The 233,855-nt window shown below is 43.2% G+C and overlaps 4 protein-coding genes and 1 long non-coding RNA gene across 11 annotated transcripts in view; 2 read left to right on the top strand and 3 right to left on the bottom strand.

The window, feature by feature from the left end:
* Positions 1–6,204, bottom strand: part of Fbln7 (fibulin 7) — a 45,265-nt gene extending 39,061 nt beyond the window's left edge. Inside the window, exon 1 of the mRNA XM_005068603.4 lies at positions 5,955–6,204. Within this exon, the coding sequence (XP_005068660.1) occupies positions 5,955–6,029 (75 nt within the window). The 5' untranslated portion in view covers positions 6,030–6,204. The remainder of the gene's footprint in view (positions 1–5,954) is intronic.
* Positions 6,205–20,890: 14,686 nt separating this feature from the next.
* On the bottom strand, positions 20,891–62,187 carry Tmem87b (transmembrane protein 87B). Of its 2 annotated transcripts, none has more exons than XM_005068602.4 (19): positions 61,989–62,187; positions 57,716–57,776; positions 55,823–55,917; positions 53,660–53,791; positions 51,874–51,924; positions 50,181–50,271; positions 49,722–49,783; positions 49,349–49,532; positions 45,968–46,067; positions 43,221–43,314; positions 41,280–41,351; positions 37,731–37,839; positions 37,591–37,649; positions 35,419–35,522; positions 31,543–31,616; positions 28,937–29,007; positions 26,228–26,280; positions 24,949–24,979; positions 20,891–24,224 (listed from the first exon to the last, which is right to left on the bottom strand). In XM_005068602.4, exons 1-19 carry the CDS (start codon positions 62,151–62,153, stop codon positions 24,165–24,167), a joined length of 1,668 nt encoding a protein of 555 aa, XP_005068659.1. In that variant the 5' UTR covers positions 62,154–62,187; the 3' UTR covers positions 20,891–24,164. The 2 variants fall into 2 exon arrangements, with proteins under 2 accessions (XP_005068659.1, XP_012967801.1); XM_013112347.3 differs by lacking the exon at positions 41,280–41,351 and adding an exon at positions 39,721–39,792.
* Positions 62,188–62,225: 38 nt separating this feature from the next.
* Positions 62,226–63,487, top strand: LOC121140512. Its single transcript, XR_005877392.1, has 2 exons — positions 62,226–62,311; positions 62,706–63,487. It is a non-coding gene; the product is annotated as an uncharacterized LOC121140512 (long non-coding RNA).
* A 19,079-nt stretch (positions 63,488–82,566) lies between these two features.
* Mertk (MER proto-oncogene, tyrosine kinase) lies at positions 82,567–182,992 on the bottom strand. Of its 5 annotated transcripts, none has more exons than XM_040746270.1 (20): positions 182,741–182,992; positions 160,600–160,990; positions 154,984–155,084; positions 152,885–153,058; positions 147,539–147,625; positions 139,001–139,087; positions 137,238–137,353; positions 127,484–127,667; positions 120,915–121,066; positions 112,366–112,522; positions 110,650–110,803; positions 108,253–108,338; positions 106,421–106,516; positions 105,286–105,366; positions 102,889–102,981; positions 101,549–101,667; positions 93,925–94,034; positions 91,352–91,511; positions 89,893–90,029; positions 82,567–84,436 (listed from the first exon to the last, which is right to left on the bottom strand). In XM_040746270.1, exons 1-20 carry the CDS (start codon positions 182,886–182,888, stop codon positions 83,923–83,925), a joined length of 3,147 nt encoding a protein of 1,048 aa, XP_040602204.1. In that variant the 5' UTR covers positions 182,889–182,992; the 3' UTR covers positions 82,567–83,922. The 5 variants fall into 5 exon arrangements, with proteins under 5 accessions (XP_040602204.1, XP_040602205.1, XP_040602207.1 ...); XM_040746271.1 differs by having other exon boundaries at positions 112,366–112,519; XM_040746273.1 differs by lacking the exon at positions 182,741–182,992 and adding an exon at positions 177,568–177,879.
* A 14,393-nt stretch (positions 182,993–197,385) lies between these two features.
* Anapc1 (anaphase promoting complex subunit 1) overlaps positions 197,386–233,855 on the top strand; it is a 75,993-nt gene continuing 39,523 nt past the window's right edge. Inside the window, exons 1-25 of one of the 2 annotated variants that reach the window (XM_040746268.1) lie at positions 197,386–197,639; positions 198,751–198,987; positions 200,336–200,497; positions 203,408–203,459; positions 203,682–203,782; positions 204,757–204,839; positions 206,068–206,141; positions 208,491–208,636; positions 208,749–208,969; positions 209,860–210,069; positions 212,450–212,545; positions 214,845–214,935; positions 215,015–215,080; positions 216,183–216,317; positions 217,608–217,748; positions 218,729–218,789; positions 219,855–220,042; positions 222,085–222,159; positions 223,205–223,473; positions 224,319–224,410; positions 225,337–225,485; positions 229,091–229,169; positions 229,508–229,544; positions 229,638–229,708; positions 231,619–231,797. In XM_040746268.1, the coding sequence (XP_040602202.1) occupies positions 198,775–198,987; positions 200,336–200,497; positions 203,408–203,459; positions 203,682–203,782; positions 204,757–204,839; positions 206,068–206,141; positions 208,491–208,636; positions 208,749–208,969; positions 209,860–210,069; positions 212,450–212,545; positions 214,845–214,935; positions 215,015–215,080; positions 216,183–216,317; positions 217,608–217,748; positions 218,729–218,789; positions 219,855–220,042; positions 222,085–222,159; positions 223,205–223,473; positions 224,319–224,410; positions 225,337–225,485; positions 229,091–229,169; positions 229,508–229,544; positions 229,638–229,708; positions 231,619–231,797 (2,991 nt within the window). In that variant the 5' untranslated portion in view covers positions 197,386–197,639; positions 198,751–198,774. Of the gene's footprint in view, positions 197,640–197,763; positions 197,919–198,750; positions 198,988–200,335; positions 200,498–203,407; positions 203,460–203,681; positions 203,783–204,756; positions 204,840–206,067; positions 206,142–208,490; positions 208,637–208,748; positions 208,970–209,859; positions 210,070–212,449; positions 212,546–214,844; positions 214,936–215,014; positions 215,081–216,182; positions 216,318–217,607; positions 217,749–218,728; positions 218,790–219,854; positions 220,043–222,084; positions 222,160–223,204; positions 223,474–224,318; positions 224,411–225,336; positions 225,486–229,090; positions 229,170–229,507; positions 229,545–229,637; positions 229,709–231,618; positions 231,798–233,855 lie in introns of those variants that run through there. The other variant, XM_040746269.1, reaches the window with a different exon arrangement.

Below are 233,855 nucleotides of genomic sequence, written 5' to 3'. Positions count from 1 at the left end.
GCGGGACATGAAGTAAAAGAGAAGGTTGCCATCAGAAAGTGCATGTGCCCTTATTTACCTTCAGAGAGACAAGTCTAGCCTTCAGGTACAGAAGAAAGTTTTCTTCTAAGGCCCGCTGCTCTGAAGGCATTCTTTCTGCAACCCTGCCTGTAGACCTGGGAGCTGGCCTCTGGGTGTCGAAGCTCTCCATGCTACATATTGAGACAGAGTTTCTCGATGAACCTGGACTTGCCATTTTGGCTCATCTGGCCATCAGCTTGTCCTGAAGATTCCTGTCTCTACCTCCCATGTGTGGAGGACACAGGAAGCCACCACAGCTACCCAGTGTTTATATGGGCTCAGGGACCTGAATTTCTGTCATTACACTGTACCCACAGACCCATCTCTCAAACCAATTAAAAGCATTTTAAATGACTCCAAATTAAAATAACTAGATACAATCCCAGCACTTGGGAGGCAGAGGCTGGCAGATCTCTGTGAATTTGAAGCCACCCTGGTCAACAAGAGCTAGTTCCTGGACAGCCAGGACTACACAGAGAAACCCTGTCTCGACAAACCAAATAAATAAATAAACAAACAAAATAACTACATACAAACCTAACAAAAACACATTTCTGTTAAACTAAAAATACTGATGGCTTTTTTAAAAAAGTCAAATAGTATCTAAGCAAATGGGAAGACATACTGCATCCACAGACTGGTGAGCTCATTGTCCTATAGTTGATCTGTAAATGTAATACCAATCAAAATTGTGTAGGATTTTTATATATAAAGAAAAGCTCATCCTAATTTTTTTAAATTTTGCTATATTTACTTATATACCGTGGTGTGTGTGTGTGTTTGCACATGCATGCCATGTATATATAGCTGAGACCAGAAGCCAATTTTTAGGAGTCTGTTCTCTCTTTCCCCCATATGGGTATCAGGAATCAACTCACATCATCAGGCTTAGCACCCAGTGTCTCTGCCTGGCGAGCCATCTTATCAGCCCTCCCTCACAACAAATCTTTACATGAAAAGCACAAAGAAACTAGAAGAGCCAAAACAATGTTGAAAAGAAATAATAAAGATGAAGGACTCACTTTCCACACTAATAAATTTCTAGTAGCGCATGGCTGAGCATGTATGTTTGTGCATACGCACAAGAAGTGAATAAATAAATTTTTGAAAAAAGATAGCAAGCTGTGTGTGTGTGTGTGTGTGTGTGTGTGTGTGTGTGTGTGTGTGGCGGCGCACGCCTTTAGTCTCAGCATTCTGGAGGCAGTGGGAGGCAGATCTCTGTGAATTTGAGACTAGCTCGGTCTACAGAGTCAGGTCCAGGACAGCCAAGGCTACACAGAGAAAAACAAAAGAGAAGGAAAAAAGTAGTATACTATTGATGTAGAAATAACCCCGTATTCATCACAGGTGTGGCTTTTGACTGCTGCTAAGGCAACTTAATGATAATTTAGAAGTATGTCCATAAATTCCATTAGAATAATTGAATATCTGTATGTAAAATATGGTTTCCACGTAAATTCCACACTATTAAAAGAAACTCAAAATGGATCATATTAAAAAAGTGCAAAGATATGAACATTTCAGAGGAAAACAGAAGATAACTGTTTTGGCTTTGGAATTAGGCCAAAGGTTCTTAAATTTGATTATTAAAACTCTGGCCAATAAACCGGGCTTTATTAAATTTTCTTTATATAATAAATATTATGCATATAAAATAGTAAACGTTATCCTGTTCTACAGAAGACATTTGACCTGGGTGTGGCTGTGCACACCTGTGATCTCAGCACCTGGGAGGTGAAGACAGATTAGGAGTTCAAGTCCAGCCTTAGCTGCATAGATTATCTCAAAGCCAGCTTGGGCTACATAAGACCTCATCTTTGAAAGAAAAAGAAAAAGGCAATTTAAAGGAGCTACAAATGGCAAAAATATTTTCAGTTCACTTGTATTTAGAACCTATAAAATAAAGCTCCAAACTGAACAAGAACACAAACAATCCATCTCAAAACTGGGCAAGGTGGCATGGCAACTCAAGACTATAGGCCAGGCTCCTGGGAAGTCTGAGGTGAGAGGGTCGCTTGTGCCCACAAAGTGGACCTGTGCTGACTTCCATCTCACAAACAGAACCAAGAGGAAGGTAGCTTGAACGGCACTTGCCTCAGCCATTCACAAGGCAACTAGCATCCAAGAAAACATCCTACACCATTTGTCAGTCATTAGGAAAACAGAAACATAAGCCATGCAGGGGTCCTACTAGACACCTATTGGAATGATTTGGGATGAAAACCCTAGTAAAGTTAGTACTGGCAAGGGAGCAGAGTAGCTGGGTCTTTCATAGGCAGCTGGTGGAACACATCAGCTATGAAATAGAGTTTAAAATTTCTTAAAATGTTAAGCATTCATTTTCCATTTGATTCAGCAGTCCCACTCCTACATATTCATACTGGAGGAAATAAAATTTATATTATACAAAATTCTGTGTGAAGCTTTTTAAAATGTTTTTTATTTATTTGTGTGTGTGGAGATCACCCAGCCTTTTGGGCTGTTTAATTGGTTGAGTTTTACTTTTTGTTTGTTTGTTTTTGAGACAGGGTTTCTCTGTAACAGCTCTGGCTGCCCTGGAATGTGCTTTGTAGATCAGGCTGGCCTTGAACTCAGAGATCCTTCTGAGTGCTGGATTAAAGGAGTGTGCCACCATACAGGACTGATCATTCAGCCTTAAATGGCAGAGGTTTTACCTGCTTAGCCAGCTCCCCTCCCTGACCCGTGATCCTCTGCTCATGATAGCTAAAATCTAGAAAAGACACCATGGATGTTGTTCTATAGCTGAACTGATAATCTGTGTTCATCCATAGACTGGAGAGTATTTACCAATACAATGACACCAAGCTGGCTTTGGTCAGTGTTTTATCACAGCAATGGATGGCAAACTAGAAAAGCAGCATTTCGTACAGCCATGCTTTCTCCACATGCACACACGATAACACATACAGTTCTGTACTTTGACATATGAACACACATTCATACACACACTGCAACACTCAAATACCTCAACACATGCACACACCCATACCCACCACCATACGCACAGCCATGCATTTGTATACACACAGAATGACACACACATGCTAACACACACACTCCCTCACATACTCTAACATGCAAACTCCCATTCACCTTCACACATAGAAGGCAATTGTGAAATCACAGACACATGCTTGCACTTATACACTTACACAGATATACACCTATAATGTCAATCTTAGATGTCACAAAAGTCAGCAAAGTGAGAACATTTACAGACAAAGAGGAACCCCAGACAGAACTCCCCCACAGGAGCTCACATGGCTCCATTTGATGGCCCTCTGGCTTCTGCTGAAGTCCCTTGCCTATCCTAGCCAAGCTCCCCCATGAAAAGAGGTGACCGGTGGGTGGGTTCCATTCTTTCCACTTGCCTACAGGTCTCATCGCTGGATCTGAGAGCTTTGGGGTTTATACTGTCATGTAGACTCCAAGCACATCATGTCACTTGATTCCTCATGAGTTCCATATTGAGTCCACTGTAAATTCTCCTGACCTCAATCCCCTCCTGAGTTGTAACTGACTCCACGTTGTGACTCCAAGAGCTTGCGATTGCTCTGGTTCTCAGGCATCTTCTCCATAAGAAGCACTCGGGAGGCAGAGGCAGGTGTATCTTTGTGAGTTCGAAGCCAGCCTGGTCTACAGAGTGAGCTCCAGGACAGGCTCCAAAGAAATACAGAGGAACCCTGTCTTGAAAAAAAATAACTCTAGGGATGTCTTTAAAAACAGCCCTACTTGAGATGTAACCTAGATCAACTAAACTTTGGAGCCACCTTCAGAGGTAAGGCTGGCACCAGGACTTCTAGAAGTCCCTTGGGTCATGTTATGCACAGCCAAGATCTGCCCAGAGACTGCCTGGCACTGGTCAATGTTGATCTACCCTTCAGGAAACCACAGCAGGAAAAAAAACAGATGCAGGGAGAAATCTATGGAGAGCAGGGAACCAGGAAGGCTCTGTGAAGATACGCTTATCAGAGCAGAGAAGAGAAGGAACCAGGTAACATGGAGATTCCTGTGGTTCATTCCTCAGGCTTACCCAGCCTGAACCTGGGAGGATAGGGGAGCTCCAACCACTCCCTCTGGGTGAAGTCAATTTGGCTAGAAATTTCCCTTCCCCGCAACAGCATTTCTCTGTTTAACAGCTCTGGCTGTCTTGGAACTTACTCTGTAGATCAAGCTGCCCTTGAACTCACAGAGATCCGCCTGCTTCTGCCTCCAGAGTGCTGGGATTAAAGGTGTGCGCCACCATCACCCATCTTAATCTCACTAGAACTTTGAAACAACCCTCTATGGCTTATCCTTTTCACTTCTTTGGGCTTCACCTGCAACAGGTGTTCTTGCAGCTAAAGAAGGCAATACTGGGCAGGAAGGGGATGAGAAAAGCTGGCCAGGGCAGGGATTAGATCTCAGTAACTCAGGAACGTGCTCAAGCTGAGGCAAGCTCAGTGCTGCCTCTGCACTAGATTCACCCATAGCCATGATCTCACTATTTCCCATACAACCCCATGTGACAGATGATGCCCACCCAATTACAAATCCTGCCAAGACCAGGAGATGGGGGAGCTCTGGAACACCCCACGACCTTTGCAGCCTGGGATGGAGGAGCCCATTGGAGATGTATCTTCTGCACTTCTGGCATTGGGCATGGGATGAAGGGTTAGTTTGGTTTTGTAATCTGCCAGACTGGGGCCATCCCACTGCTCTTGTGGGTGGGTTCACTTACCCCCAGGCTGGGCCTCTGCCATTTGGCTGTTCAGCTACTTCCTGTGACGCCCACTCAGTACCTTCTGCATGAACATGAGCAGGTCTGATCTAAACCAAACTCTCCAGGCCTGGAAACTCCTGCTGCACCCCAAGGGGCTGCTCAGTGACCCAGGAGCAAGATTGCCTGTGCCCAGCGATTAGCTCCAGGACATGCAGCATGGAGAAGGATCAGGAGGTCAGAGTCCCCCCACAGATGGAATTTATACCGCTCCTTCCAGACTGGCTGGCCTTATAAAAGGCTTAGGAGACCAGCAAGGCTCTTGACATTCAGCAGGCACCCAGTGTCCCCCCACATCCTGCTGCTGTTTACGAGGCTGTTGGCATGGTTGGGGAGGCTGGCGGGCTGCTCCTCTGCCAGGACTCTCACAGGGGTAAAGGAACTTTCTCTGGCTGCTGGAACCTGGCAATACCAAGTCCCTAAAATGAATTTTTATTTACATTTTTTATTTTAAAAATCAGCTTTCAATGGTTAAGGTGAAAAGAAAAGAATCTGGTTAAATAAATAAATCCAGTGGGATTTAGACACATGAATGACCAAAAAAAGAAAAAAAAAAAGAAAAGAAAAGGAAAGGAAAAAAAGAAAAGAAAAGGAAAAAAAGAAAAGAAAAGAAAAACCGTCGCTGCCCATACGGGTAAGAAAATGTAATTGCAACTCGGGTGCTCAGAATAGGGCCACCTGAGGGTCCTCCAGGCCGATGCTAAGTAGTTCTAGGAATGGTTAAGGTGTGGTGGCGGCAAGAGTATTTCAGTTAGAAAAGTAAATGCCGGGTTTGGAAGGCGAGAACGTTCTCTGACAGAATTGTACAGCCAGGTGTTCCCACAAAACACCAAAGTCTCAGAAGTCCCAGGCAACTTCTCTACTGGCAATTCCCACACGGAGCCGCCTTCCCCTGCTGGGCTGCAGCAGCCCAGGTCCTCCCAGGTCGCTTGGCCCGTGGCGCATCGGCGATGACAGATGGGGGACCCCACTCCTCTCTCCAACAACTGAACCCCAGCGGGAGATTCTTCTCCAAGGTCTCAACTCCAGCATATGAGTGGAACACGGCATGTCCCAGCCTCGGTGTTACCTCCTCTGGAAGCGGGACCCTGGGAAGGGCTGCGGGGACACTGACCTGGGAAGCCCGCGCTCCAGGGCGGGCGAGGAGCAGCAGGAGAAGGACGAGCGCGCGCGGAGAGCAGGGCCCCATCTTGCCCAGCACAGCCTGGCTACTGGGGAAGGCAGGACGCTGTTCCCTGGCCGATACTGAGTCACTGCAATGAGTGAGTCCCTTGCAGCTCCCGCGGCCACCAGCGTCCGTGGCCGCCTGCACGAGACTGTCCTGGCGACGCGGGGAGGCGCCAGCCCCGTGGCGGAGGCCGAGAGAGGAGGGGCTGCAGAGCCTGGAATGCGACTGGGAGCACGCCCAAGCCACGACTCCGGGGAGGAGGCTGGCGCGACCAAGGGTGGCCGATGCCCACCCTGGGCTGCCCTACTGCCCACTGTCCCCACTTCCCGCCGGGAGCGACCCAGGCTTCCGCCAGCCACACATGACTGATGGATGAGGCAAACTTAAGTCTGTCCTACCTCAAAGCCCACACAAGGACACCTTCCTCCAGGACAGCAGAGAACAAGGCTAGTGTGGGGGAACAGGGGCTTCATAAACTTGGCCTAGGTTAGACCACGTCTTCTTAAAAACTGTGGACCGAAATATGGGAGTTGAGTTGCTGAATTTAGCAAACGGTAAAAGCACAAGACCAACAATTAGTTCAGAATCAAATATAATGAGTCCAACGTGTCCTTGGTCTCTGTGACCGGTGCTGGTCAGGTGTCCCTGGGCACCACGTGAATGAGACACCTAAGACACTTGACTCATATCCTAGAATATTTATGTTATGAAATGAGGTGTTTTTACTGTACATACAAAATTTCCTGCCGCTTTGCACTACATATTTATGTGACATGGTGTGCTTGGTGTGACAATTATCAAACTATCAATCAATTTGGGAAAAAAAAGGTCAAAAATGCTTCTCGTTCTTCAATATCAAATATTCAGACAAGATTTAGTTCTTCATGTGAAAAAAACACCAAATTTCCTTTTATCTTTAATAAATGATAAAATTATATTTATAGCAAAGAATTACTTTAAAATAAACTTAAAATTTTAATAATAGTGCTCCCCAGGATTTTAGGAGCACGCATACCCAGTGACTAAGAATCTACAACCCCCTTCTGGTTTACAGTCTATTTCCCAAGAGCTTCAACTAGGGGCGAGTTACAGAACCTCACTAAGGTATGGTTAGGTAACAGCCCTGGGATGGACAGGCAAGAAGTTAAATCCCTACACCTAGGCTGTGCGTGAACCAGACGCCTCTGACCTCTGCTCCTGGAAAACACAACTTAGTTATCACTGGAAGAAGATCTTACATAGCTCACTCTAATTGTACAGAATGGTTCTGAAGCCCACAGCCCTTGACCTGGGGCTGTTTTCAGCGGAGATCAGAAAGGCAAGCTGGGTGTCCTCCTTTGGCCTGTGAGGGCTACTATAACAAAGTACCGCAGACTAAGCAGTGTATAACAATACAAACGTGTGCCTCGAGACTCTGGGTGCTAGAAAGTCTAGAAAGTCAAGATCAAGGTATTTATTGGCAGATTTGGTGTTAATGAGGGCTTAAATCATCCTCACTCGTGGGGATAGGCAGGGGAGTTCTTTGAGGCCTCTTTTGGGGGGGGGCAGGCTGGTGGGTGGGTTTTCAAAACAGTGTTTCTCTGTGTAACCATGGCTGTCCTGGATCTTGTTCTGTAGACCAGGCTGGCCTGGAATTCAGAGATCCACCTGCCTCTACCTCCTGAGTGCTGGGATTAAAGGTGTGTGTCGCCCCTACACTGCATAAGGCCTTTTTTGTAACAACGCTATAGTGATCTAATTCAGAAATATCCTAAGGCCGCATCTCCTAATACTACCATGCTGAGGAGGGAGTTCAAACTACAACTATAGCCAGTTCCCTGGAAAGCATGGAACATGGGGCATTGGGCATGGGCCTCAGGCCTGAGGACCACCGAAGCTTCGGCTACCCAACAAATCCCACTGAGCTGTTTCCTCTGGCTCCCTGAAGCGGAGCAAGGTCCATGTCCTTGTGCTTTGAGAGTTTTGCAGGGAGACCTAGTCAGAACACTGCTCGTCACTGTCCAGGTGGGGAGGAAAGGGCAGCCGCCAAACCAGGGTAGCTTGTAGAGATGATGGCTTCTGCGCCAGTCTCCAATGTGTCTGCTGTCTATGAGAGAGCCACCCGTTTCCTGGCTGCGCTTACCTCCTGTGAATGAAAGGGTTCATTCTGCCTGGAGGGCCGGTTTATTTTGAGTTTCATCCTACCCCGTATTTACATGGCAACCTCCAAGCGCTCTTGGTCGGTTCTGGTTGCATATTGGACACTAGAGGCTGAGCGGATGTGAGCCAACCCTCTTTTCTCGCCTTTTACATTCTCCTCAGAGTCATAAAGCAGACCAGATCTCACGGAGGAGGTGGTTAGTCTTCATTGCCTGCTTGAGACACACCTCCAGGCACGTCAGAGTGTACTCCCAAAGAGGTTAGATTAGGAGAGAAGACACTGGATGGGGTGGCACCGCCCTTGGGCTGGGGGCCTGGACTGAGGAGAGTGGGGAAAGCGGAAGCCGGACGAATGGCATCCTTCTCCACCGTGCTGTGCTCAGCCAGGGAGCCCAGGGAAACCTTCCTCTTTCAGTCGCCTCCTGTCTGGTATTTAGTGACCGTAACCGGGTAAATAACTAACACAGCATGGTTGGTGACCAACCTGGGGTATGCAGGCTCAATTCTAATGTCCCCTCTCAGGACATTCCATTTTGACCTAATCCTCTCTTAACTTTTAGGATTCTCAGGACTTCGGCAATTTTACTTAAAGTGACATAGATGCCTCTCGGGTGTGTGGCTGTTTTGTTTTTCTACTGTTTCTTAAAGCCACCAGAAAATTTTGCTTTTGTGTCGTCCCTATTTGCTAGCTTCCATTTGTGACCTTTGTCCTATGACTGACTCTCCTTCGTGCTCACTCAGGGTTCATCTGAATTAACTTTCTGAGGTCTGGCTGCCCTTCTCTCTCTGTCCTCAGCTGCCCTGATCTTAGAGACCAAAGCAGATACCCCACGAGCAAAACCTGCCAAGGCTATCTCAAAAGTGGCCAGTAGCTGACATGACACTCAGTGGTTTAGAGCACTGGCTACTCTTGCAGAAGACCCAGGTTCAGTTCCCACTGCCTATGTGGTAGCTCACAACCATCCCTCCTCCAGGCCCAGGGGACTCAACTTCCCCTTCCGGCCTTTGTGGGCACCTGGCACGCATGTGGTGCACATCCATACATCCAGGCAAAACACTCATACACATGAAATAAATGCAACAAGGAGATGGCTCTGAAGACAGCCTCTACAGCTAGGGAATCCCTCTGGCCTAACAATATGGGCCTATCAGCTGGTTTGCTCCCTCTGTTTCCCCTCTGTTGTTTTCAGGAGAATGTCTGGGGACACTGGTGAGCTGTTTTGGAGCCAGTGAGATGGCTTGGCTTATAAAGTGTTCTTGTCCCCTGAAGCTGATGACTTGAGTTTGATCCTTTGGATCTACATAGTAGGACAGAACCAAATTCCACAGGTCGTTTCCCACCCTCCACATGAATGATATCATGTGCATATAAATAAATGAAATGAATATGATTTTTAATGGAAAATGCTGTAGGAGCTGAGGGTTGTTTTCCACCCTCCACATGAATGATAGCATGTGCATATAAATAAATGAAATGAATATGATTTTTTAATGGAAAATGCTGTAGGAGCTGAGGGTATAGCACAGTTGGTTGGACACTTGACTGACATTGGTGAAGACTTGGGTTGAATCCCCAGCACTGTACAAGCCAGGCATGGAAGCACACACTTCTAAAACCAGCACTTAGGAGGTGAATGCAAGAACATCCAAAGTTCAAGGTCATCTTCAGCTACATAATGAGTATGGGGCCAGAGTGGGCTACATGCGAACTGCTGTAATGTCCCCAGTTCCCTGTATGATATGGGAATGCAAAGAGAAGTTGGATTTTAGTTTTAATTAATATTTTCTCTTTCTAGATCAAAGACAACCTCCTGTGTCATTCTTCAGACACTGTGTACCCTTTTCTTTGGACAGAATCTCTCATTGGCCTGGAATTTGCCAATCTAGGCTAGGCTGGCTGGCCCCAGGATCTCCCTGTCTCTGCCTCCTCAACACTGGGATTAGAAGTGTGACCCACCATACCCTGGCTTTATACATGTGGGTTCTGGGGCTCAAACTCAGGTCCTCATGCTTATAAGGTAGGCATTTTACCTCATGAACCATCTCACCATTTAAAACTCTATTTATTTATTTATTCATTCATTTATATTTTGTATGTTCTTATTAGGTAGCCACACTAGTCTTGCCTGAAAGAGAAAGATTTGTTGTAGATATCTATGTTGAAGAACTGGTCACTGGCAGCATACAATGGAAGACAGCGATTCCAGGGCTGCCCTGTGAGGCCCTCACAGTCTCTTAGGGTGCCATGCTGCTTCCCTCCTGATCCATCCATCTCCCAGTTTTGTTGTCAGCACAGTCACAGCTCCACATCTGTCTGTGGATCTAAGTGTCATCAAGCCTCTAAGAAGTTTCTCCAAATGGTCGAAGAAACCAAGGCTGGTATGTAAGTCTGACCAGGGATAACAGGGCCAGAGGAGGGAGGGGAATCATTCAGCAGGAGAGCCATGACTTCATCCAATTCCTTCATTATACAAATATTTATCAAGTGCCAACTCCAGGCCTGGCCCTCAGCCAGGTGCTACATTATGCTCACACATTATATCCAGAGATTTGGCCAGCAAGTCATGCAGTCACATGTGGGACATTGAAGACATTGTCTGCCTGTGTACAACATCAGGACAGACGTAGAAGCTGCTGGCCATGCCCTGAAGACCATTTCCAATCTTACAAGATGAATGCCTGTTTTTTTAAAGCCAGACTTCATTGTGTCATAATTATAGACCAAGCATCATTCAATGTCTGCCAAGGTGAGAGAGGCTTTGAAAATCCACAAATGCCATTCCATAGTGAAGTCCAAATGTCTGTGGAAGGGGCAGAGTAGTGGTCTCACTTGGTGGATGATGTAGTACACGGAGTTGGACATGCCTGAGCCAAACCTTATCAGCTACAGGTACCAAGGGGGACTTGGAACTCTCCATTTCCTTGCCAGAATCTTTTTCTTCATTTATATGAGAATAAAAACATTTATCAGAGTCAGTAAGCCATCCTAAATAGTAAAGAGTCAGACATGATGGAGTTGGGATAAATAACACTATGGATGGTTGAAGAGGCCTTAAGAAATTATTAATGTTATTATTAGTTTTTTTGAGACAGGGTTTCTCTGTGTAACAGCCCTAGCTGTCCTGGAACTAGCTCTGTAGACTAAGCTGGCTTCAAACGCATCGAGATCGGCCTGCCTCTGTTTCTCAAGTGCTGGGATTAAAGGTGTGCACCACCACTGCCCTGCCAGGAAATTATTTTATGTTTAGTTAAAGTTATGTAACACCTCTCTCTTCTCTTCTCTCTCTGTCTCTCTCTCTCTCTCTCTGTCTCTCTCTCTGTCTCTCTCTCTCTCTCTCATTTAATTGAAGTTATACCACTTGGGGCAATAGTGCTCCCTCCCCTAAAAGTCAGAAAACATCTAACAAAACCACCAGTGCCAGCATGGAACACTCCCTTTGGAACCGTTGGTCATGAGAGTCTGAGAGACTCTCCAAACAGTAGAGGCTGTTGCTGCTGTCCTTGGTGCCTTCCAGAAAAAGACCCTACTGCTGATGATACCACACACTGTGGGCACAGAGCTTTAAGAAATAGAGCTGAAACTGGCCTGGAAGCCTCTTCCCTGGGGACTAGCTCTCATAGCATTGGATGGAGCCATCACACTGCCAAGGGAGAAAAATAGCCAGTAGTCCTTTCTAGCTGTAAGCACCTACAAACCACAACAATGATCATCAGCATGGTGAGACATTCTGGAAGGTGCAATAGTGGCACTCATGTCCTGGGGGCAATCCAAGAGCTGTCTAGTTGGACTTGAGGCTGGTTCAATAGGGAGGAATCCATGCCTGACACTGTAAACTAGATGTGTCTACAGAGGCCATGGGACCTGAGGACAACCTATTACTGCCAGCTTCCTAAACCAGTAAAATTCCTAACTGCATTCTAAATACTAATCCCTATATTCACAGATAAGTGTAGCTCTAACCCCTCATCAAAAAGATTCTTTTTGCAGCAAGTGGAGACCATTACAGAAAGCTACACATTGTCATAATGCAAAGATCACCTGACTGTGGGGTGATTGTCCCCAGTCAAGACTTTATAACACAGATCCTAAGGCTCAGGAAACCTCATAGAAGAGGAGGTGAAAAGACTGTAAGAATCACAGGATCAGGACATCTGCTTTGAGATAGTCTCTTAGAAAAAGAAAAGAGACAAGAAGGATAGAGGGGTAGGGAGGAGGTGGTGGGAATAGGGAGAAGTGATGAATGTGGGAGGAGTTGGGGAAGAGTGGGGATGAATGTGACCAAGATACATATGAAATTTTCATCCAATTAATGAAAATACTATATGCATCTACACACACACACACACACACACACACACACACACACACACACACACATATATATATATATATATATATATATATATATATATATATATCTTTGGAGTTGGAGAGATTGGTCAGAAGGTAAAGGTGTTTGTTGGATGCCCAGTCTGACAACATGAGTTTGATCTCTGGGAACTACATGGTAGAAAGAGAGAACTGACTCCTGCAAATTGTCCTCTGATCTACACACACACACACACACACACACACACACACACACCCTGAACACACAACAAACAAAAAGTGAACAAAATGCAAAACAATTTAAAAATTGTCTTTGCCAACAGGCGTTGGTGGTGCATACCTTTAATCCCAGAACTCTGTGAGTTCGAGGCCAGCTTGGTCTACAGAGCGAGTGCCAGCAGAGGCTTCTAAGCTACACAGAGAAGCCCTGTCTCAAAGAAAAAAAAATTGTCTTTGCCATTTGATGATGCTGTTTTTTTGTATGAATTTCCCAGTTTATTTTACAGAAAGTTATCAATCATCTGAGCTGGGGAGATTGTTATTGTTTTTTAAGCCATTGTTCCTTCAAATAGTTTTCTTCCGTGGCCCTGTTCCATCTTCTGGTGTGCTCATGGTGTGTATGTTTGTAAGTGCACTGTGGCCTCACAGGTCTCCAAGACCTCATGGTTTTCTTCATTCTATTATTTTCTCTTTGTTTCTCAGAGTAACCAAAATCACTGATTTTTCCTCTATCCAGGCAAATCTGCTTGAGCGTTAATGAATTCACTTCAGTTGTTGCTCTCTCCAGAACTAGCATTTCCATTTGGTTTGTTTTTGTAATCGCCATCTTTTTACTAATGCTTTCTGTTTAGACGTCATCCTCACACTTTAGTTTTAGCACAGGTTTCTTCCAGTTTGTTCACTATATTTTAAATTGCTTCAGGTATTGGTCTCAGGGGGACTGGATTCCGGGTAGGGTGGGGGTGAGAGAGATGGAAGAGCCCTATGTATCTGCAAACACCTTGCCTGTTGTGGAATATTTTTTTTTGTACACTGTGAAGTTGTGTCTTTGCCAAGGTGTCTTCTGATTGGCTTAATAAGGAGCTAAATGGCCAATAGCTAGGCAGGAAGAGATTAGGCGGGACTTCCGGGCAGAGAGCAAAGAAGAGGAAATGGATCTCAGTACAGGAGAGATGCCAGAGGAGATGGAGAGGAAGCAAGACTTGCAGGAAGAGAGGAAAAAGCCACATGGCAGCACGTAGACTAATAGAAACAGATTAAAGTTATAAGAACTAGTTAGAAACAAGTCTAAGGAATGATGTGACAGACTTTGATGACTCCCCATGGGAGACCTCACCCTCTCTGGGGAATGGATGGGGGTGGGGTGGGGAGATGGTGGAGAGAGTGAGAGGACAGGAGGGAGAGACGGGAGGGAGAGGGAACTGGGATTAGTATGCAAAGTAAGATTGTTTTAAAAAAAGAAAAATGTGTAAACAAAGGCTGAGCTTTCATAATTAGTAAGTTTCGTGTCCTGATTTGGGGGCTGGTGGTACAGAGAAAGGCTGACTACACAAGCCTTGTATGTTTGGGTCTGCTTTTGCCTTTCTGATTCTGTCAGATGTCAACTTCAGTCCCTCAAGGCCAACTTGGGCCGATAGGTGAAGGAGGAAGATGTGGAAGAAGCCGCCAGACCAGGTGACACCTTCTCCTGGGGCCTCCCACTGCGTAGAGCAGGTGCACCTGGGCTGACACCAGGACGGCTGTGGTGGGGGTCGTAGGTGCAGACCTGCAGGGCTTGCAGGAGTGGACATCGGGCAAATGAGCAGCAGGGACAATCCAGAGCCCACTGCTGAGACCTCCAACACCTGTGCCCAATGACGTCCCCACAGACACCAGAATCTAGGAAGACCATGGAAGGAGTGGTGCAGGTTCTCACGGGAACCGATCCATGAATTTGAACAGGACTATCAGGGCTGATACTTTAATAGTCAGATCGTGAGATGGTGGGTCTTAACCGTCAATTTGCTTGGACTGAGAGACACCTAGGTGATTATAAAACTTCTGAGTATGCCTTTGAGGGTGAATTCAGAGGCCATTAGACCATGGAGTCTCTGACCAAATTCAGGTTTAATTCACAGGTGGATTTCAGTCCATGAGAGGACTGTCAGGAAGGGGTGGATCTAAGGAACAGGGTTGACACTAGTGGGCCATCTGGGGGAAATGCCCTGTCTAACATGTATCTTCTCTCAGCCTCCTTCATCCACCTCTCCCTGCTTCCTGGCCACCATGAGGTGAGTCTGCACACAATCCCACTGCCATGACATTGTGTCTGACCTCAGGCCGACAGCATTGGATCTGCCTGACCTTGTACTAAAACCTGGAAACCTTGACCCAAAACAAACCTTTCTCCTTTTACACTGTTTCTGACAGGCATTTGTCACAGTGGTAAGAAACCTGATCACCACAGGCCTAAAAAACAAACAACAAATCCTAACTCTTCTCATTAGACACACTGTCCAGATGAAATGAGTGGGCTTATGGGTGCTCCCCAACCAGTGTCTTTGGTCAGTGCCCCCAATATAATTAAAGAAACGTTTTAATTTTAGAATTAAACTTACAACCCAACAGCTTTCATATTTACAGTCCCCATCCCCAAACCAAGACCCCTAGAGCATGACCTGTGAAACAAGCATCAGCTAGAAAGAGGTTTAGCAGGCAGAAAGCCCTGGTGAGCAGGATGAGACAAGTCTTTCTAGTCATCTGCAACATCTCCAGATACGTCTAATGCTGATTGAGAATTTGGACCCAAAGAATGTTCACAGCGTTTCCAAACCCAAAACTTTTCAAGTGCCAAGATGACACTACCAGCAGGGGTTCCTGCACATGACCTCTGTGATAGGTTATAGTCAAAATGAAGGTGCACTGTAACTATTGCCCTCAGGCCACCTGTGTAAAGTGAATATGAAATATGAATGAACTCTGTTGGGATTTGAGCTTCAGTACCAAGATCCTTCATTCTGCATATGCAAAAAAATATTCCAATACCTGAAAACAAAACAAAACCCCAAGTTTGGAATTCTGTTGGTTCTACACAACTTGACTAGGGATACTCTGCATGTAATGACAACCTTGCGAGTGTAGCTCTATGGATCTCCATCCCGTTCTACTCAGTAGCACTGGGAGCAGTGTCTGGTGTTTCCAAGGCTTCTGCTGAGCTGGGGGCAGAGCGAAGGGCCTGAGTAAGCCCAAGTGCCACTTGCTTTCTCTTCTTACTGACACAGCATCTTCTGGAGTAAATATTCTTTGGGTTGTTAGAATGCTGATTAATTTTCAAAACTTTTTTTTAAAGTTGAGGTTTTGTTTGTTGAGGTTTACCTTTTTTGGGGAGTATTACTTTTTTCCATTTTTATTGCTATTGAGCTATACACTTTCCCTACTTCCCTTCTCTCCTCCCCTCTACCCTTCCACCTTCCACTTTGGCCCTCATGCATCCAATTTACTCAGGAGATCTTGTCTTGTTCCCATTCCTAGGCAGGTCCATGTATGTCTCTGTTAGGGTCCTCTTTGTTACCTAGGTTCTTTGGTGTTGTGGCCTATAGGCTGACAGTCCTTTGCTTTATGTCTAATTATGAGTGACTACATATTATATTTGTCTTTCTAGGTCTGGGTTACCTCACTCAGGATGGTCTTTCCTAGTTCTGTCCATTTGCCTGCAAATTTCCAGATGTCATTGTTTTTTGTTTTTTACCACTCCAATGTGTAAATGCATCACATTTTCTTTATCCATTCTTCAATTGAGGGGCATCTACATTGAGTCCAGATTCTGGATATTACAAATAATGCTGCTATGGACATAGTTGAGCAAGTATCCTTGTGGTTTGAGTGTGCATTCTTTGGTTATATGCCCCAAAGTGGTATTGCTGGGTCTTGAGGTAGATTGATTCCCAATTTTCTGAGAAACGGCCATACTGATTTCCAAAGTAGCTGTACAAGTTTGCATTCCCACCAGCAATGGAGAAGTGTTCCCCTTACTCCATATATTCTCCAGCATAAGCTGTCATCAGAGTTCTTGATCTTGGCCATTCTGACAGTTTAATTACTTTTCTATTGCTATAATAAAACACTATGATCAAGGCAACCTATCAACCACAAGGCAGACAGAGAGTGGTCTAAGTCTTTTGAACCCCTCCTCCCCACCCTTAGAATGGCACTTCCTCCAACAAGGCCACGTCTAATCCTTCCCAAACAGTGTCACCAACTTTTCAAATATAAGAGCCAATAGGGGTCATTCTCATCCAAACACCACAGTAAACCTTCAGACAATTTTGTCTTTCCTTTTTTCCTCAGGTCACCCCACAGTTATCTTTGTCGAGCAGACCATTTAATATTATTATTTTTTGACAATTGCACAGGTGATGCCGTATTTATATCATTTCTATCCCGCCCTCTCCCCTTCCAACGCTTCCTGTGCTCCAACTTCTTTTCAAGTTTATAACCTCTTCTTTAATTTAATTATTACTGGCTGCATGGTCCATTTAGTGTTACTTGCATGTACATGTGTTTAAGGCTGACCATCTGGGACCTATCAGAAGGCTCAACTTTGGAGAAGACTGATTATCCTTCTCTCATCGGCCATTGACTCTAGTTCTTTACCTAACAGTGGAGTCTTGTGAGATTTCCCCCATCCACATCAGCAAATCAACTGACATTGTTACAGTGCAGGTCTTGTTGAGATGATCATATTGTTGAGATTTCAAGGATATAGTTTCCTTGTCACATATAGGAGATACTATAACAAGAGCCCTGGAACTCTGTCTCTTACAATATTCCTACACCCTCTTTGACAATATTCCCCAAGTTTTAGATGTAGGTGTTGTGTTGTAACTGTACCAGTTAGGTAGGGTTGTACACTGTGTGGTCAGCTGTGGACTTCTGGAATAGTCTCTATCTACTGCAAAAAGAACTACATTACCTGTTGTTCAAGGATATGTACTTAGAATGTAGCTAGAAATTATACCAGGGCCTAGAGAGATGGCTCAGTGGTTAGAAGCACTGATTATTCTCCCAAAAGACACTGGTTCAATTCTTAGCACCCAATTGTCAGCTAACAACCATTTGTAACTCTAGTTCCAGGGGGTCTGGTGCCCTCTTCTGCCTCTGTGGGCACCAGGTGTGCCTGTGTACACAGATATATGCAAGTAAAACACCCATTCACATAAAATAAAAGTACTTTTTTAAAAGGAAATTATACTGGTTTAAGGAAGTGGTAATAGTAGGTTCTCTTCATCTAGGGTCAATGACTTCACAATAATGTTGTCTGGGTTTACAGTATCAGGTGTGAATTCCCCTCTATTGAGTGGCCCTAATGTCTAAGTGTGTGGTTTATATATTGTGGGGATATATTTTTTGTTTGTTTTGTTTTTGTTTTTTCGAGACAGGGTTTCTCTATGTAGCTTGGGAGGCTGTCCTGGAACTAGCTCTGTAGACTAGGCTGGCCTCAAACTCAGAGATCTGCCTGCCTCTGCCTCCCGAGTGTTGAGTTTAAAGGTGTGTGCCACTACTGCCTGGCTTTGTGGGGATATCTTGTCATGATGGTCATTGTTGTGTTTTGTAAGTATCACAGCTGAGTAGGACTATTGATTGCTTTTCTCCCTTGTATAGCATAGGGAGAAAAGCTTGCATAGCAACTTTGCATACTCTTGAGAGCTAGTACTCAGGGAAGGGGCTTCTGAGTCAGTTTCAGTTGGAGATATATCCAAGTACTGTTTCCAAAATGTGTGGTGTCTTCAGCAATGGGGTCTCACCTTCAAGTTCTGGAAGATAACAAAAGGCATGGCAATAGCCTATATTGTTTTGGGATTGTTTTAGATCTCCCTTAACCAACAATTTGAAGGGAGAAGTTGCACTAAAGTTTGTGTTAGATAGTCTATGGTTCTTGGGGAAAGAATTGTTACCCTAAGTGGGAGTTCTCTCTTCTCTCTCTCTCTCTCTCTCTCTCTCTCTCTCTCTCTCTCTCTCTCTCTCTCTCTCTCTCTCTCTCTCTCATAAAACAATGCTTCCCTAAGGTTTTTTTTAAACACCCTTAATTTTATTTATCCCTCCTCCCTCTTTCCCTTTGTACTGGCCTCCCTCACCAGTTTCCAGCTAATTTCTTCTTGCCCCCTTAGTGTTTCTATTGCTGTGAAGAGACAGTATGACCATGGCAATTCTTATAAAGGAAAACACTTAATTGAAGTGGTGGATTACAGTTTCAGAGGTTCAGTCCATTATCATCATCATGGTGGGACAGGTGGCATGCAGGCAGACATAGTGCTGTAGAGGTAGCTAAGAGTTCTTTATCTTGCGGACAACAGGAAGTAGACTGAGACACTGGGCAGTATAGGAGACCTCAGAGCCCGCCTCCACAGTGATATCCTTCTTCCACCAAGACATCTACTCCAACAAAGCCACACCTCCTAAATAATGCCACTCTCCATGAGCTTATGGGAGCCAACTGCATTCAAACTACCATACCCCTTTGCCATTTCTCCCATCTAGTACCTGTGTCCAGCTACCCTGCTCTTTAGAACCTAGGGACTGATGCCTATTTTAAACAGATTTTAAAAGTCTAACATTTAAATATGTAGCATGAGCTGGCCATGGTGGCACACACCTTTAATCCCAGCACCCAGTGGGGAGAGATAGAGGCTGGTGGATTTCTGAGTTTGAGGTCAGCCTGGTCTACAGAATAAGTTCCATTGTAGCCAGAGCTATGTAGAGAACCAGTCTATAAAAGTAGATCAATAAGTAAAAAATTTAAAATGTAGCATGCTTAATGTCTAAGGTTTTTTCTTTCATCTTCAAGTTCACAGACTGACAGTAAGTAAAAATTATTTTATTGGTTGGTTAAAGGAAAGGAAAACAATTTTTTAGGGATGGTGTTTGGCATCACCTGCTGAATAGTTTGGGTGTGTTTGCCTGTGTATAAACTGAGTTTGAGGAACTACTGTCAAGGATATTTTCATCTGAATTCAGCTTCGTGATCACTTAAGGTGGGGCTTGTCCTGGGCAACTTCTTTTCAATATTTGGATGTTTCAGGTGGGGATTCTAAGCCGCCCCACAGCCCAGTCTCAACTGCAGCATCCCTAAGTACCTCAGCTGCTGTAGGCAGACTGCACCAGGCAGGCCCTTTTTGTATTACTTTCACATCTGACTAGCAAGTAAACACCCCCCACCCCAGGACTGTGAGGACAGTCTTTCAACACTTGCCTATTTATTCACTTGCCAGGAGGGTGACCCTTGGCAAGTGGTTTATCTCTGTGACTCTTCATTCTCTCATCTTTAAATGAACGGGGGGAGGGGGGGAGGTGTATAGAAATGTACCTCCTTGAAACTTGGGTAGGACAGCAGTGAACAGTCTGGGGTCCTGCAAATACTCCTGACCCTCCCAAATTATTGTTATCAAACAGCTCAGGTGTTTCCTCTGAGACTGTTGTGTTGTCCCCTCCACCACAGCTCAAGGCTGGGAGGATATCTGTGAAGTGTCCCCTCCACACCTGCTTACAGAGGGATGCACTTTATTCCTGTGCCCTAAGGCCACATGGGCTTCTCCTTATTTTGTTATCATGTGCTTTTTCTTTTCTTCTTTGGAGACTGTGTCTCACTATGTCACTCTGGCTGGCTGAGTTCTTCATATAGAACAAGTTATCCTTGAACTCACTGAGATTCACCTGCCTCTGCCTCTGGTATACTGAGATTAAAGACATGCACCATCACGCCAGTTTACAACTCTCCCTCCCGTGTATGAGTTTCTTGCTTGCATGTACATGTTGTGTAATGTTCTAAGACCAGAGAAGGCATCTGATCCTTTGGGAATAGAGTTATGGACAGTTGTGAGATGTCATGTGGGTGCTGGGAAAACCCAGGTTCTCTGCAAAAACAAGTGTTCTTAACCACTCGTCTCTTCAGCCCACAGATAACTTTAATTTCCTGAAGGGCTGGAATCCAGTTGTGGTCATGGTGCCTGAACTCAATGGCAGCACAAGCTGTGAGGCCATTTAAACCCTTGTCACTAATTCCTCTGCAAATGTGCTCTAGTTCATGCTTCATATATGTACTGTTCTGTTATCACAAACTCTTCATTTTTATGCAAAAGCTGACACCATTCTGTAAGAGGTGGACAGGCATTCACTCACTATTCTTGTCTGGTGCTGACATTTAGCTTGTCTCTAGTTTTTGTGTATGTGCAGAAACCTTACTCTATATTTTGAAACATCTTTGACAACATCAAAAGAATAGGCATTATTTAAAAGTCTTTAACTTTGCTGGATTTTTCACAAAGACTGAGTCAATGATGTCATCATGAACGAATATTCTTATTTCATTAGACTGACAGATGACTGATCTTTCTCACACAAACACACATACGAATGCACATAAATGCACACACGGGTGTACAAACTTAGGTTAACTTTATTTAAGTATTTCCTTGTTTTGTTCTGCTCTATCACAACCGAGGCTGAACATTTTTTTCTGATTTTTAGCTGTACCTCCCTTTTAAAGAATTCCATGCCTTGCCTTCTCCTGGAATCTGCATTTCCTACAGATTTTCATGAGGTAGCACTAACAGATAATCTCAGAAAACAATCTCCAAATGTCAGAAAGCAATTTATTAAAAAAAATATTAAGGCACAAAAATACAATTTTTTCAAACAAAAGTCCTTTAAATTGCTGTGTCCTATACTCAAAGAAATTTCTCCCAAATAATAATTTAATCTTTTTAAATAGAGAATATATTTTAACCTCTAAACATTGCCCCCCAAAGAATGAATGTTTTCCTAGTTCTAAAGAAGCTTAATACAGTGGCAAGTTCCTGTCCTATAATATACACTTCCTTAGAAATCTAGTTTTGTCACTTATAGACATCTATATGTTCACAATTTTGAATATTAAACTTCCTCTGATAGATGTAAGGCTTGGTGTTTTGTATTGCTTACTGCATGCTGTCAATCACAGACACGAGTATCAGAACAGGAGACAAAACCTAGTATGGTCTCTCTCAGCTTCAGTCATAGACAGCTAGGTCAATAGCCCCAAACCTCCTTCAAAAGGGTATACAAATCAACTCTGTGTATACACTTTAAGCCTAATCTTGACATTATAGTAGCCTAAACATGATGTACCATAATCCAGACAGAAAGGTGACACTTTCCACAGGATAGGAAAAAAGTTAAAAACAAGTAAACAAACAAAAAACCAAAATACAAAAAACAAACAAAAAAAATCCAGGAAAAGCATGGGGGCATCCTATCAACTCCCAAGCTGACAGTTTCCATCTCTTGTTTCTTACTGAAATATAATAACTACCCCTGAAGGCACATATTTAAATATTAGCCTAATTCAAATTATGAAAAATGTCTCAAGCAAACTTCATAAATCATCAAAATCTAGCATGAACTATAACAAGAAGTCTGAGTACTAAACTGGAGCCTTATCCTCAGACCTCTCGACTAACTGGGAGGTCCGACCAATAGCATCCTGAACAACCGGAGCTGGGCACCTGGAACATCCCAGTGCTGTCTGGAGATTCAGGGCAGATGGGGAGGGAGATCGAGGGGCTACATGGCAGCCCTGAATGACCTCCCAGTCTTTTTGAACTACACTGACTGTTCAGGGACATATGCTGGGGCTCAGAAGGTTCCCCCAAGAAATACTCAACTCAGGTCACTGCACATTAGCACATGGCACAATTATCACTAAAAGCAACAGACACCACACACAGCCTTCCAAAACATTTCTAGGGATGTTAAAATGAAAGTGTTCATTTCAGCCTGGAGCTATGCCAGAGCAGCATCCTTTACCTTTCCTGGTTTTTTTCTTTTTTTCCTTTTCTTTCTTTCTTTTTTAAAGAAACACTACTGAAGCGGTATAAAAAGCATTTCCCTGGCCATCAACTCCCCACACACACTATGCACAATGTGTGGCTCCTCCTGGCAGTAAGCAGAAATATTCAACTGCAGGCAATGTGGGTGTGGGTGAGCTGCCTCATCCGGTGAGGACAGGGTATTAAATACAGATTTGAAAAATCTTAGCAAAAGTCTCAAGTCTAACATCAGTCAGCCTGGGCTACAGCGACACCCTGCAACCCCACCCCTCCAGGGGCATCTCCTATTCTCAAACTACTGGTTAGAAAGTGGACTGTGCCAAAGCCAAAATGGCTAAGTTCACAGGGAAGCATAGAAGTCATCACCGTGGTGGAAACTGGCAGGAGTGGAACCACCGCGGTTGAATTGGCCACTCCTACCCTGGGAAGCTCCAGGAAGCAGTGGGTCTGTGAGAGTCAGCCTTTCTCCACCAGGTCTGCCAACACTGCACAGTTTCCCAGTGTTCACTATGAAAACACATTTCAAGACATACAACTACAGAAATATATCTCTACCAACCCTTTTGAAATGAGTACACAGGAAATAAAACTCAGAAAGTAGGCTTTTGAAAGAAAGGTTTGTTTTGTGAAAAATCATTGCAGGTTATGGTTAAGTGTTCCTGGTCAGATTTTCACATTTTCTCAATTATTCCAAGTTATTCTAATTCACAAAGCCAGGAGTTCTCCAAAGGAAAGCCCTAAGACACTGCCTTTCATTACTAAATGGTGTTAGCCTGGTATCTTTGGTCATGAAAGTAGTAAATCATTTACATTTTCATCACACTACATTCAAGTGCCTTTAAAGTCTACAACATTCTGTATTTAAAAATATTAGAATACGAACTGTCAATCATAGGTTATAAACATAATTTAACAAAGCAAGGTGTAAAGTATGGCTGAGGGTTGGTAAATTACATGTCGATGCATGGTATAGTTAGATGTTTTTATCATGGAATGGCAAACACCGCGAATGTGTAACCAACCTGACACTGCAAGCACCCACAAGGTTCACAAGGAATGGTGCACGAGGGGCTGGGAAGAAAGTGCTTTAGGGGAGCCCCATGGCCAGGGTCACAGCAGAATTAGCAGCAGCACATGTACCTGTGGCCTGCAAGTCTTTGGACATACGTGTCTCGTTGTGCACTTGTGTTCCCCTGAGCTCAGACTCCATGATGCATGGTGGTATTTACAAATAACAGCTTTGTGTACACCAACAGAGGGGACAGGATTAAACACATGAACATGCTCATGTTCCAATATTAAGTCACTTCAATATAAAAACTCGAATAAAATTACCACTACAAAAGATGAACACTGCTGTGGAGCATTCAGGAGAATCATGTTATCTAGAAGGGGAGAAGGAAGGAGTGTTCATAGATTCTTTCCCATTTCCTTTTTTACTTTTGTTGTTTGTGTGGGTTTTTTTGAGACAGGGTCTCACTACGTAGCTCTGTCTGGTTGTCCTGAACTATGTAGACCAGGCTAGCCTTGAATTCAGAGATTTTAACTGCCAGGCATGTACAACCACACCCAGCTACAGATTCTCTGTTCTGGAGAAAACTGAGACCACAAATCTGAATGCTGGTAGCTGTCACCTAACTCATATCTGTGTACACACTGCTAAGACTATCAGATTACTTCCAAATACAGGCAACTTAATGGCAATTAAACTGACTTTACAGGTCAGTTTTAAAAATGGCTTTATGAGGGTGGCAGACCCTCCTACTCCTGAATTCTTCATTTGCGTACACAGATCTCCAAGACAACACAATGAAACAGAGCGAAGCCGTCGACTGCAGGTCCCAGTCACATTATCTTTTCTGAAGAGAACATCTTTTCAGCTATTTCAGATCTGGTCATAATTTCCTAGGGGAAAAGAAAGATAGGTGTGAAATTTGGAGATTACACCCAGAACCTACTAAAACATTCTAATCTTACAAGTCACTATATTTAATCTTTTTAATAGCCCTAACTTTGGGGAAACATCAGCTAAGGTAAGAACCACAGTGCCCACACTCTCTAGCTTAGCAGTCTGTCATGTGGCAAGGCCTCCTCCACTCGTCACCCTGCTACAAAGGTTCACAGTACTACTCCAGAGCCATCTCCCTTCCAGCTCTGCTCATGCTCTACTGCCAACGCAGTGTGCACCAACTGCTAACAGCCACCCATCCTCCGTATGAGCCGAGACTTCATCATTTATCCTTTAATCCATATACTGAAGATGTGCCCTGCCTTGAGCGACCCTGCAATGTGTAGCTGACCAATAACCAACCCCCCAAAAGTCTTTATTTAAATTTCATGCTTAGTAAGCGAAGCTGGAAAAGAAACTATTCCAATTAATTATCTGCATGTGTCAGAAGCTAAACAAGAGACACAAAAGGCCTCTTCCCTTCATTTACACCAAGCATGTTTTATCCTGCTTCTCCCTGCATTGAGACAGCCCACAATCCCTCACACTTCAAGCCAGCTCTGTGTACTTCTGCCTGCTCAGGTAGTAATTGCTTCAAAAGGTTATTTTCAGAATTAACTTCTGAAATACACTATGAACATGGAGGAACAGCTCTAAGGAAATAAGCAAAAGCAGCTTTACCTCATCTGAGTCCACTAAGACGGGGAGAGCTCTGAAACAAAAGAGACAAGAACAGTGAACCCTAGAAAAGCTGCAGGGGCAGCAGGGAACCCAGGAGGAAGCAGGGCTCAGGGTACTGGCAATGCTCTGCCTTCAGATTACAGAAAGGAACTCATTCAAAAACTGCATTGGCATCTGCCTAGGATGTGGGCAATTTCCAGAATGTGTGCTCCTTTGAAAATGTTCAGTCTAAAGTTAACAGAAATATTTTAAAAATTTGGACTTCAAATAGAAACAAGCTAGTACAAGGGAATCCTACTACATATGGGGCAGCTGGTTGAAAACTCACATGAGAATTCAAACACAGTCTACACCCCACCCCCTATTTACTTTTTAATCCTTGACTTTTTTTTTTAACAATTGTCTTGGTATCTGCCACTTAACTAGAAAACTCGTGCTTTTGTGAAAATGAGGAAAGATAAGCACATTACCAGAGGTAATGTTTCTTTTTTACAGAAAACGTTTGTTTGGAGATTATTTAATTATTGCATGTGTTAGCAGGTGTGTGTGCTTGGAGCACAAGTGTGGAAGTCAGGGGCTATTCAGGGGCTTGTTCTTGCCTTCTACTGCCAAGGCCCGGGGACTGAACTTTGCCTGCTGTGCCAGACACAGACAGACCTAAAATCCCCAGTATTTAAGGATGAAATACAAAGAAACTTGGAACTGGGGGTGGGGGGAGGAGAAGCAAAAGCATAAAAAATAAAACCACCACACAAAATGAAGTCCACATGACACACAGGGATAAAAACTAAAGCAGACTCCTTCTGAAGTCTTGAAAACTCAGGCTCGTGAGACGGCTCAGTGGATAAGTACGCCACCAACACAGTGACTTGAATTAGATCCCTGGGCCATATGGAAGGAGGGAACCGACTTCTACAAGTTGTTACCTGACCTTTGTCATTACCTCTGTGAGCATGTGTGTGCACATACATAGGTGGATATAAAAAATTGTTTTACATATGTCTGAACTTTTCTGTAAAACAAAATGAAATGATTCTGAAAACCGTAACCAGGAAGAGAGGGAGTTAATTGCAGGCCACTAGTATTGAAATAGTTGTACAGTAGAAGGGCAGGGGAAGGGGTTGGGGCTGTGTTTAGCTCTGTAAGAAGTAATGACGACACACACACACACACACACACACACACACACACACACACACACACACACACACTGAGAAACATCCAATGTAATCTCCTTAAACTACAGCCTCAAGTTCAAACTTGAATAGAGGATATTTACACATCTGTGAACGAAGAGGGAATATTTTCTTCCACCCACTTCAAATCTTCATCCTGTAGAAATAAATACTTATATTTAGTATTTGCTAAATATCACTGAAAACATACATTTTAGGGGGGAGCATGTTTGTAAATTTACAAACCTAAATCAGATAGATGCATGGAGTCTGTTAGTTGCCACAAGTGCTGTAAGAATCTGGCTCAGGATGTCACACACCAAGTGACAGTGAAAACAGCTGGTTTTTCTGTTTTTTGTTTTGTTTTAGCTAAGAATATTACTGTTCTTTTTGTCTCAAGAAGTCAAAATGAAAATGCAGAATTGGGACCCATGTTGAAACGTGAAATTCATTTGTGACTCATACACTTTACATGCAGAGGCTGAAGGCAATTTTAAATAGTATTTGTAAGAATTTTAGTATATGAAACAAAGTTCCACAGTAGTTTTTCCACTCGTGGTATTATGCTGATGCTCAGAAACTTGGGGGCTTTGAATTTTCAGATTAAAGTGCTCTAGCTGCAGCTCTAAGACAGCTAAGTAAAACTAGAGGTTTTTAAAAGCAAAAATTCCCATGAAACTACTCAAAGGATACATTTTTACAGACTGCCCAAAGTAAAAGTAAGAGAATTCATCAAATCCAACAGAGAACAGTGTTGTCATACAGCACCTGTCCTGTGAAATGCCCACATATACAATTTTTAGATAGTATCATCCCAGGGCAGCAGAGTGTAAGCATGTTTAAGGCTTCATTCTGCTCCACTGCCACCAACATCACTTTCATGCACGGAACATGTGAGGTATTTTAAGACTTATCTTTGAGCCAAATGTGGTAGTGCAGGCCTTTTATCCCAGCACGTGGAAGGCAGAGATAGGCAGATCTGTGAGTTTGAAGCCAGCCTGGTCTACACAGTGATCTCTGGGTTTGGCTCACAACCAGCCACAACTGCAGTTCCAGAGGTTCTGACTCTCTGCTCTGAACCGAGGGTTCCAGGCACACACATGCACATACATACATGTGAGCAACAATCATATACATAAATTTAAATAAAACAGTTTATAAACTCATCCCTGCCTTATATTCTTGCTGAGAGCTGCTGATTGCCAAGGGCTCTGGGAATGTACAGCAGTGACAACTACTATTTAACAAGTTGAACCACCAGACATACAACTGCCTGCTGGAGAACCCCACTTGACAAATCCGTGGGGTTAGTTACTGACTGTAAATGACTGGTTGTTTCTGTCCATAACTTCCTTGGGTGCCACTGCTATGCCTCCCTAATATGAACAGCTGTGGGTTCTTTCCGCAGCCTTAGGTGGTGTGCTTTACACTTACTGAGCACACATATAACTGTGGATGGCCAGGAAGATGATTTCTGCTTAAGCTATATAATTTTGGTGAATAGAAATAATACTTGGATATTTTATATACTCAGACTGACATAGGATTCTCAATCACAAAGACAGCTTTTTACACAGACAGCTAATTTAGACTCCAGAACAAATTCAAAGCAGGTTGATTGCCCCTGAAGACAAATATCTGGTTGCCCCTAGAGACAAATACTTGGTCATTTTCCCAGGTGTTTTGCTGATTCAAGGTCAGAGCTTGAAGCAATTTTAGTAGACATAACTCCTTACAGCAATGAACTTTCTGCACATACTCCCTACCACTCAAGGTTCAGCTAATTAATTGTTAAGTCTTGAATTACAATGTCATTTTTCTGTCTGGGAACACTCACTAACCATTTAGGCTACATGCATGGCCAAGTGTTACTCACTGGAGGGTCAATGTGACATCCCTAGCCTAAGAGAAGCTATGTATGTTATGAGACTGGGTCAGGTTATGGAAATGTAATATATAATTATCCAGAGTATGGCTTTGGGAGCAGAGGCAGTGAAGAAAGCAGAGGAACGAAAGACGGTGGGGGAGGTTGAGGCTGTGGCGAAAATTAGAGAGAAGCTGCTGATTAGAGGAATGAGAAGAGATGCAGAGCTAATTAGGAAGCTGTGAAGATATTTTTCAGAGAGGATTTTTTTTCAAGATGAAGTAAAGAGAAAGTTACTATTAGAAAGAATCTGTGTATTCTTATTTTTCTCCTCAAAGTCTGACCCTCAAATAGATAAGAATTTTTTCCTAAGCCTTCAGCCGCATTTGAGGATTTTTTTTTTTTTTTTGCATACCCTGGGTGCTGACTGGAGGCTGGCCCCCACACCCCAGATAGACTAATATTCTACATTTTATTCATGCTTTCACAGTTTTAAAAGTCTGTTATTTTGGAAAGTGAATGGAACACAAAAAGCCCTTTTCACAACAGGTGACAACCTGTACCTAACACGGCTTCAAAAGAAATTACTTGGATGTGCTGAGAAGCCACCATTGACTTTTACCAAGACAAAGCCTGTCCATCTGGGGTGAGCCGGTAGAGCCCTAGCCACACATGGACTCAGACATAACAGGGGTAGGGAAGCCTGAGGTGCTGCACCTCCAGCAAGTGCCTGACCTCAGGGTGCTGGCCCAAGTACAGCACCTGACAAATGAGAATAGACAGCAGCAACATCGAAGCTATGGGCCTGAACTTGCACCGGTGCCTGGAAACAGCTAATTTAATAACAACAAACCTTAGCAAAAAGCCCCTTTGATGATGAGCGACTCTGACATGGACAGACTCTAAAGTATTAAGACAGAAACTCCACTAAATACAGATAGATACTCACAAAATTATCACAAGTAGGTTTAGCTGTTCCGTTTGAAACTGTTTTTGAGGCTCTTAGTTTTATTCCTTCAGCTACAATGAGAAACATCACAGAGACATATAGATTATTATAAAATTATACTTTCCTTTATAACTTCACACTTAATACCCCCCCAAAAGAAAAAAAGATTACTTTTTTGAAGAGTTAGGAATGGCCACTTTGGGATTAGAAATGAGGCACAGGGAACACTAACAGGCTTCTGACTTGATACGCAGCAACAACTGAACACTTTACAGTACAGTGGTATATCTCCCCCCCCACACAACACACATCAAGGCATATGCAGCAACAACTGAACACTTTACAGTACAGTGGTATATCTCCCCCCACACACACACATCAAGGCATACGCAGCAACAACTGAACACTTTACAGTACAGTGGTATATCTCCCCCCCCCACAACACACATCAAGGCATACGCAGCAACAACTGAACACTTTACAGTACAGTGGTATATCTCCCCCCCCCACAACACACATCAAGGCATACGCAGCAACAACTGAACACTTTACAGTACAGTGGTATATCTCCCCCCCCACACAACACACATCAAGGCATACGCAGCAACAACTGAACACTTTACAGTACAGTGGTATATCTCCCCCCACACACACATCAAGGCATACGCAGCAACAACTGAACACTTTACAGTACAGTGGTATATCTCCCCCCACACACACATCAAGGCATACGCAGCAACAACTGAACACTTTACAGTACAGTGGTATATCTCCCCCCCCACACACACATCAAGGCATACGCAGCAACAACTGAACACTTTACAGTACAGTGGTATATCTCTCCACACACACACACACAACACACATCAAGGCAATTGGCCAAATGTCACTTCCAAATGATCTTTTCTCTGCACTGAGAATGGAGTCCTCTCTAGCTATTTTAAATTACTAACTGTAACCACCCTATTGTATTATCCACTAGGACTTGTCCTTCAGTCTAACTCTGTCTTTTTTTTTTTTTTTTTTTTTTTTGGTTTTTCGAGACAGGGTTTCTCTGTATTGCTTTGGAGGTTGTCCCTGAACTCGCTCTGTAGACCAGGCTGGCCTCGAACTCACAGAGATCCGCCTGACTCTGCCTCCCTAGTGCTGGGATTAAAGGTGTGCACCACCACCACCACCACCTAGTGAATTCTGTCCCTTTTAAGCAACTGTTGTCTATTACTGTTCCTGCTTTTTCTCCTCACCTCAACCTCTGTCACCCCCAGATCCTGAGATCAAAGGTTCGGCTTCTACATCAGTAAGAACATGCCGTGTCTGCCTTTCTGTCCCTGACCTACTTCACTGAGCAGTATCCTCCAGGCTCAGGTTCTGGCAACTGTATTTCACAGCAAGCAGGCTTTCAACTTGCTGGTCTGCAATGCACCCGTGGAGAAGCTCAAGCATATATACTTCCCCAATTCAATTTAAAGTTTAAGGATAAATGTGTAAGATTTACAATATTTCAAAATAAGACATCGTTGGGAGCTTGGGACATATCTCAGTAGTAGAGCAGACTGTGTAAAGCCCTAGGTTTTATCACTAGCACCCCAACACACACATCTTAGAAATTTTTACTTGCTTGCCATATAAACAGCAGAATATGCTTATAGTATGAAATATGATATGAAAATGATTTTCTTCATATTTGATTAAAGCTCTTTTTATTTTTTAAAAAAATTATGCATGTTTGTGTGTATGGGTAAGACCCACTCATCTTAAAGAGACTTTACACTGTCCGTGACTCGTAGTAAGTCGTGTGTGAGGCGTCCTCTTTAGCTGGCTATCCTCACGGTGACTGTAACCCACTGTGGGGCCTCCAGTAGCTCACTGCTGTTTTATGTCTCCCTGATTATTGAGAACACTGACACTTTCAATGTGTCAGTCCAAGTCTTCTATTCACTGTTACCATGTGGATAGCCTTTCAATGGATGTCTTCCTATCATTCTCTACCTTCTTTCTTTACGGAAGGTGGTGTCTCGTTTAGTCTAGAGTTCACTGTTTCAGGAAGACTGGCTGGCCAGCAAACCCTGCAGTAGATTTGCCTGTTACACTGCCTCTCCTCTCCCTCCTGCCTCCAGCACTGGTGTTACATCTGACTATTATGTAGGTGCTAGGATCCAAACTCAAGCTCTCGTTATATACTCAGCAAACACTCCTGAGCCACCTCCTCCGTGTGTGTAGGTGCGTGCGTGCGTGCGTGCGTGCGTGGGTGTGTGTGGTAGAGACCAGAGGACAACCTCTGGTGTTGTTCCTTGGGTCTACACTAGCCTAGAATCAGCCAAGAAGGCCAGGATGGCTGGCCAGTGAGCAAGGACCTACCTCTCCAGCACTGGGGGTTATACATGCATCCTAACTAGCTACTAAGCTTTCTTTCTTTCTTTTTTTTAACATTGGTTCTGGGGACTGAACTCATGTCCTCATGCAAGGCAAACACTTTAGGCTAAGACATCTCCCCAATTCTCATAAGAAAAACTTTAAACAATACATGTGACCTTGCATCTCAAGTAAAGATTCCATTCTCTTAAATTATGTACAATAGTCATATGAAAAGAAAACATATGACGCACTTAAATTTTCAGATGTTACCATGAATTCCTCAACTTCATCATCAGAATCATCTATCAAAGGCATGAAGGCATACCTAGATAAAAACAAAAGAGACTTTAACCCTGATCATTGTCAGTCATTGCATATAAAAAGTTGCATATTCTTATGCATTAAGATAATAACTAACCCCCCACATACCCTATTTTAGCATTTTTCTAATGAAAGGAAGGTGCTAATCTGATTAGTGACATTAAAGATAAGATCAAATACCTTCTCAAAAATACTGTTTATAACAAATTTGCTTCTACAAATTGTCCAGTATAGCAAGGAGAGTGCATGCCTCATGTCTATAGAGGCCAGAAAAGGGCATCCAAAGCCCTGAAGCTGGAACTATAGGTGGTTGTGAGTTGCTATGTGGGTAGTGAAAGCTAAACCTGGGTCCTCTGCAGGAACAACCAATGCTCTTAATCATTGACTTATCTCTCTAGCCCTGAAGAAGAAAATGCTTATAGACAAAAAAGCATTATGTTTCGAGGGCTGATGATGATTTTCATATCACCAAATGAGTCTACATTTAAACAATATTTACATTTTATAATTCTCTAAGCTTTTTTAATTATTAAATGCATCACATGTGAAGTACTGTTGATGGAAATAATCTTTCCTAAGGTCTTTTGGGTCATATCTGTAACGGTTCCTTTGCCTTATAGCACACGGGAAAAGTGCCTCCAAAAACATTCAGGAAACATTGTTGATAACCGCAAAGTCAAATGTCCAGTACTTTTGTAATGAACACACACACACACACACACACACACACACACACACACACACACAGTATCACTCACATTACAAAATACTGCACAGCCTTTGGTTACTGTGATGTATCCATTCATGGTGATACAGAAGTATATTTTTAAGAAAAATGTAGAGCTATTTATTTTTAATTCTTTTTGGGGGAAGGAGGCTCAAGACAGGCTTTCTCTGTGTAGCAGCTCTGTCTGTCCTAGGACTCACTTTGTAGACTAGGTTGGCTTTGAACAGAGATCAGCCTGCCTCTGCCTCCCTAGTGCCACGCACCAGCACTTTTATGCATCCCAGGCTGGCCTTGAACTCACAGAGATACATCTGCTTCTGCCTCCTGAGTGCTGACCCAACAAGCCCAGTTATTTACATTTTTATTATATTTACTTATTTGTGTGTGTGCATGTGCATGCATGTGCTCATACAACTGGAGGTCACAGGACAACTTTCAACATGTGGGTCTCAGGCAATGAACTCAGGTGTGCAGGCTTGATGGAAAGACCTTTTACCTGTTGAGTCACCTCACTGGTCCAATATGATTATTAATTGTTGAAGGAAACAGACTTCCTAATAAGAAATGCAATAGTTCTCTCCTTGGAGAAGAAGGCAGGCAGGAGGAGGTGGGGCTGGCCACCACAGTTCAAAGTACAGATTTCTTTGCCATTTGGTCCCTCTCTCCCTGTCCTGAATCCCAAACTGTATATACCTGCCTGAGCATCAGGTCAGTTGCTCTAGAAGCTTCTGGCTCTCAGCATCCTGGATTTCAGATTAGGACACTTATAGTCTATGCAAATATTCTAAACCAAAAGCACTTCTAAGCATGTGGTGTAAGAAGGTTGCACCTGAACACAGCAGAGGTGGCCCTGATAGTATAGGCGGGGTAGAGCTGACCCTGAGAATGTAAAAGCAGAACTGGTCCCACCCTTCACTCATTGCTGCAAGGGTGAATTAGCCTAGGCAATGCTGGAGAGCTCACCCTGGTTGGTGATGAGGACAGGGGAGAAGTGGTGGACTGACCAACTCTACAGCTGCCCAGTCCTAGACCAGGGTTATGACTTGGCCCATCCCAACATTCACCCTATGACCTGCTGGAGCACGTGAAGAGGGCTTGCCAACATACCCAAACTGTAGGATCTCCACTGTAATACAAATTAATAAGAGGCCCAGAGACGGATATTGGGGTTCAAACATCAAACTGAACATCAGAAAAGCAAAGTAGCTGGCCACTAGCTTTTTACCTCTACCTCAGGATGAATGGGCTGATCCTGTCTCCATGAGCAATCACCAAACCTCAGACTGTACCCTGTCCTCAGAGTGGCTGGAGAATAAATCCTCCTACTGAGGTTTTGCTCCTGACTTATATACCTCTCAAGAGTCCTGCGATTAAATGTGTGAGCTATAATTCTCTTTTAGACTGATTCAATCTTGTATGGATCTGGAGGGCCTTGAACTCTAGCTCTTAATCCTGAGTTCTGGGATTAAACCGTGTACCACCACCTCCTAGCTTCTGGCTGCTGGGATTCAAGATGTGTGCCTGGCTTGTGGCTGACTTTGCTTTCTGACTCTTCACACAGCTTTAATAAATCATATATATCACCACACCCCACAACACAGGGCAACAGGATATCCAAGGAGAGTCCTAATGAAGGCCCAGCAGAAACCAGAGGCCTTGAAGCCGACCAACGACTCTTTACAGTGAACACTTGCAAGTGAAGACAAGGACCAAGGGTTTACTGCATGACTCACTGTGTCACATGGCAGCTTCCAAGATTAGATTTTAATTTTTTTCCTTTTTTCTCTTAAATTGTTTTATTTTGGGGGAGCTGCAGGGACAGATGGTGGATGGGAAGGGACGGGAAAATGAATGGGACAAAGATGCATGATGTGAAATAATGTGAATAAATAAAAAGAAGGGAAAAAATGCTGTACTTGCCGTACTAACTATACTGCACACCTCACTGACTTCTATGTACCATGACTTCCACAATTCTCCCCAAATGTATATTCTTTCCCAGCCCAATCTTTCCCTGTACTATTGCTATCTTGAAGCTATACCATAATTCCAGCTCTTCATGGAGTCGTTATCTTCTTCCTGGACTGCTTAATGTATCTGTCTTACTGTCTTCCATTTGTTATGCCTGTCTTCTCACTTGAGTATACAACTGCTTAACAACAAAGTACTTCCCATCAGTCTCTGTGTTTCCTGTCATGGTCCCTGCAAGCATCAAGGCTAGTATGGAAATGATCTGTGTGACGTGAAGGATAAAATCTGGGTCAGCGCCACTTGAGTAGGTACCAAGTCAAGACTTCTAGAGTCTGACCTCGAGGGGGTTTGTTTTGTTTTGTTTTTCCTTACACATTTAAGCACAATAAAATTTTTTGGAAAAGTCTTCATGTGACAATTATCACAACAAAGCTTCAGGGATGGCTACATCAAAATTCTCTTGCAAAACTTACCTCTATAACAAAGCACCTGTGACCTTTAAGATAAGAATGAGTTCTGCTGCCTGTATTTGTAATAAGCATAAGGAGGGATTCTATTGACAGAGTTTATAAACTCTGGGACCTTTCTTTCTTTTTTTTAAATTTTTTTATTATATATTTAAATTAGAAACAAGCTTGCTTCACACGTCAGTCCCAGCTTCCTCTCACTCCCCTCCACACCTGCTCCCCTCCACTAGCCCCCCCTAGCCCCCCACTCCTTTCCCCAGGGAGGGTGAGGCCCTCCATGGGGGATCTCTAGAGTCTGTCATTTCGTTCCAGGGAGGGCCAAGGCCCTCCCCCAACATGGGACCTCTTTCATAAGGAAGGATTCTATTCACTGAGAGACAAAGCTCAGGATTAGGGCCTAAACAATGCTCAGGATTTGGGGGACTCAAGTAAAGGCTGGCTCCACAGAATAACAAAAGATCACCAGGTTGTTAGATGACATCCACCCCAGCTTTCCAGGTGAACAGGCATCATTTCCTTCCCTTGAAGAACAAAAGACTCTGAATTGTCCAATGCTTTCTGTGAGCTGTGCCTCTGAAGTTCTCAACGCCACAGAAGGCAGCCAACAAATGCCTGCAAGTCATAATTTCCCATGTTGTTACCTCTGATTATTTGCTGATGGCCTCCATAAGAACATTATCACAATCAGGATGAGTGAAAAGAGAAAGCTCCAAAACGCATCATCAACCCAGAGCTCCATCCAGTCCTAGAACAAAGATGATCCAAATGTAAACTGTCAATTTTCTGATAAATGTGCAAATGTTCCACTCAAATAGTACACAGCCGTTACCAAGAACTCTCCAGCTGGCAAGCCCTCCTAATAAATAAACAAGCAACAGTTTTCTTCTAAGGAAACCTATTTTGTTAAGTGTTGTTTCTAAAGAGCATATATATTTCCCTTCATGAACAGAAAGAGTTAGGGAAAAAAATCAAAACATAGACAGAACTTCAAGCAGAAAATATCACAGAGGGGGAAATGGCAAAAGGTTGGGCTTCTTTCCTTGAACTGTGTCTTCCACTGCAGCAGATTAGGGCTTCTGGGCCCTTTGCAGGTGTACCTGTGATCTCAGAAACAGGCGCAGAGTGAGAACTGAGATGAAGCATGGGGCATGTCCCCAAGCAATGCTGAGTGTGACAGCAGAGCAGCACTGCCAGCACCTTAGGTGTTTAGTTCCCTTTAGGCACCACGCCAGGCTGGGGTGGAGCTCAGAGAAGCAGAGCATGTGCAATGCCCTGGGTGCCATCTCTAGCACGAAAGGTAAAAAGTTCAGAAAAAGGGATAATAAATTTGAGAGGAACTTGCTCAAATATTTATTTACTTTTGGTGTTATGATACAGGGTCAAATATAGCTCAGGCTAATCTTGAACTTCTGATCCTCCACCCTCCTCTGGCTCCTGAACACTAGGTTACAGGATTGTGCAACTACTGACAGTTTATACGGCACCGGGATTAAACCCAGGGTTGTGCACATGAGGCAAGCATTCTACCAAGTGAGATCCACCCCCAGCTTCAGAGTTATTTAGAAGAGAAAAAAGTTTTGATGCCTCTACAAAAAACAGGTAAAATAAAAGGTAAATACTCAATGAATTATATCTTTACAAACTAAACTCTTTGAAATTCCACAAAATGAAACACTATAATTAAAAAAACAACTGTTTAAATAATTAATTTAAACTTTAATTCTTTAATTAACCAGTAAATTGTTGTTGTTGTTGTTGCTGTTGGCTTAGTGGCTGCACATGAATCTACTGATAGTTTCATTATCCTCTACAGCCCTCAGTCAGCTCCCCACTGACCACTTAGGCTGTGGCCTGGTGGGGCTTCCTGTTCTGCAGCCACATCTCTCTAGCATTCTACTTATCAGTAAGACTCAGGAGTCAAAGGCTGGCGTAGAAACCTTGGTAGCTCAAAGACTGAGTAGCAACTAGTTGACCTAGTTGGGCTGGAGACACCATAACAGACTCTCTTTCCTCATCACAAAATAAGAGGAAGCTCAAATTCCAATCCCCGCCTTTTCCTTCCTGTGTCTTTTCTTTCCAAATTGCTGGCTTCTCAATGGCCAATTTCAGTAAGTCAGTTGCTGGTTCTGCCCCGATTCAAGGTATAACTTTATTGGGCAGTCTCAGGAGTGTCAGTGTCATAGTTCCCCTCTTGTGGTGTCTCTGGACAAAAAACAAGGTCAGCTAGTTGCTACTCAGCCTCTCTAAGTTAGCACATTTTCCATTTTCCTTTTCTTTTGTCTTTTTTTGTTTGTTTGTTTTTTTGAGACAGGATTTCCCTTTAGCTTTGTAGGCCAGGCTGAGGCTGGCCTCAAACTCACAGAGATCCACCCGCCTCTGCCTCCCAAGTATTGGGATTAAAGGTATGTGCCACCACCACCTAGCTTAAATTAGCACATTTTACCCCAGCCTTTGACTCCTGAGTCTTACTGCTAGTCAGAGAGTTAATTTAAAACTAACCAGCCCTTATCAATTAAACTAACCCATTTATATTAATCTACATCCTATCACATGGTGTTACCACTCTTCCATCTGCTTCCTCCTGCTTCTTCTCCAAGTCTCCTGGCATCTCCTGCACACCTAGATTCCTTCTCCTCTTCCTTTCTCTCCCCAGAAATCCCGCCTATACTTCCTGCCTAGCGTGTGGCCATTCAGCTTCTTATTATACCAATCACAGGAATACTTCTTCACAGTGTACAAATACCACAACAAACCATTTTAATTATCTAGCCAATAATTTAATTAAATTTTAAAATACTGAAGATTTTACTTACTGATTGGCATTTTGCAATCCTGAAGGTCTTTGTTGTCCACACCATAAATACTATAGAAGCTGAAAGACAGAGAAAGTCACCTTTGAAAGAACATACAACACTGAAATGGGTAGTTTTTTAAAGAGGCATAGATGGCTTACCCAGCACAGCAAAGATGAGTGTATTTGTAAAATGCCTATACAGTGAAAATTTCACAGTGTTCTTTCTTAGCCTTAGAGTCTTCATAGTCTGTGCCAAACTTATAAAAATGTGAAAAACTAGTTAAGGAAAAACATGGAAAATGGCAATGTATACTTAAAAGAAAACACAGTAAGAATCTTGTACTATAGTCCTAAACACAGCAGTGCTAAATACAGTTCTTAAAACAAAACACAGAAAATGTATCTTAATCTATACCATTCTAAATTTACACTTAATTACACAGTTTTTTATATAAAATTTCTATTGTCTGAAACAAATGAACAACAGACTTTAAGGGAAAAAAAGAAAGAAGACTTGTAATGTGTTCCTGTGACATAGGACAGTACCGTGTACACAGTCAAAACAGAAACCCTCAGCTAAGATACCTCTTGCTACCTATGACACATTTCTATTGCTTTCTTTTTTTTGTTTGTTTTTGTTTTTCTAGCTGATTCTCATGTTATTCTCTAAATAGCCATAGTTGAGTAGTTAGGACATCTATCAGTTCATTTTTATGAATTAAAAAAAGGACAAAGAAAACAAGCCTGAGTTTAAGTATCTTTTGAAAGGACAGGGGCATACTAGGAATGCAAGCTCTGCAAGCAACTTAAAGGCCAGGGAGAAAAGGCCTGTGGACAGAAGGACACAAGCACAGGGAGTTGGCTGGGCACAGTGACAACATACAGGTCTTTCCTGGAGGCCTGTTCTCATGAGGACCTTTAAAGAAGATCAGGCTAACAGTGGGTCCAAGGACATCAGAGGGAAAAGTCTTGCAGTTTGATCTTGATTGGACAGCAGATACAGAAGGTTCAGCTAATCATTCATGAGGCAAAGAATGGGAATTTGGAGGGTCTGGTCTGCTTAGTCAGGTAAAGCAAGGGCATCCTGGACTCTGAAGCAGGTGTTATGGGAAGGCCTTTCCCAGAACACAAATGGTGGAGGGGAAGTTATAACACTGGCTGCTTTCCAGGAGCACCAGGCTCAAGGAAGGCTAATACTGTTCTGAGTAAGAAATAGAAAGACTTCTTTGCTGACCCCTCAGGTCAGCAGAGACCTGCAGGTCTCTGCTCATTCAGGTGGTTCCCTCCTTAGAGGAAGATCAGCAGTCTTTATTTATGAACCAGACACCAACAGCAACAGAGAGCAGGGCAAGCTTTCGATTTATACCTAAATACTTCAAAAAAAAAAAAAAAAAAAAAAAAAAGGCAGTGGTGGCACACACCTTTAATCCCAGCACTGGGGAGGCAGAAGCAGGTGGAATCTGTGAGTTCGAAGCCAGCCTGGACTACAAAGTGAATTCCGGGACAGCCAGGGCTGTTACACAGAGAAACCCTGTCTCAAACAAAAAACAAAAAACAAAAGACTAAATACTGAATTAAAAAACTACTTTGTAAAAACTGATTTTTCAATCATTCTAAATGTTCAATATTTTACAGTGAAGGTCTCTCTCTCTTCCTTTTAAAAAAAATTTAGTTAATTTAAAAAAAAGTTCTTTGAGAAAGGGTCTCACTGTATAGCCATGGCTGGTCTGGAGCTCAGAGATCCTCCTGCCTGCCTCCAAGTGCTGAGATTAAGATGTGCACCACCATGCCTGCCTGGCAAGATCAGCTTCTGGGGTAACACACTCCAACAAATTAGGTCCTACTGTGAGAATCTACAAAAATGCAAACATACCACACTTCTTAAACATATCAAACAAACATATGAAACAAACAAATCCGTTCTTGTTTGATCATCCAAAGTGTTCTTTAAAAACCAAGGAGTTAAAAATATCAAAAGCAAATTTGAAACTGCATGAGCATTTACTTACCAAGACACTGTTTAATTAGGGTCAAGTTTAACTCACCCCACCACCACCCTCTGCAGAAGAGAAAGCAATAATGAAAGCGCACAGGCCCCGTAAGGTGGAGAGAGCCAGGCGAGCATGCTGCTGCAATAGGAAAAGGATATCCACCAGCATAAGCCCGAGTCAAGAAGAGAGAGAGGCAGGCTGGCCAGAAGAACAAGATCAGAGTCATTCGCCTGCAGCAAAACAGCAAAACAAATAACCAAGCAGCAAAGTGGGGCACGGGGAGACATAAGAAAGGCTATCAACTCTGAATTTCTGTCAGTGAAGATTCTTAACAGAATTAATTTGTGTTAGAGTCACTGAAATCAAAGAGAGCAAGGTCATCACCCAAAACCATGAATTTTATATGCAGCCCTGCTTATATCTCCTTGTCATCTCTCACCACCCAGGAAACCTACTTCTCACCTCATAGTAGTAAAAAGGACCAAATAGCAAGAGACAGCAAATTTGGCAAATTCAGGTTCAAAGAAAAGTGGCATTATACTAACTTACTTCTAGTCACCACCCAATACTGTCCAGGATAATCTTAATTTCTGGATTTCTTTATGACCACCAAGTAAATTAAACCTCTCATTTTGCAGAAAATACAGAGCTCTTTCTTTGGAATTTTCTGCCAAGGTTACTACCTGAGAGTTTTCCCAATAAATATAGATTTGTAAATGCCAAGAGAAAACAGCACATTTTGTTTGCTTTGAGACATAGTCTCTTTTGTAGCCCTGGCTGTCTTTGAACTCTTTTTGAAGGTCAGGCTGGCCTCTAACTCAGAGATCACCTCTGCCTCTCAAGTACTAGGATTAAAGGTGTACACCACCACACCCAACTACAACATGCTTCTGGATGGAAAGTCTGAAGTTCAATTGCTGGCATATTCCCTGACTTGTCCAAAGCTCCAAGCACAAACTACTTTAGAAAAGAGGCAATTTCAAAGGGGCAGCTCAGGTTCCTTTCTGAATACACAATGTCAAGGACAAGCCATCAGGACAGAGTTGTACTGCTGAAGACGGTTGCTTCCATCTCTACTGCAGCTCTGCTGTCCCAACGCCAGAGGTGTCGATCTCCTGTCCATTCTCCACAGACAGGCAAGCATCTCTAAGAAGTCACTGCAGAGGTTGCACAGGACCCACTCACGTCATTACATTTTCCCATGCCATGATTCCCCACCACATTTCCATGCATAACAGCTAAGCTGGGGCATTCTGCCACTGTTCCCTTTAACTTCACACTCGCAACTATTCTTTCCCCTCAATTTTCTTCCTACTTACTCAACCATTTCTGTGAAGTCTTTATTTTCTCTGCCAGAGTTTCCTTTTGCCTCTATTCTCACACCAGCACTCTAAAATGGCATTTCTCCCGCTATGCTGTTTCAGTGAAGTTATATTATTTGTCTCTTTATCGGGGGTGAATTCTGTAAACACAGAGACAATATTCTCTATTTATTTCCCACTGTGTGAAGTGTACATTGAGTACTTACATGTTTAGTGAGCTATCAGAAAAATAAAGACATTCCTATCTGGGGAGTTATTACTTTCTTGCCTTTAGCTAAACTCTTATATTGAGAAAACAATAATCCACAATTATATTTTATTCTACCATTATTATGAGTTAAAAACAATCTGATTCTATACCACAAACTATTTCGGAAGGACATGATAAAGGATATGAACCACACAAAAATGGAGTCAATAACTGCTAAAGTAATGTCACTCAAAACAACAGCTAAATGTTTAGAACCCTGAAAAATAAAAGTAGGGGAAAGTCTAAATTTATAGAAGTTTTTATTGTAGTGTATAAGTAACATCTGAAGAAAAACAATTTCTCTTTTTTCTTTCTTTTTTTTTTTTTTTTTTTTTTTTTTTGGTTTTTCGAGACAGGGTTTCTCTGTGGCTTTGGAGGCTTTTGGAGACTGTCCTGGAACTAGGTCTTATAGACCAGGCTGGTCTCGAACTCACAGAGATCTGCCTGCCTCTGCCTCCCAAGTGCTGGGATTAAAGGCCTGTGCCACCACCACCTGGCCAATTTCTCTTTTTATCACCTACAACATCATGTAAGATTTTATATCTTGATGGAATTGTGTTAGCACATAGAAACCATCTGTTTTGGGAACAACAAATGTAATTTACCAATTTATTTCATGCTAGAAATAAATAGACTAGCAAATAAACAAAATGCTTGTCATGCCCCAATCTCACACAGACCTTCCATTTCAATCTCCTTTCTTATCACACAAACCCAGACCTGATTCTATTCAAGGAACAGACTCCTGCCCTCCCCTGATGGTAAAGGGACACACTCATGCAAAAAGGGCAAAGTAAAGGTAGGATACTATGTGGAAAGGGAGAAACAAACTATAAATTAGATGCCTGCTTCAAGAGTCACATTTAAAACAGCCACTACCTGAACTGCTGAGTATGTAAATTTTAAAATGTGTAATATTGTATTTATATGTGTGGTATTATTTTTCTATAGTCTTTTTAGGAAAGACTAATTCGCAATGAATTATATGTATGCATATATATTTCAATATATGTGAGGCTAGTTGGGTGTGGTGGCACATGCCTTTAATCCCAGCACTCAGGAGGCAGAGGCAGTCAGATCTTGGTGAGTTCAAAGCCAGGCTGGTCTACAAAGAGAGCTCCAGGACAGCCAGGGCAGTCACACAGAGAAACCATGTCCCAAAAACCATCTATATCTATATCTCTGTGTGTGTGATATTCTTCCTGATTATGCAAAGGAACAAATACCCTCAAAGAATAAATGAATAGGTTTGTAACACGGAATGTAGGTGCATCAACATAATGGAATGAGGCTTTATAATGCTACTGAAAAATGCCCTCCTTTAAGAGCCAAACAAATATATGTGAGGTAAATGTGGCAACATAACAGATTAACTGCTCTGTGCACAGTGATCTGATCTACACACTGAATTCAAATATGTTTTGAGTAAAATGTAAGTCTTTGAAGCAGGTAAACTACAGTAAACTTCTCAATCACTAGGCTTCCTAAGAACCCAAGCTCCTTTCATAGAAGTTGTTTGGTTGGTTTTACTTTATTGTTACGAGTTTTCACCAATTAAAATCTAACACTTCCTCAGAGGACAATGTGCTGCTGCCCATGTGACCAGAGCCTTCCCTGAAGATGACCTCCTCCTGGCTCTTGTGGAACTTGCTGAATCCCCAGAGAAGCCCAGTTAGAGCAAAGTTAGAGCCAAACGAGGGAATGGTGCTTACATAAGTGAAGGCAATAACTCCCTTTCTGCTCATTTGATCCATTTCTAAGCCCAGGATTAAGAAAGATATGTCTGTGTTTAAATTATGTACCGGCAAAAATAGACACCCTTAATAATGACCATAGGCATTTCTGGATGGAGTTACTTCCAAGGGTGATGAACTCAGTGGTGCTTTCACCATCTGCCACTTTAGGAAGCACTTTGCTGAGTTCTTCCTTCACCAAGTATTAAAAAAGCAGACTATTCCATCTGGAAAAGGCTCAAATTGGGACTTTCTCATATATTTTTATCTTAAAAACAAAGAAAAATGAAGAGACTAAATACAATTGCATTCCATGGCAACAAAAAGAGGTGATGAGCTAATGTGACTTTTACCCTGATGACTCTCATGACGCCTTCAATGGCTGCAAAGATCAAGTAAAGCAGTCCCAGTCCAATCACCCGATGCATAACTGTTCCTAACCGAGGCCTGGGGTAAGCAAGAGGGATGGGGGGGAGAGAGAAAGCATTGGTAAGTAGAGTAAATCTGAACACAGAATTCACAGAATCAATACATAGGGGGCACTATTTAGTTATGTGGATGTGCTTAGAACTCTACATTCTCTTTCAAGGACACAGTTGCGAGTCCAGGAACACCAAGTCTTCCTTTTAGGACCTGAAGCTGTGCAGCTGCCAGAGGGTTTCAAGTTCAAGCAACAGGATGAACACAACCAAGTACTACTAAGAATGGAGGCGCAGGCTGGTGAGTCTAGGTAGGGATGCTATGCCAATTTCTAGGGGCTGCTGACAGCGATTGTAACTTCTATTAACATTAACCACAAACCACGTGGAGCACTATCTTGGAGGAGCCCGCTGATCTTGTGACTGGATACAGAGCAGAGTATGAGCATAAGGAACCCCAGTGCCCTCCCTGTCTTTCCTGCCTCTCACCCCAGAGCAGGAGTGATAACATAATTTGGTTTTTAATCTTTCAACTTAAAAGTTAAAATATTTTGATTATTTTTTGTTTGTTTGTTTGTTTGTTTTGTTTTTCGAGACAGGGTTTCTCTGTATTGTTTTGGAGGCTGTCCTGGAACTCACTCTGTAGACCAGGCTGGCCTCAAACTCACAGAGATCCACCTGCCTCTGCCTCCCGAGTGCTGGGATTAAAGGCATGCGCCACCAACGCCCGGCAATATTTTGATTCTTAAAGCATAAATGAGTAGGGTAAAATGTATTTTCTTTTCCAATTAATAATATGAATATACTTGATGGGATCTACAAATCAGAATTGATTGTACATGCATTTTGCAATGCTTTAAAACCCTATTCTCAGAGTAATTAGAAGGAAAAAAATGACCTTGAAAACATATCTAAGGCAGTCATGTTAAAACAAAACTTAAGGCGAAGAGCTAAGTGTCAGGTGTAGAGAAGGGGACCCAGGTGGTGGCCTCCTTCAGGTAATAGGCAAGAAAGGGCTTGGAATGCAGCCCAACCTCACGTTGTGCTGGAGATCATTTGGACTCCATCTCTTGAGAGCTGGGACTACAGGTGTTGACAGACCTAGATGTGACCTAACAAATCTACTCTAAGATACTTACTCAAGAAAAAATAAGAAAGCCTAAAAGCTCATGTCAGTGATCATGACAGATTTACCATTATTGCCAAGAGTTAGGGAGGAAAAGTTTTACCAGCTAGTAATAGCCCAACACCTTTAGGGAGCATCCTCATTACCCTGAGTAAGTTATATATAACAGAACCCTTCAGGAAACACACTTGATGGAAAAAAAAAAAAACCCTGTGTATCCCTTTAAGATAAAAACATAAGCTGCTTACCTTCCTGCCTTTCAGGAGGGAAAGAACTGGGCAGAACTATGTGTGGATAATGATCCCCTACTAGAAAGCCAACAAAAGCAGGCCGGCTCTTGGTACGATCGAGAGCTGAGCAACTTGACTAATCCCTACTCTAGTGTTGTCTATCTATACCAGCCACATTGGAAATAAAATAGGGTTAAAAAAATTACTAAAGTGATCAGAACTCCAAGACATCTGTGAGCTAAATTAGCCAATGGTACATGAGAAATTGGGGCTTAAATGGAAGTAAACTATCTTAGTCCTTATGGTGGTCAGAACCCCTTACACCAGAGGGAATGGCAGATCAGAAGTACAACAGTTAAGAAGGAAGGTCTGTAATTCAGAGACATAGCTGGGTTTCCGTGTTTGCATCTGGGCTTAGATGGCAGTTTCTTTTTCTTTTTTTTTTTAAATAATTTACTTATTTATTTCATGTGCATTTGTGTCTTACCTGCATGTATATCTGTGTAAAGGTGTTGCAACCCCTGAAACTGGAGTTACAGGCAATTATGAGCTGCCATGTTGGTGCTGGGAACTGAACCTGGGTCCTCTGGAAGAGCAGCCAGTGCTCTTAACTACTGAGCCACCTCTGTAGCCCCTAGACAGCAGTTTCTAACAGAGTCTCTATTGCCCTTGTGAATGAAACACCAGACACAGCAACGTTACCTCTGTCTGGATCCCAGAGTCAACTGAACCCAACTCCATCGTTTGTTTTTATTTCACTCTTGTCAACTCTTGAGGAAGGGCCTGGGAGCCTGATATCGTGGCACTAACTGTGCTCCCAAATACAATGAGAATAAACAAGAAAGCATAAGGAATGCAGAACCTTGAAGCCATACCCTTAGTATCGGTTTTCTACTTCTGCCTTTGCTATGGACACTTCAGAGCTCCTAGATTCCTCCTAGTGTTTTTTATTTGCTGATGTCAGACTGCTTAAGCGATAAGGTATAGTGGCACATGCTTATAACCTCAACACTCTGGGAGGCTCAGGCCACCTTGGACTACTGGGATTCAATTCAGGATCTTCATTTGGAGATAATATAAAATGGCTAGTCCGTGCAAGTGTTTTTGTTTTATTTTGTTTTTATTGAGAGAGGGTTTCTCTGTATAGCTTTGTAGACCAGGCTGGCCTCAAACTCAGAGAGTTTTTTAAACCCACGCTCTTATAGGGTTTTCCCTTGGGGATTCAAGTTGGGACACGAGCATGTCCTGAGTTCCACAGAGGCCATGTGTGCATGGACTAAAACACTAGACTGGAGAGTCAAGTTGTTCAATGCAGCAATACTTACTTCACAATGCCATAACCCAAGCTCACAATGATCACAAGCAGGCGAGCCAATGTCCTCTTAACTGCAGATATCAGTTCCGCAAATATCAATAAACCTTGGGCTGAGGAGCAAGGAAAGAAAACAATTCATTATGTATACTCTTGGAGACCTTATAAGACTCTAAAAAATTACCATGTGCAATGCAATGACACTGTCCCCAGAGTAATTAGCCACATGTGACTTACAAGCCATTTAATCCAACTGATATTTCAGGCCTCAGTGAAGGCAGTACTACCTCCTGAAGACTCACCTTAAGTCTGATCAGCTCTATTAGGCAGTTTTCTTCTTCTTCTTCTTCTTCTTCTTTTTTTTTTTTTTTTTTTGAGATAGAGTTTCTCTGTGGCCTTGGCTATCCTAGAACTCATTCTATAGACCAGGCTGGCCTTGAACCCACAGAAATTCACCTGCCTCTGCCTCCTTGAGTGCTGGGATTAAAGGTATGTGCTACCACTGCCCAGAGTAGGCAGTTTTCTTATGTCAACCTGAAACCTACCAGAGCTCCCCTCCACCTACATCCCTCTTCAAGTCCAGCAAACATTTGAAAGCTATCATGCTCTCTGGAATTCTCTTTTCTCCATGTGTCTTCATCATTTATTCATTTAAAATATATATTTATAGCAGTAAAGTGCTAGCCTAGGATGTGCAAGGCCTTGGGTTCAAACCCTAACATCACAAAAAGAAATGGAGGTATTCACTGTACTTCTACTGTATGACTGTAATGATAAAAGAGTCATCTTGATCCCTCTCTGCATAGATTTTTGAACTCAAGTTAGGCCATGTAAGCAGACACAACTCAGCATGAGGAGTGCTATCTGTGATACAGTAACCCTGGGACTAGGAGCAACCTAATACATAATACACACTTGGGAGAGGTATAATTGGTCTGGAAAACTCACAAAAGGTGAATAAATGAGACTTGAAGAGTAAGTGGACATATAATGGGGAAGGAAGCATGAAGATGGGAAAAGCATAGTATGTGTGCAGCAGAATGTAACATCAGATGCCAAGAAAAGACAGGATAGAGGCCAGGACCACTCATGGCTCTGGGGACTCGGTCATGGAGTCTAGACTTATTGCTGAAAGCAGTGGGAAGTTAACAGTAAAAAGAGGTGGGTGGGAGAGAGGTCAGGGCCAGGACCACGCAGGCCTCTGGGGACTGTTATGAAGTCTAGACTTAATGCTAAAGGCAATGGGAAGTCTACAGTAAACAGAGAAGGGGTGGATGGGATAGAGGCCAGGACCACTCATGGCTCTGGGGACTGTTATGGAGTCTAGACTTAACGCTGAAGGCAGTGGGAAGTCCTACAACGATAAATACAGAAAAGGAATTGGTAAACTAAAACCCAGGGGCTAAATCTGGCCTTGCACATTTATGTAAATCAAGTTTTATCATAACACAGACATGCTTATTTGTTTATTGCTGTCTGTGGATGCTTTCCATAATGGCAGAGCTGAGTGATTACAGCAGAGACCATGTGGTTTGCAAAATCAAAAATATCTAGTATATGGCCTTTACAGACTGTTCAAACATACTGACAGTGACTCACAGTTTGACAACCCCTCTGGTGACACCTGCGATGAAGGACTTGGATTCCCTGATGGTTGCAAACGGCACTTCATCTCTTCGTGGATCTCTGGCTTTTGCTGTTCTTCAGTTCATACCACCCTTGCTCTCTCTAGGTAAGAGATCCTTACCAGAAGAGAGAGGGAATGAACTGCCTTCTCTGACACTCAGTCAGGTTTCAACCCTTATCATGGAATACTACCCCTAACCTACCCCTGACAGTGCTTAGGAAGGAATCCAGGGCCTATGTATGTAGGCAAGTTATCTACCACTGGGATACACCCCCAGCACTATTTGACTCAGAGCACATATGCAAACATCTGTGTGCATGTACACTAGCAAATATACAGCAGGAGCAGCTCTACGATGCAGACCTCCATGTTGGACCTTTGTTGACAGTCTTTCGCAGATATGCTTTTAGTCTTTCTATTTTGATGAATTTCCAACATTCCTCAAAAGAAATTAGTGTAACAACTTTATATGAACCCATCACTCAGCTTCAACAAACAGCAACTTGAGACCAAAGTGGTTTCAGATGTATTTCAACTCAGCTCCTTTTTCCTGGAGTTGGGAGAGCATCACTATATCCGTTAATGATCTATACCAAGATCATTTGTGACTGTACTCAAAAGGTCATTTTTACCCCTTTGAAATCCTCTCCCTTTCCACAGTGTTAGTGGTAAGAACGAACCTTCAATTTTCTTTTCTTTTCTTTTCTTTTTTTTTTTTTTTTTTTTTTTTTTGGTTTTTTTCAAGACAGGGTTTCTCTGTATTGTTTTGGGGCCTGTCCTGGAACTCGCTCAGTAGACCAGGCTTGGTCTCGAAGTCACAGAGTTCCACCTGCCCCTGCCTTCCAAGTGCTGGGATTAAAGGCGTGCGCCATCACCGCCTGGCTCGAACCTTCACTTTTCTAGCCTGTTTGAATCTATCTTCTACAAGCCTGAAGCACACATCTGAAATGTGAACCTGTATCCTTCCCAGTGTCAGACTTCCCACTGTGCAAACCATGCCAATGCCTCCTTTAATCATACACAGGCGTGTGAGGAGGAGAGCTCAGACTACATACAGTAGCACACAGTTCGGTGCTACTCATTTTACTCTCTTCTTTTTCAAGGGAAGAGAAAAAATATTGTAGAAGGAAAAATTCCAAAAGCATTGGCCACACCTAAGGTACCCTTACCCATGTCTTGTATTATTTTAATACCATTAGAGAATGGGAATTTCCTTTTTCTAGAAACAAAAGTGAAGGGGAAATTAGCAGAAAGAAAGCAAATGAAAAAACACTAGGTGATTAGGGCCCTACTCTAACATTCTCACTTTTGTGTAGGGGTGGAGTGTGCACATGCCTATAGATTCCTAGACACCAGAGGACAGAGGACAGTGTCCTGATTTACCACTCTACACTCAATTCCCCACTGTGCCTGCAGCTAGGCTGCTAGCAAGCAAGCTCATGGCTCCCCCAACAGTGCTCGAGTTGAAAGCGCATGTGCAGCCATGTCTGGGTCTGCAGTGAGTACTGGAATTCCACCTCGGGTCCTCATGCTTTCTTAATAAGAGCTTTACGAACTGAGCCATCTCCCCAGCCTCCTGACATTCTCACGTTGGCTTCCATCCTCGCATATATATATATATATATATATATATATATATATATATATATATATATACACACACACTCACACACACATATTTATACGTATAAAAGGGGCCCCTCTGCAGCTCTAGTTACACGAGCTAAAATACACTACACATAACTCATGGAAATAGTCAAAACTTACTTGATAGTCCAGTGCTATTGATGTTTTGGTATTCACTATAAAAAACTGCTTTTTCAAGCATTCCTAGGAAAATAACAGCTGCAATCCAGAACTGGATTCTTAATATATCTTTCCAGTAACAGGCGGACCACATCAGCCAGAGGACACCATACAGTATGTAAACAATACACATCACCATGTAGAACTGCAGGGAGAGAAACAGTGTTTAGCCTCCGACCCTCTAACTTGAGAGCTGACATCTCAGGAAACTCACCCACCCTTCATTTCCCCATCACTCTGGAAGCAGCAATAGAGGGCTTGTCAGAGCATATCTACAGAGAAGTTACACTACTGAATTCAAATTCATTTGGAAAAAAGGATGAGACATACTCACAATCATTAGAGGCCAGTCTGATGCAGAGATGTATCCATGAGGCCCCACCATAGAAAGAGAAACTAGTGACAACAGGAGGGAGGGAGAAGAATAATCAGGGTTTTGGTTTTGTTGTTTTGTTTTGTACTTTAGGTTTCTCAAGAAAAGGTTTCTCTGTGTAACCTAGCCATTCTGGAACTCACTCTGTAAACCAGGCTGACCTTGAACTCACAGAGATCCACCTGCCTCTGCCTCCTGAGTACTGGGATTAAAGGCATGCACTACCATGCCTGGAAATAATCAAGTTTTTAAAAACATTTTATAAGCTCATTTCTCCCTACTAACTAAAAAAGTTTATTAGTATTAAGCATCTTCAAAACAGATGTATGACTAACAAATCCATGTTTGAAAGACATGTTTTAAACAGACAATACAGATTCATATTAATGACAAAAACTATAGGGTAGGGGTTAACTATACCATTCAAATCCCAGACTGCATCTGTTTTTTCTGTTTTAATAGAAACGACGAAGATATGGAAGCCATCTTTTTGGGTCCTGGCTACAACATCCTGCAATAGAGAGAATAAGTCTTTGTTCTTTAAAACAGATTATTATATGAGATAAAATTAAACAGTTAACACTTTTAAACAATTTTAATAACTGAACAGATGAAACAGAGGGAAGGAATGGCAGGCAGTGGAAGGAAAAACACTGCTGCAAAATTTTTTCTTACCCTACACCCCCATACATAGGAGAGAACAAATGGTTCTCATCCTCACTATCTTCCACTACTAATACTGCTACAGGTCCCCCTAAATCCTCATTCCATGTTTTCTTTAACATTATCATTCAAATATTTTTCCTGGGTTGGTCTTGGTGGCACATGCCTTTATCCTACTACTTAGGAGGCAGCGGCAAGTAGATCTCTGTGGGTTTAAGGTCAGGTTGGTCTATATAAAGTTTCCGGCTATCTAGGACTACAGAGTGAAACCCTGTCTTAAAAGAAAAAAAAAAATTAATATTGGAATTGTCACATTCCATCCAAATATTACCAAGCACTCAATTTTGGTGGAATGTTGTTTTTTAAAAATTGAGTTGAGAGAGAAGTGAGATAATGTAAAAAATAAGTCAGACTAGTCAGAGAGCTTGAGTCTGAGGCCAGTCTGGGCAGCAGTAAGACCATGCCAAAAACAAACTGAAACAACAGAATTAATTGTTCCTGTCTCCATGAAGGATATGTCCCAGCACCATCCCCAATAGGTACTAAAATCCTTGAATGCGCAAGTCCTTCATATAAAATGCCATGGGATTTGCATAGTCTACACACATCTTCCTGAATACTTAGAATCATCTCTAGATTACTTCTAATACTTAATAGAATGTAAATGCTACGCAAACAGTTGTTATAGCGGATTGTCTAGGGAGTGCCATGAAAATGTCTATAAAATCAACACGGGACAGTCTACACCTACACCTGTGGGTACTTTCTTCCTTCCATTTCTTACTCCTCCACATAAGATAGCTTGTGCTGAGAGTCTGTCCTTGCCACTACAGTGAAAAATCTTCCTATTAGATTTCTCTTTGGAATGGCTGAGGAAATGTGAAGTCAGTATATAAAAGCTAAATTTAAGCTCTCCTATGTCCAATTCAGTACCTACTCCTCCTGACCCTCTGTACTTCCTACTCAGCCTCTGCCTCTTAGTGATTCCCCCAAATGCCACAATTTCCCCCCTGCTGTGCTACACTCCTGTTGCTCATTGTACTATGACATAGCAGACAGCAGTCCACAGCTATGCTGTCTTACACCCTGAAACTGGAATTAAAAAAACAAACAAACAAAAAAACTGGCTGCAGAGCTAGTCTTCAAAGAGATTTTTTTTTTTTTTTTTTTGTTTTTACAAGACAGGGTTTCTCTGTATTGTTTTGGAGGCTATCGGTCCAGCCCGGCCTCAAACTCACAGAGATCCGCCTGCCTCTGCCTCCCGAGTGTCAAAGAGATTTTTTTTAAAGCAGAAATAGTATATGCAAAATAGATATCGAACAAAGGAAAATATATTAAAGATTTTTTTCTTTTCCAACTTTAATAATTATCACTCTCCAAGCAGTCATCAGATTGATTTTTCAATTTCACTATAATTTGTACATACTGGATTTAAAGAAAAAGAGTTTACCATTGATCCTTCTTGGCTTGAAACATTTCTGTTGCCTGTTAGCTCTTTATTCTGGAAAAGAGTAAAGTATCATTCTATATTACTACAGATATTAATTCATTCTAAACAATGGACTTAAAGTTTGAATTATCTAATTACAACAATTATCTAATAACAATACATTCTAAATTAATGTATCCCTATGGAGAAAAGTAGTTTTCAATAATTAAGATGAAAGTATTAGAAGAAAACAGCTTTAAAAGTTGAATACCAGAGAACAAGTCTCATTGTACTCTGAACATGAACTAACAAAATTATTTTACAGGGCTGAGAGATGGCTCAGCAGTTAAGAGCATTGACTGCTCTTCCAGGGGACCAGGGTTCAATTCCCAGTACCCACAAGGCAGTTCACAATTGTCTGTATCTCCAGTTCCAGGAGATCTGGCATCTTCTCACATACATGCAGGCAACACACCAATGCACATAAAATAAAAATAAAGCTTTAAAACATGTTACCTTTAAAATAACAAAATTCTTCAGCTTAAAAAATGCTTCCTTAATAGTGTGATTGAAGGTGGAGAGTGGGTAATGTTAGAGAAAGTACAGGAAATAAACAGGAGCTCCAGGTGCTAAAGTTCTGTACCTGGTCCAAGTCTGCAGTTTCTGAAAACCACTGAGGCACAACTGTGTACTTTTCTGTATGTTTGTTTTGCTTCCAAACACATTTAAAAAGAACTTTAAACTACAGGCATTTTCATTTTATAATTTTCAGGGAAAAGTCAATTACAATGGTCCATAACCTCCCTATTTGCATATCTTAGGATTTCTATTGCTGCAGAAAAACTCCATGAACAAAAGCAGCCCCAGGAGGAAGAGCTTAATTCTACAACTCTTCAGGTCATACTCCATCACTGATGAAAGCAGAGACCTGGAGGTGGGACTGAAGCTGAAGCCGTGGAGAACACTTCTTACTGGCTTGCTCAGCGGTTTTCTCATACAACCCAGGACTACCTGCCTGCCCAGCAGTCCTGTGCCACCACCACAATGAACTGGACCCTCCCACATTAATAATTAATCAAGAAAATGCCACCACAGACTTGCCTATAGGCAATCTTATGGGCAATTTCTCAAAGTTTCTCTTCCCAGATAACTCTAACTTGTGTGGAGTTGACCTCCCCACCCTGCAACAAACTCAGGATATCAGGTGTGACTGTTTTATTAACATTTACATCACCACCTGCTGGGAGAGCGAACAGCAATGTTCAGGTTGTTAAATGCTGGTGCAAGGCAAGACCCTTGATAAGGGAGGGTAACAGATCACTGGCCTTGACAGCATAGAGGGTACTGGTAACCTTGACTAGGGTTCATTTGACAGGATACTGGGAACAAAAGTCCAAGAACCACTAAGAAAAGAATGACAGATAAAATGGGAGAGAACAGGCCATGAAAACCTCTTGTAAAGCTGAAAAGAGAACACACTAGAGGCATGGTGGGTGCACATCTTTAATCCCAACAATTTGGAGGCAGAGACAAGTATATTTCTCTGAGTTCAAGGACAGCTTCCTCTACAAAGAGAGTTCCAGACATCCTGAGACTGTCTCCAAAAAAGGAAAGAAAAAAAGAATAAAAAGGAGAGTATACCAATTTCTTTCTTACATCCTAATGCACACATGCAAAAACTAAAACCAAGACTTAAAGACAAGTACCTTCCTTTCTGCAAATACTGACAAAACATTATTCAAGCCTGTTGTCTGTATTCAGGTCAAATAAATTAGCTGATTTTTAACACGGTAAGGCAGATACTCACATTTAATGAGGGAAATGCCTGTAAATCACTGTTGCAATCTAAGTTTTCACTTTTTGTTGTCCAACAGTCAGTGTTCTTGAAATAAGCACAGACGTCCATATCAGCATTAAGTCCATGTTTTTGGGACAGATCCTATCCAAGGTAAAATTCTAGGTTATAATTTACTTCTATACTTTTTTCCTAGAAGAAATAAAATTTCATATTGAAAGAACACTAAAAATTAGTTCAGTTTGGAATATTTGAAAACATGAAATAAAACAAAATACCAAAGAGAAAAAAATATTAACTATGATTCTAAGTATAACTGAGGTGATCATGCCATTTTAGCTATTCCAATGTGTTTGTACCCATTATCAAGTACAATCATGGACTTAGAGATTAAGACACTATTGGGAGGCCATGGGTCCATGATGGGTGCATGACTGTTAACCCCAGACCATGAAGATTGAAGTAGGATAAAAGGCTGGGACACACAGAGAAACTGTTTCAGAAAAAGGAAACGATAGCTGGGAGTAGTGGTGCACATCTTTAATAGCAGTACTGTGGAGATAGGGGCAGGTAGATCTGAGTTCAAAGCCAGCTTAGTTAAGTTCCAGGCCAATCAAGGGTACATAATGAAACCTGCTTCAAGACAAAACAAAAATCAGTATGTTGCCACAAAGAAATACCTTCAGAAAAATAAAGAGTACCCTATTATATTTAATCTTATATGTAAGAAATGTTACAGAGAAAGAGAAGAGCATTTAATTACAAAGAAGTAAAAAGCAAATGGTAAACAAAGCAAAAGCAGCCAATCTAACCCAGCCTTCTGGACAAACAACAGAAGAATGAGCTAAGTCACTGAAAGAAGCACCCAGTCTTCCAAGAATTGCCTCTCACACACCAAATACAGGACAACTGGAGCAGAGCAAATAAAAAGATTGTCTTTGGGATGCACAGGGACACTCTGTCTCAAAAAAACAAAACAAAACAAAAAACAAAAACAATAGCTGGGAATAATGGAACACACCTTTAATCCCAGCACTTGAGAGGCAGAATAGGTGGCTCACTGTTAAGTTCGAGGCCAACCTAGTCTACAAAGACAGTTCTGGGACAGCCCAGGACTACATAGAAAGACCTTATCTTGAAAAAACAAAAACATTTAAAAAAAAACAAAACAACAAACTGATCATGTCCTATAACCAAAGTAAAAATGAATGTGTTCATACTGTTGCCTGGGATCAATAGAAAAAATGGAAGAAACAAGGTAGCTCATTCACAAAGGAAAACGCTAAGACACATAAAAGAAAAATGGAAATAATAAAATCATTGTCACGCAATTATTATACTAACTTATTCATAAGGCAAGACTCATAAAAGGCTGCTAAATGAATGGATAGATATTTGATTTAAAAAAACAGGACATTTATATAGCTATAAAAATTCTGTCCCACACACCAACAAAAAGTAGTAACTGTATAGTGGAGGGATCGACAACTACTTCCTCTGCCCACCAAGTTAACATCACCAAACAAAGAACAACTCGATATTGTGTGGGTTATCTGCTAGAAGTACCTACCTGGAATCGGATCATGAAGAAGCAGAGCTAGTCAAATTGAGGAATATTTTGCTCTAATAAAATGGACTAATAAACCCAACATGAATTAATCAGGACAGAAGCCAAACATATAATGGAGAGGCTTTCTAAACAATGGTCATGAGACTCATCAAAGAGCCCCTCCCATCCAGGAGAGGAGATACCCGCGTTGGCACAGCCTCTTTCTTCCTCTCTATCCTTCCTCAGAAGTCTCCACTCTCCTCAGAAACTGAATTCACACAATCTACTTGCCCTCCTAAGGCTCTGGGTTCCCAGCAACTCATTGTCTGAATGATGTGAAAGTTCAATTTCCTTCGCAAACTACGTTGACTTATCACAGCCCTTTATTAATGGCTGCTACAAGTCTGTTTAAACATTTTTTTATGATACCTCAAAAGGAGATTACAAAACTTAGTTTTGTCAAGAAGCACAAACTTTTTATTATCGTAAGTCCCCAAACCAATTTGGAGTATTTCTAAAATTGTGAGCTCTACTTCTAATCTACTTACTTAGTGTATTAATAAATCTTTTTATGTATAATTTTTCCTCCACAGTTTTGTATGCATTAAAGACGTGTTTTCACTTACCTCCTCCAGCGAAGCATATTCATTGTGACAGGTATGATACTTCAAATGCCACTCTATGGTAAACTTCACAGGTCCGGAACAACTGAACGACTTCACTGTTGAGACAGTTTTATTGTATTCTAGTATGAACTTCAGACTTCAAGAATACTGTCTGAAACTGGCTGTTTTAATGGTAACATGAGTAAAACATAACCTAATTTCTCTAAATCGCTGCAAAATGATAAGGATAAATTCACTGAATTTTAACAGCTGGCCAGAACTTCCTACAACTATTCAAATTTAAGTTCAATGTTGTAATCAACTAAGCATCCTGGCTTGCTCAGCTATGGCTTCTCTAGGTCTAACATATTCTCTCTCTCTCTCTCTCTCTCTCTCTCACCCACCTACCCACCCACCCATCCAAACCATGTTGAATTCCTTGTTGTGTACTAGGAAAGGTCAGCAGCTAATAGGAACTAAATTTATGAACTAAAGTGCTGTGAGAGTTAACAAGTGGGCGCTCTGAGAAGCCCAAGAGGCTGAGAACAGGGTGTCAAGGGCACTGGCCACCTGACATGATGTAGGGCTAAGTCACGTTACCTGGAGGAAGAAAAGCAGGAGCTAGTCAAACGAAGAGAAGGGTAAAGAGATGCACTCAAGCCTAGTCTAAGTGTGAGCCCAGAGCAAGAATGGCTGCCTAGATATGGTTCAAATAGACCAGGCAGTATGGCCTTTAGTTTGAATATCAAAAGCACCTCCAATGCTTAAAGACCTAGGTGATGTGATTAAGACTGAAAAGGGTTAGGTATAAAGCCAGAGAAAGCTCTTGTCGGGAGTGTCTATGCCACTACAGCTGGCTTCCCCAGAGCTAGGGATCAGGAAAGGGCAGAGAAGCCACAATATCTTTTCATAACATAGCCTTGGATTTTAAGAGCAACTTTGTAGAATGTGGTGGATGATGAGAACCAGAGGATCACCTTAAAGGATGGTAGCCCACATAGAGCCCGCAGATAAGGCTGACAGAATTTTAGAAAAAAGTCATTTCTTGCAAATAACTAAGCCTAGAATAAACAAAATTCTACAATGTTAGAATTATTTAAAAACAAAACATTCGCCGGGCAGTGGCGGCACACGCCTTTAATCCCAGCACTTGGGAGGCAGAGGCAGGCAGATCTTTGTGAGTTCAAGACCAGCCTGGTCTACAAGAGCTAGTTCCAGGACAGGTTCCAAAGCAATACAGAGAAACCCTATCTCTAAAAACAAAGCAAAACAAAACAAAACAAAAAACCCAAAAACCAAAACTTCAGTATTGTAGACTATTATTTTAACTAGGCAAAGACTGTTACATTTGTTCATGCTGCAGAATATTACTTTAGCTGTGTAAAGGTGTGTTACTTTTGCTTGTGCTGCATTTGTTTAATTATGTAAAAATGTGCAGTATTTGTTTCACCTTGCCTGTCCAAGGCACCTGATTGGTCTGATTAAGAGCTAAACCACCAGCTAGGCAGGAGAAAGGATAGGCAGGGCTGGCGGGCAAAGAGAATAAACAGGAAAGGTCTAGATTTGAGAGAGAAAAAAGAACACGGAAGGAAGAGAGAATAAGGGTCATGCCTGGGGCAAGGAGCCAGATTAGAATAGAGAGTCAGTGAAAGTAAGATATACAGAAGTAAGAAAGATAGCAAACCCTTAGGCAAAAGGTAAAGAGAAACAGTATAATATAAGTTAAAAGAGTTAGCCAGAAATGTGCCAAAGTTAGGCCAAGCATTCAAAGCTAATAAGTGTCTGTCATGATTTGGGAGCTGATTGGTGGCTTAAAAGAAAAAGTCAGGTACAATTCAGCTTAATGTATCTTACATTAGTTTATGTTAATGTATTCATTTATAATATATCAAAATTGTATATTAATATACTTACCAGAAAACTTGATCTCAGTAGAGTTAAACATAGTTTTCCTAAATATCAAAAGTCCTGATTTCTAAAGTGAAAAACAAATACAGAAAAAAAATCTTAGTTAAAGTTTTCTTTATTGTTTAAACACAGCTTTATCTTCTAAATACAGAACGCTAGTCCTTGTGACACCATCTAATCAGAGTGATTATATTTTAAAGCTTCCACACCTAGCCTTCAAATCAAGACATTTTAAAAATGTAAAACTGGGGTGAGAGAGATGGCTGGGTGGTTAAGAATGCCTGCTGTTCTTGTAGAGGACTGGAGTTAAGCTCCCAGTACCCACATCACAAGGCTCACAACTGCCTATAACTCCAGCGCCAGGGGATCTGTGCCCTCTTCGAACCTCTACATGTACCTGCATTCATGTGCACATTCTCCCCCACCCCATATACATAATTAAAAATAAATCTTTAAAATGTAAAATTGACCGTATCTCTTGCTGGCTTAAAAAATCTCATTGCTGTGTCAACTCCATAGTTGTTGTAAGAATCAGAAGTAGTGGCCCTGCCTTTGAAGATCATCCTGGGTCACACAGTGAACTTTGGAAAAAACAAAAGACCTCAAAAAGTCGAAACTGGAGCTTGATAATACACAAGACAGAAGGGCTCTGGTCATTATGATCAATGCTGCTTGGACATAATACAAACTGCACATTGCATGCTATTCTCTTGGCATCAAAGTTAAAAGTACTTTCAATAAATAACATCTCTCTCCAAATTGATTTTGTTTACCAGTGTACTTACAGCAGGCCAAAAATCCTGCAGATCCCACACAATCAAAGCCTGCTCACCTCTCCAGCAATGTTTAATTTCTGGAACATTCCTGTTGCTGGGACCTCGGCAGTCAACCTGAAAACTGCAAACCTCTCTCTTGTGCTTTTTCTTCACCTACTTAGCTCCTTCTTACCTCAAGAACCAGCTCAAAATCTCCTTCCCAGCTGGGAGTATGTAGCTAGCGAGCCCATTTAGCATGTTTCCAACCCTTTGCGTGTTCCCCAGTGACCCCATACCTCCTTTATGCAGTCTCTAGTAGCCACTGGGCTTCACAACAATAAATGTGATTAAAGTCAAACAGTTCTTCCCAAGAACAAAAATCCCGCAAGAAGGAACCAAGCTAAACGAAAGAGCAGTAAGGAAGTATAGAGCACTGAAAGGACGGGTCACTCTTTTTGGTAGCCGTTTCCCCTTCCCAACAGTTCCCACAATAATAAAATCAGCAGCCCAGATCCTCCTCTGATCTCTAGATCCATACACTCATGGATATGTTCATCAGGCACATTACACTAACCTGAGTGCACCAGGCACACTCCTCTCTGCTCTCACAGGTCTTACACTGTCTGCTGTGAAGATCAAGCCCACCAGTCACCTAAGCCATCACCCCTGACTTCCACCCAGCACATGCCTATTTACGGAGCCTGCTTCCCATGTTTAGTTCTTCCTCTCTACATCTACAACATGGTTGTCATGCTGCCCCTCAACATTTCTGCTTTGACCTCAACAGTGCTTCTTCTGTCTCCAGACTGAGCCTACAATTTCTCATTAGATGGCAGCCAGAATAATTAGCAGTTCTGCCAAAATCCCTGTAATGGCTCTCTGTTATTCATATCCCAAACAAGCTCCTGATGATCCCAGGGCTTAATCAAACCCCCTGCAGTGATACATTCACCCCTCCCCTCCCACACCAGTAGTACTGACCATGCCCTTTTGGGCATGGTCGCAGGTGTGGGCGTGACCGGTTAAAAGGAAGAGGATTGGAGCTCGGAGGCCCTTTTGGGTAGCAGAGAGCATCTGGGTGGCAGGGTCTGCATCCTTGGGGCAGGAGCTCACAACAGCCATTTGTTTCCTGTGTAAGTTCTTCTCTCCTAATAAGCTCCACTTTACCTTACTGGGCCAAATATCCTGATTTCCATGCCCATAACCCCCAAATGGTGAGTAATTAAAAAAAACACAAAACTTCCAAGTTAGGTAACATAATAAACATACTGTTTCAAGCTTCACTTAAAGGAGTTCTGGCAGTTCTGTGCCTATGAACCACAGCATTTCCTTATTTGGAGTCAAATGGCAGCCGCTCTATATAGCTGGCTTCAAACTTTCCTTCCTGAGGGAAGAGAGCAGCCTAAAGCTCGAGAAGTATACAAGGCTGACAAGGGTCTTCCCTGAAGTTACAGAAGCAGGGAACAGTTGCTGGGGTGGTGTAGCTGCCTGCAAGTTGTATGGTGGCACTTCAGTGACACCGTTCTGAGTTCTTAGCCACGCTAGGGGCACCCTTGTTCCTATGAGAAACCCCAAGGTACTCATCGGTTCACCAAGCTGGACTTCCACAGAGTTGCTGCTTTCATCTGTCATTGTCCTATTACAAACAGTCTCAGAGGGAAAGTCACATAACAGTTACCAATTTCAAGAGACAAGCTGTCCAAACTCAGCTTACTTCAGACATGATCTGTCTCAGCCCTGCAGGTCCTGGAGTTTTAAGACTGAAGTATAATGAGGGAGGCCTTTGGTGACTTAAGCCCCCACCTTCCAGAACTTCATTCAACATAAACACCAAGAATTTCCCACACTGCTGTTGTCTCACGCCTTCCCTTACGAAGAAGATACCTCTTCATTTTCCCAGACAAGCTACAATCTCCACAAATCAGGGTAGGCTGGCTCCAACAGTACTTGAATACTAATATCCCAAGAATGCTATGGTATACTAGGTATCTACTCATAAATATTGTGTTAGCTCCTGGAGATGAGAAAACATCCTATCTAAAAGTCATCTTTGCAAGAGTAATGACCAGTTTAGTACATGGCATACAATGGTGCTCGTTATTTAATGATTTTTTAATATCTAAAAGAGCCTTCTTTTTCTTTTGATGAATTCACAAGACAAATGAGAGCCGCATTCTCTCTGTTCTAAAAGACAAATTCTGACAAGAGCTACATAGGAAATAAATTCAGCCTGACCACAGCACATGACAGTCAAAAAAAGAACTTCTCTGCGTATCAAAGGACCCTGCCATTCTTCCCTGTGGGACTCTTACTATCCAAAGTATGCCTGGCAAAGATCTTTGCAGACATGCTCAGTGGAGTAAAGGTTTGCACGCAGTTAATTCCCTTGCAGCGTTTTTACCTGGAGTTTACAAACACTGGCTTACTCACATTCACTAAAGAGGCAGTGGGAAACTGAAGTGTGCTTTCACAAATGTTGCTTTCTATTGATGAGACTTACCCCATCGCTGGTAAGTCTATAATACAGGGAACCGACTCAGAACCATCTTTAAAAAAATGCTACCAAGCCAGGATACAGAAACAAGCCTAGCTTTGATCCTCTGGAGTTTTGTGTTTGGAAGCATGTGCAGCTTCTGATTTTACTTTTGGCTGCAGAAATATAAATGTAAATTTCACCTTTAAAAGTTGGACGTCTTTTCATTGCACCCCAAGCAGATTTGGATGAGTCATCTGACTCCAGAGAAATTCTAGAGACAATGCCACTTCCTGAGATCCCTATCTCTTTTGCAAGACTTTCCATAATTCTGCCCCTGCATTTCCCCCGTATCTTTTAACCACACAGAACGTCAAGTTCGCTAATGGCCTGCCGAGTTAAATTTTCATCCACCCAAGCCTCCAGACTCGCCTTTTAAACACTCCTAAACACACACCTTGCCCCGCCTACATACGTATAAGTCCCTGAACTGTGATAGGAGCGCCAAAGAATATATAGGAGCCCAAGTAAACAAAATAGAGGCGAGGCGACTGTATGCATGACCATAGAGCATATTAAATGTACACTCTAACAGACGGGCTAGACAAACCTCTCTGGGGCCTTAAGCAGTAATCTAGCCGAAAGAACAGTCCCAACGATGCCGCTGGGAATGCAGAGACTGCAGAGACTGAGGGCTCTGATCTGAACAAATAAAGGCATGATCTAGACACACCGTGTCAGAGCACAGTGAGAGTCCAGGAAGAAGGGTGCGGGGAGCCTCGCGAACAGCAAGAGCGTCTGCAAGGGGGAGCCTGCCTACGGACAACTGGGATCGCTCTTCCCTGGAGCCCACGTCCGGCAGAGGAGGGGACGCTCCTTTCCTAGAGCCCAGTCCAGACAAAAGGCTCAGCAAGCCTGTCATTGGACCCACTGCTGGCCCGACAGAGCTCTACGAACAAGCCCAAGGCCAGACCGGTGCGCGGGCGGAGCGACCCTGCCGGGGGCCCTGAGAAACTGAGAAGCGCCACGCCTCAGTCCCCAGCATACTTACGTCATTGACGGTCCTCGTCCAAAGCCCGAGCTCAGGGACAGCGTCGACAGTCGCCGGGGCCCAGCACAGGAGGCACAGGGCCACGCGCAGCAGCTGGGCCGGGGCAGGCAGGCGGCATAGGAGGCCGGGAGGGAGCCAAGCTGAAGAGCGACAGGCGGCAGCCATCTTGACGCGGAAGCCGCACCTGCGCTCCCGGAACCGGCCACGCCCCGGGGCCGCACCTGGCGCGGTTCCGCCCCTAAGGGGGCGGGCCCGCTGCGGGCGGGGAAATCAAGCTTGAGCAGGAGGGCAGAGGGCGTCTTGGGCACAGGCGAGGAGGAGCGGTGAGAGTCTGGGAATCAGGGCAGAACCTGGAGGTGGTTTCATGGACAGGCCTGGGGAAAACCGAGGAAGCGAGGAGGGGAGTGATGAGAGTGGGAAGAAGGACCCGCTGGCCCAGGAAGGAGGCGGGGCTGAGGCGGTGAGGCCAGGAAGGAGGCGGGGCAAGAGTCTAATTAGGGAGGGTTTATGGACGCGGGGCGTGGTAAGGAGACGTGGCCTTCCCGGGAAGTTGGGGAAAGGCAGGACTGCAACCAGATTAAAGGGCCGGGTGGGCGGAACTATAAACTGTTTGAAGGGGAAGCTTGGGTGTGGGTAGGTGGAGGCGGGGAAAGGGGCAGGGAGAGGAGGCTAGAAAGGAAAGACCTAGTCTGGAGGATAATGGGGCTCTCTATTTAGGAGTTGGCAGAAATGAAGATCACAGCATTTGGAGCTTCTTGGAAATTCAAAACCAACCTAAGCTACATAGCAAGCTTGAGACCAGCGTGAACTACATGAGACCTTGTCTAAAAGCAAAACAAAACAACAGACCGTTCGTTAAATAACCACCCAGATGAGCTCTAAAGGGGAAAAAAAAATCGTTTCTAAAGCAATAGTCAGATCTCACCAGTAGGTGGCACTAGTAAATTGATAATGTTTTATATAAACGTAATCTTCCCTTGTGGTCTTTCTAGCCCCGATTAGATAACAGTTGCTATCTTCAGTAGGAGTTGCTGTCCATATTTCTAATTTACTTACTTTTAGTTAACTAATTATTTTTCGAGCACATTTACGTTTACAGCGAAATAGGGAGAAATGTATTTCTAGAGAGTTATTAGAACTCTGGTCCCCCCAGCAGCCCCCCACCTAAAGCAACATCCCACTCTACAAGAAGTGCCTTTAATAGAGATCATTAAGTTACTAATCATTTCAGAACACCTTTGTTTTACTGCTTATCAAGTATCACACAGTGGTACTGATTTGGAGTACTACACTCGGCAGGGATTATTTTACATTATTAATGAGCAAATGGAGTATCCAGACGGTCCAGAGACTTAAGGTACTTGCTGCCAGGCTGGGACTACCTGAAGTCTATCCCTGGAACCCACATGGTGTAGGAAGAGAACAGGCTCTGACATGTTCTTTGACTTCTACATGATCCTCACTCGACACAAAAATAAATAAAATGCTTAATGGAGTAATTACTTTTGTTAATTAGATGTTTCTTATTCTAGGATAATTTCATTTCCAAGGAAGAGTAGTGGTAACACTGATTCTTTAAGTAAGTCAGACTGCATTTGTTACCTCCTGCATCCAAAGCATTCTACCTGGATAAGACTGATAAAACCTAGCCCACAGCAAAGAGCCATCAGCAGGCAGTGCTGTAGCATTTGCTCAGTGTACCCTGCCCTGGTTGGAGCCCCAGCACTACAGACAGAGCTGATAGAACAGGAGAAACTGGTCACATCCTCAAGTGTCTGGAGACATGACTCAGAGGTGAGAGCTCTGGCTGCTCTTGCAGAGGACCAGGGTTCTAGTCCCAGCACTGGCATGGCTGCTCACAGTCTTTGTCAGCTCCAGTTCCAGGGGGTCTGCTGTCTTCTTCTGACCTTCCTGGGCACCAGGCACCCACGAGGTCCACACTCATACACACAGGCAAAATATAGAAACATGTAAATAAAATAGATAGGTCTAAATAATTTTAAAAGTCTATAAGTAACTTTTTAAAAATCCTTATATTTTAGAGATTTCTTTGATTTAGATGTTTCTAGTAGTAATTTCTGGGGCAAAGACTCCATGTTCATTAGGAAAGGAACGTATATGCCAATAGGTTAGCCTTATGGGGCAGATATTATGTCCTGAAATTCATTTATTACACTTCTAATCTCTAGTTCATCAAATGTGAGTATTTGAAGAAAGAGGTAATTAAAGTAAAACGAGGTTGCAGAAGGAACTCAGGACACATTCAGAGCCTGGGGAGGACACTGTACACCTAAGGAACAGTGACAAGCCCAAGACAGGGTCAGCCCCAGACAGGGGCAGTCAGAAGAATCTAGCTGTGTCAGCAACTTTATCCTGGACTTTCAGCCTCCACAGCCATGGAGAGATCATTGCTGTTGTCTGAGCCGCCCAGCCTTCTGCTGCTTTGTTTTGTCAATCTTAACAAGTCAATGCAGACAGTGAGCAAATGTGACAGGAATGGAATGTGAACAATAAAAGCAAGATAATTATCCAGTCAGCTACCACGGTGGCAAATGGCATGTAATCTCGGAGACGTTGGAAACGTGTCCCTGAGCAATGTCCCCGAGTCACCTCACCAGGAAGCTGGATTGCGCCTGTAGATGGTTCCGGCTTAGGATAGACTCAGAGTTTTTCAACTTTAGGATATTACAGAAGCCGCATACACTGGGTTTTCAATTTTGATCTGTCCATGCCTGGAGATGTGTGGTGTGCTCTTTGGTGGTCCTGGGCTGTCCGAAGTGAACTAACAAAATGGAAGAAGCCCTGTAGTGTGCTAAGCTGCTAAGCTTGGCTGCTTGTAGGCCAGATATATTAAATGCCTCTTTCTTCTTTATTGAGACAAGGTCTCACCATATACCCCAGTCCTTAAACTCAGGATCCCCTGCCTCTACTTCCTAGTGCTAGAACCACAGGATTATACCATCATACCCAGCTGCTTCCCACCCCCTTTCTCTTTCTCTGCTTTATAGAGGAAATAATTTTATTTATTGGCATAGAATAAAATGTAAAAATTGACATTGAATACATATATACAATGTATTGTGAATATAATTACCCCCATCACGCTCTGTTGTCTCCTTTCCTTTCCCTCTAAACCTCTTTTTTTCCCAACTAGTCTTCTCAGATTGAACCCTTCAGTGGATAGAGGAGATACCCATGATGTGCTGCCCCTTCTTGAGAAGTTGTGGACTGCTAATGCTTGCCTGCCTGCCTGCCTCCCTCCCTCTCTCCCTCTCTCCCCCCCTTCCTTCCTTCATTCCTTTCTTCCTTACTTTTTGTAACTTTAACTCTCCTGGAACTCACTCTGTAGACCAGGCTGGCCTCGAACTCACAGAGACCCACCTTCCTCTGCCTCTCAAGTGCTGGGATTAAAGGTGTGCGCCACCACATCTTGCTCTTTGTTTCTTCTAACTGATAAATAGTGGGCCATAGTTTTATACTCTTGTGAGATGATAGACATGTACCACACTGCCCAACTAGTGGTTACAGATGTGCATGTTTGACTCGGGATGCTTTCTACTTATGATGGCTGTATTAAAGCATAATCCCTTGAAGGGTCATGGAGCAGGGGTATTTACCTCTATTCATACTTGTAGTATGGCCATCCCTGGGAGGGCAATTTAAGTCCTGTGAGCAAGGCAAAATAGCTTTTCCAAACACTGAAGAAAGCAAAGAAAGAAAACAGGAAGTCAGCTTAGACAAACTGATGGAAAGAAAAGGAAGACAGCCAAAAGGACCCCTGAAAAAACTCACCCTGAAACTCTCAAAGATGAATCCATGTGGTGTTAGGGATTTGCTTCAAAACAAATACATTTTTTTAAAAAAGAAAGGGCCGCCGGGCGTTGGTGGCGCACGCCTTTAATCCCAGCACTCTGGAGGCACGTCTACTGAGATAATCACACGGGTCGTTTTTTTTTTCTTTATGCTATTACTATTGAAGGGACCAGCTCTGTTTTAGCTAACATGTATTTGCTGACCTTGCCCCTCCTGTCCTACTCACTAGGAGGTCAGATACCCTCGTGGCAAGGAACCAATCAGAAGTTAGCTGGCAGGGCTGTGCTTTACAGCTCTGGGTGTGCTTTACAGACAAGTGCACAACAGTGACATGCAGAGCATAGCAACTGCCCTGGGAGGGCCTATGGGCTATAACAACCAGTTGACCAATCAACACAGGACAGGTCAGCCAAACCTGGAAGCGCACCAATCCTGAGACTGTTGCATAGCCCTAGACACGCCCCTTATGCTGTCCTATAAGATCCTCATCTTGTGGATTCTCAGGGTCTTTCTCCATCCATCTGCCATAGTGAATGGGTGAAAGGCCCGAGCTAATGTGGTTAGCTCATTAAACAACTACAATAAAAGACTCTCTGCTTTTGTATCGAAATGGGTCACTTGGTGATTTTGTGGTTTCAGAATTTGGGCACAACACTATGATTTAATTAATTTATTTTTATAGACTGAGATAAAGTCCATATCTTTTTTTTTGTTGTTGTTGTTGTTTTTTGAGACAGGGTTTCTCTGTGGCTCGGAGTCTGTCCTGGAACTAGCTCTTGTAGACCAGGTGGTCTCGAATTCACAGAGATCTGCTTGCCTCAGCCTCCCAAGTGCTGGGATTAAAGGCGAGCATCACCAATGCCAGGCTAAGTCCATACTTTTTATTGTGGCAAAATACACTCAAGATAAAAGATACCGTTTAGTTGTTTCAAGGACATTGTTCAATCAGAGGCATTCACACTTTCATGAAACTGCCACCACCATCATTCATCTCCAGAACTTTCTCCTTTTCCCCAAATGAAATTCTGTACCCATCAAACACTGACTCTCTGAGTCTGATTACTCTAGTGTTATGCCCAGGTCATGAGACCCCAAGAAAACCGTCAAGGAGCCAACTCACCAATGCAAGCACACAAGGTTTATTGTTAAGCTACAAGCCTCAACAGGGACCCTGCCAGGCAAACTGGCACAGCAGCTGCAGGAAAAGGGTCCCTGGCCTTGATTGCAAGGGGATTATAAAGGAAAAATCACAAGCAGGGTGGTACATGCCTTGGCTGTTCAGGATTGGCTAAGAGTAGGTGACCTTTGGATTCATTGAAGTGGGGGCTAGGGGAATTTCAAAATAGTTACTAATGGTTGCCCACAAGAACAGTTGTGGCAAGATGCTATTTACCAAAATTAGTCATTGCCTGACCACTCAGATGTAGTCACTTTAACTGGGGTGGGCACAGTTTGGGTGCTCCTTGGAACTGTTTATGGTTCCTTGGCTGGAGCTGAATCAGCCTTGTTCCATGCAGAGAGTTTCTCAAGGTGGCTTTTTCTGAGGATGGAGTTAACTCCATCCTCTCCAGTTTACTTTACTCTCACACTAAAGGACCTCAGATACACAGAATTATACAATATTTATCCTTTGAGGAAGGGAGGGCTTCTTTTACTTAGCATAGTATCTTCAAGGTTCATCCACATTGTGGCTTTCGTCAAATTCCCTTCCTTTTAAAGACAGTTGTACCGACTTCCTTTTGTAGTCTGTTGGACTGACATAGCTCATGTATATCCATGCATCTGTTCATTTATTTTCTTTCTATCTTTGGCTTTTATGAATGCTGATGCTATGAACATTTGATTACAAGTAGCTTTTAATCGATTTATTTTATTTTGAACTTTATGGTTAAAAAGTTTACACACACACACTCACATACCATATGCCAAAATGAACGAGACTCAAAGACTATACAAGTCAATGAACTTCTGGGCAGTGAGAACAGTCATTCAGAATGGAAGCTGTTTTGAGATGGGGCCTCAGTGTGTAACCCAGACTAGCTTCCAGTTCACGATCCTCCTGCCTCTGTGTCCAGAGGTGCTGGGATTACAGGATGCACTACCACACTCAGCTCCTAATACTGCTGGTACCTGATTTTAGATTACATGGGTTCAGGCAGGTGGGAAGAGGTCGATCACTGTGGTGTTGACTTGAGTTTTTCGGAATGACCTATGTTACTGAGCTCTTTTCAGGTGCTTATTGGCTGTTTGCACAGCTTGGTAGAAATGTGAATTCAAGTCTTTGGCTTGGGTTATTTGTTCTCTTATTGCAGAGTTGTAACAGTTCTTTATGTATTCAGGATTCATATCCTTTTTCATTTAACTTGACAGTCTGTGGATTTATTTTGTGTGTGTGTGAGTGTGGTTTTGTTTTGTTTTTGTTTTTGCTTTTTGGTTTGTTTTGACAGCAAATTTACTAAGTAGCTAAGGCTGTTCTTGAACCTTGATCCTCTTGTTTCCACATCCGCTGCAGGGGTCATAGGCATATACCACCACACCTGGTTTACTTGATCCTGGGATGTGAACTCAGGGCTTTATGTATGCAGTCACTCTACTGTACCAGGCTTTTTCTTTGGGGCTGCCAACCAGCTCCCAAATCATAACACAGAGATGTATTGTTAGTTTCGAATGCTTGGCCTAATTTGGGCTCATTTAGGTTAGCTCTTTCAACTGAATCTGTTTCTCTTAGCTACCTTTTGCCAGAGGGCTTTCCACCTTTTCTTACCTTCTTGCTGTCTCTGGCTGACTGGCTGATGGCTGCCTGGCTTCTTGCCTCAGGCTTGTCCCTCATTCTCTCCTTTTCTCTTTAGAGCCTAGATCTCTCCTCCTATTTATTCTCTCTGCCTGCCAGCCCCGCCCATTCTTTCTGCTGCCTCGCTGTTGGCTGTTGAGCTTTCTAGATCTCTCCTCCTATTTATTCTCTCTGCCTGCCAGCCCCACCCTTTCTTTCTGCTGCCTCGCTATTGGCTGTTGAGCTTTCTAGATCTCTTCTCCTATTTATTCTCTCTGCCTGCCAGCCCCGCCCTTTCTTTCTGCTGCCTCGCTATTGGCTGTTGAGCTTCTATTAGACTAATCAGGTGCCTCAGGCAGGCAAGGTGAAACAAATGCAAATCTCTACATAATTAAACAAATGCAGCATAAATAAAAGTAACACACCTTTACCCAGTTAAAGTAATATTCTGAAGCATAAACAAATGTAACACATCTTTGCCTGACTAAACAACTATTCCACAATACTCTGCCAACTGAGCTATATCCCCAATCCAAATTCTAGATATAGATATAGATACAGATATAGATTTTTTTTGAGACAGGGTTTCTCTGTGTAGCTTTGTAGAACAGGCTGGCTTCAAACTCAGAGATCTGTCTGCCTCTGCCTCCCCAGTCCTGGGATTAAAGGCATGCACCACCAATGCTCAATTTCTATATTTTTGATGGAATATTTTAATCTGTTCACATATAATGAAATAGGCATCAATTGACTTAAAAAAAAAAGGAAACTTGTAAACTTTCTGGACTTGGAAAATGCATTCAGTAAGCCACAAACGGATCCATCAGCAAAATGTGGAACTCTCTTCGGCTCAAGGCCTTAAGTACATCTTGTAACCAGTCTTTATCTCGGTGCTAAGCTGTGCTGACCCAGTGCTGCCTTGTAGAAGGCCAGGTCTAAAAGTAAGTGTGAGAGGCCTGCCTGGTGCCCCACCACAACCCTCCACCCCAGGCCATCGGAAGACGTCCACAGGCCCACCTGGCACCCTGAGGCCAGGGTGGGCATCTGCCACTATGATGAACAAGTGTGTGGTGGAGAAACGGGAGAGAAGGAAGATGGGAGAGAAGACGGCGTGACTGGTGATGAGAACAGGGTGATATCGGTGACCTACGCTGCTACCTGGAGCCGTGTGACGTCCAGGTCTGTGCTGCCTCCAAAGGTCTGTGCTACCTCAGCTGGGGCCTGAGCTGATGTCCGTGGCCGGTGTTACCGCAGAAGGCTATATGGATGCCCGTGGTCTGGGCTACCATCTGAGGTTATGTTGATGCCCGAGGGCCATGCTGCCACTGGAGTCATACTAGTCTGGGTTGCCTGCGCTGCTACCTCGAATCATTGTGACATCCCAGCCAGAGCTGCAGCGGAGGGCCATCTGGGTCTGTGGTCCTACCACAGTAGGGTCTGTTTTGAGGTCCGTGGCCTTTGTATCCACTGGGGCCCATGGAAGAGCTGGTTCTGCCCTTTACTGGAAGACCCGGTGGGAAAGCTGCCATCTTCCCCTACCCGGAGAAATGGACCCAGTGACGTGGTCATGGGAGAGCTGGTCCTAACCCTGGCTGGCCCAAGGAGAACTGTTCTTCCCCATCTCTTACCCCTGACATCACTAGCTCAGCATACCCAACTGGCCCCAGACTCTCGCCTGAGGGTTACTGTCCCAGTGGCCCCGAAGTATCAACTCAACTACCACCCAGGCCCACATTCAGGGTTTTGAGTTGGCATACCCAAACATCTACCCCATCTATGACCTTCTGGAGCCCAGGAAGGGCTGGGTCCTGTGGAACCATAACCGCAGGTACGCAACAAGATTGCCGCGAGGAGGGTTGGAGAGATGGCTCAGAGGTTAAGAGCACTGACTGCTCTTCCAGAGGTCCTGAGTTCAATTCCCAGCAACCACATGGTGGCTCACAACCATCTGTAATGAGTCTGGCGCCCTCTTCTGGTATGTGCAGACATAATGGAGGCAGGATGTTGTATTCATAATAAATAAATAAATCTTAAAAAAAAAAAGATTGCCGAGAGGAGTTTGGTGAGCGTCCAGTATTGATGCAGAGGCCTTGGACTAGACCAATGACTCATTGCAATGAACATTTGCAAGTAAACCTGTTTGAGCAAAGGATATGCTTTACTGTGTGACACAACACAGCTCCCACGGCCACTACAAGTGAGTATGTGATGGGGAGACAGGAAAGCCAGAGGAGGAAGGTGTTTTTCTACTTCAAGTGGGGAGGTTACGAGGGTGGAAGGCAGACATGGAAGGACTGGGAAGTGAGCAGGATCCGGGGCAAGACGTGAGATTCCCAAAGACCCAATAAAAAATGTTAATAAAACATTAAAGATGAATATAATTTTTGAGCAGAGATATCAGCCCCACACTGAAGAAAACAACAAACAAACAAGAATTAACCAAGAAAGTCATTAAACAAGCAGCAATAATTCCCACTTCTGAGAGAGGGACACACCAGAACCCAAAATTTCTGTAATAATATGATGAGAAATATTCAGTTAAAAATTACAAAGCACAGCTGGGCTGTGGTGGTGCACACCTTTAATCCCAGCACTGGGGAGGCAGAGGCAGAGGCAGAGGCAGGCAGATCTCTGTGATTTTGAGACCAGGCTGGTCTACAAAAGCGAGTTCCAGGACAGCCAGGGTTACACAGAGAAACCCTGTCTTAATTCCCCCCAACAAAACAAAACCCACAAGTAACTGATATTATCCTATACATGAGGAAAAGGAAGTCAGTAGACACTGTCCCTGCAGAGGCCTAAAGGTTGTTAAGTATCAGATAAATACTTTATTTATGTTCAGAAAAATAAATAAAATGGTTTTTAGACTTTAATTTAAATTATTTGTTTATTTGGTTTTTTATTAGTGTTTGCAACAGGATCTCACTAGGAGGAAGCCCTGTTTGACCTAAAATTTTGATGTAGAGTAGGCTGGCTTTGAACCTGAAGCAATCTTGTCTCTGCCTTTCCAATGCGGGGATAATAGGCATGTACCATCTACATTTTTAATGAATGATGTTAACAATGAAATAGAAGTCATTAAAAAAATCTGAACTTTCAGAAAAGAAGTGAAAGAAGTAAGCCATCAGCCATGTGGCACCTAGTGTCCTCTGTGTCCCTTATCCAGGTTGGAAGACAGGAACTGGTGACAGAAGTTTCAGTCAACAAATACGCACAAAGACAGAAGCTCCAGAGGAGAAGTACTGTAATCAGAGGGGCCATGAAGACTGCTCATCAATAGAGCGCTTGCTGTGCGAGCATGAAGACCTCACTTTGGACCCATGGCAGCTGTATAAAAAGCCATGCCTGTGGTGTGCCCAGAATCCCAGTGCTGGGGTGGCAGAGACTGGCAAGTCCTTTGCACTCACCAGCCAGAAAGTCCACAGTCCACAGTCTTAATCAATTGGCGAGCTCCAGATTCAACAAGAGATCCTGTCTCAAAAACTAAGATGGAGAGTGATTAAGAAAGACACTTAGCGTCAACCTCTGGCCACCTTCACATACATGTGCATACACACACACACACACACACACACACACACACACACACACACACACACACACACACACTCATTGGAACAGCCTAACGGCAAATAGGAACTGGCAGAAGAGAAAACTGGCCATTTAAAGGACGCTTATTAGAGACACCATTTGAAGTACAGAATGATAAAGAACTGAAGACACACACATTTGGGCCCAGGAAGGACAAAGTAATCCTTTAAAAAAAGCCATCAGCAAATTTGGTGGTGGGTGGCAGCCTGCCTGCCTCCAAGCTCTTAGACTGCGGGTGGCGTGAAGCTGTTGCAGTTTTCAGACCTCAACTGAAGATCCTTTCCTTCTAAACCACACAGGACAGGACCTTAGAGCTTGACTTGGGGAAGTTAATCTGTTTCTAGTTCAAAGGTTTCTTAGTCTTTAAACAGCACTTACAAGTTGAGCAGACCCCTTCGCGTGACCCCTGGTGGATGCAGCAGACCACGCAAAGCAGAGGTTTCTGGGGCACTCTGAAGAACTGCTTCTGAAGTCGTCCTTTACCTGGCGACTAGACAGCACGCACGCCTAGATCATCATTGTTTACCCCAGCAGACCACGCAAAGCAGAGGTTTCTGGGGCACTCTGAAGAACTGCTTCTGAAGTCGTCCTTTACCTTCCCTGGCGACTAGACAGCACGCACGCCTAGATCATCATTGTTTACCCCAGTCTTAGAGCTGGTTCCTCCTCTGTATTTGTGACTACATGAGTTCACCATGTATGGCCCATGACGCTTCCTTGGACAGACTTACAATTGTGTTCTCTGAACAAAACAACTGAACAATTATCACATCTTTAAGGAGTAGTAAGGGTTAATTATTACAATTAAGAAGATTCTTAAATTTATTTAAGAAAATTCTTTTTAAAAATTTATTTATATTTTATGTTACAAGTGCTCTGAATGTATACCCGCATGCCAGAAGAGGGCATTAGATCCTATTGTGGATGATAATAAGCCACCATTTGGTTGCTGGGAATTGAACTCGGGACCTCTGGAAGAGCAGCCAGTGCTCTCAACTGCTGAGCCATCTCTCCAACTCTAAGGTAATCACTATATTTCTCTTTTAAATATCCACATGTAGAATGCACATGATCTCTCCGTGCTCTCTTTTTTAATTTTAATTTTTTGCATTTTGTACAGATTTTATTTTAATAACATTTCCATAATAAGTAATCACCAAGTTCTTCTTCAATGTCAGGTGTCATGTAGCTCAGGCTGGGTTTTATATGGCCAAGGATGGTCTTAAATTCCTGATCCTTCTGCCTCTACTTCCCAGGTGTTTTGATGGTAGGTGTGTGCCACCTTGCTTATTTTATGTAATGTTGTGAATGGAATATCCCTTCGTGTATCCCAGGCTACAGTTTCACCTCTAGCCCCTCAAATCCCATTTTAACAAGATATTCTGTACATAAAGGAGTTCTAAAGTAGTGGGTTACAGCTTCTAGAAGCAATCATTGCATTTAAACAGGTGAAATAAGCAATTAGACGAACTTTATGTTAAACAGAACATTAGCTTTGTGGAAATTCTTTTGAAAATGGAGGAAATAAAATCTAAATGAAGGAGCATTGTGCTGTCCTGATATGTGCATTAGACACTTACTGATTTCCCATTTATCCTCCAGTAAGGAACAGTCTTTAGAGAAGTGGAAGCTGCTGTTGTGCAAGTTTACTGCAAGGCTGACTGGTTTTCCACTGAGTCAGCACAAGTCCCAGCTCGCTTAAGACACTGATGGGGAGAAATTACAGTATCTTGACTTTGTGAATGAGGAAGACCAGAAACAGCTTGGTATCTAAGATGAGGGATGGTGCTTTGGCCATTTCCTGTGGGGGAACACCTTTTTTGGTCTGGTGGACTTAGAGAGAGAGAGAGAGAGAGAGAGAGAGAGAGAGAGAGAGAGAGAGAGAGAGAGAGAGAGATCTTATGCTCTGACCTACTTCATGTCCCTACATCCTTTAGGTAAAGCTTCCAAACATGGGGAAGAGACAGACACCAGGAGTCACATGGTCAGTAACTAGTCAGGACCAGATTTGTTCCTAGGAAGCAACTTGCAGGTCCCAGAACCCAACAATTTGCTTGAGGTGAGGAGTGAAATCATTCTTCATTTTGTACTTCCCCAATAATGCATCTCTGGCTGAAGTGATATTCTCTCTCTCTCTCTCTCTCTCTCTCTCTCTCTCTCTCTCTCTCTCTCTCTCTCTCTCTCTCTCTCTGTCTGTCTCTGTCTCTCTCGCACACGCGCACAATAAGCAAAATATTTATTTATTATCGCTTTTTTTTTCAAGACAGGCTTTATGTGTGTAACAGCTCTGGCTGTCTTGGAATTCACTTTGTAGACCAGGCTTGCCTCAAACTCACTGAGATCCGGCTGCCTCTGCCTCTGCTTCTCAACTGCTGGAATTAAATGCGTGCGCCATCACCTCCTGGTTATTTATTTCTTTTTAAAGACTATTTTTATTTACTCTTTAGCAACTTCGTGTATGTATACAATGTATTATATCATACATAGCTCCTCCCCTCTCCCTCCCATCCCTCCAGCACATCCCCTTCTTTCCCTTTTGTCCTCTCAAACAAGAACAAAACAAAACAAAAAAACCCGAAAAAACAACAGCAAAACTCCACTGAGTCCAGTTAGTGCTGCCTGTGTGTGCATTGGCGTGGGGCCATCTACTGGTGGACACACCCTTGAGGAAAAATGACACCCCCGCCCCCGCCCATAGCTCCTCAGCAAGGGGTGGGGTCTCCAGAGCTCCTCCCTGTCCACGCTGGCGTGCTGACTGACTTGCTCCTGTAGGTGACCGCAGCATTTCACACTACCCCTGCCCCAAGCCCGCAGCTCTTGGACTTTTTCCACCCCCTCTTCTAGGATGCTCCCTGAGTCTTTACTCCGCTGATATAAACGTTCCGTGTAGGACAAAGACCCTGCCTCATCCCCTTCCTATGCAGGTTGCTGTAACAGAAGACACTGGTGACTTGCCCAAGGAACCCTGGCATGAATAGCCTTGACACAGCCATCTCTTCTGACCACACAGCCAGCACTTTATTTTTTTCCCCAAAGGCCCTTACATTTCTCACTAAGAAAGGGAAGACAGAGCCAGAGCAAGTTTTTAAAAAAAAAAGAAAAGAAAGCCCTTTTAAGAGGCCAGACAAGCCTCATCCTTCGGATCACAATGTTTCTGGTGTTTATTTCCCTGTCCTCTTGTCCTCCCCCCCCCCCTCGTCTGAGTTTAGCAGAGGACAATGACCTGGCTTGTTTAACAGCCACTTTGAAGAGTCACTTAAGAATCTACACAGAGAACAGGAAGACCCTATAGTTAATGCGAAAGACAGTATGGAAGTTTGGGAAAGCTAGTGGCCGCCACTGACAGTCAAGGTTAGCATTCAAGGCTGTGGCTGAGAAACTCACACACCCTAGGTTCTCAGCCATGTGCTGAGCCATGGTGGTGAAGGGAGAAGAAGAATAACATGCTTTAACCTTGATTGCCTACAAGAGTTATTAACAAGATTGCTCAGAAAATTACAGAGAAATAAGAAATTTACTCAGACATAACTTGAAACTGGTGGATTAGTAACAGGCTTTGTCTGGACCATTTAGAAAAACAAAAGAAATAGAGTTGTGTTTCTGATTTTATCAGAATTTACATTTGCTGAAGCTGTATCTTTTGAAAGTCTCTCATTAGGGCTCCTTGCCTTACAGCCTCCCTCAAGGAATGACCCTGTTACCAGCTGCCCAGAGAACAAATCCTGTTTGCTTTAAGGTGACTGAAATGACATCTGTTCAGTTGACAGAAATATAGCTTTAATTTATTTTTAAAGATGTGTTTAATTTATTTTATTTTATTATTAATAATAATTTTTATTTAACTTTTTACACACATTACTCCCAGCTCCCTCTCCCTCCCCTTCTCCCCCCCCCCCAACCTCCCAATGCCCCACTCCATCCCCACTCTGCTCCCCAGAGAGGGTAAGGCCTTCCATGAGGGATTTTCAAAGTCTGTTATATCATCCCGACCAGGGCCTAGACCCTCCCCCATGTGTCCAGGCTGAGAGAGCCTCCCTCCATGTGGAATGGGCTCCCAAAGTCCATTTGTGTGCCAGGGATAAATACTGATCTACTATCTGAGACCCCATAGATTGTTGAGGCCTCCTCTTTGAAACCCAGGTTCAGGGGGGGTCTGGATCAGTCCCATGCAGGCCTCTCAGCCATCATTTTTGGGTCCATGCATTCCCCCTTGTTTAGGTCAGCTGCCCCTGTGGGTTTCACCAGCCAGATCTTGATTCCTTTGCTCCTCACTACTCTTTGCAACTGAGTTCCAGGAGTTCAGTTGGGTTTTTAGCTGTGGGTAGGTCTACCTCTGCTTCTGTCAGTCACTGGATGAGAGTTCTAGGATGGCATATTAAGTTAGTCATCAATCTTATTATCAGGAGGGCATTTAAGGTAGCCTTAATGCCAGTTGGTGTCATTCTTGTAGATCTGTGAAGATCTCATAGTGCCAGATCTCTCTTCAAACCTATAATGGCTCCCTCTATTATGGTATCTCTCATCCTGCTCTCCTCTATTCTTACCCTGACTCAAGCTTCCTGCTCCCCCATATCCTCCTCTCCCCTCTTCTTCTCTCCTCTTTCTCCCATATTCCTCTCCCCTCCTCTCCCCCATGCTCCCAATATCCTTAGGAGATCTCATCTCATTCCCCTTCTTTGGGTTACCATGCATATCTCTCTTAGGGCTCTCCCTATTTCCCAGACTCTCTGGTGGTGGGATTGTAGGCTGATAATCCCCTGATTCATGTCTAAAATCCATATATGAGTGAGTACATACCATGTTTCTCTTTTTGTGACTGGGTTACCTCACTCAGGATGGTTTCTTCCAGTGCCATCCATTTGCCTGAAAATTTCAAGATCCCATTTTTTTTCCCTGGCTGAATAGTACTCCATTGTGTAGATGTACCACATTTTCTCTATCCACTCTTCAGTTGAGGGGCGTCAAGGTTGCTTCCAGGTTCTGGCAATTCCACTCTTAGGCATGTACCCAAAAGATGTACATTCATACAATAAGGACATCTATTCAACTATGTTCATAACAGCATTATTTAATTTATTTTATGTGTATAAGTGTTCAGCCTTCTTGTTTATGTGTCAGATGTGTGCATTTCCCGTGGAGGCCAGAAGAGGGTGTCAGATCCTCTAGAACTGGAGTTACAGACAGTTGTGAGCCAGTGTGTGGTTCTGGGAATCCAACTCTGGTTTTCTTTGAGAGCAGCCAGCGTTCTTAATGCTGCTCCCTCTCACCAGCCCCAGACATGTAACCGTTGCTGTAACCACCTTTGAGTCTATAAAACTCATTTAATTGCTCAGAAAGGTAACTTGGGGGTGGGAGGGGTGCCTCAAAGCCAACTGCAGATAAAATCTTACATAAGATTACAAGATTATAGCTAAAACTTTACTTAAACTGTGAGAGGTTTTTGATCAGGGCCACAACCTCCTTGAACAATAGGAAGCTATTAGAACTGAGAGCTAAAATAGTGTCTCCTTTTCAGTACATGGGCTGACTTATTTGTTTGTTTGTTTGTTTTTCAAGACATAGTTTCTCTGTGTAACAGTCCTGGCTGTCCTGGAACTAGTTTTGTAGACCAGGCTGGCCTCGAACTCACAGAGATCTGCCTGCCTCTGCCTCCTGAGTGCTGGGATTAAAGGCGTTTGCCACCACCACCGGTCATGATCTGACTTCTTGCTGGAAGGAAGTAATTTGTCACTGCAGTAGTCCCGCTTCATCTGCTACATCACATCACTTTGCAGCAACACTAGGGCCATGGCTGTGTAGCTGGACGGGGCGAACATCTCTGCTGTGCTTGTTTACATCTCAAGGAAAACCAGACGTCCTGGCTTGCTCACCCCCTACACTGCTACAGCAGCCCTGACCCAGGCCACACGGAGAACAGTCATCTGGGTAGGATTTGATTAACTATCCATTGTATACTTTTTATAACATATCATTAAAAATATAAGACCCAACGTATAATAGTTTAGATAATTAATATAAAATTTATAGGAAACAGCAGATATGCACCTTCCTTTCTATTTATGGTTTTGTTGTTTAAATGAGCCTTTCTTGATCCCTAACCAGGACTTCCATGAAAAGTTGTTCTAACTCTTCATTTTCAGTTCATGTATTTGAGTGTTTTGCCTGCATGTATATACGCACACCACTGTGTGTCTGGTGCCTGCAAAGAACTTTGGATCCCTTGCAGCCATGGTTAGCCATGGCTGTAAGCCACCATGTGGATGCAGGAACTGAGCTCGGGTCCTGTGCAAGGGCAGCCATTGTTCTCCACCCCAGACTCATATTGTCTAGTGTTGGGGAAGTCCTGTTATTTGCCTGTTATTTGTCAATAAAGTACTGTTGAGCCTATAGGGAACCAAGATAGGAGGGACTAGGAGTCCAGGAGGATTCTGGGAAGGAGAAACTCGAGAGTCAACATGTAACCGCCATGGGGGTAGGAGCCCAGAACTATTCTCCGGTAAGAGACATACTTAGATTAACAATTATGGGGTAATTACTTAAAGCAGAGCTAGCCAGTAAGAGACAAGCAAGGCCAACAGCTTCATAATTAATATAGCATCCTGTGTGTTTATTTGGGGGCTACAATGCGGCAGAGCCCAGGCGGCTGGCGGGTGATAAACCAAAGCGGCTAGCAAAGAAAAAGCTTCTCTTAACAGTCTAGATCTCTTCAAATGCTTTAACAGTGTTTTGGATTAGTATGTGTGCGTGTGTGTGCACGCGTGTGCCACTGACTGCCCTTGTGCAGAGATCAGAGGACGACTTAGGGTCAGTTCTTCCTTTTCACCATGCAGATTACGGGATTCAGGGAGTAAGGCTTGGTGGCAAGCACCGTTTTGCCTATTGAGCCATCTCACTGGCCCAAATTCTCCAAACTCTTATGGGTACCATCAACAAGAAAACTTGTTAAAAAGTGTTTTATTAGTGGGGCATGGTGTTACACTTGGCAGGCAGAGGCAGGTGGATCTCTGTGAGTTTGAGAACAGCCTGGAGTCCCAGTATAGCCAAGGATATTAAACAGAGAAATGCTGTCTTGAAAAACAAAACAAACAAAAATGTGTTTTATTAATTTTAAAACTAGTCACAAAATTTCAGTAATACATGTTTAAAATATTTTTAAAAACATGAACCTTTAAGCAGGGCTGTGGTGGCACACACCTTTAATCCCAGCACTTGGAAGGCAGAGGCAGAAGGATTTCTGTGAGTTGAAGGCCAGCCTGGTCTACAGAGCAAGTTCCAGGACAGGCTCCAAAGGTACACAGAGAAACCCTGTCTCTGAAAAAACAAACAAATATAAAAACCACAACAAAGCAAACAACAAAACATGAACCTTTAATATTTGTGTGTGTGTGTGTGTGTGTGTGTGTGTGTGTGTGTGTGTGTGTGTGTGTAATTGCATTCAGATGCTGCCAGAGACCAGGGAGTTCCCTAGAGCTGGAGTTACAAGCAGTTGTGAGCCACTTGACATGGGTGCTGAAAATTGATCTCAGGTCTTCTTGCAAGAGCAGCAAGTTCTCTAACTACTGAGCCATCTCTTCAGCCCCTTAATTGGGCTTAAATATTTATGCGTTTTTATTTTATATACACGAGAATTTACTTTGTCCGCATGTATGTATACATACTATGTGTTTGCCTGGTGTCCACACTCCACTACAGAGTGTCAAGTTGGAAGCAGATGCAGAGATCCACAGCCAGGCACTGGACCGAGCTCTGGGAGTCTTGCTGAAGAAAGTGGGGTGGGGGATTAAGGTCAAGACAGGGGAACCCACAGAGATACCGACTTGCGCTTGTGGGAGCTCACTGACTCTGGACTGACAACTAGGGAGCCTGCATGGGACCCACCTAGGACCTCTGAATGTGTTGTGTAGCTTGGTCTGTTTGTGGAGCACCTAGTTGGGATCAGGACCTGTACCTGGAGCTCAAGCTGTCTTTTGGGAACCTATTCCCCAAACTGGGTTGCCTTGCCCAACCCTGATGCAGAGGAGCTTGGTCCTGCCTCAGCTCCAGTCTGTGTTGGCTCCCATGGGAGGCCTGCCCCTTTCTGAATGGAGATGGAGGAAGAGTGAATGGGGGATGGGAGGAGATGAAGGAGGGGAAAGTTGTTGGTATGTAAAATAGATGAAAAACATTTCAATAAAATTCAAAAACAATAAAAAAAAGAGGGTGGCAAGTGTCAGATTCAATGGACCTGGAGTTACAGACAGTTGTGAGCTACCATGTGGGTGCTGGGAACCAAACTTAGGTGCCATGCAAGAGTAACCTGTGCTCTTGACTGCTGAGCAGTTCTCCGACCCCCAGCATATCATTATAGGCTATGATTGTCTGTTTGTCCCTTCACTAATAAAATGTGATGCTGACATTTGATAAGGATGCAGATTTGTCTAAGCTTCTCAGAACATTTGCACAGTGACAGGAGAGCCACCCTGGAGACAGGGATCCTGGCCTGGCCTGGCCGCTGAAGCCAGGACTCTGCTATGGAAGACTGCAGTCCTGAACCCTGTGTACTCTGATCCCTGAAGGCTGCTGCAGCCTGGGTGAGCTCATTCTCAAGTTTGAAGCAAACAGCTCTGATGATGCCAAGGGCCCTGGATCTGCCCAGTGTTTCCATGGACAGTATCAGTTTCTTCCAATCTCAGTCTGCACACCTGTGGAGCAGGGATAGTGTAATCCCTACCATGAAATTAAATGGCACACAGTGAATGACATCTGAGTATAGCAAATATAATGTCTAGAGGCTTTGGAGTTGAACCCTAATATGATCTGGGGGAGTGTTCCCCTGGGGCTCCCAGGGAGGTGGGATCTTGTAGAGGCCCTTCAGTCTTTGGAAGAGTAGTCCCAAAGGCAACTGTGGGACCTTGGCCTCTGCTTCCCGGCTAACGCTCTGCACATGAGCACATGCCTCTTCAAGCCCTTCCATCTGCCATCCTCACTAAAGGCAGAGCCAAGGGGCTGCCGTATCTAGGACTGTAATCTCCAAATTGTATACTAAATAAACCTTAACTTAAAAAAAAGTTATTTGCCCCTAGTGCAGTAATTCTCAACCTTCCTAATGCTGTGACCCTTTAATACAGTTCCTCATATGGTGGTTCCCCAACCATAAAATTATTGTTGCTACTTCATAACTAATTTTGCTACTGTTATAAATAGTAATGTAAGCACCTGATATGCAGATAACTTTAGGTGACCCCTGTGAAAGTATTGTTTGACCCCCAAAGAAGTCATGACCCACAGGCTGAGAACAGCTGCATTTTGTTGTAATGTGAAACTTTTTTTTTGAGACAGTGTTTCTCTGTGGCTTTGGCTGTTGTCCTGGAACTTGCTCTGTAGATCAGGTTGATCTTGAACTCACAGAGATCCGACTGCCTCTGCCTCCCAAGTGCTGGGATTAAAGGTGTGTGCCACCAACGCCCGGCTGTAATGTGAAACTTACTAGTACAGTCCCTAAACCATGTGCTTATTCAAATGTTCTAAATTTTGGCTCTCACAGTCTCTAGACATGGGCCATAAGCAGTTATTCTGTCTTTCCAAGGCTAACTGTCCTGGTCTAAATGTGATGATGACACTGGTACCCATGGTATAAGGGCACACAGTAAAGGGAACATACATACATGTATAGGGCTGGAAACAAGGAAAGCGCTGAACAAGAGATGACTGAGCCAGGAATTGAGATGGCAAGACTCTATAGCCTATGTCCTGGCCCTGCCCTGTCCACCTCCTGTGAGTGACACCTCTCCAACAGAAACAGGACTCACCTGTCAAACTCTTGCTCCGTTTATTTGAAATCTTCTCAGTAGATATAATCTTGAATCCTTTATTATTCTTATTTCTCATTTATGAACTCTTTAAAATTGCATTTATTTATTTACTAATTTATTTGTTTAGTGGGTATATGTGTGGGTGGGTGCCTATGTGAGGTCAGAGGACATCTTTGTTGGTTCTCTGTTTCCCCCCTGTCAGGCCTAGGGATCAAATTGAGGACATCAGGCTTGGTAACAAGCACCTTTACCAGATGAGCCTTCTTGCCAGTCATTCTTCTACAGACTTCTGAGGTGGTTTTTCCATTTCTCTCAAAAGCCATGCTAAGAACTGGCAGAGGAGCTGTGGCGAGGGACAGCCGTTAGGGGAACTCCTTTGCAAAGGTTTCAGGGCTGCCGGTGACTGCTGTCTTCCCAAGTTTGAAGCACTCTGAGCATGTCCTTCCTCATTTGTATTTCACTAGGAAGTCACACCAGAGGACCAGCTATAAAGTCTTGAACATTAGATAAATCACTCTTAGCACACACACGATTCATGGAGGCATACCAGGCTTCTCAAGAAGGCAAAAAAAAAAAAAAACCAAAAAAAAACTGAATAAAGTCAAATCTGGTATTTCATTTTACAAACACTCTTACATTTAATACTGTAGAAAAGAAAACAACTTTAAAAAGCAACATTGATTCTTTACAAATGTTAACACTGAGGAATACATTTTAAGATCTGCAAGGTCAGTGAAATAAGTCATCTTTTATTAAAATATAATATCCCTGTCTCTTTCCACCATATACATATATGTTCTCTCTTTAAATAAATATATTATGTATTTTATTTATATTTTTCTTGTGTGTACACGCTGGGGTGAGTGTGTGTGTGTGTGTGTGTGTGTGTGTGTGTGTGTGTGTGTATGGAGGTCAAAGGACAGCATTAAGTATCACTCCTCAGGTGCTGTCTACCTTTTTTCTTTGAGACAGGATCTCACTTGGCCTGGGACTCACCTAGGCTGACTGCCCTGTGAGTGTCAGAAATCCACCTGTCTCCACTTCCCCAGCACTGAGATTACAAGCTTGTGCCACCACACCCAACTTTTTTGTTACATAGGCTCTGGGGATCAAATTGACATCCTAATGCTTACAAGTCAAGGACTTTCCAACCCAGCTGTTTCCCCTAGCCTCCGTGTTTTTATTCTGCATTGTTTGGGGGTCTGGGGATGGGACGCAGGGCAGTCCACAGGAGAAGCACACACTCAGCTGCTGAACTACACCCCCAGGTTTGCTGTTTATTTGTTGTAAAATATATTTTGATTTCTATATGACTGTATGTGAGTATGCCTCCTGTGTGCAGGTGACCTCAGAGGCTGGAAGGGAGTATCAGATCTGGAGTTACAGGTGGTGGTGAGCCACCTGACTTAGTTGCTGGCGACTCAACTTAGGCCCTTTGCAAGAAGAGCGGGCACTTTTAACCCCTGAGCCATCTCTCCAGACACTGGTTATGTATTTATAGTGAAAATTGACTTGACAGCATTCACCTGGTGCTGTCAGGACACCGACTTTACAAGAAGATGAGGAAAAAAATGCCAAAGTATCAGGCATAACCAGTGTGTGGCTTTGAATGGGGATGGCTCATGTCTGAGTGCTGAGGCTCCCGTTGGTGGAACTGTTGGGAAGGATCAGGAGGTGTGGTCTTATTGAAGAAGGTGTGTCACTGGGACCAGGCTTTGAGGTTTCCAAAGAATGGTGCCATTTCCCAGAGTATTCTCCATCTCTTGCTTCCTTCTGCAGTCATGGGCTCTAACCTCCAAAACTGTAAACCTAACCAAATACTAACCCCAAAACTGTAACCCTAACCAAATACTTCCTTTCATAGGTCGCCTTGACAGTGTTTCATCACAGCAATAGTAAGGTAACTAAGGCAACCGGATCCCATGAAGCAGTGCGTGCTTGGTCCTATCAGGCCTCCACTCAGCTGGCCTCACATGGGGACTTCAGAGCCTTCTGAGGAGTCATCTGCAAACAAAAGTTCATCTGGGGGTGGGCTCCCCAATGGTAGCGTACTGCAGTGAGACCAGGAGATCCCACTTTTGGTGAGTTTGTTCTCTGGTAAGACACCATCCTTTCCAGATGCGGCTGCAGCACAAGGAGTGGAGGCCACATCTTCCCATTCTTCACTGACCCCATCCAAGATGTATCTCTCCTCATGAAGGTTGTTCTCATGAACCTCTGCCGTGACCACGCTGGTGGCAGTGCCAGGAGTACAAGAGGCAATGATGGAGTCAGGATCAATGTTCATGTCTAGCCCAGGGAGGGAGGGCCCGTCTGCCAGGCCCTCGCAGCTCTCTAGCAACTGGGTATTGATGTAGATGATGGATTCCTTGTCCTGTGCATCAGGCAAACTCTCAGAGAGCTTTTCCAGCTGCAGTCTCAACACTGAGAAGGTGGGTCGGTCCAAGGGATCGGCACTCCAGCAAGAGTACATGATGTCGTACCTGATGATAACAGACAAGTGAGTGGTACCTAGTCTTTAATTTCATTCTATTTTAATCAGCATCTGTCCCACATTTTATAAAAATAAATGAGTTTTGGTGTGAGGGGGAGAAATGGTCTAATGGTTATTCAACTTTTTAAATGGTGTGTGTGTGTGTGTGTGTGTGTGTGTACATGCACATGTGTGTGTGTGGGCATGTGTGTGTGATATATGTACTTGCGCGTCTATATATAGAGGCTGGAGGGACATCTGGTGTCCTGCTCTATCCCTTTCTATTTTATTCCTTTGAGTCAGGGTCTTTCACTGAACCAGGAGCTTGCTGTTTTGGGTAGAATGGCTGGCCAGGTAGCCCCAGTAATCCATGTGTCTCTGTCCCTCATGGTGCTGAGGGAAAGGTGCACCATAGTCATACCAAGATTTTTACATGGTGTTGAACATTGAATTCAGGTTGTCATGCTTGCACAGCAAGTACTCTTACCTACTAAGCCATCTCCTCAGTCCCTTGTCCAAAAAATTATTCTGTTTCCAAAATAGAAGATATACCTGACAATTATAGGACAATTTAACATCCTTTTCTTATACAGGCTTTGCAATCAAACTAATCATCTGCTCCATAAATAAAGTTTTGTTAGAACACAGTTATGCCTAATCATGTGCTGTTGTCTGTGACTGCTCAGTTTGCAGTTGGTGGAACTGTTTGGAAAGGACTAGGAGGTGTGGCCTTGATAGAGGAAGTATCACTGGGGGTGGGCTTTGAAACTGGAAGCCCAAACAATTTCCAGTCTCTCTCTGTCTCATGCTTATGGATGGTCATGGACTCATCTATGAAACTGTAAGCAAGCCCCAATTAAATGCTTTCGTTCATAAGTTGCCTTTATCATTTTGTCTCTTCACAGCAATCGAAAAGTAGCTAAGACATTTACCAAACAAGTTTGCTAATCTCTATCTATACCATTAAACTGAGTTGTGACCAAGAACTGATTTAGTTGGACCGCTGAACTAAGTAAGAAGACCCAGAGCTAGAGTGGCATATGAGGGGTTCTGAATGATATGTAGTGTGTGTCACTCCCTTCTGATCTTTCATGACAGCTCTGTCACTGCACTTTGTAAATTATAGCACATGCCCTGGGCTCATGGGTAGCAGGGGTAAGCAGAGGAACGAGGCTTGGACTGGGCAAGCCCAACACACAAGTGCTCCTCAAAACCTTTCTGTTGAGTTCTACAGGGGATACTCCTCCCTTCTGGGCAGCATCATCCACAGTGTCTAGTATCTTAAGGATTACAATCAAGGGACATGATATGGGAATGACAGTGGAAATTACTGGGCTACGGAAGAGTCACACCAGCATTTCATTTTGATCCTTCTCTGCTTTGGGATATTGATAGTAACATCACTGTATAAGAAAACTGAGATGAGGGGCCTCAGTGGTTAAAAGTACTGGCTGGTCATCCAGAGGACCTGAGTTCAACTCCTATCACCCAAATGGTAGCTCACAACCATTTGCAACTGTAGTCCCATGACATCTGATGCCATCTTTCAAATACATAAAATACACACATAAATAAATCCTTAAAAAGAAAGAAAAGAAAACTGACTGGGCGGTGGTGGAACATGTCTTTAATCCCAGCACTCAGGAGGCAGAGGCAGGCTACAAAGCAAGTTCCAGGACAGGCTCCAAAACTACACAGAGAAACTCTGTCTCGAGAAAAAGAAATAAAAAGAAAAACTGAGCTGAATCTAAATTTTCTGATTCATGCTGATGGCTGGCTTCTCAGGAACAGAAATGAGAAATTCCCATTTTCCCATTTACATATAATCTATAGATCCCTGGGTTAATCCTAGCAAGTCCTAGTTCTCACACACAGCATGAAAATCTCATGGGTGCACACATGATCATGTCTATTTTGGCCTTTACCAGGGCTGTTACTAGCTTCTGGAATGTGAAACTCCCATGCATACAAAGAGAAGGGACCTCAAGCCAGAACTCCACCCTGACATCCACACCCACCTCACAGCCCTGTTCCATCCTCGCCTCAGGAGTTCCTTTTAGTGTCTCTAACTCCCTGTCAGGAGCTAGTTACTTAGAAAAGAACCTTGGCTCCTGCTTTGAGGTTCTCATAGCATCTTTCAATTTGCACAACTCTAATTTTGCACAGAGCCTTACTTGTTTGCTCAGCGGGGCTTTGAGAAATTCAGTTCTTAGGGACATAACATTCTTTTCATTACTGTGCTGTTTAATTCTCTTTCATTTACTCCATGTCCTTGGAAGAAAGCACTAAATGACCTATCTTTATAGAGTATAGTAGCAGCATTATTTTCCTTTCATGTCTAACACTTTATGAGAATATAAATATAACTTTATCACACACACACACACACACACACACACACACACACACACACACACACACACACTCACGATATATGAGATGGGCCTTGCTACATAGCCAGGGCTGGCCTCAAACTTTTGCCCTTCCTGCACAGGCATACGTCACCATGTCCATCTTAAATGTGACTTTGAAAGATATGATAAGGGGCTAGGAAACCATAGAAGGATGATATCCAGAAGCAATCCATGATCAGATTACAATTGTAATTATCTGTCTGTGGTACTTAGGATGGTACCAGGACTTGTGCATACTAGGCAAGTTCTCTACCACGGAGGTAACCCAACTTCTGATTATAATGCTTTAGAATCTCTTTGGCTGCTGTCTAAGCAATGAAGGGGGAGCCTTGGGGAAGGGAGATGAAGGTTCTACACTGTACACTGTATTTATGTCATGATGTCATCATGATGGGATGAAATGCCGGTTTTCTGTTATGTCAGTGTCAGCAATGAGAAAGGAAGAAGATTGGAATGTTTGTTTTTTAAAGTTTTATTTACTCCTATTTATATGTACAATACATAGGTGCCTTGCTGAATGAATGTGTGTGTACTTTATGTGTGCATTGCTCACAAAAGCCATACAAGGGTCAGGCGATTGTGGTGCACACCCTTAATCCCAGCGCTCAGGATGCAGAGGCAGGCAGATTTCTGTGAGTTTGAAAGTTCTAGGACAGCCAAGGCTGTTACATAGAGAAACCCTGTCTTTAAAAACAAACAAACAAACAAACAAAAAAATCAACCAAACAAAAAAAGTCAGAAAAGGTGGTCAGATCCCCTGAAACTGGAGTTACGGACTGTTGTTAATTGCCATGTGGGCGCTAGGAATTGAACCCAGGTCCCTTGGAAGAATAACCAGTGTTCTTAATTGCTGATATATCTTTCCAGCCCTGTTTTCTTCCCTTCCTCCCTCCCTCCCTTCCTTCTTTAAGATAGGCTCTTGTAACATAGTCCTGGCTATCTTGAAACTTATTATATAGACCAGGCTGACCTCAAACTCACAGAGATTAGCCTGCCTCTGCTGGGATTAAAAGTGTATGCTATCATGCCCAGTGAGGAGAGGCATTCTGAATTCTGAAGAATAACTGCTGACCAACAGGACCCTGTGGGGAATAAGACTGCCCTACCAGAGGAAGACGGAAGGATTCTCACGTCATGGAGCATTGTAGACAGCTGACGAGGAAGGTTCTGAGGGTGCCAGGAAGGCCAAAAAGAGCTCAGCTGGGGAAACGCCCCACAGAAGTTGAATGAAGCATGATAGAAAGTGGCATCCTGGACAGCAGGAAGCAAGACTGACAGTCTGGTCACTCCATGACAGGAGTGATACTGTGAGGAGAGGTAACCCTCTGAGGGGCAGGATTAGAGAGTAGGGACCAAGGGGCTCTGCGACAGAGATCTGTGTATCCCTCCCTCTGTTCCTGCTCCCTTGCCTGTATCTTTCCCTTAGTCTCTTATCTCTTTGTTTCACAGTGCTGGAGACTGAACATAAGACCTTGTGCATGCTAGGCAAGCTCCCTTGCCACTGAGCTACATTCCCCAATCGACATCGCTGTCTTTCAGTTGGCTCACAGCAGCCAAAGCAGCAGCACACAGGATGCATTCATCCGAGCCATACTTGGATTCTAAGAAACTCAGAATATTCATTTTGTGTTTTCTTTAAAAAAAAAAAAAAGAATGTCCCAGAAAAGGAAACACAGAGCCCTCTTTGGGAGATGTTGTTGCTTGCCGGCATATACACAAGGCTCAGGAATAAAGCCTGCTTCACCAGCCCGCTGACCACATCACATCTGCAAGCCCAGGGCATGCAGCCATCAGGAACATGAGGACTGCAGGCTCTCTACAACCACCTGGGTCCCCAGACACAGGACAAGACCTGACTTCACCATCTGAAAGTGTTCTCGGAGAATATCAGCTCAGCAGTCTCTTGTTTTAGTTCAAAGTGAGACACAAAAACCACAGTGTGACACAGCTTAGACCTCACTCAGACCCAGACTGACCATTGCTAATGTCAGCTTCTGCTGGTGCAGGGGGATAGTTAAGAGAGAAACCACAACAAAACTTGCTGGGTGGTACGGGTACACAGAAAAGCTTCCTCAATTCTAGAAGTCAAGATTTCATGAACACAGCCCTTTAGAAAACCACCATGAAGCCCTAGAACTAACTGAATCAGGACTTTATGATGTTTTCAAGAGACTTACAGACATCCTCAACCACAAAGCAGGCTGCGGCTGGGAACAGAACAATCGTCCTTGTGTTTGACTTAGAGTCTAAGCCATAGATGGACCTAGAACGTTGTGTACAAGGTGACCTGGCCCTGTGTGCTGAATGAGGCAGCAGAGACAGAGCTTGGGATGGGCCTGAGGGTCTTGCATATGGATCCCACGTGCTGCTCCATGACAGAGGTAACTCAGCCTATGTTTTGTAACGTTCTGGCACTGAACACTGAGAGAAGGTTTGTCTTGATTGGATGTGCTTTGTGGTAGGAGTTGGGAGAGTTCATACCTGGTCAAGAACAGGTCTCTAGGGAACATTTTAAACACACAATTTCTAGGCCTAATTTGTGCCAATAGCAGCATCACACCCTCTAGGCATAGGGTTAAACAACTACATTGTCAGAATGCGTCCCACGAAATCCTAAGACCCAGTTTGCTCTCAAAGGTTCTGGTCCAGGTTCCTAACTGTGATCAGTGTTTGAAATGCTACAGGAGAAAAGGATTACAGGGTTCAAAGTGAGTAAGACAAGAACCCAGTTCCTCATATATTATAAAGCAAGCCTATTTATTGACAGCATCTCGTGGTCCTTATGTGTGGAAACATATTGGTACATTGTGTTGACTATTCCGATTGATGGAGGTGAGGCCTTTTGGGTAAGTGAGTCACAGTGGGCTCACAGGAGCTGGGCATCCACCACCACCTGCATCAGGGATGACTGCTGGCCTGAGGCTTCCATGAATGGTGCTCTCTGCACAGGCAGACCCTACTTGCACTAGCCATGCCTATGTTTCCCACGTCGTTGCACAGTCAGGTAGCCGCCCCCTGCAGAAAGCCCAATGACTCAGGGATGCTCACTTACAGTTCATCCAGGCAGTCATCCGGCTGCTTCAGCCTGTGGCCATGGAGAAGGTAGTCGTACATCTCATGGTTCTGGACTCCAGGATAAGGGGTCATTCCCCGTGTTGCTATTTCCCACATGGTCACGCCAAAAGCCCACTGAGAACAAAGCCACAAGAAGTGAGGACAAAAGTCTTTCCACAAAGGCTGAATGGACTTTTTCATGGGGAAAGGTCATTTCCTTAGAGCCCTGACGATAAAGCACAAGGCTGGTAATTATGTCTGAGACTCACTGTTCTCCCGACATAGCAACACATGAGGCTGAAGCCCCATAGTTCCCCACTCGTACCAAAGCTGTTCTGAGAAACTTGGCTAAAGGCAGATGGGACCTCATCCCAAATCAACACTGCTTGCTTCACTGTTATACTCTTGCTATGGAGCATTTTCTCTCCGCAAACTTGGATCAAGGGTCTAATTAAGCAGCATCTTATATATAGCATACAGGTTCCAAAGGCTACCAAAGGAACTCGTTCAATTTAATGTGCATATCTTAAAGGCCATAAGCCACTCATTTGTAGCAAAGAAATGGCAATCTCTGAAGGGCATATGCAAAGTATAGGTTTATGAGTGAGCACTTCACCATAATTGACTGTTTGCTTGAATGAAAGTTTCTACAGGGTAGAAAAGCCAGGTATAACAGTGCACATTTGTTATCCCAGCTACCGATGAGGCTGAAGAGGAGGGACTGGGAGCTCAAGGATTTTCTTGGCTATGTAGATAGACCCTACTTCAAAAGTAAGTATAGGAACTGGAGAAATGGCTCAGTCACTATGATTACTGTCTGCTCCTTCAGAGGACCTGGTTCAATTTCTAGCACTCACTTGGTAGCTCACAATCATCTGTAATTCCAGTTCCAGGGGATCTGACAGTTTTCTGGCCTCCATGGGCACTAAGGCACATACATGGTGCACAGATATACATGTAGGTCAGACACCCATATACATAAAAATTAATAAAAAAGTAAAGGGGGCGGGAGAGCTGGCTCAGCAGTTAAGAGCAATCTTTGCTCCTGCAGAGGACCCATGTTTAGTTCCCAGCATTCATTTTGACCCATAATCACCTGTGACTGGCTTAGGCTCCCAGGGATCTGATGCCTCTGGCCTTTGAGAACACCTACATATATGTGCACCTATCCACATACAGATGCACATACTTAAACACATAATTAAAATAAAATTAGATCTTAAAAGTAAAGAAAAGGGAGGCTGAGAAATTATCTTAGTGTTCTCATAGCACATATGGGGTCCTAGGGTCAACCTCAGGACCACAAAAAGCAAATAAGTGAATAAATGAGTTAAATAAAACATGGTCCTTGCATGTCCCCAACCCTCATTTTATCAGAGTGTAAGTCCCTGAATCATCAGTTTTAGTCATTTCTTTCCGTGTGCCCCATCTTAGTCAAATCAAAGTTGTGTACACACCACGTCACTTTTGCTTGTGTAGACTCGGTCTGCCAGGCTCTCTATGGCAATCCACTTTACAGGCATTTTGGCAATGCGGCCTTGGCGGTAATAATCACCACTGTAAATCTTCTTAGAGAGGCCAAAGTCTGCCACACAGACAGTCATGTCATCCCGCAACCTGTGAAGAATGAATTCAGGTCCTCAGCAGCCTTGGCAGCAGAGCATTGAACCCCAGGTCTGCATCAGATGCATGAAAAGTAACTAAAGACATGGGAGCTTTAGATGTGGCACAGTTGGCAGAATGCGTGGTTTGAGTCCTAGCACAGCATAAATGGGAACAGTGGTGCATGCTTCTAAGCCCAGCATCTGGGAGCTGGAGGCAGGAAGGGCAAAAGTTCCAGGTTGTCCTCAGTTGCTTGGCAAGTTCAAGGCCAGCCTGGGATTCATGACACCCTTACTGGAGGAGGAGAGGAAGAGAAGGAGCAAGGAGGGAGGAAGGGAAAGGAGGAAGGAAAAGGAGGAAGGAGGGAGAAGAAGGAAGAAGGAAAAGGAAGGAAGGAAGAAAGGGAGGGAGGGAGGGAGGGAGGAAATAAGGAGAAGACATGGAGCTCATTCACTTGGAGTAAGGAGCTGCTTTAAGAAGAAAGACATGGCAAATAACAGGGACCAGACATTACTGTATTCCATCACTCTGGCCTGTGTGGAGCTGGTCCAGCACAGGCACCCAGGCACAGTGGCTGGAGGCACTGGGGGACAGAGATGTGGCGCGCAGAAGTGGAAGGAACAGCAGCTCCTCCTGGTCCTTTTGTGGATAGCATCATGCCTTGTGGAGGGCAGGCACGAGAAGAGGTGAAGTCTGGGAGACGTGAGAGAGATGATGCTGAAGGATTTCCTGCTAATGTAGCCAGCTGTTGGAGGAATGAACTGGAAAACTGAAGGGAAATTAATTGCAGTCACAGCCCAAGTTAGTAAAACAGGTCCTAGACAAGGAGGAAAAAAAGGAAGAGAGAAGACAGAGAGGAGACAGGGACAGGGAGGGGAGATGTGGGAGGTGACTGAGCTACTTGCTTGCCTGACATTAACTTTTCTTTTAAAAAGACAGGGTTTCATGTAGCCCAGGGTGGCCTGGAACTTGCTGTGCAACTGCGGATGACTGTGAACTGTGGGTCCTCCTGCCTCCATCTCCAGAGTGCGGGGAGTACAGGTATGTACACCCAAAAGTCCCACACTTCCAGTTCAGGGCAAACTACACAGGCAGTCCTCCTATCTGGCAGGAAAAATGTGAAGGGAATATTAAAAGAAAAAATAACATTTCATGATTCTCTATCCACAGTTAAAAAGCAGTAACAAAACCCCGAAATCCCCTGGGGCTTTAAAAAACTGAAGTAAAAGGAGAAGGGGGTGTGATTTCTCTGAGAAGAGTGAGTGACCATCTCTACTGTCAAATCTCTGACCAAGAAAAACAGACATGGGCCAATTCCTCTTCTCATGACAGGGAAGTTAAAATCAAGGAGCGGCTATGGTGTTTGAAGATTGACATCAGGTAATTGTTCTGTTGAAGCAGGGTAATGAAATGGAGAAAATTCAAGTCCAAAGTTCTTATGCAAGCTCCTATAATTTGTCATCTGCTGTGACAGAAAAGCTTCTAGATCGTTAAGGTACCAACTTTTATCATAGGTGTGGGGTAGATATGACTGCAGGTTCCTGAAAAAAAACTACACCTCACAATGAATTTTCTAGGAGGCTGATTATCTGGTTGGAAGTTCAAAGATTGTGGAGGGGTGGGAATGTCGAAGGGCAGAGTCTAACTACGATATATCTTGAGCTATATTTAGTTGACTAAATTGCCAATCTCTGGCCACCTGCGTCTGACCAAATGTCCTTAATGTCCTGTGAATCTCAGATGAAACCTCTGGGTGTATTAACTTAGCAGAAGCTTTCCACCAACCAAGGCCAAAAATGTCCTCAGATAACCATCTAAGGCCTATAGAAGTTTATCTGCATGGCTGTAACCCACCTACCCCATCATTCCACCAATTTGAAGGCGTGTTGATTTACGCTTTTCTTTGTTATGATACTATAAATACCTGAAGACAGTGACAGCTTTGGAATATGATATTTGAGACAGTTGAATCTGTATTCTCAGGCAATGGTCACTCATATTGGACTCTAGAATACACTATCTCTTACCCTCTGTGAGGGGAGAACTTTGTGTGTCAACAAAGGCTTGGGGAAACAGTCACTTGGATTTTCATTATTGTCATTCAAGTTATACTATGGTTAACTGACTTACATATTATTGTTGGTACAAAGCTAGCTGACGGCCTTTGGAAAAGACTCCAATGATCATGGCTAGTGCCCCTTGCTGAGAGACAAGAAGAAAACAGACTAACCATAAGAGAGAGCTTTGGATGCTAGCCAGACTCTTAGAGGCAAAGATGGACAACCTCCAAGGAAGCGATGGGATGAAAATCCCATCCAAAGCAAGGCAAATCCACCCCACCTGCAAGCCATCTGCCTTCCATAACCTATGAGATTCTCAGCCACAAAGTCCAGTGACCCTGCCTCCCCAGGATGGCCTAGGTTCTTACATGCAGTTTCGAGCTGCTAAATCCCGATGAAGAAAATTCCTGTTGCTCAGATACTCCATTCCCTGGGCAATGTCCACCATGAACTTCAACAGTGTCTGCAGGGGGATGTGCTAACGGGAGGAAATGAAAAGAGACATTATGGTTTAGAAATAAAAGCTGCCAACTTACTCTCGCCCAAGGGGACACAGTGATGTATTCATCTTTATTTTATGTGAATAGTATTTTGCCTGAATGCGCATATATTCGCTGTGTGTGTGCTTAGGGTAACACGAATTAATAAATTACCCAGAGACAGATATTGGGGTTCAAACTTCAAGCTGAAGTTCAGAAAAGCAAAGCAGCTGGCCACTAGCTTCTTACCTCTACCCCAGGCTGAATGGGCTGATCCTGTCTCTGTGAACTCTCACCAAGCCTCAGACTGTAACCTCTCTTCAGGGTGACTGGAGAATCAATGCCTCCTGCTATATACTGAAGACCCTGGCTTCTATTCTTTATAGCCTTCTAGTGCTGGGATTAAAGGCATGTGATCTGTTACTCTTTTAGACTGATTCAATCTCATGTATTCCTGTGTGGCCTTGAACTCAGAGAGATCTGTCTACCTCTTAATCCTGAGTCCTAGGATTAAAGATGTGTACCACCGCCTCCTAGCTTCTGGCTGCTGAGATTAAAGGTGTGTGCCTGGCTTCTATGGCTTGTGGCTGACTTTTCTTTCTGAATCCTCAGGCAAGCTTCAAGAAATCATAAATAAGAGATCGCCACAGCTTAGTACCCAAGGAGGCCAGAAGAGGGTGTCAGATCCCTTGGAACTGGAATTACAGATGGTCGTGAGCTGCCCTGTGGGTGCTGGGAATCTGACCAGGGTCATCTGCAAGAGCAGCCAGTGCTCTTAACTGCTGAGCCGTCTCCGCAGCCCTGGAAATGCTGTTCTTATTCCCTAAGTTAGAATGGTGACACGGGGAAACAACCTTTCCTTTCAGCATTGCTAATTTTTTAATGGATATATTTTGTTTGGAGAAAAGGTCTCCCTATGTAGCTCAGGCAAGACTACAACTCAAGATCCTCCTGCCTCAATCTCCCCAGTGCTGGAATGACAGACATAAGCCACCACACCTGGCTCAGAAATAACGCAAATAACTCTTCAAAACAGGATTAAAGAAGTTCTAAGACCTCTTGAAAAACACTACATCCTTTACTATTAAAAGTATTTCAGATGAAAAACATTTGTATCTTTTCACCAATTATGAGGTCTAAGGTGAACTTTCACATCCTAAGAGGCACTGGGCCAGGCAGAGAGGACAAGGGAACAGGGTCTCCCTGTGTGTTTTTCCTTTCCTTTTATGCCTACCAATTTACATTGCATGTTTGAGGGAGGGAGGGGTCACTTGTGCCACCACATACATTTGGAGACCAGAGGACAACCTGTGACAGTTCTCTCCAACTACCAGGTGGGTGGGTTCCTGGGAATGAACTCAGGTTGTCTTTGGCAGAAAGCAACTTCACCGGCTGGGCCGTCTTACTGGCTCAAGTGTCATGTTTCAATGGGGGAAGAGGAGATATTGTGGGAAAGGGTCAGAAGTTTGGGAGAGAAAAAAAATATCAACGTAATAGGAGCTGTTTCTAATTCTGTATTCTTGCTATCATTTTTTATCCCCCCTCCCCTTTTCCTCCTCTTCTTCCTATTTGTTGTGTGTTGATCTCTGGGCCATACACACACTAAGACAGCTCATTTTACTTTGAGATATTTTGAAAGACAATTTCCTTCTTCTAGACAGCAACAATTGGGCAAGTCTTCACCTCTTATCTTTGCACTAAAATACAAGGATGCATTCAGAAATTGCAATTTTTCCCTCTAGGGCTTTTCTAGAGTTTCAGGCATCTAACATTTTCTCTGTGTTGTAAAAAATCAGACAAAACTGCTGTGTAAGTAAGCATGTCACTGTAGCATATGCACAGTCCTGCAACCCTGGGTTTACTACCCAGAACTACCAGCCCCACCATACACACACACACACACACACACACACACACACACACACGCACGCACGCACGCACGCACGCACGCACGCACGCACGCACTCACGCACACACACATGCACACGCATGCACGCACACACACACACACACACACAGAAAGAGAGAGAGAGAGAGAGAGAGAGAGAGAGAGAGAGAGAGAGAGAGAGAGAGAGAGAGAGAGAGAGAGAGAGAGAGAGAGAGCAAGCCTTCCAGGCATTTAGAATTGGTTAGAAGGATGATGACTAACGAAGTAACAATTCAATGCTTTATGGCAGTCATGGCACTAAAGAAAGGCTGACTACAAGTTCCTAGCAACCGTGAATCATGAGAGGTTTGTCCATGGTCCCTGCTCCTTCACCACCACTCCACCACATAGCATTGAATCTGTGACGTCTCATCCAAGGACTGTGAGTTTTCCAAAATGGTATTCACAACATCTTTGCGTTTTGTTTTGTTTTCCTGTGGTACTGGGGATGGAACTCAGGGCCTTGTGTTAAACAAGTTCTTTACCATTAATTCCATTTTTAGTGACATATTTCCCAATCATGACATATGCCAATTATGTAGTGCACATGAAACCAAAATGTCATAATTATCCTTACCCTTAAGTAATAGAGATATAGAAAAAGATAAATGACTCAAACGTGGAAATTTTGCCTCTTTGTGTATTTAGGGCATTTGATATTCTGGATGCAAATTTTTAGGACAGGGTTTGGGTACTGTGAAATGGCAAATTCTATTGTCATTAGTGAGCTGTAGTGACTAGAAGATACAACTAATTTATGATTTTTTCCTGTAATAGTTAAGTTATCTTGGAGTCTGTGACTAAGTTACTTTTTAAAAATTGGAGAGAACAACTTAAAAACGAGTGAGAAGATGTCAGCACAGAGATCTTTATGCACATGTGACAACAAAGTGAAGCAAAGGAAACAATTTCAGGCACAGTAGAATCAAATACTCATGAATGAATTCAACAAAGACCACAACTTATTGTTGTGTGTTCTCTTACAGTGTTGGAGAAAATTTAAAAATCCAAAAATATGAAGAAGTTATCCTCCATTCGTGGCTTAGAAAACTTAACAATATTATGATGTCATTACTACCCAGCTTCTATATTCCCTATAAGCCCTGCTCTGGCTTCTTTGTAAAATGTTACAAGTTAATTCTGGAGTCCCATATGGAAATTCACAGACATCAGACTATCTACAACAGGTTTGAAGAAGAACAAGGCTAAAAAGCACTCAAATTAAGGTTGGAAAGTAAGAAGATAGGTGTGGATACAACCATTAATGAGAGCGAACAGACAGTTCAGGGCCGGGAGATAGCTCAGTGGGAATCACACTTGTGATACAAGGGTGAACGCTTGAGTTTGGGTGCACAGGACCCACATAAGGCTGAGCAAGGTAGCAGGAGCTGCAATCCCAGCACTCCTAATGGGAATCCCCGGAAGCTCTCAGGACAGCTAGCCTGGTTCACTCAGCAGAGAGCAGCAGACCTCGTCTTAACCAAAGTGGAAGGTGGGGATGGGTACTGGAGATTGTCACACCTTCACATGATGATGGGACAGCAGGACTATGCCCCAACACCTAGTTTTTGCAGGGCTGGAAGCAGAAGCCAGGAGTCCAAGTGGTCCTGGCAAGCACTCTACTTGCTGTGGCTCTAGCCCTCAAGGACAACATTTTAGAACCCCAAGAATCTTGGAGGGGAATACGTCATGGATGGACCCATTCATGATTCATCATTCATGATTGCCAGGACCCTCTGTTTTAGGGTCATGATGGCATTAAAATATTTTGCATTATTTAGAGGTCTTCTGTAATAACCATCCTCATAACCAGCTCCAACAGTGGCTTGCTTTCTTTCTCTTTCCTTCTTTTTGAACACTAAGATTTTTATTACATTTATTTAGTTTGGGTCACACAGAACCTTTCACCATGTGATTCCTGGGATCAAACTCAGGTCTTAGACTCAGTGGTAAGCATCTGTATCTCCCTAAACCACTCCTAAACACCTTAAATGGGAGAATTGTGCAGTATCTCAATAAAGCTTTTGCAAAGAGTGCTGTTCGAGTAAAAGGCATTAGGAAGGGATGATGGAGACAGATGAACACAGAGGTGGTGTGGGAGAAAGAGGGACCCAGAGTGAGGAGAGATAAAGAGTGGCCTTCTCCCCTTTGTCTCTGAATGCTAGCATGTGACACTTAGAGTAGCTGTTGCCATCTCATAGCCAAGTGCAGTACTACTACAGGTGTAAAGTCCAAGGGTGAGGTGATGCCAGACACCCGATGCTTCAGAGTCAGAACTGGGTGCCTCTGGAGCAATGGTACCCCTGGCTCTGTATCCCAGGCTGCCCTTCTACCTGTGATCCTCCTGATTCAGCCTCCTCAGAAGCTGGGATCACAGGCCTGTAACACCAGGCCAAACCCTCTATCTTCTTTTCAAAGGTAATTTTGAGTTGGTTTTGGTATTACATGCTGGTAAAGCCAGCTTCCTTCCTACAGAACCCAAAAGGCAACCCCAGGGCACCTCCCCTGCTGTAGTGTCTGTCTGTCCATCCTCCCCTGCTGTGGTGTCTCTCTGTCCATCCCCTGCTGTAGTGTCTGTCTGTCCATCCATCCCCTGCTGTAGTGTCTCTCTGTCCATCCTCCCCTGCTATAGTGTCTGTCTGTCCATCCTCCCCTGCTGTAGTGTCTCTCTGTCCTTCATCCCCTGCTGTAGTGTCTGTCTGTCCATCCCCTGCTATAGTGTCTGTCTGTCCATCTCCTGCTGTAGTGTCTGTCTGTCCATCCTCCCCTGCTGTAGTGTCTGTCTGTCCATCCCCTGCTGTAGTGTCTGTCTGTCCATCCCCTGCTGTAGTGTCTCTCTGTCCTTCATCCCCTGCTGTAGTGTCTCTCTGTCCATCTCCTGCTGTAGTGTCTCTCTGTCCATCCCCTGCTGTAGTGTCTGTCTGTCCATTCCCTGCTGTAGTGTCTCTCTGTCCTTCATCCCCTGCTGTAGTGTCTGTCTGTCCATCCATCCCCTGCTGTAGTGTCTCTCTGTCCATCCCCTGCTGTAGTGTCTGTCTGTCCATCCCCTGCTGTAGTGTCTCTCTGTCCTTCATCCCCTGCTGTAGTGTCTGTCTGTCCATCCCCTGCTGTAGTGTCTCTCTGTCCTTCATCCCCTGCTGTAGCGTCTGTCTGTCCATCCATCCCCTGCTGTAGTGTCTGTCTGTCCATCCTCCCCTGCTGTAGTGTCTGTCTGTCCATCCCCTGCTGTAGTGTCTCTCTGTCCTTCATCCCCTGCTGTAGTGTCTCTCTGTCCATCCTCCCCTGCTGTAGTGTCTGTCTGTCCATCCTCCCCTGCTGTAGTGTCTGTCTGTCCATCCCCTGCTGTAGTGTCTGTCTGTCCATCCCCTGCTGTAGTGTCTCTCTGTCCTTCATCCCCTGCTGTAGTGTCTCTCTGTCCATCTCCTGATGTAGTGTCTCTCTGTCCATCTCCTGCTGTAGTGTCTGTCTGTCCATCCCCTGCTGTAGTGTCTCTCTGTCCATCTCCTGCTGTAGTGTCTCTCTGTCCATCCCCTGCTGTAGTGTCTCTCTGTCCATCCTCCCCTGCTGTAGCCTCTCTGTCTCCCCTCCCCTGCCTTGCCCTTGCCCCTGGAGACAACTGGCAGTCCCTATAGTTGCCTCTGGAGAAAACCTGAGGTTCCAACATGTGTGCTCTCTGTTCTCTTGCCCCATCCTAATCCCACGTTTCCCTTTCCTTGTTTCATTCCCACCATGGCAATGCGGACTACTGAAGCTTCTCCAGTCAGAACTCCTTCCTTCCCCAAGGCTCTAGAGGACACATTTCTGCTGGATGTGTCATCCCAGTCACCATCCTCTGTGAGATGCTGAGGTGGTGTTCATCATCTGCCTGTCTGTCCTGCACATCTCCAGTGACACTGTGCTGAGGACAGGAACACTTGGAGCTCAGAATCCAGGCCCTGATCCGAAGCTCATAGACAAACCGGGAGACTTAATCTTGGATGACGGCAGTGGGAACAAGAGGTCTTTATGCCTAGGGAACTGACTGCACAGGAAGCAAGAAGCAGCCTGAATGAAAGCTGGGTGCTCCACTACTCTGTGAACTCTGTCTTCCATCGTTATCCACGCCACAAAATACCAAAATGCAAAAATGCATTCCTTTTCATCTTTGTAACACTCGGGAGTTACTCTCTACCACTGAGGACACCCTTGTACTTTTGCAAAAGGAAATGCTTGATCAAGAATACACTGTGTGCTTGTTTTCCTTACATGTTATTTATTTTGTTTAAAAGAATAAATCATTACAGCAGAGCTTTTGCCAGTTGAAGTAAAACTGCTGCTGGGGGGTGGGGTGGGGTGGGAGTAGGGGTGGAGGGTTACGGGGGTGTAAGATAAAAGCAGGATAGAATGGGAAGAAGTACACTCTACAGTGTTAAAACTCACAGAAAAGCGCAGTATTCGAGACAATGTGGTGGGGATAGAGGATGAGCAGATAGCATTTGTTTGTTTTTTGAGACAGTGTTTATCTGTGTAACAGCCCTGGCTGTCCTGGAACTCAATCTGTACACCAGGTTGGCATCGAGCCTGCCTCTGCCTCCCAACTGCTGGGATTAAAGGCATGAGCCACCACTGCCCAGCTTTGAACAGATAGTTTGATAGAACAGATGGCGGGCTCAGAGATAGAACCATAGCGTATGGCCTGTCAAGAGTTTATATAGTTGTGAAAGCAATTTAGTAGATTAAATGTGGCCTTTTCATAAATGATGACCCATTATATACTAAACCAACCAACCAAAAAGGAACCTTAGTTAGTAGAGCGTTTATAAAGCATACAAGTAGCCCTAGGCTCCATCCCTAGCACCCCAGGAATGGGTCATGGTACACGTCTGCAATCCAGAACTCCAGAGGTAGAGACAATGACAGGAGGATCAGAAGTTAAAGGACATCCTTAGCTCTATAGTGAGTTTAAGGCCAGCTCAGGCTTTAAGATTTCCTAGGCAAAATAATTACTGTTATTATTAACAGTAATAACAACAACAACAATAATAATAATAATATAAAAAAGAGATGCCTTGAACTAAATTTCAGACTTTCTATAAAGTGAATGACTCAAAATGGATGGACTACATTGAAAGCAGCAGGAAAAAATTTAAATCAGGGGTTAGTAAAGAGTTCTCAGACACAACAGCCAACGCGTGAAACATGAAAGAAAAATTAACTCGCATGTCTGTAATTGCACTCACCAGGGTCCTGCTCTTGGTGGCAGCTAAGGGGACAGAGGTGTTTGGGTTAGAGGATGCCCAGGCATTGACTGACTGGTACTGTTCCTTCCTACAGCCTGCACTTTTTGGCAGCAATAACTTAGGGCACTTTTGGTTCAAAGCAAATTCTGTCTTGGGTGATTCCTGATAGAGGTCAGCCCCATTTTTTCCCATTGTGGGTGCCCTGCAGTAATGCTGCCATCTGAGACAGAGTCGTGATGGGGAGTGGCGATGGACCAGCCAGGGATAAAGACTCACTCAGGATTGTTGGGGGATGGAGACCTTAGTTGTTGTCCCAGTTGACATAAAACCTTCAGGAACAGCTTAGAGGCTGCACAGGGTCTGTTACCTTTGGTCTTGTTTCTATCCGGGAAAACAGCAGGAACGTATGTAGGTCTCCGTATTTCATGAAGGGTAAAATCACCATGGGCTTCGGGATACCTTGAGAGCTCATTTCTATACACACGCCTGAAATTGAAAACAGGGCCACTTACAAAGATCCCTTGTTAGGCATGAACACATAAACCCACTGGCCAAATTGGAGCCATGTGCTATCAGGTCAAGAGGTGAAAAAGCAGAGGCTCGGAACTCTCACAGTGGGCTCTGGCATTTGTAACACCTGCAAGCTGCATGGCTTTCTTTCTTCCTTTCTTTCTTCCTCTCTCTCTCTCTCTCTCTCTCTTTTATGTTAGGCTAGTGTTTTCAAGAGAACTCTCAAAGCTCAATCTGTCACAAGAACAGACAACTAGAAACCAAAGGGATTTCATGTTTTGTTTTTGCTAGATGGAGTAACCGAGGGGTACAGACCTCAGAGAATCTAAGGGCAAATTAGCTAAGTGCTCCTATGAAAAGGTCTGCTGCACTCCGGATGATTTACGTTATTAAAGTAGTTTTGAGGGCCTATAGGTAATCCCTCTTTCTGAACTTTCGGTGATTGAAGATACAGTGCTTTAGCATGGAATTCTGCAATGAGCTGGTCACCTGATCCTAGGCTTACAAAGTATAACGTTTCAAGCAAAGTCGAATGTCTCTCCTAATGCCAGTAACTGCAAACAATAGCTATTTTATCCAAACCTTAGCTTTCACATCTCTACAGGGTCAGCCATATAGAACTTTGAATGATTGCTAAAAGATTTGTTATGGACCAAGGCAAAGGGCAGGGAAAAAACAGGCCAGTATTTCTAGATTGTTTCTCTCAGAATAATGTCCCTTGCCTATCATGCACTGATACCCATGTCAGTATGTTTTAAACATAGATATTTATACAAAGCCAAATTACATTATATTAAATTGTGTCTATGAAATAGTCAATGTGCCATGACTCACAAGTCGGTTCATAAATTATTTCTCAAAGACTATTTAGAAAAATGTCTAGCTGTACTTCTCTGACAGCCTCCACTCCACAAAGACTGTCACGTTATTAGCCCTTGTGTCTTGCTTTTGAGTCACTGGGGGCTATTTTAACTGACAATCTTCTAATTTCTGTGAACACTCTCACTATCTCAAATTCCATCAGCATCCAGGAAACACAAACCCATTTTTACTCTCTGTCTCAGAAGACAGGACAAACCCAGTGTTGTGATTTTTTTTGGATAAACTTCTCTACAGAACTTTGGTTTTTCTTCTTCGGCACACAGTGGGCCAGCCAAGCCCCTCCCAGCGTCACTCTGGTGTCTCTCCCTGAGGTACCTAGAAGCCGGATGACGTTTGGGTGGTTGAAGTCTTTCATGCATGCTGCTTCGCTTAGAAACTCCTCGATCTCCCGTTGGGAAAAGTTGTCCACTAGAGAAGCAGATGGGAATGCAAGGCATGATCAGTGTCCTCAGTTTAGAGGAGGGGGCCAGAAATAGCTCTTTAGTTCAGTAAAACTTAAATCCACACCAGGCTTCACGGAGCATTCTTAACCCTCAGGGAAGCGGAGGTAAGAGAACTCAGAGGCCAGCCTGGGAAGATAGCAAGACCCAGTCTTTCAAAGCAAGCAAAACAAAACAAACAATTCCCCTTTTCAAACAATTTAATAAAAACTCCTAAAGTCAGGAAAAGGCAAAATTATGGACACAGGCAAGAGTATCTGTGGTGTTTTGGGGTTGGGAGAAGAGAGAAGCCAAAGGGGAAACTTGAGGGATTTTTAGGCCATGCAAGTATTCTCTGCATGATGCTGTATGGGGGACATAAACCTAAAACTGGTTTTAAAATGTTAATTTAACAGACTTTTAATTTTAATGGGAAAAAGAACCTTCCCAAATCCAAAGGGATTTCCAACTGGTCTGTCACAATTACCTTTGCCTCTCCCTTGCTACGGATGCATGCCTGGGTCCATAATGACTACTTGTTAAATCATGCCTGCGAGCTGTGTGTACTTCATACCAAAATTTTGAAATGTAACCAGTTTAAGAGAACTATTTACAATTCAATATTGGCCCATCAAAACAGCTCAGTGTATAAAGGGACTTGCCCCAAAACTTTGATGACTTGAATTTGATCCCTGGGAATCCACATGGCGGACAAAGAAAACACACTCCCACAAGTTATTCTCTGATCTCCACACACATGCCATGCACTCGCACACACACACACACACACACACACACAGTCAATGTAATACAATTTGAAAAAATAAAATTCAAGTCAGGCAGAGGTGCACACCTTTAATCCCAGCACTCTGCAGGCAGAGGCAGGCAGATCTCTGTGAGTTCAAGACCAGCCTGGTCTACAAGAGCAAGTTCCAGGACAGGCTCCAAAGCTACACAGAGAACCACTGTCTCAAAAAACCAAACCAAACAAACAAACAAAAAACCCTAAAAAAATTTAGTATTATGCTATATGAAACAATCCAGGCCCGAGAGAATAAATCCCATTTGATTGTATTTGTGGGTAGTGCTTACAGTAACAAAACCAGACAGGAAGTAGAATGGCTACTTCCTGGGTTGGGGGAGGGGGCATGTGGGAGTATGGACTGAAAAGATGGTAAGTTTAAGAACCTGATGGTGGTGATGGGTCCGTGGCAACCCGAAGGTACTAAACGCTATTGGCCTATACATTTAAAAATGGCTGAGATTTTATTTTATGGGTATCTTACTATAATTGAGAAAACATAAAGCCAGGCCTGTCTTGGGAGATTTCTTTAACAGGGTATAACTAGTGACTAAAATGACCTGAGGGTACCTACCTAGGTCTGTACTATTCTAAGGGTTTATTATATACTTATCTCATTGAGGTACAGAAAACTTAGAAAAATATTTTAAAACCTTTACATTTGTAACATGTCTGTCACCTTCATCCTCACTGCTTCCCTTTGCTACAGAGCACGGGTGGGGGAGGGGCAACAAATGGTGGGGATGGAGGTCTCCTGTAACCCTTACCCAAGGATCAAACCCAGGCAAAAGGGGACTCAGGAGCCTTTCTTTTTCTTAGTAAGTTTGAAACATAGTTATTTTTCCACATTGTCAACTTTAGGTCCCCTCAGGAAAACAGCACTTGTGAGTGACTGTGTCATACCATAGACAACGTCAACCTCTGGTCACAATGCCAAGACCTCTTGATTAAGAGTCTAACAAGCTCTCTTTGGCATGCCCTAGTTTTATTTTATCTTCCACAGTGCTCAGGATTGAACCCAGGGCCCAGTGCTTGCCAGGTGAGTGAGTGTTCTACTACTGAATTACATGGAGATTCTGAGGCAATAGGCTATTCTTTCAATCTTAGATAACCAGCATGATGTAATTCTGAGGAAGCAGCCTCACTACCCTAGAGGTTGGTCAGACCAATTCCTGGGGTCAGATACTAACATCCCCCTGCCTCAGGAATCACGCCTTACTTGGAGATCATTAGCCGTCCTAGATGATGGAGGGTGAGGGAGGAGAATGATAGAGATGGTGGACGTGTTGAATGTTTCGAGTATGAAGACTACACAGTGCACGTATACAGAGAGATCATCACATACCCTCTGCTGGTGACCAGGCCCCCACATTGCCTAGTGGCCCACCAGCAACTGAGACCAGAGCACAAGCACTGTTCTGCCTGGAGCACCTGGTACTGAGGTGACTAACTGCCCACCCTGGAAGAATGGGCCCCATGCCGGAAACTCACACTTCATGGTCTTCACTGCCACCTTCTGAGAAGTCCCATCTTCCTGCTTCAGATTCCCTTCCATTACAGACCCAAACTCTCCTGTGAAGTGAAGCAACATCCATGTGGTGCTGTGCAGTCGCCCCCTGACCACAGAAGTGCAGAGTTGTGTGGTCCCCGAACAACTCATCTGCTATGCTCAGACACCTGCGATGGGGGATGTCCTTCTCTATATATGCTTCTCTTATTGGTTGATGAATAAAGCACTGTTTGGCCAACAGAGGCAGGAAGACAGGCGGGGCTAGGAGACAAGGAGAATTCTGGGAAAGGTAGGCAGAGAGGCGCTGGAAAGAGGATGCTGCGTGGACTACAAAGGAATAACAGGTCCGGGCATTCTCCGGTTAGCCAAGACCAAGTGGAAATACATAGATTAATAGAAATGGGTTAATAATCCAGAGAGATCTAGCCAGTAAGAAGCCCTGGCCATCAGCCAACAGCTTATAAATTAATATATAGCGTTTGTGTGTTTATTTGGGACCTGGCAGAACAAGAAAAATACCAGCAACACACCTGCATAGCAGGGGTGAGCACTGGTGTCGTGAGTCTGAGTGGCTAGACTTCCCTTAGCTCACCAACCATTAAAAATGGCCCAAGATACTTACAGGGAAACATGGAAATATTACTAAAGATCACGAAACTGTCCTTTTTACCTCAAGTGCTAGGCAAGCACTCCATCACTGAACTAAATTCCCAGCCCAAAACACAAATTTAATAACTATCATTCATGCTAAAACCAATTTTAAAATTTAAGTACATATATTTCATCAACTGAAGAAGTAGATCAATATCTTCTTAAAGTGCGTAGAACTGGGATCAATAAATAGATAATAATAGTAAATAATAATGAATGAGTCACATGCTTTGCAGTGAAGGAAGGGAAACTGTACTTCCAGAGCTTACTCTGCTCCAGGCACAGTAGGTGCCTCTTATGTATGTCAGATCTGAGTTTCAAAATTCTCCTCTTTCCAAGAAGAATTATTTGCATTATAACTCCAAGTCATAAACTCGGTATTTTATTCAATGAAGGCACATTTTTAAAAATCCTCAATTGCTCCTTGCCTCAGATTTTACAAAGAAATGCCTTGAAGCTGCTTACCTTCCCCCAGAATTTTTCCAAGAATTAGAAGATTTCTGTCGATCACAACATCTTCTAGTTTATTTTGCAGCTCCTCGCTCACTCCCAAGCTGTGCACTACAAAGGAGTAATCGTGAGTAAGATTTCGCAGTGTGCTCTCTTCGCTAAATACGAGCAGAAGTATAAGGAAGGTCCTATGTCAAAGTTACACATTTTCCCTACTTCATACTCATGCAAAAAGTCTGCACTTCATTCTACTGTGATTAGGGTGAATAAAATTAATCTTTCAAGGCAAGATCATCTACAAACAGCTACAAAAGCGAGAGCCACACTTCCCTCCCCTTTTCTTTTCTTTTTTTCTTTCTTTTTTTGTTTTTACGAGACAGGGGTTCTCTGTATTGTTTTGGAGGCTGTCGGTCCAGCCCGGTCTCGAACTCACAGAGATCCGCCTGCCTCTGCCTCCTGAGTGCTGGGATTAAAGACATGCGCCACCACTGCCCGGCTCTCCTTTTCACAATAGCAGCTGACTGCACTGAGATTTGTGCAGAAGAAGTCTGCTTTTGACTTTAATGTGTTAGGGAAACGTATTGATGGGCACATGCTGGTGGATAATGTATCCCTATTTATGGTATAGAAAAGAGCCATCAGGATACACCCCCTAGCCTCCCATACCAGCCAGGGAAGAAGACAATTAAACCATGGGAAATAGCTAGATGATAAACTGCCCTTGAACATGTGGTGTGTGGCATCTCATTCCAAGACATCAGGCTAAACTGAATACTTCAGGGGACTGGAGAATAAAGCTGTCTACAGCGAGTATGGAGAACACAATAAGGCAAATAGCAGGTGTGCAGCTTTAGAGAGGGAGAGTCATTCAATGACCAGCTGGCAGATGATTGGCCCTGGGCCACAGCTGAGGCATGAGCAAACTTTGAAAGAGAAGAGCCTTAATATTGGAAGGGAGGCGCTCACTCAGAGAGAAAAATTACCCAATTTGTTCTCCAATATGGGGGAAAACCATCTAAATGAGCCATTTTTAAATGCAAGAACAGAGACATCTAAAGGTAAAAAATGTTGGTTAGAAAAGTGGTTAATACTGTTGCACACCAAGTAAGTACTGATTCAGAGCAGTCGGGCTATGTCCTGTTCTGCTTCGCTTTGTTTTAGTTTTGCCAAGTATACGTTCAGAAGCATGGGTTTGATGATATTTGCAATCTTTGCATGTTGCTCTTGAAATTGATCAGGAACTTGTATCTGTTTACCCTTCCCCCTAAAAAACCTAGAACCCCCTCCAACCCTCACTCATTCAAGCCTTCCAATAACTTGGCAGACTGTCCTTTGAGTTAGTGGCCAGGACAACAGGAAGTGAGCCTGGAGATTATATCCACAGCTCTGTGGCTTCCTTTAAACCTATTTCATGAGATTATGGACCTTAACTCGTTTCTTAACACCAGGTGCACTGCCAGTTTCCAGTAGCCTGGCTAGTGGATCCATATGGCAACATCTGATCATCTCCTTGCTAGCTTCTAAATGCTAAAACTATTCATCCTGCCAGGTGTGGTGGCTAATGACTGTAAACTCAGTACGCAGGATCCACCAGAGGCAGGAGGACCATGAGTTCGAGACCAGCCTGGACTACACATCAGGACTCTATCTCACAAAACAAAACAAAACAAAACCCATGCATATATATATATATACACATATATATGTGCATATATATCTCAGAAAAATACATACATATACATATTTTTCCTTCTTTCTCATTCTTATCTCTTAGCTTTCATTTAAAAATAATGTTGGCTCTTCACTATTTTAATTTTTGCCAAAAAGTAAAATGAAAGGCAACTTACAGGTAAGCTCGATGGCCCGCCGACAGAATGACTTCTTTGCTATATAATTTACGACTAATTGGGAATCCTCCTCGGAGAATGCACCCCTGCACAAAAACAAAGACATGCAGCCATAAAAACAGGGTAAGGGAACCACAAGGACGCTATGGTGTCTATGGTGTTGGCAGCATGTGTAAAGGGCTCTTGTGTAGCCCAGACATTTCCCTGCTGGGGATGCAGTTTGATGGCAGTGCGCTTGCATAGCAGGGGTGAGGGCCTGGGTTTGATTCCCAGTACTACATGAGGAGAAAAACTATAAAAAAGCATTTCCCACAGGAGAAATAGATTGCTTTTCTTAAATCTATTTTAGGTCTACCTGGTGACAGCAACACATCTCTGCCCAGGTATCATGAAGGACAAACAAAAGGACTGGGTATCAAGGGCAAGTATGCTTGCCTATCATGGCCAAGGCCCTAGATTCAAGCCCAAGACCATATTTACATACACATATGATTATACGTGTGAATATCTTAAGAACAAAAGATAATGGATACATTTTTAAAGATACTGACTTACTTTTATGTGTATGATTGCTTTGCTTGCGTGTATACCATTGTTCCAGCCCCAGCAAGCCTTTTTCTTAAGGTCCATCCTTTGAGTCTTTAAAAAACAAATTATGTGTATATGGGCGTATGTATGTGAGTACCTGAGGAGGCATAAGACACTCTGGACCTGGGGTTACAGGTGGTTGTGAGCCGCACGACACAGGTGCTTGCAAGCGCTCGTAACTGTAGAGTCGTCTTTTCACCCTGACTCAGCATCTCTTAAGTGCTGACAGAACCATTTTTAACTCAGGCTTACAGCAGTTAGAAATGGTAACGACCCTGGGGACCACTAGAGACGGATAATAGCAAGGAGGCTGGGCAACGTTGAAAAGCTTGTCTAGAGTGACAGAACTGGGGCTGGAAAAGAGGGTTTTAAATGGAAATGTTAGGATACAAAGTGGTCTCTATTTGAAATGGATAACTACAAAAAATGTGACAATTTAGCCCAGGAAGGAAGGGAGGAGAGAGAAGGGTGGAGGGAAGGAAGAAGGATGAAAAGAAAAGAAATAACAAGAGCCAAGGCACCTTCAGCCAACCAAGGATACTGATACCTTGGCAACTGTTCCTGTATCCCTATACATACAGGTGGAGCATCTTTCTCTGAAATGACTGGACCAGAAGTGTTAGGAGTTTCAGGTCTTTTCAGATTCTAGAATCTTGAAACCAAAGCTAAACATGAAGCTCATACCCATTTCACACCTACTTCACATATAGCATGAAGGTGTATAATACTTGTAGATCATTATTGCATGAAACAAAATTTCCGAATGTGGCATCATGTTGACATTCTGTTTCCGAATGAACCATTTTGGAGTTCATATTTTCAGTTGTTGGATGTTTAGGATGTACCTTAAAAAATGGGGGCTGGGGATCTGGCTCAGTTTGATATGCAAGCATGAGGATATGACCCCCAGATCCAAATAAAAGCTGAGTGTGGTGGTGTGTTCTTGTAGCCCTAGTGTTGGAGAAAGACAGAACTTCCCCAGCGAACCAGTCAGTCAATCTAGCCAAACGGTAAGGTCCAGGTTTAATGAGAGAGCCTGTCTCAAAGCAGACAATGGAGGGGCCTGCGAGATGGCTCAGTGGGTAAAGGGGCTTGCTGCCAAGTCTGACAACCAGAGTTCCGTGTCTGGAAGGCACATGTGGAAGAAGAGAATTAACTAACTCTTGCAAGTTGTCTTCTGATCCCCTTATGTGTATCGTGGCACCCCTCACACATGTGCACACACACTGTGTGCACACACACTCAGAAGTTAAAAAAAAACTTTTTAAAAATTTAAAACAGTGGTGATCAACAGAGGAAAACATCTGAAGCTGACCTCCAGCCTCCACACAGGCATGCACGGGACAGTGCAGATGCACACATGTGTTGACACGCGTGTATATTACATGCAGAATAAATAATAATTAGGGTCCTTTTTAAAGCTTCTCCTCCGACACTGTCTGGTTTGTATAGCGTATCCTGCTGAGGCTCGTCTCTGTGAAAGAGCCTATTGCAGGGCTGGCTCTTGCGGTTGCTGACTTTGCAGGAGTTGGTCTAAGTAGAGAAGTCACTTGGCTCTGGGCCCTGCCTAAGATCCAACAAGGCAGAAGCCCCACCAGACAGGTGCTATCATCTGTCATAACAACCTCACCAATACCACGGGGTTAATTTGTTTCTTCTTTTTATAGACAGGGTCTCACCCATCCCAGCTTTATGTAGACCAGGTTGATTTCAAACTCACAAGGATCTGCCTGCCTCTGCTTCTGCCGGGATTAAAGGTGTGCTCCGATGTGTCTGCTCAAGGTTAACATTTTTAAGTGGGAAACTTACCCAAACTTTGTTTCCTGGACTCTTCTTCTGATGGCCAGAGAAATATATAAAATCAACCCAATTAAAACAAATCCACAAAAGCAACCGAGGATGATGAGCATAGACTCTGTGTTGCCAGGTGCTGGAGTTGAGGAAGGTGCATAATCTACCCTACCTGGAACAAATCCAAAAACATTAATTGGAAATACTATTCAGGGATTCAAAATACATAGGATGCATTGGCTTGCAATTCTTTAACATTTTGGTATTGGGAGGCAAGGAAGTCACATGGGCATGTGTCTGAGTGACAGACATGGTGGCCAGTCACATGCCATGACTACTGTGGAGAAGCTGCACATCTGTCACTCATGGTGACTAGAGGCAACTTTATGCTTTGTGCAATGACAGTTCTCATAGGAGGGTAACTAAAATTTGACACGTATTGCTGGGAACTAGTGTTATTTAGACTGTAGTAATGGGTCCTTTTACAGGTGATTCTGCCTATGAAGCAAACCTTTAAGACCTTTTTCAGTTTATTACACGTGAAAGTGGAAGTCCTGCAGTTGTCAATTCTGATTTTTGACAAGGATGAGCCATTATTGGTGTGTGTGCCAATGTGTGCATGCATGAATGCACGTGCATGTGGACACTCGTGGAGACCAGAAAAGGGCATCAGATCCCTTGGAGCTAGTTACAAGTGGTTATGAGCTGCCTGATGTGGGTGCTGGGAACTAAGCTCTGGTCCTCTGCAAGAGCAGCCAGTGTTCTTTGTAAAGCTGTGCCTTTTGAATCAGCACCTCATTGTCTGAGGTTCTTCCAGGTAGATGCCTTTAGTCTCCCTAGCACTAGTAAGTATGTTCCCCAGGAACAGAGTCTACAGGCTGCAGGGAGGTAAACTACCTTTTATTTAGTACTTAAAGGAGAGCCTGCTTAGGGATCACTGGGAAAGAGATGGACACAAATGAGTCATCTGCTCTCAAGTCTCATCTGCTATTGGGTGCAAAGGCCATGTTTGGCAAGAACCTGTAAATGAGTAAGTCATGCTGGAAAAGATGGCTGGGCATGGAGTTTACAGCAATGTTTTAATACCAAACAACCTAGGATGGGTTGGAGTTAGGACAAAGGTGGCTCCCCGACTTACAGAAGCATGAACAGCATTTGACCCATGCGAGGCATCATGGTGGCTCCTTTCCAAAGAACATTCCAGCAATAGGCAAGAGCTAATATGCATGGTTGGGCATTTAGCTCAGCTAGTTAGGGAAGCATGAAGTTGGCATCTGAAGGAAACACTTGGTGTTTTATGCGGACTAAGTCCCTGAGCACATTACCCAAGGGTTGAATGGGCAAAAACAAGTGGAGTAGTAGCTTCAAACAGCCGAAACAAATGTGGCAAACAAACCGTGCCAGTCAGAGGCAACTAAGGACTAGCAGTATAGCCTGTCCAAAATGCAGCATCCTAAATGCAGTGCTATGTGCCTTAAACCAAATTCAACGGGTAAAGTCCATCTCAGTACTCTGAAAGGATGGGTCTTCCTCGTAAGTTATTAGTCTCGCAGCAATGGCGGGACTGTAGGGGTTCTCTGGAGTGCATCCTAAAGTTCCTTATAACTGCAACAGTGCTTTTGGTTCTTGTGTTTTACACTTGTCAATCACCCTCCATCACATTGGTCCCACTTAGGCAGTCTGTGAACTGCTCAGACTGCTGCTCTCCACAGCCAACAGGGTTCCCCGACTCACTGTGTTCAGGAATGATTATTTTCACTGGCTCGCTGAAAGGTCCAATGCCCCCTTTAGTGATGGCTGCGATCCTCACTGTGCAGGTGGCATTGTGGATTTGAACAGGAATCTGAGCCCAGCTACCATCCTGGCCGACTTCTTCGGAAAGCTCTTTCTGCTAACGGAGAATAAAAGAGGAAATAAAACACGGAGGGGTGCGGGGACCCACATGCCCACAGTTCCTTCTGAGGGAAGCCACCCATTTTCCATGCACAGAGGTCATGTTTCCACAAAGTTCCTTCTTCCAAAGGGCCATTGTTGGTGGCACTACAGGGTGGGTCATGGAGGTGGGGGTGGGGGCCTTGGGAAACTAAGATAACAAAGGCACAGCACATACGTTGGCCACTTAATAAACTTCTGGAACAGAGGAAACATGCGGTGGATGCTTCTAGATCAGTGGTTCTCAACCTTCCTACTGCTGCAACTCTTTAATACAGTTCCCAACCATAAAAGTATTTCATTGCTCCTTCATAACTGTAATTTTGCCACTGTTATGAATAGTACATTTCTGATATGCAGGATATCTGATATGGGGCCCCTCAAGTGATCACAACCCACAGGTTGAGAACCACTGTTTTAGATGTTAAGAGCAGGACTGAACCCTTGTAATCCCATGTGCAAAATCTTACCCTTGGCATAAAGCCACAGACTCACAATGTCCCTGGGCAGTATGCACCTGCCAACTGCCCTTGGTTTAGCCAAGCTTCTGTTCCCTGAAGTCCTGGGGGTTCTAAGTAAACTCTCTAGCTGGATAGATGGGGGAAGTGATTGCACTTTCCCGCTCTGCTTGACAAGTGGACAATTTGTGCAATGTGATTTTTTTAAAGATATGTTTGTTTTATCAGCATGAGTGTTTTGCCTGCATGTATGTCTGTGTACTAAATGTATGCCTGGTGCCCATGGAGGCCAGAAGAGGGTTTTGGATCCCTTGGAACTGTAGTTCAGGTGGTTGTGACCCACTATGTAAGTGCTAGGAATTGAGCCTGGGTCCTTTGGAAGAGCAGCCAGTGTTCTTAACCACTGAGTCACCTCTCCAGCCCCAATTTGTACAATTTTTGAAGCCTGGGTTTACTTTTACTGCTGTTGTTTTAAAGTCATTGCCATGCAACAGTGACCCATGAAGACCCAGGGAGGGAAACAGACTTAACTGGCCTGTTCCTCAGGCTTTCCAGACCTCCATGGTCACAATACTCTTTGTTGTGGCAAATATATTTGGACCTGGACTTTTAAATTTTGCTATTTTTGAAATCATATTATGATCCCATCATTTCTGCTTTCTCTTTCCTCCCTCTAAACCCTTTCACATACCCCTCCTTGTTCTTCTAATTCATAACCTCTGTTTTTCATTACTGTCGCTATATGCTTATATGTATTTACATGCTATTTGTATGTATGTCTTCAGGGATAAATAAAGATAGCACCAATAGACATACAAAAGTAAATAGGGGAAAGCCCATGAGGCTTCAGCCCTACACAAAGAACTGCATGCTTAAGGAACACTGACAGTGGGAGAAAAAGTCTTCCCCAGGGAAGGGCACACTAATTGGTAGCCCAATACCAAATCAGTCCACCTTTTAAAGTGACAGCTGTAGAGTTTTCAGTTGGGAACGAGGCTCTGGGAACCTCATTCAGCCCAGGATGGTGGACTTTTGATTTCAGAGGGAAATAACAGGTCATGTGGGGAACAGGTGCCACAAACCATCTTTGGGCTGGAGACGTGGTTGGTGGTAACCTCATCGCAGGTTCATTGGGTTTCAAGACAGTCACTTCTAGAAATGGTGCAGGCCAGAGCTAGCTCAGCCTCAAGGACAGAGCAGACTGGTTGGTCATTCCTGACCAAGAGGCACCTGGCTTGGCCTTCCAGAGCTATTTCCAATCTAAACCAAAAGTGACCCTTAAGTCCAGGGAGAGAAAGACATGAAAAAGGAGACACCACCTCTACCCTTCTCCCCAAGGCCTGAGCTCACTGTATTGCAAAGATTTTTGTTGTTGTTAAATAAACAAATGAGAAGTTAGCAATGGTGGGGCTGCATATCCTAGGTTGGTCCTTTTTAGAAAGAAAGTGTTTTATTTTGACAGTGGGTTAGTTTGTAATTCTACATTTAATTTGGGTGTAGATAGAACTGAAAATCATCAGGTAGTGTAACTCCATAGTCCACACCCTGAGTCCCGGAGTCCTGTAGTGACTCAGGCTTTTCTCACTGAGAAAAAGTCCATAGTATAGCTCTCAGCCTGTCTGATCTTCAAAGCATAGGACTTTACGCTAAAAAGGAAACGGGCCTGCATATATTGTTTTTTCCTGCAAGATTCAGATGTGATACTTCATTTAAAGAGAAATTACTTATAAATTAAAAAAAACATACAACTAGGAAAAATGACATACCTAGACCAATATAAAGCCTAACAAACACAAAATTAAAAAAAATAAACGTAACAGTACATTTGTTCCTTGGAATCTGTACAGGGTTAGTTCCCACACAAAATGGCTGGGTGTGTGCTCAGTGGTGGGCACACGCTTAGCTAAAATGATGCTTTGGGTGTCATCCTCAGTATGAATACATGGACACAGTATTTGCTTACAACTCACTATAAATTCTTTTGTAAAAAAACTATAATATTTTGAGAATTTCACATATGAGTATTTATATTTCCTTCAGTCCCTCACAAATTCATAACCTTCTTTACTTATTACACACACACACACACACACACACACACACACACACACACACACTCCCTCTGAATCCATTTAGCATTGCTGATGTGGCATGTATTTAAGGCTGACCATGGGGATTGAATAACCTATAATGGGGCTCATCTCTGAAGAGAATGGATTCTTCCTCTCTCAGCAGTCATTAACTACTTGTAGCTCTTCATCTAGGAGTGGGGCCATGAGAGTTCCGCAACCCACGTGGGCATGTGTAAAGCCTCTGTAACTTGTAATACCCAACCCATGTGGGCATGTGTAAATCCTCTGACAACTTGTAATACCCAACCCATGTGGGCATGTGTAAATTCTCTGATAATTTGTAAAACCCAACAAAGTATCAACAGCTGCTATATTACAGTTTTTAACAATATGGTTATTCATATAATATTGTTATTGTTGTAGATTGCTTAGGGAATAATGGCCCAAACAATAAAAAAATTTTTTTGAGATAAGGTTTCTCTGTATCAGCCCTGGCTGTCCTAGAACTCTCTCTGTAGATCATGCTGGCCTTGAACACCCAGAGCTCTGCCTGCCTCTGATCCCAAGTGATGGAATTAGAAGCATGCACCACCATGCCCTATGGAGCAAATCCAGGGTTTTATGTATACTGAACATGGTTTGTAGCACTGAAATACATTCCTAGCCTCAAAAATAAAAGAAAGAAACAAACAAAAAATGGGCTTGGTATATATATATATATATATATATATATATATATATATATATATATATAATCTCAGCAATGGGGAGGCAGAGGCAGGAGGATTGCTGAAAATTCCAGGCCAGCAAGGGCTACCTAATAAGGTCCTGTCTCAGATAAAACAACAACAAAAACAAATATTTTGATATAGAGTCTTACTCTGTAGACCTGCCTGGCTGGACACTCACTATATAGACCAGGCTGGTTTTGAACTGACAGCAGTTTTTATAACCACAGTTCCCCAGTGCTAGGATTATAGTACAACCATGCCTGGCTGGGAAAATGAAATGTTTACTAATAGGCATGATTTATTTTCTGAATATTTTCAATCTGTGATTAATTGAGTCCATAGATGTACATGGAAGGCCAGCTATGGTTTACAATGTCTATTTACTTGGGGCCTATAATTCATTATGAAAACCCAGAGAAATTATTTTTCATTTTCACCTTTGATTCCCAAGAGGAATTAACACAAGCCAAGAACTAACCTGGGAAAAGTGCATAGAACAGCGTCTAAACCAGCAAGTTCTGATTTTGGACACTGTGCAATAGATTTAAGACTGGATTACTAAGAATCTACCACACACATCTTGTCTTGGGGTGGTCAGGGTACAGAGCAGAGCCCTTTCCCAGCATGCAGTGATCTGTCTGCTCATGAGATGTGTGCCATGGGCAAACTGCATATTTCTTGTTTAGTGAGCATTCATTATTCAGTAAGATAAGGACTTGAAAATCTACCAGCATTTTTTCAGGTAATGAAGCCCAATTTATACTGTGGCATTTGAATGCAATTTCCCATAATTACTTTGAAAATGATATTATAGACTTTGGGGAGTAAGAAAGTGACAGCACATCTTTGGAAAGACAATTTCTTTTTTTTTCTTGAGGGTGTGGCTTGGAGTTAAGACAGAACAACTATGGTATTTTGTTTTATGATTATCAAATGACTTTAACATCACCAAATATTCTATAAGAATTCACACCCTGTACCCGATAACTGTGTCTAAAAACATGACCCATTTCCAGCCCCAACAGCAATAACTTCAATGAGGGAAGAAGTATCCGATAAAAGCTGTGTCACACAAGTATCGAAGGCCATTGCTAAGTGCTCAGATTTGCAGGCACGGATGACAAACCCGTTATCTTCCTACCATTGCTTCTGAGGGGCTACACTGTGGAGCTGAGTGTGAGACTATTCATTAGGAAGAGAGGCTGGCTGCTGGGAATTTATAGTCAGCCAAGCCCTGGTTCTTATCACCAGATCTCCAGTTCCAAGCCTTGTGGCTCTGGGTGAGTCACACAACACCTCTAAGCCTTGTTCCCTTGGGTGAAAACTAAGATGACTGTCCTTTTCATAGTGTTTACATAGGAGTTAAAACAAGTCCCTGATAGAAAACAGTTTGCAGTCTGAAAAAAAAATCAATGGTGGTTCTTAGTATCCTGGATTGTGTTCATCAAGGTGCTGTGCTAGGGCCTCCCTCCTCTTTAGCTGTAGGGTCTTCCTTTAACATCAGTCTCATGGTGTCTTACAAACCTTGGAGCACTGGAAGAAATTAAACTGTCTAACTTTCTAAAGCAGGACATCCATGACCCACTTGGAGATTACCTTCATGGCAAACTTTTCCTCTAATCAAAGAGAACTGTTCTCCATTGATTCCTGAGTTTCATATATGGCTTAAAACCCTGATCTATATCATAAGAACACTGACTGTTTCTCAGGTCTAAAAATTATACCCTTTTTAATACCCTGCCATTTGGCAGGCAGAGAGAGAGAGAGAGAGAGAGAGAGAGAGAGAGAGAGAGAGAGAGAGAGAGAGAGGAGACAAGGGAAGGGGCAAGTAGCAGGTAGCATGTCAATATGCAGACACATCTCTGCTGCCCTGGCAGTCACTGGCAAACTCAGGAGGAAGCAGAGGTCTCTGTCCAAGGAATCCTTAGGCGTACTTGGTCTCACATTGTGTGTGTGTGTGTGTGTGTGTGTGTGTGTGTGTGTGTGTGTGTGTGTTTGATGGTTCTGGGGATCAAACCTAGGTCCTGGTGCATGAAAGGCAAGCACCCTACTACTAAGCTATATATACCCAAAGTCCAATCACATTGTTTCAAGACCACAATAATCTGTTGAGACTCCCATCTGATCGAAAATCTCTACCCACTACAAACACAGATTAAACCAGCATTAGAGCTATAATCCCCACTCAGAGTTACATTTTAGAGCTGGTTTAGATGGTGCTGCAGGTTCCACATATTGGGCCCATAGCACCACAGATACCTGCAAAGCAAGGGTAAGGCCCCATGTTCAGGCAGTGCACAGTGAAGAGATGAACAAGACTGTAGCCTGAACGAAAATGCATTTTGAGCTCTAATTTGGAAGGCAATAAATAATTAAATAAATACATAAAAACAAATAAAGCAAAGATGGCAAAAATCTTCACTGAGATATAAGAAATGTCTAAGCAGTAAGGACTAGAAGCTTCTTTCTCTAGTTGCCCATGCCATTCTCACTGCACAGGGCACCATTCTGAAGGGTACCGGGAACACAGAACAGCTGAGCATTGTTGGCGACCCATGAAGCAGACCACTCAGTCACCGCCATTCACATGTCCATCAGGATCAGCCTTCACATACCTCAGTTCAAAAGGGCCTCACTAGAAGAGTGGCAGAAGGGCTGACCAGGCACTGGTTGGCTTGTAGAGCACCCAGAATTCTGCCATTGGCAGTCACTATTTTCTGCCAATAAGGAAACATTAAATTTGAGCAGGGCAATGGTAGTACACATCTTTAATCCCAGCACTCAAGAAGCAGAGGCAGGCAGATCTCTGTGAGTTTGAGGCCAGTCTGGTCTACAGAGCAAGTTCCAGGACAGCCAGGGCTATGCAGAGAAACCCTATCTCGAAAACCAAAAGAAAAATAAGAAAGAAAAAAGAAACATGAAATCCCTACTGCTTGACACAGTGACATAAAGGTTACTAGATGACAAAGGTACAAGTCTATCTTCAGTGCCACTAAAACAAACCACCCGGAGAGCTCTTCCAAGAAAGTTCTGAAATTGCACAAATACAAAACTCAACTTATTGCAGCTGTCAGTCAGAAATTTCAGAAGTGTCCCATTTCCTGCCTTACATAAGAAGTAGCTAAAAGTGCAAATGAAAGGACAGTTGTGTCAGCTGTGGCCTTTCAAGATGAAGAGAGTCCTAGAAATGAAGTGACACATGCCCAGGTCATTGAGAACAAATGTCGCTTCAGCCTGGTTGGACCCTCTGGGACTTCTTCAGGGTCCCCTCTTTGCTTCCAGGTTCAAGTCATGAGACAAAAGCATAAGTGCAGCAGAGAATGTTCTCGAAGTAACGTGACCAACTCGGCCTGTTATTGTCACAAGGCATGAAATACAGTGTGGGCGCAATGCAAATGACCTCATGACTGGATGACTTGACATCTGCAAGGAGGTAAGCTACTGAAAGGTCACAGCCTGAACTGTGCCTATATTGTTCTCACTGCAGAGGGGACTCGTCTGAACAAAGGGCATGAGAATGCAGGACATGGCTGGGTGTGAGTGGCACTCGGTGCATTCGGCTCTCAGGCCAAGTCATTCATGAAGGTTTCACCACTGCTCTTTGAATGCCACAGCTCAAAAAATCCCCTTTAGGAAAGAAGCCTTCATCCAAACCAGGAGGAAAAGCTCTTTAAACACACTGGTTTGCTTTAGCGTACATATGGGTCTGCTGGTATCTTCTGCCAACAGAGAATGATGAAATTCCTACTGAACTGGACAATTACCAAATTCTTCTGTCCTACACTAAGCAGTCACCACTGTGGGAAAATGCTATACCATCCGGACCAGTCACTACCTTAACTCAGCCCATGGAGAAACTCAGTTAACTTTGAGATACCTAGCTAGGACAAATGTCTTAGTACAAGGGAATGAGAGGTTTCTCATGTAGGATTGCTATGGATACTTAGTTATCATTCACATGATGGAAAACAATATGGACGTCTAAGCTCTAGTCTTTTTCTTCAATCTCATACCTATTCTTTTCAACAGCCTGTTTTCTTACAGAAAAGAAAGAGAACAAATCCCAATTGTCCTTTTGGAAAAAAGCAATTTTTATAACCACTGGATGGTATGAAGTTGGAAATGATGGGAACAAAGATTGGAGCAGGGCTGTAGCTGTCCCTTTCTCTTGCCAAGAAGTGTTGTGATGTCCCAGATAGATGCAATAAAAGGGCTTAACTTGGGATCTACCGACAGGGTTAGATGGAACAGAGACATGAAGACTCAAGAGGCATAATTTCCAATGACCACAGTATAGGACAGTAAGGAAGAGTCAATCTCATCAGTGACACCAGTGTATCCACCATCTCTGGTCTGATTTATGTTGCTGTGATAAACACCGTGGCCAAAATAAATTTGAAGGGAGGAAAGGGCGTTTATTTAGTTTACACTTCCAGGTCACAAGCCATCATTGAGGGAAGTCAGGGATGGAATTGAAGTAGAAATCATGGAGGACACTGCTTAGTGGCTTGTTTCCTGGTTTATGCTCAGGCAGTTTTCTTATACAGTCTAGAACCACCTGCCTAGGGGTGATGCTGCCCATGGTGGGTTGGGTCCTTCCATAGATAGAGGATTACTGAAGCCCCTTTTTCTGGAGGCTGCTTACTCTTTGCTATTCTCCATGAAGCTAAGAAAGTTCCATGACAATCTTAATTATGAAAGACCCTTCAGAAATTTCCACAAGGCTATGAATTGCCAGGATGCTAACCTTGTAGCCCTGTGACTGCAAGCTATGATCGCTGGGTAGTTCACAGTACACTCTTCCTATAATAGCCTAAATACCCTGAAGACAAGAGACACAGGCTAATAAGTACCTATTCGCTGCCGATAAATTAATGAAGAGTAAGTGGGGTAGTGAGAAAAGCCCACAAAGACTCCTTAGAATATTCTGTTTAGTCATCTCTAATTTTTACTACATCACTTGTGTCCCATTGGAAGGTGCCTTGCCTTGCTCAATCATAAACAATCCCCACAAACGAAAGCTTCTGAGACAGAATGCAATTGGCAAGTCAAAAGGAAATGACTAAGTGTGCTTTAGGGTGCAGACTTACGGAAGTCGCCGAACTCTCCCACATGTGAGATATCCTGTAGCCCACCAGTTCCCCATCCTGACGCTTAATTGGAGGCTTCATCCATCTGATATCCACACTATTGGTAGATTCGTTCAGAAACACAGTGATGTTTAAAGGTGCCACAGATGGAGCTACAAAAGAAAGAGAGGAAGATGAAGAACTATAAGGAAATACCACATAGGCTTATTTTCTTCTTGGTTATCTAATGTTTGCATTTCAAATGGTCTATGAAAGACCCAGACTAACGGTAAATTTTTATCCATTTTTTTAAATTAAGGACTGTTGAAATGCCACAGGAGTTTCATGTGCCCATTTTACATGGTGATGGGTTTAAAAACAGAGCTTTATGCATACTGGGCAAGCACCTTAGCAACTAAGCCACATCCCTGGCTCTCACGTAAGTTTTTACAAGTAAGGGTTTTAGGAGGCTAAATCCTCAAGATTCACTTGCTATTTTACTAATGTGGTAAACACCCAGAGTAGGCTAACAACAATAAGGAAGTCTGGGAAGAAGGAGGCTGGTGCCCATGGGTTCCCCCTGTAGATACCTGGGGCATAGGAAATGGACAAGGCTGAATGAAGACAAACTTTGTGACACTGGGATGGGAAGTCAGGGATTGCTGGTGTGCTTGGAGGCAGGTTAGGGGTGCCCAGACAGTAAGCTTGAAGTGACTGTGTAGTCTTCTCTCAGGATCTTCAAGGGACTCCTATGGCTACTGAAGTTCCCAGGTGTCACAGACCTAAGTCCTCCCACATGCTTTAAGTCATCTTTGGATTATTTATAAAACCTAACACAATGTAAATGTTATAAAAATATCTCTTATATGCTGGGCAGTGGTGACTCACTAGTCAGGCAGAGGCAAATGGATCTCTGAGTTCTAGGACAGCCAGGGCTATGCAGAGAAACCCTGTCTCAAAAATAAAAAAGCAAAACAAAAAACCTGTTATACTGCATTGTTTAGGGAATAATGACAAGAGGGATAAAGGCTTTCTGTTTTCAGTACGGATACAACAGATTTTCAAATGTTTTTCATCCTCAGCTATATGAATTTTGAGGATGCTGAGCCTGCAGATAAACAGAGCCAAGTTGTGTGGTGTGTGTATACATAAAGTAATTTAGGAAACAAGACCGCTACTACAATCTTTCAGGGCTGAGGATCTCACTAGGCAGACCAGACTGGCTTCAAACTCACCAAGATCTACCTGTCTCTGCCTTCCGAGTTCTGAGATTAAAATCATGCACCACCACACCTGACTCTTTGACTAAGTATTTTATTTACAATAATTTAAGCTACATATGGAATTGTACTCATCATAGGAAAATAACAACAAAAAAGGAATAGTATATATGCATGTGTTTGTGTGTGTATGCGTGTGTGCACATGTGTATATGCATATGGAGGCCAGAGGTCAACTTGGGTGTCATCTTTCAGGAGCTGCCCATCTTGCATTTTTCTGTTTGTTTTGAGACATTATCTCTCACTAGGACTTAGGTTTGTCAATCATTCTAGGCTTGGTGGCCAAGCCCATGGATCAGTCTGTTTCTGCTTCCCAAGTGCTAGGATTGTATGTGCATATCACCACGTTTACCTTGTCATGTGGGTGCTAGGAACTAAACACAGTCTCTCTACTGACAGAGCTCTCTTACCAACTCCCATATTAATCTGTTTTATAAATTCAAAAACCATGTTTTATGTATGGAATAAATAACATCAATAGAAATTATATAAACCAAATCATTGCCTGTGATTGTAGAGATTAAATTATATATTTGTGATTTTTTTAAGGGAAAATAACAACAAAAAAGATATCCTGGTCTCTTCATTTCTCCTGCATCCTCAGACAGGACTCTTCCTTCTTCATTTTTTTTTTCCTTCCTGAAACAGGATTTCTCTGTGTACCTGCCTCCTGGAATTTGCTCTGTAGACCAGGCTACCCTTGGACTCACAGAGATCCACCTGCTTCTGCTTCCCGAATGCTGGGATTGAAGGCGTGTGCCACCATGGCCAGACATGGGCAGGACTCTTGAAGTTAAAAAGAATTTCCACCTGGCAAATGCCATCTATCTAAAACTCTGCCAGTGAAATCATTTACACACTTTTCAGATATGCTGAAGAATTTATAAATAAGCACAGCCAATGAAGCATGTCTTTCTGTCTGCCTCTACTGAAAACCCTTTCAATGATCCACTGGGGGTAGGGGGCATTAAAATATATAAGCTCACAAGGCAAAAGGAATCAACCACAGAGAACTTTCTACACATATGTGAACACTGAAAAATAGATAGCTGATTTCCTGCTAAGAACCATAGAGAGGTTCAGAGGTTGAGGACCCAAGCACTAAATGGGGCTAAGATTGGGAAGCCTTGCTGGACATTTGATTATGAAGTGGTTCATCCTTGAGGTACCTCTGCCCCATCCCTCAACACTTGGCAAGTTCTTCCCCAAATCCCCACAGGAGACAAGGTGGTTTATTTTGAGTTGAAAGCTGTAGGCATCAGGGCACAAAAGCATTGGAGATATGATAAGAAGTCTGAAGACCACAGAAAGAAGAGCAAGTTTGTTCCTCAAGGAAAGAGGATTCTTCTGCCACCTTGACCTGTTTCTTACATCAGTACCATGCAAGTCAACAGACTTCTCTTCTTACTGATGTGTTTGTAGAGGAAAGAAGATTAGGATATATCTGAAACAGACCCGTGGGCCAGTATCCAATAAATAGACAGTGAAGCCCGCCCACATTCACAGAGTTCCACTCAAATTGCAGCTCTTCACTGTTCCAGAGAAAAGACAGATCAGTGAAAGTCTAGGGTAACCTCCTTCAGGAATGTCAGGGAACAAATGCACATGGGATAGAGTATGTCCCTTACCCCAGGTGGGATGGAGTGGAAGAGTGAGGGTTGGGGGTAGGGAATCGGGGGTGGGGTAGAATCAGGAACAGTTGTCAGCTACCAAGCAAAAGGAAATTAAAATAAAACAAAACAGTAATTACTATGTACAAAGATAAGAAAAGGAAACTAAAGGAAAAGTAGTCAATGAAAAAGAAAACTTGAATTTAGAAACATGATTAGCAAAATAATATTTAATAAAAGAACTGGGAAATAAATGAAGTAAATACTCAAGAAACTAGAATAAAAAGGCAAGGAATAAAGTGTATTTGAGAAAGAAGATCATGAAAGGAATCAAAGATGTTCCCAAAATGTCTCAAACAGTTTCAAGGAAAACAAACAAAGCAGAAAGCATTCAAAGGAAGAATATGCAAAGAAAAGCTTAAGGCTGGAGGGCTTGGCCTTCTAGACTAAAAAGGTCACTAGATACTCAGAGTGATGCCTGACACACATTCTCCATCACAGCCTATCACAGCACCAGGACCGAAGACGTTCTAAAAAAAACAAAAACAAAAACAAACAAACAAACAAAAAAACCAGTCCGTGCAGAAAATCTCCCACAGCAACCAAAACACTAGACAGACAACAGACAAACACCTCAGAAATAACTAATATTTTGAGGAGGGGAAGGTTTCTAACTTAATATTATATATTCAGAAAAATGACTAACCAAGTATGAAGCAAAGGCATAGAAGTCCTAACAGTTTTTACCTCTGCAGGTACTTTCTTGGAAAGCTACTTAAGAATGTGCTCAACCCAGTGAGATGCTCTCTGTAACAGGTAAAGATGCTCTTGGCCAAGCCTGATGACCTGAGTTTGACCCTCAGAACCCACAAGGTTGAAGGAAATAACTTACTCCTGCAAGTTGTCTTCTGACCTCAACACACATGCTATAGTACAGGTCTACACACTCACTCACACACACACACACACACACACACAAAAACACACATGCACAAACAAACAAGTAAATAAATAAGTGCAATGAAAATTGGGAAATAAATCAAGAAAGATAAATATGAGGAATAAAGCAAGAGAGTTCCAGTGATGACTCCAAGGCATCAGAGCTCAGACCTTGAATAAGACTGAGGACAGCGCTAACTCCCATCAATCAGACTGGAAACCCTTAAGACTCAAGGTCATTGGCTCGATCACACAGGATGGTCTTGTCTCCACAATAGTTAATAACATTTCTATTCTGAGCAATGCTGTAGTCTTGCTCAACAAATCTTAAAAGCATCAAGAAGAAATTGTTTCCCATTGGCTCACCTGTAACCTAAAATAAGACTTACTACTTAGAGGAAATTGTTCTAACATGATACTACCAAATAGTGTTAGCCAGGGAAAGATTATCCATACTAGATGTCCTAGTTAGGGCTACTATTGCTGTGAGGAAATACCATGACCAAAAGTAAGTTGAGGAGGAAAGGGTTTATTTGTTTTACACTTTTCACATCCTAGTCCATCACTTAAATCACTGAAGGAAGTCAGGACAGGAATTCAAACAAGGTAGGGAGGGATCTGGTGACAGGACCTGATGCAGAGGTCATGGAGGCATGCTGCATATTGGCTTGTTCAATTGATTTCTTATGGAACCCAGGGCCCCTAACCAAGGACTGCCCTTTCCCATCAATCACCAATTAAGAAACTGCCCTGCAGGTTTGCCTACAGCCTAATCTTAAGAAGGCGTTTTCTTAATTGAGGCTCCCTCCTCTCAGATGACTTTCGCTTGTATCAAATTGGCATAAAACTAGCCAGAATACTAGGATACTAAGGAATCACCCCAGATAGATACTAGAATAAGCAACTATCCTAACTATATCCTATATGATCTAAAAGTTTATGTGGTGATATATTATTTATGATTTAATAAAGCCACTGGAGATCAAAATGTAAAGCTAGCCACAGCCATAGAGCCAGGCAGCGGTGAACACCAATATCAGTCTCTGGGTTTTTATTATTTGTGTTACAAATTTAGGCATGATATATATATAAGAAGCAGAAAAGGATCACAGCATGAGGATTAGCAGCAGGTTAGGTAAGATGACTAAGAACAAGGTAAGATTACTAAGAACAAAATAAGATAGATTATTAATAACAAGGTAAGATTACTGAATCAAAGACAAACAATAGAAACTCTCTAAAGGAAAAATGAGCAGAGAAAAGGGGGAGGAATTAACAGAGCATCATTGAATTATGGGAATTCTAATGGTCTGTTGTGCACATAGCTGAAGTCCTTAGTAGAGAGGAGAGGTAAAAAGTGCAAAAATATGTAAGAGTGGCAATGTGTATCTCGGTGACAGAGTACTGTATACTATACTCCAGGTCCTAGATTCGGTCTCCAGTACTGTGAGGGCAAGATGGTAACCCAAATTTTCCCAAATGTGCTACAAACTACAAACACAAGATGTAAGAAGCCCAATGACCTTCAAGCACAAGGAATATTAGTAAAATGAAGCTAAAGTATACAATTGTTAAATTGTTCAAAATCAGCACTAAGAAGAGAAATGGAGTCAAAGTACATCTTACAGAAAACCAAAATCAAGTTTACTATCAACATTATATTGCAAACAAAGCAAGAAAGGAAACAGTGGAACATTATAATACACTAAAAGGAAAAACAAGATCTCCCCTCCCTGTCTCTTAATTTACTTTTTTGCTGCTATAATAAATATTACCACCAAAGCACCTTGGCAGAAGGAAGGGTTTATCTTATTTTACATTTCCAGATCACAATCTTTGTTGAGAGATATAAGGGCAGGAACTTATGGCAGGAACCTCCAGCAGCAACCATGAAGGAAGAAGCCACTGCTCACTGTTTTGATCTTTGGCTGAGGCAGGCGGATCTCTAAGAGTTCCAGGCCAGCCTGGACTACCTAGCAAGCTCATGGCCAGTCAAGACCATATAGTGAAATCAAGTCTCAAACAAACAAACAACCTAACTAGGACACCTTTCAGACAACTATGAAGTCAGAATTTTAATTAATTAAAAAATGACACTTTCAAGCTGGGTGTGATGGTGTATATCTTTAATCCCAGCACTTGGGAGGCAGAGGCAGGCAGATCTCTGTGAATTCAAGGCCAGCCTGGTTTACAAAGTGAGTTCCAGGACAATCAGAACTATTACACAGAGAAACCCTGTCTTGAAAAACCAACCAACCAAACAAATAAACAAAAAAACTTGGTTGTCTGCCATAAATAATAACTTTGTGCATTACATGTTAATTGAAAATAATACTGGCTCTAAGAATGGTGTCACCAGCTGGGTGATGGTGGCAAACACCTTTAATCCAGCATTTGGGAGGCAGAGTCCGGTGGATCTCAGTGAGTTTGAGGCCAGCTTGGTCTGCTAAGTGAGTTCCAAGACAGTGAGGACTGTTACACAGAGAAACCCTGTCTCAAGAAACAAAAAACCAAAATGAAACAAAACAAACAAACAAAAAAATAGTGCCACTGTCTTCTCATGTAAAAGAAAATGTTATCTACACATAGTACAGATAAGGCTTTTTGTTTTTGTATTTTTTTAACTAAGCCTCTTAAGTTACTAAGAAACTATTTTCTTTCAATGCACCAAACAAGAGTGTACACAACATTAGCTATTGGGAAGAGCTTGCCTGATCACACACCATTGGGGAAAATGTTCATTGTGTATCTCAGGAATTACCTCCTTCTGTCGTGCTGGCCGGAATCCAAGCGCTTACTGCAGACCAGCCTATTTCGTTCCGACAGGACACACCAATGATGTAATTAGCCAGGGCTTGCAGCTGCTGGATTTCATACAGATGTGTCGAAGCAGAAGTATTAAAAGTCATGACTGAGCCATTACTCAGCAGGTCGGCTTCCTTGACCTGAATGAACAGTACAGATGTGGACCAGCATTAGTAAGGTGGGGGGAATGTCAGACTCGGCACACAAGTGTTGGATGCACGTAGGCCTTCCTCTGTGCTGTTTTCATTCAGGACACACACAAAATTTCCCATCAGAATTACTTGTGATACTCGTGTCACTCTGGCAACAACTGAAGCACTCAGGAAAATGTCTACACTGTGGCGTTTCACTGTGGCAGGCAGCAGATAGACATTTACTAATTATATTGTTAATACATTGATAATTATAACTCACACTGTACTCAAATGGAAAGTAATCCCCCTCCTTACAGAGCCACTTGAGTTCTTAATCTATTCTTTTGTTTCACAGTCTCTGGCCCTTTAAATAATTTCCAGATCTCATTTTAGAAGATGGATTTCTTGACCTTTGTTATCATTATTGTTTTATGATAATATGAAAATCCAGCACAAACTATCATTCAAGCATACTTTTCAGTACTTCCTAAGGAGTGACATACTTGTATCTTTTTTCAGAGCATGTATCACTTACCATGTACTTCTGACACTGAACCATTGACTTTGCTGAGATTTGAGTATTCCTATGTAGCTTACAATGAATTCGAAAGCTCCCAACTTGGGGCTGGGGAGACGGCTCAGTAGTTAAGATCTCTGGCTGCTCTTTCAGAGGACCTAGGCTCAATTAGCAGCACCCACATGCTGGTGAGCTAGCAGAGGTGGGTTCTGGGAAACGAATTAAGGACCTCTGGAAGAGCAGAAAGCATTCTTAATCACTGAGCAATCCCTCCAGTCTCCCTTTAATAGTGTATGCTAATTATACATAATAATGGGTTTCATTATAACATTTTCAGACACGTCGATAATGTATTTTGATTATATTCAATCCCCATTACATTCTCTTGTTTCCTCAACCCCCTTCCTCGTTCTGGTCTCCCTTCTGTTATGTCTTTTTTTCTTTTTTGGGTTTTCAAGATAAGGGGTTCTTTCTCTGTAGCCTTGGAGCTTATCCTGCAACTCACTCTAGACCAGGTTGGCCTCAAACTCCCAGAGGTCCGCCTGCCTCTGCTGGGATTAAAGGTGTGTGCCACTGCCACTACCACCCAGCCTGTTATGTGTGCTTTTTTTAATGTGTACTAATGTTTTGCTGCATGGAAGTATGTGCACCATACACATGCCTGGTATTGGCAGAGGTCAGAAAAAGGCACCAGATCCCCTGGAACTAGAGTTTCAGGCAGTTCTGAGCCTTCATGTGGGTGTTGGAACTCCAACCTGGCTCATGGCAAAAGTAAATGATGCTCCTAATGCCTGAGCCATCCTCCAGCACTGTCATGGCTTTCTTTGTGTGCATGTGTGAAATGAGTTTCATTGGGATTGTTCACAGGAGCATGGGTGAGGGGTTATTTACAGAACCACAGGCACCTTACCAGTGGCCACACTACTGAAAAAAGAGTCCCGCCCTCCCCAGGCAATCATTAACTGCCTACAGAGCCTCAAGAAGGAGTGAGGCTCCCTGCTAGCAATTATTAACTGCCCACCTATTCTCAGAAGGAAAAAGGCCTTATTACCACGTCTCCACTCCATGACAGAATGTTGATGGGCCCGGCTTTGTGCAGGTCTCCTACACAAGACCACAGCTGCAGAATTCAAGCGTGTAATGTCCTTTTCGTGTTGGGAAGACCACTGAACCACATTTTAAACTTCCAACATTATGGCTGGGAGGTGGTGGTCACACCTTTAATCCCAGCACTCGGGAGGCAGAGACAGTCAGATCTCTGTGATTTCAGGGCCAGCCTGGTCTAAGAGCAAGTTTCAGGACAGGCTTCAAAGCTACACAGAGAAACCCTGTCTCAAAAAACTTTTCAGCATTATGCTTTATTCCAGGTAGAATTTTCTGCATTATCCAGGGCTCTCTAGACGAACAGAACTGATAGAATATATGTAAAGGGAATTTATCAGAATGGCTTGCAGGTAGTGATCCAGCTAGTCCCACAATGGCTGTCTACCAGCGGAAGGTCCAAGAATCCAATAATGGTTCAGTTCACCAGGTTGAATGTTTCATCTAGTCTTCAGGATATGCCAGAATCCTGGAGAAGTAGACTCCAGTGCCAGTGAAGGGATGGACTTGCAGGTGAGATTGAGAGCAAGAGGCAGAGAAAGGCTCCCTTCTTCCATGCCCTATATATAGGGGTGGCCCAGATATAAGGTGGATCTTCCCACCTCAAAATATCCAGACTAAATGTGGGTCTTCCCACTTCAATGATTTAGTTAAGAAAAAAATCCCTCCCAGGTGTTCCCAGCTGTTTGGGTTTTAATTAATTTCAGATACGGTCAAGCTGACAACCAAGAATAGAATCACAACCTCTCTCTCTCTCTCTCTCTCTCTCTCTCTCTCTCTCTCTCTCTCTCTCTCTCTCTCTCTCTCTCTGCTTGTTTTTTTGAGCTATACATTTTCTCTCCACTCCCCTTCCCTCCCACCCTCCTCCTGGCCCCCACACTCCCCAATTTACTCAGGAGATCTTGTCTTGTTTCCCTTCCTAGGCGAATCCATGCATGTCTCTCTTAGGGTCCTCTTTGTTATCTAGATTCTCTGGGGTTATGGCCTGTAGGTTGATTGTCCTTTGCTTTATGTCTAATATCCACTTATGAGTGGATAATTATTACATATTATATTTGTCTTTCTGCATCTGGGTTACCTCACTCAGGATGTTTTATTCTAGTTCTATCTATTTGCAAATTTCAAAATGTCATTGTTTTTTACTGTTGAATAGTACTCCATTGTGTAAATGTACCACATTTTCTTTATCCATTCTTCAGCTGAGGGGCATATAGGTTGCCTCCAGCTTCTGGTTCTTACAAATAATGCTGCTATGAACATGGTTGAACAAGTGTCCTTGTGGTGTCAGTATGCATCCTTTGGGTTGCCCAAAAGTGGTATTGCTGGGTCTTGAGGTAAATTGGATTCCCAATTTTCTGAGAAACCACCATACGGATTTCCAAAATGGCTGTACAAGTTTGCACTCCCACCAGCAATGGAGGAGTAAGAATTTTTGATCTTGGCCATTCTGACAGATGTAAGAAGATATCTCAGAGTTCTTTTGATTTGCATTTCTCTGATGACTAAGGATGTTGAGTATTTCCTTATGTGTCTTTTGATCATTTGAGATTCCTCCGTTGAGAATTCTCTGTTTAGATATGTACCCCATTTTTTATTGGATTATTTGGTCTTTTGATGTCTACTTTCTTGAGTTCTTTGTATATTTTGGAGATTAGTTGTCTGTCAGATGTGGGGTTGGTAAAGATCTTTTCCCATTCTGTAGACTGCCATTTTGTCTTGTTGACTGTGTCCTTTGCTTTACAGAAGCTTCTCAGTTTCAGGAGGTCCCATTTTTTTTCCTTTTGCTCTCAGGTCACACCCTATTTTTTCATTCCAGTTGGAAATCCTGGTCATGCTGATTTTCAAAGTAGTAAGTAGGTCTCGAAGAAAGTCAAAGTCTTCTTCAAGAGACTCAAGATTCTGAGGCAATCAGGAAATTCTTACCCAACAATTTACACTTTAGGAGAAAACTGAGATTTTGAGGTGCAGACTATCTTGCAGGAAGATCCTGTCACCCTTGAATTGCTGCACTCCTTTTCTTCTGGGTAAGGCAAGTTCCATAAACTTAACACTTTAGACATTGCTCCTCCAGCTTCCTGGTTCTGTGTCTACAATCTTGTCCTCGGGCTGTTTACATTTTAGATATTGCTTTTCCAGCTTCCTGGTTCTGTGCCTACAATCTTGTCTCATGCAGTTTCATGGAGGAATATACATCTTCTACAAACGTGGCCTCAGGAATCCCCCCATGGAGCCTCAGTCTGTTCCCAGTCACTCTAGTTTCCATGCCACACCTGCCCTTAGGGTGCCATCTTGACAAAGCTAGTGTGTGATGACTGCTGGCTTCTCTTCTTTAAGGCCTATGATTTGTTGTTTTTGGTCAGAGCTGGGGACTGAACTGCAGGCCTACACATGTGCTAGGCAATTGCATACTTTGAGCTACATACACCTCTGAACCTCCTCAACATTTCTGTTTTGAGAGTCTTGACAAGTAGCCCCAGCTGCTGGCAAACTTGCAATCATCCTCCCTTCTCAGTCTCCAAGTAGCTGGGTTTATATAAGCACACTGGGATTAGCAGCCACCATGCCCAGCAAAAATCTGTCTGCTGTGGTATAATCCTTCTGAACACTGTGTGAATATATGTCACTGTGATTGATTTAATAAACAAGCTGACTGGCCAATAGCTGAACAGAATAAAGTTAGGCTGGAAAACCAAACTAAGAATGATGGGATGAGGAAGGACAGAGTGAGAAGAGACGGCCGCCAGCAACCAAGCAACAGGACAAGCCATGAACCATGTGGGAAAGCATAGATAAGAAACATGGGCTAATTTAAATGTAAGACTTAGGTAGTAACAAGCCTGAGCTATTGGTTAAGCATTTGTAATTAATATTAAGTCTCCCAGTCAGTTATTTGAGAGCAGGCAGTCAGGACAGGAAAACTCCACCTACATCTTATTATGTAACATGAAGAGCTCTATCTTGCCTTGAGTTGCTCTAGGAGTGCTGAGTAGTCCTTTATGCGTGTCTCTCTCCACTCCAATAGAAACTCAACCTCAAGAGCCTGCATAGTTGGGGTATGTTTTGGGGGAAGCTGGGAAACACAGGAAAGGATGGTTTCTATACCACCCAGTACACCTTTCTCTAAATTCCTTAAAATGTTTATTTCCTCATCTCCCCCCCCCAAAAAAAAAAACCCTCCACAATTGCCTCCACACTGACCACCATATCTATGTTCACAGAGCAAGAGAACAGGATTCTCAGCAAAAATCAAGCCCTTGGCCACACCCCCCCTTATGCATACTTCCTGTTTAGCAATAGGGTTATAGGGGAGTTTGGAAATAGTTTCTCCAGTACATGTACATAAAAAAAAAAGACAGAGCAGTAGTGGGTAAAACAGAAGCAACCAAAAGCAATTGCGGGGGGTGGGTGGGGGGTGGGGGGGGAATCTTTAATACAAAAAAGAATTCCTGTGCTGGGCCATGGTGGCACACACCTTTAATCACAGCACTTTGAAGAAAGAGACAGGTGGATCTCTGTGAGCTTGAGACCAGCCTGGTCTACAGAACTAGTTCCAGGACAGCCTCCAAAGTCACAGAGAAACCCTGTCTCGCCAAAAAGAAAAAAAAAAAAAAGGGAGATGCAGTTAAGGTCCTGTGCGTGCAGTTTAGCACAAGGACCATAAATAGACATTCTGGAACATTTTGGAATCCCCTGGGGGATACCATGAGGGTGGCGTGGAGCCTGAGCTCCACCTCTGACTCAGACCTTATGGGTGACAGGAAGGTACCAGCTGGCCTGAGAAGCCACCACTGTTCAAGAAACAGGGGCCATGTGCTTATCTTGGGGGTGGCTTGTTGGCAGAAATTACTTTTTGTTCTTTCATATTAAACTATGCACTGACTTCCTGGTGACGAACCACTAACACTAAGGTGGAGGAAACCTTTGGCTCTCTGCCCCAATTCCATTTCCAGAACCCTATGTGAGCATTTACAGGCTGGTTCTTGGAAAAATAGAGAATTTCCAAAATGATCCCCCTCTGTGGACCCTGGGGGAAAAGAGAGCATGTGAAGGAGTTAAAAATAGAAATGGAGCAGGTGTCCCAAAAGGGGCAAAGAAAGAAACCAGTCAGGATCAAAGGAAGTGAAAGGGTGTGTCCCAATAGTGTGCAGCCCACATCCCATCAGAGTTTAAAACGGTGACAAACTACAATCCATACTTGGTCCCTTCAGGAAGGGGCACACTGCATACAACTTGCAGACTCCCGCAGACATTCCATAGGAAATAAACGGTACTCTATTCAGTGTGAGGTTCAGAAAAGCCAGGTTTCAATATAGGTGAATATCAGGATGGCTTGTGTCATTTGCTCATCTAATGATTCCCCAGAGATGGACGGGAGAAAGAGTGAAGGGAGGCTGAGCCAGCTGGTGGTTTGAGTGCAGAATGACCTCATGTGGCACCATAATGTCCAAGGTGGGTGAGAGGAGCCTATCATTTGTCTGCCCTGGGATGCTTTTACATACAGGCCACAACTATGTAAGGCCACAGCAAAGTCAGGCAGAAGGTTAAGCTGGTGTTTGAACCTTCACCTACCAAAGTGCCCTGGTGTTTTCAGACATCTGGTTGTCTCACCCCCACCTCACATCTACCCTGAGGCCCACTCTGTCAAAATGGTGGTAGGAGCAGCCATTCTCTCCCAGAGTCTCCCTGAAGTTCACCACTCTCATGAGAGAAGGTACACCATACCTTCTCCAGCTCCTCAGTTTAGCAACTTGAACTTGCTGCCTTTCAGAAGGCTGTGTAACTTCAGCTACGTCTGTAAGAATAAATGTCAACACTCATTCCTCACTGTACTCTACAATAGAGCCCCAAACTCACACAGAGAAAAAAACTGATAGAATTAAACGGAGAAAAGTTTAAAAACATAAGAGTTGAGACCCTGACCCCTAACTCACAGTTAAGGATAAAAACACTAGACCGAAGATCAGCAGGCATACAAGACAAAGACAACAAACCAACTAGGCTGAACTGTTCCACACTGAAGACTCCTGACAGCTGGTTTACACCATCTCCAGTCCTTGGCAGTTTCTAGCGTAGGACACGCGCTATGTCATTAAACAAGCCTTAATAGATTCTAAGTGACTGGAATCAGTCTAAGTACTGTCTAGTGGAACATTAGAAATACATGAGACAGCTCAGTGAGTAAGAACATTCACTGCACAAGTTTGGAAACCCAACCTCAAATCAGCACAACTGCATAAGAGGTTGAATGCAAATGCACACACAGACTCCTGCGGCCCCAGTGCTGTGGGAGCAGAGGCAGGAGGACCTCTGCGGTTTGCTGACTACCAGCCTCACTCCATGTTTCAGTGAGAGATGCTGTCTAGAAAGAATAGGTGGGTGGTAGGGCAGAACACCAGGCAGCCTCCCCTGGCCTCCACACATGCATGGGTGCATGTACCTACATACATGCATGTGTGTACATTACATACATACATCAAAGATTAGTCAAAGAAAAATTAAAAGTGTGAGTTTTAAGCACATTCCATCTGTTCAACTATGTTCGTAGAACTGAGTCAGATCCCTTGAATGTGGGTGTCAGTTAGGAGGTCTAGGCAGTCTATGAGGCCTCTGGCAGTGGAACCAGTATTTATCCCTAGTGCACAAATGGACTTTGGGAACCCATTCCACATGGAGGGACACTCTCTCAGCCTAGATACATGGGGAGGGCCTAGGCCCTGCTCCAAATGATGTGACTTTGATGATCCCCCATGGAAGGCCTCACCTTCCCTGGAGAGTAGATAGGAGGTAGGATGGGAGGGTCGGTGGGGGGTATTGGATGGGGAGGGAGAGGGAACTGGGATTGATATGTAAAATAAGATTGTTTATAATTTAAATAAAATTTATATAAAAAAGAGATAAGAAAACTGTTGGGGAAGTCTTATGTCAATAAAGCACTGTTGGGCTGATAGGAATCTAGATAGGTGGGACTAGGAGTCCAGGAGGACTCTGGGAAGGAGAAACACAAGAGAGTCGAGATGTAACGCCATGGGGTAGGAAGCCCGGAAACGTCTCCGGTAAGAGACATACTTAGATTAACAATTATGGGGTAATTACTTAAGTCAGAGCTAGCCAGTAAGAAACAAGCAAGGCCAACAGCTTCATAATTAATATAGCCTCCTGTGTGTTTATTTGGGACTGATGCGGCTCTGGAACCAGGCTGGCAGGAAGGCTTCTCTCAAGGAAAAAGCTTCCCTTTCAGAAAACAAAAAAAATAAGGAAAAAGACAAAACAAAAACAAGTGAGAAAACCATTGAAATAATGAAAACACAGCAAACAAATATCTCATGGGGACATAGCTAAAGCCATGCTTGGAGGGAAATGGATAGCACTGATGTGCAGCACAAATGCCTGCATTAAATTCCTCTCACGAAGCATGGTGGCACATGTCTGCAATGCCCAGCACTTCGGAAGCGGAAACAGGAAGAGCAAGAGTTCACGGCTATTTACGGCAATAGTGAGTTGAAGGCCAGTATAGACTACACGAGGCTGACTCTGTTTATAAAAATTTCATTAATCAGTCAATTGGGAGGATTTCCTGGTGAGAGATTGTAGACACAAGAAGGGCTACCACTTACAGTGATTTACAAATAAAGTTGGGAAGGAATTAAGCATGGCTTGGAGCAGTAGGGCAAAGACAGATACTATTTTAGAAATAATGCATGTTTTTATTTTCCAGAGAAGGAACAGCTGTCAGATAAGAGTAGGAGGCACCAAGAGCAGAGAAATTAATTCCAGTTGGTATGCAAAACATCTGGTTATCAACACAAAATTCTCTGGAAGTCACTTCCCCAAATTGAGATAGAATGACTAATCCGTGTTAGTTTAATGTGTTTGCCTTTTTAACATTTAATTTTATTTATTTATTATTATTACTATTATTGGACACTTTGTTCCATGATACACAAGTGGAAGTCAGAAGACAGTTCTCAGAGCTTCTACTGTGGATTCCAGGGATCAAACTCAGGTTGTCAGGTTCATGTGGCATTTCGCTGGCCTGGTTAATGAGGTTTCAATGAGAAAGCCAGATATTCGGGAAACTAAGAATAATTCTGTCCCTGTGCATGATAAAGGGCAAGGCAGGATGCACTCATACTGTCCGCAGACAGTCCCCAGGTGACAGGTAAATAGCGCTTCTATACGTTGTGTCTGACTTGACTGTGGCATTCATTCTTCTTTCTAGCTCTGATGATCTTCATGGGCCTGCATCCTGGTCCTGTTACTCACAGACTAAGCGAGTGTGCCGAGCCCACAGTACCAGTATGTTTTAAGCATGAGACACAATACATACCTACAGAATACCATGGACTCAGTAAGTAACAGTGTAATTACCCGTTTCTATTTTCATAAAAGGAACACCCAAGAGCACAACTTATATCACAGCAAGCTATCATTTAGGGCAACTCACTTATATTTCTCCCAGCCCTGTTTCATAGCAACTTTAGGTACTGTTAAAAAAGAGGTGAAGATTCTACAAGGCCAGTAATCCCCAGGTTCCTCAAGAGACAGCGGCTAAGGGGCTCCACTTATCAGCACACATGACGCACCTTGGGCTGGTACTATTGTCCTTCATAACACCAGTCCATGAAGAGCATACGGGGAAGTGTGCAGCCTCCTGGGCCCTTGATCACAAACCAGCTCTCATTCAGGGAGAATTTTTGCAATTTATAAAGAATTATCCCTGGCATTATGACCTTTGTCCTTGGAAATGTTTCTTTCCTGGTTGGGTCCTGGAACATAAGGCAGCATTGTGGCCAGAGCATCAGAAACAATCTCTGATGGCCAACCCTGAGCATGGGAGCAGAAGGGCTTAGAACAGAAGTGGACAAATGCTTTCTGTGCCTACCCTGGGGAGGAGGAGGAAAAAACAGAGAGCATAACACAGCACCACACAACCCCTTCCCTCTCCATTCTGGAGCTACCTGGATGCTGCAGTTCTGAAATGGCGAGTATCCATCGAAACCTGGGACCCAGGAGAGCAGGATGCTGTGTGCTGTGCTGCTAAGGATGTGAACTTCAGTTGGTGGGGAGGGGATTGCTATGGAAAAACAGAGATACACACATGCAGTTACAGTGACAAACCATGGGGGCCACAAGTATCAAACCAGCAGTTCTCAACCTGAGGGTCTCAAACCACCCTTCTACAGGGTCATCTAAGACCGTCGGGAAATACAGATATTTACATTATGATTCACAACTAGCAAAATTACAGTTATGAAGCAGCAATGAAAATAGTTTTATGGTTGGAGGTCACCTCAACATGAGGAACTGTATTGAAGGCTCACAGCATTAGGAAGGTTGAGAATCACTGGTTTAGATCAAGGTAGTCTTGGTTGCACTGACATAGGCTTTAAAATAAAGTCAGAAACACAAGTTTGGCCTCAGTGCTGGGGAGACGAGGGAGAAGGACCAGAAGTTCAAGGTTATCTTTTCTTAAACACATAAAAATCCCACGAGATTTGGAAACAGGATTGAAGTTTTAAAGAAATGCATGAAGCATAAATTTTAATGCTTCCCATTTTATATATGTTTAAACTCTAGGAAGTTTAAACTTTAGTAAAAGGCCCTTACAAGCCTACACCCACTAGTGGATTTCTGAGATTCCCAACATGCCTTTGAAAACTGTAATAGCGGAATTTGCAGAAAGGAAGGAAGTTATACACTTCCTCCAGGAGTCACTTTTAGTTTGTCTTTTTTTTGTAATGAACTCTTACAAAATGCCATTTCATATCCTTCATTCAGCTGATTTACTGAAACCGAAATCAGAAACTTTTATGGCTATAATCCCTTCCGGAGTTTTAAACTCCCTTTCCTGCATGCCCAACCTTTAACTTACTACACTTAACATATTCCACCTTTTCCTTGTGTTCCTTTGATTTCCCAAGGATGAGAGAACAGTACTATCTTTAGATAGTACTCCACTATCTAAAGATCAGAACCCAGTATTTATTCTCACTATCTAAAGATCAGAGAGTAAAGCATAAAACATGCTTGTGTTTTATGAGTAAGGATGATGATATAAAGATAAAGCAGAATTTGCTTCTAGGTTTTCCGTTCCTTCCAAGTTTGGGGTTTAATACCTGCTTTTACACAGGGGTAGAAGGACAAGGCACTCAACTGCAATGTCTCTACTAATATCTGCCTTTGACTCTGGTACTGTCGACCAACTTCCCAGTGAGCTACCAGCTAATGAAATGCAAGCTCATGGGAGGTAGGATGGAGAGGAATGGAGAGGAGGAGACAGATGGGTGTCCCTCTTGTTCTTTGCTCTCAGCTCCCAGTTCTAAGTCTCCCTTTTGTAAGACTTCGATCAGGCTCATTTGACCCAGTCCTCACATCGGGGTCCCTGGTGACCCCATCTCTCTGGACTCTCCAAGAGTTAATGAGAATAAGTACAAGGTAGACGTGGGAAAAGTGAAAACAGAAGTAAAGCTTCCAGCTTATTTCCCCTGTGCTAATCAGGACTACACTAGCTAATGCTTAGCAACGATTTATGTGCCAAGTACTGCTATGCGTGTTTTACTTGTATTAAATCATCAAGCCTCAAAATGGGTAGGTTTTATAATTACCCTATTTTTCCCCAAACAGCACTGATACCCAAGAGAAGAGACTTGTCCACTGTTACAAAGAAGCAGTGGGTACCCCAGGCCACCAGGGGATGGCGAGTCCTGGCCTTCCTGCTTACCTTTGATGTTGATCTGCACACCCTTGGACACTGTCAAGCCTTTGTCATTGTGGGCCTCACAGCTGAAGACGGCTGTCTCTGTCAGACCTGGAATGGAAGGACACTTGTGAGATTCGAAGCCAAGAAACAGGTTGTCCTGCGCTTGAAATCTGTGGCTTTACAGCTTTTATTTCTTAGTTCATAGCTTCTAGCCTAAAATATAAAATTAATCTAAACATTGTGTTAGCTCTAGAAAAACAATCCTGAGAAGAAACTACAGGTACCCAGAAAAAGACAGCCCTGGACCCCAACGCAACTGCTTTCATTCATTCATTCAACCCCTGAATGCTGAGGTAATGTTATTTAGGCTTTTTTCTCTTCCTTTTTAAAGTTAGGGGTGGGAGTTTGAGTCATGGTCTCTCTATAGTTCTGGCTGTCCTGGTACTCATTCTGTAGACCAGGCTGAACTCTGTAGATCAGCTTAAACTCACAGAGATCCACCTGCCTCTGTCTCCTGAGTGCTGGAATTTAAGGTGCACACACAAACACAGCAAACACCACACAAGCACAGGCAGGCAATAATGGGGGTCATCAAAGAGATGCAGGAACCCAGGGAAAGAGTTTCCAGTGGCCAAGGCTGGAACAGTCAGAGCCATAAAGTAATGTGGCAGTGAGTTGCAACCTAATGCAATAAAGCTTCAAGTCATCTGTATTGATTAAAATGGCATAAATAAATGGAAGGTCACATACAAAGACAGGCCCCTATGTAGGTCTCCTTCCTTGAGAAAGCTGGTAGACATGGCTTGGGAAAGGTGAGAATGAGGGCAGTCTCAGAGAAACTGACCACGCCCATCCCTGCCAGGTTAGTCAAGGCTCACGCCCTCAGTGATTGGTCAAGTTGACAGAATGTACCCTTGGATGATGGAAATAGCAACTTTTCTTCTGTGACATTCCTTGTTCTGTTCATATGAAAAAATATCAGGCAGCCCACGTGTTGGGATGTTCTACAAGGCACCCGACCAGCAATCCTCAAATCACTCAGGCCAAGGAAAAGAAGGAAAAGTTTGACCACAGGGTAACTAATCAGACAGATACAGGTGACTAAGTAGAGAGGAGTGTGCCATCCCGGATGGGATTCTGGGGCAGAACAGGGACGGGTGTTAAAATCTAAGAAAATCTGAATGTTAGCTAATAAAAATGTGTCTATTGGGACGTCAATGGTAACATTTATCACACTAATGTAGGATGTTAATAACAGGGGCGCATGCAGATGGGGTGCATTAAGATCCTTTGCTCTGTCTTGACAGTTTTCTTTAAATTTTTTTACTGTGTATATATGTGTACAAGTGCATGTCATGGTGCATGTATGGAGGTTCCAGAACAACTTTTAGGGGTTGATTCACTTCTTCGAGAAACAGAGTTTCGCTGTTTCTGCCACTGTGTAGCCCCCCTCCTGGCTAGCTGGTTCACAGATTTCAGGCAATTACCTATCTTGTGTGCTGTGTGGTTGATCCAGCCTTTTCTGGATTACACAGGTGTGTTGATACAGCCTTTTCTGGAGAGTCTGGGAGTGGAGAGCTCAGGTTTCCAGTCTTCGACGGCTGGTGCTTCACCTACTGACCCCCCCAGCACTATTTCCACAGTGTTACTTCAAAAATCTAAAACTACTTTAAAATTTAAAAGTGTTTTTTAAACAAACACATAAACAAACCTATACGCACTATAGATACATTTTAAAAAATATGCCACAACTTGCTGGTCCCTAAAAAGCTCATTTTTGGGTACTGGTGAGATGTCTCAGTGGTTAGAACATGCATTTCTCTTGCAGAGGACCAGAGTTTGGTTCTATGTCAGACAACTGCCTGCAACTTCAGCTCTAGAAGATTCTATAGCCTCTTTGGGCGTTTGGATCACTTGTACTCACAAGAGCATATACCCACATATAGACATACACATAATTAAAAACAGTTATTTCGTTTTCTTCATTCTACTGCATAGGGAATTTTCCATTGTGATATTTGAAAACTCTTAGCTTGTCACTAATGAACTGAACTTGAAAAATGAAAGGGAGAGAAAAAAACTGTCTATAGGAGAGGCAAACGTCCAATATTGATACCCATGTGGCCAGGCTACTGTGTCAGGGCTAGAGCCAAGTGGTCACTGGCAGAGGAATATGTCTGCAGAAGCTGTAAAGAAAAAAAACAGCAACTCTGAGTCCCTACCCCACTCTGACACACACACACACACACACACACACACACACACACACACACACACACACAGTGCAGGTAAATTCCTGTTATTTTCCACTCAGATTTCCCTGGTGTCCGAATTTTCCTGACTGGCATGGCCCTTCAAGGAAAAACTCAGTCCTGCATTACTGTCCTATGACTCTCACAGTGACTTTTCCTTTCTCTGTAAAACATTTCCCTGAGAATGTGACAGATACTTATGTTATTTTACTTTCAGAGATGAGGAGTATTTCCCTCACTCTGGAGGGAAATCCTGAAGTGGATTGCTTAATTAAATTTTCTTGACAATCTAAAGCACCAAGTACTGTGGAGATACACGGATGAATAGAAATGGGTTAATAATTAAGAGAGAACTAGCCAATTAGAAGCCTGAACCCTCAGCCAACTAGTTTATAATTAATATAAGCCTCTATGTGTTTATTTGGGATTAAATGGCTGTAGAACCAGATGGGACAGAAACTACCATCTACAGATGAAACTGCTGCTGTTTTGTATGGTGACTGAAGCAAATAATTAGTTCTCTGAAAATGAATAGTTTATCTCACACCCATTACTCGAATCTATAAAGGATGCTTGTGAATGAATACCCTCCAGGAAGTGGAGTGTCCTTATATCTACATAGCTTCTCAGAAGTTCTGATGCCTACAATGCAAAATTTCTTGTGCTTTAAAAAGCTGAATAAAATATGATTGTAGAGATTTTGGAGACAGGCTAGAATCTAGGATCTTGAGCATACCTACTCCCCAAATCCCCCTGCAACATTTTGACAGCAACATCACCCGCTGAAATCACTCTTCCTTCAAGAGTCAAAATTTTCCACCTTGATTTTCTATCTTTTCCAGGAAGTCTATTCTAATAGAATTCACATATGTGCTTGAAAATCTTTGAATAATAACCTTACAAATTTCTTTCTTTAGATTGATTTTACTTGTAGTAATTATCAGGATGTAATTAATTAGTACGAATAAATACATTTTTTTCTTTTGCTAGTGATAGGGATGACACCCAAGACTTCATGCATGATTGACAAGCTACACACACACACACACACACACACACACACACACACCAGAAATGTATCTCCTTTGCCAGGTTACATGGAATTCTTTGTGTATGCAATCTAGAAAGTCCTTAACATTGAGACAAAATACCACAGGGTTGTTTTCTGAGTCGGGTCCACAGACTTCTAGAGATCCCAGGGACACTTGCACTCAAAAGTTACCTTATTCTCATAATAACAATGTTGTTTTCCTTTTCATGCTCATTATCTCATGAATGTATGAAGGAATTTTCCAGAGGCTGATGTCATGTGATGATATCATAGGTCTATTGGTCAGTGGAACATGGGCTTGTATATCTTTGTCTTAAATTTTTTCCATTTTAGTTTCTAATTCAGTAACCAGAAAAGCATAACTGGTATAAAAATTATTTTAAGACTTAAAGGGACCCTGACACTAAATTCTCTGAGAGCCGTTTGTCTCACTGGGGTTTAGGGGAGGGCGCCAGGGGAGGGGGCACCAACTTTTGGAAGAGAGAGGAAGAAACAAGAGGCAAATGTCAGGTGGCAGACGACAGCAACAAATGAACAAGCAAAACCCTGGTGTGGCCTCCGTTTTAGGAAAGAGAATGTACAGAGAATGGGGAGCAAGACAGGGCCCCTCTCAGTCACAGTGTGAGGTGCATTCTGCCCCTCTCCATGTCACAGCCGGCTTCTGGCCGTCAGGCTGCAACATTTCTCTTAACCTCCTGATCTCCCAGAGGACACACCCATCCTGCCAGCTCCCAGGAGCCTGAAATACTTGGCTCTTACTTAGAAAAATTAAGTTTGGGCTCCATCAGAAGACACAGGGGTTCTATTTTAATTCTTTGACGAATTCATTTGTTTTAGGTACGGTAGATGTCTGCAGGCTAGTATCTATCATTTGATTCCAACTGCCTAACAAAACTTTTAGGAAGCACACTTGGAGTATGAACTACAAAAATCACATTTCAAGCCGAGCAAGAGAGGAAGAGTCCAAGAGTCTGCCCAATTGCAAAAGAGGTTTATTTCACTGAAACCCAGTATTTCGTTGTAGCTCCCTGAAGGAGGGCAACACAGTTTCATCCTCAAAAGCTGACTAGCACTTACAGTGAAGCTGGCTACTGTGGGGCTCGATTTTACATCAAGGAGGAAGTCATTTTTCCTCTTCGTATTTTTTTTCAAAGTGTACACAAGGTCAGAAAAACAGACTATAGCAGATGTCTCAACAGCACAAGGCACCACAGCAAACTGGAACTCCCAGAGACGGGCTTCAGCGCTGTTCCATTGGGCAGGTGGTTGATGCCCATAAGCCAAACCAATGCAAGCAGACAGAAATGGAAATCATCCAAACAAAGGCAACTTTCTCCAAAACTAGACAGGCAATTACAGCTCCAGAGGTATCCCACCTCCACCCGGGGCCTCACTCACTCTGGGCAAGAGCTCTACCACAGAGCCACACCCTCACCCTGTGTAACTTTTTCCCTTATGGGTTTTTTTTGTTTTTTTTTTTTGGTTTAGTGGCACTAACTTCCCAAGTAGTCTCGTCTATACAGCCAGAGTAGCTATGTAGAGGGATTAGGAGGAAAGTCAGCTCCGACTCCCTTGCTCGGTTCCCTCTGTGGACAAGAAATGGTCACCAGGTTGGAATAAACCTGAATGTTTTATAGCCCAAACCCTGTGGCTTTCCTGGGAGAAAAGCATCAGTAAAGCTCAGGTCTCCACCCCCCCCCCCCCCACACACACACAGATCCTGAATGCTCAGCGTCTTGCCCGGGTTTGGGTGAGCCTCTACCCCAAGCCCCAGGTGGTGGTCTACACCCCTCTTGTTCCCCCTTTACACCACCCCGTGTGAGAAATGTCAGTCTGTGACCCAGACCTGAGGTATTTTAAGGAACTTTGAGGAACAATGTGTTCCCCAGAGGAAATACAGTCACAACTGCTGAGGAAGCAACTTCCAGGAGCACAGTTAGGCCAAGTCTCTGAGTGCTGGATTAAGCAACCCTGAAATTTAATGAAATAAACAATCCTGCTCTTTCATCTTTTTTCTTTTTTCTCTCTAGGGTCTGACTTTCTACCAGAGAAGGCAACACACAGAACACACTGCATGGGTAAAATGGCTCATTGCTTTGGAACTCAGTTTGTCTTGGTTTCAGTCACAAATGCCCAATACTCACTATGTACCAGATATTTTTGCCCCAGGAGCCTGGGATGTCTTGAAGAATAAAAACAGACTCCTGTCCCTCAGAGTTCACATTCCCCCAGAGCAAAATGAAGCATATGGAGTGCTGTGTCAGAAGGTGACAGGAACCAGGACCACCAAGAGGACTGGATGGTGTGGGAGGGTGGGGACTCAGGCTCTGATTTTTCAATGGGGGGAGGGGTTTCAGGTAACCCTTTGAGAAATGGCCTCAGAGGAAATACCTAGGGTGAGGAAATGGACCTTGCAGTTACTAGCCAGCCTGGGGTATCCCTAGGAAATAAGCAGGTGAGAGACTTTTATCAGAGAGTCGAGGCATGATGCCAGACAGTGGTGACTCACACCTTTAACCCCAGTACTCAGGAGGCAGAGGCAGGTGGAAATCTGTGAGTCTGAAGCTAGTCAGCCTGATTTACAGAGTGAGTTCCAGGACAGCCAGGAACACACAGAGAAACCCTGTCTTGAAAACCCCAAACAAACAAAAACCAATAAACAAAACCCAGAGAGGTCTGAGAAGCCTGGAGCTCTCAGGGAGTACTGGCATGACCAGCTTATGACAGTTCTGTAGCAGCTGCCCTGTAGAGAAGACTTCAAGTAAGTTCCCAAATAATCCCAAATTTGTTCCCAATTATAAAACAGGCATTAAAAATGCAATGGGAGTCAAAGCAAATCTTTAGGGCAAGCACTAAAGGAACTAATTTGTATAAATTCTCACTATCATGGTTATTACAATAAATACTATTAACTATACTCAGTTAACGAAACAAAAGCTAGTTTAGCTATCTGCTAGTTGTGAGTTTAAACATACAATTAGGAGTATTTTCAGTTTTATTTGTATTTGTGTGTGTGTGTCTCTGTGAGTGGATGTCACCTGTGTGTGGGTGGCCATGGACTCTAGAAGATGGCATTGAATTTCTTAGATTCCAGGAGTTGCCATTGGATACCAGTGCTGGGAACCAAATTCAAGTCCTCTCAACAAGTACTCTCAACTGCCAAACTGTCTCTTCAGTACAGGGGATCCAACACCCTCTTTTGGCCACCATGGGTAATGCACTCACATATACAACTCCCATATACTCATAAATAAAAGTCAAATTAAATTTAAAAAGAAGTTGTGTAAGTTGTCCAGGGACACAGAGCAACAAGACATCATCAATCAGTGCGGTAATGCTAGTGGCCATACTTAATTTCCTGCAATGCATTCTTCCATAAACATCAGGCAGGAAAGTTCTTTGTGGGTTCTATTATTCAGAGCCGCCCAAGACAAATCATTTATTTACTTGTTATTTCTGGTGCTAAGGATTTTGTTTTCTGATTCTGAGACAGGGTCGAAGTAGCCCAGAATGGTCTTGAACTCACCACGCAGCTGATGATGTCTCTAAATGTCTGATCCTCCTGCCCTACATCACGAAGGCTAGGATTACAGGTGTGCACCTCCACATCTGGTTTGTTCCATGCTGGAGATCACCCTGGAGCCTCGTGCATGCCAAAAAGCACTCTACCGACCGAGCTACACCCTCAGCCCTGTGTTGGGCATTTTCTTTGTTTTACAGTGTGAAAAAAGAAACCTGGCCTTACGTGTGGTAGGAAAACCCTCTACCATATAAAATGTTTCTTTAAAAGGGAAAAACATTCAGATCGAAGTAATTTTAGATTCACAGTTGCAAAAATAGCACCAAGTTCCTGTACTCTCTCCTCCCCCACTTCTCTGTAATAAAGATTTTATTCAGTGATAACACCAGGATGAAAACCAGGAAGGTGGCTTTGGTACAATGCTGGTAACTAAAATTAAATGTTACTCTGATTTTACCAGTGCCCCTCTCCTGGAGTGGAGGAGGGTGGATAGTGTAATTCTATGAAATTTTAGTCACAGTTACAGATCTGTGCCTACAAAGTTATCCCACCACTGAAAAAGAACTCCCCTGTGGGAACATCCTAGCCGAAGAAAACTAACTGTGATCTGCTCTCTACCATGGTAATTTTGCACTTTGAGAAGGTGATTTCACTGGGCTCAGACCTTATGCAACCTTCGAGGCTGGCTTTGTTCACACAGAAGAATGGCCTCAGACACGGTACCTTTTCTCCTGTCGCATCACAGAGCTGGGTGGGGAGGGATTGTGTCAAGAGGGGAAAAGTGCCAGGAGTGATGACATATTCCTGTAACCCCAGCTCTTCTACAGAAACGAGACCAGCCTGGAACAAGATCCTGTCTGAAGCAGATATGCTTGCCCAAAGCAGCGCAACCTGCTAGCGCTATTCAAACCACTTCCCTATTTGACACTTTCTTAGCAGAACGATAGGAAAAGTTGGTATCCAAGATTTTATTTTTTAAAACAACAGGATCTCATGTAGCCCAGGCTACCTCCAACTCACTACACAGTCAAGAATGACCTTGACCTTGTGATCTTCCTACTTCTACCTCCCGAGTGCTGAGGTTACAGGTATGCACCACTCTGTCCAGCTTGGGCGGTGCTAGGGATGCAGTGCAGGGATTTATGCATGGTAGGCAATCGCTTTACCAGCTGAACTACATCTCCAGCCCTTGAGGCTAAACACTCGTGTGTTCAGTGGTTCATCCACCCGTTCGTTGAAGAGATAGGGCTGTACTAGCTAATACTTCTCACATAATCATTAAATGGAATAACAGCCTCTCTTATGGACCTGACAAGTAGAGGTTGTGGTTGAATGTGAAGCAGAGGTACAGAAGTCAGAGGGCCAGTGGGTGTGCAGATAAGGGCAGAGCGAGCAGGCAGGCATGCAGAGAAGAGCCCAGAACCGGAGGTCAGAAGATGATGTGGGTTCACCAGAAAGACAATAGGAAGAAAGCAGCTGGGGTAGAATGACCATCGTGAGAAGTCAGGCAAGATGGCACATTGCACTGGTGGACTCTCGGAGACTCTTGAGGTCCTGGGAGTAGGTGGCAGCACTTCAGGAGAGGTGGGAGGACAAAGGTTAAAGTGAAGTCCTGAGGGATATGGGACATCACCAGTGAAATGGTAGACTCCAACCGGCTCGGACTGCAGGGTCCTGCCTGGAGTGAGAAGCTCCACGTGTTTGAGGAGAAGCTATCAAAGCAGAGAATGACTCACTGTGTAGGTGGCAGGCTGGGGGTGGGGCGACTGCAGAGGACAGGGGCAGGAATGCCGGGCCACAGTTAGGATGCAACAGTAACAGTGCTGGCAAGGAACCAGGAAAATATGAGTTAAGGGTTTCATTGTGGAAAAGCTCAGGGGAAAAGGGGCTCCACCGAAATTTGAGAACAATGTGCAGAACTCGATGATTGACTGCTGGACAGCGAAAAGAAAAGAGTTTGGGTAGATTTCAGGCTTCTAACTGGAATATAGCATTGCCTCATGAGGCCTTCTCTGTTGAACACCAGCTATGCCATCTCTACTATCAAACATATCACAATAGTGTGGGTGGAGCCAGAGAGATGGGCCAGCATTTAAGACCACTTGTGGCTCTTGCAGAGGATCCAGACTCAGCTCCCAGCATCCACATGGTGGCTCACAACCATCAGTTAACTCCAGTTCCAGGGAATTAGATCCCTTCTATGACCTCCATGGGCACCAGGCATACATGGGGGGGGGGGGCAGCGGCGCGCGCACGCGCGCGCACACACACGCAGGCAACATACTCATGCACATAAAATAAATTAAAGAAGTCTTAAAAAATTGTAGGATTCTGAGGTGATAAGGCACCTAATGTTGCTCCCTCCTGTATAAGGAAGACCCAAGGTATCAGGTGGATGGCTGCATTTTTGAGGCAATTTTAAGTTGGTTGAATTGACCTAAATGCAAATCTGATGTGTCATTTTGACATATCAACATGAATCCTAGAAAACTTTAAAAACAAGTGATTGGAGTGATTGATAAAGTATATGGTTAGCATATACAAGGCTTTAACGGCTAGGACCACCCCCACCCCAGAAAAAAAAATTTTATCACCAAAAAGAAAAGAGAAAGAGCAAAGCCAGAGCTCACTCTTCCAACCTTTCACAACCAGGACAATTGCTTAAGCAATGTAGCACATTGTAGTCATTTAGAAACTGGGTGGAAAATGCCAGCTCGGCAACCTAAATGAAGGCCCTTCGTTTACAGAAACAGTGGTCTCTGCTCTGGGAATTGTAGAAGAGCTGGTGAAACCCATATTGTATCTATAAGGTTTTGAGAGACTTTCTATTACCTTTGGCTTTCTGGTCCCTGATAGAAGTTGAGGTTACCAGATATTTATACTTTTGAAGGGACTTTCTTATAACATGACACTGGGCACTCTTCTGTCCATCATTTCTGGACTCTGACGATTCAACCAAAAGAGTTTCCATTCCTGTTCTCTGAGGCTATCACGGAGAGCCAAAAGAGTAAATCAGATAAAGTACCGCCCCATACACATAGTCTGTAGGAAGTATGTCCAAGACCTCTGATGTATGACTGAAATTGCATTGTCAGACTCCAGAAAAATACATGATTTTCCTAGACACAGATGCCTCTGACAAAGTTCAGTTTATAAACCAGGTACACTAAAAGATCAATAATGTGAGCTCCTAGTAGATAGAACAGAACAATCTCCAAAATGCACTGTAATAAAAATTATGTGAATATACTCTCTCTCTTATTTCTGGAATTTTCTCCCAAATAGAACTTTTGGACCACGGAAAGCAAAGTCTCAGATGAAGAGGACTACTGTATTACAAGAGGTGAGAGACTCTGCCAGCAAGACTGGCCAATCAAAGAGGTAGACAGCTCAGTTATCAGAATGCTTGCAGCAGAAGTGTGAGGACTTGATTCCATCCCCAGCACCCATGTAAAAGAGGTGGTATGCGATTGGAGTCTACATGCTGACAGAGAGACAGGAGGTGCTCTGGGCTTTCTGACCAGCCAGTCCAGCCAAATCTGCAGACATCAGGTTCAGTGGGAGACCCTACTCAAAGAGTAAGGCAGAGAGTGATCAAGAAAGACACCTGATATCAACCTGCGCTCTCCACATGCATGCTCACACACATGCAGACACACACAACACCAAAAACTGGCAATAAATAAAGTCTGTTAATGTTGTGTGCACATGACTCAGGGCAAGAAATTGACAGTTTTTTTTTGAAAGAGATTAGAATTTTCTAACTTTAAAATACGTTCACTTTTGCTGGGCATTGGTGGCTCATGCCTTTAATTCCAGCACTCAGAGGCAGAGGCAGGTGGGTTTCTATGAGTTAGAGGCCAGTCAGGTCTACAGAACCAGTTCCAGGACAGCCTCCAAAGTACAGAGAAGCCATGTCAAAACCAAAACCAAACCAAACCAAACCAAACAAATACATCCACTTTTTCCTTCAATCCCCTTTTAGCTATTAAATCTCTCTCTCTCTCTCTCTCTCTCTCTCTCTCTCTCTCTCTCTCTCTCCCCCCCCAAGTATTATGAGACTAGCAAGATGGTGCGGGGTAAATCACTTCCTGAGTAAACCTGCGCTCAATCCCTGAATCCCATAAAAGGTGGAAAGGGAGAACCACCTCCACAAAGTTGTCTCTGGTCTCCACACACACTGTGGCACACACATGCTCACACACACACAATAATGACAAAAATTAAAACAGCATATTTGAGGAAATACATATGTTAGTTACTAAAGTCATTCCACAATGCACATATGTCTCTCAAAATACCACACTCTATTTTATAAATGCATATAATTTTTTTTTTTTTTTGGTTTTTACGAGACAGGGTTTCTCTGTATCGTTTTGGAGGCTGTCGGTCCAGCCCCGCCTCGAACTCACAGAGATCCGCCTGCCTCTGCCTCCCAAGTGCTGGGATTAAAGGCGTGAGCTACCACCGCCTGGTGCATATAATATTTTTATCAACTAAAAAATAAAATGTTGCCATTCGTGGAGGCACACACCTTTAATCCCAGGACTTGGGAAGCAGAGGCAGGCAGATCTTTGTGAGTTCAAGGTCAGCCTGGTCTACAAAGTGAGTTCTAGGACAGCCAGGGTTATACAGAGAAACCCTGTCTCGAAAAACAAAGAAACAAAAAAAAAAAAAAAAAGTAAAATGTTGAGGTCAGTGAGACAGCTCTGTAGGTAAAGCACCTGCTGCTAAGCCTGTTGACCTAAAACTTAGATGGTGGAAGGAGAAAACCAAGACCTACAGGTTGTCCTCTGACCTCTACATGTATACACACAAGCCACAAACAAATGTAAAAAGAATTTTAAATTAGCCGGGCAGTGGTGGCGCACGCCTTTAATCCCAGCACTCGGGAGGCAGAGGCAGGCGGATCTCTGTGAGTTCGAGGCCGGGCTGGACCGACAGCCTCCAAAACAGAGAAACCCTGTCTCGTAAAACCAAAAAAAAAAAAAAAAAAAGAATTTTAAATTAAATATACAATATCCATTTTTCACAGAATTAATCTTAGTATTTCTGGGTGTGGTAGCCAGGCTTGTATCCCAGCACTTGCTAGGTAAATGCAGGTGGATGAAGGAGTCAGGGACAGCCTGGATTATAAAGCAAGTTCGAGGCCAGCCTGGGCTACAAGTAGCTGTATCTCAAAATAATAACAATAGTAATGTCTTTCTTTAGTGAACTTTGGAGCAGCTACCCCACAGAGAAGGTATTACTTTAAATTGACTGTGAACACACAAGTTCTTCAATTATCTATTCCTTGAAGAAACTCAACGGAAACTTAGATGAAGGTAGAGAACCCTGTACACGTCTCCCACAATCAAGGGTCACAGGGGGGCTTCAGAGACAGTGCCTGAGGCTGGAATTCACTTGCCTCTCTGGCCTCAGCTCAAGAGAACACTGAGATCCTGCTTCGGATGGCATGCAGCCATGAGCAAAAATGAGGACAAAGTCCTAGTCCTCAATGAGCATGCTGAGAAAGGAGACTGGGGGTAAACAAGTCCTGCCCTCATGCGCGCAATGAAGGATGCGCACATGATGTGACTGGGAGCCATGAAAAGAGTGAAGATCATCTCTTAAGAAGTGACATATGAGTGTGTCATAGGACAAAGGACAGATGGGAACTGTAAACAGAAGAGGGGTGCAAAGGTTCTGAGCAGGAAGAAATATGATGTGTCTGAAGAAATGGAAGGACTCAGTGTGAACTGCACTTAGTGAGCTTGGACGGAGGATTGGCGTGGAATAGAGAGCTGGGCAGGGGCCAGAGCATGTAGGACTTATGGTCAAGGCCAGGAAGGGGTCTGGGTGATAGTCTAGATCAACAGGAAGCGATGGGGGTTCATCGGATGGGTGACATGAGCCACTGTGGAGAACAGTGGAGAGATGCGGGGACCAGACAGGAGCAAGACCTGATGGTGATGTGGACTAGAGTGCCCGCAGCAGAGACGGATAGAGGCTGATTGTGCTGTGATGTAGAAGCAGAATTCATAAGACTGCTGATGCTTTCAGTGTGAAAATGAGGAAAGAGAGGAGTGTTCTTTCCGTGACATTATTTGGTAAGGGAAATTCTGGGGCAGAAGACTGAGAGGAATCAAGAGTTGCATTTTTAAAATGCCGACACACTCAACAAGTAGAAAAACCAAGAAGGTGGCCGAACACAGGAACTGGAAGCTCAGGAGAGAGGGTAGGGCCCAAGATGTAAAGTTCCAGGCTGTCATCCCACAGACTGCATTGAAAGTAGCCAAGGAACTCAGCCAGGAGGGTGTGTCTCAGAGGGAAAAGAAGCTGGGCCAGCACTGAGCTGGGCACCCAATGTTCAGAACTGGCCCAGCAACAAAGAAGACGCAATGAAAAGGGAAGAAAGCCAGGGTCATGTGCTTTTTAAAAAGTCTACCACTGAGATCTCAAGCCTAGAACTGCCTTGGGCACACAGCAGATCCTGAGCATTTGCTGAATGCATGAGGAGGGAATAAGGGATGGAGTGTGGCCACTTTGTCAGATGAGGCTCAAAGAGGCAATCAGAGGGGCAATAGAGGAGCCATTGGCTTTAACAGCACAGGAAGCTTCAGTAGCATTGCTGACAGGAGCCAGCCCAAGAGCAGGAACAAGGCCAAGACATTCTGGTTTGGATACAGACCAAGATGGCCACGGAATGTCAATTCACCAGCAATCCCACAGTGACTCACAAACTTCCTGCCACAGTGCCCGTGAGCAATACACTTTCTTGGCATCCAACCTCAATCAGGTCTTTACTTAAGCATTTCCATAGGAGTAATTCCTGCCAGGCAGGCATGGCCGCAGTGCTATGGAGATGCAAGCAGAGCTCTGGATACCTAGGCTGGATCTGGTCAAGTAGGCAACTGTAAGTACATCCTGCCTCCCTTGCAATACACCCATTCCCCTATTGCTCCCACACCTATTCCTGGGCTTCTTGATTGTTTGACCACTTTTGAGTTGCAGCAAACATCACCAAAGTTGGGGTGGGGGTGGGGGCTGGGGGAGATGAATGAATACACACATGCATGCATGAGCATAATACTCAGACTTACCAGGTACGGTGAGGACAGATGGGGACCTTTCCGGTTTCTCATTCACACGGCTGCTATTTTGAACCCAGAAGATATTGATGGGCTCAGGTGGGCCCACAGCGTGGCAGGTGAGGTTGAAGGCTGTGTTTCTGGTGACATTCATACTCTCGGGTTGCTTAATAAAGTACGGAAGTCCTGCAGAGAAAGATTGGAGCAGAGTATGTCTTAACCAGAAGCAGAGCCTTTGGAGACAGCAATCGGAGATTTCCTTGGGTCTGAAATAGCCAACTGTCACCTCTAGGCAGAGGAAGGAAGAGCACAGCGGTTCTTGACTACCAGTCTTCCCCAGCCAGCTTTCTAGGACACTTTTTCTAGGGACTGTGCGCAGTGATTCATCTGCCTTGGCCAGAAGGGAACGCACAACCAGATTTTAAATCAGGTGTTGCTCAAGGGCCTGGCACTGGTTGGCAGGCTGGCAGTATTTCTCATCAAAACAAACAGAGCAAGACAGGAAAGATGGCTAGCAGTTAAGAGCACTTGCTGCTCTTCCAGAGGACCCAAGTTCATCCTGGGACCCACATCAGCCAGTCTGCTACTACCTGTAACTCCAGCACAAGAGGATCTAGCATCTCTTCTGGCCTCCAAGATCCACTCCACTCCACATACACACAGCATACTTTCAAATAAACACACACATATAAAAAAATACCAAAGTGAGAACAAAGCTACACAAAAGATCTGCTCAGTTTCGAGGGAAATCTGCAGTGTGTGTGACTGTCAGATGGGTAAAGATGGATTTTAAAACCTGTGCACTTGAGCGTAGGAGTCTACATGGTTCAGATATAAGGCACGTACTCAGCGTTCAAACGGCCCTGGGTTCAATGCTCTAAGCACTGTGCGTGACTACAAACACCACACACACACACACACACACACACACACACACACACACACACACACACCTTTATGTATTTGTGCAAAACTGAAGAGTTTACAAGATTTACCCACTTGGAGACATAATGAGCACAGTTTTATAGTTATAATCCTAAAATATTCTGAAATTCCGAAATCTGGCCCACAAGGGAGCCTGGAAATTTTCAGAGAAAGCCAACAATTACTGGTTTGGACCATGTACCCACAGTTTTAGCAGGGCAAGCTGGCAAGCCTCAACACTTAAATCACGGGTTTTATAAACTCATGTCTCACAAATCTGGTTCCAAATAGTAGGATTCTTTTTCCCCATTTCAAAGCTTTCAAGATTCAGACTTTTCCCAACTTTGTGCATTTTTTCTGGAGTCCTGATAAGTAAATTATCTTCTAAGGCTGGCGTTGGTGGCATGCGCCTTTAATCTCAGCACTCTGGAGGCCGAGGCAGGCGGATCTCTGTGAGTCCAGGACAGCCTCCAAAACAATACAGAGAAACCCTGTCTCGAAAAACAAAAAACAAATGACTTCTAAATATTGTATTTTACAAGATTAATACCAAGTGTAGGAGATGCCCTCCTGTTGACTGATGCTCACATAGCTCAGCCACCAGCTGTCTAGCCTGGGAAAGCAAAGGTCCCTATGAGATCATCTGAGGGGCTTTTCCTTGATTCTTCCCTTCCACACTCACCCATTCACTGATTCCCTCCTTTGTCCCTTTCTCCTACCTCTCTCAAGCTTTCTGTGGTGTTACTGGGCATCAAGTTCATGTTCACAAGAGAACGGGCACTAGAAACGCCTTTTAATGGAAGCAGGATGTAGAAGGTAGAACAGAGAAAAAAGGAAACAGAGGTGATGAGATGGTTGTGTTGCCAAGGGCACCTTGGAAAGGGGTACCTCAGGGGAGGAGGACAACACTCGGTGGAGCATGTGCTTAACATGTACAATGGCCTGGGCACACACACACACACACACACACACACACACACACACACAGACCAGAAAGAACTGAATCACTTACATCATTATCTAAAGTTTTTAAAAGAGGATTGTCTAGTAAAATTCCAACACCAATAGATCCATAATGTTTGCATAGTTATAAACAGGTAGGCTACACCCTACAAGTCACACAGGAAACACTTAATGCAGGCTCTAACCAGCACCTTAGCAACAGGGTATTCTGGCTTTGGGCTCACCTTGAACTTCGACGTATATGGGATCAGATACAATCTCTTTGTCGTTCACCTTCATCTTACAGATATACGACCCATTGTCTGAGCGTTGCACACTGGTTATGCTTTAAAAAAAAAACAAAAAGAAATTTGCAGCAACTATCTTTTGTGTCCCTGTTATACAAACAGAAAATCCTTCAACACACTTACCATGTGCTAAGATGGTTAATGTGTCAGCTAGGCCGTGGTGCTTGGTTGTCTAGATGCTGCTGCACAGATATTTTTCAGATGCCATAGACATTTAACTTGGCAACCTTTGAGTAAGACATACCTCTTGTCTAATCGGTTGCAGACTGAGGTCCTCTGAGGAAGCTCAGTGTCAGTTTTCCATGGGTCTCCAACCAACACTCTGCTGGTTTCAGAGTTGTTAGTACGAATTACAATGTGAATTCATTGAAACTCTCTCTCTTTTCTCTGTCTCTCTTATTTCCCTTCTCCTAGGATGATCAGGCAGGCACTGGTATATAGAAATGTGTCTTGGTTTATTAGTTATCTTAGCTTTGCTTTGCTTCTGCTCCAGCTGGAACAGAAAATATCTGATCCATCTGGCACAGTGCTGTGTGTCTGTGATCCCAGCACTCAGGAGGCCGAGACAGGAGGATTGTGAGTTTGAGGTAAACCTGGACTACTCTTCAAGAACTTGTCACAAAACAAAACAAAAAGGATCTTTGGCTACTATTGTCTTCTTTCTACTTTTGCAATGTGTTTACAAACATAAATATACAACATACATAAAAGCTGCTTTGGGGTGCAATGTACTATATTATATTACTATATTATAAATATACTATATTATAAATGTAGCTCTACTGGTCATTATTTTTTCTCAGCTATGGCTTAGGGTATTTGCTATTTAGGTCTATCTAGCACATATTTTGTTACTATTATTCCTAAATGTGCTTGTGGTTATTACTTGACATAATATACTTTAATTTTTACAATTCATAAACGTTCATGGCTGCTTTTAAAAAATGGTATGGGGAGCCGGGCATTGGTGGCGCATGCCTTTAATCCCAGCACTCGGGAGGCAGAGGCAGGCGGATCTCTGTGAGTTCGAGGCCAGGCTTGACCGACAGCCTCCAAAACAGAGAAACCCTGTCTCGTAAAACCAAAAAAAAAAAAAAAATGGTATGGGGCTGGTCAGATGTAGCCCTGTTAGAGAACACAAGCACAGCAAAACCCAGACCCTGGGTTCTAGCTCTAGCCTGGCTTCCCACCCAAGGTATGAAAAACCCATCAGCTTTTGAAATAGAAACATCTGGACCAGAAACAAATGACACAGACTGAGCCACAGTGTCTAGACAGGAACCACCTGGCCACAGCTGCAGAGCTGGCACTGGGGAAGCCCGTACCCCAGGGCAGTGGTGGCCAGCCTGGCCCCAGGATACTCTACAAGCATTCTGCATCTCTATCCCTCAGTATGACAATGCTGGGCTGGCATACGGGGAGATGTCTCACGTGTAGCAGTGAAATTCTCAAGTCTTCAAAGAAGTACAAACAAGCAAAGGTACTATAAGAGCTGCATAAATGAGGTGCTTGGGGCTGTCAAAACTTGTAGACAGAGAAGAGAGAGTAGCTGTTACTAATGGGGTGGGGCACGTATCATGGCGTAGGTAGCCAGGGTCACTTGGTAATGTGAATGTGCTTATTGCCATGGCTCTTCACACACGCAAAGGGCTTAAGTGCTGACTTATAGTACATGCAGTTTACCAAATACAAAAGCAAAAAGAAAATGCAACTAATAAATGGATGCAAAGACCCACTGACATGCTTTTTGCTTCCACCTGGTGCTGGGAGGCCATAATGCATAACTAGATGAAGGGGACTCTGAGCGAAGTTTATAACTTTGCCCATGGTGGTTTGGCTAAAAGATCTGTGTTCTTATTTTCTGGATTTCTGCTCATATTTGACTCCATTTTCCTTTCCTTTCTTTTTTCTGACAAAGCTTTGCTGTGTGGCCTGGGCAGACCTCCTACTTGAGATCCTCCTGCCTCAGCCTTTAAACTGCAGAGGTTACAGGCATGCTCTCCCTGCCCCTCCCCCATTCCTCTCTTTTTAAAGTATCATCATCATCATCATCATCATCATTCTTATGTATACAGGTGTTCTGCCAACAAGTACGTCTGTGTATCATGCACATTCCTGGTATCCAGGGAGGCCAGTCATATGCCTTGGAACTGGAGTCACAGATGGTCGTGACGCCACCATGTAGGTGCTGGGAACTGAACTTCGGTCAAGTGCTCAAAACTGCTGAGCCATCTCTCCAGTCCCTTAATTCCATTTTAATTGCCACCAAGAGCAGTGAGATAAAGAAGTGACAACTGAAACTGGGGCCAGGAAAGGCCAAGTGTAGGGAAGTTAGGCTCACAGAGTCTATGAGCCTTCCCACCTCAAATACAGCAGGAACCTGTTCAGAGATGGAGCCCTGAGTCTCAGTAAATCAACTGGGCTGGGTGGCTAGCAAGCCCCAGGGATCTGCCTATTTCTGCCTCCCTAGCATGGGAACTTCAAGTGCAAATCACCACATTCAGCTTTTTTAAATGTGTGTCCTGGGGATCAAAACCAGGTCCTTATGCCAAGTACTTTACCTACTGAGCCATCTCCCAGGCCTAAACGACCATTTTAAAACTTGCATTCTCAGGGCTGGCATCATGTGGTCCAAGCCCATCACTACAGAAAGAAAGCCAGGGAGTTGCGGCTGCTGACCCATAGTCACATAGATGGCTTTAACATCAGGGTTGTGCTCTCTTCAAGCAACATGTGACCTACGTGACCCTTCTGTTTCTTTTGGCCATTAAGCACCCCACTATGTATTTTTAAATGTTTTCCTTTTCTCTTTGTGAGCTTTGTTTATGTAAAACATCTGCTTTCTGTAGAAAAAAAATTTCTGAAAAAAAATTGAATCAGGTATCCTGTGTGGCCACTGTATGAGAAGAACAGCTTGATAAGATGAACCAAGAGAATCATGGGAGTCTCTTCTTTGCCCTGAAGCAAAGCACAACTAGTGGAAATAGTGACAAGCTAAATTCTGGCCACGGTCATCAGGTCTGTAGGAAATGTGCGGTGGCTTTCTGAAAAGGAAACAAAGATGATTCACCTAAAGGCATGACACATATGGGATTGTGCCAAGTGTCAGGTCAGAGAAAGTGAAAACATCATAGATCAAAGAAGGCTCCACTCCAGAGTGCAGGGGTAGGGCGGGGTGGCGAGGTGAGGGGTGGGAGAGAGGGGGAGGGGGTCAGGAGAAAAGGTCTAACTCTGAGAGGTTTGTACCTCATTTTAAACTCTTGGAAACAGCAGGCCAAGTCAGTTCTTCAGTTGATCAAACCCCACAGGTTAAAAGAATGCAATCGGGATGCAAAATTCTGATAATTAGAGTGGGGGAGAAGTGTAAAATAGAGAAGCTAGATACAGGAACCAAAGTTTGATGAAAGGAATACAGACCCAAACGAATTCCTATGGAGTGCTGGAACTCCACAGCACAGTGGGATAGCTGTCATTGGCAACAACCTGTTATATATTTTATGAAGCTCTAGAAGAGATGAGCTCTGAACAATAAGGAGGAGGAAATACTAATACCCTGATTCTATCAGTGCATAGTGTATATACCACAAGTACCTCATTAATATGCATTATTAATACATGTTAATAAAAACAAAACCCAGGAAATTGCTGAGGAGGAAGAGCAAAATCTCAGCGTCTACAACCTCTGAAATAGGATGACTCGACCTTTGGGAGAACAGAATATTCCAGATACATGTCCTGCCTTGGCTGATCACAGTTACCCCTAACTCATCAACCTTACCTTTGCAAAATGGAGGGAATACTGAAAGTATGGCTGGCATCAGGAAAACTTCCCCCAGCAGCTGATGAGAGCAGATGCAGAGACCCGCACCAAAACATCAGGCAGAGCTTGGGGAATCTCAAAGGGGAGGAGGAAGGATTGTAGGGGTCAGAGAGGTTGAGGACACCACGAGAACACACCCACAGAATCAACTAAGCAGGGCTCATAGGGGCTCACAGAGCCTGCATGGGTCTGCGCTAGGCCCTGTGCATACACACTGTGGTTGTTTAGCTTGGGGTTTTTGTGGGACTCCTAACAGGGGCAGAGGGGGTGCCTCTGATTCCTTTGCTGGCTCTTGGGACCTTTTCCTCTACTGGGTTGCCTCATCCAACTTTGATATGAGGGTTTGTGCCTAGACTCACTGGATCTTGTTATGCCATGTTTGGTTGACATCCCTGGAAGACCTGCTCTTTTCTGAAGGGAAATGGAGGAGAGGTGGATCTGGGGGAGAGGGAAGGCACGTGGAGTAGAGGGAACACATGACACTGGAAAAAAGTGGAGGGAGGAGAGGCTGTGGTTGGGATGTACTGCATGAGAGAAAAATAAACTTAAAAAGAAAGACAGAAAGAAAAAGAAAGTGAGGCTGAGACCCTGTCTCATTCCCTAGAACTTTCCTTCTACTTTTTTGGGTGCAAGCTGCACTGGTACCACAACTGGCAGCAGCATGTGGGACCGAGGGCGGGTGACACTGAGTGAATCAAAGGGCTGGGACAGCCACATTGTCTTAAAGTACCACAACCACAGACAACATTGATATTGTCTCGTGTGTGTGTGTGTGTGTGTGTGTGTGTGTGCTACACACACACACACACACACACACACACACACACACACAGCAAGTAGGCTAAGACTAAGGTAGCCACCTGCCTTTGCCTCTCCAGAACTGGAATGCATCATCTCCCACTGAGAGCTGAACTCAGGTCCTCATGCTTGCAAGGCAAGAACTTTACCAACTGAGCCATCTCTCCAACAGCTGATATTGTTTCATAATCCCTTAAAAAGTTACTTTCCTGGGGCTGGAGAGACGGCTCAGCAGTTAAGGAACATGCCGTTCTTGCAGAGGTCTGGTGTTCAGTTCCAGGATCCACATGGTGTTTCATAACTGACTGTACATATACACAATGCACATCCATACACACAGGCAAATACACACACATTAAATTAATAAATGATTTTATAAACAAACAAACAAAAAACACTAACCACTTTCTCAATCCAGCTCTGTAGCCTTAGCATATGGGTGGATCTGGAATTTAAGACCATCCTTGGCTACATAGTAAGTCTGACATCGGCTGGACTATATAGAGGCTGTCTCCAAAAGAAGCCAACTTTCTCTTGGGATGGATTATATAGCTCAGAGGTAGAATGTATACTTAGCATGCTCAAGGCTCAGGGTTCTATCCCCGATCTGAAAATGAACACACACACACATACAATTATACCCTCCTCCATACATAGTTTCCCATTCCCTGGTAGCTCTTGGATCTAAGGTGTACTTAGTACTGACTTTAGATGAGTTGGGAACAGCCCTCTAAGCCCTCAGAGTGTGTGTTAGCCAGCAGTTACCATGAGGCAAGCTCATTTAAAAGAAATCAACAACACAGTCAAGTCAGTGTTCATCCATACTCTAAAGGGATCAAGGCTTCTTAAAAAGAAAACAAGACTGACTTTTACTTGAGGGTTCTACTTTTGGGATGGCATCAGTATAATGACATTTAGAAAGAAAGGACACATACCTGAACAATGCAATTATTGACACCCCTTCCTCATCAGGATAAAACTGTGTGATTGAATGATGTGCCCCAAGCAATTCCTTTCCATCTTTCCACCATGAAATGCCAGCTGTTTCTTGGTACGTGTTAGGAATATTGATCGAGCAATTGAATTTGACATTTTTATGTTCTGAAAGTACTATGTGTCCAATTGTGTGATGAAATGCAACCGGAGGTAGGAGCTTTGATGCTGCAGAGGTCATCTGGGGAACGGCTGTGTGTGCTGGAAGCGATCTTCCAGTCCGATACCCACTAGAGTGAGGAGAGAATGGCCTTTGATCAGCTGGTAGGCTCCCTGGTAAAGGTCCTGGGAATAGTTGATCTGGCTTGGTTTCTTCTGCCTTTTCAGCAGTGGCTGCAAAATAAAACATTAGAGTTTTAGCAGTTAAAACGACCAAGAAGAATTTCAACTTCTTAGGCAAAGCAGAGCATCTTCAATGGCCTTAGAAAAGAGGAACAAGAAGTTGAATGTAAAGGCACACCCTTGTCATCCAAGCACCCGTGAGGTCTAGGCATGAGCTCAAGGCCAACCTGGGTTACACAGGGAAAGTCTGTCACGAGGGAGTCAAGAGCTGGGATGTAGCTCAGCAGTAAAACACCTGCCTAGCATGCACAAGCTTCCCAGTTGATCTCCAGCACCTCAACAGAAGACAAGAGACGGGAGAACTTTCCTATGTGCATATTGACAACTATCCCCATTTACCGACTTGTGCATCTGCCCATTTGCCTCCTTCTAAAGATTCCTGGGCTGGTGAGATGGTTCAGTGGGTAAAGGTGCTTACTGCCAAGCCTGTTGACCTGAGTTCCATCCCCAGAACCTTCACAGCGGAAAGAGAGAACTGACTCCCACAAGTTGTCTTCTGATCCCCACGTATACACATACCAAGTATATTTTTAAAAAATAAAGTTCCTTTAACAATACTCTTCAAATGCTGACTCACTCCATATTCTATATACATAGCAGATAGTGACAGTTATGCGAGGGCCTAAAATCACCTTTCTCATAACCCATCTGCTCAGTCAGACTACCAGGCTAAGGACCCTGAAATGGCCTGTAGGGCACAAAGAAATGGGTTTCAAAGTTTTGTGTCCAACAGGGGGAGTTGCCTTATGCTACCCAGACTTGTGGCTTCCAGAAAAAGCATGCCTGCTTGAATAAGCCAAGAAATGTTTTCATTTCACCCGGCCCATAAGTATTTCTAAAAGTAGAGGCTCATATTCCCTTTACCTGTTGCATCTTTAAGTAGCATTTTGGAAACATAGTCTCTGCTGGTTGCTATTCATTCAAATATGTTGGCAGTGAGTGATTGGGGCAAGTGAGCAAGACAGACACAGGACCAGCATTCCATGCTATGGGTTAGTGTCTTACAGTGTCCTGGAGTCCCCGGCCCTGTTAAGAGGCTGTACCTCCTGCTTGCATGGTGTGGTACTTAACTCACCAGAGATGGCTCAGTGAGTTAAGACACTTGCTGTCAAGCTTGACAACCTGAGTTTAATCCCAGTGACTGATGTGAGGAGGAGAGAACTGATTTCTTCGAGTTGTCCTTTGACCTCCACATATAAACACAAAAGAAATAAATGCAACTTAAATATTAGACAAAACAAAACAAAAACACCTAAGCCAGATTAGTGGTGCACACATTTAATCCCAGCACTCAGGAGGTAGGGGCAGGCAGATCCATGTGAATTTGAGGCCAGTCTGATCTATATAGCAAGTTCCAGACCACAGCAAGTTCCAGACCACAGCAAGTTCTTTCTGTCTTGAAAGAAAAAAAGAAAGTGGGGGGGGGGTCGGAGAGGAGAAGGAAAAGGGGAGGAAGGGGAGGAAGAGAGGAAGAAGAACACAGGAGACTGTGGTGGCTTGAATGACAGTTCCCCCATTGGCTCATCTATTTAACTATGTGATGCCCAGTTGGTGAACAGTTTGGAAAGGATTAGGAGCTGTGACCTTGTGGGAGAAGGTGTGTCATTGGGAGTGGGCTCGACCTCCTGCTTGTAAATCAAGATGTAAGCTCTCAGCAACCGCCCCAACTCCATGCCTGACTGCTGCCATGCTTTTCATCCTTTTGTTTGTAGCCTCAAATAAACTCTTTCTTCTAAAAGTTAACTTGGTCACGGTATCTTATAGCACCAATAGGAAAGTAAGACAGACACCCAGTTAAGCTTGAATTTTACAAATAGCATTTCATATTAAATATCCAGTCAAAATACACCAATTGGATATCCTATACCAATGAAAACATACAGAGGGTAACATTACACAAACTGAGCAGGTTGCATTTATATATTCAGGAACACACACACACTCAGAGGAAGACATTTAAGATGCTGATGAGGCATGTGATGTGAAATTGTATAGAACTGATATAAAAGAAACTTAAAATTATAGAATTGGTATTAGAAAGATAAATAGAGCCGGGCATTGGTGGCGCACGCCTTTAATCCCAGCACTCGGGAGGCAGAGGCAGGCGGATCTCTGTGAGTTCGAGACCAGCCTGGTCTACAGAGCGAGTTCCAGGACAGCCTCCAAAACAATACAGAGAAACCCTGTCTCGAAAAACCAAAAAAAAAAAAAAAAAAAAAAAAAGATAAATAGATTTTCTTAGAAGACCTTAAGTCATACAAGTGGAATTTAGCTGCCTAAAGGAGTACTGCTTTCAAAATATTTCAAAATATCCCAAGATAAGTAACAGGCCAACTAGGCCTGTTAGAGATAAGTGAAATCTAGGATGCTAGGATGTAAATGTTTACTCATCAGGACTGACTAACCACCAGGCTCTGATTCCCAGGACAAGGGAGACAGTACTGATTTATGACCTGCCATTAGGCCCAGATTCCCATACCAAAGACATACCTCTATCAGTCATGGGGGTGGGAGCATAGGGTCACAACCATCATTAAGTCTCCTTTACTCTTATCAGAAAAAATATAATTCTTCGAGGTGGACAAGATAACCCTGGGTAACAACTATTTGGAAAAGAACAACCCTGATGTACTTAAGTAAGTCTGGGAACACAAAATGTCTTTGCTGTATAAATCTCCCATTTGCCTAAGAAGCCAGACTTGCAGTCTCCTGTCTCCATTTAAATTGTTTGGAGTGTAACCTGGGGCCTGGACCTATAACAGAGATTTAAGGATGACAATGTATGTAAGATGCATAAACTTGAGGTGCATCTAAGCTAATGAAATCTTCAGTTGGGGTCCACACTTACTGGGTGTGAGCCCAGTGGGCCTCATTCCTCATTCCACAGTCCTACATTTCTTATTTTTATTTTTATTTTAAGCTTTTATATGTTTGTACATGCATTGCCTGTGGAGGCTGAAAGAGGGTGTCAGATCTTCAGGAACTGGAGTAGCAGACATCTGTAAACCACCATGTGGGTGCTGGAAAATGAACCCAGGTCCTCTGAAGAGCAGCTGGTGCTCTTAACCCCTAAGCCATCTCTCCAGGCCCTCATTTCTTTTTTCTTTTTTCTTTTTTTTTTTCGAGACAGGGTTTCTCTGTGGCTTTAGAGGCTGTTCTGGTACTAGCTCTTGTAGACCAGGCTGGTCTTGAACTCACAGAGATCCGCCTGCCTCTGCCTCCCGAGTACTGGGATTAAAGGTATGCGCCACCAAAGCCTGGCCAAGCCCTCATTTCTAAAACAGAAATACATGCTACATTATGCTTGAGATGTGATGACCCCCAAAGCCCACATTATGTGACATCTTGTGTATGTTGCAGCCATGGCTGTGGCCATTGGAGCTCCTAACTTTCTTCTCGCTGAAGAATTTCCAGCTCAGTTGCCTTTCTTAGAAATAGATCATGTTCTAATAAATTGTTCCCACTTTCCGCTGCCATTCAGGTGCCTCTAATTCCTCGTTCTGGGATTTACTAATCAGGAAACCCCAGGAGGTGCCCACTGAACCCTGACAGACCCTATTATCAAAAGATCTCTACTTTTCCTCAGCTTGAAATCTTCATAGGTGTAGGAATGACACAGGGCATCATGGATCAGCTGACGGCTAGCTGTGAGCCTATTCATCCAGACAGATCAGCGTGTCACAGCGAGAGGGTTAATTCATTTTAAGGGGTGGTAATCCACAGGACCCTAGAGAAGGGACCCTTCTTCTGTCCTACAGCCATGCCAAACAAGCTTCATTCACAGGCCTGTGCTCTGTGTAGTCACTGGGTTCCATCCAGGCCTGCTCTGACATGGCTGGTCTCGTGGTCATGCATTTCTGGGTGTTTAGCTCATGCCTACAGACCTCCTCAAGGGTGTTCTGCTTATCTCTGTAACTTCTGAGGAAAAGAATTACAAAGAATCCAAATATTTTCTATCAAAAGGATGATAGCATGCCAGTGTGTTCTTTGTGCAGTATCAAGGGGCCCTTGAGTCCCATCTTTTATTTCCAACAAGTTGGGGACTCATACAGGATTCTAACTCCATCTGCAAAGAAGTCCAGAATCATGTCATTGAAGAAACATGTCCCATGGCCCCATTGAAGTTGCTCTATAGCTTGGGCATTTGGTATTCCCTAGATTGGCAATGATCTGAACAGAAAAGTCAGCAACTAAAAGGCCCATGGGCAAAGGCAACAGGCAACTCTGTTCACAGGTCAAAGAAAAAAAAAGTCAAGTATTCTGTTGTGACACACAACTGAGCAGGGCATGGGCATGGAGCCCCCTCCACAGTTCTATAGCTGTTCAGTGGCCTCATGGGGCTTATCAACAGCCAGGCCTCTAGATGCAGTCATGGGACTAGAGCAATCTGCCTAGTGCTGAGAAGTACCGATCTTGAACACGGTCCTGCAAGGCAATCAGTTGGAGAAGGGAGAAGTGGCAGACTTTGAGTACAAAAAAAACCTGCCCCGTAGGGATGGCGAGTAGTGGGGTGCTGAGTCTCTCAGGTATTCTCAAACTGAGCTCCAAGAAAAGTAAAGAAATAGATTCTTCCAGACAGTCCACTAGGATTTAAATAATGGAAGGGCAGTGAAGAAAAGCAGAAACAACAAGAAAACTGGATGATCAAATATTGTTGTCTTACTTGGACTATGGAAGATATCTGTATACCTCGAACTGGGTCCGTCAGCTCTGTTTTTAAAGAAAATTTTTTATTTGTTTATGCTTGTTTTAGATTTATTTTTACTATTTTATGTATATGTGTGCTCTGTCTCCATGTACATCTGTGCACCACAGGTATACCCTGAGAAAGTGGGGTGCCTCCATGTGGGTGCTGGGAACCGAACCTGGGTCCTTTCCAAGAACAAGTGCTCTTAACCACTGAGCTAACTCTCCAGCCCCTGGGTCTGCCGACTCTTAATAGAGTATCTTCATTTTAAGAGTCTAGTCTCCAGGCGGGGCGGTGGTGGCGCATGCCTTTAATCCCAGCACTCGGGAGGCAGAGGCAGGCGGATCTCTGTGAGTTCAAGGTCGGGCTGGACCGACAGCCTCCAAAACAATACAGAGAAACCCTGTCTCGAAAATCCAAAAAAAAAAAAAAAAAGAGAGAGAGTCTAGTCTCCAAGAAGAAACTGACCACACCTTTGTTGGAGGAAAGGGCTTGTGCTTCTCCCTTTATCAGTGAGAACCCAACATAAAGAAAGGGGGACCACGACAGATGTTCCTCAACAGACCCCCCCAAGGCTTGCTCCCCACTTACGTCTCTGCCCAGCCCAGCCCAAATCCAAACAATCAAGCTGACAGGACTTGCTCACCAACAGCTCCTTGAGTGGGAACTCCAGCTCCCCTGCTAGACTGACCAGAAATTAGAACTGAGTCCTCTGGCCAGGCAGAAGCTCCCCCAACCCTGCTCAGTGTACCCCTCCCTGCCCCAGCTAAGAGGAGAAAGTGAACAATGTGGATGGAAACTCTAACATTTCACCTTCTTTCCAATCATCCAGGAGAAACCCTGGACTTCATTTCCCCACAAGGAAGCTCTCCCAAGAGAGGAAGGAACCATGTTTGCTAATGCCTCACTAACTAGCACTGAGGCAAGAACTCTAAAAAGTGAACCTAAGTCCTTATTAGAGGACCCTTTTGGCTGGCAGGCCAGTCAGACCATTCTTAGGACCCCTGCTCTATACCTGGGCTGTTATTGACTATCCTGAGCATTCTGTCCTCAGGGGAAAAAGGGACAATGATTAGTACGGTGCACCAGTTATTTGGGAATGAGGACATCTAACAGGTCATGGGGTCCTTGCACAAGGGTCCCTAGTCAGAACCCTTGATGGGACAAAGTTAATGAGTCCCTCAACAACACGTGAGGGGACTGGAAAGACCTAGGTATAGGAGGGATAAAGGAGTCAGTCCTTTGATCTCGAAATATCAGTAAGGCCAGTAAGGCTTTTAATATCCAACAAGGAACAGATGATGGGCAAACCAAAATCTCTATTTTGCAGGCCCAATAATCTTCCATGGTGCTCAATAAATAGAGCTGCAGAGTCTTTGCCCATTGTGAGGAAGTTCAGTCTGGGCCTGCTATAACAAACTGCCAACAGACATATCAACAACAGAAAAAGTTTATGAGTGGCTGGGACATGGCTCAGATGGTAAATTGCTTGCCTAGCATGCATGAGGCCCCAAGTTCAATCCCAGCACCATACAGAACCTGACATAATTCCCGCACTCAAGTAAAATCGAGGCAGGAGAATCAGAAGTTATGTAGAAAGTTAGAGGCTAGCCTGCACTGCATGAGGCCCTGTCTCAAGAATATATATATTTGTATTCATAAGCCCAAGGCTGATGAATGTGCATATGAGTGGGGTGTACCTATCCTCTTGGAGAGTGTAAAGGAGGCAGGGTCTTCGGTTTTTAGGGGAGAGCATGAATGAATAAATAAATAAATGAAGAGAACAAACAACGAATGGCCTGGAACAAACTTCCTCTGGGCTCTAGATAAGAGGTCTGATTCCATGCCCTTCCCTATGAAATGATTTCACTCTTCTTTGGTTATAAAAGTCAATCAGAAGAATGGGGAATGTGTGTCCTTTTCTAATTTTATATTTCTTTAGTTGATAAAGAAAGCCTTCTTGGTATTGACTCCTTCAAGTACTCTCAGCTTCAATCCCAAAGCCACATACTTTGGAATACTGTTTTCTGAGTCCCAGTATCACCAAAGAGACAAAGGTGAATACCTGTGAAGTCAAGATATTTAGAGAGATTTGACTCTGCTTTTACAATGCTAGCCCTATGCCTAGCTTGGACACAAAGCTTCATCCTATTGGGTTAATCTTGGTCTCAGGTACAAATAGGACTCACACTTTGGCTTCTTAAAAATGAGGGCTGCAATAATTTGAGTCCAAAGGGTTGTATACAAAGAGAGGACATACTTGTGCCAGAGTTAACTAAGAGGTAATTTCTAATTACCAACAATTATAATTAAATATAATTATAACTCTGGGGTTCACTAAAGACTCTTAGTAGGACCCATCAGTCTAAAAAAGTCCTGTTACCCCTATTCCTTTTTGAAAGCAATAAAGGAAACCAGATTTTCTTCCTTCTTTTCTATCCCCTTTTGAAATGACCCATCATCCCACACCTGTAGCTCTGTCATCTCCCTTACTTATGGACTTGTTTTATGTCGTATTTTCCTGAGGGGGCCTGGTGAAAAGAGCTTGGATCTGTGGAATTGAGATTCATTCTTTCCCTGAACACATTATCCTACAGTTGAGAGCATAAAGTTAGCCTTTTGCTTTTGTGTTCTTCCTTTCTTCCTTCCTTCCTTCCTTCCTTCCTTCCTTCCTTCCTTCCTTCCTTCCTTCCTTCCTTCCTTCCTTCCACCACGGGTGGAAAGGCGGCTGCCTCTGGCTGTGACTTGGGTGAATGCGTAGGCAGTCACACCCTACCCACTTCTTCCAAAGGTGTTCTGGTGTGTGGACTGGATAAACACGCCTGGGAAATGGAATTTTTCATCTGTAGTACATGCTACTAAGCAGCCTTGGATGCATGGCTGGCTCAGTTCCAAGACTGGCTGCCCAGCCCCTCCAGCAGTCACAGTTGCTGAGCAGTCTGAGCTGGTCCCAGCATTAGATGAGGGAGTCCCTCTGCCCAGTGCCTTTGTGTTTCCAATCACCACTCAGTCCTTGACTAGAATCCAAACGGTGGCTTCCTAAAGTCTGAGATTTGTCACCATCACCTTTCCCCAGTGCTTGGCGCGACAGACCTGTGGGATGAAATGAGTCACAGTTAATGGTCCCATTGCTAAACTGCTTAGGTATGATGTCCACTTTCCACGTGGGTTTGCTTTGTTTTCGGGACACATTTGTCTATAGGTGGCATCCTCAGAGTCCTACATGATGTGTGACCTAGAGCTGATACATAGTGAATGTCTACAGAACATGGGCATGAGACTGCATCGGCACTGCCTTGGCTGGGAGGACAATGATGGGACTGTTGCCATGCCTCTGGAGCCGGCTTCTGGCACCCACACAGCTACAGTCACTCAGGGATTTTGTGAAGATTCAAGATTGACCTGGAATCGTGAGAGCAGCAAACAGTCTATATTCTGTGTGGTGATCTAATGCAACTCACAATACTTGGTGAGCACAATGTGCGAGGACTGGTGGGCAGGGATACCCAATGGTTAGTCAGCAATTCTGTACTCAGAGAGCTGAAGCCCACATCTGCCACTGCCTTGACATTAAAGATGGACTCTGACCTCTCTCAAACCCAGAGGAGAAGAGAACCACGGGGCAAGAGCTGGGGTGCACTCTGTATACTGCCTGAGACAGTGGTCACTGGTTTTCCTCTGAACTCTGTCCTGATGGCCCTCTGAAGTAGCAATTTCTGCTGTCGTGGGGAAAGAAGCTCTAAGAATAATTAATGAGATCCACTAGGGACAGTTCGTAGAAAACGGACACAGCATGGACCACAGGGAAAGCATGCTTTGGGCTCTTGGCTCTCGGAGATCTTCATCTCTCCAGGGTTGGCCTCTACAAGACTTCCCGAACAGGAACCTCATTTTGATTTTCTTGAAGCACAGTGACCACAATCTAAGGTGGAAACAGGAAGCTGACACTGAAGACCGCAGGACAGTGGGTAGGGGGGCAGCCCGGAGACTTCCTGGGTCTGAAGTCCCTCTAAGTTATGGGCCGAGCAGGACAGCAGCCCTCTAGGGCAGAGGATTCCTGCGAGTGAGCCTGTTCCTTATACTGTCACCCTGGGGTGTTCACAGCCCAGACAGCCCTGGGGTTGGGAAGGGCACTCCTGGCCAGATGGTGGAGTAAGAGGGAGCCTGATGTACAAGCTGAGCAACCTGTGGCCTGCTCTTTCTACTCTTTCTCAGCTGCATGCTCTATAATTTAGTCTCAATATCAGGAGGCCCAAAGGCTGTTTCAGGAATGGTGACTTACCCACAAGCCCCTAGGTGTTCTTTGCTTTTCCCTCCATAGATGGGCACGGGCAGATGTAGCATGATTGAGCCATAGGACACTTTACCTCAGCACGCTCTGTTTTTCCTCCAGCCCTGTGGCCGCCCTGTGGCCTCCCTGTGGTATGAGCTGCGGTCCTGCTGTTTCCAGGAAAGTCTGCCCTGCATATCCATGACTCCTGCCTTCCTCAGGAGAAGGGGCAGACACTGGATCACCAAGTTCCTATTCTGTGAGCACTGCCAACTTGTGGAACTGGGTGGGTTCCATGGTTATTTTGTTTTGTTTTGTTTGTTTTGTTAAAAACAAAGACAAAATGTTTCTACTTGGTGTAGTGTGGCTTTATGCAAATGCAAAGGATTCTGAATTTAAAAAGAGTAACAATATGGGGCTGGTGATGTAGCTCGGGTGGTGGAGTGCTAGCCTTTGGCCCTGCATACAACTGAGCCTGGTAGCACATGCTCCCCAAGCCCAGCACTCAGGTGGAGGGGGAGGCAGGAGAGAGAGAATGAGTGTCTAAGGCCAACCTTGAAATATATGAGACACAGTCTCAAAGAAAGGAATAGGAAAAATATAACCTTCTATGAGAGATCACTTGACCTGACCAGTCCTAAACTGTAGAGAGTAATCATTAACTTCACCAGAGAGACTGCCCTCAGATCACTGGAAAAAGAGGCCATTTGAGAAAGCAAAGACTCCAGTACTGTGCTTGTGTACAAGCATGCAGCCCCAGACCTCGAGTCAGTGCTGGAGGGAATGGGAATGGGATTTAACAGCCTGAAGGAGGGGAGTAAGTGACCAGTGCTCACACGTGCTTGCAAGAGGTCACAGCTGCGGCATAACAGGAGGCACACTGCCCGGGTGATAGGAAAATCGAGAGCTCCCCGCAGAGTGGGAAGAAAGTAGCCAATGAGGCATGATGGGGGCAGGGCCAGATTTTTCCACATGGACCCAAGTCGGTGCAACATGTCAGAGAATAAACGAGCCATTACTTTAGCACTTAAACAACAGATAAGCATCCACTACACGGCATATGAGATTACTTGGAACCAGAACTCCATGGCATTCATTGGCAGGTGGCCCATTGCAACCACAGATGGACCTTCTGGGGCTACAGTGCGATGAAGAGTAGGTCTGCAAGGACAAAGCCCCCAGTCCACCATGAAAGTTAACTATCCTCTCTGTCCTGGCTTGGATGCTTTGAAGGGCCCCCAAAGTTATGACTAAAGTATAAAGGGGTGACATCCCACTGCCCTTGCCCCACACATTCCTTTTGGCAAAAGGGGGTGGGAAAAAAGAGAAACATGTTCACCCTTTGACCCAAAGGGCTTTAAATTACCCCTCATGATGTCTGCAGCGCCTCTTACTTTTTGGCATGGGTATTTGGCTCCTTCTCAGCAGAAGTCCTTTGCAATATCAGCTTTCCAAGCAGACTCCAACTCCTAGGTTCTCTCGAAGAAAGAGACCAATACAACCAGGAAAAACATTCTAGAATCTTAACTGCAACCTTTCACCATCCTCTCCAAACTTCCTACCATGTTTCCAAGCCTGGCAGAACATCAGAGTTTTCCAAGGAAGATTTTCAAAATTTTAATGACTGAGGTACAGTTTAGTTTAGGCACCAGGATTTTAAAAACTCTTTTCTGGTGACTTTTCTGATTAGCCCATTGCCTTGGAGTAGCCATGAAGTGGAGCTATTCTGTCTTCAGATGGCAGGGGTCGGTGCTAGGGGCAAACAAAGCAGTATCTGGTGTGAACAGACAAGCACTGAATGTCAGGAAGTCTTTCCACAACATCAACATCTGATCTGCCATGTTTCAGAGATGCAACTAGTCATGCCTGGATGAGAGACGCTAAACATATGGAACCAATTCTGCTGACTTAGCCGCTTCAAGTCCTCACAATGAAATGTGAACATACCGTGTTTATTTAACCAAGGGTTTTCCGTCCTTTCCCCTCTGGCAGCCTGCCAACTGCCCCAGAAAGACTTGGAAGCAATTCTTTCTGGCCACAGGCATGAAGCCTGGTTCTCTCTCACCAAGGGAGATCTGGAGTTAATTCCTTCAAAGGCGGAGAGGTGGGTTCCCAAAACCTGGGAGAGATCTCAGTTCACAAGTCTAGTTCCTGTACCTTGCTGTTCCCAAACCTATGCTATACTCCAGACTACAGAATTCCTCTTATTAAAAACAACAAAACAAAACAGAAAACTTTTAAGGAAAATAAGTATTTCCTTATGAAATGTAAAGTGTGACAATTCTGGAAGACCTTAAACCTTTGCAAGAACAATTTATTAAAGTCCATTCTAAGTGACAGAGAACAAAGCATCCACTTAAAGATGCAGTAGATGAACTTTTGCCTACTTTCCGTAGTAAGTATAATTAAGAACCCTGACCATTATATTTAAAACAAACAGCAGACACTACGAAAAGGCTAAAGCAGTCAAAGTGAGAGAAACCAAAAAGTTGGAGGGAGAGGGTGACTGAATGGTGTGGAGTTACCGTTTATGATGGCTAATCGTGGTTGCCAGCTTGACTACATCTGGAATCAACTAAAACCCATGAAGCTGGACATACCTGTAAAGGATTTTCTTGACTGGCTCCTTTGAGGTCACAAGACCCACGAAGTCGGGGCCACACCTTCTAGAGGCAGCCTATAGAAAAGGACATGGAGGAAGAAAGCTGCTGCTCTCTGCCTGCTTGCCCTCACTGCATACAAACATGTAAGTAAACCCTCCTAATATAAAAAACTTTAAACCCAAAGTGAAAATATAGTATAATAGTATAGTATTACATAATAGCATATTATATGATAATATCAGTATATTTAAAATATTGTTCCTTTTACATGGTGGGACACTCGTGACTGGGTCTGCACAGCCAGGAAGGAAGAATGGGTGGGGGCTTCTTATGGCCTCACCCGCCCCTTCTTCCTTGGGTTCATTTACAGACCCTAACCAGAGAGCCCAGAGGGAGGGGTCCTATATGTGAGAACCAAGGGCGAGGAGGAAGGTCCAAATGAGAACCCAGTGAGTGAGGCCTCAGCCATATGAACAAACCAGCTACCATGATGAGGGCAGATCTGTCTAGTGCAGACTTGGGAAGCAACAGCTCTGTCCAGATGTTCTACCACAGCCACCTACGGAGCAGACACACAGAACCGGAACTCTGTGAGGGTGGACTGCTTTGAACCCACAGCTCAGCATTTCAACTTTTTGGGTCTATGTTCACTGGGAAACATATGAAAGTTGGGGGCTGTCCTAACTTGTGTGGGGGTTTTGTCATGAATATTTACTAAAACTCATCAAGTTCCACATTTAAAAATCTGTGAATCTGGGGACTGAAGAGATTGCTCAGTGGTTAGCAGGCTGACTGTTTTTGCAGGGGATCCAGGCATGTGGGTTCTCAGCACCCACATGGCAGCTCACAACTTTCTGCAACTTTGGTTCCAGGAGATCAGACACCCTCTTGAGCACCAAGCATTCATGCGGTGCACAGACGGACATACGTACAGGCAAAACACCCAAATACGTAAGATGACACACACTTTTAATCTGTGCGTGTTATTACAGAAAATCAAACTTCTCTAGAGTAAAGATTAAGACTTGTTCATGTCCACATTGGTTGTAATGGAACACATTTAGGAAAACCTAAACACCCATTAAGAAATAACTGGCCTGGGGGTAAAGAGACAGCTCAGCAGTTAAAAACGCATACTGCTCTTGCAGAGGATCCAAATTTGGTTCCCAGCACTCACACCTGGGGGCTTATTAATCACCTATAACTCCAGGGAGAGCTTATGCCACAGGCTCCCACAGGCACCTGTACTCACATGCACATACCCAAACACAGATACATACATGTAACTCTAATGAATCTTTAAAAGAAAATAATACTGTTTGGCATTAATACATCAATAAGTATATGGTACATTCACAGATGTACCTGTGAAAGTAAATAAAGCATGCTGAGATACGGCTCAGACGTATGCAGGAGACCCTGGGTTCCAGCGCCCCATCCAACACTGCACAGAAATATGAGGATCAGAAGTTCAAGGTAATACTGAGCTCTATAACAAGTCCCAGGCCAACTTGAGCTTCATAAGAACCTATCTAAAAACTTGAAATGTAAAACCAGGTATGCATTTCAATCCATCTGTGGTTCACAGACAGACAGACAGACATCTGGATGATAAGGACATGGGTAAATCTTACTTCCTATGTTGCACTTAGATAAATCTTTAGTATAAAGATTAAAGAATATATTTAAAAAGAAAAAAATGCAAGCTGGGTGGAAGGCAGAGGCAGGTGAATCTCTGTGAGTTCAAGGCCAGCCTGGTCTACAGAATGAGTGCCAGGACAGACTCCAAAACAATACAGAGAAACCCTGTCTCGAAAAGCCAAGTCAAACCAAAAAACAAACAAACAAACAAAAACAATGCAATGGTAAAAAGAAAAGGCTAAGGGTGTGGTCGGCCCATCTAAATAAAATCGTAGCATCCGTGTGTAATGTGGCTTAGGGATGAAGCTCTGCACCCATCCCTCCTCCTGCAGGTCCTAAAACCATGACAACAACTGACTTGAAGCTCTCACCCCACAGTTCTCACTCTGGCTGAAGCCCTCCCTGCCCTTTTCCTTGGGTTAGCATAATTATCTTAATCCTAAATTCATGGCCAGGTTCTGAAACACTCTCTCCTACAAGGTAGGAAAAGGCTCTGCAGCCTTCCCCAAGGATCAGACTTCAGACACACTGGCTCTTTGGAGTGCAATTAGAGAGGTGACTTAGAATGACCTGACTGGGCAGGTCCACACCCCTAAAGATCAAGTCCATAGGTCCTGGGCTGGCTTGGGTTGCTGGGTCTTGAAAAGATTTTTTTTTTGAGACAGGGTTTCTTTGTGACTTTGGAGGCTGTCCTGGAACTAGCTCTTGTAGACCAGGCTGGTCTCGAACTCACAGAGATCCTCCTGCCTCTGCCTCGTGCACCACCACCACCCGGCAAAAAGATTTTTTAGATGGGTTTAAAACTCACCTTCCTAGCTGGCTGTGGTGGCAAAAGCCTCTAAACCCAGTCCTTGAGAGGCAGAGACAGGCGGATCTCTGAGTTTGAGGCAACCTGGTCTACAGAGTGAGTTCCAGGACAGCCAGAGCTGTTATACAAAGAAACCTTGTCTCAAAAACAAAAACAAAAACAAAAACAGAACAACAACAAAAACAAAACAACAACAAAAACCTACCTCACCTCACCTCCTGTTGATAGCATCTGACTCAGTCACCTTACCTTTATCCTTCAACCAAAATACTTAGACGGTTTATATTTTACTGTATATAGTACATTTGTGGTTTTTTCCAAATATAAAATTACACCACAACACTAAATGAACAGACTTTTAAAATTGATGCCAAGCCCCCTCTGACCCTGAGGGTTCTACTGTTCCCTCTAGAGGGCATGCCCTATCCCATCTCCTTCAGGAAGATTGTTTCTCTAGGAAAAGCTGGAGGGGTTATTTCACTGGGGGCACAGGCAGCATAGGCAGCCAGGATGGCAGCTGCCAATGCCTGAAGAGCCAACTGAGTGATTCGTGTTTTAAATCATGCTCCACCCCTGTTCCCATTTCATCATTGTATAATGAAAACTGAGTGCTGATCACATCCAGAGTCCCATCCAGGGCTCAGAGCACTGGGTCCAGTTTCAAGAAAGTGTACCAGCTCCTTTCCCCTCCAGGCAGAAATGTGCTCACCTCTCTGCTCTGTCCACTGACAAATGAACATTGCACTATAACCTATGTGTCCCTGCAAGACAAAATCTAACCCAACTTGAACTCACATGTTGGCCTCCCAAACTGTTTTTTGTTGTTGTTGTTCTTGTTGTTTGTAACTGAATCTAAATCCAATGAGCTTCCTCTTAATTTTGCTCTAAAACTTTCAAAGAACATTGATTTCACCTACCATTTCCAAGTTATATGGAGAATTGTCAATGTGCTTACAAGCTGGTTTCATTTCCTGTGAGCCAAAGGTCAAGGGCCATTCACAGCAAAACTGGAATGCCAGCCACCAGATACAAGCACCAATGGGGGATCCATGAATATTTATCACCTCCCAGAGAGTTCTGAGCAGTGTGGGGACTTGGGCTAGTTTGAGTCCTGCTCTAATATTCTCCACAAAGACAGCCTGTTCTAACTTGTGAAAACCTTCATCAAATCCATAACAAGGCCAGCCTGCTGTTAGTAGCTTTGACTAGAAGCCCCAAAGGCTTAATATAGCAAAATAACACTTTCTCCAAAACAAACAAGGCTTTCCTTTGTGTATCTAATGAGGAGAGAGTGTGGCTAAGGCAGATCCTACCATGCCTAGAGTCCCTAGATGCTGAGGTAATTAGAGAGCCTGCAAGAACAAGCAGCTTCAGGGTGTCCAACCCATGGCCAGTTGACAGAATGTGTGGCTCTGGCTAGCTACGAGGGAAGCCCAACACAAAATTGTAAACTTACTTCAAACATTATGAGGTGTGTGTGTGTGTGTGTGTGTGTGTGTGTGTGTGTGTGTAAGAGAGGGGAGGTTGTTTAATAACTCAATTGCACGTTTTATGAGCATGAGTGAGCCATGTAGGTGTTGTAAGTCAAAAGGTTGGATGTGTCTGCCAGGAAAGGAATCTATATTAGAGTGTTTGCCTCACTACACACCTGAGGCCCATGAGCTGTGGACAGTCCCTCCAGAGGGGAAGTGAATGGGACTCCAAGTCTGTATCGATCACATCATGCTGGGCTAGATAGCACCTCTGAAGAGACCAACTAAGAAACATTGGGAGACTCTGAGTACAAAGAGAAACATAGACACATCAAATGAATTGCCAGAAAAAGTCATTGCTGAGCTAATGAAACAAAATGGGCTTTCTCAAAAACAAATCAACGGAACATCTTGGTTTTGGATATAAAACTTCTTGTGCATGACCTTGGCCTACACAAAAGCCAAATCTCTGTTTTTGCTCTTTTTCTCACTTGTGCTCCATCTGTCCCTCTGCCACCACAAGACTTGCAGAAAATCCATTTGACCAGTGAGTCAAATGATGACAGATAAATAGGCAAGAATGAAAAAATAACACACTTTGGAGGTAACTGTAGATTTCTTGATGAGTCTGTTCAAGGCACAGTCATCTTTCCTTCCTCAGTAAAACACTGGAGCCTGAGGAGATGACTGGGACTAGGCTGCCTGAGACTTCAAGCACCCCACACATCCACTGGGTCCCACCAACTGACAGAGGCCTGGGGAAGGGGAGCAACAGGTTTCTGTCTGCCCAAAGTGCAGCTGTAACTGAGTGTAGGGTGTCAACAAAACCAGGCCTCTTGCTACGGTAAAGAACTTCCCACTTATCACAAACCAAAGTATAGACCAAAAAAACAAGCAAACAACAACAAAACCAAGAGCTGGTGGCCGAGATCACCCTCAGTTGACAAGTTTCTCAGTATTCTTGTTCCCTAAAAGGAGCCCACAGATAGGAATGGAATGCTCCACCCTGCCAGGCTGCATTTTCAGCATTTCAGATGCAGACATTCGGGCAGACACAATGATGGGTAACCACAGAGTAACGACTTACCTGTAGGCAGGGGTTGAGTGAGATGGGAAAAGGGGTTGGGTCTTCCTCCTGGCTGGCAGAGGTCTCTGATAGCACCTGCCACTGAGTGGGCAGCAAGAAAGCACACAGGAGCGACTTTCCTCCGCTTCCCACAGTCCAAGCTACACACAGACCCTCATATTTGCACAGAATTAACAATGCTCATTTTCTTGTGGAGGCCGCCAAAGGAAAGGAAAGACCTGGATGGGGTTCACTTAAAAAGCCAGAACCAAAACAAAACAAAACAAAACAAACCCACACCCACTTTGGCATAGAGCTTCGTACGAAAAGTGGAGCCAGAATTGGACCTCATTTTCATGCCTTCCTGTGAGGCACATGACAGGAAGCTATTCCTGTGCCAAGCCAAGTCTGTACTCCACAAGGAAGGTAGGGGGAAGGGGTTGGTAGTGCCAACCTATCCTGAGAAAGCCTGCTCCTGGTTGGGTGTTGCCGGTGGACTACCGGGAAACAAAAAGGCACTCAGAGTGACCACCCAGAGCCTCTTCACCAAACACTGCAAGAGGAGGGTGGCCCCGGATCTGTCTTCACCACCACCACCTCCTCCTCCTCCTCCTCCTCCTCCTCCTCCTCCTCCTCCTCCTCCTTCTCCTCCTCCTCCTCCTCTTTTTGGAAGACAGATCTTAATGTAACCAAGAATGACCTTGAACTTCTGACTCTCCTGCCTACACCTTAGACTTCTGAGACTGTAGAATATATGCCAGCACTTTGTGTGTGTGTGCGTGTGTGTGTGTGTACTTTTTAACTTATTTGAGAATTTCATACATGTGTATGTGGTGATATACTGTTTATGATTTATTAAAGTCACCGGAGATCAAAATAGCAAATAAGCCATACAAGTTAGCTATAGAAGCTAAGGTGGTGGCAATACCCACCTTTAATCCCAGGACTCAGGATTAAGAGGTAAGCAGATCTCTGTTAGTTCAAGGCCATACCGACTACATGAAATTGATCCAATCTTCAGAGAAACAGTTCACACAAAGGTGATCTCAGCACCTAGATCACACACCTTTAATCCCAGCATTAGGGAGGTGGAGACAGGAGTGATATGGCTGGGCGGAGAAAGGAATATAGAGGAGGAAGAGACAGGAATTCAGAGCCTTTGCCTCTGAGGATTTGTGGAGACAGGATTGCCAGCCATTTCAGCTGGGTAGAGCTAAGATCTACTGGCTTGGCTGCTTTGTTTCTCTGATCTTCACCTTGAAGGTTGAACCCCAGATTCAGTTTCTAGATCTTTTTTGGAGGGTGTGGGGGGTTGAGACAGGGTTTCTCTGTGGCTTTGGAGGCTGTCCTGGAATTTGTTCTTGTAGACCAGGCTGATCTCGAATTCACAGAGATCCACCTGCCTCTGCCTCCCAAGTGCTGGGATTAAAGGTGTGCGCTGCCACCACCTGACTCTCTGGATCTTTTATTTATCCTGCTATATGTATATAATGTATTTTGATATCTACTCCTCCACTCCCCTCCTTAACTCTTTTGGATCCCTCTCCCAACTTCATATCATCTCTTTATTTATTTTTTACAATTTACTAAGTCTAATTAGTGCTATAGGTATCACATGGGTGTAAGACCAGTCCCTAGAGCATGGTTAACCAAGAGCGACACTCTTAAAGAACGTTGACTCTCTTTCCCCAAGCAGCCATCACCACCTTCAGGTAGGAGTGAGGCCTGGTGAACCACTCCCCACACCTGGTTCATGCAATGCCATGCTGGGAATTGCACTCAGGGCATGGTGCATGCTAGACAAATTTTCTAACAACTGAGCTGCAACTGAACCCTCTACCCTCATATTTCAAGGTTTTTTTTTAAGGAAGCATTCCAATAAGGCGGAGGGAGAAAAAAAAAAAGAACTTTCCACTCAACACTTTGTCTAGGAAAGACAATTACCTACCGCAAATGTGAATGCACAAGTACAGAGAAGAACCATTGGTAATTAGACTGCTGTTGGTTCAGAATTTATAGTGTGCTATTAGCTCATTTCACCTTTTCCAGCATGTCCTAGCATGCTTTTCTGTTGCTGTGATAAAACATTGATCAGATTCAACTTGGGAAGGAAAGGGTTTATTTGGCTTTCATGTTAAGTCAATCACGTCATCAAGGAGGCCAAGACAGGAACCTGAAGGCAGGAACTGAAGTAGAAACCACCAAGGAAAGCTGTTTACTGGCTTGTTCCCCATGGCTTGCTCAGCTTCCTACAAAGCTCAGGCCCGCCTAGCCAGGGATGGTTTCATCCGCAGTAGGCTGAGCCCTTCTTCATGGATTAGCAATTAGAGATACCCGCAGGCCAATCTTCTGGAGACAACTCCTCAGCTGAGCTTCGTTTATCCCAGGTATGTTTAGGTTTGTGTTAAGTTGACTAAAACTAACTAAACACAACAGTTCTATGAAATAATGTCCCACTGTACCAAAAATAGTCTGGAGGTTCTGAAACTTAAACGCCCCCCCCCAGGTCCAAAGTGTTCAGCCCTGTATTTCCTCTATGTAGATGCAGTCCAACCCAGAGTCATGTGTTTTGAATTATAATGAAACTATGAATCTTCATTCAAAGTCAAAGTACACGGAACAATGCACTCCTGGTCAAGGAGCTGTTAAAATTGTGGATTTCGTTTTGTTAAATAAGTTTTCAGGACTGGAGAGATGGCTCAGTGGTCAGGGTGTGCACTGCTCTTACAGAGGACCACAGCTCCAGGGCCAGCACTTGCTTTGGTGGCTTCCGACTTCTTGAAACTCTAATTACAGGGCATCAGACACTCTCTTCTGTCCTCCTGGGGCACTAGGCATTCACAGATGCATATATGCACATGCAGACAAAACACTCATAGACATGAAATAAAAATAAGTCTTTTTTTAAAAGTTATTCAGTGCTAGGGTGGTGATGTGGAGGTGACCAGATCAGTGGCAACAAGGGGGAAATGACTAGAAATGAATCAAATAGGGAAGCAGAGGCTCTGGAAATCTGGGGAGAGAGAGGAAACCATTGGAGGATGTTTCATTTGGGGACTACACAATTGAATGTTATGAAACATCTAATTCTGGCTATTGTGTGGGAAGTGGCTGGGGTACATGAGTGTTCCATGTCCCAACTCATCTTTTCTACCTGGCAATCTATTATGACTCACTGGCCTTCCTTCCAGAATTATCTACAGATTCCTTCAAAAGAGTAAGACTTACAAACATAATGTTGAACTGGAGAGACAGCTCAGTGGTTAAGAGAACTGGCTGCTCTTGCAGAGGACCCATGTTCAATTCCCAGCACCCACATAGTAGCTCACAACCACCTGTAACCCCTATTCCAGGGGACCCAATGCCCTCTTCTGGTTTCCTGAGGAATGGGGCATGCACATGATACACAGACATACATGCAAGCAAAACGTCCATACAGTTAAAATTAAAAATTAAAATGTAGAACAAAATCTTGTTATTTTAAAAACAGTTATGTCTTACCACCTTAAAGAACTTTACAAAATTCATTCATTCATTTATTAAAATAAATACTGCTTATTTCCAAAAAGCAATGAAGGTTGTTTTAAAATTGGCCAAAAGCAACAGAACCACTTGAGAATTCAAGCATTTTAAGAGCCCAGTTTGCTCTCAGAGTTCACACTTCTCAGTCACAGACTAAGGCATCAGACTGGCTTCACTTTTATGCACTTCCAGACTTCCCCTCCTCAGTCCTCTTCCCTCCTGATTCTCCCTAGAGACATCGGATACCCCTTATGGGGCTCTGTGCCATCCCCCCATCTGGGACTGAGCAGAGAGGACAGTTAGAAGAAAAACTGAGAAACTTTCATTTTTCCTTGAAGCACATTTTAAAACTTTCTGTAGCTCTCTAAACCGATCAGTTACAAGACTTTCTCAAAATTTAGAAAATAAAGCAAAGATTTTTAAAACATTATGTTCCTACTACTCTTTCTGTGCATACCACATTCACAACCTCCAAAACTATGCCTGGCTGGCCAGCACTAGCATCAAAATACACCCGACTTACTGCAGATTATGAAGAACAGACCTGGCAGAAAGGCTGAGGAATTTTTGAGGATTTGGTGATGGAGAACAGAGCCGGCTCAGTTCTTTGCCTGTTTTTGGATCTTGGTGTTTGTTTCAAAATTGTCATGTTGCCTCAAACTACAAATTGCTTATGTAATTTAGTGTGCCAGAAGAGAGTTTTTCAAGAAATATTCGTTTGGTCAAATGAATTTTGAAAGGAAAGACGAGGTTTGTAGCTAGACTGTAAATCGAACTTTGCGGGTATTCTTGAAGACAAACGTTAGTCAACCAGACTGAAGATCAAAAGAGACAAACAAACAAAAAACAACCAAACAAAAACACATTCTGAATGCAGACAGACCCTTCTAGGGCATGGGGCAATATCTGAAACGTGCTGGTTTAGCAGTGATCCAACCCTCCCACTCCTGTTTCTTTCGGGAAAGCCTGGTTCGTTTTTCTTCCAGTCTTCCCAAAGTGCCCCAGTATCATCTGTTGGAGAAACCTGCAGTACTTGTTTGCGCTTATCAATCCATTGTGTCACTGAAACGCGTATGAGAACTCTTAAGCAGGTCCGAGATAAACGTAGAAGCTACCCAAACACAACAGATTCTGCTCCACAGTAATAATAAGGAAAGGATTGTGTCGTCCCCCTCTGCTTTATCCAGGCCTCTACAGTCACAGACTGTCTCTGCAAAGAACAGCCAGCACAACACAATGCACACCAGAACCCAGGGGAGAAACCAAAAGCAGTCTTTCCCTGGCGGGACACCCAGCCTCGGTCCAACACCACATGCGAACTGCGACACCAACTCCGCAGTCACTCACTTGCTCGCCCCGTGGGATTGCCTTCGGAGCGCCGGTCTGACTCGCAGAAATCCCGCCAAAGCGGCCAGGCCACTAGACAGTGTTGAGGGGAAAGTTGTTGGCGTGTGCTATACCAGACCTGAGTGCTGCGTCCCACACAGGCTCTAACTTAGAAGCTCCCAAAGTGCCCCGTTGGGCTCTGTCCCCCTCTGTGGTGATGGGGAGTCCTCGGTGCCCGCCGGTGCCGGTTCCACTAGGACGTGCACCTCATGATCCGGCTGGGGATCCCCAGAACCCCTGACGGCTAGCTGGAATTAGCAGCAGACCTTTGGGACCTCACACTCACCTCTCCAGGGCGCGGGTAGCAGCAGCAGACCCAGCAGCAGTGAGGCCAGAACCATCGCGGAGCCGCGGGCCTGGAAGTTCTCTCCAGACAGATGCACGGACCCACTAACGGCCTGAACTCGCCGGTGGCCGCCGGAGAGCGCCAGCATAGCGCGGCAGTCCCGGCTGCCTGGGCAGCAGGCGCCGAAGTGGCAGCGCCGAGCTGAGGCTTGCAGGCGTCGGAGGTTAGAAGAGGGAGGCGGGTCTGGGGCTCAGGCATGGGCGGGGCCAGCAGGTTGGTGTGGGCAGGGGGCGGGAAGGAGGAAGGGCAAAGAGAGAAGAGGAGGGAACTAGAGGAGGGGGCAGGGAGGGGCGGACCGTGGAGGGGCGGAGCAGGCGTGAGTGGAGCTAGGGTCAGAAGCCGCAGGTTCCCCCCCCACCCCACCTGACGGTGTGGGAAGGAGGTGCTGGGGAAGAAAGAAAAGGAGCTAGTGGAGCGCAAAGGAGGGTCACTATCTTGGACTACAAGGATTGAGAGCCGAGAAGAAGTGGAGGGTGCTAAGAAAGAGCATGATCAGGAGGAGAGAGGTCTCTGGCCTCCCGGCAACCTCTGAGTCTCACTTTGTAGGGGTAGGTAGGTAGGAGGGCTTGGAAACAGGAAAGGGAGAGTTTAGTGGAGTGCATAGGATGCAGTCCCCAGACCTTTGAGGGCCAGTGGGTCCAGCTGCCTTGGGACGGCAGCGCCCCTGCAGTCCAGGCTCTCCTGGCTTTGGAGGCCCTAGCAGCAGCGCTCCAGAGACTGGCCACAGTGGCAGCTGGGCCCTCTTCCAGGCTAACTGGATCTGAGGAGCAAGAGCGTCCCCTGGCGTCAGGACCCTGCAGCCTCCACCAGAGAGGGAGAGAACTAAACCTAATCCTGTATGGAATCTAAGAATCTGAAAGAAATTGGGAACAGGAACGGAAAGGGACAGTGTTGCAGCAGGAAAAGGTGGAAGGTACCAGACAGCAGCAGCAGATTGTGAATTCTGTTGTGTATCACTAGGAAACGGAAGGTGCTTTTTCTAGCAACCACAGTGATACCTTACATTTTGTACGATGCTTTCTTAAAAGAAAATAGAATGATTTTCTTTTGAGATGAGGCCGCTTTAGGGCCTAGAGTAAATCGCCCTAATGAATTTAGAGTATTTCTTGCTGAAACTAAGGATAGGGACACAAGCACTGTGATACAGTCAGCTCCTGGTATCTCTAGTGGTGCTGGAAGACATCAAACCAGAAAGACAGGATTAAACAGACCCTTGATGGGTAATTGGTGTTAGAGAGCCCAGTTAACTGGGGATAGTGCCACCCCGGGTAAGAAAGCAAAATAAGCAAGCCAGAAGGAGCAAGCCAGGAAACAGCATTCCTCCGTGCTCTCTGCTTCAGTTCTTGTCTCTGGGTTCCTACCTTTAATCCCCGCCCTGACTTCCCTTCATGATGGACTACAACTGTAAACTGAAATAAATTCTTTTCTTCCCAGGTTGCCTTTGGGACAATGCTTACCACAGCGATAGAAACCTCCCTAGAACAGACAGGTCTTACTATGTTACCCAGGCTGGATTTCAATTTCTGAGTAGCTAGAATTACATGTGCTTGGCACTATTCCTTGCTTAAATCTCACTATATTTTCTATTAAAGACAAAGTCTCACTTTTATCCCTAGATGGCATGGAACTCACTGTGTAAACCAGACTGGCCTCGACTTCACAGAGATCCATCTGCTCTGTCTTCTATGTGCTAGAATTAAAGGTGTGTGCCACCTTGTTCACCACAAATCTGACTTTCTCTGTCTCTGTCTCTCTCTGTCTCCCCCTCTCCCTCCCTCCCTCCCTCCCTCCCTCCCTCCCTCCCTCCCTCCCTCCCTCCCTCCCTCCCTCCCTCCCTCTCTCTCTCTCTCTCTCTCTCTCTCTCTCTTTTCAAGACACGGTTTCTCTGTGGCATTGGAGGCTGTCCTGGAATTAGCTCTTTTTTTTTTTTTAAGATTTTATTATGTATACAGTGTTCTGCCTGCATGTACACCTGTATACCAGAAGAAGGCACCAGATCTCATTACAGATGGTTGGGAGGCACCATGTGGTTGCTGGGAATTGAACTCAGAACCTCTGAGTGGAGTAGTCAGTGTTCTTGACCTCTGAGCCATCTCCCCAGCCTGGAACTAGCTCTTGTAGACCAGGCTGGTCTCAAACTCACAGAGATCCGCCTGCCTCTGCTTCCCAAGTACTGGGATTAAAGGTGGCGACACCACCGCCTGGCTTCTCTTTTCTTCTTTTGGTTTATTTATTTTGTTTTATGTGTTTGGGTGTTTTGACTGCGTATGCCTGTTACCCATGGAGGTTAGAAGAGGGTATTCAATTTCCTGGAATTGTGAGCCACCAGCTTGGTCCTCTGTAATACCAGCAAATGCTTTTAACCGCTGAGCCAGCTTCCCAGCTCCAAATCTGACATTGTTACTGAGACCTGCCTTGTACAGTACTGTCTTACAGTCTCCCACAAATGCAGTGGAAATGAAGCATTGGCCAGTTCATTGGCTCTGGACTGCAGGAATGGATTAATCTTGTCTCTGTGATTTCTGTCTTCAACCTTCCAGTGGGTAGCACTTAAGTGACCTGGACGAGACAGAACCTGGGAATCTGCAGCCTGGCTTTGCACATCAGCATTACTGGAACACAGCTGTCCATGTATATATCACCTGCATGATTTTGTGCTGAAGCAGTAGAGTTGAGCAGTTGTAACAGAGATTATATTAGTCACAAAGCCACATAATCCAGCCCTTTACAATGTCTGCCAATCCTGGTCTTAAGGTTAGTTCATTTGCATAGCTGATGCCTGCACTGGCATGCTTTGGAGACAAGGGCTTTGGACCAAGGATCTAGACAAGCTTAGAGAAAGTCTGGCATGGGAGCTCAGAGCTCCAAGAGTGAGCAATCCAGTGAGCAAGGTAGATGCTGCATGGCCCTGAGTGACCCAGCCTCAGAGGTTAAGTGGCTCTCAAGGTCAAGCCCACCCTCATGGGGAGGAGCCACAGACCAGAAACTCTACATGATAGATGTATCATAGAGTTTGCAGTTATGTTTAAAAACCTCCACAACCATGCAAAAACAAGTCAAAACGTAAGATGTGTTAATAGTATAGTATTCATTCTATACTTACAATACTTCCAACTTGTTATCAAAATAAGTGAAGAGAAATATGAGACAAAATAGAACCAGACTCCATATTCTTATATCTATTTCTGTGTTTTTAGAATGCCCAATGGGCAACATCTATGCAATTCCAGCAAGGCAACAATGACCTGGAACCCACCTTTTAATGACACTATGTAGCCTAGAGCCTTAGATCCACTGTTTATTAACTAACCCAAGGAAAGAATACTCAGGGCCTGTAGCATTGTTTATCCAAGACCAGAGACGATCATTTCTACTGATTCAAGTGTAGAAGGCTATAGCCAACATAAAGTGTGATCATGATCTGTGTATTAAGTATGTTTAACACCTCAGTGACGTGACTGAAGACTTTTTTAAAAAGATTTATGTATTTATGATGTTTACAGTCTTCTGCCTGCATGCCAGAAGAGGGCACCAGCTCTCATTATAGACTGTTGTGAGTCACTGTGTGTTTGTTGGGATTTGAATTCAGGATCTCTGAAGTGCAGCCAGTGCTCCTAACCTCTGAGTTATCTCTCCAGCCCATCTGAAGACTTTCATCAAAGGCCCCAATGGAATTATGCCAGACCATTCATGAAAAGGTTAAGACATCCTTCAATGAATGACAGCCCTCCCCATTTATCGACAGGATCTCCTGCATCAAATTATCTGTATAGCCGAGGATGACCTTGAACTTCAGATCCTTCTGCCTCACTTCCCTAGTGCTGGAATGACAGACGTGTGCCACTATACCTGGCTTTGTGTGGTACTGAGGATCAAATCCAGGGCTTTTTGTACTTACTGGGAAAGCATTCTGAGCTTCATCCCTGGCCCCATGCCCTTATTGTAAACCCGAATGCTGCTCTTTATCCTCCTAACCACTGCCTTCTGAGCTTTCCAGCATTGTTCTTATATGTGACCTGTAATCTACTCATCTTCTGTTCCATTATGCACTCCCTCACCCAATACTGAACCCCCTCAGCTAGTCTCCTCATCCATTGCGACACAGTTCAGGCTGACGAAGATCTAGACATCAGATTGACCCTAGGATACTCTGCACATCACCATGTGGCATGAAATGACCTTAATCTTTCTTCAGTGCTAGAGAGCCATTTGTCCATTTACATAAGTGGACAATTGCATGCTTAATTTCAGGCATAAACAAATGTGTAGGCAGCATTGCTGAGACAATGCATGACTCCTCCAGCAGGGAACCTCAATCTTATGGAGTCTAGCACCTGGACCACTCTGGCTATCATCTACCCAGAACTCATACTATAGTCCTTAAGTAACTGCATCCAAGTTTTCCTTTGGTGAATCATACCACCCACCCACACATTCCTGCCCATCTGTGGGCAATAATAGTAACAACAAAAAATGTATACTGTAATCGAAGACTATCTGGGGTAAGACACCAGAGAGGTGAGGTACCTTCTATAAAGAAGTGACCAGAGTATCTTTTCTTGGATCATTAATGGATGCAAGGCATACTTTGACCCCAGGGATCCCAACACGGAGGCTCACCTAGGATTTTTCTGTTTACTGGCTGCAAAGGCATATTCCTAAAGCAACAGCAGCCTCCACTGTAGAGTCCAGGTGTAAATCATCTCCCTCACTGTTTTCAATTAACAATGCTGACAAGTTGGTACTGAGCTCCCCGATCCTCCTCAGACCTATGATTAAAAAGCAACATTGTAAATGAGTGTTCTTCATGCCCTTGGCTGGGACTCAATGCCATTCAGGGACTTTAGTGAACAGCTCAGGCTAATTCCTGGCAGGCCTTCTGGAAGGAATCTTCCCAGCTCAGTTGCTTCTACAGTTGTTGCAAAGTGAAAGGGCACGTGTTAGAGACTGCACTAAGAACAGGGAATATGATATTGGGATAAAGGTATTTTATTTTGTAGATTATTGATTCAGAGGTTAGGTGCACCCGTGCAAGATAATCCATCTGATAGGCTGAAAAAAAACTTACTAGAAAGCTATCAGCCCCACCCTATTAGAAATGATATAGTTCCATAGAAAGTTGTGCCTTAGTGTACTGAACAGCATATGGAAGAGGAATGTTCTGGATATAAAAGAATCCTTTAGTTTAGATTTACTCAATTATTTAGATTTTTGTGTGTGTTTGTAAACCAGAGTGTTATGTAACTCAGGCCAGCCTCAAACTCACTAGGCAGTGCTGACAATGACCTTAAACTTCTGATCTTCCAGCTTCCACTCCCTAAATGCTGGAGTTAGAGGTGTGTACCACCATGCCCAATATGAGAATACTTTTAGCGTCCTAGAAAAAGTATGAGAAATGCAACTAGCTAAGCATTACGGTTTGTTGTTGCAAAATGAGGTGGTTGTTGTGTGTTTTCATGGAACTGAAATCAAAGTGGATAATTCTGGCGAGGTGGGCCAGAAAGATGGCTCTGTAGTTAAAAGTAAATTATGTGCTGCTCTTGCAAAGGACTCAAATTTGGTTCCCAGCACCCACCTCACAACCTCCTGTGACTTCATCTCTAAGATACCTTTGATACCAAATGTCCACAGGCAAATGCTCCCACTCACACATACCCCATCCCTAATTAAAACACCTCAAAGAAAAAAGTGTATGATTTGCTGTTACATCATCTAACACAGTTGTACAGTAGAAGGTCAAGTTATTGCAACTGCTGTGTGTGATGATTGTAAGCGGTTCGGGATGGGTCGGGAAAGGATGGAACAGGAGTGGGTCAGGTATTCTGGCACTCGGGAGTCACAGAATACTGAGGGTTACACAGCTCAGGTGGAAAGGTATCCTGGAGCTCGGGAGCCAAAGATACTGAGTGTTACACAGCTCAGGTGGAAAGGTATCCTGGAGCTCGGGAGCCAAGGACCATCACAGGTTGCAGTAAGCTTAGCTGCTTATAGCCTTGCCTCAGAGAAAGGCTTCCCCGGTGTGTCCGCTCCCCGGCAGGACAGGGTCTTCCAGCTCGGGATGTTCGTCTAGTGTAGCAGTTTTGCTTTGCAGAAGGTTTCTCTGGCGAACTTGCTACAGTTCAGCTTTGCTCCTGGAGAGCGGGAGCTCTGACACTCTGCTCTGCCAAGGGAAGGTTTCCAGGGCAAGTGTTACAGCCCTGCTCGCTCTGCTCTGCTCTGCTCTGCTCTGCCCAGGGTCGCCTCTGCTCCGTCGCCGCAAAAGAAGATCTTCACCCAAAGCTCATCCAAAGGGATTTATTGGAAAGAAGCAGCTGGATCAGCCAAGCTGAACATACACAGGGTTTTTAATAGGGATTCTTGGGGGCGGGGAAGTTTTTCCAGGGTAGGAATTGGTCCAATTTCAGTGCGGAGCTCAGATTGGCTAGAGCTCTGCTCGAGGATTGGTTACTTTTCTGCACAGGATTAAGGTCAGATTTGGCTCTGGTTTCAGGGCCAAAGTGTGTTTCTTTCTCTGGTCCTTTTTAGCCTTTTGGCTCCAATTTTAGGGCCAGGGTGCATTTCTTTCACTGACTCTGATTCCAGGGACAAAGTGTGTTCCTTTGGCACTGGTTTTAGGGTCAGGGTACATTTCTTTGGTTCTGGTTGCAGGGCCAAAGTGTGTTTCTTTGGTTCTGCTCAGGGTGTGTTTCTTTGACTGGCCCCCTTTCCCTACAATGACGGGAGTATGTATTGTATACTTCATACCATGTACTGAAAATCAGATTGGAAATACTAGCATCCAGCTTGTGGAATGTGTGTGTGTGGTGGTGGTGGTGAAGTGATATCAGATAGTGTTTTTAAAAGTCTCTGATCAGGGACTGGGGAGATAGTTTAGTTGGTAAAGTGCTTGTTGTATAAACATGAAGACCCAAGTTTGAACCTCAACACCGGCTTAAAAAGCCAGGTGTGGTGGCTCATGTTTGAAATCACAGCACCCTGGAGACAGAGACAGGAGGTTCCCTAGAGCACACCACCCAATAGCCAACCCAGCCTAACCAGCATCCCCAGGTCCTAAAGAGCACCTGTCACAAAACGCAATGTGGATTTCCCCTGAGGAATGACACCCAAGCTGACCTCTGGTCACCTACATATCTGAACATACACAAACCCTTCTCAGGTCATCACAGTTAACTGACGAAGAGAATGCTAAAGCAGGTAAGAAGGTTCATGGGGAGAAGGACCCGTGTCTAGTCTATGCGGCTGAGATAGGGAGTAGGTGAACTGCTCTGTTTACCATGACAGACGAGAGATGGGAAAAATATCTAGACTCTAGAGTTCATGGGGGCACCAAGATGGTTCTCAAGGTCTGAAGTCAGCAGGAAACCCTACTGGAAGTACATGTGTCTGCCAACGAGGAGTGGAAGAATCTGCGATGACAGATACAGGGGCCTCCATCCAGCACGGGGGTGAACATGCAGAACCCCAGAATCAGACCTTTGTAGTTTATCAGGAAACGGAACCCTGCAATTTTATCAGAAAATTTCACTGGAAGGTAGTAGGCAACTCCATTGAGCTTCCAGAACAAAATAGTAGTCAATCTTTTTTTGCCTGTAGTTCTAGGAGGAGAGATGGTACACACACACACACACACACACACACACACACACACTCCATTTTACTTGCTAAAATAATTTTAGAAACAAAAGTCCTTCTTAATTTCTTCTTCTTGTAGTTTGTGGGAAGGAATGGGGTGGTGGCATAAGAGATTTCATTTACTGAATTACATATTGTACTTTGTTGGAAGGAATGGAGATAGTGTCACTAAGAGATTTCATTTGCTGAATTATATATTGTAGCTAAAAGACATGCCTGTTACAGCTTCTTGCTACTGACTGACTAGTTGATGAGCTGCCATGTGACAGATGACAAACCTTGATTAATAGCAGTTTTTGATTGTCTGTTGTGGGTATTTTCTATCTCTTGAAATTTTCTATGGTATTTGTCTAGTTTGCTTGAAAGCAGTAGCCCAAAAGAAAGCGTGTGTGTGTGTGTGTGTGTGTGTGTGTGTGTGTGTGTGTGTGTGTGCTCGCACATGCGTGTGCTGCCACTTTGTGTGAAGGAGATGCTGCTAACGGCTGGAGAGATGGCTCAGCAGTTAAGTGAGCTTGCTGCTCTTTCAGAAGACCTGAGTTAGATTACCAGCACCCATAACAGAACTTTGATTTCCACACATGTGCCATAATACCTGTGTACACCCTCACACCCCACACTCCCAAATAAATAATGGAAAAGACTGAGCCATCTTTCCAGCCCTGGAGGAAGCATCTTAATTTATCTAAAAAGATTTATTTCAATTCATACATGCATACAGTGTGTTTTGATCAATTCTACTGCCATTTTCCCCTCCAAGTTCTCAACATGCCTCCTAAAAGTTTTCCCTCCCAACAAGTCAGTTTTCTTCAGGGATGCAGCCCTTGAGAGGCTCTCCATGAGCCAGTAGATGGTCCCACATCCATGTACATACAAACATGAGCACACAAACAACACTAAATAGACTCAGTGATTAATTTAAAAAGAAAGGATATTTTTAACTGGTATCATGGAGACTGGTTTTGGAGGAAATTTGCTTAGTTTTGATAGTAACTCATTGGAAAAACAAAGCATCATTATTTCTGACATCTAAGTCTTGAATCGTTCTAAGAAATTGGGGAGCTAAAACTTGACATGATGGCACACTCTGTAACCTCAGCACTTGGAGACTGAGACAGGAAGATTGTGAGTTTGAGGCCTGGGCTGTATAGGGAGACTCTGTTACCCACTTTCCCACTATGTCAACCAACTCTATCTGCTCCAGAATCTGTGTCTACCTTTCCCCTGCAAGTTACTCATATATTTACCCTGAGGTCTAGTATGAAGTACCTGTTATAATCAGTTGATCTGAACTCTCCAAAATTGTTCACCCCCCCCCCGCAATTATAAATGGTTGCTATCTATGTTATGATTCGTTTGCGTGTCTTCTTAGACTTCTTCCAAAGTCAAACTCCAGGCCCTCACTATATTAACCCTTTAGTCAAGATAGGCAGTTCAACAATATTATCAACTTTATCTCTCCAAAGATGTCATTCCTGAAATCTTTTGTTTCCGCGTTGGGGACTGTTTTTCCTTAAATGGTTTTGTTGTTGTTGTTGGGCTTGAGTCAGGGTCTCACATAGTTCAGGCTGGGCTAGACCTTACTATGTAGCTGCGAATGACTCTGAACTAACTCCTGAACCTTCTGCCTCACTTCCTGAGATCTGGAATTTCAGGCATGCAGGTGCCCGTGGGGATAATTGTGGACTGCTGGACACAGGTGCTAGGAACTGATCATGTGCTACCATGACTGGCTCTTATGTGTTTATTTTGTTTCTACTAAATGCCCTAATGTGTTCAAGGACCTAGGGAGGCAAGTTATTTGGATGGGTAGAAAACCTGTGCTTTATTACTCTAAATTAGAGTCAGGATCCTAATTATCCCAATTTGTCTGGATCATTTCACCTTAAAGCTGAAAATCCCATATCTATCAAAACCACACATGTGGGATATGGATGGTTGAGCAGTCTAGCTCAAATACAGATATAAACTGAGTTGTAATTCACACACTGGAAAACATTAAGCCTATAAAAATGATTACAGGACTGGGCAGTGATGGTGCATGCCTTAAATCCCAGCACTTGTGGGGCAGAGGCAGGTGGATCTCTGTGATTTCTAGGCCAGCCTGGTCTATAGAGTGAGTTCCAGGACAGCCAGGGCTGTTATACAGAGAAACCCTATCTTGAAAAACCAAATAATAATAATAATAATAATAATAATATTTATTTTATTCTTTTCCTTCCTTTACACTCTGACTTCCTGGTTCTTTTTCTTCAACTCTATAAAAAAATCAAGTATACTATAATTTCAGGTGTGTGAAAAACAGCCTGGAGGTCAGTTCCCAGCACCTATGTTAGGCAGCTCACAGTTCTCTCCAAGGGTCCCTGTATGCATCTGGTATATATACAGCCAAATAGGTATACAATACACAGAAGAATGTATACTTTAAAACTAGCCTGTTTTGTCTTTCTCTCCTTTTTATGCCGTTTTTTCTTTAATAGAAGCCTTTGGGGGAGTTTTCAAGAACTAGGGGTTGAGATGGGGGCAGGCCCTGTGCACACCTGGCCAGAAGTCTATGTGAGGCAGCCGCAAAGGATGTATGCAAGGGCAGCATTTGTGTCACTCTCTTGGCCAAAATGGGTAGTTGTAGGCCCTAAAATAAAGAACATATACTGACCCCCGATGGTTCCTGCTTTCCTGTGTGCCCTGGCCAGCAGGACATAATGAAGGTCGAGCCCACAGGAACCTGGAATGAAAGGGACAAGAGACACAAAGAATGGACAGCAAGACAGGCTCTCTGATCAAGCTGCAAGGTTTTATTTCCTCACAAGGATTCTTACAGTGGTTGAAGCAGGAAGCTAGGCAGGGGGGAAGGGGGTTAGGTGGGAGAGGCTATTGCTTTGAAGCAGGGAGCCTGGTCTTGGCAGGATGTGTTCCAAGGACACAAGTCTGTGGCAGGGGGAGTCTGGACTGCAGGCCAGGTGGCAGAAGGGTGGGAGAGCCTGGACTGCAGGCCTTGAAAGTATGCTGTACAGGAAGATAAGCAGACACAGAGACATCGAAGCTTAACTGTGTTAGTCTCTAAGAATACAGTAGGAATATAAAGATGGTTTTTGTTATGCTATCCTTATTTAGGGCCCTCCACAGCTGGCAATATTTACAAGAGGTCCTGTATTCCAATGATCGCTCCCAGCACTTGTGTAATTCCTTCCCTTGAACGTGACTTTCTTCAAATTTTCCAAGTGGCTAGAGTGTCACTTTCGTATTTATATTACATAAGACTAACCTTTTCTTTTCTTAAAAAAATATGTTTTGGACTGGAGAGAAGACTCAGTTGCTAAAAGTGTTGACTGTTCTTCCAGAGGTCTGGCCTAGGCTTCTAGTCCATGAAAATTATGACATAATAGACGTCTACTATTTTATGTTCCAATATTTGTAGTAATATTATTATACAGCAATGTCTATTATTTTGTTTTCCAATATTTGTGATAATACTATTATGCAGCAAATACAAAGACATATATTTTGTCCAGTTAGAAGATATAACATAACATAACAAGGATTTTATTTATTCAAGTCTATCCATAAAAGTTACACATAGGGAGGAGGGGGGAGGGAGGGCCTAGGCCCTGCCCCAGATTTTGATGATCCCTCAGGGCAGGCCTCACCCCCCTGGGGAGTTGATGGGGGATAGAATGGGGGTGGTCAGTGGGGGACATGGGAGGATGGGAGGGAGAAGGAACTGAGATCAATATGTAAAATAAGATTGTTTCTAATTTAAATAAAATTTATTTAAAAAGTTACACACAGGTAATTTGGACACTTTACTAGCATGGACATAGAATCAATTATATTATCGGGCATGTTTGTATACAAAATGCAGTCTCAGGAAATTAATGCTTGTTTGGAGGACACAGAAGACATGTGGTGAACTGGTGACACACAGGAATCTGTACAAGAGGTTTTGTGCTCAAAGATATGTATCCTCTCAACCACCAGCAGACTGGGTTGGGGCTCCCTGTGCTCTCAAACTCCTGACTTTGTGGTTTGAGCTCTCATGGGCAGAGTGAATAGTGACAGAAACACATGGATTTTTTTAAGGGACTGTGTCAAAGCATAGGTGCCAGCAGTGCTCTTAATGATACTGGAGTGTAACAGAGGACAGAGAGGGTCCAGCTGCTCTGTAGGAAAGGCAGCATTGCTCTGGTGCCTGGAGCTTGGAGAGTTGTAGAAAATACAGCTTTTCTCTGGTGCCTGGGGCTTGGAGAGTTGTAGAAAATACAGCTTTGCTCTGGTGCCTGGAACCTGGAGAGTTTTAGGAAATACAGTTTTTCTCTGGTGTCTGGAGCTTGGAGAGTTGTAGGAAATGCAGCATTGATTGCTCTGGTGCCTGGAGCTTGGAGAGTTGTAGGAAATACAGAATTGATTGTTCTGGTGCCTGGAACATGGAGAGATGTAGGAAATGCAGCATTGCTCTGGTGCCTGGGATTGGAGAGTCTTTGGATATTGTTGGCTAATTTTATGTTAGCTTGACACAAGCTAGAGTTATTTGGGAAGAAGGAACCTCTACTAAGAAAATGCCTCTACAAGATTGGCCTGTGAACAAGACTGTGGGGCATTTTCTTGATTGATGATTGATGTGGGAGGACCCACTTTACTGTGGGTAGTGCCACTCCTGGACAGATAGTCCTGGGTGCTTTAAAAAAAGCAGGCTCAACAAGCCACCGGGAGCAAGCCATTAAGCAGCACTCTTCCATGGCCTCTGCTTTGGTTCCTGCCTCCAGGTTCTTGCCCTGGCTTCTTCTTGGATGATATAAGATAAAGTAAACCCTTTCCTCCCCATGTTTTTGGTCATGGTATTTGGCTTCAGCAATAGAGAGCTAACTATGATAGACACATAGGAGAGGGGCTACCAGGGTAGGCCTTGATGTCACATAGGCTGAAACCATGAAGAAGCACATTAAGAGATTTGGGCAGAGAAACAAATGTCTGGGAATGACAGTTGAGATAACCTTTTCAGTGACTCCCTGATTTCCATCTTGGATGTCAGCAGTGTTCTGTGTTTCTTGGGGCTACCCGAGGATGAAGATCACTAGTGTTTAGCCATAGAGAGAGGATGAAGGCAAGTGGACAAGGGTAGGGAAGGATGACACAATAATATTGCATTGGCTGCTGCTTTGCAGTCAGATGCCACAAACTCGGTGGACTGATGGGTATGTCCACTTAACCACACAGGATATTTCATGACAGGTTGTGTAGACAAAAAAAATTCCCTAGAACAGACCATGGAAAGGAGAATAACAGTAATTTGTAAGTCTATCTCCTTCCTGCCTTGTTCCTATTGTTAGGTCCCAAAGAAACTCAGGACAAAAGGCTAACTGAGGTGCATATTAGGTATTAAAGTTGATGCCAGGCTATTTGAGCATCACCAATACTTCTTACAGGGTCCTGGCTTCTCTTAGCACACTGCCTCTCCCCGACTCTGTCTTAAACCTCTCTAGCTCCTGAGGTTCGATTCCCTTTTCCCTTCCCCCAGCTGCTGTGGCTGTTGCTTCCTCCTCCTCCTCCTCCTCCTCCTCCTTTCCTATATAACCCAGTCATTTTGGCTATGAGCTCTTTTGGTCCTTGGCCTCTCTATTGATCCTTGTTCCTCTCCATGTCCTCTTGGATCTCTCTTGGTCTTCTTGTCCTTCTCTCTTCTCTCTATCTCTTGTCCCCCACCCCTCCTCTCACGGTCAGTTCTATTCTGTTGGCCATGTTCACTCTAGACTCTTTCAGATGCCTCTGGCTGTATTTGCCTTCTCCTATCTCTATAATAAAAACCTTCTCCCCAACCATACAGTCATATCCTCATTTTTGTTCATTGGCCAGTTTGCTTCCTATCATTTTGGGTTTCCATGTATGGGCTCTTTAGAAGTCAATTCCCATATCCCTCAGGGGGACTTTTCATCCAGGTCTGGTGGTGTCAGAAGATACCACAGTCTCAAGGTATATGACACTGGCCTGGTTGCACAGAGCATCTTGGAGAGTGGGCTGCCCTTCCACTTCAAGTGAATAGGGTTATAGGGTTGGCAGACTGAGGTGGGGCAAGAGGTAGAGGAGATTGAGAATGGAAGCAACGAGACTCCGAGAGGCAACGAGACTCCGAGAGGCGACCTAAGTGTGCTCTTCTTCCAGAAAGCCCTGTTGAGGATAGAAAGAACTTTGCAGGATGATCGGGCTTTGAGGGAAGGAATAAAGGATTGGAGCAAAGCATGTGGAATATGATTGTTATCTGTTTTTGAATACCTAGGCTAGGGGAAGCGAATGGAAGCTTAGAAGCTGGAGAGGTTTAGGATAGGTTGTAGGGGTGGTATGCTGGCCGAGGAGCCTGGACCTTGTCAAGAATTCTTGAGATGCTGGGAGAGCCTATTTTGAATACTCAGCTAAACAGGCATTCCTCTCACCAAATTCTAAGGGAAACTCCCTCCTGTTGGAATACAGCCTCAAGCTCTGAACGATGGCATTTCAAGAGATGAACTCAAATATTAAGGTGTGTGTCACAATAGACAATTATAGCGAAGGCATAAAATTTCAGCTAACTGCGTTTCTGGGCAAAGAACTAGCACTTTATTCTTTAGGCACCGAGAGGCTCCACCATTTTTTGGTTTGTTTGTTCAATCTCAGAGGTACCGATTAAGAACCCATTTATGGTAGCAGTGAGCGATTTCCTGAGCTTTTCCTAGCATTCTTGAGAAAACCAGCGGCTTGCCTTGCGCTACCATTCTTTATTCTGGAGGTACACATCACTTTTTGAGAAGAGGAGAAAACGGAGCCAGCTAGAAAAATTACCTAACATAACACAATTGAGAAAGCAGTTCGGGGTCTTAGAGACTGGGCCTAGCAAGGAGGTGACGTCATATGACTGTAGGCGCTCGCACAGCCGCCTTCTTTAACTGCGCAGGCGCTGGACCCTCCCTACTGCCGCGCATCCCCGTGTTGTCCTGCTCTGGCGCGAGGCAGGACGGGAAATCCAAGATGGACACTTCCGTTTGAGTTGTGCGTGTCCGCCTTCGATCCCCCCCTGCGGCCCATTCTTCCGCCGGAATCAGCGAGGGAAAAGGGATGAGAAGCTGTGGCGGCCGAGGAGCCATCTTGACCGACCTGCCGCCGCTCTCGGGCCTCCGCGGCCCCTGCGCCTCCGGGGAGCAGCCGGGGCTCGCAAGCGCCTGACGCGTCCCGAGTCACTCAGGTGCGGGCCCGTCTGGGTAGCGCGTTGCTGCGGCTCGGTGTCGGGGCCTCGCTGCACACGGTGGCCCGAGGGCTGAGCGCCCCGGGGCGAGCCGTGAACGTGTGCTAGGGTGACGGAGACCCTAGTCTCAAGCTGTGCTTTCCGGGGTGCGCCGGATGCGCCTTGCGCCAGAATCGCGGGCCGCTACCTCTCAGCACGGGTTACTCAAAAGCACGGGGAAACCTGTTTTTGTAGAGACACAACTCTGGGTTCCGCTGTTTGCGTATGTTTCTAGTAACGGTAATGACAGTTTTATTTATAGCATGTCAACTGGGTACTTTTATGTGGCCCGTAATGAATAACACGGTTAATAGTTTTGGGAGAACTATGAAAGTATATGACCCTTTTGACTAAGAGACTGTGAAAGTGGTGCTGTAATAATCCTGTAGGTTTGTTTTTTAAGCTATAAGAGAGTGAAATTACATAATTGCACAAGGAATAGTCGGCTACTCTGTTGAGTAGAAATTGGAAAAACCAGCCAGATCTTGGAATTTCTCATGTGTTTTATAAGGCATTTGTGATTCTGTTTCAAATTGAGCTGTTCTCAATACTGATTTATTTCTAGGAGGTGGAAAAGAAACTTGCTCCTGTTTTTGGATGTAACCATCCCAAGATGGCATTTAATTCACAGCACAAAAAGACTGTAGTTGTAGAGGGCTTCATAGAAACTAGAGACTCTGAGGTGTTTGTAAAAACAAAACAAACAAGCAAAAGAAGCAAAACTGATGCCATAAAGACTTCAGATGACAGCGGCAAGTCAAATTTAGTTAGACATTGCTAATCTTGAGTACCATTTCAAACACGAACAGTTGGCTATAGTGCCGATATCAAATGCTTGTTTAGAGCTATGTTTGGGGATTGTAATTTAAATGTAATGCCATGAAACCCATTTTTATTGCAGAGGTTTTTCTCAGGCAGAATCCACACCCATCTCACATACATATTAGCCATCCCCACAGAATGTTTGTGAGGTGGACTGCTATGTTTGGTCATAGCTCCATCCAGGTCTTTGTAGTAGTAATAATCTTTTTTTGACTGGAAGGCTGACGAGACTATGTTTGAATTCACACAGAAATAATGTTGATATTTGGAACCCATGTCGAACTTCTCTGAAGAAAGGGCAACGATGATTGCAGCCGGGGATTTGCAGGACTTCGTTCCTTTTGGCCGCGACCACTGCAAGCACCACCCTAACGCTCTGAACCTCCAGCTTCGTCAGCTTCAGCCAGCCTCTGAATTATGGTCCTCCGATGGTGCAGCTGGCTTGGTGGGGTCTCTTCAGGAGGTTACAATCCACGAGAAACATAAGGTTTTATAAAGATTCCCATCATATTCTTGAAACATGGCGTGAATAATTTACTACTAATTTAAAGCTGTCTAGATGCATGGGAGAAAGAAGTGTGTTGGCACTTGGATTCAAAGGCTCATGTTGGCTAGTTTTAGTCCATGCTGCCTATGTGGTCATACTACATAACTTATAATGAGGGTTGAGTATTGTGATCATGTCTCATTTGAAACTTTATTTTCACTTGATATGACTAAATGTTAGAGATTATCTGCAACATATTTTTCTAGACTGGGGCTGATGTCACCAAGAGTATTAGAGGAGTAGTGTCTTATTTATAGATGGACTTCATAAGAAGGCCAGACTGACCCTGAACTTCTCTTCCTTCTGTCTCAGTCTTCTGGGTACTGACAGTACAGGTGTGTGCCTTAGTGCCTGGAGAACTAGGCATTGTTCTGGAGGTGAGATGTCAAAGTATGTCAGGAAACCACAGTGCCAGAACAGAATAGTTCTGTGTGTCCCCCAGCTTCGGTTTTTTGTTTTTTTGGTCGTGCTGGGGGCCAAGCCAAGGTTATGGTCTTGATAGGCAAGCACTCTTATCACTGAGCTGTACTTCTCCTCTCCTGCCTTATTTAATTTTCATATGCCTTTGAAATCAAATCTCTTGGAATGTACATTGTTGGAAATCAGAAACTTTCTATCTTCCATCCATCTCGTGGGTGGGACAAGGGAAGAAAGATGAATGTATTTCCTGTGAAGCAGGAAAGTCTACACTGCAAGTCCTCTGTTGAGTCACACGTGCACCTCACTGTCTCTTTTCTACTCTGTACGTTATATTTAATACATACATTTAGTTTCCCTTCATACATGGATTTTATTTTATGATCTATATGCAAGATACACTTTTTGCTTGCATGTGTTTTTGGCAGAATAATACAGGAGACAGAAATATAAAAAAACCACAGAAATTTTAAGTCAGTTTAAAAAGTCCATGTTCTTTTAGCTGCTTGTGTGTCTATGCACCGTGTGTATGCAGTGTCCACAGAGTCCAGAAGAGGGCTCAGATCTGGAACGTGAGTTAGGGACAGTTGTAAGACTTGTCTTGTTAGGTGCTGGGAATCAAACCTGGGTCCTCTGGAAGAGCAGCCAGTGCTCTTGACCACTGAGCCGTTTCTCCCACCTCTCTTAAGTTATCTCAAGAATCTCTTGATATAATTAACGTGCCCACTTTGCTAATTGGCCTACATTGTGCATTCATGTACACAGTCTTTTTAGGACTTAGTGTTGAGTCTTAAGCCATAGGCAAATCTTACTGCAGTCCATTGAAAAAAAAGGAGGAAGTGTTGATCATGTCCTATGTGTTAATTTTTAGGAAAGCTGGCAGTTAAGAAAAGGTGTGAGTGAGATTGGAGATGCAGCTGACTATGATGAAGAGCTCTATGTGGCTGGGAACATGGTTATCTGGAGCAAAGGGAGTAAAAGCCAGGCACTGGCAGTGTACAAAGCCTTCACAGTGGACAGCACTGTCCAGCAGGTGAGCTCACTGAGTTTGTACAGTTGATTAACTAATGTAAGTATGTACCTGTTTTGGAAGAAAGCTTGTAACAAATGACAACAGCTCTGTAACAGTCCTAGCAGTGTACATTATGTCATGCAGTGAACATATTGGCAGGAAAGTAAGATTCTCATTTTATCCATCATGATAGTGTTTCTGTAGGCCAGGCTGTCCTGGCACTCGAGGTCTTCCTGCCCCAGCCTCCTGAGTGCTGGGATCACAGGTGTGCATCACCAAACCTGGTACAATCTTATTTATATTGCTATTATTTATTTATTTATTTTTTGAGATAGGGTTTCTCTATGAAACATTCCTGGCTGTCTTAGAACTCACTCTAGACCGTGCTAGCCTCAAACTCACAGAGATCCACCTGCCTCCATCTCCTAAGTGCTGGGATCAAATGTGTGCGCCACCAAGGCCCTGCTTGCTATTGTTTTTGTAGTTACTGAGGATTGAATTTAGGGCCTTCTATATGCTAGGCAAGCACTTTTACACACATACATAGCACTGCAGATAATAGTTTGTTAACACTAGATGTGGACCTTGAGATCTGTTATTGTCAACAAAATGTGTGACCTTAAAAAAAACATTTTAAAGTACATGATTACTATTATTCATTTCCAGATGTTGAGTACATTAAACTTACTGGATTCATAGTGAAAGGAAATTCAGCCTAACGTGCTACTATTATAGTGGTTGTTGGAACCACTTTCTAAAAATTGATAGAAGAAATTAAATACTTACTATTTCAGGAAGATCTCTGTTTGATGATGGAAACTCTCAACTTATTGAAGAGTACCAACCCATAACTGTAAAATAAATGGTAGAAGTAGGGGTCACTTTGTAGTGTGTTAATTGGTTCAGGCAAGGTGGTAATGGATGTTAACACCGTTGAAGAAAAGGATAATACAATGCCAGTAGGTATGACTTGCTAAATGTAGATAAACAAATGTATCTTTCCTTTGAAGTTGTTTTTGGTCTCTGGCTCAGCCAAGTGATTGAGTTGGGGTAAAGGATATTATGCACCTCCGGCTAGCTGTAACATAAAAAAAGTCTACTATATATTCTTTTGAGAAATATTTAATGTCAAGTTTTAGCTCTAGTTCCAGTTTGTAATAAACTTGAGGCCTAGGGGGATGAAATTACAAAGTAGCATAGATGAAGAATTACTAATAGCATGAGATGAGGAATGGGTTGGAGGTTACTTAGTGGTGGCTGTGGCCAGAAAGATTGCTAGGCTTATAAAGGCACTTTCTACTAAGGCAGAAAAACTGAATTGAATCCACAGGACCTACATGGTGGGAAGAGAGAACTGATTCCTGTAAGTTGTCCTCTGACTGCTACAGATGGGCTGTTGTGCACACAAAATAAATAATAAATGTAATAAGAATAAAGAAGAACAAAGGCTGGGTGTGGTAGTGTATGTTCCTAATCACAGCACTCAGGAGGCAGAGGGAAGCAGATCTTGAGTTTTAGGCTGGCCTGGACTACATAGTAAGTCCCAGGACAGCCAGGGCTCTGTAGAGAGAACTTGTTTCAAAAAATAAGATAAGAAAGGACAGCCGGGCGTTGGTGGCGCACGCCTTTAATCCCAGCAATGGGGAGGCAGAGGCAGGCGGATCTCTGTGAGTTCGAGGCTAGCCTGGTCTACAGAGCGAGTTCCAGGACAGCTTCCAAAACAAGAGAAACCCTGTCTCAAAAAACTAAAAAAAAAAAGGTAAGAAAGGACAGCTGAAGGCTGATAATTATGGAAGCTGGTGGGTGGGGATGCATTGTGTTTCCTTTGTGTATATATTTGAAAATTTCTATAACTAAAAGTTTAAAAGAAAAAAATAGGGCAATTAATAACTAGATGAATCCAAAATTTGGAAATGTTTACATTCTGGTCTCTTTAAAAAAGTGAATCAAGTAGGAAAAGGACTGTTCTGAAAGTCAGGCACTAAAATGACATCACCAAATTCCTTTTTTTCTTGAACAGGGTTTTACTATGTAGAGCTCAGGCTGTCCTCAAATGAGCAATCCCACTCTCCCTTCCTCAGCCTCTAGTGCTGTGCTTACAGGAATGGGCTACCAGTGCCAGGCCAAATGCAATGTTTTTGAATCTTTTAAAGTTAACTTTGTTTGAATTCTGGTTCTAAAAAACTGGGTAAAAGATTTCTCTCTTTTTTTTTTTGGATTGGGGAGTTGGAAAAGTTAAGGAAGGATTTACTGTTAGGTGATAATAGAGTATAATTTTTAATCTTAGTAATTAGGAGGCAGAGGCCAGCTTAGTCTATATAATACGTTCCACACTAGTCAGGGATACATAGTGAGACCCTGTCTGAAAAGCAAACAAATAAGAGAACATCTTTATTGTTTAAATTACAATTATTTAGTAACATTTTATTTTTTAGGATCGTGGCAGACTATATATACACATCATTAAATTTATACTTTAAACCATTTCAAGTATTCAGTTTAGTGACTTAATAGAGGAAGATGTTTTCTAAACATTTTTAATATGAACATAGAATAAGTTGTTGAGTTACTTTTAAACTCTCAACATAATCCTTGCTTTTATAGGATGCAGGATGTATTAGGCTGAGCTCATGTTTGAGCTTTAATTGCAACACTTGTGTCAACTGAGTCTTTTATTGTTTTATTTTCCCTGAAGATTTAATTACAAGCATAGTCATCTTAGACTATGTGGTATTAAGTGTTCTAATCTTACTTAGTTACTCTTGTTTGTTTCCGTGGTATGTGTGTATGATTGTGTGTATATATATGAAAATACATCTACATTGAGCTGAGGAAATGTATTATGTAAATGTCATCGTTACTCATGTCACTAGCTAACAGGTGATTATTTAGACGTAATTTTCTTAGACAAGCATTTTGTTTTGGTTTTAGGCATTGTGGTGTGACTTCATTACATCACAGGATAAGTCTGAAAAGATCCACAGTAAGTTTCTTTATGAAGTCTTATTTTCCATGATTCCAAGTATCTATCTGATTCCAAGTATAGAATTATTACAAGAAGATAGTTTTAAAACTAAAACAGGATGACGTGTAATATGTTTATAAGCAACTCTTAGTTTGCATTATGCATTGACGAACTTTTTGATGTTTGGATTGAACTGTTTAGTAGGAAAATAACCCATAAATTTGTACCCTTTCCTTTCAGAGAGCCATGAAGTAGAGAAATGCATATGTATATTACAGAGCTCATGCATGAACATGCACAGCGTAGACGGGAAGGATTATATAGCTTCCTTACCATTTCAGGTAAACTTGAGTGTTTTAAGTTTTTCAGTGTTTTAAAAAAAAATAGAGCCCCAGGCATGGTGGTGCACACCTTTAATCCCAACACTCAGGAAGCAGAGGCTGGTGTATTTCTGAGTTTAAGGCCTGCCAGGTCTACAGAGTGAGTTCCAGGACAGCCAGGGCTACACAGAGAAAACCCCACACCTTTTTTTTTTGTCTTTTATTATACTTTTTTATTATATATTTAAATTAGGAATAAGCTTGCTTCCCATGTCAGTCCCAGCTCCCTCTCCCTCCCCTCCATGCCCACCCCCCCCATCAGCCCCCCCACAACCCCCCTACCAATCCCCACTCCATTCCCCAGGGAGGGTAAGGCCCTCCATGGGGGATCTCTAGAGTCTGTCATTTTGTTCCGGGAGGGCCCAGGCTCTCCCCAAAGTGTCCTTTTTTTAATTACACTTTTTTATTAAGTCCACACTTTTTTGTGTTTTCTTAGAGCTCATGTGTATCAGATTTTTATGTGGCAAGGGTGTTAGTTTGTACTTAGTCTTAGTTTTACTTTAACATGTGTCTCTCCACAAAAATAGTTTTTAATGAAGTAAATTATAATATGAAATGTTTGTCAGTTTAAGGATATTTAAAAGATTATTTTGGCTTTATTATAGTGGGTATATGAATAATGATGGCCTTTTTCCTTGCAGCACATCATCTTTTAATGCTCAGTGCTATTAAGGTTTTATTCACTCTTGTGTGCGTACCCATACTGGCAGCAGTTTCACACTGAGTACCTCTTCTGTGGGCTTGTTTTTTTTTTTTGGGGGGGGGTTTCTTGGGAAAAAAATCATAGGTTGTGAAGTACTGTAGCTTGTGAATTTGTGATCTTGTTACTTTGAAAGCTCTCAGTAAATTCAAAGAAAATTGAATGTTCTGTCATGTTTACTGAAACCTTTTCTTAAACTTCTCTTACTTCTGTCCCCCACCCCCTCTTATGATAGGTGGCAAATGTTTGGGCCACTAAATATGGTTTGCTGTTCGAACGAAGCAGTTCTTCACATGAGGTGCCTCCAAGTCTACCTAGGTATTCCATTTATTCTGTTGGGAATATTATTTCTTGAGCTTTTTTCATGATGATTCTGAAATAAACTTACTAGCCTAAGTGTTTGGGTTGGTGATGATGTCCATGTTCACAGCGTGAGTGTTCAAGCATTTTCATGCCAGTTAGAGCCCGCTGTGACTGCGGAGTCAGCACTCCGTTGCCCTGTGCTCTCCTTCAGAGCATTAAACAGCAGCTGAATGACAGGATTCCGTTATTAGCTCTGCCATGTACTGCTCTGGACAGATCATTATTGCTTTCTTAGTTTCCATTTCTTTATTTGTTACAGAAATGTTAGTAGTTACCTTTGGGGTCTATGTAGACTCTCACAGGGGCCCATTGTCTACTAAGTGCCCAGTCATGATGGATACCTGTTGATGGTGCATTTCCCTTGCCTCCCTGTGAACTGTGTGCGTATTGAGAGGAGGAGCGTAGAGCAGACACACCACAAAAGCAGATGCTCAGCATCAGAGCTGTTTGCAGACTTTAATCTCTGCTTTTATAGAAAACCAGCATTTTTCCTCCTCCAACTTCCTGAAAATTGCAGGCTTAATTAGTTGAAGTATTTTTCTCTTCTTTTTAAAAATGTACCCCTTATGAACAAGTATACAAGATTAAATTTCTTAGCTACCATAGCCACTAAGAGAGATATGTGAACGACTGTCTTAGGCCCGTTGTTATTCTCTGGGTTCTGTCAAGTAATGGCTGCTATTTGCAGATTTTTTACCTGGACAGTCATTTTCTTCTATGTGTGAATGTATAGAATTATTACAAGAAGATATTTTTAAAACTAAAACAGGATGACGTGAAAGACAGTGTTTGAAGAATTTAGAAGGTTCCTTTTGGAGACAGTAGCTGTGATAGGATGCTTGACAAGCCGTTGAGGGAGGAAAGATTTACTTTGCTCACATTTCAGCCCTTCATTTAGGGAAGGCGGGGCAGAGTTCATGTTAGGAGGGCTTTGCATCTTGGCAGAGCAGGAAGTGAATTGAGGGATTGGGAAGAGGACCAGGCAGAAACTCTCAGACCCTTGTTTTCCCCAAGGCTCTACAGCCTCATGAAGCAGTGCTACAAGTTAGGGACCAAGTTTTCAGACATGAGCCTGTGAGGGCATCTCATGTTCAAGTCGTAGCAGATTTCTCGTTGCTTGTTTAGCACCAAGGAACACATAGTTATCTTGTTGGTGATTGTTTGTTTATTTGTTTATTACTAGAGAACCTTTGCCTACTATGTTCAGCATGCTACACCCACTAGATGAAATAACTCCACTTGTTTGTAAATCTGGAAGTAAGTGTACTTTTATACTCTTTTGCATAAGCTCTGTTTTAATATCAAGGGAGGAAAATATAAATGAAGTTTGTTTACAAAGTGGCTTGTTTTATCAGAAGAAAATTTAAGCGTGTTGTGAAACTAACTTTTATCCTGAAAGTAACTCATTGAGAACAATGATAATGATCTCAGCAAAACTAAGACGTATAAACAACACTCATGTTTGTTACCTTATCTGTAGGTGACTGTCTTTGAAAATAAGAAAATGAATGATACTTGGATAAACTAAAGGTTTCTTTTTTTAGTAAAAATAACATAGGTCCTGATTATTGAGCACATTTTAGTGTTTCACTTTTTTTGTTCAAGTTTACTGATGATCCACACTTTGAGTATATCTAAAGTCTTCCTGTATGTTTGACTTTAAATTGAGGCTTTACCCAACATGAATCGACACCTACAAATAATAAAGACTGAAGACTGGAAGGACATTTATAGTCTTTGGTCATTTTACTGGTGCATTCCAAATGCCACTGACGTTTCATCTCCTGCAGTATAAGATAGCCGAGGCTAATCAAACCTCTGTCCTGTCTGTAAAACATGCCAGCCAGCTGTCTTTTTAAAGGTTGTAGCAAATGGCAAAACAGATTGTTGATCATGTACTATATGAAACTGTAAACACCTAGAATTCTGATTTGGTAAAAATGAGGTGTGGAGGCAAGTGCCTGTAGCCCCAGCTATTTCTGAGGCTGAGGCAGGAAGACTGCTTGAGACTAGCACTTTGAGGGCAGGTTGGGCAACACAGTGAAGCTTCTGTCCCCGGTTTTCTCCCCACCCCCACTGGAGACAGGGTTTCTCTGTGGAGGCTGTACTGGAACTCGCTCTGTAGACCAGGCTGGTCTCAAACTCACAGAGATTCACCTGCCTCTGCCTCCCAAGTGCTGGGGTTAGAGGCATGAGCCACCACCGCCTGGTTTTTATTGTTAATTTTAATTATGTTTATGTGTCTGTGTACCCATGTGTGGGTTATGTGCATGTGAGTTCAGATGCTCACAGAGGCCAGAGCTGGAGTTACAGGTGGTTGTGAGCGCACTGATATGGGTGCTAGAAAGTGAACTTGGGTCTTTTTTTTTTTTTTTAAGATTTATTTATTATGCATACAGTGTTCTACCTGCATGTCTGCAGGCCTGAAGAGGGCACCAGATCTCATAGATAGCTATGAGCCACCATGTGGTTGCTGGGAATTGAACTCAGGACCTTTGGGAGAGCAGTCAGCGCTCTTAACCTCTGAGCCGGCTCTCCAGCCCGCAGCAAGCACTCTCAATGGCTGAGCTATCTCCAGCCCCATGCCTCCTTCTCCTAAAAAGGAGAGCCCTCTAACTTTAGTGGGATGGTGGTGATCTGAAATAGTTATATTATTTCTTTGTTTGTTTGTTTGTTTTTTAGTTCTTGGAAACAGGATCCCACTGTGTAGACCTGGCTGGTCTGGGACTTTCTATGTAGATCAGGCTGACCTCAGATTCACAGAGATCTGCCTGCCACTGTCTCCTAAGTGCTGGGATTAAAGGTATAAGTCACTATCCCTGACTAGTTTTATTATTTCTTTATAAAATAATTTATATTCCTGCAGAATAATTATGTTTTTCATTTCCCAGTATTTTAACTGAGGAAAAAATTGTTAAGGATATGGAAACCAGTCTGTGGTTCTATAGATAAATAGCTGTACTCAGCAGGAAAAACTTCATTTGTAATAAGTAAGACACACATCGTTCACTGCTTCACTAATTATTAGAGGTAATAGAGCCAGGGAGCCAGTAAGTTGGACTTTTCCTAAAGATAATTGTAATCTTGAAAGAAGTTGATTGTTGACTGGATGTGGTGGCACACGAAAGCCCGGTGCTTGGGAGGCAGAGGCAGGCAGATCTCTGTGAGTTTGAGGTCAGCCTGGTATACCTAGTGAGTTCTAGGCAGGACAGCCAGAGCTACATAGTGAAATCCTGTCTTAAACAAACAACACCCCCTCACCCCCAAGAAAAGATGAAGAAGAAGAGGTTGATTGTTGAAGGAGTCTTGGACCCTTTGCTTCTGGCTGATGAGTTTAATGATAAATCAGGACAAATCTTCAACTTTTGAGTTTTTTGTGTGTCAAATTGCAACCAGTCATTATATCATGTTTAATGCATTCTGAGGAAGTAGACTCTCCGTAAATTAAAAATTCCTTGTCAGTTACATAACACTGAATGGGTTTTGTGCTTTAATTGTCTTGGTTCCCTTTCCTTTTAGGAACAATGAGAACTTTCTTCGTAAAGAATTATTTTTAAAAAGTAAAGCTACTATTCTATACCTGGTCATTTCCATTTTGATTTTCAGGCCTTTTTGGCTCATCACGGGTGCAGTATGTTGTAGATCCTGCAATGAAAATTGTGTTCCTCAATATCGACCCCTCTATTGTAATGACCTATGATGCTGTTCAGAATGTGCATTCTGTGTGGACTCTGCGGAGAGTAAAGCCAGAGGTGAGGGGGACTGGTACTGCTCTTCTGTGAGAGAGAGTGAACCTTGAGGTCAGTTGAGTTCCATCCATTCTTGTATCCTTATTGTTCATTTTCCCATTCACTTTGACTTAAGGAGGAAAATGCTGTTTTGAAGTTCCCTGAGCAGGCAGGGACCCTGCAGAATGCTGCCACTAGCAGCTCCCTCACAGCACACCTTAGAAGCCTCTCCAAAGGTGAATCCCCTGTGGCTTCCCCTTTCCAGAATTACTCCTCCATTCACAGCCAGAGTCGCTCCGCCTCCTCCCCCAGTCTGCACTCTCGCTCGCCTTCCATCTCCAACATGGCAGCTCTCAGGTGGGTGCCTTCCTTTGTTTTAAACAAGATATTACAAGCGACAGATACCTGCTTTTTTAGCTCTTATATTTTGAAGAATTTAAGGTTTCTATTGACAACTCTTGGGTAGTTTTTAGGGGGACTAGACATAAACCCAATTATTACCTCTTTAAGACTTCTAAGCCTGTGATGCCCCAATATTTTGTTTGAGTCATATTTGGAACCTGTTTATGAGGTAAAATTGTATTGTTTCTCCCTTGATGTGGCAGCACTTGGATGCGCATTTAATTCTACAAATACTTTGTTAGTATTTTTGACCTTCATTTTTTTTTTTCCCAGACAGGGTTTCTTTGTGTCTGGAACTCACTCTGTAGATAAGGCTGGCCTTTACAGAGATCTGCCTGCCTCTGCCTCCCAAGTGCTGGGATTAAAGGTGTGTGCCTCCATTGCCTGGCTGGTTTGTATATGTCTGAGAGTACAGCAGCATACTTTTTGAATAATGTACATCATTTACTTTTTGAGAAAGAGACTCATTTTAAGTTCTAAGTGAATTTTTTAATTTTAAATTTAAAAAAATTTTTTAATGACAGTCTCTCTGTGTTGCCTTGGCTGTCCTGGAACTCAGTATGTAGATCAGGTTGGCCTCGAAACTCACAGACATCAGCCTGTCTCCACCTCTTGAGTGCTGGTATTAAAGTCATGCTCCTCTATTCCTGGTATAAGTACATTTTAACATGAGTTCTAAATAAAGCTTTAGGCTACCATAAATCACATTAGGACAAACCATTTAAATAACCGTTCATTTCTGTGTAACTAGGATTGTACCATGAGTGTAGGATTGAAGGCGAGTTATTGGCATGTGCTAGGAATCCAGATTGCTCATGGTGATGCCCACTCTGGTTATTTTGCAGCCGTGCTCATTCTCCTGCCTTAGGGGTGCACTCTTTCTCAGGGGTGCAAAGATTCAACCTTTCAAGCCATAATCAGTCGCCAAAGAGACACAGTGTTTCTCATTCTCCAAGTGGCAGTTTCAACGACTCGTTTTTGGCACCAGAAACAGAGCCGATTATTCCTGAGCTGTGCATTGACCACTTGTGGACTGAAACACTTCCTAGTACAAGGTTTGGTGGATACAATTTTATATTCAAAGAAAAATATTACTAACATTTTGGAAAATGTTTCCTGCTATGCCTGATGGTCTAACTAAGTGGTAGAGTGCTTGCCAAATATGTGTGAAATGGTTTAAAATGTACTTCAACACTAGTTATGGTATTATCACATGTAAACTATATTGAAATACATATTTATACCACCTTAATTTTAGAAGAAATTATTGATACTAAAACAATCATAAAAATGTTTTTTTCATTGAATATTTCTTTAATATAGTAACCTTTAAGATTTGAGATGTTTGAAGTTTTAGGGCAAAATACTGTGCTGTCATAGTCAGGATTTTATTGCTGTGAAAAGACACCATGACTAAGGCAACACAAAGAAAAGCATTTAATTGGGGGCTTGTTTATAGTTTCAAAGAATTAGTCATTATCATGTTGGAGGGAAGCATACAGGGATGTCATTGGAGCAGTAGCTGAGAGCTTTCCATCCTGATCCGTAGGCAGCAGGCAGAGCAAGAGTGAGACACTGGGCCTGGAGTGGGCTTTTGAAACCTCAGAGCTTACCCCTAGTGATATACAGCCTCTCACAAGGCCACGCCTCCTAGTCCTTCCCTGACAGCTCCTCATCTAGGGACTAAGCATATAAATTTGAACCTAAAGGGGTCATTTTCATTTAAACCACCATATATAGCTTCAGTAATTTGAAATTTTATAACAGCTTTGGGTAAATTTTATCTTTCTGTTAAATGTCAGCTCACTTTTTGAGAAATAAATGACCCTAATCCTTTTGTAATCTCATTGATAATTTGATACTTAATTCAGCCACATGCCAGTGTATGTGCTAATCAACATGGCAGTTTAGTGATTTTCCAACAAACACCTAAAAGTATTGACACTGGAGTGCTTACTCTTCTGCTGGTCGGGCTTGGGGAAGATGGGCTCAGTTGGCAGCTGTGATCCAAAGAGCAGCTGAGAGTGTGAGTGTGAAGCACTGGTATTCCTACTTTGCTTTGTGAGGGGAGGGGACAAGCTGAGAACGAAGAGGCTTGGGAGGGGTTGCCTTTTTAGGCCTGCTTACATATGCATGGTAACAAGCAGCAGAACAAGTTGTAGGTGTGACTCAGGCAAGAGGGGTGGCCTAGGATTGAAAGAGTGACTCTCAGGCTCCTAGGGTCCCTGGAGGGCCAGTGGATAAATTTACAGAGGTTCTGTTAATTCTGGAATTGTTAGGTGGTAGTGGGTATGAGTACTGTGTAGGCCTTTCTTGGGCATTCAGTTTTCACATTAGTCTGTCACCTCCTAGTGATGTAGAAGATTAGGGGACTCAGGATTTGGGAGATTGGGAGATGGATGACAAGAGCGGCTACAGAGATAGAGGAATCAAAGTCAGCTGGGATATCACGAACACACACAGACATTTCAAGAAGAGAGTAGTGTTAACTATTTCCAGGTGTTGGTGCTGTTTGACCCTGACTGTTACCTCTAGGGAGGCATCCACTCCAGCGTGGCCACTTACCTTAGGCTTGAGGGGTGGTAGGGAAGCCTGGAACAAAAGGTAAAAGGGAGGTGAGGAAGTGAGATAGGCTTATTGAATGTTTCAAGGAGCTGCCTAGGGGTGTTTTGCGTTTGTTGAACTGTGTAATAAAAAGCAGTTTCTGGGAATTTCATCCAAATTTGTTGCTTTGTATAACTAAAAGATAAGAGTGGGTTTTTCATCTAGCCTCACAACATTTTTACTTCTGACCAAATAATTCCTTCCCCTTGTTTTATTCTCCTTGTGTGTGTGTGTGTTTGTGTTTGCATGTACAGTTACACTCATATATACACGTGGAGGTCTGGGTTTGACATTAGGAATCTTCCTTGGTTTTTCTACCTTATTCACTGAGGCAGTGTCTTTCAATTGAATCCAGAGTTCACTGATATGACTAGTCCAGCTAGTCATCCTGCTCCTGGGACCCTTTCTCTCTGCTTTCCAAGTTCTGGGTTTATACTTGAACTGCCAGACTCACTTGACATTTAGCTGGGTTCTGGGAATTCAAACCCTAGCCCTCATATTTGCATGGTGTGTGCCTACTAGTTGTGTCACCTTCTATATCATCCTTTTTAGGCTGTAGTCTGACTTGGAGTACTTGAGTAGGGCTGTACTCAGCTAGAGAGTGTGTTGTACATATATAGAAAGGAAATGATGGGTAAAAGAGGGAATCTGAAAGTGGAGCAATTAATTTTAGAAGAGATATTTGAATACAAACACATGGAGTTTTTGTGTCATGGTTATTACTTGATCCAGGAAGAATATTATGCTTTCTTATAAAATGTTTACAATGTTTAAGTTACTGAGGTAGATTTTTGGACGAATATTGACAGTTTATTAATGTGTTCACTTCAGAGAGAAAAATTCTCCTGCCTCCAAGGTATTTATAACAACTGACCTGTGTGGACAGAAGTTCTTGTGTTTTTTAGTGGAGACCCAGCTTCAGTTACGGTAAGTGTTTCTGTTTCCTGTTGTCTCTGAAGAAATTTAGGGCTGATTCCTTCTCTCCTTTCCTATTTTTCTTGTATGACCTTATTGAGAGATAGGTTAGTATCATAAGATTAACTTGTAGTAAGTGTACAGTTTGGGATTTTTGGTAAATTTATAGAGGTGTATAGCCACCAATTTCCACAGTTCAGGCTTAAACATTTGCATCACCATGGATGAACCGTCTGCCATGTGCAGCTGCTCTTTCCCTGTTCCCAGCCTCAGGCAGTCATTCTAGGGGGGCTTTCTGCCTTGCATATTAATCATATAATCATATTAAAAATATTATTATTATTTTGTAGCACTGATGGGCCTGGAACTTAGAGATCTGCTTGCCTCTGCCTCCCAAGTTCTGGAATTAAAAGTCATTTGTCCACACCCTGTCCTGTAAAAGTGGTTTTGTTGATGGTAGGTTTTTTTTTGTTATTTTGGTTTTTTTTGTTTTTGTTTTTGTTTTTTTTTTTGTGATCAACTTTTTCACTTTTCTAGTGATTTTTATGATCCACCCTGTTGGGACATTTACGAGAACTTAGGTCACATATGCTGCTTGCTTACCAATTGATGGATAATTTGTTTTATTGATTTTGCTTTTTTTGGGTTTTTCGAGGCAGGGTTTCTCTGTGGCTTTGGAGGCTGTCCTGGAACTAGCTCTTGTAGACAGACCAGGCTGGTCTTGAACTCACAGAGATCCACCTGCCTCTGCTTCCTGAGTGCTGGGATTAAAGGCATGTGCCACCACCGCCCAGCATAATGTGTAGTTTGTTTATCTCATTATATAGCCCTGCATGTCCTGAAACTCTGTGGAGACCAAGCTGGCTTTGAACACATAGAGATCCACTTGCTTCTGTCTCCCTTTGGTATAACAGGATTTCTGCCTGGGTACTGTTGCCACTTTAACCCCAAATAGCACACAGACAGTATATTAATTATGAAGCTGTTGGCCATTTGCTGTCTTTGATTATAGCCACCCTAATGGAGTGTCAAGTGGTTTCTATTTATATTTTCCTGATGCTTTTTTTTTTGGTTTTATGAGACAGGGTTTCTCTGTTTTAGAGGCTGTCGGTCCAGCCTGGCCTCGGAACTCACAGAGATCCGCCTGCCTCTGCCTCCCGAGTGCTGGGATTAAAGGTGTGTGCCACCAACGCCCAGCTCTTCCTGATGCTTTTTTTAAAAATAATTATTTTCTTTGTATTTATGTTTTGTCTGCATCTATGCTTGTGTACTATATGTGTGCATGTCTGGTGCCCACAAAGGTTCTTGGCAGAATAGCACATTGGATCCCTGGAACTAGAGTTACAAATTGTTGTGAACTGGTGTGTGGGTATTGGGAACCAAACCTGGTTGTCTGGAAGAGCAGTTGGTGCTCTTAACCTCTGAGCCATCTCTCCAGCCCCTTCCTGATGTTTTTGATATTGATCATTTTCTCATGTGGCTACTAGACACACACTTACCTTTGTAGGCAAAATGCCTGTTAACATGTTTTGTCTACTCATTTACCTTTTCATTTAAAAACAACTATAGCTTACAGCAAGTTGCAAAATTGTATTGAGGTCCTTCCATATAATGAGTGTTTTGATTTAAAATTTTTCCATTATTGCATTGCATGTGGCGTGTGTGTGTGTGTGTGTGTGTGTGTGTGTGTGTGTGTGTGTGTGTCCATCTGTCCTATGGCATTCAAGAGGAGGAGGACGGAGGGCAAGTTGGGGAAATCTGTTCTCTCCTTCACTACACAGTGGTAGGGATTATACCCAGGCTGCTTGGCTTTACCTGCTGAGCCTTCTAACTCCCTGACCCCATGTGGTTTTTTTCTCTCAGTGGTAACATCTTATGTAACTGCAGCATGTTTTTAAGATCAGGAAACTGGTATCAGTATGATCTACACTTCTTTCTTTGATTTTACATGTATTCACTCGTGTGTAAGTTTATATGGTTTCATGCAGCTTTCTTCTATCTGAAGATTTGTGTAACTGTCATAATGGTTAAAGATACAAAATAACCTTTGTCTCCTTGAGGATTTTCCATTTGCTGCCCGTTTGTAACTGTCCCATGCTCTCTTGTTCTCTTCTTCCCTGCCTGTAGTGAGCACAGACTTGTTTCTTTGTTTTTTGAGACAGAGTCTCTATGTAGCCCTCCCAGTTCTGGAACTCACTCTGTATTCCAGGCTGGCCTCAAACTTACAGAGATACCTGTGCTTCCAAAGCTGTACACCCCAAATGGCACTCTTTTAAGACTTGTTTCTTTCTGTTTTTACTTTCATACTTAGCTGTGTAAAGTTTCAAGAGAGTAATGACAAGACCCAGCTCATCTTTGGCTCTGTCACCAATGTACATGCAAAAGATGCAGCACCAGTGGAGGTAAATGCACATTGAAAATTGTTATGCTTTATCAGATTAATTTACTCAGAATACAAGAGATTTTGTTTTTTGCTTTCAGAAGATAGACACCATGTTGGTACTAGAAGGCAACGGGAACCTGGTGCTGTACACAGGAGTGGTTCGGGTACGTTGAAAGGAGTGCTTTGTGCTTTTGGTAGAACTGCCTCCATCATTTTCAGTTGGCTCAGCTTCTCTGCAGAAGATTCTTGATGAAGCTGATTGTGGAGGCCAGTCCTAATTTGGACTAGGACTCCCTGATAAATGTATTGATACTATGTGCCTGTCTTCACCAAATGGGAAACCTTTATTGAGAGTAGGTAGAGTCTTAAAAATCAGTTTGGAAATGGAAGGTGAGCAACTTTAGGAAGCGCCAACATTGAAGTATTTCGTTATATTAAAAGGTACATGTGTTGTTTATAGTTTCCTTTTTTATTTTTACCTTTGTCAGATTTAAAATATATACTTAAACTGGGTGTGGTGGTGCATGCCTGTAATCCCAGCACTTGGGAGGCAAAGCCAGGTAGATCTCTGAGTTTGAGGCCAGCCTGGTCTACAGAGTGAGTTCCAGGACAGCCAGAGCTACATAGTGAGACACTGCCTCAAAAGAAAAAAAAAAGTATACTTAGTTTGAGGAATAATAGATAAAATGTATTGCCAGTATCTTTTTTTTTTTTTTTTCTTTTTCTTGTTTTTGAAAATGGCAGGGTCCCTCACTATATAGCACAGGTCTTGGAATCCTCCTGTCTTAATCCTTTGACACTTGACCTGCTAGTAGCTTTATTCTGTTCTCTGAATGCACCTTCCTGCCTCCCCAACACACTATCCTGGTAAACTGCCCTTTGAGTTTGTTAGCTTTTGCTCTTACGTATGTGACACTTAAGAACAGTTTGTTCATTTTTTCTTGTTTTTGAATTTTCATATAAAGGGGGTTATAAATATGACTCTTGAGATGTACTTTATGAGATTTTCTATACTCTCTTGACTATATTAGCATCCCTTTCTAGCTTTTCTGAAAAAAAGTTTCCTGAATCAAACAAAAGAATTTATACTTAAGGTATTCACCATTGGCTGGTCTAATTTGAAAAGTTGTTAAATATGCTTTGTGTTTAATGAGCATGAACTTCAATATTTATATAAAGAACTTTTAGTTCATGTGCCTAAACAATTAACTTAAGAATATGACATATTCACTAGTCCCTCCCCCCCAATCTTTTATTTGCTTAAAGGTGGGGAAAGTTTTTATTCCTGGACTTCCGGCTCCTTCCCTGACGATGTCCAATATGATGCCTCGGCCTAGTACACCCCTTGATGGTGTTACTACTCCCAAGCCTCTTGGTAAATTACTTGGATCAATGGATGAGGTAAGAAGGAAATTGCGTCTTGTCAAATGTTAATCATGTTTTAAAGAAGTTTGGTTAAGTATTTGTTCTTTTTATGGTTAACTTAATTTTAGGTAATATTTGCAGATACATGTTTTTAAGCACAAGTGATGGTTACTACATGCTAACCTTGTTTGTGCGGTGAGGCATGTTCTTTGAAGATTTGGAGAGATCTCACAATTTACCAGGATGTAGTTAGGAGATGTGTGGTCTGCATAAGAAATCATAATTTAAGGTAGTCTGTTAAGAGTTATAGGTGAGGAACAGAAGGTATTAGTGCTCCATTCACTGAAGGAGTACACATTGCCGGTAGCATGTCATTCCTGACTTGAATCTTGAGGGTAGGAAGGGTTAATAGAACAACTGTTTAGGGCAAGGACAGGAACACAGGAGAGGAGAATGCAAAAGACTCTTCCTGAGGCTGGCCTCAAACTTGCTGTGTAAACTCAGAGAACCTTGAGTTCCTGGTGCCCTGCTTTCTCCAGTGCTGGGACTATAGGCATGCACTACCATATCTAGCTGGAAGATCCTTTGTTTTTCCTCCTAAGACAGGGTTTCTCTGTGTAACAGCTCTGGCTGGCTGGGAACTCACTATGTACACCAGGCGTACCTTCAACTCACAGACATCTGCCTGCCTCTGCCTCCTGAGTGCAGGAGGGTGGTGTGACAGTCCTGAAGAGGTGTAAATGATCGTGTGTGGGCTAGCAGCCTGTGCTCTCTTAGCTGTTGAATGCCATTGGTAACTGAGGCTGAGTTCTGTGAGCTGGTTTCTGTGCTCACCAGGCTAGAAAGCCTGGAGACAAGTAGTCTTTTGAAGGATGTGACAGTGTGGCTCTGTGTGTGTGTGTGTGTGTGTGTGTGTGTGTGTGTGTGTGTGCGCGCGCGCGCATGTATGTATGTATGTATGTATGTATGTATGAATGAGACGAGTAGTCTCCTTTTGAAGGATGTGACTGTGGCTCTGTGTGTGTGTGTGTGTGTGTGTGTGTGTGTGTGCATGTATGTATGTATGTATGTATGAATGAGACGAGTAGTCTCCTTTTGAAGGATGTGGCAGTGTGGCTCTGTGTGTGTGTGTGTGTGTGTGTGTGTGTGTGTGTGTGTTGCCAGTCAGTTGATTTTTGTAGTTTTCTGTGAAGAGCTTGGCCTGCTGCAGGCTCCTCATCATTGGAGCAGAATGATTGGAATCATCAAAGCGTATATAAACGTATAGTTCCTTATCTTTAATTCTCAAACAGTCCTTCATCTGTGTTGCATTGTCACTTTTTGTAGGTGGTTCTGTTGTCTCCAGTTCCAGAATTGAGGGATTCTTCAAAACTTAATGATTCTCTCTACAATGAGGACTGCACTTTCCAACAGCTTGGAACTTACATTCATTCTGTGCGAGACCCTGTTCATAACAGAGTCACTTTAGTAAGTCTTCCTTCATAGGGTGGGGTAGCTGGCTGAGGGCCATTTGCCTGAACACTTCACATTTGCCAGCATATAAAATTATGTGAAAATGAGAGTGAACATTTCTCGTGATTTAAAAGCATGTATTATTGTGTATATGTGGGGTACATGTACATGCTGTGGTCAGAGGACAACTTTGTGGAGTTGGTTCTCCTTCCACTTTCACGTGGGTTGTAAGAATTGAACACAAGTTGCCAGGCTTTCAAGGTAATTGCTTTTACTGCTGATTTACTTTGCCAGTTTTTATCTCATAATTTTTTAAATGTACTATCATTTTGTACTTAAAAGTCTGTTACTATTTTCTGAGATTTCTGTATTAAACATTTATTGAACCCTATCCCTCACTGAGGAGCTGTGGGGAATCAGTGGTTTCTGGGGTAAGTAGGGTCAGTTTTCTTTAAGGGAATGCCCTGTGGGGTACTACCCTTCAGTGGGTGACTCTACATCCAGGAGTTTATGGATAGCACAAGTTGGACTTAATGAGTTGTTAAGAAAAAGGAAAGTGGACAGGAAGTTTTGAGTAGGGAAGTGATTATGTTAAAAACACATCATATGAAATTCTCAAGTAATTAATAAAAATATTTAACAATTTTATTTAAATCAAGCATGTTTAATCCATTAATTGCATATTGCCATGCTTTTGTATTTTTGGTGAAAGGCACCTTTTGTTGTTGGTGTCTTGTAGTGTTTGTATAAAATGTGGACACTTGGTCAGGTGTGGTGTCACATGCTTTCAATCCCAGCACTTGGGAGGAGTGTTTCTGCAAAAATGCACATTTAATTAGAAGTGTTCATTCCTAATTGAAAAATGAAGCTTTTTTATTGGATTGTGCTTTGACAGGCTGGTGATGGTATAAATTACCATACATATTTTTTAAGCTTTCAAAAGACTTAAAATGATTAAACTGTCGGTTTTTTTCTTGATTCCGTTCTTTCACTAGGAACTGAGTAATGGCTCCATGGTTAGGATCACTATCCCTGAAGTGGCCACCTCGGAATTAGGTACGAGTGAGTCAGTGTTCTCAGTTTGATGTATCAAACAGTTGCTGGAGATAGTTTTCTGTTTTTTAAAAAGACTTGTTTATGTATGTATGTGCCTGCATGTATGTCTGTGTATCCCATGAATGCAGTGTCCATGGAAGCCAGAAGAGGGCATTGGATCACCTGGAACTAGAGTTACGGATGGTTGTGAGAAGTTGAACCCAGGTTCTCTACAAGAGAAGCTGGTGCCCTTCAGTGCTAAGCCATTTCTCTAGCCCACAGTTTCTGTCATAGTGATTCCTCTTATTCTTATTTATTAAGAATTCTTATTTTGTTTTCAGCTATGCCATACTTACTTCTTTGGTTTTTCTAAGATGTATTGCCACTTGCTTCTTTTGGGAGTAAATAGAGGATCCATGCCTTTTCCAGCAGGCAGTACCCTTGGCTCTCTCATACCAGTGACTGAAATTCATACCAATGGTTTGGCATCATTAGGAATAGTGTATATAATAGAGCATTTGTGGTAACCCATTCATGGCATGGTGAGGAAGACGTTTTAGAAATTAAAAGTTGAAGTTTTGGTTGACAGGAATGTTCAACATCTTGCAGTATCTGTAAGCATTCCTGTTGGTAGGCACCTGTGTTGGATGTTGTATCTACTGAAGGGCTTAATCAGTATTTTGTGTAATTTATTGTTGGAGAAATTAGATATTTTTCACAGAGTAAACATTATTCTTCAAGCTAGGACAGTTTTGAGAGTGAAAAGGGAACAGTTATTTATTGGAGCAGTGGTTGTAAATCAGGATTATCTCAGTTGAACTAGGCTATATGATTACTTATTTCTATCTAAAATTAGGGATCTGACAGCTGTCCTTAGATCTCCTGGGAGCTCTGTTGAATTCAGTAGTTGGTTTAAAGTGATTGACATTGATGAGGTAATGTTTGTGCCTGATCGACTCCTTAATGACAATTCTCTTTTCCTAGTGGCTGACCTTGACATAGTAGCAATTTAATCCTTTTCATTTGAAAGGAGGAAAGAAGCACATATATAGGAAACATACTAAAATCATTATTTGCTTTTGATAGTACAAACGTGTCTGCAAGCAATTAAATTCATCCTGCCAAAAGAAATAGCTGTTCAGATGCTTGTAAAGTGGTACAATGTTCACAGTGCTCCAGGAGGACCCAGTTGCCACTCAGAATGGAGTTTATTTGTGATCTGTCTCTTGAACATGATGGGTTATAACACAGACCGCTTAGCGTGGACCCGGAGTGTAAGTAAATACAGTTGTTCTCTTCATTTATCCTTTGTAAATGTAGTGCTTGCAGAACTACATAATATGAGAGAACCTAGTGCATTTAGTAATAGGTATGCCCTTTTTACGATGTTGGAATAGTACTACAGCTTATTATATTTATATATCATGAATCAAATGTTCAATAGGTTTTAAGTCTTTAAAATGTATTAAAGCACATTTTACTTTCTTTTCTTTTTTTAAATTAAGGTCTTGTCATATATGTGGCCCAGGCTGGGCTTGAATTGACCACATTTCTGACTTTGCCTCCTGAGTGCTTGGATTGTAGTCCTGTGTTACTAGTGCCTTAATTTTGACTGTTTTTCAATTCATCTTTGTAAAATTACTACAAGTAGTACTCTTGGTCTTGTCGGTAGGTGAATCAGAGAGGTCCTAAGTTTGAGCTTTGCTCATTTAAAGTTTTTTAGCCAGAGAACACTGTTAGTGGTGTAAAGCACTGTGCCTCACTCAGGCCTCTGAGTCATTTTTCTACAGGCCCTTCACAGGTGATCACAGACTCACCAGTAGAGTGGGTGAGTTTGTTCCTTTGGAAACCACTCTCTAGATGGCCATGCTTGGAACTGTGAAGAAGTCATTACAGAATAAAATTAGCCTTTTGTCCCCCAAACTTAAATGTACTCACTTGTGTTTTGGCCTCATGCTTGTAGCTCCATTTAAAAAAATTTTTTTTCTTCATTATGAAAGTGTATTTTCTCACTGAGGAAGATTTGGAAAATGGAGGAAGAAGCAAGCAATTATCCCCTACTCCTGAGAATAGCTGTTGTAGGCACTTTTAATGGTGTCTTTTATATAAAAATGATACTGATAGAAATTTTTTAAATCCTGAAAATTGTTTTACAGAACCCTTCCATTTTTATCACAAATGAGCTAATGTTTGGGTTTTATTAGAAAAGTTTTCTTATATAGTTGTGGCTGAGGGGTTAAGGTGACGGACTAGAATTTTGAGTAATTTACCAATTTTTTAACATAAATTACCAATCATATATCTAGTTATTTCTCAAGAAATAAATCTTTTAAGAGCTGGGTCTAGATAACATCTAAAAGTGATGTCCAGTCAACATTTTTGTCAGTGTTTGAAACTGTCCCTGTTACTGAAATGATTATTTGTGATGCAGTGCCCCTTTGCCAGGTTAGAGCAATTGTTTCTTACTTCTGTGCAAATGAGAATGAGTTTCTTTTTCCAGGTGCCCACTGGTCAATTAGGAATAAGGTATAACTCTTGAGGCTTTGACTAGCTGTTTGTCACCATTTGCTTGAATTTGTTTCCTTCTGTAGCCTGATAAAGTTCGGTCATGTTTGTCACTCCTGGCGTAGACTCCTCCAGAGACTTCTATCTTCTTCAGGATATAAGCGTGGACTTGCACTGTGCCTTGTCACTCACCCTCTTGGACCTATCTGTTCTCTTTGTTGTCTCTGCCACCCACTCTTGACCTCTCTATTCTGTTCCCAAGCTCTCAAATATGTCCCGTCATCAGACTTGGCACTTGCTGTTTCCTTTACAGAAAATGTTTCTTTCTGACAAGGTGTCACTTGTCACTCAGTTGTTACTCTAGTACAGCTTTCCCTGTCTGTTCTGTTGGAAGATTTGTCTAAAGTAAACAAGAGGGCAATTCCTTCATACACTGAATAGACTTAGTGTTGAGGACATTCACTCAGGAACTCTCACTTGGCATTCACCTGAGCCATTGCCACAGGACAGAGAAGAGAACAAAACTGAGCAGAATTCACTGCCTCACTAGAATTCATAATCCAGCAGAGGAAGGAAGGACAAACAGGTAAGTAAAAACATACTTAACAATAGATGTGCCTGTAGGAAAGGCCAATCAGTTTAGCTTCACGGTGACTAAGAAGAGATTTATACCGTATGTCCTGATGAAAAAGAGTATTAGTGACTGGCTTCAGTTTCTGGAATTAGCAGAACTGACACCTGAATTCTTAAGCTAGTTAGTTAACAGTGATAAAGTCATGATTTTGTCTTCTGCTTTGGGATTGTTTTTCAGTTTGACTTTGAAGGGTCACTTTCTCCAGTCATTGCACCCAAAAAAGCGAGGCCTTCTGATACTGGATCCGATGATGTAAGCATTGTTATTTTTTGCTAATGTTACTGATTTGTGGCGACTTGTATCGATGTCCCTAGTCTTATAGTTCTATCAATTTGTCAGTTTTTCCAGTACCTTTGCTTTTTTTATTTTACTTCTGGTACCTTATTGTAAAGGATAGGCATATAAAAATTAATATAAATTAGATATTTCTATATAATTTCAGTGTAGGTTTATATTCTTATTGGTAATTGATCAACTATTTGCCAGCATTTGTCCTTTTTTTTTTCTTTTGTTTTTTTTGAAGACAGGGTTTCTTTGTGTAGTCCTGGCTGTCCTGGAACTCACTCTGTAGACCAGGCTGGCATTAAACTGAGAGATTCTCTTGCCTCTGTCTCCTGAGTCCTGGGATTAAAGGCATGTGCCATCACTGCCTAGCAGTACTTACCCTTTTATGTAGTATTTCTCTGGTTTATGCTTAAATACTTCAGTTTCCATGGTACATTCTAAAGTGGTCCAGAGCACAGAACATTTCTATACTGTCTCTGTGTCATTTGTAATCAGTCCTCTCCTTCTCCCTTATCTTTAAGAAAGCACTGACTTGAGTTCTTTGACCGTATGTTAGTTGTGTCTGTTGTAGAATTTGATAAAAATGAAATAGTACAGTCTGTATTCTAGTATACATAAAGTTTCTTTCATTTTAGCTTAGTACATGGAAGACCATCCAAAGTGGTATACGTATCAGTTGTGTGTTCTGTTTATTCCCGAGTGGTATGAATATGTTGTAGTATGCTTTGCCCTCCTTCTGCAGATGAGTGCATTAGGCTGTTTCCCGTTTTTTGTTTTGCTTTGTTTTTTAGTGAAGGTGCTTGTGGAGTCCAGAGATACCAGGTCCCATGTAGCTGGAGTTACAAGTGGTTGTGAACTACCTGATATGGGTGCTGGGAATCAAACTCAGGTCCTTTGTAAAAGTAGTATGTACTCTTAGCCAATGAACTCCTGCAGCCTGTTGCAGTTATTTTTAAATGACATTTCCAAGAAGCACAATGTAAATGATTCCTGTCCTTTTTATTCTTCTTAGGACTGGGAATACTTACTGAATTCAGACTACCACCACAATGTCGAGTCTCATCTTCTGAACAAATCTTTATGTTTGAGTGCTTTGGAAACTGCGAGTGTGAAAGAAGAAGATGCTTCGCAGAACCTAAGTCTGGATTCTTCTACTCTTCTGTTTCCTCACATCCCTGCAATTTTCTTTGTTCTTCATCTTGTCTATGAAGAGCTTAAGTTGAATACTCTAATGGGAGAAGGAATTTGTTCCCTCATTGACCTGCTTGTTCAGTTAGCAAGGTAGATATCATTAGAACACTGCAAGAGGTCCTCAAAGGACTTGCTTTCTGTGATAGGTCAGAGGAACCTTGTTAGGACAACTCCAGTCTACTCTTCTCAATTAAAGATGGCATTTCAGCCTCTTGATTAAGGTGATCGCACATTCTCTGACTTCTGTGATCTTGAGGATTCTGAACTACTTTTCTGAAACTTGGCATGTTTACTTGATAATCCATTTCCCTAATGACATCATTGCTATCACAAATGCCATTTTGTAATTTAATTTTCAATCCCTGATTGTGACTTTCAGAAATACACAGCACCTGTCCCTAAAGCTATGGTTAGCCTCAAACTTGTGATGCTCCTGTCTCATCTTTTCAACATTGAGGATTTTCAGATGTGTGCCACCATGGCCTATATTTCCCACACATATTTAATCTTCAAACTTTGTAGTAGCCGGAGAAGTGGCAAATGCTTATATCCCTAGTGCCTGAAAGACTGGTAGAAATATTGTGTCTGAAGGTGACCATTCTGTCTGAGGGGGAAAAAACAAAATAACACAAAAAATTAAGAAGCCTCAGAGTGACTTAGGTAGTATGTCTTTGTTTTCTGGAACATACTGTGGTCTGTAGAGATTACTTGCTGAAGATCACATAGCCAGTAAAGAACAGGAAGTAGCAAAGTCATGCTCTTTCTCTAGTTTAACCTTCATGGAATTTGTGTAGACAGAAGCTTGAGTGTGTGACACCAGACGTACATGAAGATACTCCAGATTTGAGAACTTTCTCATAAACATGCTTTTTAAGTTGAAAAGTTAACTGAAGAGGGCTGCTGTAATACTTCTGTGTATGCTCTTCCTGTTTTAGGGACTTAAAATTGGAGCCTTACATGGATCACTACTACAGAGATTACCCAACTCTTGTCAAAACTACTGGACAAGTGTGTACAATTGATCAAGGTAAGTGTTGACACCACTGCGGGTGTTCTGAATGCTGGGCAGGCATTTTGTTGTGTCTCAGGAAAGAGCAGAGGATAGATGTCTTTTTAGCCAAGTGGTTTTAAATTGGTAGCATTTGACCTCTTTGACCTCTGAGTTGAAGTAAGTCATAACTTCTTTAGTGTGTAGTTAAAACTTTACCCATTCCAAAGATTAAATAGCCTCTCGTGCCAGAAACACTATAACCTTGACCTGTGCTGTCCATTAGTAGGCAATGGTCATGTATTTACTTGACTTTAATTACAGTAAAAGTTTAGTTCCTCAGTGCACTAGCCACATTTAAGATACCCAGTAAGCACACAGGGCTAGTAGTTGCCATGTTGGGCAGCACAGATGTAAACCACGTATACCACCACTGCTACAGTCTATGTACAGAGCTCAATCTTTTGTGTTCTTTGTTTTATAGAGCTAGACAAAAAAAAAAGTTAGATTCTTTGAAAACAATATAAAAATTACTTTTATGTGTATTTTGTGTGTGTGGCAGCACATACATGTATGTATATAGGTATGCATGTGCCATTACATATGTGTGGAATTCAGAGCACAACTTTCTGAAATCAGTTCTCTCCTTCCACCATGTAGGACCCCGGGATTGAACTCAGGTTGTCAGGCTTGGTGGCAGGTGCCTTTTGCTGAGCCATCTGGCCAACTCTCTGCTAGTTTTTATATGGTTTGTAAATGACACTGCTAAATTTCTATTTAGAACAGAGTAAAATAGAAATAATTTAAATTTAGAAATAATCTAATTACCTTATTTACCATGACAAAAATAATGATTCATTTTGGATAATATTGAAAATATAATTCTTACAATTTGAAAGAACAAGTACTATGACCATCTTTCTTTTTGTCTTAATGTGTTTCTAAACATTTATGTAATTTTAAAGGTCAGATGGGATTTATGCATCATCCCTCATTTTTTACTTCTGAGCCGCCATGTATTTATCAGTGGGTGAGTTCTTGTCTGAAGGGCGAAGGAATGCCACCTTATCCTTACCTTCCTGGAGTTTGCGAAAGGAGCAGGCTAGTGGTCTTGGTATGTATTTGGAGTATTGACTGTCTTACTTATTTTTATTTTTCTTAAAATTGTCATAATATAGAACACACTGTATTAGCATGTACACACACAGATTATAATAAAATTACAGTGTTTTTCTCCCCCATACAGTTCTATACATTTCAGTAGATTGTTTCATATAATTACCATTTTAATTAGAGTGTTGAACATTTGAAGCACCGCTCTCCAAAACTACTCTTTTGAGATTATCCTAAGTTGTCATTCATGCCACCAGATCCTGGTTTCTGTTGCTGACAGTCCACTGTATTGCTGCTCTGTGGTTGGCTTATGTGGTAGCTGGGTTGGTTTCAGGTTTTAGCTCTTATAAATACAAATACTCTGTAGGTCACACACAGACTTTTATGCCAACATAAGTTTTCATTTCCATAGGGTGAGTACAGAGGACTGGGATTGATGGCTGTATTCTAAGTATATACTTAACTTTACAGAGATTGCAAACTACTTTCCCGAGTAGCTGTTTGTTTCATAGTGCCTCCAACAATGTTAAGAGAGTGTTGCCTTGAATTCATGTCAGTTATTTGATACTTGTCCTTCCTTCTTAGTTTTTGTCAATTTGTTTGATCTATAGTTCATCTCATTGTGCTTTTAAATGGCATTTCCTAGTGACTATAGTTATGTTTAGAGGTTTCTACCTGAGGAGTTTTTGTCAAAATGTGTTTTGCTGTTGCTGTCTCCTGCTTTGACTTTGTGTTGTTCCTCCAAGAAAGCCTTTCTCCCTCTTGTTTTTTCACAGAACATCTTACCATGTAGACCAGGGCGGTTTGGAACTGGTGATCTTGCCCCAGCATCCAGACTGCTGTGATCCTAGGGCAATACCACCATCCCTGACTAATCATGTTTTTAGTTGAGGTTTTTATTCTTTGGATGTCCAGATCTTTGAACATTGGTTGTTGCATTTGTGCTTTTGTCAGGTCTGTTGACCATGTTATTTCAGTCAGGACTTTGGGAAAAACCTTTTTCCTGGTTAATTGATTTATGTATTCTCCACATTATCTGGATTGTGGTAGTTTCATAGTAAACCTTAAAATTGGTTTGTGGTACTCTTCTTTCCAGTACTATTCTTTTTTGAAGTTGTCTTAACAGTTTTATAATCTTTGCCTATTTTATAATTAGTTGACCTATGGTTATTAAAAGTCCTGTTGAAATATTTTTCAAAGAAATATCTTTATTTTTGGAATGTTGTTCATCTTGATAGTTAATACACACCTCAAACTTGCATATAGAACCAGAGGGCATTGGTAAAGTTGAGTTCCTTGATGTGTAGGCCTGTTAGGGATCTTTCCAGAAATGGGGTCTTCCCAGGTGTAAAGAGACTTCTACTGCTTTTAAGCTAGAAAACTGTAAATATCCCCTCATCTTGCTCTTCTCTGTTCTGTTCTGCTTCATATTGAACAGGGCTTTCTCGGTCTTTCATGGCTCCAGGAAAGCATACTTGGGCAGTTCTGTGTTGTTTTTTATTCATGTGTAATCGTCACTGCCATCTTTCTCTAAAATATTTTCATTTCTCTATCTTAGTTTCTTTTCCTCTTGCTGTGATAAAACACCCTGAGAAAAGCAACTTAGGGGAGAAAGGGCTTATTTCTCACAGCTTATAGTCTATCACTGAGCAGAAGCCCAGTTTATTGTCCATCACTGAATGGAGGTCAAGGTGGCAGGAGAGTGAAGCAGCTAGTCACATTTCTATGAATTCGTGAATGCGTGCTTAGTTTGTGCTCTCATTTTATATGGTCTGGGATCCTCTGCCTAGGGAATGGTTCCACCAAAAATTTCATCAGTTAACATAATTAAGATTATTCCTCAGGCATTTTCAAAGACTGACCTTAATCTAGACAATTACAAGTGTGCTCAAGGACTTGCCTCCTAAGTGTTGAGTTGACTGTAACCCAGGCTTGCCTGGCCTGTGCACCATTAAACAGTAGCTCATCATTCCTCTTCCCTTTGATCCCTGGTAACCTCTGTTGTGGTTCTGTGAATTTGCTTAGTTTATGTACCTCTTATTACATAGCTTATTGCTATAGCCCTTTGGGGTTTTTAGTGATTTATGGAGATACTTATAAATAAGGATATTGTAGCCTCATGATTAATGCAACTCTCTTTTAAGACACTTGAATTTAAAAAATATGTGTGTGGTAATTTAATAGTGTAGTAGATGTGTGTCGTCTCCTCCTTCCCCACCTTTGTTGATCAGAGACCTTATGTTTTAACGAGTTACCTCTTGGCAAGAGAGATGGCTAAGTGGGTGAAATGTTTGCCCTGTAAGTATGACTAGTTTGGATCCCAGAATCTATGTAAAGCTGGATGCCATAGTATACATCTGTAATCTCAGAGTGCCTCCAGGGAAATGGGAGGCAGAGATGGGAGGAGAAGCTTGTAGGCCTTGGTTTAGACAGCAGTAAGAGCCCCTACCTGGGGGGCTGTAGACATGGCCTGGTGGTTAAAATCACTTGGCTGCTCTTCCAGAGGACCCATCTCTAAGAGACCCTGCAACAAACAAGGTAGATGACAAGAACCAACATGTGAATTTGTCCTCTGGCCTTCACATGTGCCCTGTGCCATGTATATGTTTCTTATGAGCACTTAATAGGAATATGCATGCACATATATACCAAACACACTGTACAGAAGTAATTTTCTTGTGGGTGATCTTAAGTCATTTGAACTGGTTTTCAGTTTTTCTTGGTATTGTTTTTGAGTTAATATGTTTCTAAGCAAATTAAAGGCTACATGTTATTGCTGTTAGGTACTATTAGGATATGCCTAGGTGCTTGTGAGGCTAACTAAAAACATGATGAGGGTGTAGAGCAACTGAAACTCTGACTTTGCTAATGGGAATATAAGAATACTCCAAAATTTTGTAAATTTTAACTTGTGTTTACCATAACTCAAAGCAAGTTTACTCTCTGGTATATAATATATGGCTGCATAAAGACCTGCATGTGAAGATATGAATCAGGTTTCTTATAACTGATGCAAACTGGGGGCAACCTGTGTGTTCATTAATTTAGAAAGGTTTTTTGAAGTCATTAACTTTATTTTGTTTGTGTGGGTCTTTTGCTTGCGTGTATCCTATGCACCATGGGCAGTGCAGTGCCCATGGAGTCCAGAAGAAGGCATTGGCTCCCCTAGAACTTGAGTTACAGCTATTTGAGAGGCACTATGTAGGTCCTGGGAATTGATCCTGGGTCCCTTGGAAGAACACCCAGTGTAGGAGGATTGCTGACAGAACACAAGGGGTGTTTGAGGTACAATACAGCTTTTCTGTATTGAAAGTGATAGTGGTCACGTGGTTGTATACCATTTGTCTAGACTCATAGTGTTGTACAGCTAGCATGAGTCTTTCCTTTCTTCCTTTACTTCATCTGGGTGTGGGAACACATTCCTCATAGTCTCAGCACTAGGGAGTTAAAGGCAGTGGACTCAGTAGTTCAAGGCCAGCTGCAAATTCATGGGAAGTTTGAGGCCACTCTGGGCTACATGAGATCCTCTTTCATAAACAAAATAACCAAAACAACTAAAAAGTCAAGTATGAAAACAACTAACAAATTCCTCTTTTTCTCCTGCAGAGTGTTGCACTCTACATCCTTGGTGATGAGACCTGTGTTTCTGATGAAGCCTCACAGTATTTGTCCAAAGTAACCTTAAGTAAGTTGTTATGATGTTTGGCTCCCCCAAACAGAATGTTAAAATGTTCATAAGTGCTTGTCTTAGAGAGGCGTCTTACCTCTAACCATTCTACATCCACAACTGAATTTCAGGTATCAGGTTACTCATAGTCTGACAGACCTGGCTTCTATTCTCAGTGTGGCTGGATAGGACTGTTTGTCCGAATGAAACAACCGTCTGTTGTAGCTTGCCACACTACTGCTTGCTTTATTATTTTCAAGGAGTTTTTGGTTAATGAATTTTTACTTGCAAATATCTCCTGCATATTGTTTACCAGGATGTCTATCAAAATAAAGTTTCTATTTGTTGCCTTTCAGCCCCCCAAAAGCCACAAGCAGAACAAGAAGAAAATAGGTAATTTGTTTCAGATTTGTGCTTTTATATTTAAAACTGGAAGCAGTGGTAATTGTGTGTGTATTTAATATTCTTTTGTTTTATTCTCCCTAGGTTTACTTTCCGACATTCTGCTTCAGTTTCTAGTCTAGCAGAAAAATTGGTTGTCTGGATGACCAGTGTAGGTATGAACTGCTTTGTCATCTGGGGACTATGTTGTCATCGCTGGACTAGGTCCTGTTCTCCACTCTCACTGAACTTGGGAGTCATGAGGAGAGAGGCTCTGGTTTTCTGTAAAGGCTAAAGATTGAGATAGCGTTCATCAAGTTGAGCTTCCACAACTTCTTTGGAAGAATAGATGGGATACCAGCCTGTTACATCTTAGGGCATTAGAAATCTTTATTTTCATTTCCTGTTGATCAGTTGAGGCTATAGCTTTGTAAATTGGTCTCAGAATGGCAATCTTTAGTTAATGTACAACCAAATGTGAAGCATTCTGAGACTTTGATATCACCCTGGCATCATTTAAGGTCAGTTGTGTAAGCCCTTCAGAGAGTGCTCTCAAATAGTAAAAGGCAGAGATTTTAGGCACTGATGAGTGAATACTCAGCTAACAAGAAGGGAGGAAAATTAATTCTTTGTTTCTTGTTCCAAATGCCCTTGCTCCTAGGTTTAAAAGTGGAGTAAAATTATTTGTTTAAAAAAATAAGTGGGCAAAAGCAATAGCAAAAAAGCAAAAGGTTACCCAATGCAGAAATGGTGGTGAATGCCTTTAATCATAGTACTTATGAAGCAGAGGCAAGCAGATGTCTCTGAGATTGAGGCCAGCCTCGTCTACATAGTGAATTTCAGGCCAGCTAGGGCTACATAGTAAGACTCTGTTTCTTGCTGGGGGAAAAATAGTTACTGAAATGAGTATATGACAAAAATTGAGACTGTTCTACAAATTTAGTACCTAAAAAAATACTTCAAGGGGCTGGGGAGATGGCTCAGTGGTTAAAAGCACTGGCTGCCCTTCCAGAGGACCAGGGTTCAATTCCCAGCACCCACATGGCAGTTCACTACTGTCTGTAACTCCAGTTCCTGGAGACTGGATGCCCTCATGCAGACATACAATCAGGCAAAGCATCAATGCACATAAAATAAAAATAAATAAAAAATTAAAAAAGAAAAAATACTTTAAGGTGTCACAGGTGTTTCTTGATTTTTACCCAGACTATGTTCTCAGTGAAGTTTTTCAGCTCTTTCTGTGTATCTTGTTGAAAAAATGACAGTAGTTGTCTTATAGTGTACATATAAGATGGGTAAATGAAAAATATTAGATGAATTCTGTCTATTATATCACTTAATATTTAATAAAAGTTATTCCTATATAAGAAATATTTTTGTTTCAATAATTGATCAACTTTTATATCCTAAATAATGGATAATATTGTGAAGTTTAGAACATTTCTAGACAATAAATAGAAAAGAAATTTGAATTGGTCTTAGTATTACAAGTATTTTAAGTATAAGATGTTTTGAACATAAGAAAGAGTGGGAAATGTACATATAGAGGATAGTGCTAAAGTGAATTTGGCTCCTGGTCACCAGCCTTTAAAACAGAATGTGATCAGTGCAGCTACTGCTTTCCTGTCTGCTGCTAGTCACCTCCCTATGTGGGATCTTTGTCTTGCTTTTCTTCATTAGTTATCTTTATATTTTGCTCAGGAATGTATGAGTGTTTTGTGTATGTACATACAAGTACCACATTCACTTGAGCTGATTCATATAGTTATAAGTCATTGATTGAAGACAGACAATGGGACTTGCCACACTCCCCTTTCTCACTCTCATAACGAACAAAGTTCCTGCTTGATGTTTTTATTTTGATATCTTGGTGCACATGTGCACCGTGTTCTATGTGGCTGTGATGGACAAGAGGAGTGGAGGTATCTTCATGCCAACTCCCAAAGTAATGGTACCAGTTTCCGACACTGTTAGTTGTGATGAGAATTACTGGTATTTTACTTGCCAGCTCTTAGTGTTGGTTGACTTCAGTGTTTGTTGACTAACTAGTAACTGAAAAGCATCTCTCCCTTTGTTTCACTCCAAGGATTCACTTTAAGAGATTTGGAGACTCTTCCCTTTGGAATTGCTCTTCCCATCAGGGATGCAATATACCACTGTCGGGAGCAGCCCGATTCAGACTGGTCAGAAGCTGTCTGCCTCTTGATTGGACGTCAGGATCTTTCAAAGCAGGCTTGTGAAGGAAATTTACCCAGAGGCAAATCTGTGAGTATCAACATGGGAAGTTCGGTTTTACCCTCAGATAAAGTCAAAGTGGAAGCTATTAATTTCTCTTTTGCACCTTTACATTTTGGTAACTGCATGTCAGTTTGCCTTTTATATCATTAGTCAAATGAAGTTTATAATTGAACATGAGAGCTGTGGACTTAGTGACTTCCTTGTGTTGCTTGGATCTTTCTTTGCCCACAGTCAGGAGAGGTCAGCAAGCCACTGGCCATGCCTGTTCAGCTACTTGTACCTGTAGGAGTAGCTGATTATGACAGCTATCAGGAAAATTGATAGTCAGTGCATCCTCACTTTGGCTGGGTACTCATTCTGTGTTCTTGTTCATGCTTTTTGAGAGGTTGAACTTAGCCTTTTTAGTAGGTATAAATATATTTGCACAATCCGTGAATAGCAGTAAAATTGAAGCCTTGAGGAAGAATACATTCTCCACTAGGGTTAGTTATTTAGGTGCCTTAAACTGTCCTTCATTGTCATTATCTTTACATCTGTTTCAGAATGGGTTCTAAGAAGTCTATAGAAACCAGGAGAATTTTTTGTTGTTTTTGAGACAGGGTCTCTGTGTAGGACTCACGGAGATCTGTGACATTTCTGAGCAAACGGGAATCAGACTTGTTCTAATAGCCTTTGAATTATTACATCATCATCATCACTATGGTGTAACTGTGGGCTGGTCACAGTAAGCTCCTTAACCCAACAGTTGCCTGCTTCGGACTTGAACTAGAATCTCTTTCCTTGGAAATCTAATCTCAAATTTGTATCTAAACAGCAGCTTTAGTTGAGTTGGTGTTTGTCCTGTTTTAAATGCAAAACCGTTCTTACTCTCTTGACCAAGAAAATCTAGGTGTGCTAGTACATCTTTGTAACCAGAACTTGGAAGACAGAACCAGGAGAGTCACCATGAGTTCAAAGGCAGACTGAACTACATAGTGAGACCCTGTCCAAAAACACACACACACAAAGATCTTTGACATTTAGATTTCTTTTGCTCCTGGGAGCCATTCAGCACATAAACACTCTAAATATTACTCTATAAATTATGTAAATGTCAGCCTAGGCAAGTTTATCTAAATTTAGTTTCTTCAGTTATTTGAGCCTAAATTTCAACTTGGTTTTGCTGTTTGTGCAAAAATGTTTATGTTTTCTAGGTAAGTTATCCATTAGAATATATGGTCATATGTTGCCTAGTGATAACATACATCCTGAGAAATGTGCCCTTAGGTAATTGATGTGCACTCGTGATAGTGTTTGTAGCTGGTCACTAGACATAGATCTTATCTTAGGGAAGCACCATCATCATGTTTGTAAGCTCCTGGTGGACGTGCTGTATGGTGCATGGTTAAAGCTTGTTTTGATTAGTTATCCCATAGGAACCAAAGTAAGTTTTTATCTGGTCATATATACTACATTTTTCCAGGTTAACATTGTTGCCTCCACACTAATTGTCAGGATCAGAAAACTTTTGCATTTTAATTGGGATTTAATCTTTTTTTTTTTCTGAGATAGGGTTTCTCTGTGTAGCTTTGGAGCCTGTCCTGGAACTCAATATGTAGACTAGGCTGGCCTCACTCTGCCTCCCAAGTGCTGGGATTAAAGGCATGAGCCACCACTGCCTGGCAGGATTTAATCCTTTATTGGAGTGTAGAGCTTTGCTTGAGAGGAAGTGGAGAGTTCATGTAGTGCACATCGTGTTGTAGTCAGACTGAAGTACTGGGCCTGGGAAGCCCTGCATGAGAGCACACGTGAGGTTTGCAGGGTAGAGTGGGGCTGGGAAGCCCTGCATGAGAGCACATGTGAGGTTCTCAGGTAGGCTGGCAGTCAAGGGTTAAGTCTGCTCTCTTTCTAAAATGTGTGTAGAACTTGAAAAGTGAAAACCCGTCACAGTCCAAGTTTTATGCAGCTTCAGTCAATCTTTGATGTATGTCTCCTTCCAGGTTTTATTCCTCTGCTTCTGTTAATGTTGATGTAGGTAGCATCAGTCCTGCAGTAATAGTGAGTTGCTTATCTTAAAAAAAAAGTTAGCAAATGGATTGTTGTTTT

The sequence above is a fragment of the Mesocricetus auratus genome, unplaced genomic scaffold, assembly GCF_017639785.1.
Source record: "Mesocricetus auratus isolate SY011 unplaced genomic scaffold, BCM_Maur_2.0 Super-Scaffold_100004, whole genome shotgun sequence".
NCBI classification, from domain to species: domain Eukaryota; kingdom Metazoa; phylum Chordata; class Mammalia; order Rodentia; family Cricetidae; genus Mesocricetus; species Mesocricetus auratus.
This window is presented reverse-complemented; position numbering and strand designations above follow the sequence as displayed.

Bases quoted from the DNA above. Each gene is read 5' to 3' on its own strand.
- Tmem87b (XM_005068602.4), bottom strand. From the start codon at position 62,153: ATGGCTGCCGCCTGTCGCTCTTCAGCTTGGCTCCCTCCCGGCCTCCTA. The intron at 55,918-57,715 runs GTAAGTATATTA...CTGTCTCAACAG, and splicing joins TACTGAGATCAAGTTTTCTG to TGAAGTCGTTCAGTTGTTCC. The intron at 46,068-49,348 runs GTAAGTTTTGAC...CTTGCTCCTCAG, and splicing joins CAATAGCACTGGACTATCAA to CCCAAGGTTTATTGATATTT.
- Mertk (XM_040746270.1), bottom strand. From the start codon at position 182,888: ATGCTGGCGCTCTCCGGCGGCCACCGGCGAGTTCAGGCCGTTAGTGGG. The intron at 137,354-139,000 runs GTAAGCAGGAAG...GTTTTTCCATAG, and splicing joins TGTGCAGATCAACATCAAAG to CAATCCCCTCCCCACCAACT. The intron at 84,437-89,892 runs GTAAGTGAGCAT...TGTTATCATCAG, and splicing joins GATGACTGCCTGGATGAACT to GTACGACATCATGTACTCTT.